Source organism: Heteronotia binoei, chromosome 20, assembly GCF_032191835.1.
Source record: "Heteronotia binoei isolate CCM8104 ecotype False Entrance Well chromosome 20, APGP_CSIRO_Hbin_v1, whole genome shotgun sequence".
In the NCBI taxonomy this organism is placed as follows: Eukaryota; Metazoa; Chordata; class Lepidosauria; order Squamata; family Gekkonidae; genus Heteronotia; species Heteronotia binoei.
Window position 1 is genome coordinate 38,672,361 of NC_083242.1, and position 257,988 is coordinate 38,930,348.

General features: G+C 52.5%; 12 protein-coding genes and 1 long non-coding RNA gene across 14 annotated transcripts; 9 read left to right on the top strand and 4 right to left on the bottom strand.

The window, feature by feature from the left end:
* The first annotated feature begins 2,839 nt into the window (after positions 1–2,839).
* Positions 2,840–3,652, top strand: LOC132588133 (hemoglobin subunit alpha-D-like). The gene is made up of 3 exons (XM_060260463.1): positions 2,840–3,046; positions 3,125–3,329; positions 3,423–3,652. Exons 1-3 carry the CDS (start codon positions 2,955–2,957, stop codon positions 3,549–3,551), a joined length of 426 nt encoding a protein of 141 aa, XP_060116446.1. The 5' UTR covers positions 2,840–2,954; the 3' UTR covers positions 3,552–3,652.
* Positions 3,653–7,066: 3,414 nt separating this feature from the next.
* LOC132588452 (hemoglobin subunit alpha-A-like) lies at positions 7,067–7,817 on the top strand. Its single transcript, XM_060260847.1, has 3 exons — positions 7,067–7,198; positions 7,299–7,503; positions 7,591–7,817. The coding sequence occupies exons 1-3, from the start codon at positions 7,104–7,106 to the stop codon at positions 7,717–7,719; spliced, it is 429 nt and encodes a 142-aa protein (XP_060116830.1). The 5' UTR covers positions 7,067–7,103; the 3' UTR covers positions 7,720–7,817.
* Positions 7,818–9,365: 1,548 nt separating this feature from the next.
* On the bottom strand, positions 9,366–11,527 carry LOC132588364 (cytoglobin-like). Its single transcript, XM_060260736.1, has 4 exons — positions 11,456–11,527; positions 11,252–11,365; positions 10,415–10,637; positions 9,366–10,224 (listed from the first exon to the last, which is right to left on the bottom strand). The coding sequence occupies exons 1-4, from the start codon at positions 11,500–11,502 to the stop codon at positions 10,081–10,083; spliced, it is 528 nt and encodes a 175-aa protein (XP_060116719.1). The 5' UTR covers positions 11,503–11,527; the 3' UTR covers positions 9,366–10,080.
* Positions 11,528–11,642: 115 nt separating this feature from the next.
* Positions 11,643–19,466, top strand: PGAP6 (post-GPI attachment to proteins 6). The gene is made up of 13 exons (XM_060260664.1): positions 11,643–11,733; positions 12,026–12,206; positions 12,302–12,512; positions 12,589–12,722; positions 12,845–13,116; positions 13,329–13,642; positions 14,749–14,842; positions 15,025–15,148; positions 15,347–15,477; positions 16,114–16,292; positions 16,626–16,772; positions 17,155–17,271; positions 17,898–19,466. The coding sequence occupies exons 1-13, from the start codon at positions 11,643–11,645 to the stop codon at positions 18,192–18,194; spliced, it is 2,292 nt and encodes a 763-aa protein (XP_060116647.1). The 3' UTR covers positions 18,195–19,466.
* Positions 19,467–27,930: 8,464 nt separating this feature from the next.
* Positions 27,931–31,087, top strand: MRPL28 (mitochondrial ribosomal protein L28). Its single transcript, XM_060260558.1, has 5 exons — positions 27,931–28,236; positions 28,332–28,484; positions 28,571–28,705; positions 29,311–29,397; positions 29,652–31,087. The coding sequence occupies exons 1-5, from the start codon at positions 27,943–27,945 to the stop codon at positions 29,745–29,747; spliced, it is 765 nt and encodes a 254-aa protein (XP_060116541.1). The 5' UTR covers positions 27,931–27,942; the 3' UTR covers positions 29,748–31,087.
* A 10,433-nt stretch (positions 31,088–41,520) lies between these two features.
* AXIN1 (axin 1) lies at positions 41,521–55,686 on the top strand. 2 transcript variants are annotated; one of them, XM_060260802.1, is made up of 10 exons: positions 41,521–42,380; positions 46,613–46,753; positions 47,261–47,357; positions 47,950–48,087; positions 48,593–49,140; positions 50,964–51,143; positions 51,762–52,007; positions 53,020–53,127; positions 54,018–54,203; positions 55,551–55,686. In XM_060260802.1, exons 1-10 carry the CDS (start codon positions 41,521–41,523, stop codon positions 55,675–55,677), a joined length of 2,631 nt encoding a protein of 876 aa, XP_060116785.1. In that variant the 3' UTR covers positions 55,678–55,686. The 2 variants fall into 2 exon arrangements, with proteins under 2 accessions (XP_060116785.1, XP_060116784.1); XM_060260801.1 differs by lacking the exon at positions 53,020–53,127.
* A 4,555-nt stretch (positions 55,687–60,241) lies between these two features.
* Positions 60,242–60,745, top strand: LOC132588195 (uncharacterized). The gene is made up of 3 exons (XR_009556498.1): positions 60,242–60,335; positions 60,534–60,620; positions 60,706–60,745. It is a non-coding gene; the product is annotated as an uncharacterized LOC132588195 (long non-coding RNA).
* Positions 60,746–61,677: 932 nt separating this feature from the next.
* RGS11 (regulator of G protein signaling 11) lies at positions 61,678–65,608 on the top strand. The gene is made up of 17 exons (XM_060260605.1): positions 61,678–61,743; positions 61,842–61,938; positions 62,040–62,090; positions 62,196–62,302; positions 62,539–62,590; positions 62,672–62,730; positions 62,821–62,897; positions 62,992–63,073; positions 63,217–63,268; positions 63,698–63,756; positions 63,860–63,921; positions 64,202–64,315; positions 64,420–64,535; positions 64,647–64,734; positions 64,880–65,018; positions 65,104–65,186; positions 65,275–65,608. Exons 1-17 carry the CDS (start codon positions 61,678–61,680, stop codon positions 65,393–65,395), a joined length of 1,425 nt encoding a protein of 474 aa, XP_060116588.1. The 3' UTR covers positions 65,396–65,608.
* Positions 65,609–67,014: 1,406 nt separating this feature from the next.
* Positions 67,015–77,169, bottom strand: FAM234A (family with sequence similarity 234 member A). Its single transcript, XM_060260665.1, has 11 exons — positions 76,944–77,169; positions 76,630–76,752; positions 76,324–76,503; positions 74,152–74,282; positions 73,205–73,337; positions 72,974–73,115; positions 72,452–72,595; positions 68,841–68,916; positions 68,532–68,684; positions 67,997–68,099; positions 67,015–67,918 (listed from the first exon to the last, which is right to left on the bottom strand). The coding sequence occupies exons 1-11, from the start codon at positions 77,167–77,169 to the stop codon at positions 67,707–67,709; spliced, it is 1,623 nt and encodes a 540-aa protein (XP_060116648.1). The 3' UTR covers positions 67,015–67,706.
* A 95-nt stretch (positions 77,170–77,264) lies between these two features.
* Positions 77,265–92,391, top strand: TRAP1 (TNF receptor associated protein 1). The gene is made up of 17 exons (XM_060260713.1): positions 77,265–77,508; positions 79,933–80,015; positions 80,370–80,510; positions 81,765–81,836; positions 82,093–82,253; positions 83,421–83,530; positions 83,945–84,018; positions 84,498–84,653; positions 86,233–86,353; positions 86,447–86,516; positions 88,428–88,575; positions 88,715–88,900; positions 89,251–89,389; positions 90,320–90,402; positions 90,855–91,000; positions 91,154–91,226; positions 91,750–92,391. The coding sequence occupies exons 1-17, from the start codon at positions 77,265–77,267 to the stop codon at positions 91,849–91,851; spliced, it is 2,109 nt and encodes a 702-aa protein (XP_060116696.1). The 3' UTR covers positions 91,852–92,391.
* A 2,709-nt stretch (positions 92,392–95,100) lies between these two features.
* Positions 95,101–105,916, top strand: SLX4 (SLX4 structure-specific endonuclease subunit). Its single transcript, XM_060260666.1, has 13 exons — positions 95,101–95,255; positions 95,723–95,940; positions 96,882–97,180; positions 98,023–98,118; positions 98,438–98,660; positions 98,772–98,863; positions 99,175–99,321; positions 100,388–100,557; positions 100,694–101,731; positions 101,861–101,964; positions 102,825–102,915; positions 103,024–103,374; positions 105,291–105,916. The coding sequence occupies exons 1-13, from the start codon at positions 95,119–95,121 to the stop codon at positions 105,604–105,606; spliced, it is 3,282 nt and encodes a 1,093-aa protein (XP_060116649.1). The 5' UTR covers positions 95,101–95,118; the 3' UTR covers positions 105,607–105,916.
* A 2,560-nt stretch (positions 105,917–108,476) lies between these two features.
* CREBBP (CREB binding protein) lies at positions 108,477–201,190 on the bottom strand. The gene is made up of 31 exons (XM_060260667.1): positions 201,099–201,190; positions 198,288–199,005; positions 182,502–182,681; positions 176,329–176,578; positions 172,409–172,522; positions 168,005–168,244; positions 167,297–167,393; positions 166,740–166,889; positions 164,520–164,637; positions 161,379–161,565; positions 160,686–160,739; positions 158,564–158,694; positions 157,790–157,969; positions 154,809–155,195; positions 151,638–151,817; positions 151,325–151,499; positions 150,848–150,966; positions 139,832–140,071; positions 139,280–139,368; positions 133,868–133,948; positions 133,068–133,124; positions 131,559–131,636; positions 129,084–129,151; positions 126,902–127,052; positions 122,606–122,752; positions 120,809–120,922; positions 117,557–117,722; positions 112,936–113,103; positions 112,313–112,474; positions 111,847–112,128; positions 108,477–111,519 (listed from the first exon to the last, which is right to left on the bottom strand). Exons 1-31 carry the CDS (start codon positions 201,188–201,190, stop codon positions 109,441–109,443), a joined length of 7,254 nt encoding a protein of 2,417 aa, XP_060116650.1. The 3' UTR covers positions 108,477–109,440.
* Positions 201,191–244,328: 43,138 nt separating this feature from the next.
* Positions 244,329–256,831, bottom strand: LOC132588305 (RNA-binding protein 25-like; the record flags this gene model as incomplete). Its single annotated transcript, XM_060260668.1, has 3 exons — positions 244,329–244,376; positions 245,329–245,391; positions 256,725–256,831. Coding segments are annotated over 3 exons (218 nt in total), but the record flags the coding sequence as incomplete, so codon positions are not given.
* Positions 256,832–257,988: the final 1,157 nt, after the last annotated feature.

Below are 257,988 nucleotides of genomic sequence, written 5' to 3' on the forward strand. Positions count from 1 at the left end.
GCCAGCCCCTGCTGACCTGCGGGCTGGGCTGCTTCAGCACAGCAGCTGCCTTTGCAAAGGGCCCAGGAACTGCCGGAGCCTACTTCACTGTTGCCTGGAGGTTGCTTTGCACGCAGCACCTCCGGTTGTGGCTCCTGGGTTCTGAGAAGAGGTCAAGGCCCACCCTGGCAGTGCCGTCCTCTTCTTAGACGGGCGTAACGTGGCTTGTGGAGCGACTGGCCCCCCCAGCCTTGGGCACTTTGGAGTGGCTCCCCTCTCCACCCCAAGTCGTTCCCAGGCACTGCGGGTTACCCTCTGAGGAGCCCGTCTACCTAGTCTGGCCGGGGCACTCCCCATTGCTTGTCCATGGCTGCCGAGTAACAGTGGGGTCAGGTCTTCCGCCTGGTCACCCCTAGGTGAATGGCAGTCTGTTTTCCTTTCCCCTGGCTGGGAGAATCTTATCTTTTACAGTTATCTGGTTTAAACTGAAGCGTGAGTTCAGTGCAAATGTATTCTCAAACGTGAGAACTCTTTTAGGAACGCAGGGAAAGGTGCTTGTCAGGGACCAAGCAGAAACCCGGGGGGGAGACCCATCTGCCTTTGGTCCTCCTTGGACATGGGGAGAGAGGCAGAGTGTGCCAGAGGGAGGAAGCCACCTGGGTTCAGTTCCCAGCAGCCTCTTCAGTTAAAGGGGCCCAGCAGGCAGGAGGAGACGGAGAGGTGGCAGTTTCAGGGGGTTGTGAAGCTTCTGCCTCTGCTGGCTCTTGACTGCTGGAGCAAATCTCTCCTGCCCGGAGGGCCGGCCTTCCACCTGAGCAGCCTCAGGCCATGTTGACGCTGAGCTGGATTGTCTTTTCTGTGAGGAGAACCCTGGGATCCAGTCAAAGTCTGTGTGTTGAGACTGGGGCTACGGGAATTGGAAACAGGTTTGAAGTTTATTAGGCTACGTTTTATGAAATAAATCTTGCTTATTGTGTAAACAGTAACATTGATTATGTGTTTGTTCAAACGACTGTAACAGTAGAGAAGGGAACGCAGCCCTCGGTTGCCATCAGTCCAGGGGGAGCCGTCGCTCTGCCTCCGCAGGCCCCTGGCTCTCCCAGCCTCACATGCCCTGGACCCTGCCAACGTCTCTGGGTCATTTATGCCCAGCATGCTGGCATTCCTCATGACACTGGTTTGGCAAGAAGCACACAAGATGCTCTCCCCCATTATCTGTGTTGTTATCATGTTCAATTGATGTAGCACCTGTTCCCTACATAAGGCTCAGGAGCATGCTGGCACAAGGCACGCCAAAAGCCAACCCTGCTGCTGGGTTCTCTCTGCCCAGAGCTTCTGATAAGTCTCTCCTCCACTGGACTCTGGCCGCTTGGAGCTGCTGCCGTATCTGGAGGGCCAGTCCTCAGTCAGTCAGCTCGCTTCCTTCAAAACACGGACTTTCCCTGGGAACGGGGGGGGGGGGGGGGGAGGTCTTGCACCCAAGCCACGATCTCTGCCCACACCAGCCTTATCAGCCCTTCTTATGTGGCCTTGGGAACTGGTAAGAACTTCAGGAGAGCCCTGCTGGGTCAGACCAGGGAGGGTCCATCTAGTCCAGCCTCCTGTCTCACACAGTAGCCAACCAGTTCCTCTGGAGGGCCAACAACAGGGCAGAGAGGCCGAGGCCTTCCCCTGAGAAGAACATCAGAAGAGCCCTGCTGGATCAGACCAGTGAGGGTCCATCTAGCCCAGCCTCCTATCTCACACAGAGGCCAACCAATTCCTCTGAAGGGCCAACAACAGGGCAGAGAAGCTGAGGCCTTTCCCTGAGAAAAACCTCTGAAGAGCCCTGTTGGATCAGACCAGGGAGTGTCCATTTAGTCCAGCCTCCTGTCTCAGCCAGTGGCCACCCAGTTTCTCTGGAGGGACAGCAACAGGGCAGAGAGGATGGATGGAGACAGGAGGTCCTGTGGGTCAAAAGCTCTGCCCCAGCTGCCAGTGTGTACCAGGGCCAAATGCCAAGGGCTGGTTCTTCCTTCCAAGGCCTTAGATGGCCAAGCACTAGGATAACCAAAGGACCACCTCTTTCTATTCTCTCCCCACCCTGCTGCCACCTGGCTAGTTGAGATCCTCTTCCCAAGCCTGGCTCTCTGTGCCCCCCCCCCCAAAAGCCAGGAGGCAGAGGGGGGTCGCTTGCCACCTCTGCAGTGCCCGCCGCTGGAGTCTCCCAAGGAGGAGGCTGGTGTCTCTGCCTGGGGGGCAGGGAGAGAGCGATTCCAACACGGGACGTGGCCATGGGGAAATGCCACCCTCCAAAGACATGCGTGACCCTTCCTGATGCTGGGTGGGGATCAGGACTCTGAGAGCAGACGTCTCTGGGGAGGCGGCTTCGTTGCTTTCTTTCTACAGTCTGGGTGGCCTCTTCTCCTCAGACCTGCAGACCGGGCGGGCCCTGTGGGGGGGGAGAGCTGCAGGGAAGGGGGGGCCCTGGAGACCCCCACCACCCCAGGGGTCCATTTTCTCCACCCCTGTGTGGGGCAAGGAAAGCCCTAGAACCCATGTCTAGGCAGGGAAGGGGGGGGCACAAGGAGGTGGGGTGCCTGGGCAGGCGAGGAGGAGAGATGGAGGTCCGGCTTGCAGCAGGCCCCTCTGGGTGGGCTTGAGTGGGGGCTGAAGCCGCCTGCCCTTTTGTGACTTGGGGAGGCCTTTTCTCTGTCCCGCTGGAGGCAGCAGGGGAGAGGGGCCTGGGGCAGACCTCCCTGGATCCCCTTCCCGAAGAGCCCCCCAGAAGCCCCGTCCCCCGCCGTGGGGGTGGGGTTGGGGGTGGGGAGAGAGGCCTCTCCCGGGCGATAAGAGGGAAGGGGGCGGAGAGGCCGGCGGCGGCGGCGCCCATAAAAGGCGCCCTCCCCGCCGGGCTGCCAGTTGCCAGTCGCCCGCAGCCCTCCCGCCCGCCAGCCGTCGAGTCTCGCCTGCCTGCCTGCCTCACCTCCGCAGCCATGCTGACCGCCGACGAGCGCCGCATCCTCAAGCAGACGTGGGACAAGGTGTCGAGCATCCAAGAGGAGATCGGCGCCGAGTCCCTCTACAGGTAGGGGCAGGGGAGAGGGGCGGTGGGGTGGGGTGGGCGCCCCGTCGGGGCTCCTCTCACGCTCTCGCTCCCGGGCAGGCTCTTCATCGTGTACCCCACCTGCAAGACCTACTTCCCGCACTTCGACTTCGGCGCGGGCTCGGCGCAGATCCGCAACCACGGCAAGAAGGTGATCAAGGCGCTGGAGGACGCGCTCAAGAACGCCGACCACCTCCACGAGAACCTGGCCGAGCTCAGCAACCTGCACGCCTACAACCTGCGCGTGGACCCCGTCAACTTCAAGGTGAGGCCGGGCCCGGGCGGGGGGGCGGGGGGGGGTCCCTGCAGCCCCTTCCCCGCGGCTGACGCCCGCCCTCCTTTCTCCTCCGCGCCGCAGCTCCTGGCGCGCTGCCTGCAGGTGGTGCTGGCCACCCATCTGCGCGCCGAGTTCAACGCGCAGACCTACGCCGCCTGGGACAAGTTCATGGCCTGCGTGGCCGACGTGCTGGCCGAGAAGTACAGATGAAGGAGCCCCCGGCCCGCCGGCCTGCCTGCCCGCAGCCTCTTCTCCAGCGCCCGAGCGCGCCTCTGTCCGACAGCCAGCCCAATAAACGTGCCTCGAACCTACCACCTCTTCTGCCTGCCTGTCTGTGCGCGCGCGCGCGGGTCTGCTGGGGGTGGGGGGTGGGGGGCCCCGCAGGACTCCACCTGCCCGGGAGGAGGGAGGGGGCCCAGCTCCGGAATAAGCCATCCCCGGAGAGTCTCTCTTCTGCTTCTGGGGTCCTCTCCCCCCCCGCCCCAGCTCCATCTCCTCCGGCCTGGTGGGGGCGGGGGGAGTCCCGAGCCAGGCCCTGTGGAGCCGCCTCTGCCAGTCTCCCGCCCCCTCCCCTGGTCGGGGCAGCTGGGCAGGGGGCGGCCCAAGAGAAGACTCGGGTGGGGGAAGAAGAAGACTGCAGATTTCTACCCCGCCGTTCTTTGGGAATCAGAGCCTCAGAGCGGCTCACCGTCTTCTACAAACACAAACATATGAAACCACTGAAGCTGCCTTCTGCTGAATGAGACCCCCCCCCCCCCCAGACCGCCCGCCCCGCCCCGGCCATCCAAGCCAGGCTTGTCTCCTCAGACTGGCAGCGGCTCTCTCACACCTCTTTGCCTGGACCCTTTTGTTAGCTGGAGATGCCGGGGATTGAACCTGGGACCTTCTGCTTACCAAGCAGATGCTCCACCACTGAGCCACCGGCCCTCCCCTCCTATATCTACTCCCCGCACAGCAGACACCCTGTGAGGTGGGTGGGGCTGAGAGAGCTCTCCCAGAAGCTGCCCTTTCAAGGACAACTCCTGCAAGAGAGCTCTGGCTGACCCAAGGCCGTTCCAGCAGGTGCAGGTGGAGGAATGGGGACTCAAACCCGGTTCGCCCAGAGAAGAGTCCGCGCACTTCAACACTACACTAAACTGATTCATATCCCACCCTCCACTCGGAATCTCAGAGTGGCTCACAATCTCCTTTATCTTCTCTCCCCCACAACAGACACCCTGTGAGGTGGGTGGGGCTGAGAGAGCTCTCCCAGAAGCTGCCCTTTCAAGGACAACTCCTGCAAGAGAGCTATGGCTGACCCGAGGCCATGCCAGCAGCTGCAGGTGGAGGAGTGGGGAATCCAACCCGGTTCTCCCAGATAAGAGAGCTCTGGCTGACCCAAGGCCATTCCGGCAGCTGCAAGTGGAGGAGGGGGGAATCAAACCCGGTTCTCCCAGATAAGAGAGCTCTGGCTGACCCAAGGCCATTCCAGCAGGTGCAGGTGGAGGAATGGGGACTCAAACCCGGTTCGCCCAGAGAAGAGTCCGCGCACTTCAACACTACACTAAACTGATTCATATCCCACCCTCCACTCGGAATCTCAGAGTGGCTCACAATCTCCTTTATCTTCTCTCCCCCACAACAGACACCCTGTGAGGTGGGTGGGGCTGAGAGAGCTCTCCCAGAAGCTGCCCTTTCAAGGACAACTCCTGCAAGAGAGCTCTGGCTGACCCGAGGCCATGCTAGCAGGTGCAGGTGGAGGAGGGGGGACTCAAACCCGGTTCTCCCGGATTAGAGTAGCACGCTTCACCACTACCCCCAGCTGGGAGGGCCAGGGGCGGGACGCAGAGGGCCACCTCTCTTCTAGCCCAGGAGAAAACCCGCCCGGAGTCCCCCGTTGTTGCCCCTGGAGGGGAGGGGGCTCATCCAGGGAGCCGCAAGGCCTACGAGACCGCCCCGCCCCCGAAGTCGCCTGATCGCGGATCACTGCAATGTCAGGAGTCATCTTCAGGCCCCACCGGGAGATTGGCACGCCTAGGTGTGGGGTGCGGCCACGAGGTGGGGCCAGGGGCTTCTTCCCGCCCCGCCCCCAAACTACCGGAGCGTTTTCTGGCTGGAGCGGGGGAGTCCAGTGGGGGGTCCTCCGCCCCCCCCCCAGCAGACGGAGAAGGCCAGCTCTCGACCGGGGGGGGCAAGGGTGGGCAAAGCAAGGGGCCGCATTGCAAGGAGGGTCCCTCTGGCCGGTGCTCCCCCCCCCCTCCGCCGCTCCAACCTCCCCAGCCAGCAGCAGTAGCCCGCCAGGAGAGGTTCCGCCAAGCAGACCGGCCCGGCGCACGCCTGAGGAAGGAGAGCATCCCCCCCCCCCCCGCACAAGGGAAGGGAGAAGCCTTTGGAGGGGGGAGGCCGATGGAGAACTTGGTCCCGGTTCCAGGCACTTGCTGGGCGCGCCCCTTCACGCAGAAGAAGAAGAGGTTGGATTTACATTCCGCCCTGCTCCCTGAATCTTCTCTGAATCTCTACTCTGAATCTCAGAGCGGTCACAGTCTCTTTTACCTCCCCCCACCCGCAACAGACACCCTGTGAGGTGGGTGGGGCGGAGAGGATTCTGACGAAAGCTGCCTTTTGAAAGACAACAACCTCTGCCAGAGCTCTGGTTGACTCAAGGCCATTCCAGCAGCTGCAAGTGGAGGAGGGGGAAAATCAAACCCGGTGCTCCCCGAGAAGAGTCCGTGCACATAGCTACCCTATGAGGTGGATGGGGCTGAGAGGGCTCACCCAGCAGCTGCCCTTTTAAGGACAACAACCTCTGCGAGAGTTCTGGCTGACCCAAGGCCATCCCAGCAGCTGCAAGTGGAGGAGGGGGGAATCAAACCTGGTTCTCCCAGATAAGAGAGCTCTGGCTGACCCAAGGCCATCCCAGCAGCTGCAAGTGGAGGAGTGGGGAATCAAACCCGGTTCTCCCAGATAAGAGAGCTCTGACTGACCCAAGGCCATTCCAGCAGCTGCAAGTGGAGGAGTGGGGAATCAAACCCGGTTCTCCCAGAGAAGAGAGCTATGGCTGACCCAAGGCCATTCCAGCAGCTGCAAGTGGAGGAGTGGGGAATCGAACCCGGTGCTCCCCGAGAGGACTGCGCGCACATAACCCCGACAACACTCAGCTGGCTCAGGAGACGCTGGGGCAAGGCCCTCTGCAGCGGCTCAGAGGCAAGGCGGAGGAGTGGGTGGGGGTCTGACGAGGGGGGGAGGGGGACACCCAGCGGGAGCTCCTGTGGCTTGAAGGCCGGGGCAGGCGGAGGGGCTTTGGGTCAGCAAGAGGCTAGCGAGACCCTCCAGCCACAGGGGAGGTGCAGCAGGGGCGGGCTCCGCTGCTCCGGGACAAGGAGGCTCCATCCCCGCCCCCCACCGCAAAAGAGGATGAGGGGTGGGGGGGGGCAGACCTGTCCGCCGCGCCAAACAGCCGGCTCCCTTGGCCGCCTTCGGACCGAGAGGGCCAGCCCGCAGGGAGGGAGGGAGGGATTCTCCGCCTGGCCCACTCCTCAGCGCCCCCCTCCCGCGGCCTGCCTGGCAGGGCTGATGTGGGATCGTGTGCCGCCGCCCTCCGGGGCTTGGGGCTGGGTGGAGGGGGGAAGGGGTGGGCCTCCTTGGGGCGGGCCAGGCCCGCAGGGGCCGCTCCAGGCTCTCCGCCCGCCCTCCCCTCGGGGCTGGTCCCGCCCCCTCGCCCGCGGGGATATAAGGGGCGCGGCGGCGGGGGGCACGGAGCGCAGCAGCAGCAGCAGCAGCAGGATGAGCCTGAGCGACAACGACAAAGCCCACGTGAAGGGCATCTGGTGCCAGGTGTCGGGCCATGCCGAGGAGTTCGGCGCCGAGGCCATCAACAGGTGAGGTGGTCCGCCCCGTCGGGGCAGGTGGGGGCTGGCGGGCGGCGGGCGGCAGTGCCGCGGGGCTGAGCGCGCCTCTCCCCTCCCGTCCTCTCGGCAGGATGTTCGTGGCCTACCCCACCAGCAAGACCTACTTTCCGCACTTCGACGTGAGCGCCGGCTCGGAGCAGATCCGGGCGCACGGCAAGCGGGTGGTGAACGCGCTCTCCGACGCCGTGGCCCACCTGGACAACATCGGCGGCGCCCTGGCCAAGCTCAGCGACCTGCACGCCCAGAAGCTGCGCGTCGACCCCGTCAACTTCAGGGTGAGCCGGCGGGGAGGAGGAGGAGGGCTGCCCCCCCCCAGGGCCCCCTCCCGCCCTCCTGACCCTCCGCCTGCCTTCCCCCCGCAGTACCTGGCCCAGTGCCTCCTGGTGACCATCGCCGTCCATTGCCGCGGCCAGCTGACCGCCGACGTGCTCGTCTCCCTCGACAAGTTCCTCGCCCTCGTCACCAAGGTGCTCACCTGCAAGTACCGCTAGAGCGCCCGCCCGCCCGCCGGTCTCGCCCAGCCGCAGCAGCGCCACAGGCCGGCGCACCGACCCCCCCCCCTCAATAAACGCCTGGCCGTCGAAAGGGCCGCCTGCTGCTCGCCTCTCTCTTTGTCCGGGGGGGGGGGGGAGGGGGGCGCTTCGAGGGCCGCGGGCGAGCCGACTACTGCCCGAGCTGCTGCTGCTGCTGCTGCCGCCGCCACTCCTCCAGCCGCCCTGTCCGGGAAGGCCTCCTCCCGGCGGAGCAGAGCGGGCCGAGGGGGAGGGGCAGGTCCGAGTGGCCGCCGCCCAGGGACGGGGGAGGGCTCCGGAGCTCAGCGGGCGCAGCCGCCTCATCCCAGGGCTGGCCACAGAGGCCCCTGACCAACTGCCCAGGAGGAGGAGGCTGGGGAAGTGCAGACCCCCCCTTCCCCCCGCCCCAAAATGGGGGTGGGGTGATTCTGCGGGAGAGAGCCCCCCTTCCCCTCCCGCCATCCCTCCCCTCTGCTGAGGGCTGCCAGTGCGGGGCCTTGACCTGAACTGCCCTCCCCAAGGAACTCCTGGGCCCCAAGGTGGGGGGGGGACAGCTTAATGGAACCTCCAGGGTCAGCAGCAGTCTACTTCTGAGTTCCAGTTGCTGGGGGGGGGCACACAGCAGGGGAGGATAAGCACTGCCCCCCCAGCCAGGAGAGAAGTGGGTTGGGGCTCCCTGCTGGCCAGCCAGTGGGTTCTCCTTGCTGTGATGACTGACACCTCCTGAGGGAAGTGGGGAGGGGGCCAGCTAGCACAACCCCCACCCCCCAGTGGCCCCTGCCCTAGATGCCCAGAGGAAGGCAAAAAGCCTCCAGATTCCTGGGCTCTGCAGCCAGGTGATCAGCTGGAGATCCCCCAGGAGCTGGCACCCCTAGGGCCATGCTGTGTCACCCTGGCAGTGGCAGAGGAGCCAGCAGGCAGAGGCTGCCCAGCCCTTAGCCCCCCCCCCCCACTGCCAGATATTTCGGATGCCAACAGTGATGTCTGCAGCCCCCACCCTGCCCTCAGTCTCAGCTAGGGGACCAGCAATGCCCCCTGCGGCTGCTACAGTCGGGTTGCCACAGGAAGCCAGTCCGTTTTGTTCAATGTAAAGTGCTTAAAAAGACACACACGCGCACACAGCAACCGACAGAAACAGAGAGCTGGCAGCCCAAGATGGAGGGCTCCACAATAGCCCTGAAAAACCCACCTGCCCAGGGGTCAAATTTCCCTTCCACTGCCTCAAGAACAGTGGCCGACAGTAGAGGGGGAAGGAGGGGGCTCGTGGGGGGGGCGTGCTTTCGATCCAGGTCTGCTGGCAGGTGGGGACTTGCGAAGGGTCCCTGAAGCATCACCTGTTTCATGCCACAAGCCTCCTGCCAGCGCTTTGCTCACAGGCCTGCAGCGTGACATGCAGAGGGAGGCTTCTGAAGAGCACTGGCTGGGAGCTTTCATCCACCCACCCATCCCTTCCTTCACAGCAGTCCTCCCTGCAGCCACCACTTCTGCTCACGCAAGCAGAGCCTTTTTTGCTCCATTCCGGAGGGGAGGCAGGCTGTGGGCCTTTTTGGTGGTGGCACTACAGCGGTGCTCTTCCTTCTCCTGGCAAACGGGCAGGGCACCATCATGAATGACGTGGCGCCAGGTTTATTCTGCTGCCACTTTATTGGTGCTTCAGACTGTGGTTCCAGTTTTAATACTCCTAAGGCAGTTGAGTTATTCTCATTATATGCTGCAAATTGGCTTTGATTTTTTTAAAAAAGGTGTGAAAGGCTGGGCATAAATGGGAGTCCAGGGTGGGGGCACGGAGGGAAGGCAGGTGGTGCTAGATGACCCAGACCCCCCCCCCCCCAGGGCTCTCGTGATCTTCCGATGTCCTGCTGGGCTCCTCTTCACCAACACAGCAGAAGCAGCCAGGGGCAATCCCATCGTCCGTCCACCAGGTGGGGCTGGCCTCCTCCTTTAGAGGCCTTCCCACTCTGCTCTTTGGAAGGCAGGAAGACCAGGACATGACTCCAGCCAGTGGCTGAGGCAGCCCCACTCTTAGCCACAATCCTTTCCTTTGGGGAGGCAGGCAGCTGATGTCCCAGCTCGGAGAGGAGACTCCTGGGCCTTCCTGCCTCTCCTCCACCCTTCTCTCTGGCTTTGAGGCAAGCGGCACAGGGAGGGGCCAGCTGCTGCATAGATGGAGATGAAGCGGCAGCCCAGATCTGGCCAGGGAGGGCTTTCACCCCCGAGTGAACACAGTCCTCTGCGGGAGGAATCCAAACATATGCCCCGCTGCCTGCCCCCTTGATCACCTCCACTCCAATAGCCCAACTATCCAAACACAGGGTGGGGCAACCGCTGGCCACTCTCGTTCTAGGAGAGCGGGTTCCGAGTGTAGACAGCGCTGATGACTTCGTAGACTGCTCCAAAGAGCTTCTCCCAGGAGACCAGCATGTCATCAGTGAACTCATTCTCCAGGATGTCTTGGCAGGTGCTTCGCATCGTCCGGAACATTGCCTGTGCCGGGGAGAGGATGCTCAGGGACTGCTTGGCACCCTGCCACAACAGCCCCCCAAGGGCCGAGCAAGGCAGAGGGGGACGCAGGGGATTCAGACAGGCCCCCCAGCCCCCACCGCCCAGGGGTCTGACTTCTCTACAGTCCAAGCAGCACCCGCTCCTTCCGGTCTTCCGCTGCTGGGCACGATACCTGGAACAGGTTCACGGGCACCCGATGGACATTCTTGTGTGACTCTGCCAGGCATTCCAGCAGCTTGCAGGCCCGCTTCCAGTTGTTTATGTTCTCAAACACTTGGTTCATGGCCACCATGACTCTCCTGCCATGGAAGGCCACCATGGGGTTGCTGTGGAGCGTCCCCTCGGTTGGGATGTGGATGAAGTACTGCTTGGTCTCTGGGTAATCTGTAAAGAACCTGCACGGGAAAGGCACGGCTGCCGCAAGCAGGGAAAACCAGTCACTCCTTTGTTTGGAGGGGGGTGGGGTGGGAGACCACCCCCCACAGGCCCCCCAGTGGGCCACGAAGGGAAGGGGGGTAGGCACAGAAGCTGGGGCTGCTAGGCAGAGAACTTTCTCTTGAAAGGCCATGGTTGGTGTGGGGGGCAGCAAGAGTGGAGGCCAGCCCAGAGCCCCACATCTCAGTGCCAAAAGGTTCCGCCCTCCTTCTCCTTGCCCCTCACCCCCCCAGAGGCTCTGCCACTGGGCCACCAGGGCCCCTTAAATGTCCCATTTCTGGAGCAGCTTGACCCATGAGGCCTTCCAAGGCCCTGAAGACAGGCAGGCCGGCAGCTGTTCCACACCAGATCCCGCCCCCAGGAGAAGCAGCCTGGCGGGGGGGGGGGGACTGGGACCGTGCCCTCCCCCTCCTTCCCAGGCATCTTGCCTGCCACCGGAAGGGAGCCGAAGGCAGAGCACAGCATCTGCAGGGAGAGGTAGAGGAGGCGTCCTCCTCCTCCTCTATTGGCAGTATTGCTTGGCAGAAGAAGGGCTTCGCCGGTGTGGCCCCCTCCGCAGGTCCCGGGGCCTTACTTGATGACGATCAGCCGGCCGTTCTCCTCGGCCTCCTCGTACACCTTGGCCCACAGGAAGCGGAGGTTCGCCTGGTCGGCGGGCGTGAGCGCCAGGGGCTGCAGGGGGGGCTCCCTGGAGGGGCACAACGGGAGGGTCAGGGGCGGAGCAAGGCTGCCGGGGGGCTCTCCCCCTCCCCACCCGGGCAGGGGCCGGGCCGCTCACCCCGCCTTGGTCCTGCTGGAGGACGACGAGGAGGAGGCGGCAGCCATGGCAGGCGGGCGGGCGGGGCCTTCCGGCAACGGAATCCCGGGCGGGGCAGTTGCGGGGGAGGGCGTCCCCGGCGGTGACGTCAGAGGGGCGGGGCGGGGCTGCCTCCCGGGTCGGGTCAGGCGGGCTCCCGCTTGCTGCCATGGGCCTCCGGCTACTGCTGCTCCTGGCGCTGCGGCCGCTGCTCGCCGCCTCGCCGGGGGGGAAGGAGCTGCAGAGCGGCGCGCCGGACGGTGAGGGAGGGAGGGGCCCCTCTTGCTGCTGGAGGGGGCTCGGCGAAGGGGCGCTTGGAGGGCGGGGAGCCCCTCTGCTGCCGCCCCGCCCGGGCCTTGACCTGCAGCCCGCTCTTCTTCCAACGCCCTCGGCGCCCCACCCTTCCTTGGAAGCGCCAGGCCCGCGGGGCCTAACGGGTGGCGGCCTCCTCCTCCGCGCGGGCGGGCGGGGCTTCCCTGCAGTGCCCAGGTTCCCGGGCTTCTGGCCTCCCGGCTGACAGGTGCTGCTTCTGCTTCTCTCTTCTCCTCCCAGGCGCGACCTACCTCTCGGAGTACTTCTCGCAGAGCGCCCAGAGGCTCTCCTTCTACCGGTGGTATGGCACCGCCAAGCTCTTCCGATTCCGTGTGCCGGAGGACACCGTCCTGGTCCGCTGGCTCCTGCAGGCCTCCCGGGGGACTGGCCCAGAGTGCCGAGGCGAGACCCAGGTCACCATGTACGTCCCCCCGCCCTGCTCCTTCCCTGGGCAGTAGCAGGCAGCACCCAGCCCCTGGGGCTTCTGAACTATGGCCGCCTCCTCTTTTCTTGCAGCCACTTCCGCCATGGGGCACCGCCCGTCATCAACCCCCTGGGCACGCAGTTCCCCGCCAACATGAGCCTGCCGGGCTCCTTCAGCCAGACGTTGGCGCTGGGGAGGGCCGCGCCCCAGAACGCCACCTTCCTCAACCTCACCAGCCCTGCCGCCGGAGACTGGTTCATCGTGGCCCACCTGCCTGAGGCCACGGGCAAGATTGAAGTCAAGGTGAGTGGGGAGGGGTGGAGGAGGGCCACTGAGCCGGGCCTTCGAGGCCCCCTGCCTGAGCCTGCCTTCCCCGCAGGGCTTCTCCACGCCGTGCACCTACACCTTCCAGCCGGATATGTTCCTGCTGCGCCTCTTGGAGGTCTCCGCCCTGGAGCCCGACCTTCTCTCCTGGCAGACCATCTCTGGCCCAGCTTGGCCGCTTCACACCAAGTGAGAGAAGGCGGGATGCGGGGGTGGGTGGGCATGGGGGGGAAGGGGGTCAGCCACGGGGCGGAGGGGTGCCCCAGTCCATCAGCCTCTTTTCAGGTTTCTCTCCCTGCCTGCCTGCACAGGATCTTTGTCCCGGCATACTGCACTGCCCTGAAGGTTGAGCTGCGAAACTGCACAGCAAACACCTCCGTGGCCTGTGCTCTCCACGTCACGCTGGGTTCCGCCACGCTGCCCCGGTCCTTCCAGAAGGTGCTGAACTGCACAGGGGGGGAAGCCTTCCCCTGCAGCCTCCTCCTGGCCTCGCCACCGTGGGAGAAGTGGCTGCGGATCACAGTGGAAAGCCTCAGCGGGCCCAGGGCCCGGCTCTCCTTCCAGATGGAAGCTTCCTTCACAGGTAGGTGTGTGCTGGTGCTCGAGGGCAGCTGGCTACCCACCTCCGGGGAGGGAAGGAGGGAGCTTCGCCACCCATTGTGGGGGATCTGTGGCATATCAGTTGCTCACCTCCACATTTGGAGGCCCAGGGTCAGGGTGGCCCTCGGTGACGGTGGCCCCTTCCTGCATCAAGAGGCGCCCTGGTGTGGTTCTCCCTGCTTCCTTCCTTCTCAGCATGCAAGCCCGGGACGGCCAGCACCTTCCTGGCATTCTACCAGAGCTTGAACCGAAGCCAGGCTGTGCCACCGCAGGGAGGCAGCCCTAATGCCATGTGGCAGGTGGGTGCCAACGCCTCTGCTCCAGGGAGCTCCTGCCTGCGCAGCCAGCCAGTCGTCCGGGAGGACCTGGATGTGGTGTCGGTGATGTTCCGGGTCCTTGGGGAGTCCGGCGTGCCAGTCCGGCCTCAGCTGCCAAGCCTGCTCCTTCTCTCCCTGAATTCGGGGATGGACAGCGGGGGGACGCTGATCCTCGGCCTGCAGCTGAACAAGGTGAGCCGGGGGGGGGGGGGAGGACCGGAGGACCTTGAGCGGCCCCTCGTCAGGCCATCCCTTGCCTTCAGCAAGCTCAGCACCTGCCTCCGTCTTCCAAGTCTCCAGAGAGCCAGTTTCGTGTAGTGGTTAAGTGCGTAGACTCTTATCTGGGAGAACCGTGTTTAATTCTCCACTCCTCCACTTGCACCTGCTGGAATGGCCTTGGGTCAGCCAGAGCTCTCTTATCTGGGAGAACCGGGTTTGATTCCCCACTCCTCCACTTGCACCTGCTGGAATGGCCTTGGGTCAGCCATAGCTCTCTTATCTGGGAGAACCGGGTTAGATTCCCCACTCCTCCACTTGCACCTGCTGGAATGGCCTTGGGTCAGCCATAGCTCTTATCTGGGAGAACCGGGTTTGATTCCCACTCCTTCACTTGCAGCTGCTGGAATGGCCTTGGGTCAGCCATAGCTCTCTTATCTGGGAGAACCAGGTTGGATTCCCCACTCCTCCACTTGCACCTGCTGGAATGGCCTTGGGTCAGCCATAGCTCTTATCTGGGAGAACCAGGTTAGATTCCCCACTCCTCCACTTGCAGCTGCTGGAATGGCCTTGGGTCAGCCAGAGCTCTCTTATCTGGGAGAACCGGGTTGGATTCCCCACTCCTCCACTTGCAGCTGCTGGGATGGCCTTGGGTCAGCCACAGCTCTTATCTGGGAGAACCAGGTTTGATTCCCCACTCCTCCACTTGCACCTGCTGGAGTGGCCTTGGGTCAGCCAGAGCTCTCTTATCTGGAAGAACCGGGTTTGATTCCCCACTCCTCCACTTGCAGCTGCTGGAATGGCCTTGGGTCAGCCAGAGCTCTCTTATCTGGGAGAACCGGGTTTGATTCCCCACTCCTCCACTTGCACCTGCTGGAGTGGCCTTGGGTCAGCCATAGCTCTCCTAGAAGTTGTCCTTGAAAGGGCAGCTGCTGTGAGATCCCTCTCAGCCCCACCCACCTCACTGGGTGTCTGTTGTGCTTGAGGAAGATAACGGAGATTGTGAGCTGCTCTGAGATTCGAAGTGGAGGGTGGGATATAAATCCAATGTCTTTTTCTTCATCTTCTTCACGTCCTTGCAGACGGCCTCGATCCTTGGGAATGCCACCGTGCTCGCCTGCCTGAGTGCTGCTTCTCCAGTGCTGAACCCAAATGCCATGGGGGACTGCAGGACAGGTACAGGAGGCCCACGGCTGCCCCAGGGCTGGGCCGTTCTGCATGGCTCTTGTCCAGGGTGGGTGGTGAAGAGATTGGCTGGGGTGGGGGGAAGCACCGCCTGGCAGGTCTGGGCTGTGTGTGTGTGTTGCTGGATGAGGGAGCTCACCGCAGCAGTGGCTCTCCCCGTTCTATGCCTGCAGCATTCTTCCAGGGCTACCCCTTGAACGTGTCGGAGGCCTCCCTGGAAGCGGTGCTCAGCGTCCCCTACCCAGAGTCAGAGAGCTGGTTCCTGACCTTGCAGCTCGTCTGCCCAAAGGACGCGGGGTGAGTTGGGGGTGGGAGGAGCCTGGAGGGCAGTGGCAGGGATACCTCCTCGCCCACTCTTCTGCAGCCTGTGCTGTGCCTCCCCTCGGCCCCCTTCTCCTGCCGCCCTTCCTTTCCCTTGGCACAGCAGAATGACTGCCGCGATGCCCCCTCCCCAGCAGCTTCTTGTTCTGTGTTCTCTCCCCTCCCCCTGCACAGGGAATGTGCCCAAGCCCTGGTGACTGTCACCGCCTTCCTCAGCCCTTGCTGGAACGACTGCGGCCTGTACGGACAGTGCAGCTTCCTGCGGCGCCACGGCTACGTCTACGCGGGGTGCAGCTGCAAGGCTGGTGAGGAGAGCCCCTGGAAGCTGGCAGAAGCCCCATGCCTCCCGCAGCTGGGAGATTGGTCTGGGCCTGCCCTGGTCCCCGCCGGTATGCCCTCTTTGCCACTCGTGCTCCAGCCTGGCCAGGCAGTGCCTTCCGGAAGATGTGGCCCAGTGCTCTGGTTGTTTTGTTTGCAGAGCACCCTTAAGCGGTTCCCAAGGGACGTTGTGACCAAAGGCGAGCCTTTGTTTGCAGGGGCAGGAGAGGCTGAGCCAGGGCCCCTGAGGTCATTGGGCTCCTCTTCTTGTACAGCAGGGGTGGCCACACTTGCTTAACATAAGAACCACGTAGAATAAATGTCAGATGTTTGAAAGCTGCAAGACAGGAAGGCAGGCAGGCAGGCAAACAGAGGGGGGGAAGGAGAGGTGGAAAGAAAGCAACGTCAACTTTAAAGGCATGCTGAAAGCCACCAAAGTGAGTTAAAGAGGTGGGGCTTTGAGAGCCACATAACATGTGTGCAAGAGTTCCATGTGGCTTCGGAGCCCCCGCAGTCTGGCCACCCCTGTTGTTCAGGCCCCCCCTCCATCCCCACTGTGGCACAGGTGGCTTTTGTGCACCAAGGGGTATCGCTTGTTGGCTCTTTTCCCTTCCCTTTGGCAGGCTGGAGCGGGTGGGGCTGCACAGACGGCACGAAGGCCCAGTCGGTCGGTGCCCAAACGCTGGCCACCCTCTTGCTGACGCTCAGCAACCTGATGTTCCTGCCTGCCATTGCCGTGGCCCTGTACAGCTACCATTTGGTCGAGGCCTCCGTTTATCTCTTCACCATGTTCTTCTCCACGGTACGGCCATCTTCTGGTCCAGCTGGCCCTCTGCTGCGAGAGTCTCCCTGACACAGGGCCTGTGCTGGGCTGGGGGAGGTGGGCAGGCTGCCAGGACTACATCCTGTCTGAACTTGGCAGCTCTTGACCGACTGGTGGGGAGCGGGCCTCTGTCCTCTTCCGCCTGCCAGTGGCCTGGAGCTGGATCCATGCAGTTCCCTGTCCCAGGACGCCCTGCACCAGCCCTCCCCTCTCGCTTCTGGCCAGAGGGCAGCCCCTGCAGGTCCCGGCCAGCTGAGGGGAGGGGTCCACTGGAAGCTGCCGACCAACTTCCCTCTTCTCCCTCGGCTGCAGTTCTACCACGCCTGCGACCAGCCTGGGGTGGCCGTCCTGTGCATCATGGATTACGACACGCTGCAGTTCTGCGACTTCTTGGGCTCTGTGGTCTCTATTTGGGTCACCATTCTGTGCATGGCCCAACTGAAGAAAATGCTGAAACACGTACGTTTGCGGACACTGCTTGGGGACTGGGGGGGGGGGGGAGGTCTGTCAGCCTGGCTGGCGGCTTCTTAAGCAAGGGAGGGGGGAGCCGAAAGAGCCAGGGGGAGGAGAAGGCCAAGCACTTGAGTTCCCCCCTTGAACCAGGCCTTCACCCTCTCTGGAACTTCTGGCTGCCAGATGATCTTAGGATCACCTGACTATTCTACACACAACGGCTTACAGTAATTTAATCACTGTGTCCAGATGAAAGTGCTGCAGGCTCTGCAGGCGGACAAGGAGATTTCCGGGGGGGGAGGGGGGTGTTGGCCAAGCTCAGATTCTTGCCCTGCTTTGGCAGTGGGGCTTCTGCGATGCCTCTGACTGTCCTGTGGCCCCTCTGTAGATCCTTGTTCTTCTCGGGACCCTCTTCATCGCCATGTCTCTGCAGCTGGACCGGAGGGGGGTTTGGAACATGATGGGACCCTGTCTCTTTGCCCTCGTCATCATGATGTCCGTTTGGGTAGGTGGCTGAGCCCTGCACTCCAGTCTCAGGGAGTGGAAACGTAAACATTGCACAGTTCTGCTGATGCAAGAAGATGAATAGTTGAGAGTTTCTCTACCTGAAGGAGTCTCAAAGCAGCTCACCCAGGCCTTCCTTCCCCTCCCCCTTGTGAGGCTTTTGGGGCTGAGAGTGGGGATAGGCCCAAGGTCACCCAGCTGGCTTCACATGCAGGAGAAGTAGGAGTGGGGAGTCAAGCCTGGCTCTCCAGATTAGAGCCCGCTGTTCCCCACCACTGCGCCACACCTGCTCTCAGGTCTGGCATAACACCTCCATGCCCAGGAATTGGTTGCACAAGAGGAAATGGTAGCTGGGAGGGAAGTATGCAACCAGAGCTGTGTTCAGTCTGCTGGTGTTTCCACTTGCGCATTACTTACAGCGGCCTGCAGTTTTTCCTAGATCAGACTGCAGCGTAAGGAAGGTGCATTTTGGGTCGTTGGCTCATTCATAGTGAGACGGGCATTTGACTTGGCTTAAATTCTTAAAACTGTGCTACGTCGTATTTGTTTGTTCCTCGCTGAGACTCCCTGTGGCTTGTCCCGGGTCAGGCTCTCGATCTGGCCAGTGACCCCGAGTTCCTTCCCCAGGCCCACCGCGGTGTGAGGCGCCGTCACTGCTACCCCCCCTGCTGGAAGCGCTGGGCCTTCTTCCTCCTCCCTGGCATCTGCTTGGCCTTCATCGCCATCGCTGTCTATGCCTTCATGGAGACCAATGAGAATTATTACTACACTCACAGCCTGTGGCACGTCCTAATGGCCGGCAGCGTGGCCTTCCTCCTTCCCCCCGGAGACAGGCCCAAGAGGCTGTGGGCGTGGTCACGCAAGCTCCTCTGTGGCTACCAGATCTGCAAGAACGACCGGGAAGAGCTCTATGCTGTGACGTGACTGACAGCCCTCCTGCTGCTGCTGCTGCGCTTGCTGGGCTCCTCTGGCGGATTGGGAGCAGCTGCCTTGGGCTCGAGAGAGGCAGCTGGCCTGGGGGCTTTGGGGGTGGGGAGCAGACTTTGTCAGGCCTCACAGAAGACTAGCGGGGGCTGCATAGACTTCCAGTTCAGCAGAAGGTCTGTTCCGCAGCTCCGTCCTAGGACAAAGCTAGCAGGGTTTCTGGACTCTCGGCGAGCCCCGCGCTCACCAGCCCTCACAGCCACGTGGCTGAGGAATGTGTGGGAAAGTGCTATACAAGGAGCATCATGAAGGAGTGAGCAAATGGGGGGAGGGGAGGGCTCCTGATGGCAGGGGGAAGGAGAGGCAGGCCAAGGGCTGCTGCAGGGGACTTGGCTCACGCAGCCTCCTTGGGAAGATGGGTGGGGTCTGGGGGGATGTGATAAGTGTGGTGTGTGTATGTTGGGAGGGGGTATGCCAGACCAGCCATGCTCGCACAAAGCGTGCGTTGCTCAGGGAAGCGTTTTGGGTGTTCAGTGCCACAGTGTCCGGAACAGCCCTGTCAGATTGGCTGCAATGACCCAGCTCTGCTCCCATGTGGGCGACTGACGGAGCTCTCCGTCCCTCTGGGTGTTTCTCTTCCATTCTTTGCACATAACTGTTGTTGGCAGCACTGAGAGCAATTCGGCGGCTCCCCCTCCTTGCAACGGTGGCTGTTGGGGATGCAGCCAGGCTGCTGCCTCTGGGAGGGGACCAGGGTTCAGCACAAGTCGCAGCAGCAGTCACAGGGCGTGCCGCTTCCACGTGCCTTTGGTGGCCTTCTCACACCCCGCCCCCCATGGGGCTTGTTGCAGGTCTGCTGACTCCACTCACCCAGCTTGTGGTCTGTTCTTGCTTTTGGTGACTGGAGAACTAGAGGGCTGGGCACTGTGAAGCTGGAGTTGGTTGCCCCCCCCCCCTTTCAAAAATGTCTTTGGCACATAGAAAGTCCAGAAGTGGTAAAGTCTTCATGGAGCAATAAGAGTTGATGAATTTGAATGGCTTCCCCAGCCGTTCTCTTTGAATTTTGCTGCTGATCTCATTTTGTTCTTAATTTCAATCACTACAGGAATGAAAGGGAATGTAACATGCAATGGGAAATGGGGTTGTACTGTTGATTTACCTCAGGCAGAATTTCAATTCCTGTGGTTCTTTTCACTGGCTGTTTGAATTGTTGAGTGTGTTCTGTCACCTCTCGGCACAGGCAACCAAATAAAAATGAAGGAAGAGAAAGTGGGGAAGGCTCTGCTGTCGTTGCTCTGAGGGTGCGGGGGCCGGCAGCGCTGACCCAGGGATAGAAGTGGCTTCTCAGCTAGTGTTCCCAAGGGAGCCACCAAGTCCTGAGTGGGGACAGTGGCAGCCTCTGCCCTCTCGTGGCCTTTGGCCCTCTCACAGTTGGTTGGAGGAGGACCCAGATCTGCTCACCTTGAAACCAGCAGCTGCGAGGCAAAGGAGACCCCGAGGGGGAAGGGAAGGAGGCCAGCCAGGAAGTTGGTAGAAAGCATTATCAAGGACAGGATGAGGAGGCACACTGATGGACACAGGTTATTGAGGAAGACTCAGCATGGGTTCTGTAAGGGAAGATCTTGCCTCACTAACCTATTTCAGTTCTTTGAGGGGGTGAACAAACGTGGACAAAGGGGACCCAATAGATGTTACCTTGACTTCCAGAAAGCTTTTGATAAAGTTCCTCATCAAAGGCTCCTTAGTAAGCTCGAGAGTCATGGAGTAAAAGGACAGGTCCTCTTCTGGATCAAAAGCTGGCTAATTAATAGGAAGCAGAGAGTGAGTGTAAATGGGCAATCTTTACAGTGGAGGATGGTAAGCAGTGGGGTGCCGCAGGGATCAGTACTGGGTCCCATTCTCTTTAACTTGTTCATTAATGATTTGGAGCTGGGAGTAAGCAGTGAAGTGGCCAAGTTTGCAGATGACACTACATTGTTCAGGGTGGTGAGAACCAGAGAGGATTGTGAGGCACTCCAAAGGGATCCGTTGAGGCTGGGTGAGTGGGTGTCAGCGTGGCAGATGAGGTTCAATGTGGCCATGTGCAAAGTAATATAATAATAATAATTTTTAATTTCTATCCCGCCCTCCCCGCCGAGGCAGGCTCAGGGCGGCTCACAACATAAAATACACTGTACATCAAATTATACTTATAAAATCATGGTTAAAACAAATTACAGATTATTAAAATTAACATTAACAATGTGGCATTATAAACATTAGATCTTCAGTGGAATTCAGTACTAAAAGCATTTTCAGCAGCATTTCCTAGCTTATCATTAGTTGAAGGCTATCTTGAAAAGGTGGGTCTTACAGGCCCTACGGAATTGATCTAAGCATCGTAGGGCCCGCACCTCCTCAGGGAGTTGATTCCACAGCAGTGGAGCTGCGACAGAGAAGGCCCGATCCCGGGTGGCCTTCAATCTGGCCTCCCTTGGCCCAGGGACATTCAGCTGGTTTTTTCCAGCTGACCTCAGCGCTCTCTGGGGCTCATATGGGGAGAGACGGTCCCTCAGGTAGGTAGGTCCCCTGCCATATAGGGCTTTAAAGGTGATAACCAGCACTTTGTAGCGAACTCGGTATGCCACTGGCAGCCAGTGCAGTCCGCATAGCCCCGGCTGTATGTGCTCCCACCTTGGGAGCCCCAACAACAGCCTAGCCGCCGCGTTCTGCACCAGCTGCAGCCGCCGAGTTCGGCACAAGGGCAGCCCCATGTAGAGGGCGTTGCAGTAGTCCAGTCTCGAGGTGACCGTAGCATGGATCACCATTGCTAGGTCACGGCGCTCCAGGAAGGGGGCCAACTGCTTCGCCCGTCGAAGGTGAAAGAACGCGGACTTGGCAGCGGCCGCTATCTGTGCCTCCATTGATAGTGAAGGCTCCAGAAGGACCCCCAAGCTCTTGACCTTATGGGCTGCTTTCAGCAGCACACCGTCAAAGACCGGCAAGGGGATTTCCCTTCCCAGAGCACCGCGACCCAAGCAAAGGACCTCTGTCTTCGTTGGATTCAACTTCAGCCCGCTCAGTCTGAGCCAACCTGCCACGGCTTGCAGTGCTAGGTCCAGGTTTTCTGGGACGGAGTCAGGTCGGCCGTCCATTAGTAGATAGAGCTGGGTGTCATCAGCATATTGATGGCACCCGAGCCCGAACCTCCGAGCAATCTGGGCAAGGGGGCGCATATAGATGTTAAACAGCATCGGGGAGAGAACTGCCCCTTGTGGCACCCCGCACACTAGTGGATGCCTCCGGGACCGCTCTCCCCCAATAGCCACCCTTTGTCCCCGTCCATCAAGGAAGGAGGAAAGCCACTGTAAGGCCAACCCCCTGATCCCTGCGTCGGTGAGCCGGCGGGCCAGTAGCTGATGATCGACCGTGTCAAATGCGGCCGACAGGTCCAACAGCATCAGCACCGCCACGCCGCCTCGATCCAGATGCCGCTGGAGGTCATCTACCAAGGCGACCAGCACTGTCTCCGTCCCATGACTTGGACGAAAGCCGGACTGGTGGAAGTCTAAGGCGGAAGTGTCATCCAAAAAACTCTGCAACTGTGACGCCACTGCCCTCTCTATAACCTTACCTAAGAATGGTAGGTTCGAGACCGGTCGGTAGTTCGCCAATTCGGCCGGATCTGCTGTACTCTTTTTTAGGAGAGGGCGGACCGTGGCCTCTTTCAAAGATGTTGGGAATTGCCCTTCCAAGAGGGATCTATTTATGATATCCCGTACAGGATATCTAAGCTCCCTCTGGCAAGATTTAATTAGCCAGGAGGGGCATGGGTCAAGGTCGCAAGTTGTAGGGCATACAGTTGAGAGGATTTCGTCGACTTCCCCAAGACTAAGCACGTCGAAGTGATCCAAGATAATATCAGAAGACAGGCACAGAGCCCCAGGTTCTTGTACTGCATCCAATGTGGCAGGAAAGTCCTGGCAGAGTGATGAGATTTTATCTGCAAAAAATTTCGCAAAAGCCTCACAGCCTATTTCCAATTCTCTCATATTTGGTCTGCCTTGGGGCAGAGTGGTCAAATTCTCAATTATCTTAAATAATTGTACCGGGCGCGAATTTGCAGATGCAATCCTAGCCGCAAAGTAATCCTTCTTTGCGGCTTTGACTGCCATCTCATAAGACTTCATAAACGTTCTATAGGATGTTCTCGTCGCTTCGTCACGAGTATGCCGCCACCGCCTCTCTAGTCGTCTGAGTCCCTGTTTCAGTTGGCGTAGCTCCGAGGTGTACCAAGGAGCCAGCCTACTTCGGGGGCGCAGAGGACGCCGGGGTGCAATCTCGTTGATGGCCCTGGATAGCCTGTCATGCCAGGTATTTACCAGGTCATCAAGGGAATTTCTCCCTTTCTCACAATACAAGAACTCGTGGGCATTCGATTAAATTGCTGAGCAGTCTGGTTAAAATGGATAAAAGGAAGTACTTCTTCACCCAAAGGGTGATTAACATGTGGAATTCATTGCCACAGGAGGTGGTGGCGGCTACAAGCATAGCCAGCTTCAAGAGGGGATTGGACAAAAATATGGAACAGAGGTCCATCAGTAGCTATTGGCCACAGTATGTGTGTCTGTGTGTGTGTGTATATATATACATATGTATGTATGTATGTATGTATGTATGTATTTTTTGGCCACTATGTGACACAGAGTGTTGGACTGGATGGGCCATTGGCCTGATCCAACATGGCTTCTCTTATGTTCTTATGTGTCACAGAGTGTTGGACTGGATTTTTATTTATTTATTTGGGATTTGTATCCCGCCCTTCCCACAAGTGGCTCAGGGCGGCTTCCAACAACTAGTCAACATAAATTTAACAATTTTAAATATAAAACAATTAAATAATTAACATTTAAACATTAAAACCAGTAACATTTCACTCCATAAAACAATACAGCTTAAAACCAATAACATGTCATTATATATAAACAGATGGCTGGCCAGTTACGTCAAGTTTTATCCCAGCTAGGTGTAGGCTAGCCGGAAGAGGGTCGTCTTACAGGCCCTGCGGAATTGAGCCAAGTCCTGCAGGGCCCTCACCTCTTCCGGCAGCTGATTCCACCAAGTGGGGGCCATAACGGAGAAAGCCCTTTCTCGGGTGACTTTCAAGCGGGCTTCTTTTGGCCCGGGGATAGAGAGGAGATTTTGTGTTCCTGACCTCAGTGCTCTCTGGGGAACATGTGGGGAGAGACGGTCCTTCAGGTAGGCAGGTCCCAGGCCATATAGGGCTTTAAAGGTAATAACCAGCACCTTGTACCGGACTCGGTACATCACTGGAAGCCAGTGCAGGGTCCGAAGACCCGGCCGAATGTGTCCCCACTTTGGGAGACCCAATAGCAGCTGGGCCGCGGCATTCTGCACCAGCTGCAGTTTCCGAGTCCGGGACAGGGGCAGCCCCATGTAGAGGGCATTGCAGTAGTCCAACCTCGAGGTGACCGTAGCATGGATCACTGTTGCTAGGTCGTCACGCTCCAGGAAGGGGGCCAGCTGCCTTGCCCGCCTAAGATGAAAAAATGCGGACTTGGCAGCGGCTGCTATCTGAGCCTCCATCTTTAAGGAAGGCTCCAACAGCACCCCCAAGCTCCTGACTCTGTCCGCCGCCATCAGCGGCGCACCGTCAAAAGCTGGCAGGGGGATCCCCCCTCCCGGGCCGCGGCGACCCAAGCAAAGGACCTCTGTCTTCGTTGGATTTAGCTTCAGCCCACTCAGTCTGAGCCACTCAGCCACGGCCCGTAATGCCCGGTCAAGATTTTCCAGGGCGCAGACCGGCTGGCCGTCCATTAGTAGGATGGGCCACTGGCCTGATCCAACAGGGCTTCTCTTATGTTCTTATGTGACACAGAGTGTTGGACTGGATGGGCCATTGGCCTGATCCAACAGGGCTTCTCTTATGTTCTTATGTGACACAGAGTGTTGGACTGAGGGGCCATTGGCCTGATTCAACATGGCTTCTCTTATGTTCTTAAGTGACACAGAGTGTTGGACTGGATGGGCCACTGGCCTGATCCAACATGGCTTCTCTTATGTTCTTATGTGTCACAGAGTGTTGGACTGGATGGGCCATTGGCCTGATCCAACAGGGCTTCTCTTATGTTCTTATGTGACACAGAGTGTTGGACTGAGGGGCCATTGGCCTGATCCAACATGGCTTCTCTTATGTTCTTAAGTGACACAGAGTGTTGGACTGGATGGGCCACTGGCCTGATCCAGCAGGGCTTCTCTTATGTTCTTCTGTGACACAGAGTGTTGGACTGGATGGGCTATTGGCCTGATCCAACATGGCTTCTCTTATGTTCTTCTGTGACACAGAGTGTTGGACTGGATGGGCTATTGGCCTGATCCAACATGGCTTCTCTTATGTTCTTATGTAGACAAGCTGGAAGGGGTCCAGAGGAGGGCAACGAAGATGGTGAGGGGTCTGGAGACCAAGTCCTGTGAAGAAAGGTTGAAGGAGCTGGGTACGTTTAGCCTGGAGAGAAAGTTGCTGAGAGGTGGTAGCATCACCAAGTACTTGAAGGGCTGCCATGTATAGGATGGTCCAGAGTTGTTTTCTATGGCTCCGGAAGGTAGGACCTTCTGGTTTGAAATTAAATCAAAAGAGTTTCCGGCTCAACATTAGGAAGAAGTTCCTGACCGTTAGAGCAGTTCCTCAGTGGAACAGGCTTCCTCCTTGGGAGGTGGTGGGCTCTCTTTCCTTGGAGGTTTTTAAGCAGAGGCTTGATGGCCATCTGACAGCAATGCTGATTCTGTGAATTAGGCAGATCATGGGAAGGAGGGCAGGAAGGGCTGCATCAGGGCTTAGTTCTTGTGGTCCTTTCTTACACACTCAGGAAAATGCTGATGGCTATTCTGGGGTCACGCAGCAATTTTCCTCCAGGCCAGTTTGGCCAGGGATCCTGGAAGGGTTGTTTTGCCATCTTCCTGTGCATGGAGCAGTGAATTTCCTGCATTGTGCCGGGGTTGTGGGGAGGGGGGGAGGTTTTGGACTAGATTGGGGGTCCCCAACCCCCCGTCTGTGGCCCAGTACCGGTCTGTGGTCTGTTAGCAACCAGGCTGTGAGTTGTATAATTATTTCATTATATATTACAATGTAGTAATAATAATAATAATAATAATAATACATTGGATTTATATCCTACTTTCCACTCAATCTCAGAGTGGCTCACCATCTCCTTTATCTTCCTCCCCCACAGCAGAACCCCTTTGAGGTGGGCGGGGCTTAGAGAGCTCTCCCAGAAGCTGCCCTTTCAAGAACAACCTCTGCGAGAGCTATGGCTAACCCAAGGCCATTCCAGTAGGTGCATGTGGCGGAGTGGGATATCAAACCTGGTTCTCTCAAATAAAAGTCCACACACTTAACTGCCACACCACACTGGCTCTCCAGAACATTACTGTTCTGAGTAATAGAGTCCGCACAGGGAAGGGGCCCGGGGGGCAGAGGGGCTTCCCTGGCCACTGGGTGAGCAGGGCAAGGCTTGTGAACTCCGGGTTTACATAACACAAGAGAAGCCATGTTGGATCAGGCCAATGGCCCATCCAGTCCAACACTCTGTGTCACACAGTGGCCAAAAAAAGGAGGTTCACAAATGGGGCTAGAAGCCCTTCTACTTTGCTCCCCCAAAACACCAAAAATAGAGCATCACTGCCCCAGACAGTTCCAATAATATGCTGTGGCTAATAGCCACTGATGGACTTCTGCTCCATATTTTTATCCAAATCCCTCTTGATGCTGGCTATGCTAGTAGCTGCCACCACCTCCTGTGGCAGTGAATTCCACATGTTTATCACCCTTTGGGTGAAGAGGTACTTCCTTTTATTCGTTCTAACCCTACTGCTCAGCAATTTCATTGAATGCCCACGAGTTCTTGTATTGTGAGAAAGGGAGAAAAGTACTTCTTTCTCTTTCTCCATCCCATGCACAATCTTGTAAACCTCTATCATGTCACCCTGCAGTCGACATTTCTCCAAGCTAAAGAGCCCCAAGCGATTTAACCTTTCTTCATAGGGAAAGGGTTCCAAACCTTTAATCATTCTAGCTGCCCTTTTCTGCACTTTTTCCAAGGCTATAATATCCTTTTTTGAGCTGTGGTGACCAGAATTGTACATAGTATTCCAAATGAGACCGCACCATCGATTTATACAGGGGCATTATGATACTGGCTGATTTGTTTTCAATTCCCTTCCTAATAATTCCCAGCATGGCGTTGGCCTTTTTTATTGCAATCGCACACTGTCTTGACATTTTCAGTGAGTTACCTACCACGACCCCAAGATCTCTCTCTTGGTCAGTCTCTGCTAGTTCACAACTCATCAACTTGTATTTGTAGCTGTGATTCTTGGCCCCAATGTGCATTACTTCGCACTTGGCCATACTGAACCTCATCTGCCACGTTGATGCCCACTCACCCAGCCTCAACGGATCCCTTTGGAGTGCCTCACAATCCTCTGTTTCTTACCACCCTGAACAATTTAGTGTCATCTGCAAACTTAGCCACTTCACTGCTTATTCTCAACTCCAAATCATTTATGAACAAATTAAAGAGTATGGGACCCAGTACTGAGCTCTGTGGCACCCCACTGCTTACCGTCTTCCACTGTGAAGATTGCCCATTTATACTCACTGTTTCTTATTAATTAGCCAGTTTTTGATCCACAAGAGGACCTGTCCTTTTACTCCATGACTCTCGAGCTTACTAAGGAGCCTTTGATGAGGAACTTTATCAAAAGCTTTCTGGAAGTCAAGGTAAACAACATCTATTGGGTTCCCTTTTTCCACATGCTTGTTCACCCCCTCAAAGAAATGTAACAGGTTAGTGAGGCAAGATCTTCCCCTACAGAACCCATGCTGAGTCTTCCTCAATAACTTGTGTTCATCAATGTGCCTACTCATTCTGTCCTTGATAATGGTTTCTACCAACTTTCCCAGTATTGAAGTCAGACTGACTGGCCTGTAGTTTCCCGGATCTCCTTTCGAACCCTTTTTAAAGATGGGGGTGACATTTGCTACCTTCCAGTCTTCAGGAACGGAGGCAGATTTCAATGAAAGATTACATATTTTTGTCAGAAGATCCACAAGTTCAACTTTGAGTTCTTTCAGAACTCTTGGATGTATGCCATCCGGACCTGGTGACTTAGTTTTTAATTCGTCCATCAGTTGTAGGACCTCCTCTCTCGTCACCTCAATCTGACTCAGGTCTTTCAACACCCCTTCCAACATTAGTGGTTCTGGAGTGGGCAAACACTTCTCATCTTCCACAGTGAAGACGGAGGCAAAAATGCATTCAGCTTCTCAGCCATTTCCCTATCCTCCTTCAGTAATCCTTTGACCCCATGGTCATCCAAGGGCCCCACTGCCTCCCTGGCTGGCTTCCTGCTTCTAATGTATTTGAAGCATTTTTTACTGTTGGTCTTTTTGTTTTTTGCCCTATGCTCCTCGTGGCCCCTTTCTGCCTGCCTGATGACAGGGCCTGGAAGCGCCTGGACTGGGGGGGGGGGGGGGGGGCTGGCTGGCCGTCGGAAGAGCGGCTGGAAGGAGGGTTGCCACCTCCAGGCTCTGCACGACCTTGAGCTTTGGAGGCGGGGCGGCCGGACCGCCTGCCTTTCTCCTGGGCCGCTCTAGGCGCGCGTGTGGCGCCCTTCCGGTGACGCCGCGGAGGCGGGGCTCTGGCCGGAAGAGGGCCCCGGGCTTCCGGTTCCGGCGGCGAGGGGAGCGATGCCGCTGCACCAGGTGCCTCCGCGGCTGTGGAAGGCGGCACAGCTGCAGCGGGGCATCTATGCCCGCCTGCCCGAGCACTATCTGCGGGCGCTCCGAGAGGACGAGAAAGCGCCGCCGCCGGCCGTGCACTGGAGGCCGCAGGAGCGCCCGCGGGAGCTCGACCCCGCCACCGGCCGCCGCCGCCGCGTGCAGGACGTCCCGCTGCCCATCTACTACCCGCCAGCCAGCCAGGAGGGCCTCTGGGGCGGAGAGGGGTGGGTCTCCGGCTTCCGCTACGCCAACGACAACAAGGTCGGCCTCGGGCGGGTGGGCGGGCGCTTCCCTTCCCTTGCATGCCCCGCACTCCCTGGCCTGACTCGCCCCTCCTCCCTCCCTCCCTAGCACAGCTCTCACCCCGGGTGAAGAAGGTGTGGAAGCCGCAGCTCTTCTTCCGCCAGCTCTACAGCGAGATCCTGGACAGGCGGCTCACCATCACGGTCACCATGCGGACCCTGGACCTCATTGATGCCGCCTTCGGTTTCGACTTCTACATTTTGAAGGTCAGTGGCCCGAGTGGAAGAGGACCTCTGCCCTGCTCCCTGCCCAGGGACTTGCTGAATGGCAGCTTCTTTCTCTCACTCCGCAGACGCCCAAGGCAGAGCTCTGCTCCAAACTGGGCATGGATCTGAAGCGCACCATGCTGCTGAGGCTCGCTCGCCGCGATCCTGCTCTTCACCCCAACGACCCTGCAAAGAGAGAGGCGATTTATGAGAAATACAAGGTGGGTGGGAGCCTTGCCTGGAGGTAATGGGCCAGTTTCAGCTGTTCCTTTGCTGTTTCCCTTCCCCGCATCCAGCACTCTTGCCTTATTGTTGGTGGAGCAAGCATGGGTGTTTGCATGAGGAGGTATCACGGCATGCTCACCCTGAGCAGGTTTTGCAGTGCTGGTGGGGGCTGCTGCACATGGGTGCAAAAGATCTTTGAGGCAACTGACATATTTGTTGGTTGGGGCTAGTCTTAGTCTTCTGCTGCTGAAACTTCTCCTCTTCCTCCAAACTGTGCTGCCAGAAACTGCATGGCTCAAGGAAGAAAACAGAGCCAGCAGCAGCAGGCTGTTCTGAATTGACGTTGCACACTTGCCGGGCTTCCATCAGCTCACCTCACCCCGCTTCAGCTGTAGGCCTGTGCTCTTGTGCCTCTTTACAAGCTGAGCTGTTTTGTTTTTTTTAAACTTCTCTGGGTTTGCAACTGGTTGTGGCTTTAAGTGGCCAACTTGAGTTTTAGGAGATGAGGTGGTATGCCACTCTTTCAAGTAACTAGCACAGCACCAGGAGTTTTTTCGCTTCCTCCTGGATGCTGCAATTGTGTTTCTTGCTTTACACACAGGAGTTTGTCATCCCAGTGGAGGAGGCAGAATGGGTTGGGCTGAGTTTGGAAGAAGCAGTAGAAAAGCAGCGGCTCCGAGAGAAGAAGGTGCGTCTGAGCTGGGGCATCTCACCGAGGGGGGGGGGGGAAGGGGGCTGTGTGTCATTCAGATGTCCCCTTCCCTTTTGGGGTGTTAATGGCCAGCTTCTCCCAAGTGGGAGGAAGAGGCCACTCCTTGCCTCTGTAACGCCAGTCAGTTGCCCCAGGGCTGTGCAGAAAAGCCTCTCTTGGGTCCAGCTAGCCCTTCTGCTGTGGCACTTTGAGATACTCATTCTCTCCCATGCTCTGTGTGTATCTGGCAGGACGCGGTTCCCCTCTTCAGAGTCTACATAGAAGAACTGGTGCAGCAGCTCCAGGAGCAGAAACTATCTGAATCGGCCAAAGAGCAAAGGAACTGACAAAGAGCAGGCTGGGGTGGGGCGGGCAACTCTTTGCGTTTCTGTTAGCCTGTGAGGTGGGATATCTTGAGGGGGCTGACTCGTGTGCAGAAGAGGAGGGTCAGTGTGAGGAGTGGGGGCATCTGCAGGGAGTGTCCTCGGGAAGGGCTGGGCGCTCGTCACCTGTGTTCTCCTTCTCCACTAAGGAAGCTGTGGCAGAGCCTCAATAAAGCGAAGGATGCCTTCCCACCATGACTGGATGGCTTTTTTGAACGTGGCTCTGGAGAGGCTGGACCCCCCCCCCCCCCCACCGCTGCCCCATGGGCCACTAGTCTTCCCATCAGCCTCCAGGCTCGGCAAGGTGTTTGTGTGGATGACTGCCAGGTACCTAGAGGAGGTGCCAGGAGGACAGTGGCTGGGGGTGGTGGTGGTTTCTGCTTTGTTTGGGACAACGTTCAGAGTGAATTGGCAGTTTGTGTTGAATGAAGGAAAGAACCTGATTTTTCCTCTTAAGATTACAACATTAAGAAGTTAAGAATGTAGAAGGAAACAAGAAAAGAATTGTGGAAGCTACTCAGTTGTTTGCTTCCTGGCCTAGAGGGTCTCTGCTTGCCATTTGGGGGCTGCTGAGGGAGGTCTGGCAGGCAGTGCCCGCCTCTCCCAGGCCTTAGCCAGAAATAAGCCAAGGCGGCAGCTGCCTAATGTTGCCTCTGGCCAGCATCTCTTCAATGACCTGAGATTTGAGCAGGAAAGACTGCAGCAGAAACTGACCTCTTCCTGAAGAGGGAAGGTGCTTGGAGGCCCCTGGCAGCGCTCCTGAGGCTGCACACAGGAATTCTTGCAAGGAGCTTGAAGGTGTCTTAGCATATCGTCGGGACAAACTTTAAAAACCACCGAAGGGGGCTGGGGGAGTTGAGGTATCTCTTCTGTAAAGGCTGAGATTGTATGAAGCTGTGAGGGAGTAATTCTCTGGTCTTGTTGTCATTCTATGCCCCCCCCCCCATCCAGAAGAGGGCTATGTGGGGGGGGGGGAGCTCCCAAGCAGGGTTTGACACAGTGGGGGGCAGCCTGTTTCTCTGAAGACCTCCAGCCACTGGATGTCAGTCAGTGTAGGGATGGGCTGACACCCTTGATGAGAGAGACAGCTCACCCATAAAAGTCACCCACGTTGGTCACCATGGTGGCATCTTGGTGCAATGAGTTTCAAGTGAAGAAAGGCCGCTGTTTGCATAGTCTCCTGTGAGTAGCCTTCACACGATGAGCAAAGCAACTTTACGTTGTGTTCTTTGACTGGCCTTTTATGTATTCCTGAAGACGTGGACTGTTCCTTCATCATAAAGAAATCTCCCATTTATCTCCAACCCTCGTATCTTTTCTGTGGCTGTGCTGTTTCTTGGGGGGCAGGCAAGCAGAATTGTGTCCAGTGGTGCTGGGGCTTGCCACCCAGACAATCCATCCCAGCAACCCTGTGGCTCCCCTGTCCGCTCACTGTGCTGCCTCAGCCTGGCTTCTTTTCGTCTTGCGAGGGTTTCTTGTTCCACAGCTGTCATGGTGGGACTCAGGCAGGAGCTGCCGCACTAGGCCTTTGCTGCCCCCCCCCCACCCCGCTGTGTGTGTGCCTTGCCTGGTGCAGCCGCCCATGTGACCGGTGCGGGGGAGGGGGCATGGCCTGAGCTGGCAGGCTGGAGCCCGGGAAGGGTCCCTTGCAGGGTGGGTGGACTGGTTGCAAGGGAGGCCCAGCCCGGGCAGCTCTGGTGGGTGTGCTTGTCTTGCTGGCAGCTGGGCTGATGCCGTTCAGGCTCTGGGGCTCTCCAGCATGTGCGGGTTGCTTCCCTTTCTTGCTGCTGGTGTTGTGGGGAAAAGGCTGCTTTGCAGGACCAGCAAGAGGGGCCGGTGGGAGGGATTCTTGCCCATCAGGCTTGGTTCTGCTTGCAGGGTGGTCAGGCGGGCCTTTGGGGAAAGTTCTGCTCGTGCATGAAGAATGCCCTGTGACCAGGCCACACTGCAGCCAGGAGCGGAAGCTGCCCAAATGGGGAAAGGGAGGCGGTGTTTGGCAGCCACCTTGCGGAAAGAGTTCGCTGCCAGTTCGTGCTGCCTGCCCCCTCCCCTCCCGGAAAGAAGGCTCCAAGCAGTTCCGGGTGGGATGTGAGAAGGATGCGAGAGGGGCCACTTTCTCCAGCAATTCTAAGTAAGGCAGTGGTGCCTACAGGGGCCGGTTGCCATAGCGACGGTAGGATTTGAAGGACCATCATTTGGTCCTCGTCTCAGCCAATCAGCTGGAGGAGCCAAAGCTGCAGCACAAAGTCAAGATTGCCATCTCCCCACCGGGCGGCTGCTGCCACGAAGGGGAAAGTGCTCTCGATAGCCTCTGTCATGGCGGACAGCAGAAACCCCGGCCAGAGGGCAGCACAGCGCAGTTGGCAGGTGAGACAATGGACGGCAGCACGTAGCGCTCTTGGTCGTCTTCTCCTTTGGCCTTGGCTCCCTCCGGCTCCCACCCTGGCCTGTTGCCAGACACGCCCCCCCCCCCCCCCAGCGCAGACAAAGGAAGGGGACCGGAGCTGCTCTCCCCAACTTGCCTTTGTGGGCCTTTCAGATCCCATTTGGCAACGCAAGCCCATGAAAGGCCCCCAGCTGGGCTCCCGCAGGGAGAGGACCGTGCCCCCTCCCGGCTGCCCAGAGGCCCCACCCCCTGCAGGGCCACTGTCTGCCGCAAAAGCATTTGAGCTCATAAAAGGCATTTGTCAGGGAAAGGAGGAGAGAATGCAGTGCCCACGTTTCCCCCACCGCCTCCATGGCTGGTTATGCCGATGGGCCTTGTGGAGATCGAAGCCTAGCGAGTGGGGCAAAGTTGCACGTGTGCCCCTGGGGGAGGGGGGGGAGCACCAGAACCATAGAATGTGCGCAGTCAGAGGGGGAGGGAAGAGCTCTTAGCTGTCCTCCTTGTTTGTGATGCTGTGGCGCTAGGAGATGACCCACCTCTTCATTGGTCGTCGCAGGAGTGCTGCCTCTAGAGAGGGGCAGAGACAAACTTCTCTCGTCTGATGGGAGGAGGGAAAGTTCCTGAGCTTTGCCGTGAATTTGTCCAGGGCCAGCTTCTTGTCAAGGAGGCTGTGTCTGCGGTGCAAGTAGCCCAGAAGCTTGGCCTGACCTCAGAGCTTCTTTCCTTTGCTGCCCAGCTGACTTTGAGTGGTGATCTTCCTTCCCGGAGGTCCTGAAGCCCTTTGCTCCAAGAGTTTGGGGAGAGGGGCACAAGTGTCTCCGCCTCATTCCGTCCTCCTGCGTCTCCTGTGCTGGGAATGGTTCCTACCAAGACCCAGGAGGGAGAGGAAGGAGGAGCAGGCCAGACGCTGCTGTCCTCTCAGCCAGCAGAGTCCCAGCCGGGTCAGTTTCAAAGGCCCTGGGAGGGCAAGGGTTGCATTATGAGGTCAATCTTGAGAAGAAAATCTTTTAATCCACTGCAGCTAATCCAGTTGGCTTTTGTTGGCCGTGACATATTCAGCCCCAACAAAAGGCGCTGCTTGGTGTCCAGCAATGTGCATTGCGCAGTCCTACCTTCCTCACTTGGAGTCTGGCCGCCAGACTGAAGAGGCGCTCCCTCTGCCAGACTTTGTGTCAGGCAGTCCTTCGTTTCAAAGAGTCTGGCTGCCGTGTGCTAACCCTGACCTGCCTGGGAGAAAGACGACAGAAGAAGCCACCTTCCAGGCAGAATTCCTCCACCTTGAGGGGCTTGGCCCACAAGCAAGATGATGCGAGCGGAGCCTTCCTGGTGCCAAGAGTGCCTGTTCCACTTCATGGCTGCAGGGGGCACCCTGGCTTTCCCCGTGGCCCGGCTGCCCCTTCCCCATAGTTGGAAAGATGAGGTGGTTTCCTGCTGTGCTCTAGGAGTTACACCCCTGGCCAATGAAAATGCACTGAGAGCCAAGAGGTTTCTGGGGAACCTCTGGCGCTCTTCCGTGGGCTCAGACGGCAGAATTTGACCTCTCTTCTGGGGCTCTGGCTGTAGTCCTACAAAGGATAGGTTCTGTGCAGACTGCCTTTGGGGTGGCCAGGTCTGTTTCGCTGGGATGCAGAATTCATCTGTCAGGATTGGGTCTCTCGGTCTGTGTAGCCATAGGAACATAAGAGAAGCTGTGCTGGATCGAGCCAATGACCCATCCGTTCCAACACTCTGGGTCACACAGTGGCAAAAAACCCCAGGTCCATCAGTTGGGCCAGGACACTAGAAGCCCCCCCAAGCACCAAGGATACAGAGCATCACTGCCCCAGACACAAGAACATAAGAGAAGCCATGTTGGATGTGGCCAATGGCCCATCCAGTCCAGCACTCTGTGTCACACAGTGGCCAAAAAAACAGGCGCCGTCAGGAGGTCCACCAAGGGGCCAGGACACTAGAAGCCCCCCCAAGCACCAAGGATACAGAGCATCACTGCCCCAGACATAAGAACATAAGAGAAGCCATGCTGGATGTGGCCAATGGCCCATCCAGTCCAGCACTCTGTGTCACACAGTGGCCAAAAAAAACAGGTGCCATCAGGAGGTCCACCAGGGGGCCAGGACACTAGAAGCCCCCCCAAGCACCAAGGATACAGAGCATCACTGCCCCAGACATAAGAACATAAGAGAAGCCATGCTGGATGTGGCCAATGGCCCATCCAGTCCAGCACTCTGTGTCACACAGTGGCCAAAAAAAAACAGGTGCCATCAGGAGGTCCACCAGGGGGCCAGGACACTAGAAGCCCCCCCAAGCACCAAGGATACAGAGCATCACTGCCCCAGGCAGAGAGTTTCATCAGTGCCCTGTGGCTAACAGCCACTGATGGACCTCTGCTCCAGATGTTTATCCAATCTCCTCTTGAAGCTGGCCATGCTTGTAGCTGCCACCACCTCTTATGGCAGTGAATTCCACGTGTTAATCATCCTTTGGGTGAAGAAGGACTTCCTTGTATCCATTCTAACCCGACTGCTCAGCAATTTCATTGAGTGCCCACGAGTATTGTGAGAAAGGGAGAAAAGTCCTTCTTTCTCTACCTTCTCTATCCCATGCATAATCTTGTAAGTCCTGTTGGTTCCCCACCACAAGCAAGGTCGTTTGTATCTGCCTTTGCCTTTTCATGCTGAATCTGGCTTATTTTGGACAGAGCTTCCAATGCCCCAGCATTTCCATGGCATCACATTGAGCAGTTTGAAAACCCAGGGTTGAAGACATAACTTAACCCAGGGCAGCTGTGAGAAATTTGTGTTCCCTTTTTGAAAGTGGCAGAGAACTGCCTCTGGCAACACGAGCCGAATCCTTAGTTTAAGCTGCCTGGATCAGGTGGGGCAAAAGGATTCTGGGCTGCCTTTCCTGCTGGTAGCTGGAGGAGTCCCTGCCCCTGGGCCAGCCAGACATTTCCGCTTCCTGCTGCAGACTCTGCTGGCCTTTTTTGTTGGATCCCTTGGTCCTTTTGGTCTGCCCGGGGCCAGCCCTCTGCTGGGCAGTAACACCACAACGCCGGGGCAGAACAAACACACGGGACTTGGAAGCTCCTTTTTTGTCGCCCCTCTGTATCGCATTGATGGGCCTTGACTGTGCAGAGCTCCGCCAACAACTTCTTGGCCTAATGTTTAGGGACACCCCCCCCTCCCTGGGGGAGGAGTCCCCCTTGGAGCTTGCAGTGCTGTGCTGGCACCCTCCCACGCTCCACTGGGGCAGCAGCTTCACTGCCAGTGCTCTGGCCATGTTCCTCATCCTCTTGGAGGAGTGACAAGTGGAGTGCCTCAAGGATCTGTTCTGGGACTGTTTTGGTCAACATCATCAATGATTTGGATGGTGCAGAATTGTTTTCTGTGGCCCCAGAATGTCGGACCAGAACCAACGGTGTGAAATTAAATCAAAAGAGTTTGCAATGCAACATTAGGAAGAACTTCCTGACCATTAGAGCAGTTCCTCAGTGGAACAGGCTTCCTCCTTGGGAGGTGGTGAGTGGGCTCTCCTTCCTTGGGAGGTTTTTAAGCAGAGGCTGGATGGCCACCTGACAGCAACGCTGGTTCTGTGAACTTAGGAAGATCATGAGAAGGAGGGCAGGAAGGGCTGCATCAGTGCTTGGTTCATGTGGCCCTTTCTGACACACCCTGGGAAATGCTGGGGGCCACTTTGCGGTCAGGCAGCTGTTTTTCTCCAGGCCAGTTTGGCCAGAGATCCTGGAGGGTTTTGCCATCTTCCAGGCATGGAGCCTGCAGGGGCCACTGGGGACTTATGTGTGTGTGTGGAGGGAAGGTGTTTGTGAATTTCCTGTGTAGTGTAGGGGGTTGGACTAGATGACCCTGGAGGCCAGTTCCAGCTCTGATTCTATAATGTCTGAGCCCGTTTTGGAGGCTCTCCCTTCCTGGATTGCATCTGCCTGCTCTCTGGAGCACCAAGCAGCAGCAGGGCAGCCAGAGGGCTCTGTGGAGAGGGCTGAGCCTGCCTTCCTGCAGGGCACTCCAGGTGGAAGCTCTTGGCTCTCCTGCAGCAGTGCAAAAGAGCCTTGGGCCCTGCCAGGAGCTGTCCTGGGTCCTGACCTGACAGTCAGAGCAGCCCTTCCATCCCCCTGCTGGGGCCGCTGCACACCACAGTCCTTGGGCATCCACGAGACCACGCCCATCAGGGGCAGTCCATGCAATCTGCTGCTTCCTCAGACTCAGCAGGAGCACATGGTGAGAGCAAGTGTGGGGTAGCCGTCAGAGTGTCAGACTAGGAATTGGGAGAGCCCGGTACAAATCCTCCCTCTGCCATGGCAGCTTGCTGGGTGACCCTGGGCCAGTCATGCTCTCTCAGCCTATCCTGCCTCACAGGGTTGTTGTGGAGGTAAAAGGCAGGCAAGGAGAAGGAAGCCAGCCCTGCTGGGGGAGAAAGGGGGGGCATAAACAAAGCCCAGAAATGCTCCTGCCAATGCTGCTCCTCTGGGTCTTCCTGTGGATTTGCCACCTGAGACCAGCATTCTCTCTCTCCCCCATGGCTGTGCCCACGTCCATGCCACCCAAGCAGAGCTGCAGCAACACAACCTCCAGTCTCCAAGCAGGCTCTCCAATGAGGGATGCATCTGCTTATCCCCCTAGCAAGTCACCCGGAGGACAGCTGCTCTGGGGCTGAACAGACCCCTCCAGGGAATGACCTGGTGTTTGGGGCTGGCTGCTCTGAAGCCCTCCCTCCCTCCCTCGGCTTCTAACCCTGTGGAAACTCACAAAGGACACTGGGCTAAGGCTGGCTTTGGCAGCACCTCCAACCAAGTGTGTGGCTCACCTGCACAGGAGAAGTGCACGTTCCTCTTTACCTGCCTTCAGTTCCAGCATTGTGGAACTCTCTTTGGAGAAGCGTGGAAGTTCCGACACTCTGCCTATTCAGATGAAAAGTCTGCCCCACCCTCTGCCCTCCCCCTGAGGTTCGTGAAATGACCAGGCTGGGAGGACCAGGTCTCTTCACATCGTGCTCCACTTTTCAGCCTTCTGCCTGCAGAAGCCCAAGAGACTGCAGTGGTTGGGGGGCGGGGGGCCCAGTGTCTCGCACTGAGGATGAAGAACCAACCAGAAGCTGAGTCCAGGTAAGACAGAAGAGATGTTGGTCAGAGTGCTTTTTGCACCTGCTTCTGGCCAGGAAAAATGATGTTTTTGGAGACAGCTGGTCTGAGCTGCTTGTAGTAGAGTGATTTGTGTGGGGCTGCCCCAGAAAGGACCTAGAGGGTGCAGCTGGTCCATCTATCAGCAAACTGCCCACATGACTGTCATTCTGCAGCAGGGCTGCTGCCCTCCCCACAGGAGCGCAAGGCGATATTGTCCCGGCAAGCCTCTCCTTAGCTGCTTTGAATGGTATTTGATCATGTGACTGGTGTTTCATCTGCCAAGATTCTGATCAAGTTTAATTAATTTGTGTTGCAAACCACTTGGAGTAGCTGGGGAAAGCGGCACAGAAATAACAATAAATAAAAACCCAAAACGTCACAAATCACCGACCAGAAGCCCCAGATGAGGTCAAGGATGTGGCATTAGAAATAGGAAGTTCTGTGTTCAAATCCTGCTCCTAAAAGAGCCAGTTTGGTGGTGTGGTTAAGTGTGTGGACTTTTATCTGGAAGAACCAAGTCTGATTCCCCACTCCTCCTCCACATCCACCTGCTGGAGTGACCTTGAGTCAGGAACAAGTTCTCGTAGAGCTGTTCCTCTGAAGTTTCTGTCAGAGCTCTCTCAGTTCCACCTGCCTCACAGGGTGCCTGTTGTCTGTAAGTCCAACTGAGACTCCTTTGGGTAATGAAGGGCCGGGTATAAATCTAATCTCTTCTTCTGTTTCTACTCAGCACTCTTCCTTCCTTCACGCCTCCAAACCCAGGCATAGTTGATAAGGCTGGATAGACTTCAGCGTGCGCATGTACAGTTGCTACCAGTTTTGCACACGGGGAAATGGAGAGGCGGTTGGGGAAGCCAATTCAACTGGGCTGCCCTTCTTGGTGGTTGGTGAAGACCCTCCTTGCAGACCTGTGCAGGATTCTTTGCCCTGCCTTTGCTGGAGTTGCAGCTGTTGGTCTTTGTACCCAGAAGTGTGTGGCAAACGGTGGGGACGCAAATGTTATGGGACTGTGTTCCAGTGGCTGTTGCCTGCTTGGGCGGTTGTGGTCACCCGAGGCACGTGCTGCTTCTTCTCTGTAACCACAGTCTGCTTGTGCATTGGCAGTTCCATAGGGTGAGGGCTTCGTGATGCTGCTCCAAGTCATGCGTCTGGACGGGATGAGCAGCTGTCGTACCCTTCTTGAGTTCATACATGCTTGTTCAGATTGCCCATCTGGCTAATCACCGAATTCTGTTGCAGGGGTGAGCTTGTTTCCTCCTTTGTAGTACAATCCCCAAGATCCACCAGTGTGTTTTAACTTAACCAAGCCAGGGTTTGTAGGTGGGATCTACACCATAACTCATGTGCGTCACAGATTCCTGGGGCTGTGCTCTTGCCTGCGCAGCATCTGGCTGTGGGTATGCTAATTTTAGCATCCTGATGGCAAAGTCAGCCCCTGGGAACAGGCTGGTTGTCCACCAAGCCCGTGATTCCCAACCCCAAAGCGGGTTGCAGTGCCTGTGAAGACGGGCTCGGCCTTCTGCACTTGCAAGGATTTATGCAGGCTGCTTTTAAAAGTAGGCCTGCGTACCAAGTCAGTTTGGACTTGTGGGTCCAAGGAGCTGGGACCCGCAGCGTCAGGCTGCCCTCTCTCCCCCTTGGTGTTTGCTTGTCAGTCCCAAGCACAGCACTGTGGCCAGTGTGTCCATCTCGTGGGCTGGTGTATTTTGACTGCCCTTTCCCCACACACTTGTGACCTTGCATGGCTTTTCACTAACCAGGCCACATAGAATGCGCAGTATATTGTTCTATATTGTGCAACCCCCTGCACAATGCAAGAAACTCACAAACACTTTTCCAAATTCACAGGATCCTCATTGCTGTCAGATGGCCATCTAGTCTCTGTTTAAAAACCTCCAAGGAAGGAGAGCCCACCACCTCCCAAGGAAGCCTGTTCCACTGAGGAATTGCTCTAAACTCACCAATCCCTCCCCCTAAATTCACAGGATCCACATTGCTGTCTGATGGCCATCTAGCCTCTGTTTCAAAACCTCCAAGGAAGGAGAGCCCACCACCTCCCAAGAAAGCCTGTCCCACTGAGGAATTGCTCTAATGGTCAGGAAGTTCTTCCTAATGTTAAGCTGGAAACTCTTTTGATTTAATTTCAACCCATTGGTTCTGGTCCTACCTTCCGGGGCAACAGAAAACAATTCCATACCATCCTCTCTAGGACGCCCCTTCAAGTACTCAGCCTCCTCCTCTTCAGGCTAAACAGGCCCAGCTCCTTCAACCTTTCCTCATAGGACTTGGTCTCCAGACCCCTCACCATCTTTGTTGCCCTCCTCTGGACCTGTTCCAGCTTGTCTATATCCTTCTTAAAATGTGGTGCCCAAAACTGAACACAGTACTCCAGGTGAGGTCTTACCAGAGCACAGTAAAGTGATACCATCACATCATGTGATCTGGACACTATACTTCTGTTGATACAGCCCCAAATTGCCTTTGCCTTTTTAGCCACCGCATCACACTGTTGACTCATGTTCAGCGTATGATCCACTAAGACCCCTAGACCCTTTTTGCACATACTACTGCTAAGACAAGTCTCCCCCATCCTATAACCATGCATTGGATTTTTCCTACCTAAATGCAGAACTTGACATTTATCCCTCTTAAAATTCATTGGTGCTGTCTGGGCCACAGCAGAGTAAAGAGCTCTCCTTCTGCTCCTCCTCCACTGCAGCTGGGATTTTAAACCAAGCCAGGAGAGGGATGGGGCTTGCTGAGGTTGGGATATGGGGCATGGCTGGGAGGCCCGTGGCCTTTCTGTCACTGCTTATTTGTAGTCCCCACTCCTTTGTGCACACAAGAGGCACTTTGTTTGGAAGGATGTTGAAGAAGACGTGCTCCACAAGTGAACTTTTCCCACTAACTGGAAGGTTTGAAAAGTCTGGCAAAGCTTAAGTTGCTGAGCCCCACCACGCAACGGTTACTACAACGGAGGAGGTCGCCTTGCAGCGCTGGGGTGCTGCGCCTGGCCCTTCAGATGGTGGTAGATGGAGCCCTCGCTTCTTCTCTGGGAAGCTCTCTGAAACTGGATAGGGCTGCCTGTTGGGGGTCAGCAGGGGTCTGTGACGCCAGTGCAGAAACAGGTTGCCCGCAGGCCAGGGGCGGGTAGGCTTCCCAATCCCCAGGTCCCAGCGGGGGATCCCCGGGTTTTACAGGCTTCCCCCCTCCCCCAGCCAGTTGGCCGGCGGGGGAAGCCCCACCCCCACAGCCATTATACACCTCCATGAATGATTCCCATAGGGAATGATGGGGAATTGATCTGCGGGTATCGGGGGCTCTGGGGGGGCTGTTTTTTTGAGGTAGAGGCACCAAATTTTCAGTATAGCATCTAGTGCCTATCCCCCAAAAACCCCCCAAGTTTCAAAAGGATTGGACCAGGGGGTCCAATTCTACGAGCCCCAAAAGAAGGTGCCCCTATCTTTCATTATTTCCTATGGAAGGAAGGCATTTTAAAAGGTGTGCTGTCCCTTTAAACGTGATGGCCAGAACTCCCTTTGGAGTTCAATTCTGCTTGTCACACCCTTGCTCCTGGCTCCACCCCCAAAGTCTCCTGGCTCCACCCCCAAAGTCCCCAGATATTTCTTGAGTTGGACTTGGCAACCCTAGGGGCGGGGCAGCTGGTTCCACCTCCTTCTCTGATTAATGGGGGGTGAGCGCTGCAGGCGGTGGAGGGCGGGGAAGGGAGGGAAGAGCGGGTGCCTGGCCCGCCCCTGGGAGGCGGCCCCGTGTCCCTGGGCGGGGCTCTGGCGGAGGCGGCCCCTCCCGCGCGGGGCGTTCCCATGGCGACGGGGCCTGGGCGGGCTGCTGCGCTTCCGGTCCCGTCCTGGGGCTCCGCGGGGGGCGCTGCTGAGCGGCGGCGGAAGGGAAGGGAAGGAAGGGCGGACGGACGGAAGGAAGGAAGAGGGAGCGAGGGAGGCAGGGATCCAGCCAGCAGGCCGGAGCGAGGCGCGGGGCCGGGCGGGTCATGGGGGTCCGGGGCCGTCCGCCCCGCGCGGCCTCCTCCTCCTGCTCGTCGTTCTCGGCGGGGCCGCTGCCTGCCGCGGGCCGGTGAGTGCGGGGCCGGGAGGGAGGGGGGGGGGTCCCGCAAGCCCCTCCCACTAACGCCCCCCCTTCTCCCCTGCAGCCGGGCCCCCTGAGGCCCCCGGGCCGGTCCCGCCGCCGCCGCCGCGATGAGCGTTCCGGGCCAGGCGTTCCGGCTGGGCCTGGCGGGAGGCGGCAGCTTCACGGAGGACGCGCCCAGGCCGCCGGTGCCCGGGGAGGAGGGGGAGCTGGTCCCGGCCAGCAGCCATGCCTGCTTCTTCTCCCCCGGCCTCAAGGCGGAGGCTGCCGCCCCCCGGCGCCCGGACCTGGACCTGGGCTACGAGCCCGAGGGCAGCGCCTCCCCCACGCCGCCCTACCTGCGCTGGGCCGAGTCCCTGCACTCCCTGCTGGACGACCAGGACGGCATCCACCTCTTCCGCACCTTCCTCAAGCAGGAGGCCTGCGCCGACCTCCTGGACTTCTGGTTCGCCTGCAGCGGCTTCCGCAAGCTGGAGCCCTCCGACGCCAACGAGGAGAAGAGACTCAAGCTGGCCAAAGCCATCTACAAAAAGTACGTCCTGGACAGCAACGGGATCGTCTCGCGCCAGATCAAGCCCGCCACCAAGAGCTTCATTAAGGACTGCGTCCTGAAGCAGCTCATCGACCCCGCCATGTTCGACCAGGCCCAGACCGAGATCCAGGCCATGATCGAGGAGAACACCTACCCCCTCTTCCTCAAGTCCGATATTTATTTGGAATATACCAGGACCGGGGGGGAGAGCCCCAAAATGTACAGCGATCAGAGCTCAGGGTCTGGGACGGGGAAATGCCTCTCGGGTTACTTGCCAACCCTCAACGAGGACGAGGAGTGGAAGTGCGACCAGGACGCTCAGGAGGAGACGGGGCGCGATTCGGTCCCTTCCAGCAGGCTGACCCAGAAGCTGCTCCTGGAGACAGCCCCTCAGCGGGCCACCTCCTCAAGGCGGTACAGTGAGGGGAGAGAGTTCAGGTGAGCCCCCAGGGGCCAAAGCCTCCCAAGGGCCCAGGGGGGTGGGCCACGGAAGCCTTGATAGGTTCTGTGCAGGCTCATTTCCCATCTGGTAGAGATGTGAAAACCCCCCAAAAGGCGAGGGTTGGTGGGACATGGCCCATGGCTGGGTGTCCTTCTCCTGAGCTGAACCATCACTCTCACTCCAGCACTTCCTGTCTGTCCTGACCAGAAGGGATTGCCAGGTCTCAGGCAGGGGTCATTTGGAAACACCTCAGACTAGAGAGGCCGCGGACCAAAACGGTGGTCCCCCTCCAGAAATTTGCAGCCCAGTCTAGCAGTCCAGCTGAATTCCTTGGTGGGGAATTCTCCACCATTAGTCATATGGAACAGAGGTGCATCAGGGGCTATTAGCCACAGCATATTGTTGGAACTCTCTGTCTGGGGCAGTGATGCTCTGTATTCTTGGTGCTTGAGGGGACACTAGAAGGGAGGGCTTCTAGTGTCGTGGCCCCACAGTGGACCTCCTGATGGCACCTAGGTTTTTTGGCCACTGTGTGACACAGAGTGTTGGATTGGATGGGCCACTGGCTTGATCCAACATGGCTTCTCTTATGTTCTTATGTCTGGAGCAGTGATGCTCTGTATTGGGTGGATGGTGGGTGGGTGGGTGGATGGACAGATAGAGGGATGGATGGATGGATGGATGGATAGATAGTTCAGTACAATTGAACTATATATAGTTCAGTTCTGGTGACCAGCAGGAAAAGGCAGAGTTAAGTTATTATTCAGAATGGTGACCATATTTATTTGTTCTGAAAGATTCCCATGCCAGCTTTCCCGGGACTCTCTGGGGGCAGTTCACAAAGTAAAGCAATGTGATACGTTTATTAAAGCAGCATAAAATAATCAGTTAGCTCTTAAAAATGAGCCCAAATGAGCAGAAAGGAGGCCTGGGGCTTGGCCAGAAAGGTGGGGGTGTCCTCGATGTGCCAGGGAGCGCCCCACGGATTGTGATTGGGGATGGGCTGGGGAAAGTAGGTGTGACATTTTCTAACATTACAACGAAGCACAGGAATGATACTAAGAACGGCAAACAAAATTTGAAGGATTAGCCTGGCAAGAAAACACCAAGCCTGTCTCTAATAGGTGCTGTTTCCAGATAGATTTATGATGTGAGAAGGAAAGAGGGTTTCCAGGAAGTGGCAGAAGTGTCTAGGCCCTCAGCGTTGGGGCCCCCTCCCCAGCTTGGAATCCCTTGTTTATCGGTGGATCAGCCTTTTCAGTGAACCTTCCTTGTACAGGGATCAAAACTGTGGAGATCAGGGGTGCATTTGTTAACAGAGTTTCAAAATGTTGTAATACTACACAGGATTATTGGTTTTGTGGCAGTGTGAGATTCCCTTTTGCATGTGTGATGGGGGGGCTTGCAAACTCTAAAATATTGAGAAATGATCTTAGCTAGTGTGGGTTTTAAAATAGACAGTATGCCAGAACTGCTGTTGTGAAACTATGGTTAGTATTCTCACTCATCTCCAAGAATGGTTAGTATTCTAACTCATGGTTAGTATTTTCACTCATCTCCAAGAATGAGTTCTGCATGCAGTCAAAACTGCTCACATTGTCTGTGGTAGACGAAAGAGTCATTCCTCCCAAGGCAAAAAAGAGTCGCTGGAGAGATGTGTTTTGTGCAATTATTTTAAAAGTAACGTCTGTATCTGGAGGAAAATGGTGCATTAGATGGATACCTGATGAAAATTTGAATATACTGCACTTGTATTATTTTTTCTTCTCTGTAATCTGATAAAATAAATAGATGAAGCCCTCCTCAAGGAAGGAGAAAGAGGGAGGAGATTTGTAACCTGGAGAGGCAAGATTAGGCTGCTGATAGGATGCCCCCCGTCAAATTGAGAAGTTTATGATTTTCTCCATAGTTCTGCTTGTTGTGGGGTTGGAAGCTCAGAGTGTGTGTTTTAGCAAACTTCAGGTGCAGCCTTTCTTTGTGGCCACTGCTGTGGGATGTTTTCTGAAGCATCAGGATCAGTGCGAAGGACACCCATGCTGAGAGGGGGTGGTGCCTCCCGCTGTTCCCTCGGTCTCGTCGTTCAGGGGCTGGCTGGGGCAGTGTCTGTCGAGGGGCCAGGGGATGGCACTGTGGTCTGCAAGCTGTTAGAAAGTCAGTATTGCTAAGTGGAAATTCTGTCCATGGATCGATTGATGCTTTGTCTGAGGGGTGACAGGGCATCGAGATGCTCTCCACCCCCCGCCCCCCCCCTCCCGCCAGTTCCCTGGCTCCTTCTGGAGAACCGGAGAAGGCTGTGAGGTTGGATCTCTTCTGGAGCCTGATGCTGGGCTCTGCAGCCAAAGTTCTCACTTCATAGATGTTCACATTCTCTCTCTTTCCTATGCGCCTGGCCGAGGTCGGCTGACTCTGGTGAATCCACGTCTTGAGACCTTGTCCTCCTTCGAAGCCAGGGAGATGGAGGCAGACTCCTCTGTCTGATCCTCACAACAGTCCTGTGAGGTTGACTAGTCAGAGGCAGTGACAGGCCCCTGGACCGCCGTGGGGATTGGATTGGTACGAGGGTCAGTCTCCCACCCTCTCCTGAGCCAAGCAGTGTCTCTCTTTTGTGGCCCTGGTGCTTGCAAAGCCAGGCTCCTGGGGCCGCCCACCAGATGCCCGTCCTGCTTGGGAGTCTTCCATTGGCACGCCAGCTGTGCTCTCAGCTCTGGTTTGCTTGGGGGGGCAGAGGGGGAGGGTTCAGGAGGACTCGCAAAGGCGGAGCTCTTCCTCCAGAAAGTGCCTTTGTGCCTGATCATCGCAACGCCACAACTGGGATTGCTTTTCTGCAGAAGTCTCCCAGCTTCTTCCTTTTGGAGTGAAGACTGATGGGACATGAGTTGTGTCAAGTGTGAATCTTGAGGAGGGTCTGTGGCCTGGGGGGCAAACATCTGCTTGGCATGCAGGAGACCCCAGTTCACATTGCCTGTTAAAAAGGGGAGGGACGGTGGCTCAGTGGTAGAGCATCTGCTTGGGATGCAGAAGGTCCCAGGTTCAATCCCCGGCATCTCCAAAAAAGGGTCCAGGTAATAGGTGTGAAAAACCTCAGCTTGAGACCCTGGAGAGCCGCTGCCAGTCTGAGGAGACAAGGCTGACTTTGATGGAGCAAGGGTCTGATTCAGTAGAAGGCAGCTTCATAGGTTCTGTTATTAAGGGAGGGATGGTGGCTCAGTGGCAGAGCATCTGCTTGGGATGCAGAAGGTCCCAGGTTCAATCCCCGGCATCTCCAAAAAAGGGTCCAGGCAAATAGGTGTGAAAATCCTCAGCTTGAGACCCTGGAGAGCCACTGCCAGTCTGAGGAGACAAGGCTGACTTTGATGGACCAAGGGTCTGATTCAGTAGAAGGCAGCTTCATAGGTTCTGTTATTAAGGGAGGGATGGTGGCTCAGTGGCAGAGCATCTGCTCAGGAAGCAGAAGGCCCCAGGTTCAATCCCCAGCATCTCCAAAAAAAGGGTCCAGGCAAATAGGTGTGAAAATCCTCAGCTTGAGACCCTGGAGAGCCGCTGCCAGTCTGAGAAGACAAGACTGATTTTGATGGACCAAGGGTCTGATTCAGTAGAAGGCAGCTTCATAGGTTCTGTCATTAAGGGAGGGATGGTGGCTCAGTGGCAGAGCATCTGCTTGGGATGCAGAAGGTCCCAGGTTCAATCCCCAGCATCTCCAAAAAAGGGTCCAGGCAAAGAGGTGTGAAAAACCTCAGCTTGAGACCCTGGAGAGCCACTGCCAGTCTGAGGAGACAAGGCTGACTTTGATGGACCAAGGGTCTGATTCAGTAGAAGGCAGCTTCATAGGTTCTGTTATTAAGGGAGGGATGGTGGCTCAGTGGCAGAGCATCTGCTCAGGAAGCAGAAGGCCCCAGGTTCAATCCCCAGCATCTCCAAAAAAAGGGTCCAGGCAAATAGGTGTGAAAATCCTCAGCTTGAGACCCTGGAGAGCCGCTGCCAGTCTGAGAAGACAAGACTGATTTTGATGGACCAAGGGTCTGATTCAGTATAAGGCAGCTTCATATGTTCATCTCTAGCAGCAGCAGCAGCTGCTAGAAAAGACCTTTTTGTGCCAGAGAGCCATGGAGCTGATCAGAGTGGATCGGAAGTCAGTCAGAGGTTGCTGCCCCATGCCCGAGGCTCCTTCTGTCCCAAGGGGTGAGGTGGCAGCAGTTCCAACAGCAGCTGCATCGTTCTCCTCTTGCAGGCATGGGCCTTGGAGAGAGCCGGTGAATCCTTACTATGTCAACACGGGCTATGCCCTGGCCCCCGCCACCAGCGCCAACGACAGCGAGCAGCACAGCATGTCCAGTGATGCCGACACCATGTCTCTGACGGACAGCAGCGTGTGAGTGCCAGAGGGACTTGGGGAGGCTCCCGCCCACCTTTCCCAGGGAGGGCACCAGCAGTGTGTGTGTGTTTGTGTGTGAGACATGGCTCTGGGGTCCCCGCTTGCACTGATCAGTGAGAAGGGCCTGGCCAGACCATCAGCCGGAGGGTGGTCCCTCTTCTGCTGCTCCTGCTCTGGCCAGTCCTTTGGAGTGCCTGGAGGCAGGCCGGGAGGTCTCCCAGGAGGCAAGAGGCGCCTCCCTCTGCTGCGTGTCCCCCCACCCCCACCCTACAGGTGTCAGCTGAGCCCCCTTTCCCTATCTGTTGTGTCTGTTTCTAAGAGAGCCAGATGGACAGGTGTTGGGGGCACGTCAGGGTCCAGAGGGAAGCAGCCGAGCCTGGCCATAGTGGGGGCTGTGCTTGTGTTGTGGCTGCTGCTGGCAGGGGGGGGCCTCTTGCAGTGGGGTTGTGGGTTCAGCCTCATCTGTAGCTCCCACTCAGGGTTCTTCTCCCTTCCTTTTGGCAGAGATGGGATTCCGCCGTACCGACTCCGAAAGCAGCATCGCAGAGAGATGCAGGAAAGTGCCAAAGCAAATGGACGTGTGCCACTACCTCACATTCCTGTAAGTGGCCCCAGCAGTGCCCTCTTCTGGGCGGGTGGAGCCAAACCTGGGCAAGCTCCCAGGAGCTCTTTGCGTGATCTTGAGGCTGATTGGTTGGTTGGGGGGGAGGAATCAGTCTGACAGCCCACCCCAGATCATTTCCTTAGGCTAGTTTCATGGATCTGCACGACACGCACGCCTTTCCCAGGGTGGTGGGAGGCATGCAGGGAATCTTGCGTGTGTCTTGGTGGGCTGCTCTTGGGGTGGTGAGGGAGCTTTCTCCAGTGCTGGCCAGGGGCTTCACGCTTGCCGTAACCCTGGATTCCTGCGGCCCACTTTCCTTCCCTCCAATGTCCCTGGCCTGTCCCTGCAACTTTAATGTTACAAACTCGGAAGGTGGGATTTTTCTGTCCGTTGGTGATGAGCACTTCCACAGAGCTGCTGTTTTGCTGCATCGTCCTTGAAGTGGTGGGGAGAGCAGCGCAGCTCTTCACAGGGCCAGCCAGTGGCTCTTGGCTTTCCCCAGGGACTGGCCTGCTTCGCTGTGGGTGGGGATCAGGTTCCCTGGGAAAATAAAACACCTGGCTTTGCTCCTGTGGGTCTTCCCCCTCAGCGTACCTACCGAATGCCAAAGGATATCCATGTTGAGCCGCAGAAGTTTGCTGCAGAGCTGATCAATCGGCTGGAGGAAGTCCTGAGGGACCGGGAAGCAGAGGCCAAGCTGGAGGAGCGCCTGAAGCGCGTCAGAGCGGTAAGCGGCAGCTGCCTCCTCTGTGGCTGCCGGCTCTTCCAGGCAGGGCGGAGGGTCCCTCGGGGTCCACAGGGAGGAGGGCTGGTCTCCCCTGGTGATGAAGGGTCTCCCTTCCTGCCAGGGCGGAGTAGGGGCTTGCCTTCCCCAGCCCTCCAGGGAGGGGGGCCATCACTGGGGCCTTGGAGTGAGCCTCAGGCAGCCGGGCAGAGGCAGAAGGGAGCAGGAGAAAGGCTCTTCCTCTCTGCTGCTTTGAGCCGCTGGAACCTTTGGCCTTTGGCTCTGGGAGGGGCTGTGGGTGCCTAAACCCCGCCAGCATCCTCAGAGGGAGGCAGCAGGAGGTGACAGCCATGGTCTTTTCTGTGCTGGCTCCTCTGAAGGGCAGTTGGTGCTGCTGGAGCCAAGTGTTTGCAGGGGGGAGTGACGTCTGCTCCCTCAGCTCTGTGGCGGAAGGAGGGAGGAGGGGCCGGGCGGAAGGCGGTTCTGACGTGGGGGTGTCGCCCGACAGGAGGAAGAAGGTGATGACGCCAACCTCCCCTTGGGCCCCTCCCTTCTGAGCCACAAGTTGCCCCCCACGCAGCTCTTGCCCCACTTTGCCCCCCGCTACGCGGAGATGCAGCTGAGGGATGCCCATGAGGAGAACCCGGAGAGCATCCTCGACGAGCATGTCCAGCGTGTCCTGAAGACGCCGGGCTGCCAGTCGCCAGGCCCCGGCCGGCACTCCCCCAAGCCGCGTTCCCCTGACAGTGGACTGCCCGGGAAGCTGCTGCACGGCATGGTGGGGACGGTTCCCCTGGGGCACGGCAAGCACCTGGCCAAGGCGGGGCTGAAGCTGGAGGCCGCCAGCCTCCACCACCACAAGCACGTCTATCACCACGGCCTCCTCCACCACCACGGCGCTCTCAAGCCCAAGGAGCCCCTGGAGACGGAAGGCGGCCAGCGCGGGCAGGGCAGCTTTGCCTGGAACCTGGACGCTCACAGCTATGCAACGAAGGGGCGAGCCTACGGGGAAGGCCTCAGCCTGGCCCCAGCACCCGGGGATTCCTTGGGCCACAGGTGAGTGGGAGATGATGCGAGGAGGGAGGAGGAGGAGGCCGCTCTGCTCTTGTGTGCCCCAGGGAGGGGTTGACGTGGTCAGGCGCCCCCTAGCTTGGTGGCCTAGGGGTTTTCTGTCCTTCAGAAGGGCAGAGGGCTGCTGCAGGGGTGTGTCAGAGTCAGCTCTTGTGGAGGAGGAGAAGCAGGAGGTTCCTTAGCCTAGAAAAAGAGGCAGGGGGAGGGCTGATAAACCCCCTTCCATTTTGAGGAGAAAAGCAGCCTTTGGAGATGCAGCAGACGAACCGTCTGAGCCGTGATGTCCACTCGTCCTCTTTGGAAATTGCTCTGAAGGAAAAGGGTTTTCAGATCTAAAAGCAACAGTTGTGCACAAATGCAAAAAACCTTCGATTAGATGTGGAGTTACAGACATTTTCCGCCGTTAGGAGGTGGAACCTATGCTCTGCACTGAGGAAGGAATTGGTCAAAAATACAATTATAATAAAATCTTTTCCTATTAAAAATTACAGCATTTCAAATTAGGGTCTTTCATTTCCCACTTGTGAACAATATGTGTTCACTCACTCCACATTTTAGAAAATGAAACCCCCAACTCCAACCCAGAAGGCAGTTCAGTGACAGTGACTAAAATCCATGTATTGTCTTTCATCCAAACTTTTCAAAATGAGACTTCAGTTTCTCCTGCATGCTTCAGCCGAGTGGTGGGGGGGGACTGGATTTTGGGGCTGGTCTCATTCCTATGGGAAGAGGAAAGGGGAAGAGCCTAAGAGGCCAAGGTGTCTCCATAAACAGCTTTCTAAAGATTTGAGAAATAAAAAAGACTTTTTCAGGAAGTGGAAGGAGGGCGTTATAGCCAAGGATGAATATAAACAAAGAACCAGTGCTTGTACAGAGAGATTTAGAAAAACTAAAGCTCAGTATGAGCTGAGGCTAGCGAGAGATGCTAAAAACAACAAAAAAGAGTTCTTTTCTTATGTTCAAAGTCAGAAAAAGAGCAAGGATGTGGTAGGCCCCTTGTGAGGACAGGAAAATGAAATTGTATCAGGTGATGAAGAGAGGGCAGAACTACCCAATTCCCATTTTCCCTCAATCTTCTCTTCTGGGGGAAATGGTGCTCAACATGGCAAAAGCAGAACACTTGATGAGGGAAGGGAGGTGCAGCCTAGGATCAGCAGGGGGTGGTACATAAACACCGAGTTTCTTTAGCTGAAACGAAGTCCTTGAGGCCAGATGAGCTGCATCCAGGAGTACTAAGAGGACTTGTACAGACGTAATTTCTGAGCCTCTGGCCATTATTTTTGAGAATTCTTGGAGAACAGGTGAGATGCCCGATGACTGGATGCGAGCAAATGCCTGCATCTTCAAGAAGGGAAATGCTGGTTGCCACTTTGGGGTCAGGCAGCAATTTTTCTCCAGGCCAGTTTGGCAAGGGGGTCCTGGAGGGTTTTTTTGGTTATCTTCTGGGTGTGGAGTAGGTGTCACTGGGGATGTGCATGGAGGGGGGTAGGCACTTGTGAGTTTCCTGCATTGTGCAGAGGGTTGGCTAGATGACCCTAGAAATCCCTTCCAGTTCTATGATTCCATGGTCCATCAGAACTCCTCCTGGGGACTTAGCTAAAAGAAGTATGTGTGTGCTGCTGGGCTGCCACAGCTAGCCCAGGAGTGGGATGTGTGTGCAGACACTCCTCTCAGGGCTTGGGGCTTGTCCAGAGATGCCTTGGTGGACACCCCCCCTTCCCCCCCGGTGATCTCTCAGGCCTGTTTCTTCTCAGGATTGGCTAATTTCTTTGCCTGCTTCTGCCTCTCCCTCCCTCCCTCCCTTCCAGTGGGAAAGCCAGCCTGCTCTCCAAAAGGAACCCCAAGAAGCTGGAGGTGGGGAAGAGCGAGGGGGGGCCCAGCTACGACATGCCAGGCTCTCCGGAGGATGTGGAGAAAAACCAGAAGATCATGCAGTGGATCATCGAAGGCGAGAAGGAGATCAGCCGACACAAGAAGACGACTCATGGGTAAGGAGGGGGCGCAGGGGCCAGGCGCAGCTGGGGGGTGGGGGAGGGAGGCTTCCCAGCTGCCTGGGGGCGGGGGCTGCCTTGCTCCGCCTCCTCCCGTCTCCACCCCATGGAGCTCAGCACCTTCCTGTGTCTCACTTGGCCACTTTGTTTATGTAGCCAATTTGGGTTGCCTCCCCCTCGCAAACCTGCTCCAGACAGGTTACAAAATCAAAACAGAACGTTAATTGTCATTAATTAAAATCCAGCTGGAGAAGCCAGAATTAGAGGGAGGGGGCTGTTTAGAAGCGGAAAGCACCCTCAGTGACCCCTTAGTGAAGAGCCTGGGTGAAGAGAGGGGGCTCCGGGGCAGAAGGCCCCCGATTCAATCCGGCTGGAGGCAATGGGAAAGACCCTTCTCTGCCTGAGACCCGCGCAGCCCCTGCCAGGTGATTCGAGTCAGCCCAGGAGAGCCCCGTTGTGGCCTGGTGGCCAGAAGAGGTGTCCACTGGGAGAGCCAGGACTTTGCGGGTGGGCCCTGGGCAGGAAGCTCCCCTTTCGACTTGGGCCTGGGCTTCTGCCCTCACGCGGGGAGACGAGCTTTCGGGTGTTTGAGATGCTCTTGCGGTTCCCCTTCAGGTCTTCGGGGGCCAAGAAGCCTCTGGTGCATGAGGTGTCCCGCCCCATCTCCATGGAGCGCCCCCTGGCCGTTCACCCCTGGGTCAGCACCCAGCTGCGGACCGTCGTGCAGCCCTCGCACCCCTTCATCCAGGACCCCACCATGCCCCCCAACCCGGCTCCCAACCCGCTGACCCAGCTGGAGGAGGCGCGCCGGCGGCTGGAAGAGGAGGAGAAGCGGGCCGGAAAGGCGGCCGCCAAACAGCGGTAAAGGAGGGGAGCGGGCGGGGGGGGCAGGCTGCTTGCTGGGGCTGACGGGGTCTGGTCTTCCTCCCCGAGCAGCCTTGTGGGGAAATCAGCCGGGTGGGGTGGGTGTCTCTGGGCTCTCTGCCGTCAGGACCAGCAGGGCCATTTGCAGGTTTCTGGGAGCAAAGGGAGGTCAGGCGCTCCTGCCTGGTGGGCTGCAAGGGAGGAGCGGGGCCAAGTGTCGGATCCCTCGAGAGGAAGCAGCAGGGAGCGTCCCCACCTCACTTGGTGGGTGGGCCCTTTGTCTTCTGTGTGGCAGCTGCGCGGTGAGACCTTGGGCAGAAAGGAAGAGTCCTTTCCCCGCCAGATAGATGGGACTGCTGTGGCCAGCTGCTGCTTGGTACCGGTGGCCCACAGCCCAGGGCAGCAGAAGGCCCGGCAGGGCTCCCGAGGCCCCACGGACTGCTGTGCTGCTCATGAGCATGGCAGGCAGGCAGGCAGGCAGGCAGGCGGCCTCCGTTCAGTCCCCGCGGGGGCAGGAGGCAGCTTTGGGTGTGGCTCCCTCGGGGCTGCCGGGCTGCAGTGTGTCTTGCTGGCTCCCCCTGTGTGAGGCGTGTGGGCCAAGGAGAGCCCTCCTGGGCAGGGCTGAGCACGGGAGCTGCTCTGGAGGAGGCCTTGGGCAGAGCGGCGCTTCCAGGAATGGGCCCTGCCCCTCCGTCTTCCCTGCTGAGGCAGGGCAGTTCCTGTGGCTTCCCCAGGCTTGCGAGGACATGGCAGCCCTCTTGGGCAGCGGCTCCTTCGTGTGGCTGAGGTGCAGCCCGGGTCTGCTGTGGAGGGGGGTGGGAAGTGCCTTGTGGGGTTCCTTGTCTCTGCCCGAGCACAGCTCCCTCCCTGGGGGAGGCCAGAATCCCTTGCAGCCAGGCCACGGGGGAGGGGGGTGTCACGGTGGATCTCCGGCCTTGCCTGGCCAGCTGGCAGCGGGAGGCCCCTGAGGAGGAGCCCAGCACGCCTAATGTCTAAGGTTGTTCTTCAGGTACGTGCAAGAGGTTATCCAGCGTGGGCGCTCCTCTGTCAGGCCGGCTTGTATTCCAGTGCGGAACGTGGTCCCCGCCGTCTCTGACCTGGATCTCTCCGAGGCCGAGTACGTGCCCGCTCGCTCCCTGTGCCTCCTCTGCCCCTTGTAGCCTGTAGCCTTCCCTCCCACCTTGGCCCGTTGGGGGTCTGGCTCTGGGTCTGCCCGGAAGGGACCTCTGCCCTCACCAGCCTGCAGCCTGGGCTTTCTCCTCCTGGTGGCCGTCTGCGGCCAGGCCTTGTGCCTTCCCTCTGCTGCAGGAGGCCGGGAGTGTCGTGCAGAGCAGGGGGCTGGCTGGCTGCATGGTGGGGCGGGTGGGGGCACCTCAGCTCGGCAAGGGGGGGAGGGAGTGGGCGGGCCACCCCACAGGTCAGGCAGCAGAGGGGCAGTCAGCTGGGGAGGCCTGGTGCTCATCAGGCTCTTTCCAGTGCCCCCCTGCCCTGCCCTGTCTCTGAGGGGTGGGTCTTGGCCCAGGGCTGAGCTGAGCTGAGCTCCTCTCTGCCACGGCAGCTGCTGGGGGAGACTGGGACACTCCCTCAGAAGGTTGGGTGGGTGCCTCTTCCTTCTTGGGCCAATACAGGCTGGCCCTGCTCTCCTGTGCGCAGACTGGAGCCCCAAGATGTTGTCGGCTGAGATGCAGAAGGGCTCGGGCAGGTGGTGGGGAGGGTGTTCTGAAGCATGGGGGGAGGGGGTATCATCCCTCGACATGTTGCCGCCGCCTCCTTTGTGTGCCTTTGGAAGGGGCTCTGCAGGTTTCCAGGTGTCTAGGGGTGCTGCAAGGGAGGGCTGCGTCGTGAGGGAACTGGAGCTGCCGGCTGCTGCCGCTGTGGTGCACTGGAGAGAGCGCCTGCCTGCCTGCCTGCTGTCCTCCTCCATCTTGCAGAGGTCCCATCCCATGACCCCTTCCTTGCCCCCCTGCTGCCACCTGAGCCGGACCCCGCTTTGTGTTTGCCTCCTAGGGTGAAGCCGCTGAAGAGGCCGGGTGGGGGCGGCTCCTCCTCCTCCTCCTCCTCCCAGCCTTCGGAGAACATCGTGGTGGCCTACTACTTCTGCGGGGAGCCCATTCCCTACCGCACCCTGGTCAAGGGGCGGGTGGTCACCCTGGGGCACTTCAAGGAGCTCCTCACCAAGAAAGGGAATTACCGGTAAGACCAGCGGCTGGGAGGGGCTGCGGCAAGGCTGCCCCTGGGGTGGGGTGGGAGCAGCCTTCTCTCTCTTGCCAGGGGTGTCTTGCCTATCAGCCCCCCCCCAGATTTTGAGGTGGGGGGACATCAAAGCGATCAAATGTGCTCGTAACTTTTGGCTTCCAGGGCAGGGTGAACTTCGTCTTTGCCAGCTGCTCTGCCCAGGCCGTTGCCCCTTTCTTGGGCAGCCTCGGGGCAGGGCTAGCTTGGCAGGGCTGCCCCAGGGAATTTATTTATTTTTATTTATTTATTTTAGGCCATTGATAGCCGCCGTCTCCCAAGAAGGGCTCAGGGCGGATAACAACATTAGAAAGGCAATAGGAATAACAATCAAAATGTGGATAAAATAAAAGGCAATGCAATCATAGACAGTTTTTGATGGTGGCTCAGCTGGAACATGTAAGCTGAGGAATCAGTTGGCACATGTTGTACGGACTACAAATCTGTCCTACATTCTAAGAATCAGATACAGCAAAGGCAGTTTAATATCGTGACGGGGGTGGTGCTACAGCATAGGGCCAGGCAGAATGCCTGGAGAATGCCCAATAGTGTAGGGTACCCGTTGCCTCAACTAAAGGCCTGGCGGAATAGCTCCATTTTGCAGGCCCTACGGAAAGGTAACAGTACAGTGAGGGCCTGGATCTCGAGGGGGAGCTGATTCCACCAGGCTGGAGCCAAGGCTGAAAAGGCCCTTCGGGGCAGGGGCAGTCAGCAGGGGGAGATGCCGTCCCCTAGATACACTTGTCCCAGGCTGTATAAGAGCCTTCAAGGTCTGGCTTTCTGGGGCCTCCTTGGGCAGGGTTAGGGGAGTCTCTTCGGGGAACATTTTTGGGAGGGGGTAGGGGAGGGGCATCAAGTGACCGCCCCCTTTGCCTGCATCGCTCTCCCCTCCCCAGGAGCCAGAATGTGTTCTCCCAAGTCTCAGTCCGGAGGGGGGTGGGGTCTCACTTGTTTTGCAGAGTATTCCATCTCTTGGTAGGCATGACTGGGCTGCTCGGAGCTCTTAGTGCTGAAGGCCATGACAGGAAGACTGCCTGCTTTTTGCTTTCTCTTCTCTCTCCTTTGAGGCTCTTTCAAGGGGGGGCGGGTCTGCCTCCTTGTCTTCGTAGCTCAGGATGGCCATCCCCCGTGCAAGCGTGCTGCCGCCGCCTTGGTCAGTCTGCTGAGGGCCTCCGTGTGTGGAGAGGCAGGGCGGGGGCTTGGAGCACAGAGCAGAGGCACTCCAGCTCCCTGGACTCCCATGGCTCTCAGTGGGCGCAGTCCTCCCCTTGCCCCTGACACCAGGGCTTTTCCATCTCTGCCTTGCAGGTATTACTTCAAGAAGGTGAGCGACGAGTTTGACTGCGGGGTGGTGTTTGAGGAGGTACGCGAGGAAGAGGCTGTCTTGCCCATCTTTGAAGAGAAGATCATTGGGAAGGTGGAGAAGATCGACTAGCTCAGAGGAGAGAGGCAGGGCACAGCCCCCTCCTGGCCAGCACTTGCCACCCCTTGCCTGTGGGCCTCAGTCACGGAACAGCTCTCTCCAGCTGACCCCACGGCTCACGACAGCTGCCCCCAAAGGGTGCTCTGGATGGGGGAGGCACCTCACCCCCCCCGGCCTCCTTGGAGGGGGTGCCCAGGGGCTGGGGGGCGAGCACTTGGCAGCGGTCCCCCTTGGATGCTTTGCACTTGGAGCAGCCATTCCTTGTGGCCCAGGAGGAGGAAGGTGCCTGCCGGACTGGCTGAGCAGTGCTGGAAGGGGGCTGTGCCAGGGGGCTGCATCTAGCCCAAAGGTCCTGAGCAGAATGTGCTGCTCCCTGCCACCCCCCTCCCCTGGGGCCTCCCCCATTGGCCTGTCTGTACACAAAGCCAGTCCCCCCGCTGGTTCTCCTGACTGTCTCTCGAGGGCTGCCTGCCCCCTCCTGCCATCACCGAGTGCCTTGAACTCTGAGCTCCTCCTCTGGGGCAGGGAGAGCCCCCCTCCCCCCCCACAGCTGAGCTGCTCCTGGGGATGTGCCTGCCTTCCGCGTCGGATGGATTTCCAGCACGTGTTCCCCAGCAGTCACGGGTTTCTCGTTTTCTCTTTATTTTTTTGGAAGGGTTCAATGTAAATATGTACATTTTCTAAGCCAAGCGTCAGTGACCAGCAGCTGGGCTGGCAGCTGGTGACTCCAGGGCTGTTTTTTCACATGCCGACTTGTACAATGGTCTTTGGAAGGTACTTGGATGAGGAGGATGGAATAAACGATGCTGTTCAAACGGCTGCTGGCTCTCTCTCTCTCTCTCTCTCCTGGCCGGCCCCCAGCTCACCCCCTCCTCCAGACGCAGGGAAGGAACAGCTGGACCAGATCCAGCTCTCTCCCCCACCCCCTGCCAGGAAACATCTGTTCTGTCTCCCCTTGTGCAGGGCAGCTCGCGCAGTAAGAGCAGGGACTTCAGTCAGCATGCAGCGCCCAGATAGAAACCCTGCCAGGACATATGCGTAGCCACCAGATAGGCAGGCAGACAGCAGACGGATGGACGTGCTCTTTGTCAGTGGGTGAGCCCAGGACAGGCTGGTCTCCTCAGCCCTGGCGAGGCCTTGAGCGGGAGGCCTCCGAACAACCCCCAGGTTGTGTTGCAGAGGCAGGTCACTCTCCACTGGCAAGAGAGGCTGTAGGAAACTCCGGCCAACAAGGGCGCAAGTCAGCCTGCGACACACCATCTTTGCAGCTGGAGGCAGAGCGCCAGACAATCGGAGGAAAGGTTTTGGCCAGCCCGGGAGGACGATGCCTCCTTCAGGTGGGCTCTCCCTCCCTCCTCACTCCCCAGCCCACCGAGTTTGACCCTGCCAGCCACAAAGGGCAAAGGTCAGGCTGAGACCCAGCGCACTGCTCCTTGGTGAGGGGCCAGTCCACTCCCCCTTGCACCCCGGAAAGCATCTGCCCTCCCAGAACACCTTGAGCGGGTGCACCCCTTGGGACATGGAAGGTGGGGCGGATGCTGGCCCTTCTGCACTGGGTCTCCCTGGAGGGAGCGGGAGGCAGGCTTGGAAGGTCTGGAGTGGAGAAGAGCCCCACCGAGCTCCTCCCCCACCTTGGATACGGAACCAGAACCTGAGCCGGTTCCACGGAGCCTTGGAGCTCTGGGCATTGTTTGAATTCCTCAACGGCCCGGCTGGCCTGCGGTGGGGAGGGCAGCAGGATGGGCTTGAGTGGTGAGGGGGGGAGCTGGAGGGGGCCCCCTTGGGGGGAGGGAGAGCAGGTGCTGCGCTCCAGCTGTGGCCCAGATGCCAGCAGCGCCCTCCGGGGTGGGGGGGCCTGGGAGTCAGCCTGATGTTCCCTCTCTTGTTCTCGAGCAGAAAGCAAGAGCGCCCCTCTTGAGAGCCAGGTAGGGGCCGTGGGTGGCTTGGGCAAAGGGGGGCAGCAGAGGGTGCTCCAGGGCCGGTCCTGGCCTCTGGCTGACAAGACCCCTGGGCAGCAGCAGGGGGGAGGCTGGAAGGACTCAGCTGGCTTTGTTGCCTGCAGGATGAGGCCAGCCCGCTGCACGCAGTGGCCAGGAGGGGGCACTATGAGGCCGCCTGTCGCATTCTCTCCCGGGGGACGGAGGCCATCGACAGCCAGGTGGGGGGGCCTTGGAGGGTGGTCTCCCCCACACTCTGGGTCAACTGGACCCTTCTCCCTCCAGCCCTCCGCAGCTGGCTGGTGCTGGCAGCTTCTCTCTCTGCCCTGCAGGACGCCAGTGGAAGGAGTCCCCTTTTCTGGGCCACCGAATACCGGCAGGAGAGGCTGGTGGAGCTGCTGCTGGCCCACGGGGCCAACCCAGCGGTGCGGGACAAGGTGAGGGAGTGGCCGGCTGCCCTCCCCCTGCCAGCAGCAGAGCTTGGCTAAGGGGGTGTGTGGCAGAGGCTGACCCCCTTCTCTGGCCCAGCAGTTCCAAGCCTGGGGCAACACAGTGAGGAGGGGTGGGGGTGACTGCCTGCCACCTGGGGCTGGCTGGGGGTGAGGCAAGCCCCAGTGGCCGAGCCTGTTGTGGGGCCCTGCCCCTCATGCACCCAGCCAGCTGCCTGTGGGGGTGGCTCATGGGTGAAGTTGGAGACCGGGCTGGAGCTCCAGTGCTGAGCCCTGGGCTTGGAGTCCCCCCAGAAAGGGAGGGGGCTCTTCTTTGCTCTGGAGCCAGGAGACCTCTGCCCTGCCCTGCCCCGCTTGGGCGGGGGGAGGAATGCAGGAGTTGCCTTGTCCCCAAAACAGCCCCCCCCCCCGGGTTTGAGCATTCTCCTCTGAGGTGGCATCACAACCGCCTGGTATTTCAGTGGCAAGAGACCCTCTACTTCGCAGAAGGTCTCTCTGCCCCCCCCTTTTGTGCCGCCCTGCCAGCGCTTCCCATTTGCCCTCCAGGAAGGGAACCTCTGTCTGCACCGGGCAGCCTTTGGGGGCTGTGCCGCCATTGCCCACATGTTGCTGGAGGCTGGCTCGGACCCAAACGCGCCAAACGACCAGGGAGACTCCCCTCTGCACCTGGCTGCCCGGGAGAGACACCACGAATGCCTTGTGTGAGTGCCACCCCCGCTGTCTTGCTGGGTGGGCCTCGGGCGGAACCCCCTGGGCATCCTTGGGAAGCAGCGCTCCCCACGCCCACCCCAAGGAGGCCACAGGCTTCTGCTCTCGGAGCACGCCGCGTTGGCCTTGCAGCAGGCAGACCAGGAAAGCAAGACAGAACCCTGGGGCCAACCCAGGCAAGGGAAGCAACCCTGAGAAACCACAAGAAGGGACCGCCTGTTTCCCGGGTGATATTTCTCACACGGCTGCCGCTGGGCTTCCCTCACTCCTGGGGGGCCCAGCTCTGCCTCTGTGTCTTGCAGGCTGCTCCTTGCCTATGGGGCTGAGGCCTGCCTGCAGAACAAAGCGGGCCGGACACCCCTGCAGTGGAGTGCCCTTCAGAGCGCCTCCGCTTCCCCCGCCCTGAGCCAGGCGGAGAGAGTCCTCAGCAGGTGAGGGGGGGCTGGCCCTGCTGTGGGGTGGCCCAGGGGGCCTGCAGGGGCCCAGCCAAGCTTTGACTGCTCCCTCCCATCCCTCCCCAGAGACATTTCCCGGGGCTTTGAGCAAGTGCCCATTCCCTGCTTCAACGGGGTGGACGACGCCCCATGTCCCAGCGACTTCCTCTACGTCACGCAAAACATCGTGTCGGAGTCTGTGGCTATCTCCGTGGCAGCTGCTGGCCCAGGCAGGAGTCAGGTCAGAGCAGGGCTGGCCCCAGGGGGCCGCTGTGGGTGTCCGAGGGGGCTGGCGGGCAGCTTGCAGCTCTGCTCTGAGCCCCCCCCTGCAGCATCCGGCTCTGCAGCTCTTTCCTTCGCGGGCTTGCCAAGGAGGGGGGGAAGAGCGCCCATCCCTTCCAGCCCCCCACTGAGCGGAAGCAAGAGGCCTCAGCCCAGAGGGAGCCAAGCAGCCGGTACCCCAAAGGCTTGGAGTCCCATGGAAGAAAGGCAGCCTCGTGCTTTCTGGAGGGCTGGGGGATGTGCCGTGGTCCCCACTGCCCGCTGGGCGGGAGGTCCGGATGGGCTGGCGCGGTGAAGTGGTCCTCCTGGGGCTGCCCTGCAGCTGAACTGGGTGGGCTCTGTAGAGCTGAGTTGGCAACTGTTGATCTGAGGAGACTTTGAGGGAGATCCTATTGTGGGAACCGGGTGGAACTGAGCCCACAGCCGCCCGTCTCTGGCTCTGCAGAATGCCAAGAGGCGGGGCTTGCAATGTGTGGAGGGGGTGGGGGGGAGTGGCAGACAGCCTCACTGTGGGCTAGAGGCCCCCTCCCTCTCAAAAGGTGACCCTCCGGCCTTTGCTTGCAGCACTGCTCCTGCCCCCCCGGAGGCTGCTCCCCCGCCAGCTGCCCTTGTGTCTCGCGCGGCAGGCGGCCCTGGGACACAAGGAGGGTAAGAATGGCAGGCTGGGCATGGTGGCCGGGGGCTGGGGCACCAGGCAGGCTCTCCTCCCTTCCTCTTGTGTTCCAGGATGGCCAACTCCTCCGGCAGGGTGCCAGCAGCTCCTCCTCCTCCCCCTCGGAGATGGGCCTCCTCTTTGAATGCAACGTGCTCTGCTCGTGTGCCAGCTCCTGCTCCAACCGGGTGGTGCAGAGGGGCACCAGGTGATGAGGGCAGCTTCTCCTGCTGCCTCCCTTCCTTGCAGGGGTCAGCCTAGCCCCTTGCCTGGGCTCCTCGCTTGCAGGCACCACCACGCCCCGCCCCCCAGCGGGCCGGCTCTGCAGAGCTGCCAAGAGGAGGGGGGACCCGCACCCCTTTGGACTCGATGCTTCCCAGGCTACAGTGTTCTCTCTTTGGGGCAGGGTTCAGCTGCAGCTCTTCCGGACGCCAGCCAAGGGCTGGGGCGTGCGCACTGCACAGGATGTCCCCCGTGGAGCCTTTCTGTGCCAGTGAGTTGGGGGTGGGGGGGAGGTCCTCTTTGGGGGCCCTTCGAGAGCACGAGGCCCAGCCAGCTCCCCCTCCCCTCTTTGCCAGGTACTTTGGGGAGCTGATTTCCAGCACAGAGGCCGCGGGGCGCAGCCTGGAGAATGCCTACTACTTCGCCCTGGTGAGACTGCTGCTGCCCCCCCCGCCCCCCGCCCAGCACAAGGGGTCTAGGCTCAGCCCCACTGCTGCCATCGTGCCCCCTCTCTTGCAGGACGGCCAGGAGCGCTGCCTTGATGGGCGCTTCTATGGCAACATTGGCCGCTTCCTGAACCACTCCTGCCGGCCCAACCTGGAGGCTGTGCAGGTGTCAGCGGGGCCCGAGGGCCCTGGCATCGCCTTCTTCAGCACCCGGCCCATCCGCGCCGGAGAGGAGCTGGGGTGAGCGAGGGGCTCGGCTGGAAGCAGGGGGGGGGGGCGCAGTGCTGGGAAAGGGGCCCGGGGCGGGCCTGCCTTCGATGGAGGGCTCAACTCCTGGGCGGCCTGTGGGGAAAGTAGAGGCAGCCGGTCTGGGGGGTGGGAGGAGCCAGGTGGGCCGCCCCGCCCCCTCCGCTGCTCCAACCGGGCTTCTCCCCCCGCCCCCCCGCCCCTTGCAGGTTCGACTACGGGGACAAGTTCTGGGAAGTGAAGGCGGGCGAAGGCTGCCGCTGCCTGTGCGGGGCTCCCGCGTGCCGCTACCGCCAGGAGGCCGCTTGCCCGGCGGCGTCGGGGGCTGCTGCGGGCGACGTGGCGTCGGGGCCGGGCGTCGGGGCCGGGCGCCCCCCGCTGCGAGGCTTCGCGCTCAAGTCCAAGCGCAGGACCCCCCTGCAAGGCCCCGCGCGCTCCCGCCGAGCCCCGCCCCTCGCCGAGCAATAAAGTTGGTGCTTCCCACGAGCTGCCGCGCCGCTGGTTCTTGCAAGCTGGAGGGCGACCGCAGGGGGGGGGGAGGGGGAAGCCCCGCCCCTCGGCCGAAGCCCCGCCCCTCGGGAGTCGCTGCCCGGCCGGAGAAGAGGCGCGGAGCGGAGGCAGCCCGAGGCGAGCTCCATGACGGTGCTGGGCGCGCTCCGCTCGGCCGGCGGCCCCCGGCTGCAGCTGCCCTGCCTGGCCAAGGTGGGGGGGGGCGGGGGGAGAGCGGGGGGAGGGGGCGGGGGGGGCGTCTGGCGGGGCCTGACCTTGTCTCCCCCCTGCCGGTGCTGGCGCTGGTGCAGCTGGAGCGCGCCGTGCTGGCCATGCAGGACCCGGACATGGGCGTCAAGCTGCGGCACCAGCGGCTCCTCATCAGCGCCATCCCGCACGCCATGACCGGTGAGCCCCGCCGCGGGACGGGGGGGGGGGGGAGGGGAGGGGGCCCCTCCCTCCCCCCCCCTTCTCACCGCCCGGGGGCGCCGCTGCTCTTCTCCCCGCAGGCAGCGACGTGGTGGAGTGGCTGGGCCAGAAGTACGGCGTGGCCGAGGAGGGTCAGTGGGGGGGGATGGGGGGCGGGAGGGGGGCTGCGGGCGGGGAGGGGCGGGTGTGGCAGGGGCTGCCTCTCTCTCTCTCTCTCTCCCTCCCTCTGGCTGCAGAGGCCTTGCACCTGGGCCAGCTGCTGGTGAAGCACGGCTACGTCTACCCGCTGAAGGACCCCTGCAGCCTGGCCTTGCGGGCCGATGAGACGCCCTACAGGTTCCAGGTAGGCCTCGCCCCGCACACACTCGCTTAACGGAACAGCCACGCAGAATAAACGCCAGAGGTTGGAGAGCCGCAGCACATGAATGGCAGGTGTGGGAGGGAGCGAGTGGAAAGAAAGCAACTTTAAATGCCTTGGCTCCAAGCCAGTGGCTGTGACGCTTCAAGAACCACACAAGATGTGAGGAAGAGGCAGTTTGGCTGGCCCTGTGCCCCACTGGCCCTCTTTCCCCCCTCCAGACGCCGTATTTCTGGATGAGCACCAAGTGGCCCCCCACGGAGCTGGACTATGGTGAGTGCTGTGCGGGGGGCGGGGAAGGAAAGCTCTCCATGCATCTCCTCAAGGACCAACTCTCCCCCCTTCCTGTCGCAGCAATCTACCTGGCGAAGAAGAATATCCGCAAGCAAGGGGACCTTCTGGACCACGAAAAGGCAAGCGGGTGGCCACCTCATCTCACCCCTCCCCCTCCCCGCGTGTGGGACCCTGGCTCAGTCTGCCTGCTGCTCTCCCCCCCCCCCCAGGAAGACTACAGCCAGCTGCACAAGAGGATCAACCACGCGTGGGACTTTGTGGTCATGCAGGCCCGAGAGCAGCTGCGGTGAGCCCACCTGGGCGGCCAGCCAGGATTCAGGGCAGGTGCGGGGGGGGGGGAAGAGGCCCTGATGCTTCCTTCCTCCCCCCCCCCCCACCAGGGCAGCCAAGCAGCGCCGGAGAGGGGACCGCATTGTCATCGAGTACCAGGAGCAAGCCTACTGGCTGGTGAACAGACCTCTGGTAGGTGGGGGGGGGGCTTGCAATCCCCCCCCCCGCCCTGCTTTCCTCACTGCTGAGCCAGGCAGCGAACTCCCGAGATCCTTGGGCAGACTGGCCGGGGGGCAGGTGGGGTCCCTGCTCAGCTCTGTCGTGTTTCCCTGCAGCCGGGGTCGTCGGATGTGATGGAACTGGGGCCGGAAGGAAGGACCCGACACGGTGCCAGGGTGAGCTGGGGAGGGGGCTGTGGAAGGCCTGATTCAGCCCTGGCTCCCCAGCTGCTGGGCTGTGTGTGCCCCTCCTGGGCTGCTGGCTGGCTGGAGACCACTCCGTGGTAGGACTAGTCCTCCCCTCCCCTTCCCTCCTCTCCCAGCCTTTTCTGTGCCCCTCCCTCCCTCCCTCCGCTGCTCCTGAAGAGCACAAGGCTGGCTTGGAGCTGGGCATTTCCTTCCTTCATTCTGCCAGCCCATGCCCCCCCCCCCTCTGGCTGGTGCCAAGGCTGGAAGTCCCAGCGCCCCTCTGGACTCAGCTTGCTTCCTCCTGCAGCTTCCCTGGCCACGCCTTCCCACTGACCCCTGGGCTCTCAATACACCCCCCTGGCGGCTGGGGTGGGAGTCTTCTTCCTTGCCGGAGGGGGCGGGCCTTCAGGGGCTCTTTTGGCCTTTGCTCTCTTCCAGGCGAAGAATGCCGACTATTACAAGCAGGAGGTGAGTGTGGGTGGGTGGGGCCACGTCTGGGCCAGTGGGGAGGGGGCAACTGCCGCCTGCTGTCTGGCCCAAGTGCCCCCCAGCCCCTTTCTCTTGGGTGCAGATCCGCATCTGTTGCGCAGCCATGGGCCGGACCCGGCTCAAGTCTTCCATCTGCTTGGAAGGGTGAGTAAGTCTCCTGGGGCAGGTTGGCTCCTCACCCGCATGGCCTGCAGCCTCCTCTCTGGCCCAGAGGCCAAAGGGTACCTTTCCCAGGCTGGCTGCATCTGCAAGGGCCCTGCGGGGAAGGGAAGCCAGGAAGGAGGCAGGCAGCCTCCTGGGTCTCTCTGCCACCCGGCCTTCCCCAGAGGAGGTGGGCTGTTCGGCAAGCAGACCCACCATCCCTTTGTGCCCTGCCTCTCGGAGGGCAAATGCCCCCTTCCCTGGCCTCTGCCCGTCTCTGCAGGTACATCAAGTTCAACGACCAGTACATGCCCCACGACCCCATCATGTCCGGCTGCCTGCCCAGCAACCCCTGGATCACAGACGACACCACCTACTGGGCCATGAATGCCGCCGCGTGAGTGGCAGGCTCGGGGGTCTCTTGCTGGGAGTGCAGACTCTTTGGGGGGAGGGGGCTCCTGCCTCATGGGCCTGACCCTTTCTCCCCTTGCCTGCCTGCAGGGTCTCTGTGCCCACCAAGCTGCGGGTCGAGCGCTGGAGTTTCAGCTTCCAAGAACTGCTGAATGACCGCCTGGGCCGGGCACAGCTCTTGGAGTTCCTCCAGAAAGAGTTCAGTGGTGAGTGGACCCTGCAGAGGCCGAGAGGAGCAGAGCTCCCCAAATGGGGGAGGGGAGAGGGAGCCAAGCTCAGTCCAGACCACTCCCTGCCTGTCCTTCCACCCCCTGTAGCTGAGAACCTGAGCTTCTGGGAGGCGTGTGAGGCCCTGCGCCACGGGGAGCAGGCATGCATTGCAGAGATGGTGGATTCCATTTACCAGTAAGTGGCTTCACAGTGGTGGATCTTGGGGAGGGGAAGGGCAGTGGCTCTTTCCCTGCTGGACTTGGAGGTCTTGGTGGGGGGAGGACCTCCGTTCCTTTGCTGGCCCCCGCAGCCCTCTTCCTGCCCTGCCCTCCCCCTGCAGGCAGTTCCTGGCCCCCAGTGCCGTCCGCTGGGTCAACATTGACAGCAGGACCATGGAGCGCACTTTGCAGGGCATCAAGAGCCCCCACCGCCACGTGATGGACGATGCTCAAATGCACATCTACATGCTCATGAAAAAGGTGCCAGGGCTGGGAGGGCTGGGGGGGGGGGGTTCCTGAGCAGGAAAGAGGTCGCTGCTGGACTTTGATTGACCCCCCCCGCCAGGACTCCTACCCCCGCTTCCTCAAGTCGGAGGCCTACAAGAACCTGCTGGCGGAGGCCCTGATCCCCCCGGAGACCAAGAAGCGGTGAGTGAGCCAAGAGTGTGGGAGAGGGGGCTGTGGAGAGGAGAAGAGGGGTGCAGCCTAAGCCCCCCCTTCCTTCTCCCTTGGCCAGAGTCTTCCCCTTCATGCGGAAGCCCCGCCACTCCAGCCCCAGCCCGGCTCTGCCCCCTTCTGGGGACGGCGGTGTTGTTGGCGAGAGGAGCAAAGTGGGACTGGAGCCTTTGCTGATGTGAAGCCGATGGCCTGGCCGGAATCCGGACTGGCAACAGCTCAGCACCACCCCCCCACTCTGGAAAGAAGCCTTGTCTGTGCTGGCAAAGGGATGGAAGGCAGACACCCCCCCCCCTCCCCAGACCTTCCTTCTGCCTTGCCTCTTCGCCTCCCCCAGCCCGCTCCCTCCCCCTTCCATTGTCTGACTGGGCAATAAAGCCCTCCTTGGAGCTGAAGGCGTCTGGCTCTTTCTGCTGTCTTCTTTTGGGAGGGGGCAAATGCAGCCTCGCTGCTGATGGGAAGTCCATGGACTGAGATGCCAGCCTGGGGGACTGCCCCCCCTGTGCCTAGCTGTGCCGACCCCAGGATTAGCCTGAGCAGGATCCCAGCATTTTCTCTCCAACCCCCCAGAGCACTTTGGAGGGCATCAGAAGTCTGGGGGGGGGGAGATAAAAGGAGCACTGCAGCTGGCCAGCCTCCCCCCCCCCATGGCAGCCAGTGAGGGAAAGGCAAGCAGTGCTTCATGGGAGTGGGTGGGAGTAGTCAGCCTGCAGTGGGGTGTGCCCCCCCCATCTGCAGTTCCTTCCTGCTGTGCCCATAGTGGCTCTCTCCTCCCCCTCCCTTGCTCGCTTAGGGGATTTTCACAGTGGCAGATTGAGCCTCTGCTACAAGCTGCTGTTGAGAAGGGACTTGCCAGATCAGAAGCAAACCCCACTTAATCTGGGCAGAAGAGGGAGGGGACTGCCCTCCTAAAATCTGGGCTGCGAATGGGCCGGGGGAGGCCGTGAGAGAACATTCAAAATGTCTTGGGGTGGGGGGTGCAAAGGACATGTGTGACGGCTCCTCTGCCCCCCCCTCCCCGGCCTGCCAGGATTTCTGGGGCTCATGGGGGTTTGGAGAGTGGTGCTTAAGAGGCTTAGCAGCTGCAGTGTCCGGGCAGGAACCAGCTGGGAGGGAGGACAGAGGGATGGCTGGGGCTCTGGCACAGCCTCTCTTGCAGCCCTCTTCTGTGAGGGAGGGGCCCAGGGTCACTGCTCCCCTCTGGCTGAGCCCCCCCCCCCAAGAACAGAGGCAGGACCCCCTTGCCTCACCCCTGCCAGGAGCACGGCTGCTCCGAGGGCCTCCCACCCTCCTCTGCTTCTGCTGCAGAGGAAAGAGGGGTCAGCCTGGGGCAGGATGGAGGGGGCCTTCCTCCAGGGCACCTGATTCTTCTGTGCTCTCAGACCATGCCACTGCGTGTGCACCCACACTGCCTCTGTTGCTGCTGGTGAACGGATGCCAGCTCAGCCCTGCAGTCTGCCCGAGAGCCCCCCCCCCATCACTGCTCTTTCAGCTGGAAAGCAAAAGCCTCGCCTCTGCCCTCGATTGGTTGGATCACTGGGGGGGGGGGGGGGGGGCTCCCGCAAAGGCAGGCAGGTGGGAGGGTGGGCTGCGCTTCCAGGTCCGGACTTGCTATTGTGTTTCGATCCTGCCCCAAATGCTGGGCAGCATATGTTGCTGTGTGCTCCTCCTCTGCTTTATCCTCACAACAGCCCTGTGGGGTAGGTGGGACGGAAAGGCTGATGAAAGGGACAACAGGTCACCCAGTTCCTCTGGAGGGCCTCCTCCTGTTCCCACACACACACACACGCCTCCTCTGCTGTCAAGGTCACAATAAAAGGTTTACTGAAACCACAGAACTGTCAGACCAAACTCAGGAATGCTCCAGAAGCAACAACAGGTGGGGAAGAAGGCAGCAGAAAAACTGAAATTAGTCTGCTTAACATCCACAATTAAAGTCAGCATCAATCACGGCCAAACAAGAAAAAGTTCCTTAGCCATTGAAAATGGCCCGGTGTGCCTTGGCCTCGGAGGGGTGGGGGAGGAGGAGGAAGCAAAACAATTCCTCTGGCAACCAGGTCAGATGTGGGGGGGAGCTGCTCCACTGAGTCGTCTGCATTGTTAAAGGTCTGGGGCCAAAGGCAGCCGGCAAAGAAGCCAGGAGATGGCAGCCCAAGGACAAGCCTTGCCCAAGGCAGGTGGGCAGATCCTCCTCCATCAGAGAGAGAGCCACAGGGCAGGGCCTGTGCTTCAGGCTCACCCCTCAGGAAATCTGCCTGTCGGCCACATCTTTCTTGGATGCTTCCAGTGTCAGCCGAGGGAAGGACTGCAGCTTCTTCACCTGTCCCCAACCATAAGGAGCCTCCCTCCCCCCTCCCCAGAGCCGGAAGGTGCGCCCAAGCTCTACGTGGGGAAGGGGGCAGGAGAGCTGAGCAAGAGACTCCTCCTCCCCGCCCACAGGTCCTGGGGACAGCTGCTCCAGAAAGGGTGGGGTGGGGGCGTGTGTGTGCTCGCTCACCGAGGGCTGCGGTATCTCATCCGGAGGAAGCGGTCCCGGACATGCTGTCCTGTGTCCTGAGCCGCCTGGCTCAGCCAGATCACGTGGCTGTTGGCCATATCATCCTTCAGCCTCTGCTTGGACAGCACCACCACGCCAGGACTGCCGCTGGCCTCAGGTCCCGTCAGCAGCACGTAGCAGGCATGGCGGCTCCGCTCAAAGAGCACCGCTGGAATCCAGAGCAAAGGGGGTCAGTGTCGACACTCCCCAGGGCGGGGGGGGGAGCAAGGGGGGCGGGCACACTTACCCTGGAAGGCCACAATGGCCTCAGTGCTGTTGTTCATCCACAGCAGCACACTGGGGAAGGAGGGGTGGAACAGGTAGAGGTTCTGGGGGACCCCTTCTGAGCCCTGGAGAAAGAGAGAGAGTAGAGTTTGAGAAGCCTTTGGCCCCCCAAGCAGTGTCCAAGGCCAGAGCAGAACCAATTCTCTTCCCCTCCCCCCACCCCCCAAGGCTTTGGGGTTTCACTTGCCTGTACAGAAGTCTCATCTAGATGTTCATTTTTAATCTGGCCTTAACCATACATGTTCACTGCAATAATTTTTATGTCATTATACTTTTAAAGAAATAGTCCTTAGCGTTCTTTGTGTGTATATCTACACAGAGAGGGAGAGGAGGGGGGATACCTAAAAACCTCTAAGCCACAGTGCAGTCGAGGCAGGAAGAATGCTGAAGGACCCCCCATCCCCAACAAAAGCAGCTGGAAGGACCCCTGGGCCCATGGCCTGTGGGAGGCTTGGTGAGAGCCCTGGCAGGACCAGGAGGCAGGCTGAGCCACTCACCGTTCTGTTCCTGCCTGGCTGGTAGTCGCCCCAGAAGAGGAAGAAGGACCTGTGATCGGCCGTGAGCAGCGTGGCTGGGCTGGGGGTCCCCACTCCCGAGAGAAAGTCCATCTCCCACTTGATGTTTCCAGAACTGCCCTCCACCACTAGAACCTGTGAAGCAGAAGGAGCATCTGAGGCAGGCCTCACTGGGACCTCATGGCTGTTCCAGCCTGACACTAGAAAGGGGGAGAGGCCCCCGGGATCTGTGTCACAGACAAGAGGCAGAGAGAAGCGCACTGGCCCAAACCCAGCAGCTGCTCCACAAACCTTTTTGTTGGGTGCAACTCTGCTTTCAACTACAATATCAACCTCATCAGAAGTGAAGGATCCAAACACTGGCTCACTGCAAGAGGGACACAAGAAGAGGATACATGTTTGGGGACAGACTCCTCACGGGCTAAGAGAACAGATTCAAAAACCGCTGAAATGGCAGGAAGCAGAGAGTAGGGCTCAATGGGCGGTTCTCCCAATGCAGGGGGGTCCCACAAGGGTCAGCATTGGGGCTGGTACATCTGGAAGTGTGGGGGGGCGAGCAGGGGCGTGGCCAGATCTGCAGCTGGTCCAGGATTATTCAGGATGGTGAAAACAAAGGCAGGCGGTAAAGAGCTGCAGCGCAGGAGGATTTGGATAGGGGGGGCGACAAAGGGAGGTCAGTGTTGATGAGCATAAGGGGAGGCGCACTGGGGCAAAGAACTCCCAACTTCAGCTATAGGCTGCCGGAGACTGAGAGGGGAAAAGATCTTGGGGTTGAAGCGTCAACTCAGAGTGAAGCAGCCAATATTGCAATGCTCCTGTACAAATCTATGGAGCAGCCTCATCTGGAACACAGTTCTGGTTCCCGTATCTCAAAAAGGGGCAGAGGAGGGCAACCAAGACCACGAAGAGGCTGAAGTGCTTCCCTCTGAGGAAGAGCCTGGCAGGACTTCCCCCTTTAGAAAAGAGACAACTGGGGGACAGAAGAACATCAGGGAAGTCATGTTGGATCAGGCCAGTGGCCCCTCCAGTCCAACACTCTGTGTCACATAAGAACATAAGAGAAGCCCTGTTGGATCAGGCCAGTGGCCCCTCCAGTCCAACACTCTGTGTCACATAAGAACATAAGAGAAGCCCTGTTGGATCAGGCCAACGGCCCCTCCAGTCCAACACTCTGTGTCACATAAGAACATAAGAGAAGCCATGTTGGATCAGGCCAGTGGCCCATCCAGTTCAACACTCTGTGTCACATAAGTACATAAGAGAAGCCATGTTGGATCAGGCCAGTGGCCCATCCCGTCCAAAACTCTGTGTCACAGAAGAACATCAGAGAAGCCATGTTGGATCAGGCCAGTGGCCCATCCAGTCCAACACTCTGTGTCACATAAGAGAAGCCATGTTGGATCAGGCCAGTGGCCCCTCCAGTCCAACACTGTCACAGAAGAACATCAGAGAAGCCATGTTGGATCAGGCCAGTGGCCCATCCAGTCCAACACTCTGTGTCACATAAGAGAAGCCATGTTGGATCAGGCCAGTGGCCCATCCAGTCCAACACTCTGTGTCACATAAGAGAAGCCATGTTGGATCAGGCCAGTGGCCCCTCCAGTCCAACACTCTGTGTCACATAAGTACATAAGAGAAGCCATGTTGGATCAGGCCAGTGGCCCCTCCAGTCCAACACTCTGTGTCACAGAAGAACATCAGAGAAGCCATGTTGGATCAGGCCAGTGGCCCATCCCGTCCAAAACTCTGTGTCACAGAAGAACATCAGAGAAGCCATGTTGGATCAGGCCAGTGGCCCATCCAGTCCAACACTCTGTGTCACATAAGAGAAGCCATGTTGGATCAGGCCAGTGGCCCCTCCAGTCCAACACTGTCACAGAAGAACATCAGAGAAGCCATGTTGGATCAGGCCAGTGGCCCATCCAGTCCAACACTCTGTGTCACATAAGAGAAGCCATGTTGGATCAGGCCAGTGGCCCATCCAGTCCAACACTCTGTGTCACATAAGAGAAGCCATGTTGGATCAGGCCAGTGGCCCATCCAGTCCAACACTCTGTGTCACATAAGAGAAGCCATGTTGGATCAGGCCAGTGGCCCCTCCAGTCCAACACTCTGTGTCACATAAGTACATAAGAGAAGCCATGTTGGATCAGGCCAGTGGCCCCTCCAGTCCAACACTCTGTGTCACAGAAGAACATCAGAGAAGCCATGTTGGATCAGGCCAGTGGCCCATCCAGTCCAACACTCTGTGTCACACACAGTAGCAAAAAAAAACAACAACCCTCAGGTACCATCAGGAGGTCCACCAGTGGGGCCAGGACCCCAGAATACCTGCCACTGTGCCTCCCCCCCCAAGCACCAAGAAGACAGAGCATCCCTGCCCCAGAACATGAGCATAAGAGAAGCCATGTTGAATCAGACCAATGGCCCATCCAATCCAACACTCTGTGTCACACAGTGGCCAAAAAACCCAGGTGCCATTAGGAGGTCCGGCAGTGGGGCCAGGACACTAGAAGCCCTCAGAGCATGTTCCCACCCCCACCCCAGCACCAAGAATTCAGAGCATCACTGTGGGGTGTCATAATAGAGGTTTATGAAATGACGCATGGCGCTAAGAGAAGTTCTCCCTCTCCCAACTTACTAGAATTTGAGGGAATCCAATGAAGCTGATGAGCACTACATTCAGGACAGACAAAGGGAAAGACTTGAATTCACAGAGACTCCCAGCAATGATCACTGGAGGGAACCTCCACATTTAGAGGCAGTCAACCTCTGAATCCCAAGAAGCAGCATTGGGAAGGCCTCGCCCTCTGGGCTTTGTCTCTTGGCCCTTCAGAGGGACTGGTTGGCCACTGTGTGAGAAAGGAGGATGGACTAGATGGACCCTCACTGGTCTGATCCAGCAGGGCTCTTCTGATCTTCTTCTCAGGGGAAGGCCTAGGCCTCTCTGCCCTGTTGTTGGCCCTCCAGAGGAACTGGCTGGCCCCTGTGTGAGACAGGAGGCTGGACTTGATGGACCCTCACAGGTCTGACCCAGCAGGGCTCTTCTGATGTTCTTCTCAGGGGAAGGCCTTGGCCTCTCTGCCCTGTTGTTGGCCCTCCAGAGGATCTGGTTGGCCATTGTGTGAGGCAGGAGGCTGGACTAGATGGACCCTCACTGGTCTGATCCAGTAGGGCTCTTTTGATGTTCTTCTCAGGGGAAGGCCTTGGCCTCTGCCCTGTTGTGGGCCCTTCAGAGGAACTGGCTGGCCACCATGTGAGGCAGGAGGCTGGACTAGATGGGCCTTCCCTGGTCTGATCCAGCAGGGCTCTTCTGAGGTTCTTCTCAGGGGAACGCCTCAGCCTCTCTACCCTGTTGTTGACCCTCCAGAGGAACTGGCTAGCCACTGTGTGAGGCTAGAGGGACCCTCCCTGATCTGACCCAGCAGGGCTCTTCTGATACTCTTCTCAGGGGAAGACCTCAGCCTCTCTGCCCTGCTGTTGGGCTTCCAGAGGAACTGGCTGGCCACTGTGTGAGACAGGAGGCTGGACTGGATGGACCCTCACTGGTCTGATCCAGCAGGGCTCTTCTGATACTCTTCTCAGGGGAAGGCCTCAGCCTCTCTGCCCTGTTGTTGGCCCTTCAGAGGAACTGGCTGGCCCCTGTGTGAGACTGGAGGCTGGACTGGATGGGCCTTCCCTGGTCTGACCCAGCAGGGTTCTGCTTTTGTTCAAAATGGTGGGCCTCCCTTTGCCTCCTATCCCTCCCCTCCCCATTGCAACTCAAGATATGCAAAGGGTTGGTGGGGGATTTGCTCATGGGTTGGATGCCGACACGTGACCATTTGGACTTCTAAAGAAAGGACAGCCCAACGGCTTCTCCTCTGCCTCCCTCTCCCCTCCCCCTGCGAGGCCAGCGTTACCTCTGGATGGGGGGAATCACATCATTGCCCCACATGGAGCCCAGGCGTTGTCCATCCAGCAGTTCCAGCGAGGTTGCTCTCAGGAGCAAAATGTCCGTCCCTGACCTACCCGGCACCTTCACCACAGAGCGGATTTCTCCGGAGCTGGAAGTGCAGAGAGAAGCAGCAGATATTGGTCAGCCTCCCACGCTGCCCTTCGTTGTGCAGATGAACTACCTCGAGAGCAAATGAGTGCTGCCTCGGACAGTCGCAAGGGCTCGGGGTGTTCGGGCTGCTGGGCATTCTCTGCTCCTCTCTCCCCTTTGGAGCATTAAGGCCCTTCCTTTCACGGCTTGGCACACACTAATCCTTCCAGGTAATCACCACGAGTGGGAGTGTTGTCACTGAAGACACGATTCGGGGGGAGGGGGATTCCCAGCTGGAGCCCAGTTACATCCTGCGCATTTGCTTGGGACACTCTTTGCCCCTTCTAGCTCCTCCTCCTCTCAGGGCAGGAACCGCAGGAGAAGGCCGGGTGGGTACCTGAGCAAGTGCACGTTGTGTGTGTCGTCATCAATGGCTGTCTGCCACCGGGGGTCCTCCTTCAGGCTGGTCCCTCTATAGTCCTCCAGCCCAGAGGCCCTGCTGTAGAGCTGCTTCACCGAGTAGCCATACAATGCATTTGCTGAGCCAGGGGAAAGGAAGGGGGCGGGATGAGCCAGGCCGTTCCCCTTGGCCTCCCAGCTCTGCCTGGCAGCTCAGCCTCAAACTCACCTGTGTAGAAAAGCACATAGTGGGCCCCCGCCTGGGTGACTTGCATGAGGTGGCCTCGTCTCCCTGGCAGATGCAGGCTTTGGCTGGATCCAATCTCCTCACCTGACTTCCCGGAATAGAAACTGCTCTGAACCTGCAGCACGAACACAGGCATTTGTTAACTGATCCTCTAGGGTTCTTTAAATCGTAACCATATGGAAATTGTTTTATTTGCCTGTTGTAACCCACCCTGAGCCCACTTGCAGCGGTGGGCAGGATAGGCTTTGAATAAACAAATATTTCCCTATCTTGGTGTGTCTTCTTTGCTTTAAACATTACACATATATCAAATTCCTTTTAATGCTGGAACTGTTTTTTGCATTAATGTTTATCACCCTCATGACTGCAAGTTGGTACAGACTGGAGGTGTTTTGAGTGGAGTCCACAAATGACGCCTTGTGATGGCACATGGGGGGGAGGGCTCACCCTGCCTCCTTCAAACAGTAAAGAGTTCAGCAGCACCTTTAAAACTCACAAGTGTGATTGTAGCATAAACTTTGCAGAAACACAGCCCTCTTCGTCAAATGCGTGGAGTATGTAGAAACTAGCCAGAAAGATATAGAATGGGGAGCTATGCTAGGAAAGATATGGAAAGGGGAGGGGGGGAGTGGATGCTGGAAGTGAGCACCGTGTACATGCAAAGCAGTTGCAAAAGTCATGAAAAAGGTAGAATGTGCAACCCAGGCTAAGTGTGACCACTTCCTTCTGCTGATGAATCCGAATGGAATGACACGGCTAAGCCCTCTGGGTGCTGCTGGAGAGGCTTTTTTCTTCCCTCCTCCTGCCTGCCTGGCTGCCTTGACCAGGGCTAGGCAACTTGCCAGGTGAGGGACCAGCAAGGGCTAAGTCCCCCTTCTGGGTTGGCCCAGCCCAGCCTCCCGCCTCATTGCAGCTCCAGCAAGACTCACCTCCTGTCCTGCTGCAGCAAAGACCAGGAGGTCTGACACCCCATCCCCGTTGACATCCGGGATTAGCAGCAAGGGGCTGAGCAGTGTGGAGTTTGAGGGTAGGTTGGCCGTCACCCTCCATACGGTCTTGCCTGCAGAGACAACAGAGGAAGCAACACCAGTTTAGAAAACTCCCGTGAAGGAGAAAGTGGGCTCCATTCTGAGGAGGGAACATGCTCCGATGCCCACCCTTGGCAGCCCGTGCCATGGCAACCAACTTATTGCACTGGGTAAGAGGCCATTCTGATGCTGTTTGTACCCAAACTGTGTGCTAAGTGCACCCAGGGCTCACGTGGGGTGGGGGTCCTGCCACTGGAGATTTTGTGCCGGCGTCCCCTCCCCAGCAGCTGCTCTGCTGCTTCTTGATTTAGGGATATTTTCATGCTTTCTGCTTTGCTTGTAGGAATGGGTGGGATGGTGATCACAGAGCTGGCCATTATGGCATCAGCCTGCCCATAAAATAAGCCCTAACCCAGACAGAGAGACAACGGCTGGGCCTGTCAGTCACAGCCAGACTGCATCTGGTGCAGCCTGCCACTTGGTGGGGGCACTGGGCTGGCTGCTGAGGAAAGCAAAATGCTGGCTCCAAAGAACTTGCTGCTTTTCCCCAGTGAGAAGGAGCCGTTTCCGAAGAAGTACACTTCTGGTCCCTGGATCTCCTCCACAAGGACAGGGCAGAGCTGGTAAAAGTGCAGAGGGTGATTAGGGGGCTGGAGCACCTTCTCTGTGAGGAGAGGCTCAAGAGTCTGCTGGGAAAGAGATCACGGGGGTGGTGGTGGTGGCATGATGTAGGTTTATCAAATTATGCATGGGGAGGAGAGAGGCATCAGAGAAATTTTTCTCTCTCCCCCCAAATTTATTTATTTCTGGAAATTTATAGTCCGTCCTTTCCCATAATGGTCTCGGGGTGGATTCAAACACGTTAAAACAATTAAAAACCAGCAATACAACAATCAATAAATAAACAATAGAACACATGAACAATTAAAACAAATTAAATTAAAACAGTTAAGCCATTAGCTCAGAATTAACTTAAGGCAGCACGGATAGTGTGGACACATAAATTCACAGCTTAGGTGTGAATTAGCTTGAACTCAAGGACATCTAATGAAACGGATGGGCCGTAGGCCCAGGACAGCCAAAAGGAAATACTAATTAACACAGAGAGTGATTACAATGTGGACCATGGCCAGAGAATGTTATGATAGCCACAGGAATAAACAACTTTCAGAGATTAGATAGATTTATGGAGTTTGTCTATCAATAGCTACTAGCCATGGTGACTGAGGGGAACCTCCACATTCAGAGGAATGAAGCATCTGAATCCAAGAGCCAGGAGGCTAAATCAGGGGAAGGCCTCAGCCTCTGTGCCCTCTTGTTGGCCCTCCAGAGGAACTGGTTGGCTGCTGTGTGAGACAGGAGGCTGGACAGATGGACCCTCCCTGGTCTGACCCAGCAGGGCTCTTCTGATGTTCTTCTCAGGAGAAGGCCTCGGCCTCTCTGCTCTGTTGTTGGCTCTCCAGAGGAAATGGCTGGCCATTGTGTGAGGCTGGACTAGATGGACTCTCCCTGGCCTGATCCAGCAGGGCTCTTCTGATGTTCTTATGAAGGCCTCGGCCTCTGTGCGCCTGTTGTTGCCTCTCCAGAATAACTGGCTGGCTGCTGTATGAAATGGGATGCTGGACTAGAGAGACCCTCTCTGGTCTGGTCCAGCAGTGAAAGAGCCCCCTTCAGGCTTGGAGAGCTCACATTCCAAAGAGATCATTGACCCCTCCTTTGGCATACAAACCAGGATTAGCATTGTCAGCCTTTTTCAGCCAGTACTGAGGATAGTTTCCCAAAACTGAAGACTGTCCTAAACGACAGAGCTATTTGCCAGAGATTAAATTGGCCAATTAATTGAAGAACACACAAATGCTTCAGTTAGTTATAAGTAGCGAGGCAGAGAGTTCCTATGATAGGTGGTTTTTTCTAACCACCAGTCCTGCGGAGGATGCTGTTAATGTGCAATGAGTGATTTTTCCCCCCTGCAAGGAGGTTTCTGTCTGCTCTCTGCTGGCATGCCTGAGCCTTGGCCTGGGATCCCCAAGCATTAGATGAAGGGCAGCCAGACATCAGTGCCTCTTTGCATACCTGTCTTCAAGTCAATGGTTGCCAGAGAGGCTGGCTTCCCAGCAACAAGGCAGCCTTGGGAATCGCCATACTCAAAGGAGCAGTCCATGAACTGGAGGTCTTCAGCCACAGGCGCCTCCCAGAGCGTGCTGCCGTTGGTGCCTGAAACAGCTGCGATGAAGGCACAGGGAGATGGGAAGCCTGGGGAAAGAGGAGGACTCTTTGCTTAGTTTAGGACGGCTTTGCTTAGCTTAGGAGTGCAGCAACACTCTTTGCTTAGCTTAGGACGGTCTCTGCTTCACACCCTGCCTCCCCCAGTCCCCTTACCTTCTGCAGAGCAGGACCTGTTTGTGCTGCTGTTGTGAGTGCCATCGGAAGCTCTGAAGGCGAAGAGGATGTCCTGCACTCGGTCCTGGTCGACATCCTGCACTTCCAGGTGTTTGTAGGCTGCTGCAAAGAGAGCCAAGAAGGGCTCAGCCCGGGCCAGAGGAGAAGTCCTGCTCCTTGCGGGGCTGGCTGCTTGTCTGCTGTCAGACTGCTCATGACACGCAGGGCCAGGGGAGTGGCCTCGTGGTGCCCAGCCAATGGAGGCTGCCAGCTGCGAGACCCCCGCCCGCCCCCTCGCCCCCCCACCCACCCACCGGCGCCGGCGAAGGGCGCGCTCCAGGCCCTCTGGGACACGGGCCGCACCGGGCAGGGGATGACGAAGGAGAAGGCGAAGACGACGGCCAGGCAGAGGAAGAGCGAGAGGAAGAAGGCGCCCGTGCGCCACCGCCCCGCCCCGCCGCCCTGGCCCGCCGCCGCCGCCTCCTGCTTCCCCTTCAGCGGGCGGACCTCGGCCTCCGCGCCCTTCTCCTCCTCCGCCATGCCGGCCGGGCCGCTCAGGCCCCTCGCCAGCAGCACGCATGCGCGGGCGGGGAGGTCGCGCCGCTGACGTCAGAGCGCGGGCGACGGCGGCCAAGATGGCGGCGGCGGGGCTGAGGGGCGGCCGGGGACTCCTGCGGTGGGTGCGCGCCGGGCTCGGGGGGCCGCCAGCGACTCTGGGAAGGCCGGCGGGGGGAAGGAGGAGGAGGCCGGCGGACGAGGAGGCGCCGCGCCCCCCGGCCCTGCACTGGCCCCCCGCCCTGCGCCGCTTCACCACGAGGGCAGCCGAGAGCGGCCACGCCGAGGAAGCAGCAGGAACGGGCCACACGGAGAGCGTCCGAGGTCAGAGGTTCGATTCCCCCCTCCTCCACCTGCACCTGCTGGAATGGCCTTGGGTCAGCCAGAGCTCTCTTATCTGGGAGAACCGGGTTCGATTCCCCACTCCTCCACTTGCACCTGCTGGAATGGCCTTGGGTCAGCCAGAGCTCTCTTATCTGGGAGAACCGGGTTTGATTCCCCTCTCCTCCACTTGCAGCTGCTGGAATGGCCTTGGGTCAGCCAGAGCTCTCTTATCTGGGAGAACCGGGTTTGATTCCCCCCTCCTCCACTTGCACCTGCTGGAATGGCCTTGGGTCAGCCAGAGCTCTCTTATCTGGGAGAACCAGGTTTGATTCCCCACTCCTTCACTTGCAGCTGCTGGAATGGCCTTGGGTCAGCCAGAGCTCTCTTATCTGGGAGAACCGGGTTTGATCCCCCACTCCTCCACCTGCAGCTGCTGGAATGGCCTTGGGTCAGCCAGAGCTCTCTTATCTGGGAGAACCAGGTTTGATTCCCCACTCCTCCACCTGCAGCTGCTGGAATGGCCTTGGGTCAGCCAGAGCTCTCTTATCTGGGAGAACCAGGTTTGATTCCCCACTCCTTCACTTGCAGCTGCTGGAATGGCCTTGGGTCAGCCAGAGCTCTCTTATCTGGGAGAACCGGGTCTGATTCCCCCACTCCTTCACTTGCAGCTGCTGGAATGGCCTTGGGTCAGCCAGAGCTGTCTTATCTGGGAGAATGGGGTTTGATTCCCCACTCCTCCACTTGCACCTGCTGCAATGGCCTTGGGTCAGCCAGAGCTCTCCTATCTGGGAGAACCGGGTTCGATTCCCCCCTCCTCCACCTGCACCTGCTGGAATGGCCTTGGGTCAGCCAGAGCTCTCTTATCTGGGAGAACCGGGTTGGATTCCCCACTCCTCCACTTGCAGCTGCTGGAAGGGCCTTGGGTCAGCCACAGCTCTCTTATCTGGGAGAACCGGGTTGGATTCCCCACTCCTCCACTTGCAGCTGCTGGAAGGGCCTTGGGTCAGCCACAGCTCTCTTATCTGGGAGAACCGGGTTGGATTCCCCACTCCTCCACTTGCAGCTGCTGGAATGGTCTTCGGTCAGCCAGAGCTCTCTTATCTGGGAGAACCGGGTTGGATTCCCCACTCCTCCACTTGCAGCTGCTGGAAGGGCCTTGGGTCAGCCACAGCTCTCTTATCTGGGAGAACCGGGTTGGATTCCCCACTCCTCCACTTGCAGCTGCTGGAATGGTCTTCGGTCAGCCAGAGCTCTCTTATCTGGGAGAACCGGGTTGGATTCCCCACTCCTCCACTTGCAGCTGCTGGAAGGGCCTTGGGTCAGCCACAGCTCTCTTATCTGGGAGAACCGGGTTCGATTCCCCACTCCTCCACTTGCAGCTGCTGGAATGGTCTTCGGTCAGCCAGAGCTCTCTTATCTGGGAGAACCGGGTTGGATTCCCCACTCCTCCCCTTGCAGCTGCTGGAATGGCCTAGGGTCAGCCAGAGCTCTCTTATCTGGGAGAACCAGGTTTGATTCCCCACTCCTCCCCTTGCACCTGCTGGAATGGCCTTGGGTCAGCCAGAGCCCTCTTATCTGGGAGAACTGGGTTTGATTCCCCAATCCTCCACTTGCAGCTGCTGGAATGGCCTTGGGTCAGCCAGAGCTCTCTTATCTGGGAGAACCGGGTTTGATTCCCCAATCCTCCACTTGCACCTGCTGGCATGGCCTTGGGTCAGCCAGAGCTCTGGCAGAGGTTGTCCTTGAAAGGGCAGCTGCTGTGAGAGCCCTCTCCAGCCCCACCCACCTCACAGGGTGTCTGTTGTGGGGGAGGAAGGAAAAGGAGATTGTGAGTCGCTCTGAGACTCTTCGGAGTGGAGGGCGGGATATAAATCCAATATCTTCATCTACCTCACAGGGTGTCTGTTGTGTGGGAGGAAGGTAAAGGAGATTGTGAGCCACTCTGAGATTCTTCTCTCCCCCTGCCCCCGCTGTTTACTCTGGGCTGCGGAACAGCGAGGCTCAGGGTGCTGCCGCCATGCATTAAGTCCATCTTAGATGCAAGAATTAATCTAGTTCAGCTGCGGTGAACCTTCTCATTGTTCCACTGCCTCATGGGGGGGGGGGGGCAAGAGACAGGAGCGCCAGCCCAGTGGGAACTCTTCTCCTGTCCTCGACAAAAATCTCTGGCAGAACATCTCTGCCTTACAGGCAATACGTCCCTCAGTGCATGGATGTTATGCCCCAGGATGGCCTGCAGTCTCCAGATGGTCAAGAGAAAAGGGCTGCTTTGGAGGGTGGGCTTTGTGGCATTCTACCTTCCCCCCAACTCTGCTCTCCGCTGCCTCTCCCTCAGAATCTCCCAGTATTTCTGGACCCAGAGCAGGCAAAATGACATGCCTCTGATGGGCGTCCTCTACCACCACCTCTTTGTGCTCTTTGCAGGCACTGCTGCCAGTTATGAGTTCCAGGCGGAGACCAAGAAGCTGCTGGACATTGTGGCCCGTTCCCTTTACTCAGAGAAGGAGGTAGGTCTCCAGCCCCTCTTTGGAAGACCCAGGCCCTCTGACCCCCTCTGGGATTGATAGTGCAGCCAGCAAGGCTTTTTATTGAACAGGAACGCAGTTCTGGCTGGCTTGGTGTCAAAGGGTGTGTTACGTTTGCACTTCATTAGTGCAAATATGCAAATGAATTCCTGTTGGGCCTTTTCTGCACAAAAGCCCTGTGTGAAACAATGGTGACATCAGGGGTGTGTGGCCTGATATGCAAATGAGTTCCTGTTGGGCCTTTTCTACAAAAAAAAAGCCCTGCTAGGCTACATTGTTTTGCAAATAGAAGGCTTGCTGTGACTCTCCACTGGCCAAACGTCTTCCCTCCTGCAGGTGTTCGTACGGGAGCTGATATCCAATGGCAGTGATGCTCTGGAGAAGATGCGTCACCAGCTGCTTTCTGAAGGGAAAGTCTTGCCAGACCTAGAGATCCATCTCCAGACAGATCCCAAGAAGGGGACGCTCATCATCCAGGTAGTGCTGCCAGGAGCCCTTCTTTTCTGTGGCTGTGGCCACTTCCCCCCAGAACTTCCTCTGCTTTTCTGCCAGAGAAGGTGGTTCAGTTGTGGCATAAAAGTCATAAATGCGAACAATTTTGTGGGAGTTGTTTGGGGCCTTTCTGTGTTTCTCTATCTAGATGTGGGGTCTGCTTGATCTTATTTTGGGATGCTGTCTGTAATCAGCCCTCGCAGTGGGCTCCTGCAATGGTAGCAAGGATGTGGGGAAGACTTTGTCTCGGGGGGGGGGGTGCTAGCAGATGTTTCCCTTGCCTTCAGGGGGTGCCAATGTGCTTTAAAGAAGCTGGGTTCCCAGAATGCCATATTGTGCCTTCCCAGCCATAATACATACATATGTCTTGTTGCTGGATGTCCAGAAGAAGTGTGTGAGAAGGCAGGATACTAGACAGACTACTGGTCTGATTCAGAAGGGCTTTTTTGATGCTCTTATGAGATCAGCTGGGTGCAGGGTACTGAGCTGCTAGCTGTGGAAGATAGGAGCTGTCAGACTTCTGGAGTATCAGCCGCTCTGAACTTTAGCTGTATTGCTGCCTCTGTCTCTTTCCTTCCACTTGGGACTAGTGAAGCAATGGGGACCATTTCAGGGCTTACTGTGGCTATCCAGTTGTTGTTCAGAGCCCTCAGGAGAGTTGTGCAATGCTGCATCTTGTAGTGATGGCGTTCGGGGGCATCCTTGAGTGCAGTGACTGAGAATGGAATATGACCTGCATTGTAGCATGGCCATATCACTGTGCAGCTGAGCTCATGTGATACCCATGTTGATGAATCACATGAAACTGCCTGTTCCTGAATTAGACACCCTCCCGGGCCCATCAAGGTCACTTTTGTCTGCTGAGACTGGCAGCTGCTCTCTCCCCAGGAATTTCACATCACCCCCTACCTGTCCCTGGACTGGGACCTGCCACCAGGCAAAGGACTCTCCACCACTGAGCCGTCTCACGTCAGTCCTCTATAGGTCAGGCACAAAAAAGGCCCGGCTGAAAGAAAAAAGAAAACGCAAGAGAAGAGCTTGACCTTGAATGACCTGGAAGAAGTTCAGAGGGCGATGACTTGCCCAGGAAGGGGCCCTGTAGGTGCTCTTGTGAGGCCTCAAAGGAGAGCTTCTGTTTGCAGCTCTGCTTAACACCTTTGTGTCTTTAGCACCTTTCACAAAACTAAGTTCAGAAATAATCCTCTCCTAACGTTTGCTTTGTTTGTTGTCTGTTTGCAGGATACAGGCATTGGCATGACACGAGAGGAGCTGATCTCTAACCTCGGCACCATCGCAAGGTCCGGCTCCAAGGTACAAGGGGGGGGGAGAGTTTCCTTGAGGAAGGTGGGGGGGGGGCTTTCCCGGCAGCCTTTATAGACCTTGGCAGCAGCTCCTTGGGCTTCTTCCTGATGCAGCTGGGTGGGAAGAGGCTTTGGGTTACATCCTGCCTGGCCTTCTGTCTGCAGTCAGGCATGCTTTGCCACTGCTGCCCACCTCTGCCAGAGGCGCTGTCTGCTTATCCTTCTGGGGAACGTGAGGGCCAGCAGGCGGGTCTTTGCTTCCCCAGGCCTTCCTGGAAATGCTTCAGAACAAGGAAGAGGCCAGCAGTAAGATCATCGGCCAGTTTGGAGTGGGCTTCTACTCTGCCTTCATGGTGGCCAATAAAGTGGAAGTGTTCTCACAGTCGGCACAGCCAGACGCCCCAGGATGCTACTGGACCTCTGATGGGTAAGAAGTCTGGCGGGGGTGTGGACAGGCAGGGGGTGCTCAGAAGCAGCTCCTTTCTTAAAGCCTGGAGCCACTGGCTGCACCTGCCCCCCCCCCCCGGGTTTATCTCCCAGGATGAAGGTTTGGGTTATTCTGCAGATGTGAACTGCTCTCTGTTCCCATTTGCAGTGGAGCCCCAGGGAAGGGGTGGGCCAGGCATAGAGCCTCTGGTTTTTTTCAGATTGGGACACTGGTTCTGCACTAGGGTGGGGGCAGGTTTCATGCCACTTGTTGGCTGTGGTTGCACTCAAGCCACAGTTTTTGCTCCATGCTCACGGCAGTAGCAGATCTCTGGTATGTTGCTGAAGGAATCTGTGTGGGAGCCTGAGGGGGGGCAGTTTGCCTTCACCCCTCCAAGGCAGTGGTTTGTCCTCCACCTCACTGACTGGAACCCCCCTTGATTCACAACAGTGCTGTTAAAAGAGAGAAGCTGGCATAGAGGACTTCTGTGCTTAGCATGCATTTGCAGCTTTCTGACTGCGCCAGTATAGGAGTGCCATCGGTGCATGCTCTCCATTCCAGAAGGCCTTCCTGGAAATGCTGGCTGAGAGCCTGATCCACAGCTGGTGGCTTCGTCTTGGGATGCTGTCAAGCATGCATATTTCTGTGTGCCGTGATGGTTCCTTAGACAAAGAGCAGGTCACCAGTCTCTACCGCCCCCCCTCTCCTTTACAACCTTTGGGCAAGTAATAAATCCATCTAGTCCAAGGATGTTTACGCTGCAGCCTGGCTGGGGAAGCTGTGAGGTGCCTCTCCCCCAGATTCATACAGACAGTTCTTATCAGGTCTCGGAGAAGTGTGAGAAAGGGAGATGTTTTAATAGCCTAAATTCCTTAGTAATAAAACAGATACTGTGCAGTAACCTTTGAACCCGTGGCTCAAGCTGCATCTGCATGATACCCTTTGAAGTTATCCTAAATAGTAACTATGTAACACTATGAACGTCATTACTTCCCAGGATTGTGTCCTTGGTAAAGCTTCTGAGTTCCTACAAGAAAGCAACTTTTGATTCAATAACGCAAGACTATTTATTGAGAAATACCCATGCTTGACAGATGCCCTCAGCAGTCTCTAGCTGGTGGCGGTCAGGCCGTTCCTTGTGCCTTTGACGTGACCTTCTGTTCCCAGGTCAGGGATGTTTGAGATTTCAGAAGCCTCTGGAGTCCGAACTGGGACTAAAATAATTCTTCATCTCAAGGAGGACTGCAAGGAGTTTGCTACTGAGGAGCGAGTCAAAGGTGAGTAAGGAGAGGCAGACTGTCTGGAGCCCCTTCTGACTTCCCTTCCTCTGATTTTGTAATGCTGAGTTGATTGCAGGGAGGGGAGCATTTGAGTTGCCAGCAAGCCTCACCGGGAAGCCCCCCCCCCTTTGCCTTAGGCCTACGGAGGCAGCTGCCTCGAACAGGCTGCTCTCCGTAGCTGTGAACGTTCAGGCTGGCTGCTTGGCCTTCCCGGGAGTGAGCAGATCCCTCCCCTTCCCCAGCCAGCCAGTGTGTGCTTTTGTTGTGCTCTGTTCAGTCTGGTGCTGAGGAGGCTGCTGATCTCCCCCCCACCCCCCCCCCACCCCAAATGGCCAGGAAGCAGGTTGTGGGGGGCCTTGTCCTGTCCTTCTGTGGAAACTGTCACTGAGCAAATCTTTCCCCCCCACTCAGCGGTCATCAACAAATACAGCAACTTCATCAGCTTCCCGCTCTGCCTCAATGGGAAACGCACCAACACCCTACAGGTAAGCTGCCCACTGAGCGTCTGTGGCTTGCTGCATGGGAGGGCGATGTTGTCCTTTCACCTGGCACTGCTGAGGGAGGTTCGTGGTGCTCAATAGCTAGCAAACTAAAATTTAAAAACAGCGCAGCACACAGCCTTCTCTAGCTCCTGCCAATGTCTCCCACTGGCACAGGGCATGACCCAGCAGCAGAGCTCAGGAAGCCTCTTCCCTGCTCCCCCAGCAGCACCAGAATGCAGCCACTTGCTCTCATTGGCCCCCTTCCTTGCCTCTAACGGAGCTGCCCCAATGATCTCGCTTGCTGGATTTGAGATTCGGCAGCCAGGTCTATGGGTGGGTGGGTGGGTGTGTGATGGCGGCGGCTTCCCTGTCGCTCCCTCTGGAGGGCTCTGCTGGTTCTGCAGCCGCAAAGCAGCCGTGCTTCAGCCAGCGGAGTGGGGGGTAGGCTGGCACTGAGGCTGGCTCCTGCTCTGTTGCCCCAGGCCCTCTGGGTGATGGACCCCAAGGACGTCAGGGAGGAGCAGCACCTCGAGTTCTACCGCTTCATTGCCCAGGCCTATGATGAGCCCCGCTACCTTCTCCACTACAAGACCGACGCCCCCCTCAACATCTGCAGCATCTTCTACGTGCCAGAGATGGTGAGCGCTGGCGGGCAGGGGGGCGGTGGCTTCCTTCTGGTGGATTTTTCTCTCTTGGCCTATTCTAGAGCCAGTTCATGCGTGCCAGCGGGCCCTTTCTAAAGTGAAACAATCTGTCTGCCTCTGAATGTCCAGCTGAAATGGTTGAAGTCAGGACATCTGCGGGCAGCAGAGCCGCTCCCCTCCTTGAGGCTTGGCAGGTTGGGGGACCAAACGCTGGTTGCAGCAAGGAGCTTCAGCTGCTGCTGCTTCTGCACCGTATTGGTTCTGAGAGGCAGCTGGGCCAAAGGGGACCCCTAAAAAGGAGAAGCAGAGAACAGAGAAAATGGCCTCATCGCTAGCTTGCTTCTCCTGGTAAGGCTTGTCGGGGCGGGGAGTCAGCAGATCTCCCTGGACCATTGTGTGGTTCTGTGGCAGAACTAGCTGCAGTCGGACAAGAGACTGCTGCCTCCTGAGCCCACAGACCAGGCAGGATATCAAACCCCCCACCTCCAAGGAGGAGGCGGTCTCAAATTCCTGCTGCCACAAACCCTTTGGTGTTTTAAACAATGTGCCCCAGCTCTACTGCTGATCTCTTTGGAAGACCGATCAACACGTTCTCCTTTCCCCATGAACACGTGTGATGCTGCCTTGTACGGGGTCAGTCCACTGGTCTATCAAGGTCAGAGTTTTCCGTGTTCATGGGTACCTCAGGTAGAGACCCCTGGCAGAGAGACTCCCGGGGTGTGCCTTCAGTCCTGTCTCTTCCAATGGATGCCACCCCCCCCCACACACCATCAGCACTGGTCAGTGGCAAGACAGAGGAGTCCTGTGTTCTTGCCGGAAGCTCACCACCCCTGCCCTGTTGGCACGGAGTGGCAGCCTCTTCAGTGCCTGGTGGCTCAGGTTTCCCCCTGAAGTTCTCTGCAGGGTCACCTGGATGGGGCTCTGAGCTGCCCTTCCCACACACATCGCTCCTGCTTTCCAACACCCACGGTTCTTGGGGTGTTGGCCTTGTTGTGCAGGCTCTTTTCAGTAACAATGGAAAAGGTAAAATCTGAGACAATATTTAGGTTTCTTCCTACCTGTCTCTGGTTGGCTGCATCAGTACAGGGAAGATGTCAAGTTCTTCTGAAGCTAAAACTTTGCTATGGAGCCCGTATTGAAGGAGGGGCAACACATTCTTATTGGTAATATGTGGGCAAAGTAGAATTGTTGGAACTCTCTGTCTGGGGCAGGGATGCTCTGTCTTCTGGGTGCTTGGGGGGGCACAGTGGGAGGGCTTCTAGTGTCCTGGCCCCACTGATGGACCTCCTGATGGCCCTTGGTTTTTTTGGCCACTGTGTGACACAGAGAGTTGGACTGGATGGGCCACTGGCCTGATCCAACATGGCTTCTCTTATGTTAGAAGTTAGATCTGAGAGCTGCCTGTCATCCGTGGGGGAAAGGAAGGATGTGGAACCCTTCATTGAAGACTGTCCTGTCTGAAATATTGGTGGCTGGGTGGGAGGAGGGGGGCAAAGGGGAGAGAGGGAGGGGCAGCTTTCCTATTTCAACAGCAGAATTCATTCTCTCTCTCTCTCTGTCTGGACACAAGCAGAAGCCCTCCATGCTGGACATCAGCCGAGAGCTGGATTCCAGCATTTCCCTGTACAGTCGTAAGGTCCTGATCCTGACCAAGGCCACGGACATCTTGCCAAAATGGCTGCGCTTCCTCAAAGGTAGCCCGCTTCAGCCGGGGGTGGGGGGAGGCCCGGGCAGGCTCTCCTGTCCCCGCAGCTGACCACCTCTGTGGTGGCCTCTTTCTCTTGCAGGCGTGGTGGACAGCGAGGATATCCCCTTGAACCTCAGCCGGGAGCTGCTTCAGGAGAGCGCTCTCCTCAGGTGAGGATACCGTCTGTTTTCGGTGTGGTCGTACCTCTCAGGGAAGTAAAGCCATCTGCTTGGCCTGCAAAAGGTCCCAGGTTCAACCCTTGATGGTTGAAAGGGCCAGGCGGAGGTGATGGGAAAGCCGCTTTTCTGCCTGAGACCCTGGAGAGAGAGTGGCTGCCAGTCAGAGCAGACAGGACTGCCCTGGATAGGTCAGGGGAGTTCTGATTCAGGGTAAGGCAGCTCCGCCTGTCTCTGCTTCTAGCTCACCGTGCTATTAAAAACATCTTTGTGGGCGTTGTTTGCCAGCAGATTTCTGGTCCTTGTGTGTGTCTCTTTGTGGCTCTTCTCGGGGCTGTTCTCCAGCTTGGCACTGACCCTGGGCAAGGCCCTCGGCTGGAGGGGCTCGTGACTGGCCAGCAGTTCCCGCTTTGAAACTGTGGCATTCTAGCGGTCCTGGATTATTGCACCCCCTTTCGTTGCCAATCACGCACTCTTCAACTGTCAGCAAACTTAAGGTTACTTTGATCTTTGACAGCTAAGTGAAACAGTACAGAAAAGTTAGATTAATTGAGATGAAGAGTGCAGTTGGCCTCCCTGTCTTGCTTTAGAAGAGATAACAAAGGACATATTCCATGAAAATCATGCACATCTGCCGATGAGTTCATCGCCACTTATTGATTATCTCATACTTAGTGAAAAACTTACCTAGATAGTAATCTCATGATTTAGATAGAAGAGAGTGTGATATTTTTCTATAAAAATGCACTCTGCTAAGGAAATCTGATTTCTTTGGATGAAAGTCTCAGAAGAAGGTGAGGTGAGATTTTGGAGTATGTGTGTGTGACTTGTGTTTATCTGAAAGCTGTGAGGCAGGAACTGGAGACCTGGCTTGCTTTTCAAGTATCACTTCCAAATTATAGTGAAGCAACATTAGGGACTTTGATCATTTTAGCCCTTGTTTTTATTGTAACCACAGGGTTACTTTTCACATGCCTGTGCTTAACATTTTGCATAATAAAGAGAACTGTTTCTTTTTCAATAAAAGAGAAGGTCTGAAGGTTTTGGGTTGGTTTGCTGGTTATAGTTCAAAGAACAGAACTCATTTGTATTGTCAGATTTAAAAGTCTTTGATAGAAATCTGCTGCTGAATGTTTCTGAACAGGCAAAGTCCTGTTGGAACTGTTCAGTAGGGACACTCTAATGGAAATGAACATCCCCGTGACAGATCATGGCCAGAGGATGGCTGGCAGGCCCCATGCCAGAGGTGGAAATAAAAGCGGCGCTTTCACTCAGTGGTAATGGCAAATGTGGCTCACCATAAGGTGTGGAGCTATATGGGAGCCTGTGGAACTGCCTTCTATAAAGACAAAGCATCTTGTCGCATCTTATTATTTCCCCCACTCTTGGAAGTAACACTTCTGACTGGAGGTAACCAATGTTCCCTCTAAGCTGCAGAACCTTGTGAGCAGGAATTCTACTTTGTGAGTTACTTGTACTAAAGTTGTGAGCTGCTGCATCAGTTACTGTGTTCTGGGGTCCTCCTTCCTGAGCGAAGACAAAAATGCGTGAGCTGGAGGCTAAAAATCTGTGAGCTGGCTCACGCTAACTCAGCTTAGAGGAACACTGGAGGTAACGGAGATGAACTCTGTGACCGCTGGCATGCTGAATGTGGGCTCTGCCTTCTAGACAAAGAGATCTGGTGGTCTTGGATGAAATGCAGTTTCCTTGAGAGTGGGAAAGGTAGTCGTTGCACTGATGGAAGCTGGGCATATCTTTTTTGAGCAAACAGGAGAGAGCTGATTGCCGCCACCCCCCTGCGCTGGGGTTTCGGGAAGTCCTTTCTTTTCAACATCTGGTTCTCCCTTCCCTGCTGCTGGAGCTGCAGACCCCTGTGATTTCTCAGTTGTGGCTTTTCTTTGGCAGGAAGCTCCGGGAGGTCTTGCAGAGGCGGCTGATCAACTTCTTTGTTGCCCAGAGCAAGAAGGACCCGAAGAAATATGCCAAGTTCTTTGAGGATTTTGGGCTCTTCATCCGCGAGGGGATTGTCACAGTGGCTGAACAGGAGGTCAAGGTGTGCCCAGGCTGGGTGGGGAGGGGGCGGGGGCATCATCTGGCTTTTCTGGGACTTTGCTGCTCGGCACCCTGGGAGAAAGGTGTTAAAATGGGGCCCACTGTGAGACTGGCTGGGCTAATGCGGTTTCCCTTCCCAGGAGGACATAGCCAAGCTGCTGCGTTACGAGTCCTCCGCCCTGCCCGTCGGCCAGCTGACCAGCCTGATGGAGTATGCCAGCCGCATGCCCGCGGGTAGTAGGAACATCTACTACCTGTGTGCCCCCAATCGTCACCTGGCTGAAGCCTCGCCGTACTATGAGGCCATGAAGAAGAAGGATGCAGAAGTGAGTGGGCAAAGCGGGGAGGCGCTTTGTGTGGGAGATGGGGAGGTGTGCAGCATGGATGTGTGTGTGTGTGTGAGAAAGAGAGATGTGGAAGCATTTCCTGCTTTGCCGCCTTGGACTGGGGCCATGCCTAGCTTCCTGTCAGAAGGGCCCCTGTCCGGGGGGCTTGCAGGGGGTGGCACTTGGCTCAAGAGACACTTTTCCTTGTGGGGTGGGGTGATGCTGCCTGCTGGGAGGAGCTGGGGGGGCGGGGGGCTTTGGAAATGTTTTTTGGGGAGGTGCTGTGGAGGGCTGCAGGCACAGCCGGTGGTGCTGCTGGAGAGTCGAGCTTTTCCCCTCTGTGGTTCCAGGTGTTGTTCTGCTATGAGCAGTTTGATGAACTGACTCTCCTCCACCTGCGGGAATTTGAGAAGAAGAAACTGATATCAGTGGAAACGGATATTGTGGTGGATCACTACAAGGAAGAGAAGTTTGAGGAGAGCCACTCAGGTGTGCTTCCCAGTCCATGGGAGCTGCTCTTGGGCAGGCTGCACTTTCCCCAAAGCTATAATACCTTTTTTGAGGTGCAGTGACCAGAACTGTACACAGTACTCCAAACGAGCCCACACTCATTTTCAGTGAGTTATCTACTACGACCCCAAGATCTCTCCCCTGGTCAGTGTCCATCAGTTTGGACCCCATCAATGTGTACTTATAGTTAGGATTTTTGCTCCAACGTGCATTACTTTAAAAATGTAAGAACATAAGAGAAGCCATGTTGGATCAGACCAAAGGCCCATCCAGTCCAACACCCAGTGGTAAAAAACAACACCAGGTGCCATCAGGAGGTCCATCAGTGGGGCCAGGACACTAGAAGCCCTCCCACTGTCTCCCCCCCCCCTTTGCACTTGCCCACACTGAATCTTATTTGCCACATTGATGCCCACCAGCCCAGCCTGGACAGACCCCACTGATTCCAGTTTCTGCCCCTCCCTCTCCTTCTGATCCTCTGTTTTCCTTCCAACCAGTGGGGACCAGAAGCTGCTTCCTCCCCTGGTTTGTGGGTGTGATGTGTCACAGTGGTTTGAGGGAGAGGTGAAGAGGTCCATCTCTGTGAAGCCGTGAGAGCCCTGCCTGCTCCCTTCATGAAGATTCTAGATGCAGAAATGCACCTTGCATATTGAAGAGCTGTCTTTGTCTTTGAAAGCAGCTCACTCATTCTTGGGAGTCTCTCCCTTCCCCACTCCAATATTCCCCTACATTTCTCTGTTTTTCATCAGAAAAACTGGAGAGGTGACCTTGGGGGAAAAACAGGAAAAAATTGTTTCCCCCAAAAATATTTCAGTTCTCCCCCCCCCCCCCAGCCTCCACTTCTCAAACCCAAGTAACGTAAAGGGATGATGATGATGTCTCTGTGCTTCTTCCCTCCTTCTGCATCAGAGGAAAACCTGAGCTCACAGGACGCGGAGGGCCTCCTTGCCTGGATGAGGAATGTGCTGGGCTCACGGGTGGCGGCTATCAAGGCAAGAGGGAGGGAGGGAGGGAGGAACATGGGCAGTGGGAGGGGGGTGTCCCCAAGGTCTGCTCACATCAGGCCCCCCCAGCTCTAGGAAGTTAACAGACTGTTCTGCAGTTCCACAAGGTGCCTACTTTTCCATCCCCAAGAAAGAGATTATCATATTTATCTGAAGGGAAGAGGGTTCCCCCCCCCTCAAAAAAGTGTTTGTTACCATATATACTTGTAACTTCTGTGTGGATGTAAGTCAGTGCCTTCTTTTTCTTGATGGCAGTCCTGCAGGGGGAGGGGAACTCAACTTTTTGAACTGAGGAGGTGTTTCTGTGAAGGGCTGAGTGGCATTCTGTGGGACTCCTTGGCCTGCTTCAGTGCAGAGGGAGGCTTTGCAGAGCAGTTTAGTTGGGCCAGAAGACGTCTTGAGATGCTGCTACATAATTGTTGCACGTGGCTTTCCTTCAGGTGACACCGCGGCTGGATACGCACCCGGCTATGATCACGGTGCTTGAGATGGGTGCTGCCCGCCACTTCCTGCGCATGCAGCAGTTGGCGAAGACCAGTGAAGAGCGGGCCCAGATCCTGCAGCCGACCCTGGAGATAAATACAGGGTAAAGCGGGGGGGACCTGGGAATCCTAACCCTCCCTCCTCTGTCCTCCAGCTGCCAAACCCATGCTTGGAAGTAGCCAGCCTTTTGGGGGGGGGGAGAAGGCTCAGCAGCTCCTTCTCATCCAAGTGTTCCTGCCCCCCCCCTCTCTCCCAGACACCCTCTGATCAAGAAGCTCAGCCAGCTGCGGACCAGCCACCCGGATCTGGCCCAGATGCTGCTTGACCAGGTGAGCACAAAGCTTTGAGCAGCCAGCTTGACGTGGCCTGGAGTCCGCCCTTGCAGCTCAGGAAACGTTCTGACCTTGGTGCCTGTGTAGGGGTCAGGGGTCCCAAGGCCACGGCATTGAGGGGCTGTGGCTGCTGTTAGGGCAGAGCGCTGGTTCAGCCTCAACCTGAAGTGAAGAGTGGCTTCTTAGGGACTTGCAGGTTTTCTTGTGCACATTCTTAAGGTGTCTGCTGTGCGTCTCTCTCAGACTTGGCCTTGCTTGGCTTGGAAGTCGAGGGGCTGAATGGGGAAGTGAATGGATGCTGTGCCATGGGGGCCCAGCCAGGTGCAAGGGAAAGAGTCTTCTTGGGAAGGTCACGAGATCTGCTGTCCTTCCGTGGGTGCAGGCAGAAGAGGGTAGAAATGGTTGGCCCCCTTGAGATGCTGTCCTGAGTCCTCCTGCCTGCCGGCCTTGAACACCTCGCTCCATCCCTCCCACCCTCTCCCACCCCCGGCATTTCACCCTTTCTCTCCCTTGGCTGCAGATCTATGACAATGCAATGATAGCGGCAGGTCTGAACGATGACCCCAGGCCCATTGTGAACCGACTGAACAGCCTCCTCACGAAAGCCCTGGAGAAGTACTGAGTGGCAGTGAGGATGGGAGAGGAGGGAGGCCTCTTCTAAGCCACAGTGAGAAACCCGACTTCTACCCAGGGAAGAGAGTTTGGGCAGGGCAGGGCAGCCAGCCTTTTGTGGTGGCCCATCATCCTCACCTGCCCTGAGAAGCCAGCCCAGGCCGTGTGGAAGTGGGGCTCAGTAGGCGCAACACTTGTGCCCCCCTCCCCCCGGGGCCCAGCTTTGGGGGCGGCTGCTGAGCTGGGGTCCCCTGATGCATGAGCAGCAAACCCCTCGTGGTCCTTGTAGTTAATAAAGTCCTTTATTTCAGCTCTGAGATGTCACAGTCTTACTTTATTTTTCAAAAATTCCAAGCTGCTTTGCCCCAAGGCGGCTGTTGGTCTAATGAGCATAGTGACCATCTCATCATGGCTGTTTTGTTCTATGGAATACTGAAATTGACTTTTATTATTATATGATTTTATTGTGATTTTATTATGATGTTGTGCTCTGCCCTGAGCCCCTGCGGGGGAATGGGCGGAATAGAAATAAACTAATAATAATAATGAAGAATTGCCTTGGTGTGTGGCTACCCAGGGAAGGAGGCTGCCTTGGAGGCTGGGCCTGATCCCGCCAAAGAGAAGCCCTGGCAGCAACAGGGGAGGAGGAGGAGGAGAGCTTGCTGCTGTGGTGGAATGCTGCATTGAGGAGGCCCACGGGGGAGTGCAGAGCCCTCTGGGGGGAGGAGGGAAATCAGAGCCCCTTTGCCAGTTGCAATCCCTATCCCCCCCTCCCCCCCCCCGTGGTTCCACCCAAGCTGTGCTGCAAAGGAGGCCAGGGAGGAAGCTTGGGGGGTGCAATATGAGGGAGGTGGGTGTGGCCATGGGGAAGCAGGACCTTGAGGCGGCCCCCACTGGGGAGGCTTTTCATGTCACACTGGTTTCTATTGCAGCTGGCACCTGGTGCATGGGGGGGGGGGCTTGCGAGAGAGCCACCTGACGCTCCCTCCCTCCCGCTTGTGGGGAGTCCCAGTGCAGTGAAAGCAACAGGGGGAGGGGAGCTGGGCCCTAGGGCGGGGAGGGGGGCAGTGCAATCCTCCACTCAACCAGATGGGTTGCCTCCAGGGCTGGGAAGAAGACTGCAGATTTATCCTCCGCCCTCCTCTCTAAATTAGTCTCAAGAGTGGCTCACCATCTCCTTTATCTTCCTCCCCCACAACAGACACCCTGTGAGGTCGGTGGGGCTCTCCTCCCTAGAAAGTCCACACTCCCAGATAAGAGTCCGCACACTTCACCACTACACCAAACTGAGTGGCTCACAATCTCCTTTATCTCTTTCCCCCACAACAGACTCCCTGTGAGGTGGGTGGGGCTGAGAGAACTCTCCCAGAAGCTGCCCTTTCAAGGACAACCTCTGCCAGGCCTATGGCTGACCCAAGGCCATTCCAGCAGGTGCAAGTGAAGGAGTGGGGAATCAAACCCGGTTCTCCCAGATAAGAGAGCTGTGGCTGACCCAAGGCCATTCCAGCAGCTGCAAGTGGAGGAGTGGGGAATCAAACCCGGTTCTCCCAGATAAGAGAGCTCTGGCTGACCCAAGGCCATTCCAGCAGCTGCAAGTGGAGGAGTGGGGAATCAAACCCGGTTCTCCCAGATAAGAGAGCTCTGGCTGACCCAAGGCCATTCCAGCAGCTGCAAGTGGAGGAGTGGGGAATCAAACCCGGTTCTCCCAGATAAGAGAGCTCTGGCTGACCCAAGGCCATTCCAGCAGCTGCAAGTGGAGGAGAGGGGAATCAAACCCGGTTCTCCCAGATAAGAGAGCTATGGCTGACCCAAGGCCATTCCAGCAGCTGCAAGTGGAGGAGCGGGAAAACAAACCCGGTTCTCCCAGATAAGAGAGCTATGGCTGACCCAAGGCCATTCCAGCAGCTGCAAGTGGAGGAGTGGGGAATCAAACCCGGTTCTCCCAGATAAGAGAGCTATGGCTGACCCAAGGCCATTCCAGCAGCTGCAAGTGGAGGAGCGGGAAAACAAACCCGGTTCTCCCAGATAAGAGAGCTCTGGCTGACCCAAGGCCATCCCAGCAGCTGCAAGTGGAGGAGTGGGGAATCAAACCCGGTTCTCCCAGATAAGAGAGCTATGGCTGACCCAAGGCCATTCCAGCAGCTGCAAGTGGAGGAGCGGGAAAACAAACCCGGTTCTCCCAGATAAGAGAGCTCTGGCTGACCCGAGGCCATTCCAGCAGCTGCAAGTGGAGGCGTGGGGAATCCAACCCGGTTCTCCCAGATAAGAGAGCTCTGGCTGACCCAAGGCCATTCCAGCAGCTGCAAGTGGAGGAGTGGGGAATCAAACCCGGTTCTGCCAGATAAGAGAGCTATGGCTGACCCAAGGCCATTCCAACAGCTGCAAGTGGAGGAGTGGGGAATCAAACCCGGTTCTGCCAGATAAGAGAGCTATGGCTGACCCAAGGCCATTCCAGCAGCTGCAAGTGGAGGCGTGGGGAATCCAACCCGGTTCTCCCAGATAAGAGAGCTCTGGCTGACCCAAGGCCATTCCAGCAGCTGCAAGTGGAGGAGTGGGGAATCAAACCCGGTTCTCCCAGATCAGAGAGCTCTGGCTGACCCAAGGCCATTCCGGCAGCTGCAAGTGGAGGAGTGGGGAATCAAACCCGGTTCTGCCAGATAAGAGAGCTATGGCTGACCCAAGGCCATTCCAACAGCTGCAAGTGGAGGAGTGGGGAATCAAACCCGGTTCTCCCAGATAAGAGAGCTCTGGCTGACCCAAGGCCATTCCAGCAGCTGCAAGTGGAGGAGTGGGGAATCAAACCCGGTTCTCCCAGATCAGAGAGCTCTGGCTGACCCAAGGCCATTCCGGCAGCTGCAAGTGGAGGAGTGGGGAATCAAACCCGGTTCTCCCAGATAAGAGTCCGCACACTTAACCACGACACCAACCGGCTCTCTTTTGCTGAATATTGTTCGTATTGTTTTGGTGCAACATCCCTTCTCAGCGAGGCAGCCAGCTGTGCATTCGGAGAAGGGATCTCGCGCAAGCGCCGGAGCTGCTCTGCCCTCAGGAGGCGGCGGGGCGGGGCTGGACTGGACTGGGCGTGGCCCTGCGCGCGCGAGGGGCTCTCTGGCCGCCCGGCCTCTCCCACCCTCTGCTGCAGGCCACGCCCCCAAGCCGGGGAGGTCACCTCCGGGTCAAAGGGCAGGGCCGTCCGCTCCGGCTTCCGGCTGGCCGCTCCTCCCCCCTCCTCTCTATGGCCGGGCCTTTCTTTCTTCCGGCCGGCCCGCGGGAGCCCATGAGGAGGGGGGCGGAGGAGGACGAGGAGGACTTCCGGGAGGGGCAGGCGGGGGGGAGGGGGAGGGGAGGCCCCCCCATGCGGGGGGAGGGGGAGGAGCAGCAGCAGCCCCCCCGCGCCCCCCCGCCAGGCCCCAGGTGAGCCCCCCGAAGGAGGGGCCGGGGCTGCCTTGAGCAGCGGGGGGAGCCACTTGGGCGTCGCCGTGGAGTGCGCGGACTCTTCTCTGGGGTTGATTCCCCGCTCCTCCCCTGGCACCTGCTGGGATGGCCTTGGGTTAGCTGGAGCTCTCGCAGAGTTGTCTTTGAAAGGGCAGCTTCTGGGAGAGCTCTCTCAGCCCCACCCACCTCACAGGGTGTCTGTTGTGGGGGAGGAAGGGAAAGGAGATTGGGAGCCGCTCTGAGACTCTGTCCTTGAAAGGGCAGCTTCTGGGAGAGCTCTCTCAGCCCCACCCTCCTCACAGGGTGTCTGTTGTGGGGGAGGAAGGGAAAGGAGATTGGGAGCCACTCAGATTCGGAGTGGAGGGCAGGATATGAATCCCGTGTCATCATCTTCTTCTGCAGCTCCGGCTGTGCCTAACTTGACTTCTCCTCCTCCTTTTCCTCAGCAGGCTGAAGCGAAAGGGCTCCTCCGGCACTGAGCAGCCCTCCAAGAAGCCCAAGAGCCTCAGGGCCAGGGCAGGAGCTGCCCAGGTGGAGGAGCTGCTGGTGGCCCTGGCCATGTCCCGCTCGCTCCACGAGGAGGAAGAGGAGGCAAAGGCCCAGCTGCAGAGGAGGCAGAACAGAGCCCAGCGGCAGGACGGAAGGAGGAGGAACCCCAGAGCAGGTCAGTGGGGAAGGGAGGCACTCAGCGGGACCTAACCCTGCATTCCGCTTCCCACCACTCAGCAGGCAAAAGGGCTCTCTGGGCAACTGGCAGCTCGCCAGCCCCACCCATGCCCAGCACCTTCCCTGCCTCTGCCATTTCCCCTGGCAAAACTGGGAAATGGCCCCCTAAAAGACAGAGCTGGCGTGCTAGGAGGGCTTCCCTGCAGCTAGTGGCTAACCCCCGAGGCCAGAGGCAGTGAAGCCAAGGGGAACCTGCAGTGGGGCCTCCTGCTCCATCCATCCATCCATCCCAGAAGCAGAGCTGCTGCCAGGCGGGTAGCTGGGGGACCCTGCAGCTGCAGAGGGCAGCTCCCCTGCCTGTTTGCCAGGCCTTGGGCCTTTGCTCTTGTGGCAGGAGAGTTGCTGGCGGAGGGGTGCTGGTTGCTATCCTGCTGCTTGGGGGAAGTGTGGTCGTGACCGGTCTGCCACATCCCCTGAGAAGGAACCGGTGTGCCTGCCCGGGAGGAGGGTGGGTGGCAGCATGGGCCGAGTGTGGCCACGGGGCGCAAGGAGCTCCGGCGGGAATGCCCAGAGTGTGGCTGTTCTCTTGCACCTGCAACCCATTTCCAATGGTTGGTCTCTATTCACGGCTGAGTGGAGGCTCAGTGGTGGTTGTGCTGGCCGTTCGGAAGGTGCTGCTGCTGCACCCTTGCTGGCCTGTCAGGCGGAGCTCTGGCCCTTCTTGCCACACACCCCGCCCCTGCCATTTGCCCTGCTGTGTTTTTGAAGAAGAATCCCTACCCCAGGCCCTGCTGGGTGTGAGTGGTGGCAGCTCCCTCCCTTTCTGACTTCCTCCCCTCCCCCGGCGGTCTGAGCGGCTTCGGGAGGGGGGAGGGGGCATTTCCACCCTTGAGAGCTGCTGGCTGCAGCAGGTGATGTTCTCTCTGTGTCATGGTGTAGAGAAAAAGACCCGCGCGATGCCTCCTCGCTCACCACCAACGCTCCTGCTTCAAGACCCGGAGAAGGCCCGCAGGGAAATGGAGGAGCGTGTGGCCTTGCTGCTTTCTGAAGTGGACGAGTTCCCCAGCACCCCTCCTCTGCCCCCCAGCCGGCTCTTGGCTTCGGAGCTGCCCCGGAAAGTGGGCTGGCCTGGGGCCTCGCCTTTGTGGGAACGCAGCTCTCTCGTAGGACCCCCTGCTCCAGGTCTCATCTGCGTGGCTGCCTTGGCCCGGCCTGCTTTGCCAGGGCAGGTGGATCAGGTGGGTTGGTTAGCCTGCCAGGCTGTGAAAGGAGGTCCCTGCTTCTCGGGGGCACCCCAGAAGGCCCGCTAGGGGGAGGTGCCGTGTTGGTTTTGCTCTGCGTCCTTTTCCTTGGAGGCTTCAAGATCTGAAGGCGTGGAACAGCTGGGGTCCGAGTGCTGGAGCATCAGGTCTAGTTGTGTCTGCTCAGACTGGCAGTGTATGGTCTATCCCAGCTCCCTGAGCAGAGATCAGGCCCCGGCCCCCGCAAGATGCTGGGACTGAGTTTGGAGCCTTCAGCAAGCAAAGCACTTTCACTGACCTGTGCTGCCTCCCGGTTGTAGCTTGTCTCGTCTACAACATGGCAGAGCCAAAGTATAAAGATGGTTGGCAAAGACCTGGAAGCATGGGGGAAAGCACAGACCCATTTTGCAAGCACTGAAATATATGTGCAAACCCTAGACTTAAACTTTGCATATTCAGTTGCACTATTTGGCACGCTTATGCAACGCACAAGTATGAATATCTAAGGTTTGCACAACAAAAGAATGCTGAACCCATGGGGTGAATAACAAATGGTACTGAAAAAAATCATCATTAAATAAAAAAGATAAATATGTAAAAACTTGGATCTTAATAATCCGCAAGGAGGTAGCTGATGAGTCCCCCCAGGTCCAAACTCGTTTTGTGGCTTTTGTCAAACTGGACAGGTTGATTCTCACTAAATGTTCATCTTATTGGCTGGCAAATGGAGACGTGTCTTGGGAGTGAAGAATGCAAGGAAGAACTGCATCTTCTTCAGTCACCTGAAACAGAAAACGGGGGGACCCAGGGGCCGATGATTCCGGTATTTCTGCCTGCAGGCCGCTCTGGGAGCCGCTGAACAGGCGTTCAGTGATGGTCATCCCAACCAGTCTGACAAAAGTCATAAACCCCGTTTTGAACCCAATAAACTTGTGGTAAGGTCTGTTCTTGCAGTTTGCACGTGCAGATATAGAGACCCCTTTTTGTATGAGGGTGGGTGTTTCAGCGCCTGTGTTTTGGCTCCAGATCCTCCTGTTGTGGGTCTTGCTGCAGAAGCTTCTGTGCGGACTGGCTCCTTTTCCTGTTCTGTGCAGTCAGGAGCCCTCCCGAGAAGCCTCTTTTGGCCTCCTGCTCCACAGAGACAAGGGCTGAATGTTTGGAGGGTGTTCCTGCAGAGTGTGGGTGTGGTCCCCGGCCCCCTCCCCTGCCAACTTGCACATTTAACCACCACCAGCCCCCTCTTTCCTTTTCCAGAGACCGTCGCAGAGCACAGCTTTGCCATTGTGGGGCTCCATCAGACCAGAGGCAGAGGAGACGCTCCCCCCAGGAAGGGCGTGTGGCAGGAGCCCTCAGGGCCAGGAGGAGGAGGGAGGCAGCCCGCAGGAAGGAGGAGCCCTGCAGGACCTGATGGAGCTTGCGGGGGAAGGGCTGACGCTCACTCAGTGGGGCCCGGCTGCCCAGCAAGGGGAGGAGCCAGGTGAGGGAGGGAGGGAGGGGGACCTTGGAGAGAGCGCTCTCTGGTCCACGAGGGGAGGGAGTCTCTTGGTCCTCTGGTATGAGCAGATGTTTCCCCCCCCCCCTTGTTGAGGACAAGAGTGGGTGCCTGGCGATGTTCCGTGGAGCTGTCTGGACCAGTCACTCGAGAAGAAGCTGCCCCTGGGAAGCTGCCGCTGTCCACCAGTAAGGGCCCGCGTTGGCAAAGCATTAGCAGCATCTCTGATGGAAGAAGCTGCATCTGGAGTGAGGAGGCTTGGAAATGGAAGGCAAACCGCTCTCCCCCCCCCCCCCCCCCCGCCAGGGCCTCTGGGAAACAGGCCCCAGTTGGCATTCCCTCCCCCAGCCCGCAGAAATGAGCTGTGGCAGCGGGTCTGAGCGCCAGTGGGCCGAGGACGTGCCTGCCAGGCACAAGAGAGCCTGCTGGGAGGGGGCAGATTTGGGGAAGCAACGGGAGCTGTGAAGGGACGTCTCTTTCCTCCTCCTCCCGCCTGCAGGTCCTGCTGGGCTTGTTAGCCGCTGCCTTCAAAGGGATGGTGAATAACCCCCACCTGAGTGACGTTCAGTTCCAGGTGGGCAGCGGGGAGCTCTTCTATGCTCACATGTTTGTGCTTTATGCCCGGTGCCCACAGCTCATGGAGGTGGTAAGTCTGCCTGCATTTCTGTGTGCACGCTCTCCCCCCCCCCCCGCCCCCCAAAATGGCAGAGGAGCACAGGGCGGCACTCGCTCAAGCTGTCTGGCAGGGGGAAGGGGAAGGGAAGACCTCTTCTCTCCTCTGAGGGACGCTCCCCCCAGAGCCGAGGGGGCCAGAGGCGGGAGACCTGCTGAGCAGGGGAAACGGGGGGGGGGGGGGGAGAAAGGAAGAAGCTTGGCTGCTGAGACTGGAGGGGGGGGCTGCCCTGCTCCTCAGGCTGTTGTTGCTGCAGCAGCTGGCGGGGGCAGGCTGGAAGGAGGGAGGGAGGGAGGAGGTGGCGGCAGCCCCACGCAAGGCCCAGCAGCTGTTGGGGTGGGGTGGAGGTGGCTGTAGTGTCTTGCCTTGCTGCCTCTCTCCACACACCCCCCCCCGAATGGCTGCCTGCCAGTAGGAACAAACAGAAAGGAGGAGAGAAACAGCAAATGCAGGAAACATTGTGGTGCCACATCAGACCAGAACTTGGGGGACCCGGGTTTGAATCCCCACTCTGCCACGGTGCCCCTGGCTTGGTCATGTGCTCTGAGCCTAGCCTGTCTTGCAGGGCTGTTTGGAGGGGAGCAGAATGATGGGGCCCCTGTTGGGGGAAAGGAACATTTGGGGCGCCAGGGAGCCTCTGCTGCCCTCCTGCTTGTGGCTCTGGGGTGGAGGCAGCTGCTGCCCTGTCAAAAGGGGGGGGGGAGGTCACTGAGCCGAGAGGGCTGGAGGAATGATCAGCTGGAGTACAGAGGGGGGTGCTGGGAGTCAGGGATTGGCTGTTCCGGCTGGGGAGGGAAACAGGCCCCCTCCCCTCCCCCTGGCCGCTTGTCGTGTTGTTGAGGCCATCTTTGGTGGTGGTGGGGAGTTCTGGTTGCAGCATTTGAGCCCGGGAGCCCCCCCCCCTTTACTGATGTATTGGGGGGAGGGGGGTTAGGCCTCCTTGTTGGCAGCTGTGCCTGGAGGTGTGGCCCTTCAAGGCAGCCGGCAGAGGGGGCTCCGGTTGTGGCTCCGGCTGCTGAGGCTGTGCTGCCGCCCGCAGGTGGATCAGCAAGGCTTCTGGGTGGCAGAAGACGGAGAGGCCAAGACCCGCCGGGTGCTGCTGGGTGATGTCTCGGGAGAGGCTGCCAGGGTCTTCTTCAGCTACCTCTATACTGCTGAGCACTTGATCCCTCCAGATGTCCGGCCAGATGTGCTCACTCTGGCCATGAGGTTCGTCTGCTGCTGCTGCTGCCCTTTGCAGGCATTTCTGCCTCCCAGCTGGAGCTGGGTCCCCTCACCTGCTGCTCTGGTGGAGGAGGAGGAGGAGGAGGAGGAAGGTCTTCCTTTGTGCTTGTCTCGTTGGTAGGTTTGGGGTGGCAGAGTTGGCTGCTCTGTGCACAAGCCCCTGCTGGAGCGGGCAGCCTGCCGCTGCTGCCTCTGCACAGGAGGAGGAGGAGGAGGAGAGGCTGGAGAAGTTTGAGGAGCTCTTGAAGTCCCTCTGGGTGGGCGAAGAGGAAGAGGACAAGGCTGTGCTGCCGGAGGAGGATGGGGTGAACGAGCAGGAGCTGGAGGAGATCCATGAGTTTGCCACCACCCAGCAGAGGGAAGCAGAGGAGGCAAGGCGCAGCAGGGGGAGCCAGGGAGCAGGGCCAGGGGAGCCCTCAGGAGGGAAGCGGGGGGGCCTGGACGCCAGGGAAGAAGAGGCCCTGCCGGATGAGAAGAGCCTCCTGGCAGGGTCTTGGGGGGAATCTCTGGAGCTTTTCCGACAGGAGCCTGGCGAAGAAGCTGCAGTCGTGAAGTCTTCCACTCCCCTGGGGCTGCCGCCGCTTTCACCGAACACTTCCCTGGGGGGCTCTCGGGTCCCGCTTGGGGTCTTGGCTGAGAAGCTTCCAGCCTCTCCCCAAGGGAGGGGAGGCTTCTGTGGCGATCTCTCCCTCGCGCTCTTCTCTCCAGCCCCACCGGAGGCCTGCCAAGGCCAGGAGCAGGATCTGCCAGCAAGGGGGACAGACAGCATCGGCTGTGGCCCGGCCCCTGTGGAGCTGCTGCTGGACCCTGAGGAGGAGGAGGCAGCGATGGGAGCCCCATCCCAGGAGCGGGAGGCGGTTGCGGCCAGCCAGGGCAGGGGCCCAAGCGATGGGTCGCTTGCAGCGCATGCCTTGGCCTCTGGGCCCAGAGCCGCTCCGGACGGCCACTGCACTCAGCCATCGGCTGTGATCCTGCAGGGCTGGCTGCCCCCAGGCCACCGCTCTCCGCCTTGGAGGCCCTCTGCCCGCCTGCCAAGAGCCACAGAGGCTGCGGCTGATGTGGTGGTGATTCTGGATGACAGTGAGGAGGAGGCAGAGGTGGCACCTCGACTGTCCTGGGGCAGCTCTGTGCAGCAGGCGGAGCTGCCCATTTTGGAGGATGACAGCTGCCAACTGGGCAGTCCCCCCACAGCCCTGCTGATGAGGAAGGGCACCCCGCCAGGTGGGAGTGCCACAGCCGGCAAGGACCCCTCGCCCCACTTCGAGGAGAGGAGCGGCAGCGGCGATGGGAGCCACGGTCAGCGGCTGGATTTGGGGGGCGGGGGGAGCGAGGCGGAGCTCCTGCCTCTCCCCCGGAGGCTGCCTGTTCCGGTGCCCCTTCCCCGGACGCCTGGTGAGCCTGCTCTGCTTTCTGGGGGTGCCAGGAGTGGGGAAGGGAAGTCTGGGCGGGTATTTCCAAAACTTCTCTGAGCTCTGTCAGTTGTCTGTGTGGGGAGAGGCCCTGCTGGATCCTGTTTTCCTCTTGACCTGACCAGATGCCTCCCTCACTGAGCCTTAGAGCGAGGAGGAGGGTCCTCCAGACTTGGATTTAAAGTGACCTGATGGCTTCTCTGGGTCTTCTGGTCAGACGTTTCCCTTGCCTGAGTTAGACCTGCTGCTCTTCTGGCTGTTGTGCTACTGGAGAAGCAAAACGAGTTCTCATCATTTTACACACTGGGCATAACTTCTACACACACACACACATCATTAAAACCCCCCACAACCCTTAAAAGCCTCCAACAGCATGCCTGTGTTGCTTGCCTCCCCCCCCCCCGCCTATTCTTTTTGAGGTGGGACAACTAGGAAAGAGGGTGGGACCCACCTTGAATGGTCTCTCTCATAGGCAGTCTGCAGGTAGCCCAGAGTGTAACGTGCTTGCTGAATAGAGCCCCCTGAAGGGGGAGGGAGTCTCTGCCAGTTCATGGGCAAGAGCTCTGCCCAAAAGGGGTGTGTGTGTGTGAGAGAAAGAGGGGTGGGGGAAGTTGTCTCACCTGCCTTTGTAGTATGGTCCTTTTATCACAAGCATTTTCTCCATGTAGTTGAAGTGGCCTGCTCTTCAGCCCATTTCTCCTGCAGGTGCCTCCCTGGCCTCTTCCCCCCGCCTCCCCGGGAGTCTGGGGAATGGTTGAAGCCGAGAGTGGCAGGGATGTCTGGGGGGCTGTGGCTTCTGCCCACCTTGTCTCACAAGGGCCGCCTGTCCTGCTGCTTCTGCAGATCTTGTCTGCCCAGAGAGGGAAGCCCCACCCACTCTTACGCCATCTTACTCCACCATGGGGACGCCGGTGCTCAAGAAAGAACTGAGCAGGTAGGTCCTCTCGGGGCTCCTTCGGGGTGGGGAGGGGGGCAAAGCAAAGGAGCGCTGCTCAGCGGGTGTGGCAAGGGCCAGCTGATGGGCCTCCGCTCTTTGTCCTAGGTTTGGGGTGCGCGCTCTGCCCAAGCAGCAGATGGTCTTAAAGCTGAAGGAGATATTTCACTACACTCACCAAAGATCTGGCTCCAGAGCCGTGGCCTGTGCCTCCTCGCAGCGGGGCTTGTGCCGCGGGACTCAGGCAGCCCGGAGAGGACCCACGTTTCCTGCAGCTGCCCACAGTGGCTGCACTGAGCTTCTGCAGGGACGTGCGGCTGGCAGCTGTGCGGGAGCAGGTGTCCCAGGGCAGGGACCAAGGGCCAAGCGGGGGTGTTTGCGGAAGAGGACAGCAGCGGAGGCTCCCGTCCGACATGGCCTCTCAGGGACTGCTAGCCACACGCCTGCCATCCTTCAAAGGTAAGGGGCTGGGTTAAATTCTCTGCTAGCCAGCTGCAAGGCCCAGGCTCTCCACAGTGTGAACTGGAACAATCAGGTAATTCCTCAGCTAATAAAATAGGATCCATGTTAACAAAAGGAAAATGGTTTTTTTAAACTTAAAATAATTAAGCTTAGTAATTTCATTGCTTCTTCAGATTTATTAATGCAATTGGGTTTTTTTTTAAACTAAAAAAAGGCTCAAGCTAGTCGCCTGTGCAGCACCAGCTGTTTCTGACTCTGGGGTGACGTTGCTCTCACAGCAGACTTTTTACAGGGTGTCAGCATACATAAAGTGGATACAAACCAAATACAATATGCACTTGTAGTAGTGAAAGGAAAATTGTTAACAAAATATGAAGAAACCTCGGCCAACTTCTATATATTTGGAGTTTTGTTTATATTCCAAAATATTTGTGTCATACCGTGTGCCTATGCTACAGAATGTCTATAAACACTGCATTTTTGTTACATTGTTAAGTTTAATTTCTTGCTTAAAAATGTTACTTATTTCTATTTTTATTAGATTTTTGCCCACCTCTCCCCCAGATGGAGCTTGGGTGGCTAACATTTTTACAGGAGTCAGTGTGTGAAAAAAAAGGGAGTTGTGTGGCCACAACTTGCACAGTCATATGAGCTCAGAGACCACCCCCCTCTTCAGAGGAAGGAGAGCTGAGAGGGTGGGGGGCTGGTTTGGGGGAGAGGGCATCCTGCCCTTGGGAAGGTTTCCCCGCTCAGGTGTTGAGCTCTCCAGATGACAGGGAGCACAGAGCAGCCTCCTCTTCAGAGTGGACCCAGGGACCGAACGCAGCTTCCTCTTCAGCCTGGAAATCCAGAAGGGCTTTGGAGTATATGATCAGCTGTTTCCCCTGCTGCTGGGTTTGAACCCCCTGAAGTCAAAGGATGTGGCCAGTCTGGTTTTAGTGAATGTTCCTTGCTACAGGAAAGCCTTACCCTGTCCAAAAGCAGGGCATAAAGGAGCACTTTTTGGAATGGGAGAGAAAGAGACCTCCCAAGGCAGTGGCCAGAAGTGAAAATAAAACCGAAGGCATCGTGCAGCAGATTCCTTTGCCAAAAATGTTCTCACCCCTGGAGACATGGCAGGTTTCTGTGACACTTTGGGCAGGTCTCGTTAGTGGCATGCACAACTGACTGTTGTTACCTGCTCATTTGGGAAAGGGTGCGCTATTGAAATTGAAAATAATAAACAATAAATAAAATGTTTGTGGCAGGAACAGCTGGAACCCCCCCCCCCCACACACACACACCTGTTTCCTGCTGTCCTCTTCCATCGTGCTGCCTCCTGCCCCCACCGCAGTGCAGAACTCCTTCCTGCTGCATTGTTCCTTCTGGTTTCTGCCCGTACTGGAAAGGAGGTGCATGCAGTGATGCCCTACAACCAGGCTCCTTGGGGGTCTTGCCTTGCAGGCGGTCCTGCGTCCAGCTTGGAGCCTAGGAGTCTCAGTGGAAGTTACTGCCACAGAGCTGTGGTGAAGTTCTCTGGGTGTACAAAAGGGCTGGACAGATTTGTGGAAAATGGGAGCTATCCTTGGCCCAGCGGGGCACCCCAGTTACAGCTGCATAAGTGCAGTCGAGGGGGGGGGGCTGTGGCCAGCAGTCCCCACTTCTTCTTCTTCCCTGTGCTGTCTTTGAAACCTGCGGCTAATGAGTGGACAGTCCGTCTGGTCCAGTCTGGCTTTGGCATCCTGGGGGTGGACTCCACCTCTCTCTCAACTTAAAAAAAGAAATCATTTGAACGGAACTAGCAAAGCCAGATCTTGCCTTGGCTCCAGTGTAAGCAGGAGTCTCCCCGGGGTGGGGTGGGGTGGGGGTAAGATCCGTTTGTTGCCGTTTCTTTTTCACTCTGATCGAGGCTCCCTGTCCCCTTCCTCTCCTAGCTCTTCCTCTGCGCTTGAGACCAGTGTGCTGGCCGAGGAGGAGGAGGAGGACGACATCCCAACCTCTCAGTCAGCCCGCCGCGAGGCAGACATGTCGGTGGCGCTGCGGCAGTACCTCCATTCCAGGCCGGCTCTCTGCCGACAGATTCTGCTCTACCAGCCCTTTGAGCTGGCCCGGCTGCACTCGGAGCTGAAGCAGAACGGCATCAGGGTCGCCCTGGGCAGGCTGCTCGAGTTCCTGGATGCTCACTGTGTCACCTTCACCACCGCAGAAGCTCGGAGGGAGAAACAGCGGAGCAGGAAGAAGCGATACTGAGGGGCCCTTGGAGGCTGCTTTGCCACCACCTTTCCTCAAGCTTTTGCTGCCGCAGCTCGTGTTTCTTCTTTCTGTGTCAGTACAGGAGAGGCTGGGTGGCCTTTCTCCAGGGGACCTGGGCCTCTCAAGACGACAAGGGGCACGGGGGGGGTCAGAGGAAGAAGCATCTTGTTCACTCAGCTTTTTCTTCTTTAAGGTAGTCTTGCCTCAGTGCTCCTTACTCTAGTAACAAACCATCTGTGCCCCATCTAACTTCTGTACTGAAAATGATGTCATGTGCCTCTTTGTATAATGAAAGTGTTTTGTAAAACTTGTGTGCGGGGATTTTTTATGCCCTGCAGCATCATGCTGTAGAAGTGAGGCTCCTTGGCATCACAGGTAATTGTGCACTGGAGCAGTTGGTCATGGAGAGCCAGTTTGGTGTAGTGGTGAAGTGTGCAGACTCTTATCTGGGAGAACCGGGTTTGATTCCCCACTCCTCCACTTGCAGCTGCTGGAATGGCCTTGGATCAGCCATAGCTCTCTTATCTGGGAGAACCGGGTTTGATTCCCCACTCCTCCACTTGCAGCTGCTGGAATGGCCTTGGGTCAGCCATAGCTCTCTTATCTGGGAGAACCGGGTTTGATTCCCCACTCCTCCACTTGCACCTGCTGGAATGGCCTTGGGTCAGCCATAGCTCTCTTATCTGGGAGAACCGGGTTTGATTCCCCACTCCTCCACTTGCAGCTGCTGGAATGGCCTTGGATCAGCCAGAGCTCTCACAGGGTGTCTGTTGTGGGGGAGGAAGGTAAAGGAGATTGTGAGCCACTCTGGGCGGGATATAAATCCAATACCATCATCATGACTTCCATCATCATGGAAGTCAGCCAGAGCGGTTGTGTTGTGACTACGTGGACCCTCCCTGGTCTGACCCAGCAGGGCTCTTCTGATCTCAGGGGAAGGCCTCAGCTTCTCTACCCTGTTGTTGGCCCTCCAGAGGAACTGCTTGGCCACTGAGTGAGGCAGGAGGCTGAACTAGATGGACCCTCCCTGGTCTGACCCAGCAGGGCTCTTCTGATCTTCTTCTCAGGGGAAGGCCTCAGCCTCTCTGCCCCGTGGTTGGCCCTCCAGAGGAACTGGTTGGCCGCTGTGTGAGACAGGACCCTTACTGCTCTGACCCAGCAGGGATGTTCTGATGTTCTTCTCAGGGGAAGGCCTAGGCCTCTCTGCCCTGTTGTTGGCCCTCCAGAGGAACTGGTTGGCCACTGTGTGAGACAGGAGGCTGGACTAGATGGACCCTCCCTGGTCTGACCCAGCAGGGCTGTTTTGATGTTCCTCTTAAGGTCTCAGCCCCTCTGCCCTGCATGGACCGCCACTGGTCTGACCCAGCAAGGCTTCCTGATGTTGTTATGAGGCTGTGGAAGCTGCATGGTTCACCTGGTGGTTCTAACTCATTCATGTGGTGGAAACTTGGGCTGCCTCCACTTCCACACAGAATGTCATTAATGGGGGCTTGGAGGTCAGGTCCACATGAAGGTGACTGTGCTTTCCTTTACGGATGCAAAGCCAAAACCAAGGGGGTCCAGCTCACTTAATAACCAGTCATGTTATTGTTAAACCAGCAAGAGAAGGGGATGGATGCACAGACGTACGTGAAGAAGGCATTGTGGAGGAGGAAGCCACAGGAACCCTTGAAAGTGCAGTGAGAGTCAAGCTAACAGCCACCTCTCTGGCGCCACACAGTCCACGGGTGAAAGGCAGAGTGTGCTGGTGGCCAGGAGGTGGGGGCATTTGGCTTAGAGCAAAAACTCATTAGCATCTTAGGCGTTTACTAGATGCTGTGGCCCACGGCATCCCTGCTACAGACACCTATACATAGAAGAAAGTTAGCTAGCAAAAAATAGCGCTTGGAAGAGGAACACCTTTAAAACCTGCAGTCGCAGTCTACAGGGCCAGACCATGGGCCTCACAAGGACACAGTCTGGTCTCCTTTGAAAGGTTGGGGTGGCCTGTCAGAGAAGGCCCTTTCCCATCACCTACTCCCTGCTCCTTCTGATTCATGCTGACCCCGCCGGGGGCCTTCTGCCCCACCAGAGCACAACCCCTTGGGGCCTGCTGGTCTCTACTGAACCTACCGGGGCACTGAGCCAACTAGAACCATCCTTCAGTGAATTTTTACCAGCTTTATTAAAAACACCAGAACATTTCAAGTTTCTTCTCTCTGATCACAAATAGAGGCTCCCCCGCCCCCAATCCCCCTTAAGTACACAATATGAGACACGGCATCTGGGCTTTCTTTCCCCGGGGGAGGGGGGGGCTGTACTCACAGACCAAAGCTCAGAAGAGGGATCTGAAGCCTGGCCGGACCAGTCCGACGCTTTTCTGGACAGCTCACTTGGGGGGCTGGCCAGGGAGATCATGTCTGGCATCTTACCCAAAGTTCCAAAATGGTCGAAGGAAAGGAAGCAGCAATTTCCCATACAAAAACTCCAGCAAGCCTGATGCTCTGCCTAGAGAACCAAGAAGCAAGGTATGGAAGTGTCATTTGTCTGCTCTGCCCCTCCCCCAAGCATTCTTGAGCACCCCAGTCCACTCCTGCGCTACGGCAGGCCGCCCCTCTCTCAGCACTGCAAAATGGCCCAATGGGGAACCTTCCCTAAATGCTAAAAATAAAAAGGTGGTTAATAATTTATTCTCATTAAGGGAAAAGGGAAGCCAATTATCTGCGCTCTTCCATTGTTCTAAGAGGCATCCAGAGAGACTGTCTGCAAAGTCCACTGAGAGTGAGAATAACTAGCCATATCATTACAAAGAACATGATCCAAAATAGGTATAGATAAATTAAAAACCTTAAACATTCTTACATGGATTTAAAAGAACAAAATACATGTTAAAAAACTTCAGTAATTTATATCACTTTTAAGCAATACTTTATATACAATGGAAAAAAGACATGCATAGTCCAAATACAATGTTGAAAACAGCATTTTTATAACAAAAACCCCCAAACACTAAGAGTTAATACCATGTACATGAGTTCAAGGAGGCCCACCCTTTTTGTCTGTTGCACAGTTTATTTAACAATATGCTATAGAAGTAAGAAATGTTTGTTCCCTCCTTCTATACAGTGATTGAATCTTGTTGAATTTTCTGCATTTATAATTATAGAGTTTGCATGATTTACACTAAAATTGCTTTTCCTCATTTCAAGTTTCACATCAAATAATGAAAGAACAGAATCTGCTTCTGTATTAAAATCAGCAGTCTAAGAAGTGATCATCCCTATTTTTTTTAAATCTAAAACCAGTTTCATCAGAGAAACAAAGAAACAATTTCTACACCTGCAACATGTGTGTTTGCATGTGCAAGAGTCGGTTCCTATATTTTTCCAGGGGTAATAATACTTCAGATACCTGCAGAGTTGAGTACAGAAAAAAAAATCTTTCTGCAACATGTCAAAGTGAGCAGGATACATCAGAATGATGCGTTATTTCAGGAAACAGTTCCCAAAGAATATTCTTTTTTTGAACACAAATGCTTAGTTTTGAAAGTACAAATAAAATTATGAATACAATGGACTTGTTTCCCCTCTTTTTTTAAAAAAGCAAAGTCAACGGTAACAACAGAACAAAAGAACCCACAACAATAACAACATCAACAACCAAGGAAAGGAGACCAGGTTATTTGAACCACACCTGGTTGGCTTTAACAAAAAATATATATATATTCTTTGCATTTCTTTTTAAACAGCAATTCCTCCTTCCACGGGTGCGGGAAGAACCAGTCTCACGTCAAGCGAGAGGTCTTTTTGCAGTACAAAGTGTTCTGGGAGAGGCCAGCAGGCTCCCACGCTGCTACAAGCCCTCCACAAATTTCTCTAGCGTGTCACCGCCTGTAGTGTCGCCAACCAGGGCTAATTCATTTGGTAACACATTCCTGTTGGGGGGGTTAAGTTGGGGCAGCATTGCACTTTGTTCGGGGTGCCCTTGCTCCAGGGAGCCGGCCATCGTCACGGCCAGCCCGGGGTGCGGGGAGCCGGTCTGCGGAGAGACGTGGTGAGGAGAGGGCTGGGGCTGCAGCCGGGGCGACGGGCTGGAATGTGGCGGCTGGGACTGGGGGCGGGGAGACTGCACGGGCGCCGGGGACCGCACCTGGCTGCTGAGGGAAGGAGGGGCGATCTGCTGGCCAGGGAGGTGAGGCGCTGGCGCTTGTCCTGAGAGCATGTGCTGCTGGGGACTCATGGGGCTGGCCTGAGCAGCCGGGGAGCCGATCTGCTGCTTCATCTGCTGCTGCTGCTGGAGGAGGCGCTGCTGCAAAGCTTGCTGGATGCTGGGGCCACTGTCCGTCCCCATGGGGGCCAGCGGAGCCATCTGGCCCAGGGCTCCCCCCTGGAGCGAGAGATGCTGCTGCTGCTGCTGCAGGCGCTGCTGCTGCTGCAGGGCTTGGGAATAGCCTGCTGGCCCCGGGGGCTGCTGGAACTGGGTATGCGCAGTGAGGCCAGGGCTGCCTTGCTGCTGCAGAAGCTGCCTTCTCAGGAGCTCCCGGTACTGAGGGCTCATGCTGGCCATGCTCGCGTTGTGGCTGGGGGTCAGGACCGCCTGTCCCTGGGCATTCAAGCCCCCCAGACCTGGCTGCTGAGGAGGAACCCCAGCTCTCTGCCCCCCAGCCTGCAGCACATTCATGTTCTGCAAGCCCGACGGAGCGTGCAGGCCTGCTGGTGGCGGGGGCGGCTGCTGCAGGGGCGGCTGAGTGGCTACGTATTTGGCTGTTCTCTGCTTGATAAAAGCGGCCATGAGCTGAGGGTTGGACTTCAGAATGTTGAGCACTTGCTGCTGCTGCTGCGGGGAGCTGGGGGATTTCAAAGTCCGCAGCAGCTCCTGCAAAGCGTTGGGGGCAATGCTGCGGGGCGACGGCTGCTGCACGCCTGGCATCCTGGGCCCGGCGACTGCTTGCTGGGCTGTGATGGGCATGCCGGGCCTGGGCATGCCGGGCTGCAGGGGAGGCTGCTGCTGCTGCGGCGGCAAGGGAGCCGATGGCCACTGTCCAGGGTGCAGGTTGGACATCACGGGGCCACTCACCGTGTTGGGCCGGGGGACGTTCATGCCCACCTGCTGCATGGGGCTGACAGCACCGACCGCTGGACTCACCATGCCTGCTCGGCCAGGAGGCAAGCCGTTGCTGCTAACGCGGTACAGCTGCTGCTGCTGCTGGGCGGCTTCCATCTCTATTTGCCGAGCGGCTTCCACGGCTCCTGGGGGAGGCTGGGAGGGAGGGGGGGCCACAGCCACTGCGGGGGTGGGTTTGCCTGCTGAAATGGGGGGTGGGGGCTGAGTTCTTGCCCCACTGGGGAAACCAGCGGGAGACACGCTGGCAGGGGAGGGCTGGGGGGGAGGCTGGGGGGTCTGGGGGGTGCTGGGCTGTTGTGTTGGAGTCCCAGGAGTGGCTGAGGTAGGAGAAGGCAAACTTTGCTGAGGCACGTTGCGGGTGGTCATGGTGGCCATCCTCCGCCGCATCAACTGCGCCTGCTGCAGGCGGTGTTGGAGCTGCTGCTGGCGGAGCTTGTGTTTGATGTTGAGGCAGAAGGGCACGGGGCATTTGTTCTCTTGGCAGTGCTTGGCGTGGTAGCAGCAGAGGGCGATCAGCTGCTTGCAGACGGGGCAGCCCCCGTTGGTCTTGCGCTTGCAGCCCTTGGTGTGCTGGACGACCCGTTTCATCTTCTGGCAGGACGGCAAGGAGCAGTTGGCATTCCGGCACTGGCACGCATGCACCAGGGACTGGATGCAACGCTGGATGCTCAGGCGGCGCGACTCCTGCGGGCTCTTCGACTGCTGCTCTCCTTGGCTGTTGCTGTCGTCGTCCAGGCCCAGCCCCCACTTGACCATCTTGTGTTCGTGGCTCTTGGTGTTGTAGCAGTTGATGCACAGATCGTAATCCTGAGAGGCAAAGAGAAACACGTCAGACTGCTGCTGCTGGACTGAGGCTCCCTTCCTGCTCTCCTGTGGGGGGTGGGGACATCCCTGCCAGCTACACGACCAAGTCAGAGAGGTGCTCTCCAAAGTGGAGTCTGTGCCAGCTCTCTGAGCAAGGGGAGGGAGCAAGAGAGGCCTGGAGTGGAGGTTCCAGCCCCCTATGGCCAGGGTCCTCTCAGCTCGCTAGGCACTGCAGCTGCTTCCCAAACATGCAAAGGACAACTCCTCAGAGGGAACACACGTTCCGAGCCTGCAGATGAGGTTCCAAAGGAAACTGCCACGCCCACTCACCTCACACACTGTGCAATGCCACCTGGTTTCCACATGGTGTTTGCACTCATTGCACGTGTAGACAAAACGGTCCTGCCCTTGGGTGTGCAGCTCCACAAGCATACACAGTGTGGACCATTTGGAGCGACGCAGAGAAGAAAATTCCCAGTGCTTGTCCCGGGCTAAAGTGAGGAAGGCATCGCGACCATCCATCAGATCACAGCTGAGCAATGGATCCGGGTCCACAATGGGGGGCAGCGTGTTGATGACTGGTCCAGCATGCAAGTGAATCACAAAGAAGACCTGCAGGGACAGGGCCAAAGGGGCGGGGGGGGGGTTAGTTCAAACCGCTGTCCCCTGCAGACGAGGCAAGCAGCACACAGGGTCATTTGGGCAGCTTGTCCCCTTCGTCAAGACACCGAGAACCACCACTGTCACCTCAGAGGCCAAGGGTGGGGCAGGGAGCAGCAGCAGCCCTGGCAGGTACCTCCTTATGCTTTTCCATGGTGGCATAAAGTTTCTGGGAGAGGTCGTTGGAGACATTCGGCATGCTGGGCTTCTTCTTGTTGGCCCTGCTGATGCTGCTCTTGTTCTTATTGGTCTTCTTGTTGTTCTTCTTCTTCGCATTCTTGCTGTCGCTCTGGCTGCCCTGTTGGAGACAGAAGCTGCTCAGCTGGCCTGACTTCCCCGCAACCAGCTTGGACTTTGGAAGGAAGCAACCATTTCCCAAACCAACCCCTGGAAGCTGCCTTCTGACCCATGCAGATCTGTCCCCTGCTGCCCCGGAATAAGGCTGGAGAGCTGAGGATGCCCCCCAATGCCCAGGGAAGCTTCCTCAGCAAAAGAAGTGGGAACCCAGCAGGGGGTGTGTTGACTCCTGGCATCTGCTGCACAAACAGCTGACTAACTGATCACACCTGGGGAGCAGGCTGAGAATGGAGCCAGCGGCAGGAAGGAAGACTGGCAGGCCAAGCGGTAGCCTTTCCTTCTGGGAGGCCTCCACCAGCACATGCGTCTTCCCTCCCCAGTTTCCAGTTCTTAGGAGCCTTCCCCATCCCAGCCAGCCATACTGCAGTGCCAACACAAGTGCTCCACATTTCTGTCAGTCACCTCTGGCGTCTCGCTAGCAGCGGTGCTCTCCTCCTTCTTCCTCTCCTCCTCTTCCTGCTCCAGTTCTTTAATGCTCTCTTCCAGCACGTTGGGCCAAAAGTCACCCTCAAAGTAAGGGAGTTCTTTGGCACTCGTCAGCCGGTCCTCCGTCGCTTGCTTGAAGATGTCCTAAGAAAGACAGGAAAGAGATGGCAATAATATGAAGTAGGATTACAACAAGTTAGAATATGGAATGAGAACAAAGGTGAAACATATTGTAATTAACAAAATTTAACCCTTATTCTCGTTTTATATTGTAAATATTGTAATTATTTTGTCCTTGTATGTCTTTTTCGTTTGTCTTTATGGTTTCATGTCGATTCTATTAATAAAAATATTTAATCGAGAAAGACAGGAATCCCCATGTTCGGTATGCTTGCGCTCAAGAAATCAGCAACTGCTCTCATTTAGGAAGGGCGACAGAAAGTACAGAAAGCTTTTAATACAACTCCTATGCCTGTTTCACTTGGGGATGCTTTGTACTGCATACTGGTCACAACTTACAAATGAATACTTTGTGCATACAAGAAAACATCATCTACTAAATCATGACTTTAATCTATTAATTACACTAGTATTTACAAAAACCGAAGAGCGGCTTCAAAGTAATTCCTTTTGATCTCTGCTTTAGAGATAATGGAAAGGAAGCAGTTTATTATATTTATTTATTTACAGTCACCCATTACGTGAACGCTGAAAACAGAATTTGGAAAACTAGAAAGATAAAAACAATCAAAATTAGAAAATAACATAAAAAAGGAGATTAAAAGTGTATTAAAACAGAAGATCAGTAAGCAGAGAATGACATGGAAGACTGCAAGATGGGCTGCCACGCGCTTCCGTCTGGAGCAGCAGCAGAGAGCCAGAGGCCAGCAGCCCCATCAAGACTGGCACCATTTGTGGCCTCAGGGCAGGGAGGTGCCTTTGTGAGTCGCGGCTCACTCCTTCAAGTATCTTTTCTACCAACAGAAATAGCCATATTTGTTTTTACTTCTAGCTATTTGTTGCCCATCTGTCTTCAACAGCCCCAAGGAAACAGTAATTCAAATGACAAAATTCTTTCAAGTAGAACTGTTAGTGCACTAGATTCCAATTCTGATATTCCACTCTTTGCATTTGACGTATCTTGTTGGATATTTTTCATTGTTTCTAATTTCTGAAATTCCAGTCTTAGCGCACTGCATTCGGTATCTCCTACTATCATGCCTGGCCCCATGGCGCAGAGTGGTAAAGCTGCAGTTCTGCTGTCCAAGCTCTGCTCATGACCTGAGTTCGATCCCAGTCGAAGCTGGGTTCAGGTAGCCAGCCTATGGTTGACTCAGCCTTCCATCCTTCCAGGGTCGATAAAGTGAGGACCCAGCTTGCTGGGGGGAAAGTGTAAATGACTGGGGAAGGCAATGGCAAACCACCCCGTAGCAAAAGATCTGCCATGAAAACGTGAAAGCAACGTCACCCCAGAGTTGGAAACGACTGCTGCTTGCACAGGGGACTACCTTTACCTTACTATCATGTCATCCGACTGCAGAGTTTTACATTGTGTAATCAGCCTTGAGTCTCAGAGAGAAAGATGGGCTATAAATGAAATAAATACATATTCAGCTATGGTTCCTCCAGTGTTTCTTTATGCCAATAAAGGCTAACTTGACTTGACTCGACTCCAGTGTTTCTGGCCTTTGCTGGATCTTTAGGACACACGACTCCTCCAACTGGCACAGAAACCACCCTCCCCCTCAAGCGGAGGGCTTGCTGGACAGTCTGGACACTCCCCCTCTGGCCCTGGCCGCCTCCCTGTAGCAGAGGTCCCATCAGCTGACCCAAGAGAGGGGGTTCCACGTGAGCTGCCTGCTCCTGCTGCATTCTCTCTCCCACTAAAGCCCCTGAAGACAGACAGGCCAAGTCGGAAGTCTATGCCCCTCAGCGACATGCACAGAGAACACCTCTTCCTGCACCTGTTACTCTCCGAGTGGGCATCTGTACATTCACGGGAACCACCCATTGTCACCGCAACAGGTTCTTTTAAAACTTGCTGCAGTGCACTATCTTTTGTGGGGGGTGGGGAGTGGAAAGGCATAACTTCCCTTCAGGCACGGGCTCCCTCAAGGGGAGCTGATCTCTGCCACCTGGAGAGCAGTTGTAACTCTGAGTGATCTCCAGCTCTCACCTGGAAAATGGCAACAGTGGTTCCCCAGGAGGAAATGGCTGGTTTGGGGGGTGGAGTCTATGGCATTGTACCTGTCTGAGGTCCTGGCCCTCAAACCCTACCTTTTCCAGGCTCCACCCCCCTCAAATCTTCAGGGATTTCCCAACCTGGAGTTGGCAATTGCTGTCATAATGGCTGTCATGGGGGGCTGCCGCTGAACACGAGCAAACAGTCAGAAGAATTATTATGGGGTGTAGGGGCATGACAACGGTCATAGAGATGCTGAAGCTCAGCACTCCTTTTGTTTGCAGTGCCTTGTTGCTGCCTTTTCCTGTCACGTTCAGCATTGTGGTGTTTCGCATCAGCATGAGCTTGTGGCATAATCTGTTTTGGTTTTTTTCTTGGTCTGGTTTGGTTGCATTATGGTATACCATAGAGTATGTGCCTCATGGAAGCTATTTTCTGTGGAGAACTGATCAGCTTTCCATCTCCTCCCCTCTCCCTGCACCCTCTACCTAGGAAAAGTACAATCCTTCTTCACAGTGGGGACCACAGCAGGAAAGAAGTAATGGCAGCCAAGTATAATGACACAGAGTCTACCCTGCAAATCAGCCATGTTGTCCAGAGGAGCTGATTTTTGCCATCTGGAGAAGAGCTGTAATTCTGAGTGCACTCCATCCCTTATTTGGAGATTGGCAACAATGGTAACCCAGGACTAAATGGCTAGTTTGGAGGTTGGAATCTATGGCATTTTACCTGTCTGAGGTCCCACCCCTCCTCAAACCCACCCTCTCCAGGCTCCACCCCTCAAACCTCAGGAATTTCACTACCTGGAGTTGGCAACAGCTAAATGACATTGGTTGTCATAGGGGGACTGCTGCTGAACAGGAGCAAGCAGCCAGGTAAGTCATGCCAGTCAGGTGGCATCAGATCACCAGAGGGTGCTGTCAGGCCTAGGGTAGCCAATCTCCAGGTGGAACCTGAAGATCTCCTGGGATCACAACTGAACTCCAGACAACAGAGCTATCTCCCTATCCTGAAGAAAATAACTGATTTGGAGGCTGGACTCTGGCATTCTATTCAGCTGAGGGCTCTCCTTTTACTGCCTAGCAACAGACTCTGGCTACCAGCTTTCCCAGTGGCCCAATCCTTGTCTGTCCTGGGGTAAGGTTGAGGGGAGGAGAGAGGGAGGGAGTGACAGGAAAAAGGCAGCCATGGCGTCTGAAGAAATGCTTTGCGAGGCCACAGTAGAATAGAAGCCCTTTTTGAGGCTGGTTGATTGAGAGGACACAGAGAAGCGTTGGAAATGTGTCTCTGAGGTCAGACTGTTTTGGCAGTTTGTTCAGTGTTCTGGGGCCTGCAGTAGGCGGGGGACAGAGGAATCAGCCAGTGGGAACCCAGAGGTGGTGACTGACACACGATGGGCCAATGGTTTGTTGAATGCACCCATCAGACAACTGAAGTGCTCCATTTGGCCACCACCATTAGGGAATTATTATCTATGATGATTACACACATCACTTGTATAAGCAGCAAAGAGGAAGGATCATATTTTAGTATTTTTTGAATTAGTTTCACCTCAGCCTGAACTGTGACTAGTGAGCAGTGTGATGGAAAGAGTTGAAGGTGATTGGCTGAGGCACAGTTGGCATTAGGAGCACTGAAATTAGTGGACTGACCGTTTCCAGCACCTTCATGCTTTGCTTTAGAATTTAAACATAAAATATGTGTCAACTTGTCAGAAGGCTTGGCAATACTGCTTAAGGTTGTGCAGCAAGCCCAAAATGACTGTAAAGGACGAAGAGGACAACGGTCTGCTGCAGCCAGAGACTGGATCTTTAGCAACCCTTCCAACAACAGAAGGAATATCTGAACAGGTCAAAAAACCCACACAAAGGGGCCACATGCAGAGAAAGGGGATATCAAAGAGGCCATGTTCCAAATTCAGGAGTATTAGAATTAGCTGTACTACAGGTAATTTACGAGTATATTCTGAATTGGTAAACTGTTAAATCAAAATGTGCTTTATTTCAGTGTTGGAAGTGTCTAAGCTATCTACCCAGGGCAGGCCAGGAAAAACAGGTTTCCTACCTGTAACTGATGATCTTCGAGTGGCCATCTGTGCTTCACACTCATGGGATGAAGCGCCAGCGCCGATCCCCGATCGGTAACTCCAAAGTCTGGGATTTTTCGCTGCCCGGGATTTTTTCATTTAGGCTGAGAAACTCTTCTCAGCCTAAACGACAGAGAGGCTTGTGCACTTCTAAGGCAAGTGGCCCAGGAGAGCCGACCTCTGTTGAAGACTGCACTGTGTAATCCACGTCATTGTAAACATGCCCAACGTAGACGTGAACAGTTGACTGGCATCTGAAAGAACCACCTAGCTGCCCGCCCCTTCTCAAGAGAGACCACCCGAGCTGCCAGTGGCAAGCGCACCGTTACCTTGTAGTCATGAATGATCCTCTCTGCAAACGCCTTGTCCAGCATCTTCTTGTACCACTCCTGCAGGCGCTTGGGCTTGGGGATTTTCTGATCAGGAGGGTGACAGTGGAAGATATAGTCATCCCCCTCACTTGGCGGGCAGGCCCAGATGTGGCCAGTCACATACCTACATGTCCCAGAAAAGCAAAAGGCCCCCATTTAACACCATTTTCTTCCTGTAACTGAGGTTTACTTGCAAAAAGAGTTACAAGGGTCTTTGCTAACACAGCAGGCAGAATCCCAAACAATTTTAACATCCCAAAACCTACAGCAGCACACATTGCTTAAAGGTGATTGGCTGCCCTCCTCTGCTTTGGCCTGTTGTTTGCCCCGTGGTCAGGATCAGGCACACGTGGCCTGAACAACCTCTCAAGAATCCTCCTCCTAAGGAGGCTTCCTCTGAGGAACACTGAGAGTGGCTGCTTTAGAAGAGAGTGGCTGTGCAAACTGGAGCCTGGGAATCCAGGCCTGCACAGCTTCTGAACCAACTCCCACAGTCACAGCCCACTTCCCTCCCACCACAGGAATGCTTCTGTCTGTTGCAGGGGCTCAGAGCAGCATTTTAGGGATGTTTGCCCCTGAACCTCCAGAGCTTCCCAAATCCAGCATCTGGCTCTTCCATGCATGGCCAAGGCATGGTGTGCATAGCAGCCACTGGCTTGGCAGCATCCACAAATGTGTGCTTCTGCAATGCCTCCCCCGGCCAACAGCAGGGAGGTTTGCATGCCGATCTGCTCGCCTTACAGCCTGCCATGTGCGTCAACCACACTTAAAGGTGTCTGTATTCCCTTGGGAGAATCTGTAAGTCAGGTATTAACTTCAAGCCTCTCACCTTGTGACATGGATGGAGGGCAGTTTTGAATGGGCCTCTGCCATCTTACCAGAAGGGAGAGAATGGCACTGGGATCAGGGGTAGAAATATGTTCTCGGTCTATACTTTGAATAAAAATGTGCTGCTGGCTAGCCAGTTCTGGAAGACTCTCGAGAGCTGCTGCTTACTGAATTTAGCTGAGAGAAAGATGATCCTGAGTGTTGGGACTTTCTGCCTTTATATAAAGGAGGTTTTTTTCATTATAGCACATAACTTGCATGCAAATTTATTATGACCTCTTTTTCTTGACAGCAGACACAGAAAGAAGTCCAGCTGCTTGGGCGACATTTCAATTCAGGCACAGGAACAAATCATGCACAAAATGTATATGCTGCAAAATGTAAACCATGAACAAAAATTTTGGCTTCTAGTTGGCAAAATGACACTTGTGTCTACAGCTGGCTGTGTCCACATTGGCCTGTTTGGCCCTTAAATTTGCTGTCTGGGAACAACCCTGCACATACCCCGCCTGCAAGGACTTCCAGAATTGGCACACTTTCCCCTATGGCTGGACTGTACCAGCAAACACATCCCTATCCTCCTTTAAAAACAGCCATATTTGACAGTGTACATTTACTTCTTATGATTTTGTATTATGCAAATGTATGCTTTAATCAAATTGCAAATTTAAAAACCACTGGCTAAATTTATATGCACTTTGTGTGTACACCCAGACAGGTAAAGATCATATGTAGCCTTGAGGGAATTTTCAAGAATTCAGACAAATCCCTGTGACCCCTCCTCCCAACTCCCATGACGTCTGAATCACGTATTTATTAAGTTCAATTTAATGGTCACCCTTCCCTCAAAACCAGGGCTCAGGTGGCTTACATCAGATACATAGACAATAAATGGTAAGAATTAAAACATTAAAATAGTTAAGCACTGACAATAAATCAGCATAATATCCGGATGGCAGACAAAAAAATTAACCCTGGGTGGCAGGGATAGAAGAGAGCGGGGGGGGGGCAACCCACTGCTGTCCTAAGCCAAAGGCCTGGAGGAACGTCTCCACCCTGCGGGCCCCACAGAAAAGTAGCTACTGTCAAAGGTCACGGATGTTCCACCAGGCGGAGGCCAGGACCAAAAGAGCCCTAGCTGAGGACAGCCAGACCTCTTTGGCCCGGGGCTCTTACTGCTCCAGCAGCCTCCTGAGAAAGGCGGTCCCAAAGGTCCCTGACCATGAAGGGTCTTAAAGGTTAGAACCAAAACCTTGAACCAGATCCAGTGCTCCACTGTGAGCCTTCGCAGATTGCACAGCACAGGCGCAATGTGTGCGGTCCAGGGGGTCCCCTTAAGGATCCGCACAGCCACATCCTGGATCAGCTGGAGCTTCTGGGTCAGATGCAAGGGTAGGCCCACAGACAGTGGACTACAGTCGTCTGTCCTGGAGGTGACCATTGCACGGACCACAGCAGCTAGGTCAGGGCAACACAGGTAGGGAGTCAGTTGCCTACCTGTCTTGCGCAGCCAGTCACCTACCAGGCACAGCTGACAAAACGCCAGCTTGGCAACTTTTGTGACCTGCACCTCTGTAGACAGGGAGGCATCCAGGATCATGAAAGGGCCAGGAGCTGGCAACCCAACCTCGGCTCCCCCCCATCTCCCGCCCAGCCAGAGAACCTCTGTATTATCCGGATTCAGCTTCACCAGCTCTGCTTTAACCAACCAGCCACAGTCATCATAGGAAGACTCTAATGATTCAGTCAGGAAATGGCTAAACACCTTTTCCAATCTGTTGCCTGTAACTGCCATGTTTTGTTATATTTGTAGTTTTCTAACAGTATTTTATGCCTTTTATGTATGATTTTATGGACAATCAGTTTTAATTCTGTACGGTTTTACGGCTTTAAATGCTGGCTTAGGCAGTGAATAAATAATTTATTTATTAAGGGAAGAAACAAAGAGGTCTAGACAGGGTTTTTAGTTCATCCTTGGTTTTAACACTAATTCTACATCTTCAGTGTCAGTGTCTTAAAATCTGTATTCGTATTTTATGTATATTTTAGGTGGTATATTTTAGTGTATAATAATTATTGTATATTTATATCACCTTTTATTGGTTATGAATTGGACTTTTATGAATTGTTTGCTGGTCTATGACCGTTGTATATAAATAAATAAATAAAAATAACCAACCACAGTCTCCAAACTCTCAGTTAAATTAATGGGAACGGTGTCCGGTTGGCTGCCCCTCAACAGAAATAGCTGGTGCTTGGTGTCATCGGCATATCGATGACACCCAAGCAGAGAGGCGCATATATAATTACCACTGTATCCTTAGGCAGAGCTGCTAGGATGCATGAATGAATGAAACAGTGAGAGGCTCATAAAATGCTCACCCTAGTTTCTTGACGTACTCCAGGTACCCAATGAGGATTTCATGGTAAACAGCCGTCCGGAGACATCTTGGCCGGAAGAAATGAATACTGTCCAGATAGGAGATGTACACACGCCTATGGGGAAAAAGGGGGGATGGGGAGAATCAGCAACAAAATGGCAGCTCTGAAAGGCTTCTTCCGGAGTCCTCATGCCCCAGGCTCCTCCCTGCCAGTGTGGAATAGTGGCTAGGGCGCTAGATCCAGGAGAACCAGGTTCAAATCCTCGCTTCTGCCACAGAAGCTGGCTGGACGACCTGAGGCCAGTCACACACTCTCAGCCTAGCCTACCTCACCCCCATTGCCAGCTTCAATCACATGCTCCCTGGCCAGAAGTCATCCCTAAACCAAAGCTGTGGCCAGTGCCACATCTGCAGCAGACAGCCAGTTTGGTGTAGCAGTTAAGAGCACAGGCTCTAATTCAGGGGTGTTGAACTCATCTGTTATGAAGGCCAGATCTGACATAAATGAGACCTTGTCGGGCCAGGCCATGTGTTTACCTATTTAAGATTAGGCAGCAGAGATATAAACCTTTTAAAGGACACAGACAACACGACTAAAGATTTTTTTTTAAACCTTAAAATAAAACATGCTTAAAACATTAGCACTTGTTGGTCCTAAAAGGTGCTTTCTTTGTATTTCTCCCTTGGGATCCAGGGAACTAGGAAGCGCTGACTCTTTTCTTCCCTCCCCAGGGGGAGAAGCCTCAACCAATGGAGAAAATCGAGGTTTTGCTCTGTAGCTCCTGTGCAACTGAGTAAGCCTTGCAAAGCAAGCTGATATGCAGAAGGAAGCAATGGAGAGGGAGAAGGAAGCAGACAAGAGCCAGTTGCTTGGGGGTCTGATAAGAGCCCTCCAGGGGCCTGATTCGGCCCCCGGGCCGCATGTTTAACACCCCTGCTCTAATCAGTCCTCCTCCACATACAGCTGCTAGTGTGACTCTGAATCAGTCACAAGTCTTCTCAGTGCTGTTCTCTCAAGAGCAGTTTCTGTCAGAGCTCTCTCAGCCCTCTCAGGGTGTCTGTCGTGGGGAGGGGAAGGAAAAGGAGATTGTCAGTCGCTCTGAGATATAAATCTAATCCCCTCCTCCTCTTTTTCTTCTCATACAAGACCCTCTTTTATCCTTTGCTTCTTTAAGGATCACGGTTCAGTGTTCTGATCTTCTCAGATCACATGTAATTTAAGGTAATTTTCTTGGCCATCTTTCTCCTGCTTTGCTCCACCCTGCCCCCCCCCCCCCATTGCTTGGGTGTGATGGCCAACAGATCAGTCCCTGGGTTATGTAGGTTTTTTGCCTATAGCACCTGTTGTCAGATTTACTGGGTGAACTTCAGGATCCATTATGTCTCTGTTAACTCTGCTCCCTTGACCAGTCATACAGAATATCTTTGAATGAACACCTGTCCGAATCTTGCTTCTGGACACCCTACATGTTTTTGGCACAAGCAGGGCAGGAATAAGGCCAAAGGCATTTTCCTACACCACAGCCAAACAAGAGAACACCCATGATTCCTCCAGAAGGTTAAACTTTTACAAGCTTCTGGCTGCTACAGGTGCAATACAATAAGGGCAAATACAAGAAACAGAACAGGCAGCAAAATGCAGTGAATGGGCAGAGGAAAAGTGATCAGGGAAAGCTGGTGGAGTTGCAGTGATTCAACATGGTGAGTGCTGGAAAGGCCTCTACTCCAAGGGAAGAATGCAGATCACCTGCACGCCTCATCCATGTCTTGATCATTCCTGAACACAAGGCCCAAATACCTGGTGTTTGGGGGTGGGCAGTCCCAGCCATACTCCTGCACATGCATGCCAAAGAAGCAAACATCCACGCCATCAATTTCTTCAAAAGCAAAGAGGGCTTTTGTTCGGTAGGGGAAGGCCTCGGCCATTTCACGAGAGTCTACAAACCTGCAGGGAAAAAAACAGCAATTGCTAGAATATTTGATTGAGAAATGAAATCTAAGCTTTTGCAAAATGGGAATGGCTTAGAGCAGGGGTGTCAAACTCATTTGTTCTGAGGGCCAGATCTGACCCAAATGAGACCTTGAGGGGCCGGGCTACGTTGGGTTGGGCCAGGCCATGTGTAGATCTATTGAAGATTAGGTAGCAGAGATATAAATTTTATAAAGAACACAAACAAATATTTTTTTAAAAAAAACTTAAAACATTAGCACTCGGTCTTAGAGGTGCTTTCTTTGTATTTCTCCCATGGGATCCAGGGAACTGGGCAAAAGCAGCTCTGGCTCTTTCCTTCCTTCCCCAGGGAACCGGGGAGGGGAGGAGCCTCAGCCAACAGAAGGAAGAGAGGCTGAGCTCAGTAGCTCTGCTGTGCAATTGAGCAAGCCTTGCAAAGCAAGGTGTGATGCAGAAGGAAGCAAGAGAGAGGGAGAAGGAAGCAGATGACAGTCAGTTGCTTGTGGATCTGATAGGAGCCCTCCGGGGGCCTGATTCGGACCCGAACTGCATGTTTGACACCCCTGGCTTAAAGCATCCAACTGAGCACAAGAATATGATGGCCTGGATGAAGAAGCAGAGGACTCATCAGCCCCCATGGGATGTGCATAAGTGTTCTTGGAGTCCAAAGCTGCTACCTCATGTGCACATAACAAAGCAGGTGGGGTTGCTATTCTCTTTACAAATAGGGTCGTTTGTTTGTGAGCCTGACGAAAATCTTCTGCATAGGGGGGGCCATTTCCTAACAATTAAAGGAAACATTCCATCGCTATTGCACTTGAACAGCTGTATGCGCGCAGTCCAGCCGAGGACTTGACAAGAACCGCGACAGATTATTAGGAAGAGGAACTGGCATCTGCTGGGGATGCAAATACTGTAATAGACCCATTATGTGATAAGTTCTCAAAAATAAATTGTATGGTCAACAAAGTTCCATTCAAAGATCTATCAGCAAGCGGAATATCAGATCTTCTGTGTGAATTTAATCAATTTAAGGGAGATCATACATTTCCCAGCCTGGCAAACTGTCTTTGTATTTCATACTCATATCCAGGCCTTCCATCAACCTGTATCTAAACTTCAACAAACACTGTAATAGAGGATACAGGAGAAAGAAGTTTACACCAAAGAATCTTAAGAGTCTTGAGTGTCTAGCTAGGTGCATCGTTTCACCCAATATTTTCTTGCTTCTCCCTTAGATTTCCCAGTCAACAACTGGGATAGATAGTCCAGCTCAGCCATTTCCAGAATTTTCCCCACCAAGTCCATTCTCGTGGGGATCTCCTGAAGCTTCCATCTCTGTGCCAAAAGAATCCTGGCCGCTGTGTTAATGTGCGCCAACAAATGTCTCATCTCTTTGGAATAATCACCAGGATATATGTTCAATAAAAACAGTCCTGGTTTAAATTGGATCTGTGTCTTCAAAATTTTCTGTAATAGTTCATGAACCATCTTCCAATAGTCCTTCACCACCCCACAGGTCCACCACATATGATAAACAGACCCCACATGTTTAGTACATTTCCAACATTTGTTAGACATGTTAGTATACATCGTACACAATTTCTGTAGGGTTATGTACCATTTATAAAACATGTACAGATTTTCTTTAAAGGTTACTGACTTAGTTTAATATTGAATTTCCACAGTCTCTCCCATTCTTCTAACATGTTTTTCGCCCATTGGACCATACAATCTTTTACTATCTCATCTTGCATCTTCATCTGTAATAAGTATGAATATAGCTTGGAAATTAGTTTTTCTTGAGGACCTAAGAAGATTTTGTCAAATGGATATTGTTCTGTATTAAAGTCTTTGGCATACCTAGATTCAACTTGTGTTCTCAACCACCAACTCATTTTAATGTCTATGTTTTCCAACTCTTCCCTGATTTTCAGTTGGTTATCATTTTTCAGCAATTCTTCATATCTATCTCTGATTAGGTTTCAAGAGATTTGGAGGAGTGAATGCTTCCACTGCAGATACCCATCTTGGAATTTTCTGATAGATTTTCGGTTTTAGCCACAACCATGTATGATACAGAGATTTCCAGAACCAGTGATTTTTAAAGTAAGAATGTCCTTCTAATCTTTGATACCATAAATAAACATGCCAACCCAAACTGAGGTCGTGTCCCTCTAGCAACAGCTGCCTCTTCATTCAGTAGTACCCAATCTCTTACCCACGAGAGCACAGAAGCTCTGCAGTACAACCGCCACTCCGGGAGGCCCAAGCCTGCTCTCAGTTTAGAGTCCTGCAGTATCTTTCGTTTGATTCTTGGTTTTTTGCCTTGCCAGATATAATTAGAGACCATCTTATTCAATGCTTGAAAAAACACACTAGTTAAAAGTACCGGGATAGTTTGAAATAAAAATAGCAATCTTGGCAAAATGTTCATCTTTACTGAGGCTATTCTTCCCATTAGGGATAAGGGGAGGGACGGTGGCTCAGTGGTAGAGCATCTGCTTGGGAAGCAGAAGGTCCCAGGTTCAATCCCTGGCATCTCCAAAAAAGGGTCCAGGCAAATAGGTGTGAAAAGCCTCAGCTTGAGACCCTGGAGAGCCGCTGCCAGTCTGAGAAGACAATACTGACTTTGATGGACCAAAGGTCTGATTCAGTATAAGGCAGCTTCATATGTTCATATGTTCATATGTAAGTTCAAATCTTGCCATTTTCCCAGGTCCTTTTTAATTTCTTTAAGTAATTTATCATAGTTGTCCATCTTTAAACTGCTATACTTATTTGAAATGTGTACACCTAAGTATTTAATTCTTTTCTCATAAAACCCCCCTGATTTTTGTTGGAGAAGTTGAATTTGTTCTGTCGTCATATTCTTTGTCAGGAATTTTGTTTTATGATAATTAATCTTCAATCCTGCCCAGTAGCCAAATTGGTTAATCTTATTTATCAAACAGTTAATTGAGTCTGTTGGTTGCTCTAATATAAAAACCAAATCATCCGCAAAGGCTCTCAATTTGTATTGTTCACCTTTAATCACTGCTCCCTTAATACTTGTATCTTCTCTTATTTGGTTATTCAGTATCTCTAGGCACGAAATAAAAAGGAGTGGTGACAGTGGGCAGCCTTGTCTTGTACCCTTTTGAATAGCAATTGCTTCTGTTAGTTCACCATTCAAGGAATATATTGATTGTATTGTTCTCAAGAAATTCTCACCACATTCCATTCCCTTCAATTGTTGCAATATAAATTGCCAACAAACGTTATCAAAGGCCTTCTCTGCTTCCAGACAGATTAATGCCAATTGTTTCTCTGGATGGTTCTCATAAGTATTCCATTATGTTACATACTATTCTGACATTATCTTTCAGATATCTTCTAGGAAGAAATTCTGCCTGGTCTTGGTGTATTGTGGACTGTAAAACCTTCTTCAAGCGTGCCAATATTGCTGCAAAAATTTTGTAATCCACATTTAAAAGAGAGATTGGCTGGTAGTTTTTTTATATCTTTCAAGTCTGCACCGTCCTTTGGAATTAGGGATATTGTAGCTTCTTGCCATGAAACTGGTATTTGAGCTTCCTCTTGATTCCTTTCAAGACGACGTTTAAATGACACCAGTAGAGGCTCCTCACAGGCTTTATGGAACTCAGCAGGTAGGCCATCTGGACCGGCAGCTTTGCCATTCTTTCGGGATGCCTTGCGTCTCCCACTTCCCTTATCGCTATTGGTTCATTTAAAATTTTTTGTTGTTCTTCTGTGAATTTATTAAGATTTTGGTTAATATATTCTTCTAAGTCTACCTTTTGAACATGCTTATCTTCATACAATCTTTTGTAAAATTGTTCCACAATTTGGCGTATCTCCTGTCTCTGGATTTTCTCTTTGTTATTTTCGTCTTTCAATACTAGTATTATTCTTTAGGCATTCTCTTTTCTCATTCTGTAGGCCAACCACCTTCCAGGTTTGTTAGTATGTTCAAAAAAGTTTTGTCTGGCAAATCTCAATTTTTTCTCCATTTCCTCTATAAACAGTAAATTAAGTTGGTGTTTTGTTTCTTTAACCTTATTTTGAAACTCCTATTTTGTTGGTTGCCAAAACTGTGTGCTAAATGTACAGGACCAGCCAAGGCAAGACAGCAAAACTAACCTCGATTTCATTCCTGGTTTCACTTCCACCGTCTTGTCTGAACTGGCCACTACTCTCACAAAGACTTCCCCGGCTTCTGGGTGGTTCTGCCGCCGCAAAAATTTGTTCACCCTGTCTTCCAAATGGTTTCCTAAGCGAGTGGTCTGCAGCCCTAAGAAGAGAAAAGGTCCAAGAATTAACTGGAAATAACAGCAAGGCAACATCAAGCGTTGGTTCTTCTCACATCCACTTCCCCCAGAAGCAGCCTGGGCACTTTCAGCACTTGACATTGGACATGCAAAGAAGAAGTGCTGATACAAAGGACAGCTGAACAGGGCAGAACAGGAGACCCTTGTGGGCAATAGGAAAATATATGTGCCTGCAAACTGCACCACCTCCTCTGGTACTGTGATGTCAGTAAAAGCGGAGACTTCCCTCTGTCCTGAAGCTACACAATGCACAATGGTCACATCCCTCTCTCACTGCCATACAGGCTGCTCTTAACAGCAGCCACTAACCACAACAAGCCCTGCTGGATTAGACCAGTGGTCCACGTAGCCCAGCATCTTGCTGCAGAGCGGCCGAGCAGCTGTCCCGAATGGCCAGCCAACAAGGCTTCCCTCAATGAGGCCTCTTCCTCCCCCCCCCACTCCTCCCAGGATTCCTGGGGAGGGGCTTTTCCTCCATCTCCTCTTACCCCCCCCCCCCAATCTATGCACACAGCCACGGCTACATCTGCTGGCTGTGAATTCCAGGGTTTTGCTGATTAAAGAAGTATTTCCTTCTATCTGCCCTAATCTACTGCTTATTTACTTCATTGGGTACACTCAAATTCCAGTTTCACTTATTTTATTTAAAACATTTTTATGCTGCCTTTCCACTCAAGCAGGCCCACAGGGAAGCAAACATAACAACATTTAAACAACTAAAAATAGTTAAAATCATAAAAAATTACTTAAGGACACATAAACATGGGGGAGTTTTTATAGGAGAGGGAGAAAAGAAACCCCTGTCAATCCACTTTCTCTACCCCACACAAGATTTCGCATCTATCACCTTCCCCCTTAGGTGAATGCTTAATCACTGCCCACCAGCTATATGTAACTTTGCTCACTGTACCCCTTTCCATTGTCTGATGAAGTGTGCTTAATTTATTCTGAATAAAACGTTGTTGGTCTTAAAGGCACTACTGGACTCCAACTTTGTTCTACTACTTCAGACCAACACAGCTGCCCGTCTGGTTTAATTCAGAATGTGAACTTTTGTGTGCGTGCATACATCATCAGATAATGAAATGGGGCACAGTCAGCTTTTTTTGTAGCAGGAACTCCTTTGCATATTAGGCCACACCCCAGTGATGTAGTCAATCCTTCTGGAACTTACAGTAGGCCTTGTACTAAGACCCCTGTAAACTCTTGGAAGATCGGCTACATCAGGAGCATATGGGCTAATATGCAAAGGAGTTCCTGCTACAAAAAAGCCCTGGGTACATGAATAGTACTATTTTGGAATAGATTCTGACTTGGTACTATCTAGCATGCTTAATTACTGCCCACCAGCTGTATGTGACTTTGTACACTGTACCCCATTTTGTTGTCTGATGAAATGTGCTTCTAGCACACGAAAGCTGACATTCTGAATAAAACTTTGTTGGTCTTAAAGGTGCTCCTGGACTCCAACTTTGTTTTTCCCCCTGACATTCAACAACTCTGCAGATGATCTGTTTTGCTCCCCAATTCTTTTACACTGCCACTAAGCTGCCAGAACCCGAACCACTTTATTTGGGAAGAAGAAGATCAGTGGCTCACACCTCCAAAGGAGGGTGTTTTGGCTTAAGAAACAACTCCTTTTATTTAACAGGCTTGCAGCACAATCCCCCACGGTCTCTTTTCTGGAGACTCCCTGCAAACTCAAACCCCACTTGGCTAGGAACAAAGCCCGCCCACGTGCCTCACTTTCCATTGGCTTGCAAGGAATGCATTCATTATTACTAGCCCTGAAATCTGCAACGTTATCCTTTTAAATACATCCCACCGACCTCCCAAGAAAAACCAACATAGCAAGAATGAGAAAAATATAGCAGCGCCCCCCCCCCCCCCCAATTGCTCTAGTCTAAATAGAGGGTTTAGTGGAAAAGAACAAAATCTGATGTGCTTGGGAGTTATTTTAGGAGGATGTGGATGACAAGAGGTTGAAAACTTACTCTTGGCACTGAATTTGTTTTCTTTACGTGTTCGCCCTGTTTTCTTCAAGCAGTTGTCACAAACAAAACTGAAAACACAAAAGTTTGTGCATGTAACTTTGTTAAGCACTACCAGTAATCTGGAAAGGTTATACAACTTAGTACAAGCAACACAGACCCATCCATGGGACGATATGGCAAGTTCTCTCACTGACCACGTTTTAATCTCCCCCTTACACAGTAAGCAGCTCAGACTACATTTTGCTTTCTTCCTGCCCCTGGGCCCAGGATCCTACTGGCATTAAAACTCAGACGATCCCTGACTTCCATCAGTGGCATCTTGGCAGTTGACACAAAAGCATCAGCTCTCACCCTGCTTTAAGGGCTACGGTAGCATTGGATTGGCCAGACAGAGTTGTCTTGGTGGAGAAGGAACCGCTTCCCAAAGATGAACAACAAGATGCCGGACAGGTGTTGGAAATGTAAAAAGCATGAAGGTTCTTTCTACCATATGTGGTGGACTTGTGAAAGAGCTAAAATGTTTTGGCAAATGATTCAGCAAGAGATTTCTAAGATTTTGGGATATGAATTCAATAAAGTTGCAGAGACTTTTCTGCTGGGATTACAAATGGAAAAATTTCCAAAAGAAGATAGAACTTTAATATGGTACTTGCTCTCAGCTGCTAGGACATTGTATGTGCAGCTGTGGAAGCAAGAAAAAATACCAGAGAAATGGGATTGGATTAAAAAAGTTATGTCATGGAGTGAAATGGACAAATTATCAAGACAATTAAGAGACTATGATTTGGACCTCTTTAAGTTGGAGTGGAAGAAGTTCAGAAGATACGTAGAAAAAGAGTGGAAAATAAAAGGACATTGGACAATCTTTGATGATGATAAAGTTTTTAAAACAAGAATATAACTTTTGGTTTTTTTAATAGTTAAGGGTACCTTTAATATTTGTTTCTTTTAAGTAAATAACACTGGCGGGGGTCAAGTAACGGGGGGAGGGGTGGGGGAAAAGTAAGATATGGGGAGAAAATTTTTTCTTTTTTTTAAGTTTTTATAAGATGTAGATATAGTTTTGCTACCATGTGTTACTAATAAAATTGTTTATCACTCAAGAGAAGGAACCGCTTCCTAGATGCTGCTCACAGAATTGGTCCACTGTGGTCAGAGGGGGAGGGGCCGGGAGGAAAGGGAATGTGTTTCCCACTGAAGCTCTCCTAAGTACAATGCTTGGCTGAAGCGTGAAGGGGGGGCATTTTCTGCTCCCTGAAGTCTCAGAAAAGTACTTGTGGCCTTGGCACAGTGAAGTCAGAGGACTTGTGAGATGGCTTTTGCTGTTCTCACTCTTGGGTACTCTTCACAGACCCCCCCCCCCGGTCCCTTTGATCCGGGGTAAGATGATCACTGGGAGTGAAGGTGAAGTCCTGACTTTCAGGAAGCACCTTGAACCTGACCTTCCCCACTCTTGGGATGATCTCGCATAGCCAAAAGCAGTCCTCCACCCCCCATGCCCTTCCTGTTATAAACAGATGAAGATGTATTCCCCCCCTCCCCCACAACCAGGGCCTCCGGCAGAACCAGATCTTACCAACATTTGCTCCCAGTTTTACTAGAAATGCTGGGAACTGAAGCGGAGACCTTTTGCCAGTGAAGAAGGTGCTCTACCAGGGTGCCAAGGCTGATTTGAAGCAGTGGCAAAAAGGCCAACTAACCCAAAAAGCCAGAAGTCTCACTGCATTATCCACAGGCTAAGTCTTTGCAGCTGGTGATGGTCTAGCAGCCACCAAGACCTTCTTCTCTGCCATCCATTTGTCCCTTGCAGAGTCCTGCCAAGAGCTCAAGGGCCAGTTCAGACTGCTCACTCAATGCAATTTGTGGGCATGCAGTGGGGCAGCAGTCACAGGAGCACACCACAGCATACTAGTGAGTGGTCTTAACTTTGAACAAAGCACCCATCCACAGGTTAACATGGATGAAATATTTTAATGCCTTTTGATGGGATTCCATTCCACTGACAGTGGATGGAACCTTCCAGTTGTGAAGCACAAGGAGATGTGAAGTGGCAAAGAAGAGCTGGCCATGGTTGACGCCTTCAGATTCTAAATATCCCCACTATGGTTTTGGCTTTTGTAAAGGGCACCTGATATTTCTGAACTGCACCATCACAAATCAATTACTGAAAACAAAGCTTGGACCAAATGATTTGAAAACATGCTGCTGGACTCTGAAGGCAGGTATTTAGATTAAAAAATAGAAAACCTGACTTGCCGTTCCCAAAAAACCCTTAACCAAGACTAGATCTCTCTCACACAGCTAGCAAGTGGAATCAAATGGCTGTGTTAACCAAATGCCTCAGTTAGCTGTACAAGGTGTGCTTCCAATCTTCCCTCAGGCTAGTCAGAGAACGAAGGCATCCACGTTTCAAATCATCTGCACCTCTACATAAAATCCCCACAATAAAAGCTCAGCCTCTCCAAAGCGACTTACCCTGAAGGCCAAATAATGTCATAATGCAGCACACAGATCTGATGCATCTTCCGGCCACATTCTTTGCAATCCACAAACCTGAGGAAGGGAACCAGGTAAAACAACAACGTTCAATGAAGGCTTCTGGACAGAGAAATGTGCTCAACTGAAATTTACACACCTGAGCTTTATCAGTACATTATTAATCATGATCTTGGTACTACAAACATCAACCATTTCCTGTAAATACTTTTGAAAGATCCCTTTGTTGTGGCAATGGTTTCATGACTAAGGACAAATGACAGCGATTTTAGCAGTATACTTTAAATTACTTTAAATTATCTGCACATGAAACTATTGTGCAGTTCCCTACCAAACCAATCTTTTCAAGTTTATGAAGACCGAGAAGCCTTTGTGGCTAAGAAAGCTACATGCCAGATTGTGCGGCTGCTCAGGGCACTGCTTTGCTGAAGCACAGAGGCTGGCTGAGCCCGGAATCAAGACCAGGGAGTGCTGCTGCTGCCGCCGCCGCCGCTGCCTTGAGATTCCAGCAGGCACTGACAACTGACTCCAGCAGCCTCCTCCCTGGACTCTCTTCCATGAAGCTGGCTATGAAAGGGCAAGAGGCCATCAGCAGAAAGCTGTCTTTTATGGAAACCCTCTTGATCCTGCCTTTGATCCCATGGAACACACAACTGCCCACAGACATCCACTGGGAACTCCACCAGAAAATTACAGCTGGTTTTGACCTTGGAAGGGACTGGTATGGTTTTTTAAAACTGCTTTGCTGTGTTTTCATTCCAAAAGAAACATTTATTCTAAAATGGCAGCACCTAAATCCACACGTAAAGTGGGTCACACAACTCCCGCAGCTGTGGTGCTGCACTGCAGCCACTGATCCTCAGTGTTCGCTCTGAAGGACAGAGCGTGTCAATCAGCCCCATGGAGGACACTTTTAGCATTGCCCAGGAGAGATCCATGGGGGCGAGGAGGACAGGAGAACCATGGTTCTCTGCTGGTGACCTGCAATGGGGAATTCATTTCTTCAGAGCAGAGCAGAAAATAAAGGCAGCTTAAGCAGCAAGGCCTGGCCTAACACAGGAAGCTCTTCAAGTGACCAGAGAATGCACCAGTGGACTCACAGCGAGGCAGGTCAAACAACCACTCTCCCGCATTGCAGACCAGAGTGGGAGCCCTGCCTGGGCCACAGGAAGGAGACCGGCAGCCTGGCTGCCACCGGGGCTGGAATCTAGCCTGCTCTTGCGGCCACTAGGCAGGAAGCAGGAGCTTCTCTTGGGATCTTTTGTTACAAGGTGCCTTTAGGTTCGTTTTGGGTGGAGGCTTCTGAGAAAGACCACACTGGAAAAAGGCCAGCTAGCAAAGCAGAAGCAGCCTCCCTTCTCTTCAAATTAACAAATTAGCACACAGAATTCCAAGCACTCTTTTTTACAAGAAAGAGCTGCGATCCTAAGCACACGCCCTGTTAGTTGGTTTTAGTCTTTCCCTCCACTGAGATGGCTCAATACTTACGGCTCTGGATCTAGTGTGTCATTTTTCTTCTTCTCAAACTGATCTTTCAAGATTGTTCTGAAGACCAAAGGAGTAAATAAAATCTTTTAGAGATTAAGCAGTTTGGCTAAATTAAATCTAAAAAAAGAGAACATTTTCTTCTCCAAATGCACAGCAGGGCATCCCAGAAAGTGTAAAAAGGTGATGCTATCAAAACGCCTATTTAGAGAGGGGCTAAGAGTAAAACAACAAGCAGGCCACATCATTCTCGATACTCAAAACGCATGACCAAAGACCCCATGCAAAACCCTCAATATACTCTGTGCCACTGGTAAAGCGCTGAGTTTTTAAGGGAAGCCAATGTCGCCAACTACTCCTTCCAGAATGTGGAGTGAGAGAGAGACACGGCTTGCCTGAGGCCACCCATCAGGTTTACAGTCAGAGGTTGTGTCAAAAGGAGAACAGCAGGTCACTCCTCAACTCAACATTCCTTTAACTTTTTTGCTCCCATGGTGGAAAAGAGGAAGAAAATGACAGCCTTTCTGAGTGCTGCTTCCCACACAGACAAATCTACCGGGGTGGGGGGGCGTCTTGCAAAGGCGGCAGCAGCCTAATATTAAATAGGAACAGTTACTATTAAGGATGAATGAGCAGCATTCTCTCCCCCCCACTTCACCCTCCATGCTGAGTTCTATGTCCCCATGCCAAGAACGGAGGGGCTCACCCACCCTGCAGCAAAGGCAGGGCACACGAACATCCTAAATTCAACCCACAATTTCATCAAGATAAACCTGGCAGTAAACAAAAGCACAGTTACTTACGTTTGTGGCTGGGCAGGGTCATCCCCTAAGGTAATGTTTTCCCCCTGGATTTCAGTGAAACATCTCTCGCAGAAGTGATACCTGTCAGCAAGAAGGCCATATTTGGGTGAACTGGTCCATCAAAACACAAGCCACCCAAGCAACGGAGTCACCAATCAGAGCAGAGCAGATCACCACGGCGAAAGAGGGAGCGTTGTTGGTTGGTCGATTGATGGGTCAGTGTGGCAATGGAAAGGAACAGAGGGGAGGGGAAGGGATCAGAGAAGAGGGGAGGGGACAAACAGCACAGACATCAGTAGTAAGATGCAAACACTGAGACAAGACAGAGCAGAAAGCCAAGGCAAAGCACAGGTTAGAATTTGGCCTCCTTCTAGACACAGCTGACGAAGGTGAACAGGCCAAAACTCTGCCCAGAAGAGCTACCATTTGTACAGATGTTCAATTTCTGATCTTGGATCAGATTTTGCCTTACGCCTAACATTTTATTCAGTTTCTTTTGACAGAAGCAGATGCCGAAAATAATTTTACAGAAGCCAATGCATATGTGCAAAATTACATTCAGCTTTAAATTATTTCACTAAAACAGCAGAAGTAGGGAAAGTACTGAAGACTGAAAAGTTATATTAAATTTTATTTATTTTTAAACATGCAATCAGTAGAATTGTTAAATGTCTTCCAATATAAATTAAACCAAAGTCTTACCCGACAAATAAATTTCTGGGCAATTTCCAACCATATTTATTTGTGTGTGTGTGTGTGTGTGTGAACTACATATTTTATACAGTAATTCAACATCACGTAATCCTGTAGTCTGAAAACTGGAAGAGAAGCTTCTTACAGTTGTTAACTAGACAGCAGACCAGTCAGCCCTATGACTTTACTGAAGCAGAAGTTTCCTTTCAGATACAATCTGCATTTGAAAAAATCTCATATCTACACATTTTTGATTGGCCTGAACTGGAAGTGAAATTGTCTCGGTCCAGTTGAATGCTGAATAAATGTTTGGAAAGGATGAGAAGAACATGGCAAAAGGCAACACAACACAGGCTGTTGCCATACACAAAAGCACAAGAAACTTCACAAACAACACAAAGAGAAGAACAAAAGCAGCCACGGCAGTTTTAGCACTCAAACATCACAGAGACCCAAGAAGGGAAGGATAGCAGGTGATCTGGTGGCTGGCTCCTTCAAGTCACCCCCCTTTGAATCCCCCACCCCCCTCACAAACTCAAAGGCAGAGAGCTGAGTGAGAGTCACTGACGAGCAGGAGGCAGAAACACAGCAAGCCTGTGGGAGACCAGTACAGGACGACCCATCAAAGGAGGACACCCACCCACCCAGCTCCCCACACAGGAGGGACCTTTCCGCCTTGTCTGTTGCAGGGAAAGAATGGGCCAGTTTCAAGGCTGAGTCTTCGCCTCTCCCATGGGGGCAGCCCCTCTCAAGGAGGCCAGAGGCACCCCAAACTCTTGGGCAGGCACAAGCCCACGAGGTTTTGGTTGATTGGAATTACATGGGGAGAGCAAGGGGGTGCTCTTTTGGGAAAACCTAAACCTCATTGGATGACTTAAGCAAAACAAACTGCACTAGTGAGTGGAATTGCTCAAAGCCAAAAGACCAACCGGTGTGACAAGGATGGGTGATTCCCCAGGCTCTCCTGGCACGCTGTCTCACCCCCTTCTAGCCACCCAAGTCCTGCAGTTCTGTCCAATCCCGGTAAAGCACCCAAATGCCACCAAACACCGCCCCCCCCCCCACCTGCTAATGGTTCTGGCAAGGATGGCCGGTCCCGGCTGCTAGAACTGAACTTTAGCCCCAGAAGAATCCATTACACCTGGGAAAATCCCCCAAGCAGAACTGAAATATATGGATCATTCCCTTTCCATTCTAAAATGCCATCTAGGATTCAGACAACTGATTCACCTTAATTACAGACATTTTATGAGGAAATTACAAGAAGCATGGAGCCGGAGTGACAGAAATGCAATGTTCTTTTTTTCGCTGTCGTTCAGCTGCACAGTTGAGTCCGACTCTCCCCAACTTATTTAAAAAAATGTATTGAGAGGAAATGCAATTTCCCAGCTTTCTTGGCCTTAGGAAAACAGCCAATACAACAGGAAATTTTTAAAATGCACTCCATTGTGGTGGTATCTCACTACTGAAACTACATAAATGTTGAGTTCAGAGGTCTGCATGTTAAACAATGGAGGAGCACCAATTAACTGGAAGTGAAGATATTTCTAAGCAGCCTCCAGTTCTATTAGCACAACTATCTCCTTTCAGAAGAACAGTTTCTGCCAGCGCTGGCCCGTGGGCAGGTGGTGTCCCAGGCAGACTCCCTGCCCCCCCCCCAGCCTCCTTCCCTTCACCCCCCCTGCCAAGGCTGGCCCCTCCCCGCCACTCTCCTTCCCTTCACCAACCCCGCCCCCCTGCTGGTCCTTACCCCACCACAGCCATCCTCCTTCCCTTCGCTCCCCCAGCTGGTCCTTCCCTGCAGCCCCCGTCGCCCACCATCCCTTGCCCCCCCACCCTTCCCTTTTTTTTGCTGCCTCCTTCCCCACCGTTGCCCTTCTTCCCAGCTTCAATGAGGCTTTTCTTTTGAAGAGCCCATGGGAAGAGAGTTCGCTTCCCCTCCTTCCCAGACGCAGAAGTGAGGGGGGGGCCAAGTCTCTTCTCGCGAAGCCAGAGCAGCCGCGGCACTGGAATGGGGCGGCAAAGGGAGGGAGGGAGGGCTGGCGACGAGGAAAGCAGGCAGCCAGGCAAACTAAGTGTTTGCCATGGGGGAGGGGAGGGGAGGGGAGCCCAATTCATCGCCCTGCCCCTCCCGGCGCCCGAGACAACCGCCTAGTTTGCCTAACGGGAGGGTCGGCCCTGGTTTCTGCACATCAATTAAAAGCACTCAAATGGAATTTTAGTTCAAAGTAAAATGTGGAAGAGGTCATGAATCCAAGCCTTTGTTTTTGATGACATTTTGATTGTTTATTTTACCCTTTGTTAGGAAGGACCATCAGCTGACCTCCCCCCCACCCATCCTCCACCATCTCATCCCTGCTGTGCGCTGTGGGGTGGGGCATTTGGCAGCTCTCAGGTTGCCTTCTAGAAACCAGTGAACGAGCTGCCGGAGAAACAGTCTGCACTGATGCTTCTCTTGCAACCTCCTAACTGCCTCCAAAGATAACATTTCAAGACGACTGAAAACTTGTATACCACACAGTCTGATGTTCTGCTGACAACCCCAAACTGTACTAAAGGTAAAGGTAGTCCCCTGTGAAAGCATCAATCGTTTCCGACTCTGATGTGACATTGCTTTCACAATGTTTTCACGGCAGACTTTTGATGGGGTGGTTTGCCATTGCCTTTCTCAGTCATTTACACTTTACCCCCAGCAAGCTGGGTACTCATTTTACCGACCTCGGACGGATGGAAGGCTGAGTCAACCTGAGCCGGCTACCTGAAACCAGCTTCTGCTGGGATCGAACTCAAGTCGTGAGCAGAGAGTTCAGACTGCAGTACTGCAGCTTTACCACTCTGTACCACAGGGCTCTTCAAACTGAACTACCTCTAAGCAAAAACCAAGAGAATTCCATTTAGAAACACAAGTAAAAGATCAAATTCAACCTACAGATGTTCAGAGGTTTCCCTCTTAATTTATAGTGTTTGCAGACACACTAGACTCTAAAGTAGCTCCTACCAAAGCCACAGGAATCTTGGGGCACCTTACAAACTAACACTTTGGCTGTGGCATGAGCTTTCCTGAGCTTCTGTACAGAAGGATCAGTCTGCCCAGTGTGTGGGAGGGGGAGACAGCCCCCCTCACCAGCAACGAAGGACCAGCCCTGCAATGACCCCTTGGCCTTGGGGACCTGTTTGCCGGCCCACTATGGAAAACGGTTAAACAGGAGGCTGCACTAGACGGTCTGAGCCAGTGGGGCTCTTCTGATGTGACTGAGAAATGAGGGCAGAATTTGCCACAGGAGCAGGCTCTGCTGCCCGTTTCCTTTGGTGGGATCTCCACCCCCAGTGAATAGGATACAAGAGAGAGCTGCAGGGCTAAGTAAGAATCTTGTGGAGAGGAAGGAGCAGCCTTCTTGTTGCACCTTTGGGAGGCAGTCTGCATGAGGGATGGGGTTTGCCCCATGATTCCTTGGCCTGCTGAAGGAGCACAGATGCCAAGAAGACACAGTGAAGGAGCCATTCAGGTTACGTGTTTGGGATCCTTAACAGGGAAGGTTGGTCAGCTACCAGAGGAGTCAAGGAGGACTCGAGGCTGTTTCAGAAGATGCTGCTGCTGCTGAACCATTCTTCTCTCCACAGGCTCATGAAGAGTGTGATTCCCATTCTCTGGAAATAGCCTGGGAGGCTGAGAGAAAAGATTATACTGAGTGCTGAGGGAGGGAGGGAGCAGCTGCCACCACTGAAGGAACTAGAGTGGGGGCTACGGGTATCAAGATCAGCTCTTGGCTAGTCAAGAAAGGAATACAGGTGCTTGGGAGAAGCTCTTTGGGGCCCGGTGTCTTCAGAACCAAAAGTGAGGACTCCCAGGATCATCTGAAGCCGAGCCATAGCTAATGCAGGGGACGGAAGAAGCCCGTGTGTTGGCAGACAGACGCACAGGTTCCAATCCCCGTTGCCTGAGGAAGTAACACACTGCAGACCTGAACAACTTCAATGTCAGAGGCCAGGGAAGCCTCCAGCCAGGCACAAGGGCGGGGGGGGGGGGGGGGCCGACAATCCCAGAGGGGAGCGCCTGTCAGTTTGCAGCAGCAGAACAGGAGTCCAGCAGGAGCAGTGCTGGGACCCATGTGGCGAGATGTCAATGTGCCCCTTCACCCCTGCCTGGGGTTTGGCAGTGGGTGGTGCTGGGCTAAGTGGGTCGCCAGGTGGTGCTGAGAAGAAAAGGAGTGGTGGAAGATGCAGGTGTGAGAACCAGCCCAAAGTTAAACTTTCTCAACCCTCCCATCACTGCTAAACAGCATTCAGCACTTATACATTTTGCAAAGCCAAAATAAAATGAGTAGAGAGCCTCTTCGTCACAGCCCTTGTGGCACATTCCTTAAGGCATAATAAAACACACCTCCATGCTTAAACGACAAACTCACAACAGCTGCCCCCCATGCACAAGCCTAGCTGGCATCAGCACTCAGGAGGTGCAGCTACGCTGCTGAGCAAGGGAATTCCCCAGGCTCTCCTTCTTCCCCCATGGTTCGGCCTTTTTCCCTTCAAAAAAGCTGCCACTCTTAGCACAGTGAAAAATCCTCTTAAGATGTACTGGGGGGGAGGAAGAGAACTGCATGTGTATGTAGGGGGGAGGTTTCCTGTGGCTATGAGCTGGTTCTAAGATGAAATCTTGGCAAGTGGTTGTCTCCTCGTTAGTCCTTGCTTTGTCCTGATCATAAGACGACTAAGACTTACCTATTCTGGTAACTGTAGTAGGCAGCATCACGGGGAATGGTACACAGCTGTTTGCCATAGCAGCACAAGGTTTGAGGGGAAAATTCATACTGCAAAAAAGAAAATCCACAAGGCGGTGTTGGCTATGACCAAGAACTATGTTTCCACACAAGAACAGCTTCATGCAGGGCACACTCCTGAGAGGCCAGAGGTGCCTACCATCTGAAAAACAACTTCAAAAAGCACAAAAGTCAGAAAATCAAAACCTGAAGAGAAAATCTCTTAAATCTGGATTGTTCCATGAACAGCTAGTTATTCTTCTTTCTGGGCAGAATAACGGTGCTTTTAGAGTGGTTAATTACTTAAGTAGCTACTCAAAATATTTCTAGAGCAGCTTTTTGAAATCCCTAGGTAAACTAAAAGTAGAAACAGCATAAAATACTAACAGCAAAGCTTTTTAAATGTTTCAGAAGGCTAGAACATGATGCAAACTAAGGAATATACCAACAAAATAAAGTATTATGTTTGTTCAAAAAGAAATTTTTCCCACTTCCAGAGCACACACACACATACCTTGCGCCCACAACAGTATCCCAGGGACTGCATAACAGGGTCAATTTCTTGTTCGAAGACCTCCGCAAGTTTAGTGCAAAATTTATAGACTCTTGATGTCTTGCGATTATAAAGCCAGGCATTATTAAACATTAACCAGACATCATCCACATATTGCCACGGTTCTTGGTACTGTCCTGTATCCAGCTTGCGTTTAATTGTGGAAAGGTCCATGGGATTCTTCACAATGTCGAAATAATCCTTTAGTTTAAAAAAAAAGAGGAACATTTCATCAGTTAGACATTTAGATGACGAATGTCTAAAAACCATTCCAGAGGCTGTATGAATAGCAATATACACAGGAAACATGTCTTAGCCTCAAGACCTCATGGATGTAGGCTATAGGCAGCAATCACCATCTTGGATTTCTTCCAACCTTTGATCAATGCTACGTAAAGGACTGAACCAGTTTAAAAGTCTGGGCAAGTCTCAGAAACAAATATATCTGTGAAAACCCTCAACTAAAGAAGTGACAGAAAAACTTAGCTGGAAGAGGAAAAGAAAACAAATATTGAGAATGGAATACACTAAAAAAAGGGTACTGCAAAGCTGGTTAGAAGTGCAGAAGAAGAAAACCAAGATGATTAAGGAGCTGCTGCACCTTTCCTGAAAGAGAAGACTAAAAGGTTGAGACTGATTAAAAAAAAAAAAGATGACAAGGGGAGACACAATACAGGTTTATAAAATTATGGATAGGGTAGAAAAAAATGAAGAGAATCCTATTCCATAACTAGAACTTTTAAGGGAGTATATTCTGGTATATATTTACTGTGTGAGGACACCAGTGGTGGCCACAGTGATGGGACTCAGACAGATACACGGAGGAGAGGGCCAACGGCGGCTGGCCACGGGCCACTGTGACTTAAGGAAACCTCCACACCCAGAGGCATGAAGCTTCTGAACACTGGTGCTGGGCTGCAGCACTGGGGGGATGGGCTTGACCTCTAGATGGATCAGTGGTCTGGTTCAGCAGGGCACATCTTTTGGCCACATTCTGAGGAACAGATTTTGCCCTGTCTTCTGGTGGTTCGGATGACTGGAACTGTGTTATCTTTTTATTGTTCAGTCGCACAGTCAACTCCGACTATTTGCGACTCCACAGACCAAGTCACACCAGGCCCTCCTGTCTTTCACCATCCTCTGAAGTCTGCTCGAATTCATGTTAGTCATATCAGTAACGCTGTCCAGCCATCTCATTTGTGTTATCTACACCTGCACAATATATACCGTTTATCTGCCTTGCCCTGCCTTGGGGCCTATAGCTGCTGCTGTCCTGCCAGGGAAGCACAGCCACCTGTCTTTAAAAACAAAAAACTATTCAAGTTTATAGTTTGCTACAGCAATGTTCTAGGTCAGGGGTGGCCAAACTGTGGCTCAGGAGCTACATGTAGCTCTTTCACACATGTTGTGTGGCTCTTGAAGCCTCCACCACCCCATTGGCCAGCTTGGAGAATCACTTAAAGCTAGTTGCTTTCTTTCCACCTCTCCATCCCTGTCTTGTGGGTCTCAACCATCTAGTGCTTATGTCTTGCGGCTCTCAAACATCTGACATTTATTCTATGTGGCTCTTGCGTTAAACAAGTTTGGCCACCCAGTTCTAGATTCTCTAATACAGGAGTGTCAAACATGCAGCCTGAGGGCTGGATCAGGCCCCCTGAGGCTCCTATCAGGCCTGCGAGCAACTCACTGTCATCTGCTTCCTTCTCTCTCTCTTGCATCCTTCTGCATCACCAACTGCTTTGCTAAGCTTGCTCAATCACACAGGAGCTATAGAACAAAACCTCCATTTTCTCCATTGGCTTACCAGCACACAATCAACTTATGTACAATAGCTCACAATGCCCAACCATTTCATGTTTTCCCCTGGGTCCTAGGCTCAAAGCACTGATTATGAGATTTCTGTAATGAATGCCAATAAATCAAAAGTAGGTTGGCAACTGGCAGATTTACACCTGAACAACATACTCCAGATTGCTACAGCACAGACATTGTCTCCAGATGGTGATGCAATAATGCAGAGCAAGAGGGGTCAATTATCAGAAAGTGTTAAATAAACAAAATATTGCAAGAGTGCTAATCTTTTAAGCATGTTTTATTTTCAGTTTTTTTTAAAAAAAATCTTTAATTGTGTTTGTCTTTAATTGTGTTTATAAAGTCTGTATCTCCTCTACCTGGCATTACATTTTATGACAGGTGGCCCAGCCCAACAAGGTCAGATTTGGCCCTCATAACAAATGAGCTTGACATAAATTATGGTTGCATAAATTAGACAAGTGAAATAATGAATTCAGTCACAATTTCAGCAACCCTACATAAAGCCTGTCTCTTTCCAAATCCTAAACGTGGCAAAGATCGGTTGCACAGTAGCAGCTACTGTTCTGCTTCACTCAGCTTAGCTTATTCCCCCCCTCCCCCCATGTCTTAAATGCCTTGGTGCCACCGGTCTCTCTGCTGTCCTCCATCCAACTGAGGCAGAACTTGTCTCTCATACGCAAGGTGCAAAGCACTGGCACAGTCATGACAATCAGCCTCTCCTGTTGTCACCAGGTATGAAGGCAACAAGTGATTAAGGCTACACTGGGACTTTCTGCACCAGAGCTTGCACAAAACGAGAGCACCCTTATGAAATGGAGGCAATTTTTATCGAAAGATCCACAGGCCCAGATATTTTTACTAATGGGTCATGCTCTTCAAAGTTCTGTGTGGGTTGCTGGCTCTCCCCATTTTACTGGTTTTAACTCTGGAACCCCTGGCATGTCCCATCCCCAGGAGAGCCACAGAAGCGGAGCTCCGCTTGGGCCAGCCACCGATCTGCCATATGGCAGCCATGAGCTCCCCGGCCAGGCGGTGCGGCCAAATACGTAAATGAGCTCCTGCTGGGCTTTTTCTACAAAAAAAGCACTGCCCATCCCTCACACCCCATTTATGCAATTAACTGAAAAATCTGGGAAAACCTCTGGGTCCAAGATCAACTGGGAGATGCCGACCATCAGCAATGCCCATCAGCCTAGCCCCAACCCCTCCTTTAAAGATGCACCTTTTCAGCTGAGTCAGTGGCTGATGCCAAAGAACACCAGGGATGTCATCGCAGCCGGCACCTTCCTCCTTCCTTCTCCCCTCCATATTCACTTCGGCCACCTCCTCCCCTGCCCACAAGACAGTGGCACACTCCAACTTTTACACTGCCAAGAGCCTTACATTGTAGGGAATAAGTAATAATAATAATAAACTTTTATTTATATCCCGCCCTCCCCGCCAAGGCAAGCTCAGGGCGGCTAACAAGACATGGTAAGACCATGATACAATAAAACAATATATAATATAATTAATAATTTAAACAGTAAAACCAATAAAACAATATAACATTATAATATAAACAAATTGTGTATAAGATGGCACGGTGATTATTGATGTTATCAGGGGTTCCATCTTAAAAAGTTAGCTGGAAGAGGACAGTTTTGCAGGCCCTACGGAAGTGATCAAATAAATAAATAACTGCCATTCTGAAAGACACTGACGATGACACACTCAGGTGGAAAACTAACACCTTTTTGGGGGGTGGGGGGGTGGGCGGAGAAATACATTAACAGAAAATTCATCCACAATTAATCTAACCTGGGGGCTTTCACTTCATTTGCCACAGTTATTTTTCTACTCTGATGAATCCACAGTTATATGGGGGGGGGGGGGAGCAAAATACCACATGCAAGACACTGCAACTCCTAGGAGATCAAAGAGATGTATTCTCCCCAGTTTACAATGGTTTTCTAGCTGTGAGATTATGAAATGACAACTCAACCAAAAAGGGAACAGCCTCACTGGGCTAGACTTGAAATTCAATGCATGCAAGTGCGTTTTTGCTACAAAGCTGGAAAGCACCAAATCCATCTCAACATTATCCCTCTATAGTGGATTCAGACTTTAATCTTTTGGCTTGGACCCATATTTTCATGCTGTACCAAAGGCCCAACCACCCCCCACCACTGAGCAAGGGGGAAATAAAACCTATCTCCACTGGATTGCCCATTTCAGGGTCATCTGCCCCCTGCCTCCACAGGGCATGCTGCCTAATTTTTACTGCCTGCAGTATTTGTACCCACTTCTAACTCTACACACAACCCAAAAAGTGATGAGCAGGAAAAAAAAACCCACAACAAAACACAGCCCTGAGGAAATTCAGGAGTTTGGATCTTTCTGGAGGGAACATTAGCTTAAGCCCCTGCCCTCTCTTTCTGATTGGTCAAAGGGACCCCTGAGATAAGGACTAGCCAGAAGAGGGACTCTTGTCAGTTTTCAACTGCAAACCTGGGAATGCATAGCACACCTCACACAGTAGCTGTCAAAACCAGAGAATCTCATATGTCCTCATTTGTCTATCTGTAGGTGCTTAAAAGTGGGTCAAAAACTGGAGAGGCCTTTTCTAGCTGAGCTTCTCACTTGGGTTAGCAGCTCCATTAAAACTGCTAACCTCCTGGAAAGAGAGAGGGAAGGAAGGGCCTTCCGCAATCATACAGTAATAATCGAAGGCAGTTTTGGGGTGGTCAATCACAAACACAGAATTAATTCTTCAGACAGTGGAAGTTCTAAAGAGCAGAGGGGTTGAGGACTGTGCTTTCTTTACATTCATCCACCTCAGAGAGGATACTGAGCAACTTTATAACGGCTTTTAGTAGGAGATCTAAAGCTCACATGTGATCATTAAGGGCAACTAGAAGGATTAAAGGGTTGGAACACTTTTCCTATGAAGAAAGGTTAAAGTGCTTGGGGCTCTTCAGCTTGGAGAAACGTCAACTGCGGGGTGACAAGATAGAGGTATACAATATTATGCCTGGGATAGAGAAGGTAGAGAAAGAAGTACTTTCTCCCTTTCTCACAATACAAGAACTTGTGGACAATCAATGAAATTGCTGAGCAGTCGGGGTGGAATGGAAAAAACGAAGTACTTCTTCACCCAAAGGGCAAGTAACACATGGAATTCACTGCCACAGGAGGTGGTGGCAGCTACAGGCATAGATGGCTTCAAGAGAGGACTGAATAAGCATATGGAGCAGAGATCCATCAGTGGCTATTAGCCACAGCATATTATATAATCGATTAGTACATCTCTGTCTGGGGCAGTGATGCTCTGTATTCTTGGTGCTTTGGGGGGGGGGGCAAACAGTGAGAGGGCTTCTAGTGCCCTGGCCCGATTGGTGGACCTCCTGATGGCACCTGGGTTTTTTGGCCACTGTGTGACACAGAGTGTTGGACTGGATGGGCCATTGGCCTGATCCAACAGGGCTTCTCTTATCTTCTTCTGTGACACAGAGTGTTGGACTGGAGGGGCCACTGGCCTGATCCAACATGGCTTCTCTTATGTTCTTCTGTGACACAGAGTGTTGGACTGGAGGGGCCATTGGCCTGATCCAACATGGCTTCATTTATGTTCTTATGTGACACAGAGGGTTGGACTGGAGGGGCCGTTGGCCTGATCCAACATGGCTTTTCTTATGTTCTTATGTGACACAGAGTGTTGGACTGGAGGGGCCACTGGCCTGATCCAACAGGGCTTCTCTTATGTTCTTATGTGACACAAAGTGTTGGACTGGAGGGGCCATTGGCCTGATCCAACAGGGCTTTTCTTCTGTTCTTATGTGACACAGAGTGTTGGACTGGAGGGGCCACTGGCCTGATCCAACAGGGCTTCTCTTATGTTCTTCTGTGACACAGAGTGTTGGACTGGAGGGGCCATTGGCCTGATCCAACAGGGCTTCTCTTATGTTCTTATGTGACACAGAGTGTTGGACTGGAGGGGCCACTGGCCTGATCCAACATGGCTTCTCTTATGTTCTTCTGTGACACAGAGTGTTGGACTGGAGGGGCCATTGGCCTGATCCAACATGGCTTCATTTATGTTCTTATGTGACACAGAGGGTTGGACTGGAGGGGCCGTTGGCCTGATCCAACATGGCTTTTCTTATGTTCTTATGTGACACAGAGTGTTGGACTGGAGGGGCCACTGGCCTGATCCAACAGGGCTTCTCTTATGTTCTTATGTGACACAAAGTGTTGGACTGGAGGGGCCATTGGCCTGATCCAACAGGGCTTTTCTTCTGTTCTTATGTGACACAGAGTGTTGGACTGGAGGGGCCACTGGCCTGATCCAACAGGGCTTCTCTTATGTTCTTATGTGACACAAAGTGTTGGACTGGAGGGGCCATTGGCCTGATCCAACAGGGCTTCTCTTATGTTCTTATGTGACACAAAGAGTTGGACTGGAGGGGCCATTGGCCTGATCCAACAGGGCTTCTCTTATGTTCTTATGTGACACAAAGAGTTGGACTGGAGGGGCCACTGGCCTGATCCAACAGGGCTTCTCTTATGTTCTTAAGTGACACAGTGTTGGACTGGATGGGCCATTGGCCTGATCCAACAGGGCTTCTCTTATGTGACACAGAGTGTAGGACTGGAGGGGCCACTGGCCTGATCCAACAGAGTGTTGGACTGGATGGGCCATTGGCCTGATCCAACAGGGCTTTTCTTATATGACACAGAGTGTTGGACTGGATGGGCCATTTGCCTGATCCAACAGGGCTTCTCTTATGTGTGACACAGAGTGTTGGACTGGATGGGCCATTGGCCTGATCCAACATGGCTTCTCTTATGTTCTTAAGTGACACAGAGTGTTGGACTGGATGGGCCATTGGCCTGATCCAACAGGGCTTCTCTTATGTGACACAGAGTGTAGGACTGGAGGGGACACTGACCTGATCCAACAGGGCTTCTCTTGTGTTCTTATGTGACACAGACAGTTGGACTGGAGGGGCCATTGGCCTGATCCAACAGGGCTTCTCTGATGTTCCTACAATTTAATTATTTCTCAGTTTTATATCCTGCCCTCCCCGCTGAAGCAGGCTCAGGGTGGCTCACAACAGTCAAACTAAAACAACAGTAAATAAACAATTAAAATTTTAACAATTAATTAATACCAATTAAATAATTTTAAAACAGTTTAAAACGATTTAAAACAATTTTGGAGCTAGTGTTGATTTTATTAAGTTCAGCAATGTTGGGCATCTTATACTATAATTTAGCTAAAGGCAAGTTGAACTAGGGCTGTTTTACAGGCCCTGTGGAACTGAGCAAGGTCCCGCAAGGCCCTTCCTTCTTCTGGAAGTTGGTTCTACCAGTGGGGGGCTGCAATTTAGAAGGCTCTTTCTCTGGTAGCCTTCAGTCTCGTCTTCCTCGGGCTGGGGATTGACAATAAGTTCTGTGTCCCAGATCTGAGTACCCTCTGGGGAACATGTGGGGAAAGACAGTCCCTAAGGCAGACAGGTCCTCGGCCATATAGGGCTTTAAAGGTAATAACCAGCACCTTGTAGCGAATCCGGAATACTACTGGCAGTCAGTGCACTTCCCGCAGCCTTAGCTGTATGTACTCCCTTATAGAGAGACCCAACAACAGCCTGGCTGCCGCATTCTGCACCAACGGCAGTTTCCGGATACAAGACAACGGCAGCCCCATGTAGAGGGCATTGCAGTAGTCTAGTCTCGAGGTGACTGTTGCATGGATCACAGTTGCTAGGTCACTGCGCTCAAAGAAGGGGACCAACTGTCGTACCCGCCTAAGGTGAAAAAAGGCAGATTTCAAAGTGACTGCTATCTGGGTCTCCATTGCCAATGTGGGCTCCAACAGCACCCCCAAGCTTCTGACTTTGGCCGCCGATATCAGTGGTGCCCCATCAAAAGCCGGTAGAGGGATTTCTTTCCCAGACCGCCATGACTCAGACAAAAGACCTCTGTTTTTGTCGGATTCAGTTTCAGACAACTCAGCCTAAGCCACCCTGCCACGGCTTAAAACGCCAGGACTAAATTTTCTGGGGCAGAGGCCAGCCGGCCATCCATCAGTAGATAGAGCTGGGTGTCATCAGCGTACTGATGGCAACCCAGCACATATCTCCAGACAATCTGGGCAAGGGGGCGCATATAGATATTAAACAACATCGGGGAGAGTATCGCCCCGAGGCACCCCACAATAAAGCGCATGTCTCTGGGACATTGTCCCCTGATCGCCACCCTTTGTCCCTGACTGAAGAGAAAGAAGGAGAGCCATTGCAGGGCCAACCCCTGGATCCCTGTGTCAGCAAGGCAGTGGACCAGCAACTGATGGTCAACCATGTCGAACGCTGCCGACAGGTCCAACAACATCAGCACTGCCGAACCACCTCGATCCAGATGCCGCTGGAGATCATCCACCAGGGTGACCAGCACTGTCTCCATCCCATGACCCGGGCGAAAGCCGGACTGGTGTGGGTCTAGGATGGAAGCATCCTCCAGAAAGCTCTGTAACTGCAGCACTACTGCCCTCTCAATAATTTTACCCAAAAAGGGTAAATTCAAGACCGGCCGATAAGTGTGCCAATTCAGCCGGGTCTAATGTTGGTTTTTTCGAGAGGGGGTGAACTACCTGCCTCTTTGAGGGGCCTTGGAAAGAGCCCCTCAGAGAGGGATCTATTTACAATATCCGTATATGATATCGAAGCTCCATCCAGCACGCTTTAATCAGCCAGGATGGGCAAGGGTCCAAATCACACGTTGTTGGCCGCACAATAGAGAGAATTCTGTCAACTTCCTCCAGGCTAAGTGTTGTAAAACTGTCTAAAGCTGATCCAGAAAACAGGCACGGAGCCTCGAGCTCGTATACTGTTTCAACTGTGACAGGGAGGTCGTGGCGGAGCGATGAGACCTTATCTGCGAAAAAGGTTGCGAAAGCCTCACAGCCAATGTCCAATTCCCTACAATTTGGTCTGCCTTGTGGCAGAGTTGTAAGAGTCCGAATAATACTAAATAATTGAGCCGGGCATGAATTCGCAGATGCAATCTTGGCCGCAAAGCAAGCTGGGTCCATTAGGTTCCGTGGGTGAGCTAAAATACGCTCACCGCCTAAACGGGTTTGGGGTGGCACATCCATACGGGCCTTCAGGACATAGTGGTCTGACCATGGCACTGCATCTGCAGTAATTTGGTCCACTGTAACCCCCGATGCAAAGATCAAGTCCAGCATGTGCCCGGCCTGATGTGTGGGTGTTGTTACAAATGGAGAGAGTCCTAGCGTAGCCATGGAGTTCGCGTCATCAGCATGGACACTGAAATCACCCAGGATTAAGAGCCTTGGGTGTTCCAATGCCCAGCCCGTTGCAGCCTCCATCAGGGATGATAAGGCGCTAGCTGGTGCATTAGGTGGTCAGTACACCAGCCAGATCGCCAAACCCTCTCCAACATCTCACTTCAGACCCACACAGTCAATGCCGTCGATCTCTGGAGTTGGGAGAGCTCGGAAGGAGTAAGCCTCCCCTATGAATACGGCCACATCTCCCCCCCACCCGCTAGTCCGTGACTGGTGAAAGACTGAGTACCCTGTGGGGGGGGGGACGCTACCATCTCCCCATCACACACCCAGGTCTCAGTCATGCATGCCAGGTCCATATCCTGTTCACACAGGAAATCCCAAAGGACTGAGGTCTTACATAACACCAGTGACGAAGGCGAGTAATTCAACCTGACCCCACCACCTGTCACCATTGGGATGGGACGCAGACTGGAAGGGGGCCGAGCACCCTCATGTCTCAGCCGCCTTCCCTTACATTTATGTCTGTTCCCACCGTCGTACCTTCCCCTCCCCAGGAGTACTGGGATCTCCAGGCCAGTCATTCCCCCACTGGTCTCCGCAGTTGCCTCAGACCAATATATAGGATGCCCTGCTACAATCCTGTATTCTAGTTTCTGATTTCTTCTGTTCCTGCCCTTGCTAACTAAGAACACCCTCCCCAGTCAATCTATCAGCCCCTGTCAATTAACCTCCCCTAAATGGTTAATTAATTTTAAAACCCCTTTTAATTTCAATCCAATTAATTAATTAGCTAATAAATAATCAATTTCCCCCTAATGGCCAATTAAATTCTAAGCCCCAGCCACCCACTAATTTATACTCCCCAACTTAATTAGCCAATAATTCAATTATACTATTACTTGCTACAGGTTCATTTTTGAAAACATATAGTTGCTTAGTACATCTTCCGTTTGTCAGAACAAAAGTAATTCTTGATCTTTAGAAACTATGGCCAATAGCTGAGGATGGCAGCAAGCTGGCTGGAAAAGGAGAGCCAGGAGCCTCCAGACGGCCCTTGGCCTGTGCTGCAACAGGGACAGGTTGCATGAGCTCTGAAGGCACTTCCGGAGCGCTCGTGAGCCTCTCAGGCGCTCCATCCAGGCGGCCGGGGAAGTGCCTTGGAGCCGCCTCAGAATTTAGGGACCACTTTGTAAGGGGTACCTTTCTGAGGCGGCTTCGATCTGGCCCTGGAGGGGCTGTGTGCAGGATGGGGACGGCAGGCAGATGTGCGCGTGTGGATGTGCTTTTTGGATCCACCTGCCCCCTGTCCCCGGGGCAGCTCAAACCGCCTGTCTGCTATCACCCAATAAGTTCTTTTTTAAAAACCAAGATGTATGAACTGCTATTCCTGATGGCCCTGACTGCAGCATCTGAGAAGAGAGTCAGCAGCCTTGGGTCCAAACCACTGAAGGCTTTGAAGCCTGGAACAAAGAGTCATCCAAATCACATCTCTGCTCCCCCAACCCAACAACAGGCAGCAATGTTTTAACCCTTAGTATTCTTTCCCCTCATATGGATCACCTATTTGGGGTCATTCCGACATCACTTTCCCACCAGAAAGAATGCAGAAGCGAATCCTCAGCCCTTTTATGAGCCCCTCTCTCTCAAGCAGGAGTTGCAGTGGGTATGAGGCATGGGGAAAACTCCGGCAGCATCCAGACAAGACAAGTCCCCCAAAGGAGACAGCTGCCCTGCCCGTTCAGCCACATCCCTCCTCCATTCCTTACCCTGCCTTTGATAAGGCTCTGATTCCCTAGCCAATAATCTAGGAGGTTTTCATCACATGGCTGTCTCACGCAAAGCAGAAAACATCACCCCAAAGGACTCACCGGAATACCCAGGAGCTGAGGATCCACCGGCTGCCTGAAAGGCAGAGACTCAGGGTCCTGCCTATACAACGCTTCCAGGGTAGGCATGAGAGCCTGACGCAGCTCCTCAGGTTTAAAAACTGTGAAAAACATTCCAGTCAGTTAATGCAAATCACCCCAAAGATCTAGAGTCATTTCCTTGTCCCTGAACCAATGAAGTCACAGGATGGCCACAAACTGGACTTTAAAGGAGACTTAGAAAGGTCCTGCATGGCTTTTAGCTACAACGGGCAAAAGTGAGCTGCCCCAAACAGAGGTGGCTGCCAGAAGCTAAGTGCCCACAGCACTCAAGACATCTGCCCCGCCACCCACCTGAGACAGCATGCTGAGCAGCGGAAGCACCCTTCTCACCGACCAAGGTGCTCTTACACCGCATTAACATGCCCAGAACAGTGATGGAGTACAAAAGAAACAGGAATGGAAGGGCTGCTGACATACTCTTCTTCCTTGGCTGAGAGGGTGATGTGGACTGCGAAGGGGCACCAGTACAGCCGCTGTCATCTTCCTCTTTTAGATCTGGCTTCTTTCCCTCTATTTCCATTGGCTCTTGCCTGAGCTCTAGACCACTGGCTTCTTCTTTGGCTTGTGCAGGCCCTTGCAAGGCCTCCTCCAACTGAAGCAGAACAGACAAAACATCATCTCACCTGCAGTGCCAGTCAACATGGCCAAGCACATGTCCCAGTTAAGGAAGGGAGACAGAGGCCCCTTGTCCTTCGCCTCCCAACAACGGCTGTACTTGGAAACCACATACCTCAGGCTTGGGCTCCATTGGGGCTTCCCCACACTCCAGCTCTGTCCTTTCAGTCTTGACTTCTGCTTTCAACTCTTGCCCATGTGTGTCATGCCCAAGCTGCTGGGTGTTGACATCAGCACTGGCAGCAGAGCCTGGTGTTGGCACCCGGTTGTCAATGCTTGCAGCTGCTTGGGACAGCTGATAACGAGAAAAAGAGGACACAAAGAACTGATGGAGCATGCTTGCATGGAACAAGGGACACACCACGGGTAACCGTGACCAGATGATGTCTGTCTTCTGGACAGTGCATCCCCCTGTACTCAGAAAGCAGGCTGAAAGATGAACATGGGGAAGATTCAGCTCACAGGACACAAACGCCATCCTAGTAGGGAGCTCTCAGCAGCAGTCATGCTTACTGAGGGGGTACACACCTTGGGGTGCACCTGGCTGCCTAATATGTTCTGCTTTGGTGTATGTTACAGATTTGGTCCCCCACCCACCGCTCACTTTCTTTGCCTGGCAGTGCTGGGCTCAGTGCTTGAGCTAAGCTACTAAAAAAGCCAAGATTCATGGAGGAAAACTGTATCCAGTTTTGGGCTCCTTTGGTGCAAACTGGGTCAGAACCAGGATAGTACCTTGAGAAGGACCTTCTTTGTTATGGCACCAAAACTTCAGAACTCATTCCCTGGGGACTTCTGTCTGTTTCCCTCTATCAGGTCTTTCACCAGCAGGTGGAAGACTCCTTTGTTTCATCTGGCATACCCCCCCCCCCAAAGTTGACTGGCTCTCCTTCTAGTATTGTTTATGTGTTTTTAATGGGAATTTATATTTTTACCCTTAATTGTTTTAATGTGGACCCTGATGGGGTTGAAAGGCAGCAGCAGAAAAATGCTTCAAATAAAAGAAACAGATAATAGTGCCATTGTCAGCAGATTAAAAAAGAAAGCTATTGGGACAGGGTGAGGTTTTTTACTGGCTATGTGGCCAGGGGAGAATGGGGAGGGGGCTCACACAGGGAGGCTAGCGGGGCTCAGCACCTCTAAGCACAATTTTGGGCAGGAAATTCACATTTATGAGAACAACTGATATTACGGATAATAATAACAGTAATTACAAAATGTCAGTGTATTACAGCCAGGAGATCCTAAAATTGTCTGGCAGCCAGGAGTTATGAGCCCTTGCAGGGCTTACTGTGAGCTCTTGGAGGACTGAGCACATCAAGGGCGTGTGCAGAAAAGTGCAGACTGCTGCACCCTGTGCCGTGTAGGGGCCTGTATCTGCGGATTTTGATTGTTTAAGCATACCTGGGGCTTTTGTGTAGCAGGAACTCCTAATATACAAAGTTCCTGCTACAGAAAAGCTTAAAAAACCAAAGAGCACAGGGTGTAGCAGTCTGCAGCTCTCTTGACAGGCTGGGCACAGCTGCAGTTCCACTGGCACAACACTTCATTAATAACAAACAATAAATGTCATTAATAACATAAGTAGATTGCATGCGTGTTATAAATGATGCATCTTTTGTTGTTAAAGCAGAAAAATGAGGCTAGGATTGCTAAGGAAGTCCGTACTCCATCCACTTCCTTCCTACTCCCCCAATTCTGTTTTTTCCCCTTGGCTTCAAAATGGCCACAAACCGGTTTTTAAAAATGATCTCCAGGGTCATCTGGTCGAACCCCCTGCACAATGCAGGAAACTCACAAATATCTTCCCCCCCCCCTCAGTGGCCCCTGCTCCACACCCAGAAGATGGCAAACCCCCCCCCCCCAAAAAAAAAAAACCCTCCAGGATCTCTGGCAAAAACTGCTGCCTGGCCCCAAAGTGGTCATCAGCATTTCCCAGGGTGCGTAAGAAAGGGCCACGAGGACTAAGCACTGATGCAACCCTTCCTGCTCTCCTTCTCATGATATGCCCAAATTCACAGAATCCGCATTGCCACGAAGCCTCTGCTTAAAAACTTCCAAAAAAGGAGAGCTCACCATCTCCCCAGGAGGAAGCCTGTTCCACTGAGGAACCACTGTCAGGAAGTTATTCCTGATGTTCAGCCAAAAACTATTTTGATTTAATTTCAACCCATTGGTTCTGGTATACCTTTCTGGGGCATCAAAACACAACTCCACACCATCCTCTATAAGACAACCCTTCAAGTACTTGAAGACAGTGATCACATCACCTCTCAGCCACCTCCTCTCCAGGCTAAGCATACCCAGCTCTTTCAAGCTTTCCTCAAAGGACTTGGTCTCCAGACCCCTCACCATCTTCGTCGCCCTCCTCTGGACAGCTTCCAGCTAGTCTAGATCCTTCTTACATTGTGATGCCAAAAACTGAACACAACATATTTCTGTAGGACACAACATATTTCGGTAGGAGAGCCAGTTTGGTGTAGTGGTTAAGTGTGCGGACTCTTATCTGGGAGAACTGGGTTTGATTCCCCACTCCTCCACTTGCACCTGCTGGCATGGCCTTGGGTCAGCCATAGCTCTGGCAGAAGTTGTCTTTGAAAGGGCAGCTGCTGTGAGAGCCCTCTCCAGCCCCACACACCTCACAGGGTATCTGTTGTGGGGGAGGAAGGTAAAGGAGATTGTGAGCCGCTCTGAGACTCTTCGAAGTGGAGGGCGGGATATAAATCCAATATCATCTTCTTCTTCTGTTGACACAGCCCAAAATCTCATTTGCCTTTTTAGCTACCACATCACACTGCTGGTTCACGTTCAGCATAGGGTCCACTAAGACCCCCAGATCCTTTTTGCACAGACTACTGCCTAGTCAAGCCCCCCTCATCCTATAATTATGCATTTGATTTTTCCTACCTAAATGTAGACCCCTCCCAATTTAGTATCATCTGCAAGTTTAATAAGCATTCTCTCTACTAATTCATCCAAATCATGTATAAAGATGCTGAACAAAACAGGTCCCAGGACAGATCTTTGAGGCACTCCACTCCAAGAGGACGAGGACCCATTCAGAAGCACTCTTCTAGACATTCCCTGTCCCAAGGATTCTATGCCTGAACTTCAACACTGGAAAAGACCCTGAGATCTCAACATGGGGAGAATGCTTCCATCATGGAGTCACAGCCTTTTCGCTCCAGAGCAGGCTTCCCTTGACTCCTGTCCTTTCCCAGCACTACAGGCTGCTGGGGCTTTCCAAACCAGGGGTAGTTTCAGCCAAGGAAAAGAACCGTCTACTCACAGGTGTGCCAGGGGCCTGGGCGGAGGTTGGCTGCTGCTGGGGAGGCTGAGGCGTTGGCACAGAGGGGGGCTGCACTGGAGTCTGAGGCTGTGGCGTGACTTGCGTCTGTGCAGCTGCTTGCCCGGAAGGTGTGCTTTGCATCTGCGTGGCATTTGGAACGGAGCCAGCGACTGGGGTGGGGGCTTGTCCTGAAGCAGAGACGGGGGTGGCTGGCTGGGCAGGCACTGCTGGCTGTGGAGGGGTCTGGTGCTGAACGGATGGCACGCTAGCCAAAGGAGGCACTGGCTGATGCAGGGGCAGCTGGGGCGCTGGAGGACACGAGAGCTGGCTGCTCTGTGGTTCTAGTGTCGTCACAGAGTTAGGAAGAGCTGCGCCAGGAACTTGTCCCTGTTAGGAGGAAGGGGCATCAAACACAACAGATCCATTTACACAGGAAAGCACAAGAGCAGAGTCACCGCAGCACAGGAGTCGCCACGAGGGCTGGGCAGTCCAGCTGGCATTTCAGATACCTCATTGGATCAGCAAACAAGGGAAGAGGGAGAGCTCTGCAGCTGGTTGGCTTCCTATGGGAGACAAGTTGGACTCAGTATAGCCCCCTGGAAATAAAGGGCCCTTTAAAGAGCCAACACACCACCAGCCAGCTGCAGAGCACTGCAAAATCAACGGGAAGCAGACCTGGCCTCCACTCCACTATCCACCTGTGAATATCAGGGAACAGCCCTGGATTCACCTGTCAGAGGAAAGTTCACCTTTGTTCCTGAAGCCATTTACGGCCCCATGGCCATATTCCTCTCTGACCCTTTACAAGCCTGCATGGAGAACAGTGGGTGGAAGAGGGCTGCAGCTGCACAGCTAAGCCTTTCAGGAGTTTGAACAGCCTGCCTGGCACAGCTGCAGCCCCCCCCTCCAATTTTCCCACTGTCCTGCCAGCATGAAAGACTGTTGGGGAGGCCCTGTGCTGTCCAAAGCCGTTGGTGCAGCTGTGATGACCAGAGACTGAAGGTGGGCTCTTGCCCAACAGGGCTTCATTGGAAGTTCTGGACATTCTCCTGGGGGTGGTAGACTGCAAAGCCTGGGACTGCTGCCCACAGGAAATGACATGGGTGGAAAGCCTGGCCTCTGTGCGCTGCCCATATTTTTCTAGCATTCAGCAGATGAACGGTGGTGTGGGGGCCAGTTGAATGTTAAGGGCCTTCACCTCCTGTGGTGCAGACCAGGCCTCCAGAATTCAGAGGTTAGGTCTCCACCATGGGAAATAATAGCTGGGGGCCTCCCCTTTTCGCCCTCCCTCCCTCCCTCCCCCCCCCCCCCCCCCACAATCCCACATTTTAATCCCACACGGGAGAGTTGAGAAGTGTATGATTAATTTCAATGAAGTATTGGTAGTAATATTTCCACATTTTGGGAATTATTTATTTTGGAATTATTATTTATTTATATCCCGCCCTCCCCGCTGGAGCAGGCTCAGGGCAGCTAATTATGAACATGTCCAGTATTTTAAACAGTCCTCACACACTTCCTGAGACAGAATTAAACTATCTTTTTACAGTCACCATAATGCTCTCCAACTCAGACTACCTGAAACTGCCCAGATTATCTTGTTGCTGAAGTGGAGGGAAGGGTTTCCTTCCTGTGGGGCAACTAAGAGCCTCCCAAGCCAACACTGAGACACCTGACTTCTTCGAGGCAGTGCAAAGTCTGCAATGGGTGCAGTGGTAGGTCAGAGCGAGAAAGACTTCTCTTGGGCTACAGAAATTGCAAAATCTTTCCTGGAAAGCTTCTCAATGGTGTGGTCATAGCTGAAAGCTGAGGTCTGAAGGCTGGACTCTCTATGGCAACTGGAGGGATTCTACTGCAGATTTTAGTGCTGCTGCCCAGAGTGTGTGTGTGAGTGGTTGCTCACTAGCACACAAAGGAGGAGCAGATGATACATTTTTATACCTGAAGGGAGTCTCAGAGTGTCTTCCAATCACCTTCCCTTCCTCTCCCCACAACAGACACTTTGTGAGGTAGGTGGGGCAGAGAAAGAACTGTGACTGACCCAAGGTCACCCAGCTGGCTTCATGTGGAGAAGCAGGGACTCAAACGTGGTCCTCTGGATTAGAATCTGCTGCTCTTAACCTCTTCCCCACAGAGGCTCAGCAGCAAGCTGGAGCCGGGCAGGGTCTTGCACCACCCATTTTATGATTGCAGCAGCTATTTTCTGCTCAGGATGTGAACTGCTCCTCTCAACAGAAACAAAATTACAGTGAACTTTGGTCCAGAGTGGCCTGGAATCTCTGACTGAGCAAAAAGGCTACATTGGGTAACTGGATCCCCATGCTGCCCGAAGAAAATGTACACATCTCAGGACAGCTGCTAGTGTGGTGTAGTGGTTAAGTGTGCAGACTCTTATCTGGGAGACCTGAGTTTGATTCCCCACTCCTCCACTTGCAGCTGCTGGAATGGCCATGGGTCAGCCGTAGCTTTTGTAGGAGTTGTCCTTGAAAGGGCAGCTGCTGGGAGAGCTCTCTTAGCCCACCCACCTCACAAGGTGTGGGGGAGGGAGGTAAAGGAGATTGTGAGCCGCTCTGAGACTCTGAGCAGGATATAAATCCAATATCATCATCATCACCATCTTCTTCTTCAAATGATGTGAAGTGATCCACGGACTCTGACATTCATGGAAACTACCAGGCACCTGAGGCAAGCCCAGGTTCCTCGACATTTCTGTAAAAAACAACCCACCTTGAACTCCTTATACAGAAAATGGGTTGGCACACACAATGGAAAATAATCCAGCGTTACACCAGTATATTCACACAAAACATATGGATATATTTTATCTTGATGGATCATTTTCTTTCTTGCATTCTTTTAGGGCTTAGGGATACTCTTCAATATGCATAGTATGTGTGTATTTTTGAAAACTTTAAACAAGGCAACAACAAAACATAAACTCACGACAGCTGAAATGCTGAGCAAAAGGTGTCTCTGCTGACCTGTGATGCCGCGGCTGCCTGCCCCATGGCTGCACTGCTGACACTCATGGCGCCCGTGGAGGCAGGGAACTGGTTTTGTGACAGGAACTGGGCCTGGGTGGAGGCTTGGCTCATCAGGCTGCTCGAATGGGCTGCCAGCACGTTCTGAGGCTGAGGCATCCGCGAAGGAGACATGGCCATCTAGCACACAAAGCAAGCACCCATAAGCCTGATGTGCTCAGGAAAACAAAGCACGTCTATATTTCAACATTCTTCTGAATCAAACAAGATTTGGAGATTAAATACATAAATGCAAACAATGCAAGAGGCACTTTAAATGGTTTACATATCATGAAGGAAATACAAAACATAGTTTCTGGACTCGGATATCCCAGTCTCCCCCCTCCCCACCAATTCCTTTGATACTACTGAACTCTCTTCCAAAATTTTCACCATACTGGATTGGGAAATCTATCCCCCCCCATGGTTCAGCTCTGGGTACTCGTTCAACTCTCCCACGGAAACTGGCTGGGTGACTGAGAGCTGCCCTTCTTTTCCCCTCAGCCTCTAACCCACCCCACAGGGGAGCATGCTGTAAGCCTCTTTCGGTCTCCTTTGGGGAGAATGAAAGGAATAAGGATTATATTTGAAATATAAAAAGTTAACCTGGCACAATAAACAGAGACTACTGTCTCAATATCTTAGTTAAACCAAAATCGTAAAGGACAGAAGATAATCTTGCTGTCTTTCCAAAGCATTCTAAAATAAAGATGTGATGACCAAAAAGGTACTAACTGCTGGAACGGAGCTGATGTTGTTCATCTGGACAGGATGGCTCATTGGAGAAGCTGCACGGGGTCCCATGGCGGCCTGAGGCATCTGGACATTCCCTATGGATATAGGGTGAAACTGATTCACTCCCATTCCTGCAAAATGCACCCCCAGAACAGCTCGTTAGGAGCAAGGAACCCAACCGCTTCTGGACATACAAATCTAGACAGACACTAGACATTTCGAATGTGTGTCTTCTGCTTTGCTGGAGACCTGCTTGAGGGGGCTCACCAGGTATAAACAACAAAGGGAGAATTTTCAATAATAAAATAAGTTGTAAGAAAACAGGGCTGCAACAGTGGTTCATCGAGTATCGTCCATGCAGGCAAATGTGGGGGGGGAGGGATTGTGTGTGAGCAGACCTGCTTATCGGTAGGTTTCCACAGCTAAGAGTCTCCAGGGCACTGTGTACAGGAGCCAAAACGTGTTCCCGTCCAGGGATCTCACCCCCCCTACTGCTCTCAGAATCTCTACTGCATGTAGAAGGGCAGGAGGGAGCATGTGTGCCTGCCCAGAAGACACTCGATGAACAGATACAACCCAGTTTTCATTGTCGATCCGCTGTGCAGTCCTACATGGGGATTCTAGCAAGGTAAACACCAGGCGACGGGGCATGCTCCCCTAAGAAAACAGGGACTGAAGGATGGCCTTCCCCATTTGAACTTTTCATCTAGCCTGCAGGTCTACTGTGTAGTGGCAAACAAACGTGTCCTCCAACAACCAAGTGGCTGCTCGACAGATCTTCCGCAGTGGGACTCCAGAAAGCAGCAGAAGAGGCCATGGCCCTCATAGAATGAGCGTGCACCTCTAAAGGACACAGTGCCTTCGCCTACTCACAACACTGCCTAATAGTGGACACGATCCATCTGGAAAGTGTCTGAGCAGACGCCCTCTTACCCTAGCTCAGTCCTGAGAAACAAACACAAATAAAGTCTTAGCCCTACAGAACTGGAGTGTGGCTGACTCAGGCAGAACAAACATCTAAGGAATGGAAACATCTCACCATCTCTGAACTCAGTGCAGGAAAAATGCAGGTAAAATAATCTCTTGGGCGAGGTGGAACTGAGACACAACCTTGGGCAAAAACAGGCCTGGGCAAAGGATGACCCTTTTTGGAAAAGTACTTCAAGAGTGTCCGCCATGCGCGGTGCGTCGAGAGGCCCCTGAGAGCGGAGACGGGTGCTGCGATGGTATGGGACTATCTTTCGGAGCCCAACGAGTCGCAGGAAACTTGCCCACCACCTTGGGCCCCAGTTACAAAGGGAAGGTCCTCCAAGTCCCCTGAGCCCAGCCACTCCACGGGTTCATCTACATTCTACATAACGGGCCTAGAGGATGCCCCAAGCACAACAACATCCAGCACCCATCTTCACAACTCTTCCTGGTTCCTCCACACTGGCATCCCTAGGAGGCCAATGGCCTCTTTTCCAAACATCAGTTCTCTTAATTAACTGTATAATCCTTTGTAAACTCTTTACCACAATGCCAAACACTTCAAAGGGAGGAATCAACAAGTTACCAGAGGCATTTATGCCCCTACTCTTATGTGACTATAAAGAGGAGAAGCTGTTGCAGTAGGAAAGGCAGACTGTACAAAGAGAGAATGAGAATGAGAATCAGAGGAGAGAGAGATACAAGCGTGGGGTTGGGTGGGAAAGGATGGCAATTAAACAGCCATCTTTAGCATCCCCTACCCCACCCCCGCTTCAAGGCATCTAGACACCATGTGACAACGGCTTAATGTTAATGCTGCATTGAGGGGGCTGTAATGACTGACAGTTTTCAATATCCTATTTCAAGTGTCTGCCCTTGGACTGAAGCAGCCCCCCCAAACAAAGAATGACCTTGACCAAAGTTCGAGACACTGGAACCACCACCACTTCACAGACAAGTTCAAAGAAGTCTCGGAGCATCACATGGGGATCTAGGTTGCTTTGTTAAATGTGACTCTTGACATGGAGGATCCCAAGATAAGACATGTTTCCCATCACTTTCGTTGGCACTCAGGAGGCAAAATACACTCTTCACCCCAACAGCAGAGTACCAAAGAGAAAGGCTAAGCAGGAAATTAGTGGAAGTTAAATACCTTGAGAGACCTGCAAGCGGCTCAGAGGCACGTTTGGCATTGGCATCGGCCCATCTGTAAGCACACAAGAGCTGGTTACTTTTGATGTGGTCATTAAGAAACAACTAAGAATCCATGCTGCTAGCACCACAAAGCAAGAACACCAGAATGTCAAAAAACCAAATGTCATTCCTGGCTCCTCCTCCCCCAACCCTAAAGTGAACCACATAGAGCAATCAGAGGTGTCCCCGCCCAACTTTGGAATTTCCAGATATTATACAATAGTGCTATAGTCATCTATGCTTTAAGAGTGGCCAGACTTTATTACTTTAATGCATTATACAGAGAGCTGCCTTTGAAGACTCTTGGGAAAGTTCCACTAGCCCAAATACTGGGCAAAAATGCTTTGTTTAGCCAGACTTTTGGCAGAAAATATTAGCACAGCTTCCATTGGGTGTTATAGGTCACATCTCTGAGGCCTTCTACTCTAGTTTTTCTTCCATTGTTGGATTAGAATTGGCCATTGCACATTGCTTCAGATGCTGCTTTTACCTGGACACCGTTTTATGGTTTCTTTAGAAGCCGTCTCAAATACCATCAAAGAAGATAGAAAGAAGAGGGTATGTTTCCAAAATAAATACTTGTGAAATGCCCATTAGTGGGGTAAAAATGTAAAACTAAAAAATTCTGCTGTCTCCCTTTTAAAGTACTTACTGGGAGGTCTTACAGGCTGTGCCATGGTTGCTGCCACCTGTGGAATGCCAGCTGCCTGACCCCCCGGGGGCTGCAAGGCTGGCTGGTTACCCATGATCCCTTGCTTATGTAAACGAGACCTCCGCTTTTCTTCAAGTTCCTTTTGAATTTTATAGATTTTCTCAGCCAATAAATGGTAGTATTCATCCTACAAAGGACAAGCATATTAGGGTTAGTTATAAAAGATATTCAAAATGAGGAGTCACAGATAATTCAGAATAATGCTGCTCTATAATTTACTTCACATGAACAACTGTAACCTGAACCATCAAGTTTTGCTTCGCCTGTGCTCGGGAAATATGAACACATGCGCTGAGAAGACTGCAAGGCTGTCTGAAGCTGAGGTACAGTGCCAAGCGGTAAAGCAGGGTATTATCTGATTAACAATCCCAGGACTCGACGGCAGCAGCCGGACCATAACCATGTCGGTGAATCCAGTTCAGTCAAGGTCCAGAGACAAGGCAAAAGACAGCGATAGCAGACTACCATAGACTCCTCTGGTTCAGAAGGGGATGAAGTGGTGACAGATTGGAGCATCCATCACATTTTTATTCTTCCAAGGAGCACAGGACAGCACACATGGCTCTCTACCCCTCCCTTTGACATGGAACTCATTTTAAAAAATAGGACCTCTGGGTTTTTTACTCCCATTTTAAAGAACACAGTATTTAATTGATTAATTATAAGAATATAGTATTTAACTGATGTATTTTCTGAGCCTCTGGCTATTATTTTTGAGAAACAGGAGAGGTGCCGGAAGATTGGAGGCGGGCGAATGTTGTCCCCATCTTCAAGAAGGGGAAAGAGGAGGATCTGGGTAACTTCTGACCTGACAGTTTGACATCTATACCTGGAAAACTTTTAGAACATTTAGAAAGGATGGCTGTGATAATTAAGAGCCAGCATGGGTTTCTCAAGAACAAGTCATGTCAGACTAACATATCTTTTTTGAGAAAGTGACTACCTTGCTGGATTAGGAGAATGCTGTAGACATCATTTATCTTGATTTCAGTAAGGCTTTTGATAAGGTTCCACATACTATCCTTGATGATAAGTAGGTAAAATGTGGTTTGGATCCTGTTACCATTAGGTGGATCTGTAACTGGTTGACAGATCGCACCCAAAGAGTGCTTGTGAATGGTTCCTCATCCTCTTGGAGAGGAGTGACAAGTGGAGTGCCTCAAGGATCTGTCCTGGGACCTGTTTTGTTCAACATCTTTATCAATGATTTGGATGAAGGAATAGAGGGAATGCTTATTAAATTTGCCAATGATACTAAATTGGGAGGGGTTGCAAATACAGTAGAAGACAGAAACAGGATACAGGATGATCTTGACAGGCTGGAAAGCTGGGTTAAAACCAATAAAATGAATTTTAACAGGGATAAATGTAAAGTTCTGCATTTAGGTAGGAAAAATCCCATGCATGTTTATAGGATGAGGGAGACTTGTCTTAGCAGTAGTATGTGCGAAAAGGATCTAGGGGTCTTAGTGGACCATATGCTGAACATCAGTCAACAGAGTGATGAGGTGGCTAAAAAGGCAAATGCAATATTGGGCTGTATCAACAGAAGTATAGTGTCCAGATCACGCGAAGTGATGGTATCACTTTACTCTGCTCTGGTAAAACCTCACTTCGAGTATTGTGTTCAGTTTTGGGCACCACATTTTAAGAAGGATCTAGACAAGTTGGAATGGGTCCAGAGGAGGAAGACAAAGATGGTGAGGGGTCTGGAGACTAAGTCCTATGAAGAAAGGCTGAAGGAGCTAAGCATGTTTAGCCTGGAGAGGAGGCAGCTGAGAGGTGATAGGATCACCATCTTCAAGTACTTGAAGGACTGTCATATAGAGGATAGTGTGGAATTGCTTTCTGTGGCCCCAGAAGGTAGGACCAGAACCAATGGGTTGAAATTAAATCAAAAGAGTTTCTGGCTCAACATTAGGAAGAACTTCCTGACCGTTAGAGCAGTTTTCAGTGGAACAGGCTTCCTTGGGAGGTGGTGGGCTCTCCTTCCTTGGAGGTTTTTAAACAGAGGCTGGATGGCCATTTGACAGCAATGAGGATCCTGTGAATTTAGGGGGAGGTATTTGTGAGTTTCCTGCATTGTGCAGAGGGTCAGACTAGGTTATCCTGGAGGTCATATGGACATATGGACATATGAAGCTGCCTTATACTGAATCAGACCCTTGGTCCATCAAAGTCAGTATTGTCTACTCAGACTGGCAGCGGCTCTCCATGGTCTCAAGCTGAGGATTTTCACGCCTACTTGCCTGGACCCTTTTTGGAGATGCCAGGGATTGAACCTGGGACCTTCTGCTTCCCAAGCAGATGCTCTACCACTGAGCCACCGTCCCTCCCACCGTCCCTCAACATATGAGCTGCCTTATACTGAATCAGACCCTCGGTCCATCAAAGTCAGTATTGTCTTCTCAGACTGGCAGCGGCTCTCCAGGGTCTCAAGCTGAGGTTTTTCACACCTATTTGCCTGGACCCTTTTTTGGAGATGCCGGGGATTGAACCTGGGACCTTCTGCTTTCCCAAGCAGATGCTCTACCACTTAGCCACCGTCCCTCCCCTCCAGAGTCCCTTCGAACTCTATGATTCTATGATTGTTTCAGCATGTTTTCATGTGCTCTTGAACAGCTTTGAGGATACTTGTATGAAAAAAGCAGACTTCAAATGTTTTGGTAAATAATTACATTTATCTTCACAGCAATCCAGTGATCCAGGTCTAGGATCTTCCGGGATCATGCACAGAACCAGCCTCCAATGTCAACAGTCACTATCAACTGATAGATGAAACAGCGAAAGTTTGGCTTCCTTTTCCAAGCCAGAAATACAAAATTAACAGGTTTTTCAAAGTGAAAAAGAGTGCTGTTGTGACTTCTGCTTTCACTATGGTATGCAATACATTCTTAACAAAGGAGCATTTCACTGATCAAGTTCTCACTTTAATCATTCTATTTGGTTGCACTTTTTCAGCCACAAAGCAAAGCAAAGTGCACTGGAAGCAGAGATACTTTTTACATTGATGTGCCCTCCCAGAATGGTGCATCAAACACGAGCTCCCAAATCCAAGCACTTGTCCAACAGATAACATACCCGACTGTTAGCCGATTCGTACATGTCGCCTTCCACTTTCCTAGCATAAGCCACCAGATTCTCCATCCGGCGATCTTTCAGTGCAGCTGGGTCAGGAGTGGGGAAGATGGCTTGGACGCTGCATCAAGGGAAGATGCAAACCCCCTTTTAATTACACAGCTAGCAATCCTCTGCTTTCTGTCTACATTATGCAAAAAGACAACAGCAGTCCTGCTGAACTATTCTGCTGGGTGGCATATTGAAATGCTGTTTTATTGTATGTTGATTTTATTGTGATTTTACTATTCATGTTGTACTCTGCCCTGAGCCTCTATGGGAAATGGACAGAATATAAATAAGCAGATAACAATAACAAAACCCTCTCCAACAGACAGCACCAGCCCCCCCCCTTTTCCAATTTCATAATGCAAGTCATATAAAAGACCTGGTGATATGATATGAGGATTGGAAGGGGAAGAGGCAAAGCCACTTCTACATTTTCTCCATCTACTGCTAAGAAGAACGAAATGGACAGAATATGGGAAGGAACTGTTTCATGAAACACCTTCTCTTATATTATTATTATTTATTGGATTTGTTAATTGCCCTATTCTGGCTTGTGCCAGGTTCTGGGCCATATACAATGAGAGCTCCAAAATAGTTGTTGGCATGGAGCCATAGAACAATACACAAAAACACTAAAAAATAAGTATAATAGAATTAGTAAGTTAAAAACCAATTTAAAATAGATTCATTAAATTCAAGATAGCAAAGCAAAGCAAAGCAAATTTTATTCTTATATCCCGCCCTCCCCCGCCAAAAGGCGGGCTCAGGGCGGCTCACAGACATGGCAAGCCATGATTTGGTTAAAACAGATACACAATGATTTAAATGGTACAGTTATAAATTAATTAAAGTTTAAAAATAGAAAATAGAAAAATATAAAAATAGATAGAAATAGGTGCTATACTTCTATCGGTCACAATTTACGCATTATCATACATCAGTTCCAATTACACATGAGGTGGCTAAAGTTACAATAATTAATCAGTTTGGTCTGGTCCTGTTTTAAATGTGAGCTGAAAAAGAGAGGTTTTGCAAGCCCTGCGGAACTGGTTCAAGTCCCGCAGGGCTCGCACCATCTCTGGAAGTTGGTTCCACCAACGAGGGGCCATTAGTGAAAAGGCTTGCTCCCGGGTTATCTTCAGTCTGGCCTCTCTTGGCCCAGGGATTTGTAGGAGGTTTTGGGAGCTGGATCTTAGTGCTCTCTGGGGAATATATGGGCAGAGGCGGTCTCTTAGGTAGGCAGGTCCTTGGCCATATAGGGCTTTAAAGGTGATAACCAGCACCTTATAGCGAACACGGTAGACGATCGGCAGCCAATGCAGATCCCGCAGCACAGGCCGCACGTGTTCCCATCTAGGTAGTCCCACCAGCAGCCTGGCCGCCGCATTCTGCACTACCTGAAGTCTCCTGGCACCCCTAAATTTTTTACCTCTGGCATCCTGGTCACTTCCTGGGGAGGGGGGAACAGGAACACAGTTCAGAGTTTAGGGGGAGGATGAAATGGGTGCCAGCCATGTTAGAAAAACTGTTGCTGCCCCTGCCCCAAAGCCTGGCAGAGCATCTCTGCCTTACAGGCCTCGCAGAGAGTTCCACCAGGTGGTTCTGAAAAAGCCCTGACCCTGGGATGGGACAGCTGGACCTCTTTGGGGCTAAAGATCACAAGCAAGTTGTTACTGGGAATGCATGATGCTCTCTGGGGGGCATACAGAGGAGATGGTCCCAGACCGCCCAAGGCCTTCAAGGCCAAGACCAAGACCTTGAACCTGACTCAGTCCTCCGCTGGAAGCTGGTGCCGCTGCACATCGCAGGCTGAATACGTGCTGTCAGGATTCATACCACCACAGTCTGGATCAGCTGGCGCTTCCGGGCCAGCCTCAAGGGTAGGCCAGCATAGAGCTAGTTACAGCAGTCTAGCCGGGAGGTGCCCATTGCATGGATTACCATGGCTAGGTCAGGGAGCGACAGGAAAAAAAAGAGCCAGCTGCTGAGCTTGGTGAAGGTGGAAGCTCTAAGAGTGAAGAGCTGAACTAATTATCTCTTTATTCCTTCCAACACTCAACCATACCTTCAAAGGTACTGCCAGCCCACAGCTCAACTTCAAGAATTAGTACTACAGTTTAGGAGAAACTTCCCCAACCTCACTATAAACTGTGCCTTATCACAGCAGATACTTACAGTTTATGGACTAAGTGATTGCGTAAATCCTGAGTGACGTGTTCATGCCAAGCTTTTCTCATTCCAGCACTGGAAGGCGGTGCAGCTGTTGGCATGGAGCCACCAAGACTTGTAACACTGCCAGCATTTGGACCATCATTCATTAAAGGGCTGGAGGACAGAACATTGGAAGAGATTACAAAGCTTGCCAAACACTCCTTTATTGCAGGCCACATTATTCCTTTCGTTTATTCGATTTGTATCCTGTCCTCCCCGCCGAAGCAGGCTCCGGGCGGCTCACACGGCACAGAAAAGTCACAATAAAACAGTTAAATTAAAATAGAAACGATTATATTATTATCAAATTATTATTTTGAGCCCACTTACTATTTCAATGACTAAGCAAGTAAGTAATCGGATACATCAGTACAAGGAAAACCAAAGGGGCAGGGAAATAATGGAGAAAAAGAGTGATATGAAACAACAACATGTAACAGCCTAATGACTAGCATGATTTCCAACACAGACAAATAATGACACACAAAAAACACGCAGTGACGGTGTAAAACGTGGCTTACTTTGCTGCCCGGAGTGAAGTCGGAAGAGCAGTTTCTGAGATCATGCCAGCTTGCTGGTCTGTTAATCCTCCCGCAGCAAGATTCATCTGATTAGCTCCTTTGGAACAAGATGCCCTCTCATTAATTCAGATGGAATATCAAGGAATGCACAATTTTAAATCACCAATGTTTACATATTAATTATATGGCAAAGAAATTACTGCAAATATGTATTACTCAGTGTGTATTTTTGCAAATGCTTGTTACAATAACATTCCCAGTATGGGACCTGAAGAAATCAATAAAGATGAAACCATTCAGCAACTTCTGTTTAACACAAAACAGAAGTGGACAGTTTCAAACATGACTAAAGAAGAAACCTTAAGGGAAGGGAAGACTGGTAACTAAACAGAAGTCAGCTAAGATGGTTTGTCAATTTGTTCAGCTAGCCATAGATGGGCTACTGTTTTTCACCAAGCGATGACACTGAGAAGTTCATCTGCAGCAGCCCTGTTACCTGACAAAAGCCACCTACCTTACTGCTACCTGCCCCACAGATTCATATATGCTAGCATTCCTGTGCATAAAAATGTCCCGCATCACTATTTTGGAGGCACCTTAAGGTTCTGGGTTTTCATGAATCAAACACCATGCAAACATCCCAATGCCTGAAGCCTTTGTTACTGGTGGCTATTACCACCAGTTTCCTTTCTCATTTCTTCTACCTACCCAATGCATTTATGGTCCGCATCTGCTGATGGGTCTGAGGCTGAGCCGTTTGCTGGCCTTGTACTTGTGGCTGCAATGGAGCCTGTGGCTGATTGCCATAAGGCAAGCCGAGAGCAGCATAGGCCCGCTGCATGGAGCTGGGATCAATTGGGTTAGGGTTACTTAGGGAAGGAGCTGTCGGCTGGCTTGTTCCAGAAGCAACAGAACTCTGGATTCCATTACCAGGGGATCCAAGGAGCGCTACAAAAAAATAAAATAAATGCATTTCTTTACCATGAGATACAATGCACACATGAATGTATAGGTTAACAAATGGGGGGGGGGGGACTGGTGCCCTCACATCGTGACTATGGAAGTAATGTGAATCTCAGTTCCCGCTCCTCAGGCGCCACAAGAGTAACTTTCAGATTTCTGCTTTAAGCAAACAGAGAGACTGGTGGTACCCTGAAGTCTAACAAGTTTTTATTCTAGTCTAAGGTTCACTGGGCCGCAGCCATCTTCTTTGGATGCAGGCAATGGGTACTTCTCATGAGGCAGACCCCGCATGAGAATATAAAAATTGGTAAACAGGCCGGGGCCAAAGGAGGTTCAGGGTAAGAGCCACACTTATTTAAGTACGGCAGAATTTGGATCATGGGGGCCCTGGCTAGTCATATCTAAAGCTCACTGCAGCAAAAGCAGACTTTGATTCTTCCCAATATGCACAATGTTGCTGAGGAGGAGCAGTGCCTGGCTGCGACCTTCAGCACATGCAGAGCTGGCATTCCGGTGCGGAGGGGGCCATCGCTCCTCTCCAGAAACAAAAAGGCAGGGAGGTTCTTGTCTCCTGTTCTAATCTGGAGCCTCCTGACCTGCTTCTGATGACCCAGGAATGTTTAGAGCTCACTGTGTTTTTGAGAGGAGGGGCCTGCTTATCCTTTCCTCACCTTCACTCAGGGGTGAGAAGGTGTGTACACAAGCATGAGTGTGCATGCACGCACACACACACACAGAGGTTTTCCAAAGGGCAGGGGGCAGCCTTTTGACTGCCTGCTTGAGGCCATAATAGGCAGTCTGGGGAGATTTCTTCTTCATACTAGGTGATTTGTATACACGGCTTCTTAATAAGTTGGATGCTTGATAGTAAAACAGAACTTAATGTAAGTGTGCATCCTTTTTCTGTTTGAACTAAGTACCCTAGCTGGCTCCCATCTGACCTGGAAAGCCTTCGGTGGCGCGGGTGGGTGGGGCTGAGACCCAGAATGGACTACTTGGTTCAGCTCCCCCGCCCGCCCCCATTTTTTCCAAAATTGGTGCCCAACGTGGTGGGGCCTGAGATTCCAGCAGATGTGAGTTGGCCACTGAAGTTGGTACCCTAGCTGGCTCCCATCTGGCCTGGAAAGCCCTGAAGGGGCTGAGACCCACGTGGATTCCTTGGTTCAGCTCCCCACCCCTCAAAAAAAAAACATTTTCCCACAACAAAAAGGTGAATGCAGTCAAACGAAGTACAGAGACTATTCATGCACAACAGTAACTGGTGAAAGCTTAATTTCCATAAACCACACTAAGATTATTCACACCTCTATCAGCTGAAGATTCTATAGTCCTCATTAAGTTTAAGTTTATTAAATTTATACCCTGCCCTCCCCACCGAGACAGGCTCAGGGCGGCTTACAACAATAGTCATAATAACAATAAGAGAATAACACGTTAGTGCATCATCATCATCAAATCAATTAAATTTTTAAACAATTTAAAACAGTTGGTGTTAATAACATTTTGGTGTTATTTCATTTCGATTACATCATTATCTGCAGGATAAGCACCAGCTGGATGGATGCACTAGCACCCCCCCTCCAATCTAGATGTTTCCCACCCTAACCCCAAACACACCACACAATCCACAGAATTTCCACTTGCATTAGAGCTCTTGTGCAAGCAGAAATGCAAGGAATGGACCACAGCAGCTGGTTGTACTCAATCTTACTGTATCCCCATTTGCATTTCCATCTATGCAAGATCTCATGCAACCACTTTCTGGGCACTATAACATATAGGGAGGGAAGCACTAGATGTTCCACAAGATTCTGCACAAGCAGAACTGTACTATGTTTCTAATTGTGCATCACTGGATCAAAGACTTCCTAAATAAAATCCTAAATAAGAAATACAAGTTGATGGGGTGTGAGCCAGCAGAGACTGACCAAGAGAGAGATCTTGGGGTTGTGGTAGATAACTCACTAAAAATGTCGAGACAGTGTGCCACTGCAACAAAAAAGGCCAACATTATGCTGAAAATTATTAGGAAGGGAGTTGAAAACAGATCAGTCTGTATCATAATGCCTCTGTATAAATCAATGGTGCAGCCTCATTTGGAGTACTGTGTACAATTCTGGTCACCGCACCTCAAAAAGGATATTATAGCTTTGGAAAAAGTCCAGAAAAGGGCAACTGGAATGATTAAAGGGTTGGAACACTTTCCCTATGAGGAAAGGTTAAAACGCTTGGGGCTCTTTAGCTTGGAGGAATGTTGACTAAGGGGTGGCATGATAGAGGTTTACAAGGGACAGAGATAGCTTCAAGAGGGGATTAGATTAACATATGGAGCAGAGGTCCATCAGTGGCTATTAGAAGAAGAAGAAGAAGAAGAAGAAGAAGAAGAAGAAGAAGAAGAAGAAGAATTGCAGATTTATACCCCGCCCTTCTCCCTGAATCAGAGACTCAGAGCGGCTTACAATCTCCTGTGTCTTCTCCCCCCACAATAGACACCCTGTGAGGTGGGTGGGGCTAAGAGAGCTCTCACAGCAGCTCTCACAGCAGCTCTCACAGCAGCTGCCCTTTCAAGGACAACTCCTGCGATAGCTATGGCTGACCCAAGGCCATTCCAGCAGGTGCAAGTGGAGGAGTGGGGAATCAAACCCGGTTCTCCCAGATAAGAGAGCTATGACTGACCCAAGGCCATTCCAGCAGGTGCAAGTGGAGGAGTGGGGAATCAAACCCGGTTCTCCCAGATAAGAGTCCGCACACTTAACCACTACACCAAACTGGCTCAGTGTACTGATGGAACTCTCTGTCTGGGGCAGGGATGCTCTGTATTCTTGGTGCTTGGGGGGACTACAGCAGGAGGGTTTCTGGTGTCCTGGCCCCACTGATGGACCTCCTGATGGCACCTGGTTTTTTTGGCCATTGTATGACGCAGAGTATTGGGCTGGATGTGCCATTGGCCTGGTCCAGCAGGGCTTCTCTTATGTTCTTATGTCTGGGGCAGTGATGCTCTGTATTCTTGGTGCTTGAGAGGGGCAACAGGGTGAGGGCTTCTAGCGTCCTGGCCCCAGTGATGGACCTTCTGATGGCACCTGTTTTTTTTGGCCACTGTGTGACACAGAGGGTTGGACTGGATGGACCACTGGCCTGATCCAACATGGCTTCTCTTATGTTCGTATTTTTTTACAGCCAAGTATTAGGTACTTCAGTTCATTGGATAAGGACTCTAGGGATGGGCACAAACCAGGTTCATGCCCCAAATAGCTGAGCTATGTGGGGAGTCTGCTCTGAGCGGCACAGCTGTTACAGGGGTTCAGAGCTATTCAAACCCCCAATTTCTGCTCCTTGTAGCTTTCTGCAGGGCACAGAAAGCAGTGGTGTCAATGGCTCCCAGGCATTTAAACCAAACAGCTGAGCAGCAAGGAATTCCCCATTCCTCAGTTGTTTTTTTGTGAAGAGCAAAAGGGGTTTAAGCCCTTGCTTTCTGCTCTTCACAAACCACCACAAACTGCATCAAAATTCATCAAAGCAAACTGAGCACTGAACCTAGGCATTTTTAAATTCCAATATAAACTTAATTACGGGAAGGAAAAAGTCAACCAGTCCAAAATGATGCTGAGAAACAGCCTACTAAGCCCAAGAGAGATAAGACAACCACCGGCTCCAGCCAGGCCAACACACTGTGTGTGAGATACAGCGCATTCTGGATATTACAAACATCTCCAATAATAATCCGGTCTGTGTGCAGGTGGTTGTTTAGTTCTTTAACTTTACCAGTTAAATAGCAAATCATCAAAAGGGGATGATGCCAATATACATCATGGAAATCCATAAAGGGAGGGATGGTGGCTCAGTGGTAGAGCATCTGCTTGGGAAGCAGAAGGTCCCAGGTTCAATCCCTGGCATCTCCAAAAAAGGGTCCAGGCAAATAGGTGTGAAATACCTCAGCTTGAGACCCTGGAGAGTTGCTGCCAGTCTGAGAAGACAATACTGACTTTGATGGACCAAGGGTCTGATTCAGTATAAGGCAGTTTCATATGTTCATAAAGCAGATGTCAAAGTATATCTCAACCAGTTAAAATAAAATATGAGGACCACAAAATTTCATGACACTTTTCTCTAACCACCGGAGTAGATTTCTCTACTATTTCTTGCACTTACGTTGCTGGCTCCTCTTGTCGCTGGCATTTTTAAGTGGGAGGCAGACGGGGCAGTCGTGCCGCGTGCAGTTCTTCCAGTGGGAGATGATCTGGCGTGAGGATGCACAGTGGGCAACTAGGACAGGATGGAAAGCCGTCAGCTCAGCCTTTTTTAGCGGTAAACAGTATTAACTCCTGTCCTTTCAACTAAAAGCTGCACAAATACTTGCAAAATGAAATATGTACACTATACATAAGCCTCAAGTGAGCACTACGGAATAACACAAAGCATAAGACGCAGCAGGAAGTGTTTGGAAGTGATGCAAGTGCCAACTTCATGGGCTGCATCGACCAGATGAACACAGGTGAAAGGACATCCAATTGCAGAGCTCCGAGATCTCTTAGGACATGAACATAATTTATTTTTAAAACACTGCCCTTTGTAAAAACTCTTTCACCCAGAGAGTCCCTTGGCAGGCAAAAATATGTCAATACACTCAAATAGCAATATCAAAAATATTAATTCCACTCTCCATGACTACCTTGTATTAAATTTTAGGTGTCTTTTGTGAATGACAGAAATCATGATGGGACAGAAAGGACAAAAGATTTCATTCCTGTATACTGCATAAAATAGTCCTTACAAAAGTTCCAAAAGTCATCGGCTCAGCAGAACTGTCTCTCCACAAGGGCAACAATGACACAATCTCACAGTTATTAAGAAAAATGGGTGATCTTAAATCCCGAGGCTTCTGCTTCCAGGCATTCACTTTCCCCAGCAGCATGCCCATCTGGGAGGCATACTGTCACAGGGAACAGCCAGACCACTCTGTCTGCCCCTGCACCCGATACACCAGTACAAATGCAGTAGAGCTAGACAAGCAGAGGGGTAAGGGCAACTCTTGTACAAAACCAGGTACGCTAACACCACCCCACTCAATAATCAGGTATGTTTTCCCATTAAATACATTCTGTCTAATCCAGCAGCCATCTCCCCCGCCTCCCCAGTGGTTTAGTAAGAGATGGATTTCTGATCCACCATTCATTTCCCCACCACCATCAGCATGGGCACAGAATACTCACTGGTAGTGAGCTGTCTCCAAATTCCCTCAGATGCCACTGCATAAAATACTCCCCTCAGGCCAGCAGACTGAATAACAAACATTGATTAGGGATGACATCCACAAACACCACGCCCAATCCTGCAGCCTCTCAGACTCTGAACCATTCTCTCCTGAACAAATAGAACTCTTATAAAAACAGCAGAGGAAGACACTAAGCTAAAACAATAGTCCAGGTCAGGACAACTGCATAGTCTTGTTTCTTCCTCTCTCCTTGGTATTGCTGCAGATAGGAGGTTTAAGAGAAAGGGATACTGGAACTCACAATGAAGGTTCTTTCTTCTCCGTGGACAGGATTATCCAGGAAATGGTTGCTGCTCCCAGCAGCCTGTGGAGGAAGGGCCAAGAAGAAAAACCTTCTGCAAAGCCCATGATTTTTTTTTGAGGGGGGAGGCTGAGCACCTCTCAGCTTTGGGATTTAATCCCACAAACAAGAAAGATGCATCCTTGAGAACAAGCAAGCCAAAAAAGCTAGCGGAACACACCCATGACCAAGACTTCAGCCAAAAGGGTCACACATCAAAATCTCCAACAAAGAGACAGAAATAAAGACACATCATCTTGGAACACAAAAAATTACACCTCCCTCTTCTGTATTGTTTTATATGGCATGATGTACATCGCCCAGAGCCTGGCGCTAGCTGGGATAGGGCGATTCTTTAAATCAAACAAATAGCAGCAATAGTTCTTACTACTAAACGGCACCAAGAGATACCTGAACACAGGCAAGTGTATGGGTCTTGGCACTGAGGCTTTCCCCTGTTTCAGAAGAAATGGTTCTTTGTTCAGGAGACTGAGGGCCAGGCGCTGGCAAGATGTCTTCTGGTCACTGAGATGAATGAATCTTTATAGGAAATTCCAATGTTCCTTTCTCTGTCAGTGGAGGAAGACACCCGGGAAACTGGTGACAAGCAGCAGTGAGGAAGATCTGGCTGAATGGAAGAGGAGCTCAGCTTCTAAATTGCATTCTGCAAAACTCTCCCGCCAAACTCTGCTTCCCAAGATGCAAACTGGTCTATCTTGTATGCCCAACCAAAGATCAAACTGAACACCCGGCGGCTCCCCTGCAGGTTTCCTCAAGAGGGGTGCTTCAGAATAACACAGCCGGTGTGGCTTCCCTCCTGCTTGAGTGAGCCACAATGCCGCCTCTGCAGCCAACAGCTCTGGCTGCCAAAAAGTCACAACCAGAAGTCTGAACCAGGCCCAGTTGTTCCGTGCCCCAGGCAAAGGGGATTTGTATTGGCTGCACGTGCTGGGAGAGGATGTCTACAAGCAACCATGCCAATCTCATGAAAGTATCCTAAACACTGAACTAGGGTTTTAACAGGATTACAACTAGTCACGTTGTAAGGAAACTTCCCAAGCACCCTCAGGAATCCATGAAATGTGCTCAAAATGGGTAAAACATCTTAATAAGCCCCCACAGGTGTGGTCCGGGTCACAGTGATCTTCCGTCCCTGACAAGGGAATAGCCCTCGTTGTCCTGTCTGACCCTCCCCTGCCATGTAGCTGGGTGACGAGATGTCCTGATCCAAGGAGGCTATGGGATGGACTGACTGGGAAGTCTCTGAAGACTAAGAGTCTCCAAGACCTCACCACGAGGGCTGGAAGCAGGGAAGTGCTGGGCAGAGGAGAATTTATGTAAGTATTTCTATTCCACCTTTCCTTTGTGGCTCAAGCTGGACCACAATTCCAAACATAAGCACAAAGCCCAGTAACCCGCTCCCATTAAAAAAATCCCCACAGCCTATGTCTCATTAAAAGCCCTAGAGGATAAAATGGCTTTGTAGCTTGTCCTGAAAACTTCCAAAGACGGTGCCCCCTCACCTTCCCCCTCCCCACTGGGAACTCACTCCACAACGTGGAGCCTACTACAGGAAAGCACAGGCTGCAGTAGATGCCAGGCAGACTGCCCTAAATGTGGAGCAACCAGAAAGTGGCAAAATGGGGAGAAAGAATCCTTTAAAGCAGGTGGCACAACAGAAACCTCCCTGCTCCATCAAAGTCGCTTGACATAAACAAACTAAACTGGAACTCTGTCTGATACAGCATCCAGGGGGGGCTACTGCACCATCACAAACCAGCAATCGGATATTAAAAATATGAACAGATAAAGTGCAGAAAAATGCAGGGTTCCCAAGGAATTTTTTCCGGGGGGGGGGGATTTTTTTCCAGTGGGGGTGCAATTTCCTCTATAATTCAAACATGGACAACTCTCAGTATCTACTTGCTTGAAATTCCTCCATCTGTCTGCAGGTCGGAAAAGAAAAAGGGCCCTCTTTGTAAGTACGTAAAACCCAATCAGGTCAGAAAGGAAAACAATGGGGAAGCCACGCTGACTCCTGAGATCTAGGAGGGTAAAATCAGAAACTGAATTGCCAGTCTTGAGAAGTGAGATGAAGAAAACGAAGGCCTGCTGCCTTCTGCCGAGGCAAACATCACAAAGAAGGCAGGCTGCAGTCTGGGCATGTGGTGCCTCTAGAGGCATCTCCAGTCAATTCTGCTATGTGGCCTGCCCCCTACTGGCCTGACAGACTCATAACCGACACCCGTGACAATGTGGAGATGCCATCAGAATGTCATACATTGCTGAAGTGATGCATGGCTAAAACACAAGAAAGATGCTTTCGGACCCCAAACACTGAAAATACTGGGAAGCTCTGAAGAGGCCTGCCCTCCATGAGGGCTGATCTGGAGTCCCTGCTACCCAAACTTTCTGCCAATGCTCTAGCCATCTTCGCATGGCAAGACACACATTACCTATTGAGTCGTGGAACACACACAGTACAGACATTCTGATGTAGCAGCAACCTGCTCTTACCTTGACAGGCCTTTCCAGCTTGACAATGTGTCATGTGATTGAGAACATTTTTCATCGTTCGACAATGAGGAAGAGCACATGCGCGCACCTCTCCATTTGCTTGCTCTCGCCTCTGACATTTGTGAGCATGAAGTAGCAGAACCAGTTGCTGCTGAATAAGTTTGCGCTTTTCAGGATCAGCTGTGGGACCCGTTGCCATTGCCTGTGTTGGTACAATTCCCACCTGCTGCACCTGGGGCTGCATTTGAGGCTAAAACAAAATACGTTTGCATTACAAGAAACAGAAGATTCATCTGGCCAGCTCTGAGACGCTTGGCCGCCCACTTAAATCATTTATTTATTTATCATTTAGACTTGTACACCACCCTTCTTTGAGTTCACAGAGCTCAGGGCAGTTAACAAGAAGATACAGTTTAAAACCAAATTTAAAATTGTTAAATAACATCAATTGAAAATTACTTTGTTGCAAATCAATTGTTCCTAAAAAGGCAATATGCAGGAAACTTCTAAACATTTTCACTTTATTCTACATAATGAATTCTTGGCATTTACTTCTTGGAAGAAAATGTATCATTAAATGTAAAGTTTAAGAATTAAAAATAAAGGGCACACTCAAAGCAGGTTCATCTGAGATAAGTAACCAACCACGTAATAGCTTTTGCCCCTCTATCATACACACAGATACACCAGTCTTTTTGGTGGAACTCTTATGAGCTGGCCCCCAGTCTGAGATCTGGCCTTCTCTGTGGCCCAAACTTGCATGAGGGGAACTTTTCAGCTGTAGTTCTCTCAAGCCTACACACTGTTTAATTGACAGGAGCCTAAAGCACGAAGGATCCCCCCCCCCCTTTCAGGCCAAAGGTCAGAAGCCTGCTTTGAGGCAGTCCACTGCTATGAGCACACCCACTCTTCTCATCTTCTAGAAATCACTAAGGAAAAATCTCTAGTTCCAGATGACAGAAAGTTCTATCTCAACAAATTGTTTATCCCTGGCTTTTACTCTCTGGCTCCTATTGGCCTTCCTCAATGCAACTTCTGATCCAGTCAACATATAGTTAGATGAGAACTACATGTACTGCAAAGAAAGTTTGGCCTATCTGAAAGGTCAACCATGAACATCTTTGTGTTTTTCCATTTTCCTTTGTATCTTAATTGCCTTCATCAACTGAATCACAATGGATATATACGCCTCAGTTCTGCTATGTAGGTAGAGCCAAATCAGTATGCAGTGACACTGTTACTGATGTGGATTTTTAGGTGAACAGTTCTCATCGTCACATCTTGACCTATCACTTTATCAGACATGGATCCTGCAAAAGAAGTAACAGCAACATTCCCAAATGGCAGCTGTTTTAATACCTTCAGGGATTTCTGCCGCTTCTCAGAATTCACAACCACGCTGACTTATTATCTTGACAGGAATTACACACCTGATTAAGATCTAAGCAAGATTTCACTTCTCTGTAACTGAGCTACGTTTACAGAATCACCACTTTGCTATTCACACTAAATGTATAAGGTCACTCTGGCAGGATTTCCAAAGAAAAGACCATCCTTTCTCTTTTGTTTAAATTTCAGGGAAGTCAACATTATCTAAACTGTGATATGGAAGTAAACGTTTAAAATGGACAGTATTGCCCACATTCATCCTTATTGTTTGTGGGGATGTGCAACACTTGTCATAAATACTAAATGTCATGCAGGCAAGGCAAGGGCACGGGCTGCTGGGATCAGATGCACTAAGAACAGAATTCTGTTATACCAAATCTTTGCTGGCTGCATGGCTGATGATGCTGTACTTGAGGCATCACTTCTTAAAGGCAGCAGGCTAGGTGGGTCGAAGTGGCAGATGGGAAAAGGTGGGGTATAAATGCGTCAATTAATAAACGCTGCATTTCCTTGCTTCTTTGCATTACGGCTGTGTTGTTATGCCTCCAGCACTATTTTGCCTTGTAATCTGCAGTAGCTCACAAAATAGAATTCTTGCTCATAAGACTCCACAGCCTAGAGGGAGTATTGGTCATAAACCCTAGAAATTGCTGGATCTACCTTTGCAGAGGAAGAACTATATCAGGTGGATGAGTACGCCACTGAAGCTAGAGTTGTTCCTATAAACTGACGGGTCTTTACAGGGTATGTGGTCACTCCCCGTTGACACACAGACCCAGAACAGACAGCACACATAGAGTTGTTTGCACATGATGCAGACAGGAAAGGCAAGATGGGGCCATGAGATATCACCCCACACAGGCATATTCCAGCCTGATGACAGTAAGGATCCAACTGTCCATAATTATGTCCACTCATCAGCAGAGCTATGGGAGAATTGATGGATCTAAAGATCTGCTAGGACTTTCCAGATGTTGTAAGAAGCAAACTGAAGTTTGGGGAATAAGGTCTTTTGTTGTGTAACAGAAAAAGTCTTTTGAGACAATGTGCATTCCAAAGTGGAAAATATTCTACTCTGATGTGAAGCTTCTGCTGCAGGGTCTTATGGGTAGCTGTAGTCGTCCCATGGAGCATATAGCCTTGAATTTCCAAACTCTCCAGAGGGTCACTGGTCATGCTGCCTTCTCCCGCCAATAGTTAGGCCTCTATTCTCGCCTTGTGTACGTTAAGTACCGTCAAGCCAGTTTGGTGTAGTGGTTAGGAGTGTGGACTCTAATCTGAGAGAACCAGGTCTGATTCCCCACTTCTTCACTGCTGAGTGACCTTGGGTCAGCCACAGCTTTCTCAGAGCTGCTCTCTCAAGAGCAGTTCTCGTATGAGATCTCACAGCCCCACCTACCTCACAGGGTTGTAAGTTGTGAGGAGAAGAAAGAAAAGGAGAGTGTGAGCTGCTCCAAGACTCTGAGTGAAGGGCAGGGTATAAAATCCAATCTCCCTCTCCCCGTGGTGACCGCATAAATTACTGATCTCCAAAATGTCCTACTGCTAACAGCCTTGCTCAGATCTTGCAAGCTGAGGATCATGGCTTCGTCTATTGACTCAACCCATCTCCTGTTCTCCTGCTGCCTTCCTAGCACTATTTTCTTTTCCAGTGCCTTAGCCACTGGATACATTGATCAAAGCCATACACAATATATCACAGCAACAGAGATATGGCCATGAACTTAAAACCACAACCAGCAAAATGTTGGGAAGTGGTAATCTGTTGCATGGTAAGTTTGAGGCTTGGTCCCATCTGTTTGACATCATCTGGAATGTGGTCAAATGTGGAAGATATCTTTTCCCAAGAGACATGTTGGTATCTAGCCATATATGCAAAATAGTAGGTCACATTTAATGGCTGAGGAATTGACCATCCTGCCCACAACATACAATATGGATGCATTTTCCTTATCAGAAGACACACAATGTGATGCTCATTTTCATCTGCCCTGACAGGCTTCTGCCATGATGGAATCAGAGGGATTGTGGGCAAACAGAAAATTCACACGGTTCCTGCTGTTGTCTTGCACAGTCTTTTCACTACTGGTGGAACACAAGCTGCCTCCCACCCCCACCCCCCATCGACTTCTTGGCCAACTTGAGCAAAGCTGGAAACACTAGCAGAACCACAGAAGTCAGAGAGGCACCATTAACAAACCAGAAGAATGGATCCTGTCCGATCTTTGGTAGGACATAAAATCTGTCAGTCACTGACTGTCCTGGTTCGAGACTTGCAAGTCTAGAATTATCAAGATGTTATAATTTAGTATGTGAAGAGAATGGTGCACCGCATCAAGATGAGCATGAAGTTTGTCAGACAGGTTACAACTGAGCTGTTGATAGCTCTTGGAGAAAGCTTTCAACAGACTCACAATTACATAGAACAGAGCCCAGGTGTTAGTACTCATATTGCATGGAGTTGATATGATGTAGTGGCACACTGTTCCCAGCCCCCTTTCTGCTCCCACTCACAAGATGTTAACAGGACAAAGTCAGAAACAATAACATGGATCTTGCTCAAAACTATGATGTTGAGGCTGACGGTGCTGAATCCAGTATCCACTCAGTAACATCCAGAGAAAAACCTCAGTACCAAGCATACTGGAGAGATCTCTGTCAAGTACTGAGCATCAGAAAGGACTCTCTCTCTCCCCTTAGGTTAAGAGGAGACATTGCTAGTGAATCCTCTGATTGTCCCTCAGAATAAAACAACCAATACCCTGGAAATAAGCCCCTATCAACTAAATGGGCTCCTGGGAGGAGAACGACATTCTAGAGAATGTCTAGGCTCTAGGATCTGTTGAGAGAGGTTGGAGACAGGAGAGCCAGAAGGCCAAAAGGGAGAATCCACTGCAGAAACAGATGGCGTCTACTTTTCCATCAGCTTTAGTTGGTGCTTCTCTTTGTGTGCCTTATTCTTCCCAGAAGTGGAAGATGACAGAGCCTAACACTCCTGACATCTGCACTTGTGCTGTTCTGGTGCATGAAGGCAAAACTTCTCCTGGTGGCTTAGTGGCCACAGACAGGTCAAAAGCTCTGGCATCAAGACTAAAAGAGGAGACACCAGCGCCAAGGCACATGGCTTCTGAGCGGCTGACCCCAGTCTTTGAACCAGAGGTGCGGAAGTATAGCAAAAGACTACTAGAAAGGGACAAAGAGGAAAGGTGGGAAAAAAACAACACCAATAATTGTTTTGTTAGTTTGAAGAGAAGAGCAGCCTTTGGAGATGGGCAGATGAACCATCTGCGCCAGGATGTGCACCAGGATGTCCTCTTTGGGCACATGCAATTGGAAACTGGTCTCTGAAGGAAAAGGATTTTCAGATCTAAAAGCAACAGTTGTGCACAAATGCAAAAACTCTTCAATTACATGTGGAGTTACAGACATTTCCCGTTGTTAGGAGATGGAGACTACACTCAGCACTGAGGAAGGACAGGATCAAAATATAATTATAATAACATCTTCTCCTATTAAAAATTTCAGCATTTCAAGTTAGAGTCTTTCATTTCCCTCTTGTGAGCAAAATGTATTTACATCTTTAAAAAAATGAAAAAACTGTAATACTACATAGAACAAAGTTTGCATCCAGTGGCACCATTAAAACCAACAAAGCTGATTTCTGGGTATAAGCTTTCACGTGCACACACACTTCAGCAGATGTGATCAAAGTCAGCCTTGTCTATTCAGATCAGCAGAGGGTCTCCAGAGACTCAGGCTGAGGTCTTCTGCCTGATCCTTTTAACTGGTGATGCTGGAAACTGAACCTGGACCTTCTGCATGCCAAGCAGATGCTCTGCCAGTGCACCACAGCCACTCCCCTCTCCTCCCTGCTCCTCAGAAGATAGCACAAAAACTGACGCAAAATGTGTTGCTATTTCTGCAGGCTGGGAAACCGGTGCGGTACCCAAAGGAACAGTTCACACAGTAAACGTGTGTGGCTCTTCAGGACAATTTGGCCCTGTCTGGGACTAGGAAGGAGCACCTACTGGCAGAAGAATATCGCAAAGGGAATGGAAACAACAAACAAGAACTTTAATCATGTGAAGGTTATTCACCGCAAAAAAACTGTGTTCCAATAAAAGTTGCTAAGCAATCTTATGGGTGTTTATGCAGAAGGAAGCCACAATGAGCTCAATCAGGCAAACTACAAGTGCGTGCAGGCTTGCAGTACAAGCTGTAGTATGGGCTCAGCTGGACTTACTTATGAGTAAAAATGCACAGGATTATGCCAGCAGGGAAGAGTTAACTCTGGACTGCAAGTCCCCCCTTTGTTCAACTTCTCCCCTACTGTTGCTGAACACGCCACAAACCCCAATCCCAAACTCTGCTAAACGACAGCCTCTGAGGTCTTCCCTTTTGCCCTCCACCCCACCCCGCAACCACACAGGTACTTAAACCACTGATATAAATGGGTCTGCATAATGAGCCTGACAATACAGTGCATCAGAACCAAGGGAAATACTCACTGCTAGCCTATGGGCAAGTTGCTTCGCCTGTAAATCAGTAAGACTGTTTATAAATCAGCGAGTTTCCCATTTAAGGGTAAAAAGGTAGTCGCCACAGCAAATTTCTTAAATAGTGCATTACTATATCTCTACCATATGAGATCACCAGCATCTTTCAACTTGAACTCATAACTTTTCCAGGGCACTTTCCCTTCAATCTATTTAGAACGCGTGTGTCAACTTAAAGATCACAAAAATAGGCAACAAATAAAATAAAGTGAGCTACAGGCAACTCACCATATTTGGCACACTGGTAACTGAGACACTCTTGATGTCTGCAGGAAAGGGAGACACCACACTATTGCCAATGCCTGGCTTAACTGGTAACGGAGGGTTCGTTCCTGTTGTTCCCATCTGCTGCCCTCCAGTCTGACTAAACTGTTGCCCGAAGGGACTTGTGTTACTGGCCATTCCCATCTGGAATGAAAGTAAGATTATTATTGTTAGTGTCTTCCACTCATCTAACTGCACACATAGACATTAATAAAGGTGGTCTAATTTATTCAGTATTCAATCCTGGGTAAGGACCAAACTGATTACATGCCCATGGTTTTGGAGTCATATACAATTTTGCAGCAAATTTAAGATGTTTTATCATCACCTTTTATATTTTTATACTTTTCCCACTATGTAGCAAAGTTGCAGAACAACTGCACAGCTGTGTAGAAATGAAATTGGAAGATTGTAACTCATTTTACTTGTACCTGGAATCTGAAGGACATTGTATCTGGAGAGGCAAGGTATAAATTTTCTAAATCACTACCATTTTGATAACTGGGCACTGCCTTCCCTCCATTCTACTGAGATAGGATGCTGATTCTAATAACATCTCCAATTGTAGGCAGTGATCTCCTCTTTCAATTTGGAGACTTCTGCAGTGTGCACCTATAAAATTACTACGTATGTCTACTACTAAGGAGCATAAGATTAAGAAAAAAACTCTTTAAAATGTTATAGAAGAAAAAGATAAACACTATTCTGCAACTACATACAGGAGAAAACAGTAAAGAATACTGAAGCACTTGCTCAAAGTCCATGCACTCAAAGTTTGTGTCGAGCGACGCAACAGTCCAACTTATAATATCTGATGAAGCTGAACACTTCACATGATGCTACTCAACATTAGGAAAAATTTCCAGACAAAGCAGTTCCTCAGTGGAACAGGCTTCCATCTTGGGAGGTGGTGGGCTCTCCTTCTTTGAAGGTTTTTAAACAGAGGCTAGATGGCCATCTGACAGCAATGAAGATCCTGTGAACAGGCAGATCATGAGAAGGAGGGCAGTGGGAGGCACGTGTGAATTCCCTGCATTGTGCAGGGGATTGGACTAGATGACCCTAGAGGTCTCTTCCAAGTCTATGATTTTATGATTCTATGATTCAATGATGCTCCACCACAGAGATGGATGTGCTGAAATTGTAGCTGCAATTTTTATAGCATGTTGAGATTCTGTCTGCAGATTTCATATCCTGGAAGGTAACTGCTGTGTGAATGCATTCTCTCAGCCATTTTGCCAGGGGTAACATTGACACCTTTTCTCATTAGGTGGAAAGCCAGAAAAACAATCAGACTTCCTTGAGGGTGGAGTTCTGATTTGGAGTCCACATAAATCCCAGGGTACATCAGTCTCTCTCTCTCTCTCTCTCTCTCTAAGATGAGCTGGTCTTGGGGCAAACAGAACATTCCTTCTGTTCCAAGGAACACAAAGTTCACCTTGAGTATAAAGGTGGGATCAGACATAATGCATAGCACCTGTACTACTGACACTTATCTTGCTGTTGTGTGACTACAATGACGAATAGGACTGGGAAGGAAGGTAGGGAGTTTGAGAAAGAGGTTTAATGTAATGGTTCAAATGGCTTCAGTAGGGACAGGGCTTTTTGTGTAGCAGGAACTCCCTTGCATATTAGATCACCCCCCCCCACCCCCGATGTAGCCAATCCTCCAAGAGCTTACAGTAGGGCCTGTACTAAAAAAAAGCCCTGGGTAGAGGGATTAAGGCATCACACAATGCTCCAAGAAAGAAACCAGTAAATCACTACAGGCCATGAAAGTGACACTATCCAAAGAAAATGTTTCCTGGGCATATAGCCTTCAGACAGAAATACAATCTAGGGAAAGAAGCACTATGTGATGAAAGACTACTACTGGTATTAGTCATCAGCCCTGAATGAGTCCATCCTGTATAAAACGAAGAATCAGAACAAGAATTACCTTCCCAGCTAGAACACCTTTCCTTTGGATCATTTCATGACACCTTTCATGATGCCAGCATCACCTTGGTTATTTCTCCCAAAAACGCTGTGCAAAAAGGCTTGTAGTTCAATCACCATGCAAATAAGTGTAGCCAGCTTAGGTGCAGGATCAGTCCCTACATCAACATGTCCTTCAAAGCTGGAATTCTCCATGACAGACAGGTTGATAGGTTGGAACACTATTGGCTTCTTGACAAGCGTGGAATGACGCAAACAAGTTGTTTTAGTTTTTAAACCCTGAAGGCACCTCCTCCTCAGAGCTGGGTGGCATTGAGAAGGGCCCTACAGAGGTATCCCCCCCCCCCCCATGCAGGAACTTTCATCGGCCTGCTCTGCTTCTTAGCCCACCTACTGAACTGTTAGACGCAATGCTCTTTTGTCAGCAAAACTGACCTTGGCACTGTTTTTGGAGGGCTGTGGTTTCCCAACCCCTGTCTGGAGCTCTGCAACATCTCTTTGGCTAGCAGCATGATTTGGGGACACCACCTCTAAATCCCTGCTGGGAGCCCACAGCTTTGGATGTTTCTGGACACACACTGTGGACAGATATCACAGGACCTATTAGCAGCATGGCTGAGGCAAGCAAAGAGCGAAAAGAAGAGAAAGCAAGTTCTCACTCTGTCTTCTTTTAAATGAAAAGAATAGTAGGAAGTATAGAAATGAAAGTGGCAGAGTGCAGGTAGTTCTGAAGAAAAAAGGAGCTGGGGAGTGCTCGTGCCACAGAAGGAAAAGAACTGGCAGAGGAAGGCGCCACCTAGGAACAGAGATGAAAACTGCACTCCACTTCCTGCTTACAGGAATGGTAGTATAAGAGAGTAGCCAGATATCAAAGTCATATTTCCCTCTTTTAGAGAAGAACTGATGCAATGCACCACAATGGGGAAGAAGATTCGCCTCTGGGTTACACAAGAGGGAATAAGAGTTAAACCTCTATCAAAATAGTTTGGATTACCAACAATGTTCCCTCTAAGCTGGGAGCAAAAATTCTACTTTGTGAGCTGCTGGCACTAAAATTGTGAACTACTGGCATTAAAGTGGTGAGCTACTGCATAAGTTAGTGTGTTCTGGGGTCCTCCTTCCTGGGCTAAGACAAAAATCTGTGAGCTAGCTCACGCTAACTCAGCTTAGAGGGAACACTGGTTACCAATAATTTTAATTGGGGTCACTTTATTGACAAGTGATGCTAATTCAGAGCTGCTCAATGCTTTGATTTAAGTAACTATTTATTAATATGTCAAAACTGGACACCCCACTTATTAACTGGACATCCCAAGACACTGCTACTAGTATGAACTTTAAAAAAGAAACATTACCTTTTAAAAACCACATATCTGAACAAATCATACCAAAGATGTCATCATCATTGTGCAGAAATTAAAAATACTTCCCTAGTCCACTATTAGAAAACAGGAGATTCTGTATCAGACATTCCATGTAAAACCAACAAAATCTGACAGAGCATTTACAACTTTTAGAAAGCCACTCTATATATTGAAATATGACTAAAAATCACATTTTAAAAAACCTATTACTAGGGCATGGTCACACTCCTCCAAAAATCTGTTCTAGATCACATTTCCCATGCAATGTGTATTCTTACTGCTGTAGAATAGGATGCATTTTTTCCTATAATAGTCACAGTAGCCTCATTTTAAGCTTAAAATCGCCTATAAAAACAACTGGATTTTAAAGATTATTTTTCTTTGAGTTACCAACCATGTCCTAAGCTACCAAACCAGCCCATTTTTAACATAATATTACCTTGTACTGATGGGAGATGTGGGATTTTATTTTTTTGTCTTTTACAGAAATCTGCCAGCCCCTAGCATCACATGTCCATGGATATAATAGCATGAAGCATGCAAGGTGAATCCATGTAGCAAAATCCACTGCTGGATCTGGTTTCGCACGTGACAAAGAGAACTTTTCCTCCCTCTCCCAATCATTAGAATGTGGGGTTGGCTGCTAGATGAGTGATGGCCCCAGCACAGACAGTTTTAGAAGAGAATTAGGAGGACAGACCTGCCAGTGGCTACAAGCCATGGGGGCTAAACGGAACCTTCACATTCAAGGCAAACCAGTGCTGGGAGGCAATGAGGAGAAGGTCTCCAGAGGAACTTGTTGGCCACTGGGTGAGACGGTGCAGGACTGGACGGACCACTGCTCTGCTCCAGCAGGGCTCCTCTTATGAAAGGCATAAAAGATATTCCTAATAAATGTATGGCTATCATAGAATGATGTATTTCTGCTAGTTCTGACATACCACGCTAGTGGTGGTGGAAAATGCTGTCAAGTTGCAGCTAACTCACAATGACCCTGAAAGAGACTTTCAGAGGTGGTTTTTGGCCCTTGCCTGCCTCTGCATAGTGACTCTGGACTTCCCTGCTGGTCTCCCATCCAAGGACTAACGAGGGCCGACCCAATGGAGAGCCAGTTTGGTGTAGTGGTTAAGTGTACGGACTCTTATCTGGGAGAACCGGGTTTGATTCCCCACTCCTCCCCTTGCAGCTGCTGGAATGGCCTTGGGTCAGCCAGAGCTCTCTTATCTCGGAGAACTGGGTTTGATTCCCCACTCCTCCACTTGCACCTGCTGGAATGGCCTTGGGTCAGCCAGAGCTCTCTTATCTGGGAGAACCGGGTTTGATTCCCCACTCCTCCACTTGCACCTGCTGGAATGGCCTTGGGTCAGCCAGAGCTCTCTTATCTGGGAGAACCGGGTTTGATTCCCCACTCCTCCCCTTGTAGCTGCTGGAATGGCCTTGGGTCAGCCAGAGCTCTCTTATCTCGGAGAACTGGGTTTGATTCCCCACTCCTCCCCTTGCAGCTGCTGCAATGGCCTTGGGTCAGCCAGAGCTCTCTTATCTGGGAGAACCGGGTTTGATTCCCCACTCCTCCACTTGCACCTGCTGGAATGGCCTTGGGTCAGCCAGAGCTCTCTTATCTGGGAGAACCGGGTTTGATTCCCCACTCCTCCACTTGCACCTGCTGGAATGGCCTTGGGTCAGCCAGAGCTCTCTTATCTGAGAGAACCGGGTTTGATTCCCCGCTCCTCCACTTGCACCTGTTGGAATGGCCTTGGGTCAGCCATAGCTCACTTATCTGAGAGAACCGGGTTTGATTCCCCCCTCCTCCGCTTGCACCTGCTGGAATGGCCTTGGGTCAGCCAGAGCTCTCTTATCTGGGAGAACCGGGTTTGATTCCCCACTCCTCCACTTGCACCTGCTGGAATGGGCTTGGGTCAGCCAGAGCTCACTTATCTGGGAGAACCGGGTTTGATTCCCCACTCCTCCACTTGCACCTGCTGGAATGGCCTTGGGTCAGCCATAGCTCACTTATCTGGGAGAACCGGGTTTGATTCCCCACTCCTCCACTTGCACCTGCTGGAATGGCCTTGGGTCAGCCATAGTTATCACAGAGGTTGTCCTTGAAAGGGCAGCTGCTGTGAGAGTCCTCTCCAGCCCCACCCACCTCACAGGGTGTCTGTTGTGGGGGAGATTGTGAGCCGCTCTGAGACTCTTCGGAGTGGAGGGCAGGATATAAATCCAATATCATCATCTTCTTTTGCTGCTACCACCATTTAAAACACATCCACACAGACTTCAAAACTGCTGCAGCTGCTGCACATCATGCAAATTTCAGCCAATGATGTTTTAATATCTTTTCCTTACCAGTAGCTTTGAACATATATGAAGCTGCCTTATACTGAATCAGACCTTTGGTCCATCAAAGTCAGTATTGTCTACTCAGACTGGCAGCGGCTCTCCAGTGTCTCAAGCTGAGGTTTTTCACACCTATTTGCCTGGACCCTTTTAGTTGGAGATGCCAGGGATTGAACCTGGGACCTTCTGCTTACCAAGCAGATGCTCTACCACTGAGCCACCGTCCCTCCGCTTATTTCACTTTTAATTTATTCACAAATGATTCAGAGTCAAAGTGAAGCAGTTCGATTTTATGAATGACTCCAGATTTTCAGGATGTGAAAACCCAGACTACTGAGCTCCAAAACAACCTCTCCATTCTGGAACAGAAAAAAATCAATCCAAAAATTTTCCTTTATATCTAGATGGGATATGAATTAACAGTGATTACCCAGGTAAAACAGCTTGGGGTTGCAGTGAATAGCTCAATGAAAAAGAAGGTTCAAGATGAAGCAATGGCCAAAAAGGAACATAACAGGACAGACATTTGTAAGAAACTGACTGAACATAAAATGACCTGGGTCATAACACATCTGGAATACAGTGTATAGTTCTGGCTTCCCCACTGCTAAAACTCAACTGAAGTCTCAGGTGCTGCTGGTGGCTGATAAAGTAGCTTATCGAAAGAGCTAGCCAGATTTTGATGGGTTGCCATTCCCCTAACGGAACAGAGCTTCACTGCTTGGAGATTCTATTCAATTCGGGCCTGCAGACAGACAGTCAGTTTCTTCTGCAACTCACAGCTTTTGGGTCAACTCTACTTTGCTCACCAGCTATGGCCCCTCCTTGGGAGGCATGATTTAGTCCATTAGCCATGCTCCAACATCCAGGTCAGACCGCTGTAATGCATTCCATGTAGGTATGTCTTTGAAGATAGCACATGGTACAAAATGCATGAATAAGAATGCTAACTAGTTCAAGCTTATAAGACAGAATAGGTTGTTCACCTGTAAGTGTTGCCCTCCAAGTGATCACCTGTGCACGTACACAGGTGAGATTTGTGCCTGTGAGGACTCTGATTCACAACATTTCAGAGATGGTCCAAAAGGAAATGCACCCCAGCAACAGAAGACTGAATGCTGTTCCTTGTCCTGATGCCTTAAGAGTTTCCTCTGCCGCACACATTCCTGGCCCTGCATTTCATGTTGGTTTTTATACTAATTCTGCTTGTGTTCTCTGGTTTTATGCTGACACTTCACTTTGCTTTAGTTTTATATTGCTAACTGGCTTTTCAAGGTGTCCTACCTCACTAATTAGTTGCATTTATTGCTGCTTACTTAACCCGTTAATATTTTTTGTTATGTAATGCTTTTAACTGGAATTCCCTCCCATCTCTCTGAAGCCATCAATGAAATCGTTCCCTGGTGTCTTCTCTGTTCCTGGCGCAAGTTATCCCACTGCTACACTACGGAACTCAGAGGGATGAAATGGGAGCTCAGATGACTAGAGCAAGTTTGGTGGCATGCTCATGACGAAGCTGCAAGAGCATCTCATAGGACGTTTACAACATCCTGAGGTGGCAGTGAAGGCGACTAAAAATGAATTTTATGCAGCCTCCATTGCATCTGCCAGCTCTCACTCAGCACGACTATTTAGGGGAATTAGATCTTTAACTTCTCTCACTTAGAGAACTCAAACTATTAGGAATTCAACCATTAGCTGTGAGGCTTTTGCAAGCCTCTTTGCAGATAAAGTCTTGTTGTGCCACCATGAACTCTCAGTCAGTATTAATACAGTAAGGGAACTGGAGGCCCCTTGGTTGTCCTTGGATTTGAAAAGGCTCTTGAGTGATGTTGACAGGATTCTGGGTGCTGTTAGGCCAACTACATGCCCCTTAGACCCGTGTTGCTCATGGCCAGTGAAAGCCAGTGGTGAAGGGATATGGGGCCCACTGGCAGACATTATCAATCTGTCCCTGGGTTCAGGGGGGCTGAAAGAGGCTGTGGTTGTGCTGCTCGTGAAAAAAACCATGTTGGATCCTATGGATCCTTCCAATCTTTCATCTCTGGGCAAGGTAACTGAAAGAGGGGCAGAACAGCTCCAGAAACTCCTGGATGACACATCACAATTGCATCAATTTCAGTCCAGTTTCTGACACGGAATGGAGATGGTTTTGGTCACCCTCAGATGATCCTTGCAGGCAATGCTGATTCTGTGAATTAGGCAGATCATGAGAAGAGGGCAGGAAGGGCTGCATCAGTGCTTAGTTCTTGTGGCCCAGGGGAATACTGATTGCCACTCTGGAGGCCAGTTTGGCAGGAGATCCTGGAGAGTTTTGCCATTTTCTGCACATGGAGCAGAGTCCAGTGGGGATGTATTGTGTGTGGGGGGGGGGGAGTATTTGTGAATTTCCAGCATTGTGAAGGGACTAGATGACCCTGGAGGCCTGTTCCAATCTGGATCCAGACAGTTTGCTTGATCTTACAGTTGCATTCAACATGGTCGATCACAATCTTTTGACACACCACCTGGCTGACATAGGAGTCCATGTTGTAGTCTTACAGTGGCTTACTTCATTTCTCAATGTGGGGACAGAGTAGCACTGGGTGAGAGGTGGTCAACTAGGCACCCATTGATATGTGGGGTTCCTCAGGGGGCAATCTTCTCCCCAATTTTATTTAACATCTACATGTGCCCATTCACCCAACTGATGTGGAGTTTCAGACTGGGATGACACCCAGCTATACCTGTTAATGGGTGGCTGGCCAAAAACTGCTCCTGTGAATTTTGGAGGGTTTAGAAGCGATGACAAGATGGTTAAAGCAGAGCCAGTTGTGACAGAGGTTCTGTGGCCGGGTGGGGGGAAGGGACATGGATTTGGGAGGCCAACTCTCAGCTCCTGATAGTGTGCCTTTATTACCAGTGCTGACTGTCAAGAACCTGGGTGAGATTCTGAGTGCCTCCTTGTCAGTGGAGGCCCAGATCACAAATGCTGACAGACTGGCATTTTCCCTGCTGTGGCAAGTCAGACAACTGGCTCTATCTCTGTCTTGCCCTGACCCAGCTGTGCTAATCCCATCATGGACACCTCCAGGCTGTAACTTGCTCTACAAAGGGCTGTCCTTGAAGCTGACCCAGAAACTCCAGCTGATCAAGAACACAGCCATGTGGGTCCTTACTGGGACCCCTGCATGGCATATATTCAGCCTGTGCTGTGCGAGCTACACTGGCTTCCAGTGGAGTACCAGATCAGGCTCAAGGTTCTGGTGCTAACTTTTAAAGCCCGGAATGGTCTGGGACGCATGTACCTTCAGGACGACCCTCAGAAGAGCTTTATGCTCAGGAGATAAGAACTTCTTGGTGGTCTCCAGCCTGAGGCACATCTGGCTGTCCTCAACTAGGACCAGTGGGGTTTTTGCCATGGTCCCGCCTAGCCATTCATACCTCTGCAGGACTTGTTGCAGTTCCGCAGGACATGTAAGGCAGAGATGTTCAACCAGACATTTGGCTGAAGACAGCGATGGTCTTCCACCTAGATTGGCTTAGGCTGTTGTAATTGATGGACCTCCTGTGTTGTAACACTGATGGATTCCTAGTGGCACCTGAGTTTTTTTGGCCACTGTGCGACACAGTATTGAACTGGATGGGCCATTGGCCTGATCCAACACGGCTTCTCTTATGTTCTTATGTATTTTTAATTTTGAAACTTCTTGTAAGACTAATTTTTACCACTGTTGTACACTGCCCTGAGCCTGTTTTTCAAGGAAGGGTGGCCTAAAATCCAAGTTAATAAATAAATAAAAATAATCAATTAATTGTGAGTCCAGCTGAGAATCAATTCATTGCAACTGCAGGATATAAAAACTTCAAATAAAATAAATATCACACACAATACTGGAAAGCTGGAAAAAGTGTGGAAAAGGACAACAAAACGATCAAGGGGTGGGAACTCCTCCTCCATGTGGATGGGCTAAACAGGCCCTGCAGGGAAAACGACAGACTGCTGCTTGTTACCAACAGCTGGTAGCTAAAGCCTCTCCACTGCAACCTCGGGGATCTGCACAACCTCTCCCAGAAGATGGCACTTCCTTCTCTCAGGGGGGCGGGGGGAGAGATAGGGCCAATCACTGCTCACAGACGGCCACCCAAACTGGAACAGCTATTCACCAGGGAGCTAGAAATCCCGAGACTAGCCCCAGTAACAAGCTCTGCCCTCTCATACACACAAGCGACACTAGCTCTGCACCGAATCACACCACATCTTCTCCCTGGCGCACATCAGCAATGCTCTTCTGTCATTTATGCTGGCCGAACTGCAGAGTGACATAAATCAGACCTTAAAAATGGAATCATAACACTGTGGAGAATTTCAACTCTCTAGACTATTTAGTGAAAGATTTGAAGGCTGCAGGCTTCAGCAGGGCAGGCTCCTAGGGAAACACTGCTGGGACGGAACTCATATGCAGATCTGATACTATCAAAACTGAACTCAATAGGGACTTGTGATAGGGTTACATATCTAGAAAAATGGTTCATCATACATTTATGTACACTGTCCTGTTTCCCTCCTGTTTTACCCGTTCAGCCCTAGCTGAAAGTGGTCCACAAGCACGCCGAGTGGACTGTTTATTATTTTGCTAGCTCTTTTTCATATGCACTCTTCTTGGTGTTGTGGGAAAGGGAGTGTTCTCAGACCTCCACCTGCCCCCACCCCCCAATTTGCAGTTCTGAGTATAAATTTCATCCTGCATTAGTTTTCATGTTTCTTCTACTTTCCTGTTGTTGGTTTGGAGCGTCTCGCACCCACTCTCTGAGTGAACTAATTACTCTTTCATTTGGATCTTGCTATACACTGGCCTCTTTAGAATGCCACCCCCCTTCTGATGTATATAAAATCATGCCTAATGGATGTATGCTCCCATTCTTCTGAGAAAGTGAGCTCTGGCTCACTAAAGTTTATGCTGAAATAATTTTCCAGCAAATATCCCGTATCTGCTTAAGGCGCTACTGGACTCCTGTGGCATTCTTATTAAATCCCTATTTCAGAACAAACCCGATGTTTGGCAGCTGCCCCTTAAAACTGAAACAATGACTTACAAAGTAGATGTCACGCGTGTTTTCAAAAATAGTGATATCTTAGCGTTCCAGTGAAAAGAGTTTCCCTCTACTGTGCTTATGCAGCCAGTTTCTCTGCCCTCTTCAGCTGAGCAAACTTTTCAGTCATTTGGGTTATCTCTACAACAGTCCCTACCTGTAAAGAAAATTTACACAGATCTGGATACAAATCAAGGAACGTGGAGAAATGCCTATGTAGGAAAAAAGGTACCGTGATGTGGTCCTAAACTGCCTCAAGACTGGAACATCATCTATTATTTCATTCACTCATTGGTGCTTGTGCTGAATGGCTCCCACACCTCCTCTTCACTGACACAAGGGAGGAGGTCCTAAGCAATAGCTGGTCTTGTTAGACTGTTGGATTGAAAAGGGAGACTCAGGCCAAGCCAAGGGACTGAAAGCAGCCTCTCCCAGAAGACGAAGCTTCTGTCTTTGCTTCAGGTTGGTCACTCAGAGGAGACCAGGTGGCTCTATTGCTCAGAGGAGCAGATTTGGGCTATCTCCACCACATCTATCACGAGCTTAAATTGCTTACTTTATCAAGTCACAACCTTTTCTTGTATAATTATTGGAAATGGAAACATGTTCTCATACTACCTTTTCTGTCCAACAGATTCAGAAACACATGGGGGCAACTGCTGATAAGTAACGCAAGCACAGTATTTCTCTACGACAAATTCAGCCATGAGCGCTCTCGCTTTTCCCTCTACCTGGTACTCTTATATCAAGTTTTGATGTAACATCGTTTGGAGCACTGCATGAGTTTTGGAGACCCCATGCAGAAAACCACAACCTGATGTAGTGGTTAAAAAGGCAAATGTGATTTGGGCTGTACCAACAGAAATACAGTGCCAAGATCATGTGACGGTATTACTTTACTCTGCTCTAGTTAGACCTTACCTAGAATATTGTGTTTAACAAGGATATAGACAAGCTGGAACGTGTCCAGAGGAGGGCAACAAAGCTGGTGAGGGGTGTGGAGACCAAGTCCTATGAGGAAAGGTTGAAAGAGCTGGGCATGTTTAGCCTGGAGAGGAGGCGGCTGAGAGGTGATATGATCACAATCTTCAAGTACTTGAAGGGCTGTCATATAGAGGATAGTGTGGAATTGCTTTCTGTGGCCCCAGAAGGTAGGACCAGAACCAATGGGTTGAAATTAAATCAAAAGAGTTTCGGCTCAACATTAGGAAGAACTTCCTGACCATTAAAGCAGTTCCTCAGTGGAACAGGCTTCCTCCTTGGGAGGTGGTGGGCTCTCCTTCCTTGGGGCTTTTTAAGCAGAGGCTAGATGGCCATCTGACAGCAATGCTGATTCTGTGACTTAGGCATATCATGAGAAGGAGGGCAGGAAGGGTTGCATCAGTGCTTAGTTCTTGTGGTCCTTTCTTACACACCCAAGGAAAAGCTGATGGCCACTTTGGGGTCATGCAGCAATTTTTCTCCAGGCTAGTTTGGCAAGGGATCCTGGAGGGTTTTGTCATCTTCTGTGCATGGAGCAGAGGTCAGTGGGGATGTGTGTGTGCAGGGGGATTTGTGAATTTCCTGCATTGTGAAAGGGGTTGGACTAAATGACCCTGGAGGTCCCTTCCAATTATATGACTCTATGAAAAAGAACTGGAATATGCCCAAAAAAGTGTGACCAAACAGATTAATCCAAAACTAAGGAAGAACTCACAGAATACCTTTTAAAAATAATCAGGGCTTTTTTTATAGCAGGAACTCCTTTGCATATTAGGCCACACGCCCTTGATGTAGCCAGTCCTCCTGGAGCTTACAGTAGGCCCTGTACTAACAGCCCTGTAAGCTCTTGGAGGATTGGCTACATCAGGGGTGTGTGGCCTAATATGCAAAGGAGTTCCTGCTACAAAAGAAGTCCTGATACCAAAATGAGACAAAATTGTGTGCAATATTCCAAGTTAACCAGAACTCTTCAGCAGGTTGAATCTTACAAAAAGTAAGTGGACAAGATGTAAGTGGACAAGAGTAGTGACAAGATGTCTCATGTCATGATCTTAAGCTACACCGGCATCATTTTAAATCTGCATACCAGCTCAAAATTTTACACAAGATGCTGCCAAGACTAGGCCTAAGACTGTGTGCTCCTGCTGTTGGACTTGAAGAGGAACTGGTTGGCCACCATGTGAGACAGGATGATGGACTAGATGGACCGTCACTGGTTTTATTCAACAGGGCATTTCTTATGTTCCTGTATCCCCCCACATTTGATTTTTGAAACATCCAGCCTGCTGAAAAGTTCTAGTGAACTTAAAAGCTGCACACTGCTTTGTGCCATTTCAGCTTGTCTAATATATATTTTACACGCACATACTAATAATGTGGCATTGCTCTTGTTTTTGGATTTTGCTTTGGAACAACACAGTTGCATAAAATGTCTTCAGACTGATAAGACTGGGCACTTTCCCTATAAAGAAAAGCTAAACAGATTTTGGCTTTTTCGTTTAGGAAGAAGAGCAAGGCATGACAATGACTTACAAAATAATGCAAGGTGTGGAGAAAGGGCTAGAGAAAACCTCTTCACTTGCTTCCAATAATGGGCAGTACATTCAGAACAGACAAAATGTGTCTTTACTCAACAATCAATAAAGATCGTACTGCCACTAGAGTAGATGGACTAGACATACCCAGGGCAAACAGGGCTGCAATCCTATGCATGCTTACCTAGGAAGAAACCCCACTGAATAAAATGTGTCTGCTTCTGCAAAGATGATTAGAACTATTGGAACAACTGTTAGCCTTGACAGCTCAAGGAATTGTTGTTCAGAGGCTCTGAACCTCTGAAGAGCAGCGGCTGGAGAAAAAAGGAGAGGGAAGGCTGGACTTCCATGTACTGCCTGGGGACTTCCTGAGATGCATCGGGCAGGCTACCATTTATTTAGATAATTCACACTTCACATTTCATCCCTTTAAAAACTTCCAACAACATTTTTTAAAACCCTATTTCAATTAAAATCCACATCACTAAAAAACAGGCTACCCTGTAGGAATGAGGGAATGGATACTGGACTCTGTGGGCCTTTGATCTGATCCAGCAGAGTTCTCAATACATTGCAGTATCCTTCCTTTTGCTCAGCTCAAGATGGATAGCCGTGTTTGTCTGTCTGTAGTAGTAGAAAGGAGTAAGACTCCAGTAGCACCTAAAAGACTAACAAAATTTGTGGCAAGGGATGAGTTTTTGTGAGTTGCTCAGCTGTTCATCTAGCCACACTCAACACATTTCAAATTGTCAGGGGAGCATGAGAGGAAAAGTACAGATTAGTTATGCCAGCAGGTGGAGGGCTCATAGCACAATCCAAGTGGCCTGCCAACAACAGTAGCTACTGATCAAAAGCTATTGCAGTACAAATAAGGTGAAATAATCAAAATATACATCTGAGTCAACTAATACTCTCCTTTCTGGTCACAGCAGATCATACACACAAGCTGCTAAGGGTTTATTTCCCCCAAATCAAGATTCCTCACAAAAAGTGGAATTCAACTGAGCATCATGCAGAGATGGGTTAATGTGCAGCCTCCGCAGGAACATGCCAAACATGACTCTCTGCTGCAGCCCTCTGAAATTATTCCATACCATTACACACAAATCCAATCACGTTAAATGTTTTGTTTTCTGCTTTGCTGTGGCAGAGGGCTACTTTTGTGGTTTGTGAGGGCTACTTTTGAGGAGTTCCATTTTAAACACAATTCATCATTACTGTGAAGTACAGAGTATTGTTCCATTTCTCTTCTAAAGCAGAGACATCCCTAACCCTCGCTACCTGCTCTCTCTGTACTTTAGGGCTTTTCTTAAATCCACCACCCCTTAATCTGTGACACATGAAGCTGCCTTTGACTGAATCAGACCCGCCTTGGTCTACCAAGTTCAGCCTTGTCTACTCAGAAAGGCAGTTGCTCTCCAGGAGCTCAGGCAAAGAAGGGTCTTTCACATACTTCCTGCAGAGGCTGCACATCACTTTTAAGTAGTGATCTCAGGGATTGAACCTAGGACCTTCTGAAGGCCAAGCAGATGCTCTATCACTGTGCCACAGCCCCTCCCCAAACAAGCAGTCAGCTGCAAATACACAAGCCTCAGTACTTCCTTTGCGATGGATGCTTCACAAAGACCACTCTGCCCCACTCATTCCACCACAGGTCCAAGTTTACAAGATGCTCAATAATCACTTCTTCCCCTGTTGTGTGCCACTAAGCAAGCAGCATTAACAGAGCTACCAGCCCAATAAACAGCTTTTCATTTACAGCAACTGAGGCAGCGAGGGCTACTCATGACAAACATGTTTAACTGTGACCTGCCAAAAATGATGAAGGAGCACAGGTCACAAAAAGTCAAAACTTCCCAGGTACCCAGAAATGCCACAGAAACTGCTGGACCAAGACTCAGACTGCCATGTTGAATCTAGCAACAAGGGCTGCTTGTGGGAAAAGTGGTTTCAGTTGGGTAGCCATGTTGCTCTGGGACCAGCCCTGAGTCCACTCTTGGGGAGGACGGGTTACAAATAAAAAATAAATTAATTAATAATAAACAAAGTTTGAGCCAAGCGGCACCTTAAGGACCAACAAAGTGTGCTGATCACTGTGTGACGCAGAGTGTTGGACTGGATGGGCCACTAAATTCCGGGCGTAAGCTTTTGTGTGCACGCACACTTCAGTGCTTGCAGACGAAAGCTTCTACCCGGAATTAACTTTGTTGGTCTTAGAAGTGCCTGACTGGACTTAGACTTTGTTCTGTGGGAAAAAATGGCAAGAGAAAAACACACATCAGGTTTTAGGACAAAAAGAGTATACCCACATTATCACCAGATCATAATTCCAAGAAATTACTCCCCCAAAGTCTCTGTTGTGAAAAAATGCACGTAGCCCTCTTTCTACAGAAACTCATAATAATAACAATAATAAGTTATTCAAATAATACACCAGAGAGCAAATGATCCCCATCACCCCATCTTCAGCATTCAATAAGATTAATTCCTTTTAACAAAACTGCAATGATACTGCCACGTACTTTTGCCATGGCTCCTGCCTGGGTTGGGTTCAGCCCCGTGTGACTTGCCATTTGGGGAGACACCTGTGTTAAGGTGTCTGTTAGCACACTGCCAGCATTCCCCTGCATGGCGGGTGTCGTGTACTGCATTCCAGCGCCTCTTCCTCTTCCAGCTGGCCCAAGGGATCCATTCAACACCTGCCCTTGTTGGGCCTGATTCATTAAACCGTGGCCAGAATTAGTGTTGAGAAGACCTGGATGGGCCTGGCTGAAACCACTGTTTATACACATCCCAGATCCTGCCTGAGAGGTTGCTGAGCTGCTTGTCACCATCCCTACTTGCTTCTGTGGCTGAGAGCTCAAGGGTTGAGTCGCTGGTGTGCTGGGCCCAGATGTACTGACTGGCTGCTTGACCAGAGCGGGTGCAGCAGTGTCTGCCTGGTTCAAAGGATTCTTGCCCATGGCACCTAGATTGCCAATGTTCACGCTGTTTGGCTGCCCTTGGACTTGGCTGTTGACTCCTTGTGGGACCTGGTTACTGGCGCTCACATTTACAATTCCTGGGTTTAAAGAAGAACCGCTTCCTCCCCTCAGAAGATCAGAAAGTTGCTTGTGTTTAGAAGCTGCATCTGGAACGTGGTTCCCACTGCTGTTTAAAAGATTCAGCTCTCCATTAGGGATCAACTCATCTGGAAGATCATTTTCCAGTTCAAACAGAGATCTAAAATCTGCAATGATAACAGAGTTTGATGTAAGTCATAAATCATTAATATTTCCAACAGTCCATTCTCTATGCAGCTACTCAGGAACTATTAGCACAAAACAAGAAATGTGGAATCTTTATTTAAATACTCTGCTTTCTCTAACTGGCGGCAGTCGTGAGACACTTTCATAAGCAGTCATATATATTTTCAATTACTTTTAATGTATACTACTGCTTAAATTCAGGATATAGCGGAAGCAGGAAAAAAGCATTTCAGTGAAAAATGTACATGGAAGAACAAGAAAAACAGTAAAGTAGCAGAGAAACAAAAACCTTGGTTAAATAGACTAAATAACGTGGTCCTTAACTGTATAAAAGGCTTTGAATTTTCATGCAAATAAAGCTAACATGTTTTTCCACAATTACTGCAAGATGGTACTCAATCCTGAACTTGGATATTACCTCTGTTTACCTTTTAATTATGCAGAAGTTATCAAAGATGAAGATTTCAACTATTTGCTTTTTTCCTCTAACAGCTACAGTGAAAGCATCATAGGAAGAAAGACTTCCCAGTGCCTCACCAGAAGACTACAGTGCAGGGGGAGGGGCATTTCAGTCTCTTAGAGGGATATTTTTCTTTGATTCCCTGAATTTCAGCAGCACAGTTTGTGTGTACTACAACAAAACTGTGCCACAACAAAGATACAAAAGAGCTTTAGTTCTTTTTATGGAAAGCAAAGTTAACTCAACCAAAACCACGTTCAAACCAACATTCCCTGTAATCCCACCCTGCTCCTGGACTCAAATGTCAATACTGAGTCCTGCACTCCATGCCAATCAGCAGTCAACTCTATTGAACTAAATCTGCTACATTTGCCAGAAACAGAAACATAAATGAAAACCGCAAGCATGCTCTCAATGAAACCTGTGCATGTGCAAAGTCCATCCACAGCAACAGAACATTAGAAACAATTCAACAAAAAAGGGTGAAAAGCCAAGACCACATCTCACCTTCAACAAGAAGCAAAAAAGCGAGTTCTTGAACCTTGCAAGAAAGGGGTCATGTTCCCAAGGATCCTGTACTAAATTGGGGAAGAGTATCCCCATCCCATTATCCTGTTTTTCCTCCAAGTCCAGAAGGCATACACAGTTGTTCCCTCCTCACAATACTCTCACAACCACCCTATGAGGTAGGTTACTGTTCCTAGATCTCCCCAAGTTCTAGTCCAACTGTGACCACACACAGGAGCTCTGCAACACTCCAGCAGTTCACACACTTAGTTAAATAAAGCCCACTCCTTCCCAGTATGCTCAGGCTGACAGAGCTGTTCACTTCTCTCCCAGACTCAACATCCAAGCACCACTCTCTGCACTGCACTTTGTAGCTGGGGATCACCACAGGCCCCCAGCCAGCTTGCAGTTCTCAATCCACAGGAAAACTGTGCTTCTCTTCTACCCTCTCAATGCTCCAGTCTGGAGGTGCAAGGAATCCCCCCCCCCCCCGGCCTTCCATAGGCTGGGCACTGTCACAGCAAGCATAGTTCAAACCTTAACTTCAATACAAATGATCCCAAAAACAAAACAGATATTCTTTCAGCTCCCACAACACCTCATATTTGCACTTCAGTCAATGCTTGTTCAGCACAGAGGCACAAGCAAATGGCAGGTGCACAGAAGTGATGCTCCAAGAGTGACATCAGGAGCAACATTTCAACATGCCCTCAGTGCCACGTTTCAGGCATCCCCTTCCCTGCACAAGCGACTCTCTCCCAGCAGCTGCCTTCACAATAGCACCCAAACCCTTTCCAAAGGTTTCCCAGCGGTATTCCACGCAGAATCCCACCTGGTGTCGCTTGTGATTCGTGCTAGATGCAGCCTAAGCGAGACTTTCCTCCACCCCCTGCTCCTGGGGACAGGGAAGAGCGGGGTGTGCGGCTCGGCCAATTGTGTCTGGGCCCCAAGGCAGGGGAGCGCTGTGGCCACCAGCCGAGGGGAATGCTTGCGCTTGCACTGACAGGACACAAGCGGCACGTGGGGTGCAAGAAGCCTGCAAAGGCTGTCCCCTTCGCGGCCAGAGGCCTGGCGGCGCCGAGAGCCCCTCTGGCGGGAGTGCGAAGAAGGCCGCTCACCTGCGGCGGGGTCCGAGGCGGGGAAAGCCGGGCGGGGAGTTGAGCTTGGCCCGCTTGGCGGTGGGCGGCCCGTCCAGCAGGTTCTCGGCCATGGCGCGGCGGCGCTCGGGCGGCGGGGCCGTGGCTGGCGCGGGGGCCCCTCAGCGGGCTGGCGCCGGCAGGCCCCTCGGCGGCCCCCCCATGCCCGGCCGCGCGCGCAGCCCCGGAAGGACGGGCCTCCCTCCCGCCCCGCCCCCCGCCGCCGCCTCCCGGGCCGGGCGGGATCCGGCTCCGCGGCAGGCAGGCAGGCAGGCCACAGGGCGCGGCGGCGAGAAGGCCTCAGCAGGCCGGGCCGGGAGGGAGGGAGGCGGGCGAGGCGAGGCCCGGCGGCGGGAGGGCGGCCCTGCTGCGGTGGCGGCGGCGGCCGCGGGAGCCCCGCTGCGGCTCCGGCTCGGCCCCGCTCCCCGCCCACGACGCGCTCCGGCTCCGCGACAAAATGGCGGCTGTTGATTCCTCAATTAAAAAAAAGTTTTTTTTCCTCTTCTCTTTTCCAGCGAGGGAAGGGCGGGGCCTGGCGGGGCCTGCGCCTGACGTCACCGCGTCCGCGCGCCCCGCCCCCTCCTGCTCCCGCCGCCGGAAACGCCCGAGCGCTGCCGGACTCTGCCGAGACAGGGGGACCCGCGGACAGTGCCCAGAGAGGACGGCAGCGCCGCGCAGGAGGGAGGCCAACGGGACGCCCCGCCGCCGCCGCCTCTGCCCTGCCGGGGGATGGAAGGCCACTCCGGAGGAGAACGGGGACGCCCTGGCCTCCCTCCCTCCCGCCTGGCTGAGCTGCAGCCCCCCCTCCCGGCCTCCCTCCTCCCCCCCGGAGTTGGCAGCCCCCCTCCCTCCTCCTCCCCCCCCGGAGTTGACAGCCCCCCTCCCTCCTCCTCCCCCCCGGGAGTTGGCAGCCCCCCTCCCTCCTCCTCCCCCCCCCCGGAGTTGGCAACCCCCCTCCGGCCTCCCTCCTCCTCCCCCCCGGATTTGGCAGCCCCCCTCCCTCCTCCTCCCCCCCGGAGTTGACAGCCCTCCCTCCAGGTCTCCCTCCTCCTCCCCCCCCCGGAGTTGGCAACCCCCCTCCGGCCTCCCTCCTCCTCCCACCCGGAGTTGACAGCCCCCCCTCCCTCCTCCTCCCCCCCCCCCCGGAGTTGACAGCCCCCCTCCCTCCTCCTCCCCCCCGGAGTTGACAGCCCCCCTCCCTCCTCCTCCCCCCCGGGAGTTGGCAGCCCCCCTCCCTCCTCCTCCCCCCCCCCGGAGTTGGCAACCCCCCTCCGGCCTCCCTCCTCCTCCCACCCGGAGTTGACAGCCCCCCCTCCCTCCTCCTCCCCCCCCCGGAGTTGACAGCCCCCCTCCCTCCTCCTCCCCCCCCCCGGAGTTGACAGCCCCCCTCCCTCCTCCTCCCCCCCGGGAGTTGGCAGCCCCCCTCCCTCCTCCTCCCCCCCCCGGAGTTGACAGCCCCCCTCCCTCCTCCTCCCCCCCCCGGAGTTGGCAGCCCCCCCTCCCGGCCTCCCTCCTCCTCCCCCCCCCCGGAGTTGACAGCCCTCCCTCCAGGTCTCCCTCCTCCCCCCCCGGAGTTGACAGCCCCCCTCCCTCCTCCTCCCCCCCCGAGTTGGCAGCCCCCCCCTCCAGCCTCCCTCCTCCCCCCCCGGAGTTGACAACCCCCCCTCCCGGCCTCCCTCCTCCCCCCCCCCGGAGTTGACAACCCCCCCTCCCGGCCTCCCTCCTCCCCCCCCGGAGTTGACAGCCCTCCCTCCAGGTCTCCCTCCTCCCCCCCCCCGGAGTTGACAGCCCTCCCTCCAGGTCTCCCTCCTCCTCCTCCCCCCCGGAGTTGACAGCCCCCCCTCCCGGCCTCCCCTCCTCCCCCCCCCGGAGTTGACAACCCCCCTCCCTCCTCCTCCCCCCGGAGTTGGCAGCCCCCCCCTCCCGGCCTCCCTCCTCCCCCCCGGAGTTGACAACCCCCCTCCCTCCTCCTCCCCCCCCGGAGTTGGCAGCCCCCCCCTCCCGGCCTCCCTCCTCCCCCCCCGGAGTTGACAGCCCCCCTCCCTCCTCCTCCCCCCCCGGAGTTGGCAGCCCCCCCCTCCCGGCCTCCCTCCTCCCCCCCTCAGAGTTGACAACCCCCCCTCCCGACCTCCCTCCTCCCCCCCTCCCGGCCTCCCTCCTCCTCCTCCCCCCAGACGTTGGCAGCCCCCCCTCCCTCCTCCCCCCCCCAGAATTGACAGCCCCCCCTCCCGGTCTCCCTCCTCCTCCCCCCCCGGAGTTGGCAGCCCCTCCTCCCGGCCTCCTTCCTCCTCCTCCCCCCTCGAGGTTGGCAGCCCCCCCTCCCGGCCTCCCTCCTCCTCCTCCCATGCTCGAAGTTGGCAGCCCCCCCTCCTGGCCTCTCTCCTCCTCCTCCCATGCTCGAAGTTGGCAGCCCCCCCTCCCGGCCTCCCTACACCTCCTTCCCCTCCGGAATTGGCAGCACCTCCTCCCCCTCCCCCCCAGAGTTGGCAGCCCCCCCCTCTCAGCCCCCCCCCGTCTCAGCCCCCCTCCTCCTCCTACCCTCCCGGAGTTGGCAGCTCCCCTCCCTGCCTTCCTCCTCCTCTTCCTCCACCCCCCCCCGGAGTTGGCAGCCCCCCCTCCCGGCCTCCCTCCTCCTCCTCCCCCCCGGAGTTGGCAGCCCCCCTCCCGGCCTCCCTAAACCTCCTTCCCCTCCGGAATTGGCAGCCCCCCCTCCCGGCTTATATACACACATACACTGTGCCTAATAGCCACTGATGGACCTGTGCTCCATATTTTTATCTAACCCCCTCTTGAAGCTGTCTATGCTTGTGGCCGCCACCACCTCCTGTGGCAGTGAATTCCACATGTTAATCACCCTTTGGGTGAAGAAGTACTTCCTTTTATCCGTTTTAGCCTGTCTGCTCAGCAATTTCATCGAATGCCCACGAGTTCTTGTATTGTGAGAAAGGGAGAAAAGTACTTCTTTCTCTACTTTCTCCATCCCATGTCACCCCGCAGTCGACGTTTCTCCAAGCTAAAGAGCCCCAAGCGTTTTAACCTTTCTTCATAGGGAGAGTTCCACGGGACTCCCTCTCTCCCTGCTGCCAGCCAGCCCACCCCACCCCACGCGCCCATGGCCCCAGGGGCTACTGCTACCAGCCTGGTGACTGAAGGGTGCCCCCCCTAGGCAGAGGCAGCAGTAGTGGTGTCAGGAGTGGGGCTGATGGCCTCCTCTTCTATGCCCATTTGGGCCTCTTCGCATTCCAGACAGTTGGACTGGGCTAGATGGACCCCTGCTCCACATCCAGTACTCTCTGTGTGGTTTGGGGGTGTGGTTGGCATGACTAGATGAGTACAACGAATATTGCTAATAATTGCTAACCTCAAAAAACTGGAATGGAAAATTTGTGATGGGGGAAGGGAGGGGGAGTTCAACTTGCACCATTTAGTGTTCCAGTTCCCAGGATCCACAGCCAGCTGGCCAGAGGGGAGCTGAGTTTGGGCAGGAGGCAAGAGCGAAGCTGAGCAGCTGCACCTTGTGTCTGCCCCAGAAGGAGCCTTCCTGAGCAAAGTGCCGGAGGGCTCAGTTCACTGCTTGCCCTCCATCTCCTCCAGGGGTGATTGGAATGCCAGATGTGGAACGGGCTGCGTGCCAATGCCCCCCCCCCAAACCCCTGAAGCAGGTGCTCCTCAGCCAGCGCTGTCTGGCCCCTCCTAGGGGCTGGGTTGATTGACATACTTAATAGTCCACGTTGCCCATATAGCTGCAGGCGGCTTCTTGGTTCCAATTCAAAACAATTGTTTATCTAAATTTTGACCACCCTTCCCGAAAGCTGGGCTCAGGGCAGTTCGCAACAAATTGCATTTCCAAATGGTTAAAAACCAGAATTAAATAACACTAAAAAAAATTCAGAATCCCTAGAAAAACAGGGTGGCATTTGAGCCTAGGTGCTGCTGCTGTCTCAGAGAGAGCAGATGTGAGAGTGCCGAGTGTAACCCTCTGCTCAATACCTGGCCGAACATCTCTGCCTTACAGGCCCTGGGGAATTGTCATAATTCTGGCAGAGAAAGCACTGGTCTGAGTCGAGGGACTCAGCGACTGCCAGTAGATGTTGGTTAAAAGGTCAAGGTAGTCCCCAGTGCAAGCACCAGTCGTTTCCAACTCGGTGATGTTGCTTTCACAATGTTTTCACGGCAAACTTCTACGGGGTGGTTTGCCATTGCCTTCCCTAGTCCTCTACGCTTCCCCCCAGCAAGCTGGGTCCTCATTTTACCAACCTCGGACGGATGGAAGGCTGAGTCAACCTGGAGCCTGCTACCTGGACCAGCTTTTGAGGCTGGAGGGAGCCACTTCTCTGCTGCCTGCCCATTGTGTAGCAGAGGTCTGATGGAAGGGAGTTGGCGGTGGTGGTGAAAGGATGCCTGCAGCTGGGATTGTCCTTGACCTGTAAGGCTTGATTGTGGTGTGGTGGAGCTTGGGTGGTGCTGTGGATTGCTTTGGGGCAGATAAAAGGACCATTCTGTTAGACACAATAAAAGTGTGGAACTCCCTGCCTCAAGGTCCAGGTGTCTACTGAGAGAATCAGCTTTCAGAAAAGAGTGGACAAAGTCACAGCTTTCTCAAGGCTGTGGAAGCAAGATGGGATCTGCATAGTGCGAGGGGGGGGGGGAGGTTTGAATAAGACACTGCTGACTACGGCCACACAGGGAAGCAGCTGCCCTGATAACTGGCCAGAGGAATCCAGGGGTCACGTGCTCTCTTCCTGCCACTCCATAACATGCCTTGGCATCAGCTGGCAACTGTGTTGGAGTCCACTATGAAGTGACCAGCCATGTTGCATGCCCAGCTGGCAGGCACAACACTCCAAAGGAGACGTAGCCACAGGGGGGAGCAAGCAGATGTATGTGGGGATCTTTTGCTGGCCATTACTGGGACCGAGGGAAGACTCTGAGATGACAGTGGAGGGACCTTGACCCCCCGACCCCCCATCTCTCCTCTCACTATGTCCCTGTGATGTGTGTATGGTGTGTGTGGGGGGTCCTTTTTGTGTCCATTACAGGGACTGAGAGGAGGCTGTGAGGCCCTGACCCCCCGCCCCCCCATCTCTCCTATCATTGTGTCCCTATGACGTGTGTGTGGTGTGGAGGGGTCCTTTTGGTAGCCATTACTGGGACTGAGGAAAGGCTGTGAGATGACACTGGAGAGACCTTGACCCTCCCCCATCTCTCCTTTCACTGTGTCCCTGCGACGTGTGTGTGTTGTAGGGGTGTAATTTTGGTGTCCATTACTGGGACTGAGTGAAGCCTGTGAGTCATTGATCCCCTGACCCCCCATCTCTCCTCTCACAATGTCCCTGTGATGTGTGTATGGTGTGTGGGGGGGTCCTTTTGGTGTCCATTACAGGGACTGAGAGGAGGCTGTGAGGCCTTGACCCCCCGCCCCCCCATCTCTCCTATCATTGTGTCCCTATGACGTGTGTGTGGTGTGGAGGGGTCCTTTTGGTAGCCATTACTGGGACTGAGGAAAGGCTGTGAGATGACACTGGAGAGACCTTGACCCTCCCCCATCTCTCCTTTCACTGTGTCCCTGCGACGTGTGTGTGTTGTAGGGGTGTAATTTTGGTGTCCATTACTGGGACTGAGTGAAGCCTGTGAGTCATTGATCCCCTGACCCCCCATCTCTCCTCTCACAATGTCCCTGTGATGTGTGTATGGTGTGTGGGGGGGTCCTTTTGGTGTCCATTACAGGGACTGAGAGGAGGCTGTGAGGCCTTGACCCCCCGCCCCCCCATCTCTCCTATCATTGTGTCCCTATGACGTGTGTGTGGTGTGGAGGGGTCCTTTTGGTAGCCATTACTGGGACTGAGGAAAGGCTGTGAGATGACACTGGAGAGACCTTGACCCTCCCCCCATCTCTCCTTTCACTGTGTCCCTGTGACGTGTGTGTGTTGTAGGGGTGTAATTTTGGTGTCAATTACTGGGACTGAGTGAAGCCTGTGAGTCATTGATCCCCTGACCCCCCATCTCTCCTCTCACTATGTCCCTGTGATGTGTGTATGGTGTGTGGGGGGGTCCTTTTGGTGTCCATTACAGGGACTGAGCGGAGGCTGTGAGGCCTTGACCCCCAGCCCCCATCTCCTTTCACTGTGTCCCTGTGACGTGTGTGTGGGGGGGTCCTTTTGGTGGCCATGACTGGGACTGAGGGAAGGCTGTGAGGCCTTGACCCCCCGCCCCCTCCATCTCTCCTATCATTGTGTCCCTATGACGTGTGTGTGGTGTGGAGGGGTCCTTTTGGTAGCCATTACTGAGTCTGAGGGAGGGCTGTGAGATGGTGGAGAGACCTTGACCCCCTGACCAACCATCTCTCCTCTCACTATGTCCCTGTGACATGTGTGTGGGGGGGTCCTTTTGGTGGCCATTACTGCGACTGAGAGAAGGCTGTGAGACCTTGACGTCCTGCCCCACCATTTCTCACTGTGTCCCTGTGATATGTGTGTGGTGTGTGTGGGGGGTCCTTTTGGTGGCCATTACTGGGACTGAGGGAAGGCTGTGAGGCCTTGACCCCCCGCCCCCCCATCTCTCCTATCATTGTGTCCCTATGACGTGTGTGTGGTGTGGAGGGGTCCTTTTGGTAGCCATTACTGGGACTGAGGAAGGGCTGTGAGATGACACTGGAGAGACCTTGACCCTCCCCCATCTCTCCTTTCACTGTGTCCCTGTGACGTGTGTGTGTTGTAGGGGTGTAATTTTGGTGTCAATTACTGGGACTGAGTGAAGCCTGTGAGTCATTGATCCCCTGACCCCCCATCTCTCCTCTCACTATGTCCCTGTGATGTGTGTATGGTGTGTGGGGGGGTCCTTTTGGTGTCCATTACAGGGACTGAGCGGAGGCTGTGAGGCCTTGACCCCCAGCCCCCATCTCCTTTCACTGTGTCCCTGTGATGTGTGTGGGGGGGTCCTTTTGGTGGCCATGACTGGGACTGAGAGGAGGCTGTGAGGCCTTGACCCCCCGCCCCCTCCATCTCTCCTATCATTGTGTCCCTATGACGTGTGTGTGGTGTGGAGGGGTCCTTTTGGTAGCCATTACTGAGTCTGAGGGAGGGCTGTGAGATGGTGGAGAGACCTTGACCCCCTGACCAACCATCTCTCCTCTCACTATGTCCCTGTGACATGTGTGTGGGGGGGTCCTTTTGGTGGCCATTACTGCGACTGAGAGAAGGCTGTGAGACCTTGACGTCCTGCCCCACCATTTCTCACTGTGTCCCTGTGACATGTGTGTGGTGTGTGTGGGGGGTCCTTTTGGTGGCCATTACTGGGACTGAGGGAAGGCTGTGAGGCCTTGACCCCCCGCCCCCCATCTCTCCTATCATTGTGTCCCTATGACGTGTGTGTGGTGTGGTGGGGTCCTTTTGGTAGCCATTACTGAGTCTGAGGGAGGGCTGTGAGATGGTGGAGAGACCTTGACCCCCTGACCCCCCATCTCTCCTCTCACTATGTCCCTGTGACATGTGTGTGGGGGTCCTTTTGGTGGCCATTACTGGGACTGAGAGAAGGCTGTGAGACCTTGACGTCCCGCCCCACCATTTCTCACTGTGTCCCTGTGACGTGTGTGGTGTGTGTGGGGGGTCCTTTTGGTGGCCATTATTGGGACTGAGGAAAGGCTGTGAGATGACACTGGAGAGACCTTGACCCTCCCCCATCTCTCCTTTCACTGTGTCCCTGTGACGTGTGTGTGTTGTAGGGGTGTAATTTTGGTGGCCATTACTGGGACTGAGTGAAGCCTGTGAGTCATTGATCCCCTGACCCCCCATCTCTCCACTCACTGTGTCCCTGTGACATTTCTTTGGAGTGGGTGGGGTCTTTTTGGTGGTCATTACTGGGAATGAGGGAAGGCTGTGAGGCCTTGACCCCCCCACCCCCCCATCTCTCACTGTGTCCCTGTGACGTGTGTGGTGTGGGATGGGCCTTTTAGTGGCCATTAGTGGGACTGAGGGAAGGCTGTGAGATGACAATTGTGAGACCTTGACCCCCCTCCCCATCTCTCCTCTCACTGTGTTCCTGTGACATGTGTGTGTTTTAGGGGGCTCCTTTTAGTGGCCATTACTGGGACTGAGGGATGGCTGTGAGACTTTGACCACTCGCACCCCCATCTCTCCTCTTATTGTGTTCCTGTGACTTGTTTATGGTATGTGTGTGTGTGGGGGTCCTTTTGGTGGCCATTACTGGGACTGAGGAATGGCTGTGAGATGACGGTGGAGAGACCTCGACCCACCCCCAGCTTTCCTTTCACTGTGTCCCTTGACGTGTGTGTGGTGTGGGGGGTCTTTTTGGTGGCCATTACTGGGACTGAGGGAAGGCTGTGAGGCCTTGACCCCCCGCCCCCCATCTCTCCTATCATTGTGTCCCTATGACGTGTGTGTGGTGTGGAGGGGTCCTTTTGGTAGCCATTACTGAGTCTGAGGGAGGGCTGTGAGATGGTGGAGAGACCTTGACCCCCTGACCCCCCATCTCTCCTCTCACTATGTCCCTGTGACATGTGTGGGGGGGTCCTTTTGGTGGCCATTACTGGGACTGAGAGAAGGCTGTGAGACCTTGACGTCCCGCCCCACCATTTCTCACTGTGTCCCTGTGACATGTGTGTGGTGTTTGTGGGGGGGTCCTTTTGGTGTCCATTACTGGGACTGAGTGAAGCCTGTGAGTCATTGATCCCCTGACCCCCCATCTCTCCTCTCACAATGTCCCTGTGATGTGTGTATGGTGTGTGTGGGGGGTCCTTTTGGTGTCCATTACAGGGACTGAGAGGAGGCTGTGAGGCCTTGACCCCCCGCCCCCCCATCTCTCCTATCATTGTGTCCCTATGACGTGTGTGTGGTGTGGAGGGGTCCTTTTGGTAGCCATTACTGGGACTGAGGAAAGGCTGTGAGATGACACTGGAGAGACCTTGACCCTCCCCCATCTCTCCTTTCACTGTGTCCCTGTGACGTGTGTGTGTTGTAGGGGTGTAATTTTGGTGTCAATTACTGGGACTGAGTGAAGCCTGTGAGTCATTGATCCCCTGACCCCCCATCTCTCCTCTCACTATGTCCCTGTGATGTGTGTATGGTGTGTGGGGGGGTCCTTTTGGTGTCCATTACAGGGACTGAGCGGAGGCTGTGAGGCCTTGACCCCCAGCCCCCATCTCCTTTCACTGTGTCCCTGTGACATGTGTGTGGGGGGGTCCTTTTGGTGGCCATGACTGGGACTGAGGGAAGGCTGTGAGGCCTTGACCCCCCGCCCCCTCCATCTCTCCTATCATTGTGTCCCTATGACGTGTGTGTGGTGTGGAGGGGTCCTTTTGGTAGCCATTACTGAGTCTGAGGGAGGGCTGTGAGATGGTGGAGAGACCTTGACCCCCTGACCAACCATCTCTCCTCTCACTATGTCCCTGTGACATGTGTGTGGGGGGGTCCTTTTGGTGGCCATTACTGCGACTGAGAGAAGGCTGTGAGACCTTGACGTCCTGCCCCACCATTTCTCACTGTGTCCCTGTGACATGTGTGTGGTGTGTGTGGGGGGTCCTTTTGGTGGCCATTACTGGGACTGAGGGAAGGCTGTGAGGCCTTGACCCCCCGCCCCCCATCTCTCCTATCATTGTGTCCCTATGACGTGTGTGTGGTGTGGAGGGGTCCTTTTGGTAGCCATTACTGAGTCTGAGGGAGGGCTGTGAGATGGTGGAGAGACCTTGACCCCCTGACCCCCCATCTCTCCTCTCACTATGTCCCTGTGACATGTGTGTGGGGGTCCTTTTGGTGGCCATTACTGGGACTGAGAGAAGGCTGTGAGACCTTGACGTCCCGCCCCACCATTTCTCACTGTGTCCCTGTGACGTGTGTGGTGTGTGTGGGGGGTCCTTTTGGTGGCCATTATTGGGACTGAGGAAAGGCTGTGAGATGACACTGGAGAGACCTTGACCCTCCCCCATCTCTCCTTTCACTGTGTCCCTGTGACGTGTGTGTGTTGTAGGGGTGTAATTTTGGTGGCCATTACTGGGACTGAGTGAAGCCTGTGAGTCATTGATCCCCTGACCCCCCATCTCTCCACTCACTGTGTCCCTGTGACATTTCTTTGGAGTGGGTGGGGTCTTTTTGGTGGTCATTACTGGGAATGAGGGAAGGCTGTGAGGCCTTGACCCCCCCACCCCCCCATCTCTCACTGTGTCCCTGTGACGTGTGTGGTGTGGGATGGGCCTTTTAGTGGCCATTAGTGGGACTGAGGGAAGGCTGTGAGATGACAATTGTGAGACCTTGACCCCCCTCCCCATCTCTCCTCTCACTGTGTTCCTGTGACATGTGTGTGTTTTAGGGGGCTCCTTTTAGTGGCCATTACTGGGACTGAGGGATGGCTGTGAGACTTTGACCACTCGCACCCCCATCTCTCCTCTTATTGTGTTCCTGTGACTTGTTTATGGTATGTGTGTGTGGGGGGTCCTTTTGGTGGCCATTACTGGGACTGAGGAATGGCTGTGAGATGACGGTGGAGAGACCTCGACCCACCCCCAGCTTTCCTTTCACTGTGTCCCTTGACGTGTGTGTGGTGTGGGGGGTCTTTTTGGTGGCCATTACTGGGACTGAGGGAAGGCTGTGAGGCCTTGACCCCCCGCCCCCCATCTCTCCTATCATTGTGTCCCTATGACGTGTGGGGGGGTCCTTTTGGTAGCCATTACTGAGTCTGAGGGAGGGCTGTGAGATGGTGGAGAGACCTTGACCCCCTGACCAACCATCTCTCCTCTCACTATGTCCCTGTGACATGTGTGTGGGGGGGTCCTTTTGGTGGCCATTACTGCGACTGAGAGAAGGCTGTGAGACCTTGACGTCCTGCCCCACCATTTCTCACTGTGTCCCTGTGATATGTGTGTGGTGTGTGTGGGGGGTCCTTTTGGTGGCCATTACTGGGACTGAGGGAAGGCTGTGAGGCCTTGACCCCCCGCCCCCCATCTCTCCTATCATTGTGTCCCTATGACGTGTGTGTGGTGTGGAGGGGTCCTTTTGGTAGCCATTACTGAGTCTGAGGGAGGGCTGTGAGATGGTGGAGAGACCTTGACCCCCTGACCCCCCATCTCTCCTCTCACTATGTCCCTGTGACATGTGTGGGGGGGTCCTTTTGGTGGCCATTACTGCGACTGAGAGAAGGCTGTGAGACCTTGACGTCCCGCCCCACCATTTCTCACTGTGTCCCTGTGACATATGTGTGGTGTTTGTGGGGGGGTCCTTTTGGTGTCCATTACTGGGACTGAGTGAAGCCTGTGAGTCATTGATCCCCTGACCCCCCATCTCTCCTCTCACAATGTCCCTGTGATGTGTGTATGGTGTGTGGGGGGGGTCCTTTTGGTGTCCATTACAGGGACTGAGAGGAGGCTGTGAGGCCTTGACCCCCCGCCCCCCCATCTCTCCTATCATTGTGTCCCTATGACGTGTGTGTGGTGTGGAGGGGTCCTTTTGGTAGCCATTACTGGGACTGAGGAAAGGCTGTGAGATGACACTGGAGAGACCTTGACCCTCCCCCATCTCTCCTTTCACTGTGTCCCTGTGACGTGTGTGTGTTGTAGGGGTGTAATTTTGGTGTCAATTACTGGGACTGAGTGAAGCCTGTGAGTCATTGATCCCCTGACCCCCCATCTCTCCTCTCACTATGTCCCTGTGATGTGTGTATGGTGTGTGGGGGGGTCCTTTTGGTGTCCATTACAGGGACTGAGCGGAGGCTGTGAGGCCTTGACCCCCAGCCCCCATCTCCTTTCACTGTGTCCCTGTGACGTGTGTGTGGGGGGGTCCTTTTGGTGGCCATGACTGGGACTGAGGGAAGGCTGTGAGGCCTTGACCCCCCGCCCCCTCCATCTCTCCTATCATTGTGTCCCTATGACGTGTGTGTGGTGTGGAGGGGTCCTTTTGGTAGCCATTACTGAGTCTGAGGGAGGGCTGTGAGATGGTGGAGAGACCTTGACCCCCTGACCAACCATCTCTCCTCTCACTATGTCCCTGTGACATGTGTGTGGGGGGGTCCTTTTGGTGGCCATTACTGCGACTGAGAGAAGGCTGTGAGACCTTGACGTCCTGCCCCACCATTTCTCACTGTGTCCCTGTGACATGTGTGTGGTGTGTGTGGGGGGTCCTTTTGGTGGCCATTACTGGGACTGAGGGAAGGCTGTGAGGCCTTGACCCCCCGCCCCCTATCTCTCCTATCATTGTGTCCCTATGACGTGTGTGTGGTGTGGAGGGGTCCTTTTGGTAGCCATTACTGAGTCTGAGGGAGGGCTGTGAGATGGTGGAGAGACCTTGACCCCCTGACCCCCCATCTCTCCTCTCACTATGTCCCTGTGACATGTGTGTGGGGGTCCTTTTGGTGGCCATTACTGGGACTGAGAGAAGGCTGTGAGACCTTGACGTCCCGCCCCACCATTTCTCACTGTGTCCCTGTGACGTGTGTGGTGTGTGTGGGGGGTCCTTTTGGTGGCCATTATTGGGACTGAGGAAAGGCTGTGAGATGACACTGGAGAGACCTTGACCCTCCCCCATCTCTCCTTTCACTGTGTCCCTGTGACGTGTGTGTGTTGTAGGGGTGTAATTTTGGTGGCCATTACTGGGACTGAGTGAAGCCTGTGAGTCATTGATCCCCTGACCCCCCATCTCTCCACTCACTGTGTCCCTGTGACATTTCTTTGGAGTGGGTGGGGTCTTTTTGGTGGTCATTACTGGGAATGAGGGAAGGCTGTGAGGCCTTGACCCCCCCACCCCCCCATCTCTCACTGTGTCCCTGTGACGTGTGTGGTGTGGGATGGGCCTTTTAGTGGCCATTAGTGGGACTGAGGGAAGGCTGTGAGATGACAATTGTGAGACCTTGACCCCCCTCCCCATCTCTCCTCTCACTGTGTTCCTGTGACATGTGTGTGTTTTAGGGGGCTCCTTTTAGTGGCCATTACTGGGACTGAGGGATGGCTGTGAGACTTTGACCACTCGCACCCCCATCTCTCCTCTTATTGTGTTCCTGTGACTTGTTTATGGTATGTGTGTGTGGGGGGTCCTTTTGGTGGCCATTACTGGGACTGAGGAATGGCTGTGAGATGACGGTGGAGAGACCTCGACCCACCCCCAGCTTTCCTTTCACTGTGTCCCTTGACGTGTGTGTGGTGTGGGGGGTCTTTTTGGTGGCCATTACTGGGACTGAGGGAAGGCTGTGAGGCCTTGACCCCCCGCCCCCCATCTCTCCTATCATTGTGTCCCTATGACGTGTGGGGGGGTCCTTTTGGTAGCCATTACTGAGTCTGAGGGAGGGCTGTGAGATGGTGGAGAGACCTTGACCCCCTGACCAACCATCTCTCCTCTCACTATGTCCCTGTGACATGTGTGTGGGGGGGTCCTTTTGGTGGCCATTACTGCGACTGAGAGAAGGCTGTGAGACCTTGACGTCCTGCCCCACCATTTCTCACTGTGTCCCTGTGATATGTGTGTGGTGTGTGTGGGGGGTCCTTTTGGTGGCCATTACTGGGACTGAGGGAAGGCTGTGAGGCCTTGACCCCCCGCCCCCCATCTCTCCTATCATTGTGTCCCTATGACGTGTGTGTGGTGTGGAGGGGTCCTTTTGGTAGCCATTACTGAGTCTGAGGGAGGGCTGTGAGATGGTGGAGAGACCTTGACCCCCTGACCCCCCATCTCTCCTCTCACTATGTCCCTGTGACATGTGTGGGGGGGTCCTTTTGGTGGCCATTACTGCGACTGAGAGAAGGCTGTGAGACCTTGACGTCCCGCCCCACCATTTCTCACTGTGTCCCTGTGACATGTGTGTGGTGTTTGTGGGGGGGTCCTTTTGGTGTCCATTACTGGGACTGAGTGAAGCCTGTGAGTCATTGATCCCCTGACCCCCCATCTCTCCTCTCACAATGTCCCTGTGATGTGTGTATGGTGTGTGGGGGGGGGTCCTTTTGGTGTCCATTACAGGGACTGAGAGGAGGCTGTGAGGCCTTGACCCCCCGCCCCCCCATCTCTCCTATCATTGTGTCCCTATGACGTGTGTGTGGTGTGGAGGGGTCCTTTTGGTAGCCATTACTGGGACTGAGGAAAGGCTGTGAGATGACACTGGAGAGACCTTGACCCTCCCCCATCTCTCCTTTCACTGTGTCCCTGTGACGTGTGTGTGTTGTAGGGGTGTAATTTTGGTGTCAATTACTGGGACTGAGTGAAGCCTGTGAGTCATTGATCCCCTGACCCCCCATCTCTCCTCTCACTATGTCCCTGTGATGTGTGTATGGTGTGTGGGGGGGTCCTTTTGGTGTCCATTACAGGGACTGAGCGGAGGCTGTGAGGCCTTGACCCCCAGCCCCCATCTCCTTTCACTGTGTCCCTGTGACGTGTGTGTGGGGGGGTCCTTTTGGTGGCCATGACTGGGACTGAGGGAAGGCTGTGAGGCCTTGACCCCCCGCCCCCTCCATCTCTCCTATCATTGTGTCCCTATGACGTGTGTGTGGTGTGGAGGGGTCCTTTTGGTAGCCATTACTGAGTCTGAGGGAGGGCTGTGAGATGGTGGAGAGACCTTGACCCCCTGACCAACCATCTCTCCTCTCACTATGTCCCTGTGACATGTGTGTGGGGGGGTCCTTTTGGTGGCCATTACTGCGACTGAGAGAAGGCTGTGAGACCTTGACGTCCTGCCCCACCATTTCTCACTGTGTCCCTGTGACATGTGTGTGGTGTGTGTGGGGGGTCCTTTTGGTGGCCATTACTGGGACTGAGGGAAGGCTGTGAGGCCTTGACCCCCCGCCCCCCATCTCTCCTATCATTGTGTCCCTATGACGTGTGTGTGGTGTGGAGGGGTCCTTTTGGTAGCCATTACTGAGTCTGAGGGAGGGCTGTGAGATGGTGGAGAGACCTTGACCCCCTGACCCCCCATCTCTCCTCTCACTATGTCCCTGTGACATGTGTGTGGGGGTCCTTTTGGTGGCCATTACTGGGACTGAGAGAAGGCTGTGAGACCTTGACGTCCCGCCCCACCATTTCTCACTGTGTCCCTGTGACGTGTGTGGTGTGTGTGGGGGGTCCTTTTGGTGGCCATTATTGGGACTGAGGAAAGGCTGTGAGATGACACTGGAGAGACCTTGACCCTCCCCCATCTCTCCTTTCACTGTGTCCCTGTGACGTGTGTGTGTTGTAGGGGTGTAATTTTGGTGGCCATTACTGGGACTGAGTGAAGCCTGTGAGTCATTGATCCCCTGACCCCCCATCTCTCCACTCACTGTGTCCCTGTGACATTTCTTTGGAGTGGGTGGGGTCTTTTTGGTGGTCATTACTGGGAATGAGGGAAGGCTGTGAGGCCTTGACCCCCCCACCCCCCCATCTCTCACTGTGTCCCTGTGACGTGTGTGGTGTGGGATGGGCCTTTTAGTGGCCATTAGTGGGACTGAGGGAAGGCTGTGAGATGACAATTGTGAGACCTTGGAGGGAGGCCTGGAGGGGGGGCTGCCAATTCCGGGGGGGGAGGAGGAGGGAGTCCTCTCACTATGTCCCTGTGACATGTGTGTGTGTGGGGGGCTTTTGGTGGCCATTACGCGACTGAGAGAAGGCTGTCAGACCTTAACGTCCCGCCCCACCATTTCTCACTGTGTCCCTGTGACATGTGTGTGGTGTGTGTGGGGGGTCCTTTTGGTGGCCATTACTGGGACTGAGGAATGGCTGTGAGACTTTGACCACTCGCACCCCCATCTCTCTTCTTATTGTGTTCCTGTGACTTGTTTATGGTGTGTGGGGGTCCTTTTGGTGGCCTTTACTGGGACTGAGGAATGGCTGTGAGATGACGGTGGAGAGACCTCGACCCACCCCCAGCTTTCCTTTCACTGTGTCCCTTGACGTGTGTGTGGTGTGGGGGGTCCTTTTGGTGGCCATTACTGGGACTGAGGGAAGGCTGTGAGGCCTTGACCCCCCACCCCCATCTCTCCTATCATTGTGTCCCTATGACGTGTGTGTGGTGTGGAGGGGTCCTTTTGGTAGCCATTACTGAGTCTGAGGGAGGGCTGTGAGATGGTGGAGAGACCTTGACCCCCTGACCCCCCATCTCTCCTCTCACTATGTCCCTGTGACATGTGTGGGGGGTCCTTTTGGTGGCCATTACTGCGACTGATAGAAGGCTGTGAGATGACACTGGAGAGACCTTGACCCTCCCCCATCTCTCCTTTCACTGTGTCCCTGTGACGTGTGTGTGTTGTAGGGGGGGTCCTTTTAGTGGCCATTACTGGGACTGAGGGATGGCTGTGAGACTTTGACCACACGAACCCCCATCTCTTCTCTTATTGTGTTCCTGTGACTTGTTTATGGTGTGTGTGTGGGGGGGTCGTTTTGGTGGCCATTACTGGGACTGAGGAATGACTGTGAGATGACGGCGGAGAGACCTCGACCCACCCCCAGCTTTCCTTTCACTGTGTCCCTTGATGTGTGTGTGGTGTGGGGGGGTCCTTTTGTTGGTCATTACTCGGACTGAGGGAAGGCTGTGAGATGATGTTGAAGAGACTTTGACTCCCTCCTATCTCTCCTTTCACTCTGTCCCTGTGACGTGTGTGTGGCGTTGTGAGGTCGCTTTGGTGGACATTACTGGAAATGAGGGAAGGCTCTGGGGCCTACACCCCCCGCGCCACCATCTCCCCTTTCACTGTTTCCCTGTGATGTTTGGGTGGTGTGGGGGGGTCCTTTTGGTGGCCATTACTGGGACTGAGGGAGGGCTGTAAAGCCTTGACCACCTGCGTCCCCATCGCTCCTCTTATTGTGTTCCTGTGACTTGTTTGTGGTGTGGAGGGGTCCTTGTGGTAGCCAGTACTGAGAGTGAGGGATGGCTGTGAGATGACGGTGGAGAGACCTTGACCTCCTCCCCATCTCTCCTCTTATTGTGTTCCTGTGACTTGTTTGTGGTGTGTGGGGGGGGTCCTTTTGGTGGCCATTACTGGGACTGAAGGAAGGCTGTGAGATGATGTTGGAGAGACCTTGACCCCCTCCTATCTCTCCTTTCACTTTGTCCCTGTGACGTGGGTGTGGCGTTGGGGGGTCCCTTTGGTGGACATTACTGGAAATGAAGGAAGGCTGTGAGGCCTACACCCACCCACCCCCATCTCTCCTTTCACTGTGTCCCTGCGATGTTTGTTTGGTCTTGGGGGGTCCTTTTGGTGGCCATAACTGGGACTGAGGGAAGGCTGTGAGATGATGGTGGAGAGATCTTGACCCCCATCTCTCCTCTCACTGTGTCCCTGTGACATGTGTCCTTTTGGGTCCTTTTGGAGGCCATTACTGGGACTGAGGGAAGGCTGTGAGATGATATTGGAGAGACGTTGAGCCCCTGCTATCTCTCCTTTCACTGTGTCCCTGTGACGTGTGTGTGGCGTTGGGGGGTCCCTTTGTTGGCCATTACTGGAAATGAGGGAAGCCTGTGAGGCCTACACCCACCCACCCCCAGCTCTCCTTTCACTGTGTCCTTGTGACGTGTGTGTGATGTGGGAGGGTCCTTTCGGTGGCCATTACTAGGAATGAGGGAGGGCTGTGAGGCCTTGACCTCCTGTGCCCACATCTCTTCTCTTGTTGTGTTCCTAGAAATTGTATGTGGGGGGGGTCCTTTTGGTGGCCATTACTGTGACTGAGGAAAGGCTGTAAATGACAGTGGAGAGACCTTGACCCCCTCATCTGTCCTCTCTCAGTGTCCCTGTGACGTGTGTGTGGTGTGGGAGGGTCCTGTCGGTGGCCATTAGTGGGACAGAGGGAAGGCTGTGAGATGACAATGGAGAGATCTTGACCCCCCCTCCCCATCTGTCCTCTCACTGTGTTCCCGTGACGTGTGTATGTTGTAGGGGAGTCCTTTTGGTGGCCATTACTGGGACTGAGGGAGGGCTGTGAGGCCTTGACCACCTGCGTCCCCATCGCTCCTCTTATTGTGTTCCTGTGACTTGTTTGTGGTGTGGAGGGGTCCTTGTGGTGGCCAGTACTGGGACTGAGGGAGGGCTGTGAGGCCTTGACGCCCTGCCTCCCTATCTCTCCTCTCACTGTGTCGCTATGACGTGTGTGTGGTATGGGGGGGGTCCTTTTGGTGGCCATTACTGAGAGTGAGGAAAGGCTCACTCTCGGTATCAGCTCTGCAGCATATGATGTCCTGCTTTGCAGAGGCTGCCAAGCTATTCGGCCTAGAAGTTAGTCTGAAGAAGACAGAAGTTCTCCACCAGCCTGCACCCCAGGAAGATTATCACCCTCCCTGCATCACTGTGGGTGAATCAGTTCTGAAGACAGCCCAGCAGTTCAGCTACCTGGGGTGCATCATCTCCTCAGATGCCAAGATCGACAAGGAGATTGACAACAGGCTGGCAAAGGCAAACCGTGCCTTTGGCTGACTGCACAAAAGAGTGTGGAGCAACAAGCATCTGAAAAAAGGCACAAAGATCAATGTTTACAAAGCGGTTGTGATGACAACCCTCATCTACGGCTCCGAATCGTGGGTTTTATACCGTCATCACCTGCGACTCCTCGAGCGCTTTCATCAGCGCTGCCTTCGCACCATCCTCAACATCCACTGGAGTGACTTTGTGACCAACACTGAAGTTCTCAAGCCGGCGGAGGTTACCAGCATCGAGGCACTGCTGTTGAAGACGCAGCTGCGCTGGGCAGGGCATATTTCTAGGATGGAAAACCACCGCCTTCCCAAGATTGCCCTGTATGGCGAACTCTCCACCGGCCATCGAAATAGAGGGGCACCAAAGAAGAGGTACAAGGACTCCTTGAAGAAATCCCTTGGCACCTGTCGCATCAACTATCACCAGTGGTCTGACCTAGCCTCAGATCGCATAGCATGGAGGCACACCATCCACCAGGCTGTCTCTTCTTTTGAGAACACACGCATAGCTGGTCTTGAGGACAAAAGGAGATTGAGGAAGAATCGCACTGCTACAGCCTAAATCAAGGTGGTCAAGGCCTCACAGCCCTCCCTCAGTCCCTAAATCAGACTTTTCCCTGCAGCCACTGTGGCCGGACCTGCCTGTCCCGCATTGGTCTTGTCAGCCACCAGCGAGCCTGCAGCAGACGTGGACTATTGCACCCTTCTTAAATCTTCGTTCGCGAAGCCAAGCCGAGAGAGAGACTGAGAGTGAGGAAAGGCTGTGAGATGATGGTGGAGAGACTTTGCCCCCCCCCCCATCTCTCCTCTTATTGTGTTCCTGTGACTTGTTTGTGGTGTGGGGGATCCTTTTGGTGGGCATTACTGGGACTGAGGAAAGACTGTGAATGATGGTGGAGAGACCTTGACCCCCCCCATCTCTCCTCTCACAGTGTCCCTGTGACTTGTGTGTGGTGGTCCTTTTGGTGGCCATTACTGTGACTTAGGGAAGGCTATGAGGCCTTCAATCCCCGCCCCCCATCTCTTCTTTCACTGTGATGTGTGTGTGGTGTGTGTGTGGGGGGGTCCTTTTGAACATATATGAACATATGAAGCTGCCTTATACTGAATCAGACCCTTGGTCCATCAAAGTCAGTATTGTCTTCTCAGACTGGCAGCGGCTCTCCGGGGTCTCAAGCTGAGGTTTTTCACACCTATTTGCCTGGACCCTTTTTTGGAGATGCCGGGGATTGAACCTGGGACCTTCTGCTTCCCAAGCAGATGCTCTACCGCTGAGCCACCGTCCCTCCCCTTTTGGTGGACTTTACTGGGACTGAGGGAAGGCTGTGACAATGGAGAGACCTTTCCCCCCACCCCCATCTCTCCTTTCACTGTGTCCCTGTGACGTGTGTGTGGTGTGGGGGGGTCCTTTTGGTGGGCATTACTGGGACTGAGGAAAGGCTGTGAGGCCTTGACCCCCCGCCCCCCCCATCTCTCCTATCATTGTGTCCCTATGACGTGTGTGTGGTGTGGGAGAGTCCTTGTGGTGGCCAGTATTGGGACTGAGGGAGGGCTGTGAGGCCTTGGTGCCCCCCCCCCTTCCATATCTCCTCTCACTGTGATCCCTGTGACGTGTGTGTGTTGTAGGGGGGTCCTTTTGGTGGCCATTACTGGGACTGAGGGAAGGCTGTGAGTCCTTGATCCCCTGGCCCCCCATCTCTCTTCTCACTGTGTCCCTGTGACATTTCTTTCGTGTGGGGGGTCCTTTTGCTCGCCATTACTGGGACTGAGGGAAGGCTGTGAGATGACAATGGAGAGACCTTGACCCCCCCCTCCCCATCTCTCCTCTCACTGTGTCCCTGTGACGTGTGTGTGGTGTGGGGGGTCCTTTTGGTGGCCATTACTGGGAGTGAGGGAAGGCTGTGAGGCCTTCACTTCCCGCCCCCCCATCTATTCTTTCAGTGTGTCCCTGTGAGGTGTGTGTGGCGTGTGGGGGGGTCTTTTTGGTGGCCATTGCTGGGACTGATGGAAGGCTGTGAGGTTCTGAACCCCCGACCCACCATCTCTCCTCTCACTGTGTCTCTGTGACGTGTGTGTGGTTTAGGGGGGTCCTTTGGTGGTCATTACTGGTGCTGAGGGAAGGCTGTGATATGAAGGTGGAGAGACCGTAACCCTACATCCCCCCATCTCTCCTCACTGTGTCCCTGTGACATGTGTGTGGTGTTGTGGGGTCCTTTTGGTGGCATTACTGGGACTGAGGCAAGGCTGTGATATGACGGTGGAGAGACCATGACCCCCCCCCCCCAAATCTCTTCTTTCTGAACCCAGCTCACGTTCCCTATTAGTGGGTGAATAATCCAATGCTTGGTGAATTCTGCTTCACAAGGATAGGAAGAGCCGACATCAAAGGATCAAAAAGCAACATCGCTATGAATGCTTGGCTGCCACAAGCCAGTTATCCCTGTGGTAACTTTTCTGACACCTCCTGCTTAAAACCCAAAAAGTCAGAAGGATTGTGAGGCCCCGCTTTCACGGTCTGTATTCATACTGAAAATCAAGATCAAGCGAGCTTTTGCCCTTCTGCTCCATGGGAGGTTTCTGTCCTCCCTGAGCTCGCCTTAGGACACCTGCGTTACGGTTTGACAGGTGTACCGCCCCAGTCAAACTCCCCACCTGACATGGTCCCCGGAGCAGGTTGCTCTCGGCCCATGCCGGGCGCTTGGCACCAGAAGCAAGAGCCCCTTGGGGCTCGCCCCCCCCCTGCCTCACCGGGTAAGTGAAAAAACGATCAGAGTAGTGGTATTTCACCGGCAGCCCGGGCAGGCCTCCTGCTTATTCTACACCTCTCATGTCTCTTCACAGTGTCAGACTAGAGTCAAGCTCCACAGGTTCTTCTTTCCCCGCTGATTCCGCCAAGCCCGTTCCCTTGGCTGTGGTTTCGCTAGATAGTAGGTAGGGACAGTGGGAATCTCGTTCATCCATCCATTCATGCGTGTCACTAATTAGATGACGAGGCATTTGGCTATTAGCATAGAGGACCCAAGGCCCTAATTTCGGGGTTCTTCGTTGGTCAATGCGAGGTGGCCCGTCCACCGTTTAAAGACCGTCGACATCCTTAGTGACAGTTGCATGGCTGAGGGATCGCATCAGTTGTTGCATGCGATATCAGCAATAATCATTACAAGATCCCAGGAAAGAAGGAAGTGCAAGGAGAGGTGTAAAGGGAGAGCATAGAGTAGAAAGATCTACGCTACCCGCACCTACTTCCCCTCCTCTCCTCCCCCTATAAAGTCCAGTCCGAGTTTCAGAAGGTATGACTCATGTCCACTGATGCTAACAGGACACGTCTGGAGAAGAGCTGACAGCCATATTCTACCAGAGGGCCCAACCCCCAGAATTCTCAGCAGCCAATTGTTGTCCTCTACTCATTTTCCTCTGGCCCCCACAGGAAAGCCAAAGAATTCGACTGTCTCAGCTCCAGTTAATGTTCTCACTTGATTCTCCAGCTCTTGGTAGTGTTTGACTTTTGCTGCCGCAGCCTCCCTCAGGCCCCTGCTCTTGTATTCAAATCTTATTGTGACATCTATTAGAGCCTTCCTGTTTTTCACAAAGACCAGGTCTGGTTTCCACAAGTTGGTTGTTCACAGTCCTCAGGTTTGGTTTGTGGAAGATTTCCCACCCTTTCCCTTCTCCTACATCTGCCAATATTGCACAGATCCTGTTGTGTCTCAATATCCTCATCTTTTGTAGACTCGGTCATTGACCAAAATGTGTGACAAAGATTCATAATTTACTGAGCAGTGCCTACAACCCCTATTCTCTTCTGTAACTCCCCGACCGAGAAACTCTCTAGTTGGAAGTACGTTAGCTCATAGCTTGAGGGTGGTGATGTATTGTCGAGCCGAGAAACCCCTTGCCTTCCCTATCCAGGCATCACTGATCTTATCATTCCGGAACATCTGCACCCCGCTACCCTGGCATATTAGGGATGTCCATTTCTCAGACTCCTCTATACAGTAGTTGGGCAGCCCAGGAAACAGTCCCTTCAGCCCCTCCGTCTCTCTCCCTCTCCTTTCTGATTTTTCAAATATATTGGGGATCTGATCAGCAACCCCGCCCCCCCCAGCTTCAGCCACAACTTTTCAAACTTTTCCTGTAAGCCTCCTTCTCTACCTATTTCTTTAACAGCCGTGTCCTCCGACTGGCCTATCTTCCACACCCTCCTAATTTGAACTGAGGGTACCAGTTTCTCTAGACAACATATGCCTAGGCCACCATCTCTTCTCCAAGAGTATAAAAGGCTATTAGTGGTGCAACTTGGAAGGTGCACCCACTCTTTAACATGAGCCCTAATCATGTCATCTATTGGGCCGAGAGCAGCTGATGTTGCTTCCAGATGATCCGCTAGATACAGCATCCTGGGTACCAGAAAGGTATTTAGTAGCTCCATTTTCTGGATGGGCTTTAGTGGAGCCTTGCCGAACTTCAGCCAAGTCTCAACCATACCCAACTTTTGGAACTTACTAAACCCCCGCAAGGGATCAACATAAACCCCTAAATATTTTTCTTCTGTACCCAGTTCAATCATGTGTAATTTCTCATTCGCAATAGACCATGCTGGACAATTATTTACTACATATGACTGGCCCGCCGGGGAAATGAAAAAGCCATGACATTTCTTGGCCTGTACCTTTAGACTGGACAATTCACAAAACACTTCTACCACTTTCAGCAACTTTTCCATTGCCTTCCAATCACCATTGACCAAAGCCAAATCATCTGCAAAGGCCATTACAGCTATCTGACTGTTGTTGACTTGGAATCCTCCCCCTACCTTCTCCAATTCTGTAATCAAGGGATCTATTGCCAGATTGAAGAGGAGTGGGGATAGAGGATCTCCTTGTTTTACCCCTGATTTGACAGGCCAATCAAGTGGCCCCCTCTAGACCACTACTTATCAGGCCAATCAAGTGTTCATCCAGACCTCTACTCCTCAATACTCTCCTTATATGCTCATGCGATATCGAATTGAATGCCTTGGCAGGAAAGAAAGAAAAAAAGAAAGGGTTTCATCTATCCAGGGATGTGCAAACTTGTTTAACGTAAGTGCAACACAGACAAACATCAGATGTTTGAGACCTGGAAGACATGAATGTCAGAAGTTTGAGGGAAAGAAGGGAAGGGAGAAAGCAAGAGGGAGAGCGAGAGAGAGGAAGAGAGAAAGAGAGGAAAATATAGAAAGAATGTAAAGAAGGAAATGGAGAATGAGAGAAAGAGAAAGAAAGAAAGATTAAGAGAAAGAGAAGGAAGAGAAGGGCAAAAGACAAGGAGATAGTAAAGAAACAAAGAGAGAGAGAAAGAAAGCAAAGAAAAATAAAACGAAAATAAGGGTTTCAACTATTCCAGGAATGCCCAAACAGATGTTTGAGAACTACAAGACATGAATGTCAGACGTTTGGAAGAACGGAAGGGAAAGGAAAGGGAGAAAGAAAGAGAGAGAGAGGGGGCAATAGAGAGAGGAAGAGAGAAAGAAAGAAAAAAGAGAGAGAAAGGAAGGAACGAAAGCGTTTCAACTATTTCAGGAATGCCCAAAATTGATTAACATACCAGCCACACAGAACAAACATGACATGTTGGAGAGCTGTAAGACATGAATGTCATAAGTTTTGGGAAGGGAGAAAGAGAGAGAGAGAGAGAGAGAGAGAGAAAGAAAGAAAGAAAGAAAAAAGAAAGAGAGAGAGAAAGGAAAGAAAGAAAGCTACACAGAACCAACATCAGATGTTTGCTGCAAGGGAAAGGAAGGGAGAAAAAGAAAAAGAAAGAAAGAAAGAAAGAAAGAAAGAAAGAAAGAAAGAAAGAAAGAAAGAAAGAAAGAAAGAAAGAAAGAAAGAAAGAAAGAAAGAAAGAAAGAAAGAAAGAAAGAGTTTCATCTATTCCAGGGATGCCCAAACTTGCTTCACATAAGAGCCGCACAGAACAAACATCAGATGTTTGAGAACCACAAGACATGAATTTCAGAAGTTCGGGGAAAGGGAAGGAAAGGGAGAAAAGAAGATAGAAAAAGAAAGAGAGAGAGAGAGAAAAGGAAAGAAAGGGTTTCATCTATTCCAGGGATGCCCAAACTTGCTTAACGTAAGAGTCACAAGTATCAGATGTTTGAGACCTGCAAGACATGAATGTCTGATGGAATGGAAGGGAAGGGAGGGAGAAAGAAAGAGAAAGGAAGAATGAGAGAAAAAGAGAGAGAAAAAAAGAATGAGAGTGAGAGAGAGAAAAAAGAAAGCGTTTCATCTATTCCAGGGATGTCCAAACTTGCTTAACATAAGAGTCATAAGCATCAGATGTTTGAGAGCTGAAAGACATGAATGTCTGAAATTTGGTGGAACGGAAGGAAAGGGAGAAAGAAAGAGAAAGGGAGAATGAGAGAAAGAGAGAGAGAAAGAAAGAATGAAAAAAGAGCGAGAGAGAGAAAGGAAGGAAAGAAAGGGTTTCATCTATTCCAGGGAATCCCAAACTTGCTTAACATAACAGCCACACAGAAAAATCATCAGATGTTTGAGTCACGCAGGACAAGAATGTCAGAAGTTTGGGGAAAGGAGAAAGAGAGAGAGAGAGAAAGAGAGGAAGGAGGAAGGAAAGGAAAGGAAAGGAAGGGTTTCACCTATTCCAGGAATGGCCAAACTTGCTTTTTTATTTTTTGAAAAACAGTTTTATTATACTGTAATAATACTCATCTATTATTAAAAAAACTTAATACCAGTACATTATATTTCCACCTCCCTCTCCCCCTTTTTGTGACCTCCACCGATGCATTTCAGTAAAAATATTAAACATAAATAAAAAGTAACGTTTAACAAGCATCAGATGTATGAAAACTGCAAGACATGAATTTCAGGAGTTTGGGGAAGGGAAGAAAAGGGAAGGGAGAAGTAAAGAGAGAAAGATAGAAAGAAAGATCTTCATCTATTTCAGGGATGCCCAAACTTACTTAAGAACCACACAGAACAAACATCAGAAGTTTGAGTCCCACAGGACAAGAATGTCAGAAGTTTGGGGGAAGGGAAGGGAGAAAGAGAGAGAGAGAGAGAGAGAGGAAGAAAAAGAAAGAAACCAAAAGAAGAAATAGAGAAAGAGAAAGTAAGTAAGAAAGAAAAAAATAGAGAAAGAAAAAGAGATACAGAAAGATTCATAACCCGCAATCTATGAATGTCAGAAGATTGGGGGAAAGGAACAGAAGGGAGAAAGGAAGGAAGAAAGGAAGGAGAAAGGAAGAGGGAGAGAAGGAAGGAATGAAAGGGTTTAAACTATTCCAGAGATGCCCAAGCTTGCTTAACATAACAGCCACACAGAACAAACATCTGATGTTTGAGAGCTGGAAGACATGAAGTCAGAATGTCAGAAGGGAAGAAAGAAAGAAAAGAAAAACAGAGAGAGAGAGAGAAAGAATGAGAAAGGAAAAGTGAGAAAACGAGAGAGAAAGAAATAGAAAAGAAAGAAAATCAGATGTTTGAGAGCTGCAAGACATGAATGTCAGAAGTTTGCGGGAAGGGAAGGGAAGGGAGAAAAAAGAAAGAGAGAAAAAGACAAAGAGGGAGAGAGAAAAAAAGAGAGAGAGAAAAAGAGAGGAGGAAGGAAGGAAGGAAGGAAGGAAGGAAGGAAGGAAGGAAGGAAGGAAGGAAGGAAGGAAGGAAGGAAGGAAGGAAGAGTTTCAACTATTCCAGTGATGCCCAAACATTCTTAACTTAAGAGCCACACAGAACCAACATCAGATGTTTGAGTGCTGCAAGGGAAATGAAGGGAGAAAGAGAGGAAGAGTAACAAAGAAGAGAAAGAGAGAAAGAAAGGGCTACATCTATTCCAGGGATGCCCAAACTTGCTTCACATAAGAGCCACACAGAACAAACATCAGATGTTTGAGAACCGCAAGACATGAATGTCAGAAGTTTAGGGGAAGGGAAGGGAAGGGAGAAAGGAAGAGAGAAAAAGAAAGAGAGAAATAGATAGAAAAAGAAAGGAAATAAAGGGTTTCATCTATTCCAGGGATGCCCAAACTTGCTTAACATAAGAGTCACACAGTACAAGCATCAGATGTTTGAGAGCTGCAAGACATGAATGTCCGAAGTTCGCTTGCTTAACATAAGAACCACACAGAACAAACATCAAATGTTTGAGTCACGCAGTAGTAGAATGTCAGTAGTTTGAGGATAATGAAGGGAAGGAAGGACGGAAGAAAGAGAGAGAAAGAAAAGAAAGAGAGTTTCATCTATTCCAGGAATGGCCAAACTTGCCTAACATAAGAGTCACACAGTACAAGCATCAGAAGTCTGAGAGCTGCAAGACATGAATTTCAGAAGTTTGGGGAAGGGAAAGGAGAAAGAGAGAGAAAGAGAGTTAGAAAAAAAGAGAGAAAAGGAAAGGAAGGAAGGATGGAAGGAAGGAAGGAAAGAAAGGGGTTTATCTATTTCAGGGATGCCCAAACTTACTTAACATAAGAATCACACAGAACAAACATCAGATGTTTGAGTCCCGCAGAACAAGAATGTCAGAAGTTTGGGGAAAGGGAAGGGAGAAAGAGAGAGAGAGAGAAAGAAAAAAGAGAGAGAAAGAAGAGAAAAGAAAGGGTTTCATCTATTCCAGGAATGACCAAACTTGCTTAAAATAAGAGCCACACAGAATAAACATCAGATGTTTGAGAGCTGCAAGATATGCATGTCAGACGTTTGGGGAAAGAGAAGGAAAGAGAGAAAGAAAAAGAAAGATAGAACAAGAAAGAAACAAAAAGAAGAAATAGAGAAAGAAATAATGAAAAAAGAGAGAAAGAAAGAGATGCAGAGAGATTCAAAACCTGTACTATATGAGTTTGGGGAAAAGGAAGGGAGACAGAAAGAAGGAAGGAAAGAAGGAAGGAAAGAAAGAAAGAAAGAAAGAAAGAAAGAAAGAAAGAAAGAAAGAAAGAAAGAAAGAAAGAAAGAAAGAAAGAAAGAAAGAGGGAGAGAGAGAGAAGGAAGGAAAGAAAGCAAAGGAAGAAAGGAAGGAAAGAAAGAATGGGTTTCAACTATTCCATAGTTCCCCAAACTTGCTTAACATGACAGCCACACAGAACAAACATCTGACGTTTGGGAGCTGGAAGACATAAATGTCAGAAGTTGGGGGAACAAAAGGAAAAAAGAAAGAAAAGAGAGAGAGAGAGAGAGAGAGAGAGAGAGGGGTAGAAAAAGAAAGAAAAAGAATGAGAAAGAAAGAGAGAGAGAGTGAGAAATAGAAAGGAAAGAAACATCAGATGTTTGAGAGCTGTAAGACATGAATGTTTGACGTTTGGCGGAAGGGAAGGGAGAAAGAAAGAGGCAGCCTACCTGCCTCACAAGGCTGTTGTGAAGATCAAAAGGGAGAGAGGAAAATTATGTAAGCTGCTTTGGTCCCCACTATGGATAAAGACTGTACCTTTCCTAGGCAGAAACTACTGAGAAAGGGGAGGAGATGGAAAACAATATACCCTCATCTTGTTTGCCCCCTAGCCCCTCTATCTCAATTGACCCCCTCCTTCTCTGATAACCTACCCCACATTTCCCCACTTCCCTTCTCAAGATCTGCCTTCTCAACCAATGTTCCTTCTAAGCTGCAGAATCTTGTGAGCAAAAATTCTACTTTGTGAGCTACTGGCATTCGAGTTGTGTGCTGCTGGCATTCGAGTTGTGAGCTACTGCATAAATTGTAATTCTGCATAAGTTGTAATTCTGAGTGATCTCTATGCCTTACCTGGGGCCATCCTTCCTGAGCTAAGACAAAAATGTGTGAGCCAGAGGCTAAAAATCTGTGAGCTAGCTCACACTAACTCAGCTTAGAGGGACCACTGCAACATACCTTGCCCCTCCCTCTATCTTTCCCCTCCCTCCCCAGCGGGGGGGGGGGGGGGAGCAAGGCCAGGACAATCAGCAAATTTTTAGCACCATTGTATTTCTCCCCACAATTAGTTGTAAACATTAAAAAACATAAGAGAAGTCATGTTGGATCAGGCTGATGTCCCATCTAGTGTCACAGTGCCCAAAACTCGGGGGGCCCTCAGGAGGACCACCAGTAAGGCCAGAACTCCAGAAGGCCCCCCAAGCACCAAGAAGACAGAGCATCACTGCCCCAGACATGGTGTTCCATCTCTTAGCTTGTGGCTAAGGGCCACCGATATAACAGTAGTCCCTGGATCGATGACAAATGTTCAAGTACTGAGAAAAATAAACAGTTTAAGTGTAGAAATATTTGTCAGTCTATGGATTTTGCACAGATTTCTGTCTGACCTTCCCAGTCTTAACCTGTTTGTTATATTGTTTTGCCTTTCATACAGCAGGGCCAAGAGACCTTTCTTTGGCTCTGTTGTGAGTGGTGTTTCAGAGGGTGGGGGCAGCAGAAGAGCAGCACCTCGGGGCTGGACCGGATTTTTGGGGCTCCTCTGAGCTTTCCGGCCTCGTTGCTTTGAATTGGTGGCTGTTTCAAAACTGAATGAACAGAATAACACAAAAAATGGGCTGATGAAGAGCGAAGCGAAATAGAATTTGGCTGGCCGTTTGTAGTTTGATTGATGGGAGTCATATCCCGCCCTCCCCGCAAATGGGCTCCAGGTGGGTCACAACAATCAAAATACAGTGTAGCAATGAATATCGTTCATGGAGAATTTAAATTTCTTAAAACCAATAAACAGCAAAACTTGATCACTGGCATCCACAGATGCTTCCCACAGGTTGAGGGCACACGGTGACATTCAACAGACGCTATAGCGGCCTTTAAGGAAGGCCCGTGTGGGCGGAGGAGTCCAAGGCCTTCAGGCGTCTGCTGCCTCAACCCAAGGCCTGGGGGAACAGCTCCAATATACAGGCCCTGCAGAAGTGAATTAACCCCCACAGGGCCCTGGTCTCAAGTGGGAGCATGTTCCACCAGGCTGGGGCCAGGGCAGAAAAGGCCCTGGTCCTGGTCAAGGGTAAGCGGGCATCTTTCAGGCTGGGGACTACCAGCAGATATTGCTCAGTCGAGCAGAAAACTCTTTGGGGCACGTAGGGGGAGAGGTGGTCCTGCAGATATGTTGGCCACAGAGCACAGAGGGCTTTGAAGGTTAATAGCACAACCATGAACCAGTACTCACTTAGCAGCCAGTGGAGTTGGTGTAGCACCGGCAAAGTGCGCCCACACAGATGTCACCGTCAGGAGTTTGTCATGTGTGCTAATTTCTTTTTTAGATATTATAGATTTTGGCATCTATACTGTGTATCTTTCTGTGTTATGGGTACATTGATATTGTTTGCAATTGTATGCTCGTCGCATGTTTTTTTCTCTTCGTATTGTGGGTTTGGATGGTATTTTCAATTTGCAGTCTGAAATTCCGTCCTGCTCTTGTACTTGTGCATTCTTTGAAGGTGGTGGCCCTTTCTGTTTTCTCTGCTGAGCCCCAGTGAGACATGGGTGAAGATTCAGTGAGCCCCAATTCTTTTGAGTTTGTATAGCTTCCCTTGAGTGCTGACTTGCGAAGGGTGCTTGTGATGCATGTGAGTGGTGGTGGGAAGTGTCATCAAGCTGCAGTGGACTTAGGGCAACCCTTCTTGGGATTTCCAAGGCAAGAGAAGTTGAGGGGGGCTTGCCGTCGCCTGCCTCTGGACTCCCTTGGTGGTCTCCCATCCGAGAGCTGACCAGGCCGGCCTCACCGAGGTTCTTCTGAGATCTGCCAAGAGCGGGCTAGCCTGAGCCACCCATGTCAGGGGATGTGCAGATCCTACGCCTGTTCACTCAGAAGTAAATCCCTCTGCTGCGCACTGTTGTCAAGGGAAAGTGTGCAGCTTCACAACCTTAGATCCTTCCTTGTCCTGTTGGACCCGTTGGGTGACCATGCCAGCTTCACAAGAGTTGGGCATGATGCTACCACTGGGTTTTGCCTTGGAGCTGTGTTGAGTCAATGAAGCTCCACCAGCCTTGCAATGAAAGACTGATTCTGCAGGATAGTCATTCCGCCCTTGGACTTCTGTTTGGGGGGAGACACAAGTCAAAATGCACCCGTGCAGCCGGAGCTGGTTTGTGGGAGTAGGCCAGGTAGGCGGCTGCCTAGAGCGCCAACTGTTCATGGGGGTGCGTGCCCCCTCCCAGTTTCTGCTCGCACCATCCCTGAGTATCTCAGAGGCATTCCCAGTAGCTCCAAAGGCATCCAAGGCAAGCAAACATGCCATTCACCTCACCCCACCCCTTCTGGTTCGAAGGGGCTGGGGGGCGTGCTTTCTTGGTGTTTGGAGCTGCTCCAAGGCCTCTGACCTGAGGAAATCCAAAGTGCACGGGGGGGGGGCATGAGGGGGTGAAATGAAAGGCACAAAACTGTATGTAGGAGATAAAGTGAAGCAGCGGGGAGCCAGAACAGATGACTGAGCCCTGAGATTAGATTCCAAGAAGGGGCCACATCAACAGAGAGCCAGTTTGGTGTAGTGGTGAAGTGCGTGGGAGAACCGAGTTTGATTCCCCACTCCTCCACTTGCACCTGTTAGAATGGCCTTGGGTCAGCCAGAGCTTTTGCAGAGCTGTCCTTGAAAGGGCAGCTTCTGTGAGAGCTCTCTCAGCCCCATCCACCTCACAGGGCGTCTGTTGTGGGAGAGGAATGTAAAGGAGATTGTAGGCCGCTCTGAGACTCTGTCCTTGAAAGGGCAGCTTCTGGGAGAGCTCTCTCAGCCTCACCCGCCTCACAAGGTGTCTGTTGTGGGGGAGGAATGTAAAGGAGATTGTAGGCCGCTCTGAGACTCTGTCCTTGAAAGGGCAGCTTCTGGGAGAGCTCTCTCAGCCCCACCCGCCTCACAGAGTGTCTGTTGTGGGGGAGGAAGGAAAAGGAGATTGTAGGCCTGTTGTGTATCGTGCTGAATGAAGCACCGCGTGGCACAGGCGACCAGGGGAAGTCCCAGATCGCCAGGCGAAGCGCGCGAAGGCTCTCCGCCAATCACTATCAGTGGCAGGAAGTTGACGGGCCAGGATTGGGCTGGCCAGTCTGGGGGCCGTTCCGGGATGAAGCATATATTAAGCGGGTCCTGGCCCGCGTGAGCCATCTTGTGATGTACCAACTAATAAAGTACATTGCCTTCAACACGTCTCGCCTCCGAGTACATTACACTGGTGACGAAGGTGGGATTTAGCTAGGAAGGCATCCCCGAGGGGAACCTGACCTAGCTGGAGACAAGGAAGGCACAGCACCACAGAAACAGAGAAGCCCGCCGCCACCATGGCGAACTCTAGTGTAACGATGGGCCATCTGGCGGAATTCAACCCAGACCATCCCGAGCAGTGGGAAACGTATACCGAATGGGTCGACTGCTACCTGCGGGCTAACCTTATAACAGATGACAACAGAATGAGGGAAGTCCTGTTGAGCATCTGTGGCGAGGCAACCTTCGAGATCGCACGCGGTCTCTCTGCCCCCACGAAGCTCACCGAGAGGACCTACAGGGAGGTAGTCAGACTCCTCACGGGGCATTTCTCGCCCCAACCATCCATCGTAGCCTGCAGATTCCTGTTCCACAAGAGGGATCAGAAGCCCGGGGAAACAGCGGCAGTCTACCTGGCTGCGCTCCGCCAGATCGCCGGGAACTGCAAGTTCGACAAACGGGAGGAGGCCCTGAGGGACCGATTCGTCTGGGGCCTCCGAGACGAGCGGCTACAGCAGAAGCTCTTCGCCAAGGAAGAGCTTACTCTCCAACAAGCCTTCAATGAGACGACGGCCTTTGAGAGGGCCACGAGAGCTTACAGCCACCCCAGAGGAGAGACAGTCCACTCGGAAGAAATGGCTCCGGAAGATCGAGAGGAGGAAGAGGCTTTCCAAATCCGGCGGCCACAAGGAACGGACTCAAGACCCCCTGCGAGGCACAGAGCAACGGAGAGAGCCCCCACTGTCAAGTGCGCAAGTTGTGGTGACCCCCACGAGAGAAAGGACTGCCCGTACTGAAACATGGACTGCCGAAGCTGTGGGAAGACCGGCCACATCGCTCGGGCGTGCCGGGCCAAGAACAGCCGGCGGCGACAGTCAGCACATCAGGACTCCACCGAGGCTCACACGACGGCGTCTACCAGCCTGCAGGTACTGAACTTGCCCCTCTCCGCCCCTGACAAGGTCAAGTTGACGGTCCTCATCGAGGGCAGCCCATGCATGATGGAAGTGGACTCGGGTTCCTCCATCTCAATAATATCGGAGGAAACCCTAAAGAAACTGTGCCCCCACCGAAGCCTCCTAACGAGGCCGGCCGATTTTGTTCTGAGGGACTTCCAGAAAATCCTGGTGCACATTGTGGGCTGGGCCCGGGTACGGGTGGAGAGAGGGACGTTCAGGGGGTCTCTGGACGTCTTGGTGGTCAAGCGGCAGCTCACTACCTTGTTGGGACTGGCCTGGTTCCAACCCCTAGGGATCCAGCTAGTGGGGGTGGATCAAGTGCAGGCGGGTAGTTTTGAAGACATCTGCCGGGAATTCCCAGCCGTTTTCAATGGGTCCCTAGGGAGTTACAAGGGACCACCCATCACCCTGCTGCTCGACCCCACGGTCAGGCCGATCCAGCTTAAGGCAAGGTGCGTCCCGTTCGCCTTAAAGCCAAAGATCGAGGCGGAGCTGGACCGCCTCACAGCTCAGGGGGTCCTTGAACCGGTGTCATACGCGGCCTGGGAAACCCCCATAGCAACGCCAGTCAAACCGAATGGGGACATGAGGATATGTGCTGATTACAAGTGCACAATCAATAAGGCCCTCCAAGACAACCCCTACCCCGTTCCGGTGGTCAGCCATGTGCTGGCGGCCCTGGCTGGGTCCAAGATTTTCGGCAAGCTGGATCTAGCGCAGGTGTACCAGCAGTTGCCGGTCGACGCCAAGGCTGCCGAAGCCCAGACAATCGTGACCCACAGGGGGGCGTTCAGGGTGCGGAGGCTCCAGTTTGGGGTTAGCGTGGCTCCGGGGATCTTCCAGAGTATAATGGACTCTCTCCTTAAAGGGATCCCCGGAGTGCAGCCATTCTTTGATGATGTTTTAATCGCTGCCCCGGACGCCCAGCAGTTCAGCAGCCGCCTGAGAGAAGTACTCCGTCGTTTCCAAGCGGCGGGGCTTAAAGTCAAAAAGGAAAAGTGTCTACTGGGGGTGCCGAGGGTAGAGTTCCTGGGTTTTGCCATAGACGCAGCAGGGATTCACCCGACGGAAGACAAGACCAGAGCTATTGTCCAAGCCCCGCCCCCCACGTGCAAGGCAGAGCTCCAAAGTTTTTTGGGGTTACTCAACTTCTACCATTCATTCTTGCCCCACAAGGCGGCCATAGCGGAGCCACTCCACTGGCTGTTAGACAAACAGGCACCGTGGGTTTGGGGGAAGAGACAAGCAGCGGCATTTCAGGCGGTAAAAGACCTCCTTGTCTCCAACGCAGTCCTCCACCATTTCGATGAGGCTCTACCGCTAGTCCTGGCCTGTGACGCTTCTCCATACGGGGTGGGCGCAGTCCTGGGGCACCAACTCCCAGACGGGAGGGAGGTTCTGGTAGCTTATTATTCTAGAACCCTGTCACCGGCTGAGCGCAACTATGCGCAAATAGATAAGGAGGCTTTGGCTATTGTGGCAGGGGTACACAAATTCAATGATTATCTCTACGGTAGGCACGTCACCATCGCCACTGACCACAAGCCACTCCTGGGTCTCCTTGCTCCAGACAGACAGACCCCACAAATAGTCTCACAGCGGGTCCTGAGGTGGAACCAATTTTTAAATTCATACACCTACACCTTGGTATACTGGCCCGGGAAAGCCATGGGCCACGTGGACGCACTCAGCCGCCTACCCCTTCCCTCAACAGAACCTGACCCTGCGCTGGCCCACATGATAATGCTCCTGGAGTCCTTGCCCGAGCAGCCCCTCCACGCCGCGGAGGTAGCTCGGGCCACGAGCAGGGACTGCACACTCGCACGGGTTCTGGACTGGGTGGGTAAAGGGTGGCCAGCGGGCAAGCTGGATAGCGTGTTCCGGCCCTTCGCATCTTGCAGAGACAAGCTGTCCTCGCATAAGGGGTGCCTGCTGTGGGGAAGTAGGGTGGTGATCCCTCCCCCGCTGCGCAAACAGGTCCTAGACGCATTACACGAAACCCACCCAGGGATCGTAAGGATGAAAGCGCTGACCCGCAGCTATGTGTGGTGGCCAGGCATGGACGAGGAAATAGAGGGGTGGATGAGACAGTGCCAACCGTGCCAGGAGTCTAGACCCGATCCGCCCAGCGCACCAGTCCACCGCTGAGAATCCAACCGCCGGCCGTGGTCCCGCCTCCACCTAGATTTCGCCGGGCCATACCAGGGGCAGATATTCTTTATCCTGGTCAACGCCTACACGAAGTGGCTGGAGGTAATTCCCGTAGCATCCACCTCCACAGCAGCTGCAGTCAGAGCCTTGAGGAGGGTTTTTTGCACCCACGGGATCCCCGACACCCTGGTCACGGACAACGAGACCGCATTCACCTTTAGGGAATTTAGGGAGTTCCTCAGCCGGTACCTTATACACCACATTAGGTCCGCCCCCTTTCATCCGGCCACCAACGGCCAGGCCGAACGCATGGTGCGGACCACCAAAGAGGCATTGAGTCGCATCATACAGGGGGACTGGGACCACCGACTGGCAGCCTTTTTGTTCCTCAATAGGGTCACTCCCAACACCGTAACAGGGTCAAGCCCCGCGGAGCTCCTGATGGGACGAAAGCTAATAACCTGGTTGGATAGGCTCCACCCGGACCGGGCCACGGATGTCCGCAGCTCACCAGAAATCAGGGTGTTCACAAAGAACTTCGCGAGCGGCCCTGAGTGGGTAGCGGGCAGGGTACTGAGAGTCACAGGGTCCAGGTCATACGAGGTAGCGACCGAGGGGGGTCAGATCCTGCGAAGGCACATTGATCAGATGCACCGCCGCACCTTGCCCGAGGAACCCCCCGGCTCGTGGGAAGCGGTGAGCGGAGACGGGCCAGCAACGGACACCCCAACCGCGGCATCGCCGACCCTGCCAACATACGATGCCCCAAGACCGGCCGATCCCGATCTGCCAGCCGAACCGGCCAGTACCCCAGCTGAAGTGGAACTACAGGGGGAAACCCCCTCCACGGGGGCCGCCCCGACACCGCAGGTGGCCTCAAGAAGATCGACGCGCGAGCGCAGAGCACCTGCCTACTTACAAGACTATGTACATTAACTAGGGGGGGAGGAGTGTTGTGTATCGTGCTGAATGAAGCACCGCGTGGCACAGGCGACCAGGGGAAGTCCCAGGTCGCCGGGCGAAGCGCGCAAAGGCTCTTCGCCAATCACCATCAGTGGCGGGAAGTTGACGGGCCAGTATTGGGCTGGCCAGTCTGGGGGCCATTCCGGGATGAAGCATATATTAAGTGGGTCCCGGCCCGCGTGAGCCATCTTGTGATGTACCAACTAATAAAGTGCATTGCCTTCAACACGTCTCGCCTCCGAGTACATTACAAGGCCACTCTGAGCTTCAGAGTATAGGGCAGAATAGAAATCCAATATCTTCTTTTTCTGTTAGCAATGCCAGCTGTTGTACCATTATAGACCTTTCCTAGTTCAAGAAGTACATGACTGCTGGGGTCCAGGGTTCGAGTGAAGACCCCGGCATATGTGCAGGGCTTCCTTCCTCAGCTTGGAGGCATTTGGGGCAGCTTTGAACGCCTCAGACCCAGGGAAACATGCCGCTGAGCGGGGTCTGTGGGTGGCATGTGCCTGCGGCACTGCTGTGCACAGCAGCTGGTGGGGAATTGAGTATTTGAGCAGGGGAAAGCAGAATTCCGAGGGTGGAGGGACTGCTCCTGCAGAAAAGGTCGAGGGAGGGTTTTTCTGCCCACGTGACTGGCTCCTGATTGGCTGGTTAGCTGACCTGCAAACCCAGGGTCTGTCCACGTCTGCCTCCCTCTGCATTTTCACAGCTGTGGCTGTCAGTTTATTTTCTGCCCCACATGCCTCAGATGATCAGTTTTCCAAGGAGGGTGCTGTTGTCTTTGGTGGCATTACAGAACACACACACACACACCCTTTTGGTACATGCTTACATTGACATAAGAGCCCTGTGGCACAAAGCTGCAGTACTGCAGTCCTGAGCTCTGCTCACGACCTGAGTTCGATCCCTGGTGGAAGCTGGGTTTTCAGGGAGCCGGCTCGAGGTTGACTCAGCCTTCCATCCTTCTGAGGTCGGTAAAATGAGTACCCAGCTTGCTGGGGGGAAAGCGTAGATGACTGGGGAAGGCAATGGCAAACCACCCCGTAAAAAGTCTGCTGTGAAAACATTGTGAAAGCGACGTCACCCCAGAGTCAGAAATGACTGGTTCTTGCACAGGGGATCTTTCCTTTTTCCTGTATTGACATACCAATTTCATGATGCTGTTTTTTAAAGGGCACTTAAGTATCAATATATCTATATACTGTTGTGATGTCAGGTTAAGCAGGTTCTCTGAATTCCCGGCTTCACTTGTTCGTGTTTAAAGAATTCTTTAGCCTCTTCCCTCACAGAGCAGCAATAAAGGAAAATGTGTATCTTCCATTAGGGAAGGAAAAAGAGCCTGGGAATTCAGAGAAACATTACACGCAAGGAAAAAGGCAACTCAAGATCAGAGTGGTCTCAAAAGAACTGGGAGGTGGGGAGAAACGTATGGGGCACAAAAATGGGTGCGGAAATCAGGAGATCAACTGAAGCAGGGAGTGGCCAGAACTGATGACTGAACCCTGAGACGAGATTCATTTCCAAGAAGGGGCCACAGCCACAGCCCCTATGCTAGCTGTTGGCGCCTTTCCCCCTTGCTGTACCCTTGTAGATCTTTCCTAGTTCAAGGGGTCCATGGCTGCTGGGGTCCAGGGTTCGAGCGAGGAGGACCCTGGCACATGCGCTCCGTGTTCCTGAAAACACAGCTTCGGACGCTGCAAGACTTCTGTGGAGATCTGCACAGCTCAGTTTCAGCAGAGTTATTGCAATGAATGTACCAAACTGGTAAGGAGTTCCAAGGGCTTCCCGCAGAGCTGGTGTTTTGCAAGGGGCTTCACTGACACAAACTGCCTTGCTCAGACAGGTCAGCTTATAAAGCTATGAACAAATACAAAAAAAAAAAAAAGCTTCATTATCTGGCATACAGGAAAGCCAGTTGCCAGTTAAACAAATGCACCAAGTATTCAAGCTGATTGCTGTCTATCCCACTGCCTATCCAGGGGAATCCGCAGCAACCATCCCCAGCCCTCCTGGGAAAATCCATGGCAACAGCCCCACACACAGGGCTGCCCACACACAGGGCTGGCCCATCCATTAGGGAGGGTGGCTCAGAGCATCTGCTTGGTAAGCAGAAGGTCCCAGGTTCAATCCCTAGCATCTCCAAAAAAGGGTCCAGGCAAAGAGGTGTGAAAAACCTCAGCTTGAGACCCTGGAGAGCTGCTGCCAGTCTGAGGAGACAAGACTGACTTTGATGGACCAAGGGTCTGATTCAGTATAAGGCAGCTTCATATGTTCATTAGGCCAGTGGTCCCCAACCTTTTTGGACTGGTTTTGTGGAAGACAATTTTTCCATGGACTGGGGGAGGGGAGGCGATGGTTTGAGGAAGATACAATTGTGCACTTTATGTTGGCGTGGTGATTAAGTGTGTGGACTCTTATATGGGGGAATGGGTTTGATTTCCCACTCCTCTACATGCAGCTGCTGGAATGGCCTTGGGTCAGCCATAGCTCTCATAGGAGTTGTTCTTGAAAGGGCAGCTTCTCGGAGAAGTCTCTCAGCCCCACCCACCTCACAGGGTGTCTGTTGTGGGGGAGGAAGAAAAAGGAGATTGTAGGCCGCTCTGAGACTCTGTCCTTGAAAGGGGAGCTTGTGGGAGAGCTCTCTCAGCCCCACCCCCCTCACAGGGTGTCTGTTGTGGGGAGGAAGAGAAAGGAGATTGTGAGCCACTCTGAGATTTGAAGTGGAGGGCAGGATATAAATCCCATGTATTCTTCTTATTATTATTATGTTGTGATATCTAATGAAATAACTATACACCTCACAGCCTGGTTGTTAACAGGCCATGGATCGGTACTGGTCCACAGTCCAGGGGTTGGGGACCCCTGCATCAGGCAGTCCTAGGTGGCTGCCTAGGGCACAGCCTGGGCGGGTGCCGTTTTGGGCCCTCCCACCCACTTTCACCCTCTTGGCAAGGGAAATGGGCAAGCACGGTGACATGGCACTTGCACCTCAGAGCATGTGCGTCGCCCAGCCGGAGGCTTCTGGAAGTGCAGCCTTGAGCCGGCTCTGCCCACACAGCCCAGGTGTGTGTATTTGGGGGCACTTCAACCCTTGGGACTGTTCTGCATCGGACTGCGGGGGTGCAGGGTCAGAAGGAGGGGGGGCGCCTCTTAGAGAAAGGGGGCGGTTCCCCCCGCGCAATGATCTCGAGGAGTTCTCTGCAATGATCTCGTGGCGCAGTAAGGAAAGGTGCGGCCTAGAAACGGCGCAGCCCCGAAAGCGGCCAGGCTCTGTGCAGCTGCCCCGACTCAGCCCCTTGCCTTGGAGCCGCGCCCTCGCCCGCCAGCTGCCTCCCTCGCGGGGCGCCCCCAGGCCGGCTGCCGCCGCCCGGGCTGGCGATTGGCGCTGGGGCGGGGCGCAGCTGCAAACGCTTAAATGGGGAAAGTGCGCGAAGGGCTGGCCGAAGGCGCCGCGTCCGCTCCTCGACGGCGGCTCTGGCTGGCTTGGCCCCTCGCCCGGCACACGCCTTGGCAGGCTGGCCGCTCGTCTCCACCGCTGTGGCCGCCCGTGGGCTCTCGGAGGGCGGCTGAGGAACGGCTTCTGGGTGCCAGGCGAGCTCTCCACGCCGGGCAGGAGGAGGTGGAGGAGGTACAATGCCCCCCCCCCGCAAGGCTGCGGCTGGTGGGAGTGGGGGAGCCAGGGCTGCTTCCTGCTCCACACCTGACCCGGCCCCCCTCCCCTGCAGGTGGCCCTGGGAGTGGGCGAGGGAGCGTCGGGGGGGGGGGGAAAGAGCCCCTCGCCAGGGTCCCGGGAGGGGGTCACTCCTGAAGCCATTTCGCGCCCCCACCCCCTTCTGTGCCAGAGAGCCTTTCTGGTCTTCTTTAGGATGCTTCGTCATCTCCCGTGTTTGTGGTCCTCCTCTGAAGTCCCCCTGAAGGCTTCTGCAATACCCAACTCATTAAAGGGTCACAAGCTGGGCTCTGTGTTTGGGCTGCGGGCTTGAATAGGACATTAGAATGGCCTCGCTGAGCCTGCTCCGGGGGGAGGGCGGGATCTCAATCCAATAATGAAGCATGAAACCATCATGCAGGGGCCCTTCTGATCCAGCCTTTCCCACAAAGCAGTGCCCAACCTGGTCCCTCTGAGCTGTAAATAAGCAAGGCAAGAAGGTGAAGGCGTTCTCTTTGGTGTATCTACCTGCCTATGAGATTAAAGAGTATACCTGCTGAATATGCAGTGAATCGGAGCAGCCCAGCAAGTGGCCGAAAGCACTAATGGCAATTGACACAGTCTCTATTTTATGAGGGTGTTAGGATACAACTGTTTTAGTCGTTTTAAAATGTTCAGAAGGACAGAAACCGTTGTTGGAATGCCCGTTACAATAGAAACTGTAGTTTAGGGGGGGGGGGCAAATTTGCTTAATGTAAGAGCTGCATATAGAACAAACACCAAATGTTTAAGAGCCACAAGACATGAACATCACATGTTTGAGGGAAGGAAGGAAGGTGAGAAAGAGAGGTGTGGAAAGAAAGCAACTTTAACTTTAGATGCATTTTCTAAGCTGGCTGTGGGGGCTTTGAGAGCCACACCGTATGTGTGAAAGAGCCACAGGTGGCTCCTGAGCCGCAGTTTGGCCCCCCCTGCTGTAGTTCATCTCTATCACAAGGATACTGCTGCTGGCTCATGGGGAGACCTACTTGAGAAAGTTAAGCATAGCTAAACCCATCAGTGGCAGCTTAAGCTTGTAGCCAAATGTTAAGCCTTTTCAGTTTCTAAAGGACTTAGAACTTCAGTGTGCTCCAGTGCATAAAGTGGAAGTAGCAGAAATTAGGCTTCAGTGCTGATGACTGTACAACTCCCTTTTGTGATTACACTCGCTATGGTCCTTCTCACTCTGCTAGCTTTATGGCCTTTGTTGTGGTAGGAGCAACACTAACTTCCTGGTCCATGCAGAGTAACTGTAACTGGTGAAGTGAAGACATGGAGAACATGGTCTCACTTCATGATGGGAGAGGGAACAACAATGGAAGTTTTTGTGGAAGAAATTGGTGGTGTGGGTGTATCTGTAGAATCTTAGCAAAGTCTGGCTTTTCTGTTATGTGCAGTTTAGTGCTGGTATCTCCTTTCTCCTTGTGGTTTTTCTATACTTTGATTTGCAGGCCCAGAGGCTGGTTTTTAACTGATGGATCCAACCATGCTGGGGAACACATCTCTTGTTGTATTTTTGTGGAAGAAATAGGTGGGGTGTGTGTGTGTGTGTCATGAAAAGGCCTTCTGGCCTCGGCCTTTGTCATGATCCCTAACCCTTAATCAGGCTCATGGCCTTGTGGGTGTGCACTTTGGACAGGTGGCAAGGGTCTGCTTTAAGAAGCTTTGACTCCCTTCACCTGTCAGGTTACATTAATTAGGGTCAATGTGGAAGGTGGAAGAACACCTGTCTGACTTAATTGTCTTTGACAGCTGAGGGTCTAGGTGAGCTGTGAAGATCATCTTTGTCATTTTGATTAGTCCCTGTCTCCCATTGGTTGCTCTGGAAGGACAGTGAGGGGCAGGATGGCTATAACTCTGCACCAGCCCATGGGCTAAGTGTGGAGGTGAGGGGAAGCCTTGCTGTTTGCCACTCCCTCTGCCCATTCTACCTTTGTTGGCTGCTGGAATGCCGAGACTGTACTTATCCACATGGTCATGGACTGCATGTCTGAATGTCTAGTTAGTGTTTATATTATGTTTTTATTTTAATTTTGCATGGCCTTAATGTTTATTTTAACTTTATGACTGCTTTTTGTTAAAACAATAGAAGGCCCTATTTTGTTACTTGGGCTGGTTAGAGCTCTCCAGAGATCTGGGGTCCTTGACCTTGGCTATCTTAATCTGTCCAACCCATCTTGTGGGTGGGGGAAGCAGCCTGCAATGGCGGGGCTGCTGGCTCTCTCTGCAAGTGGAAGCAGGTGAGGGGTGTCTCCTTTTCTCCCTCCTGGGGTTTGTCTGTAAAGGGAGTGGTGGCAGACTACTTACCAAGAGGTCTGGGTACTAAACCAGCCAATATTTCCTGGGGGTCGCTCCCTGGCTGAGATAGATGGGGCTGGGAAACAGTTAAGAAGCCCCTTCCCAGTTTGTAGATGTTAAATTCTAAAGGTGACCCTGAGAGAAGGAGTAAACTAAAGGGAGTGCTGGGGAGATGGTTCATGTCTCTGTGTGTGTGCGAGCATGTGTGTGTATCTATATGTATAATCTTAGCAAAGTCTGGCTTTTCTGTTATGTGCAGTTAAGTGCTGGTGTGACTGACCCAAGTTCACCCAGCGAGTTTCCATGGGGCATGTTAGCATGTGCCTTTTTGGTAAAATTCGGAATGAGGGAATTCCAGATAAGCATCTGAGCCTATTTCTGGAATTCTGAATAGTTGAATTCTGGATAATATCAGTGGTATTCGGAATTTTTCGGTAAAGCCCTGTTGTCCATAGAAAGCAATGGGGCAAAGCAAAAGGCAGTCTGTGATTGCCTTTCTGGCGTTCCCTTGGCTTTTCCCACCTCTTGCTGGGGTGAGGGTGAGGGGGGAGGAGGCCCCTGATCCAATCACAGTATTGTATTTTGCAGATTGCAAATCTTGAGAAAGATTTTCCCACCTCTGTCTGGGGAGAGGGGGAGGCAGGTGATCCAATCACAACCATGCATTTTGCAAATGCTCAGGGCTATTGTGTGCTCCAGGAAGAAAGCTGCTGCTGTGTTGTCAACTTACCATAGAGAGACTGTAAGTGAACTTCTGTACTCTTCGCTGTGCTCTGCTCTCTGTGGCTGGCTTTAGCTGCTGGTGTTTCTGGCTAGACTGGAGGATCTTCATCTGGTAAAATGACTCCTTTTCTGTGTGTTCATGGGGGCGGGTTCTGTTCAGATTAGAAGCAGGTTGTTTTTAAATTTCTGAAAACCTTTAGTTTCCCTCCTCCTTTGGGTGGTTGGTTTTCTGTTGGGGGCTGGGTTGCTTTGGGGGGGGGGGGTGGCTCTGGCATGACCTGATTTAAAGTGTTTAATCTAATCTGTTATTTTTATAATCTTTTCTGGGAATCTTAAAAATGTTTTGGAATTGCCTGTTAATATTTTTGGTGTTTTTTGGAGTAGCCTGTTAAAATTCTTCCAGGCTTTGGTTGACCTGGTTGTGTGGGGTCTGATTTCTTCCTCTGTTTTCCCTTGGCCAGGCTGTGGGGGCTTACTGACCTGTTGAACTGCTGGTGGTGTTTTACTGCTTTTCTGGTTGTGTGGGGGATGTATATGCCTTTGTGAAGCCTTTTGGGGTGCCCACAGTAAGGTCCAGCCTTTTGGGGCCCTGGGAGAGAATCGTCTGCAGCTGCCCTGCCATTTCAGGGCTCTACCCCAAACCCCCTCCTCTCCAGGTAGCTCCCATTATGCCCAATCTTGTGCCATTGACTTCAATGGCCCATAGGGTATAATGGTGGGACAGGGGCACCCTTTTCGGGTGCCCCTGGAATGGGACCCCGTTTCAAATATTTTGGGACTTTGGGGTTCCTTGGGGGAGAGGCCCCTAAAGCTCTGCTGCAGTTTTGGGGACTCCCCCCAAATCCCTTCCCATCCAGGTGGCTTTCAATATACCCTATGTTTGCCGTTGACTTCAACCAAGTTTGGCCATCCCTGAATAGATGAAATTCTCTCTCTCTCTCTCTCTCTTTTTCTTTCTCTCTCTCTTCCTTTCTCCCTTCCTTTCCCTTCCCCGAACTTCTGACATTCATATCTTGCAGCTCTCAGACATCTGATGTTTGTTCTGTGTGGCCATCTCTCTCTTTTTCTCTCTTTCCTCTCTCTCTCTTTGTGGAACTTCAAATTAGGCAGACTTCCATTTGTTACAATGTTAAGACTTTATTTGATGGTTCCAAGGTTTCTGAGCATGGATACATTGGAACTGATACTCTTTCTTAGGAGCATAGATGTTTTAACTAGGAGCACATCAAAGGTTTTCTAAACAAATCTACATTCCCACACTACAGTGATACATTTCACACATTTGCTTTCCCTTATCTTGTTGTGGTTCCCATTCTCACAGGAACAGCTCTGCTGGCTTCCCTGAGGCATTTTATCTTCAAAGGGTTGTTGCCTTTGTTAGTACCAAGGAAAGGAATTCACAGTAGGGTTAGTAACAGCTTCACTTCTACTTTGATATGCAAGGTTTCTATTTGGGGTTAGTAGCAAATGTCAGAAAATGGAGTCAGTTAAGTCAAGCAACTCATTGCAGTTTGAACACAGCATTATATCATAACATTAAAGCTTTCCAGTGTCAGACACCCTTTCCTTCCCTTTCCCCCAACTTCTGACATTCATGTCTTGCGGATCTCAAACATCTGATGTTCGTTTGTGTGGCTGTTATGTTAAGCAAGTTTCGGCATCCCTGGAATAGACAAAACCCTTTCTTTCCTTTCTTTTTTCTCTCTCTTTCTCTTTCTTTTTCTTTCTGTCTCTCTTCTTTTCTCCCTTTCCTTCCCTTTCCCCTAACTTCTGACATTCATGTCTTGCGGATGTCCAACATCTTTGTCTACTTTCTCCATCCCATTCCTGGAATACTTCAAACCCTTTCTTTCCTTTCATTCTTTCCTTTCTCTCTTTTTCTTGTCTTTGTTTCTTTCCTTCTTTCCCCTTTCTCCCTTTCTCTCTCTTTTTCTCATTCTCTTTCTTTCTTTCTTTCTCTCTTTCTTTCGCTCTTCCCCTCGCTCTTTCCCCTCGCTCTTCCCCCTCGCTCTTCCCCTCGCTCTTCCCCTCGCTCTTCCCCTCGCTCTTCCCCTCGCTCTTCCCCTCGCTCTTCCCCTCGCTCTTTCCCCTCGCTCTTCCCCTCGCTCTTCCCCTCGCTCTTCCCCTCGCTCTTCCCCTCGCTCTTCCCCTCGCTCTTCCCTCGCTCTTCCCCTCGCTCTTCCCCTCGCTCTTTCCCTCGCTCTTCTGCCTTCCCCCGCTCTTCCCTCGCTCTTCCCCTCGCTCTTCCCCTCGCTCTTCCCCTCGCTCTTCCCCTCTTTCTTCCCCTCTTTCTTTCTTTCTTTCTTTCTTTCTTTCTTTCTTTCTTTCTTTCTTTCTTTCTCTCTTTCTTTCTCTCTTTTCTTTCTCTCTTTCTTTCTCAGACTCTCTTTCTTTCTCTTCTTTCTTTCTCTCTTTCTTCTCTTTCTCTCTCTTCTCTCTCTTTCTTTCTCTCTTTCTTTCTCTTCTTTCTTTCTTTCTTTCTTTCTTTCTTTCTTTCTTTTCTTTCTTTTCTTTCTTTCTTTCTTTTCTTTCTTTCTTTCTTTCTTCTTTCTTCTTCTTTCTTCTTTCTTTCTTTCTTTCTTTCTTTCTTTCTTTCTTTCTTTCTTTTCTTTCTTTCTTTCTTTCTTTCTTTGCCCCCAAACTTCTGACATTCATGTCTTGTGGGTCTCAAACATCTGAAGTTTGTTCTGTGTGGCTGTTATGTTAAGCAATTTTGGGAATCCCTGGAATAAATAAAACGCTCGCTCTCTTGCGCTCGCTCTCTTGCGCTCGCGCTCGCTCGCTTGCGCTTGCGCTCGCTCGCTTGCGCTCTCTCTCTTTCTCTCTCTCTCTGTCTTCCTTTCTCCCTTTCCTTCTCTTTCCCCAAACTTCTGACATTCATGTCTTGCGGGTCTCCAACATCTCTTTGTCTATTTTCTCCATCCCATTCCTGAAATACTTGAAACCTTTTCTTTCCTTTCCTTTTTTCCTTTCTCTCTTTTTCTCTTTCCTTGTTTGTTTCCTTCTTTTCCCTTTCCTCTCTCTCTCTTTCTCTCTCCCTTCCCTTTCCCCAAACTTCTGACATTCATGTCTTGTGGATCTCAAACATCTGATGTTTGTTCTGTGTGGGCTGTTATGTTAAGCAAGTTTGGGCATCCCTCGAATAGACAAAACTCTTTCTTTCTGTCTGTCGCGCTCCTCGCTCTTTCTTTATTTTTTCCTTCTCTCTCTCTCTCTTTCTTTCTCCCTTCCCTTCTTTTCCCTTTCCCCAAACTTCTGACATTCATGTCTTGCAGGTCTCAAACATCTGATATTTGTTCTGTGTGGCTCTTACGTTAAGCAAGTTTGGGGCATCCCTGGAATAGATAAAACACTTTTTTTCCTTCCTTCCCCTTCTTTCCCCAAACTTCTGACATACATGTCTTGTGGGTCTCCAACATTTCTTTCTCTACTTTCTCCATCCCATGTTTCTGTTTCTCTCTCTCTCTTTTTTTTCTCCCTTCCCTTCCCCCAAACTTCTGACATTCATGTCTTGCAACTCTTAAAAATCTCATGTTTTGTTCTGTGTGACTCTTATGTTAAGCAACTTTGGGCATCGCTGGAATAGACAAAACCCTTGTCTTTTCTTTATTTCTCTCTCTCTTTTTCTTTGTTTCTTTCTTTCCTTCTTTCCCTCTCTTGCTCTCTCTATTTTACTCTCTCTCTCTTATTAGTGGGGCAGTCTATTTACTATCCCCAGTCAAACCAAAAACACCCTTAATGCCACAAAAATCAGAAACTGTGCACAGAGAGCTACTGTGATTTTGGTCAGTAGTTGCGAGTGGAATGGTGGCATCCGGGAGGTTGCTAAAGCTTTCCAGAGAGTCCTTCAGTTTTGTAAGCAGTCCAGCCAGTCTTTCTGTTCCGTGATTTCACATGAGGGTGGAAATTGTCCTCCTGATTTCATTCGCTGAGGGAGGCCTCCCCACTTTGGCTCTCTGGCCAGTAGGAGTAGCCAGGGGAGGTGGAAGGGGCAGTGCTGAGGTAGTGGGGAGAGGCTCTGGAATGGGGCTCCAAGGAGTCTTGCCTTGCAAGATTATCTGTTTCCTGTGACCCATTTGTCTGGAAAGGGAAATGTTTACTGCTGATGCCTTTATCCAGGGTTTACCATCAGATGAGTAACTGGGAGTATTAAAATTATAGAATGCTTTGCTGCTCCTAAATGTACTTTGTTAAAGTTCATTTTAAATGGTCTTGTTATGTATGTCTTTTAACATTATTAAAGGTACACATGTGGGTGGTGTTGGAGGGCATTATCCCTTTTGAGCTAAGTAATGGAATTTGGGATTAGCACCCCTCAGTTTCCATTTAAGGGGAGGGTGTTGTGCCAGGGTGAAGGTTTCCGTGACTAAGTTCTGCAGATCTTTCACCTTCTGTTGCAAGCCCCCAGGGTGGAGCCCCCCAGCTGCAAGGCATCAGGCCCTGATTGCCACTTAGAGGCTGGTGGGCTAGTAAAAGAGGAGGTTTCTCCTCCTAGTCGCAGTCTTCTGGCTGCTTGCTGAGGCCAGGAGCTGTGGTGGCCAGAGGGGTCAGTAAGAGTCTTCTTAGAAGCCTGGTGGGTTTGGCCGGGACCGTCCCAGAAGGGAGCGCCTGTGGAACTCTGGACCTTTTAGCTCTCTGCAATTGGCCTGAGGGTCAAGGTAAGTAGACGGTTTTTAAAGTTTTCTGTTATTTTATTACATAGTGTTGGGAGAGAACCTGTCCTGTCAGAATACATTGTTGTTTAACCTTTTGTTTGGTGTCAGTGGCTTGCAAAGGACCAGTGCTTTTTGGCCCTACTCAGAAGAAGGTGTGAAGGCCATAAGCATCTCTTTGGTTATCTGGATATTGATCCTTCAGGGGAAACGGGGGATTGGGCCCTGCTAAAATACGAGTCTGGTGGCAGCAACCTGGGGGTAAGGTGGAAGAGCTTTGCTTCCCCCCTTGATATCAGCTTAAAAGTGTCCTGGTAGTAAGTTCCTGGACTGGGCTCCTCACAGGAAACTGGAGCTGGCTAGAGGGTCTCCTGGGCACATTTACAGGGTGGTCAAATGTGTGGCCTGTGACCTGAATCAGGCCCCCAGAGGGCTCCTCTCAGGCCTGTGAGCAACTCCCTGTTGTGTGTTTCCTTCTCCCTCTCTTGCGGAATTCCTTCTTGCTTTGCCAGCCTTGCTCAATCACACAGGAGCTACAGAGAGGGTTGCTAAGTCCAATTCAAGAAATATCTGGGTACTTTGGGGGTACAGCTAGGATACATTGGGGAGGAGCAAGGAATAAGGTTGCAACAAGCAGAATTGAACTCCACAGGGAGTTCTGGCCATCGCATTTAAAGTGATCACACACCTTTTAAATGTCTTCCCTCCATTGGAAATAATGAAGGCTAGGGACACCTCCTTTTAGGGCTCATAGAATTGGACCCCTGGTCCAATCTTTTAGAAATTTAGAGTATTTTGGGGAGAGGTACTGGATGCTATTCAGATTTGGTGCCCCTATCTCAAAAACAGCTCCCCCCCAGAGCCCAAGATATCTGCAGTCAATTCCCCATTATACCCTATGGGAATCAGTTTCCACAGAGAATAATGGAGTGCCCAGCAGACATTCCCCTTCTCTCCCCACCTGAAGCAGATAGAGGGCCTCCAAACTGGGGGATCCAAACCTGAGGACTGGCAACCCAACTCCAGACCAAAGCCTTTATTTTCTCTATTGGCTGACCAGCTCATAAGCAACTTATGCGTAAAAGCTCACAATGCTCAGCTGTTTCTCTCTCACACACACACACACACACACACACACACACACACACACACACACACACGGCTTTTATTGTAGAAAAAGCCCAGCAGGAACTCATTTGCATGTTAGACCACACCCCTGATGTCACCATTGTTTTGCAAAGGGCTGTTTTGTAGAAAAAGCCCAGCAGGAGCTTATTTGCATATTAGGCCACACCCTCTGACACCAATCAGCCGGAACTGTGTTCCTGTGTGTTCCTGCTTTAAAAAAAAGCCCTGTGTGTATGTAAACATACATATATACACACTCCCACACATATGGTAACTGGAATGAAGCCCCCATGGAAACAAGCCCACATGGAAAAATATGTAAAGCACCATAAATGTTTATAATTGTGGATAACCATTAATAATATTTTGTTGTTGTTTTAGTATTAAAATAAGTTATATTCACATGCAACAAAAAGTGACCATTTTGTTATTTTTATATTGCTATTTTAGGATTAAAATATGTCATATTCACATGTAACAAGTGTTAGGAAATTCTGCTTGAAATTCTGTTTCTTTATCTCAAACAGTGCGATGGATCACTGGATCAAATAAGCATTGAGAGGCATCTCCCAACCTTCGACGGCGCACCATTGGAACCAGTGCGCCAGGTAAAGAGTTTGGGTGTTTTACTGGAGCCTTCATTATCAATGGAGGCCCAGATAGCAGCCACTGCCAAGTCAGCATTCTTTCATCTGAAGCGGGCAAGGCAGTTGGCCCCCTTCCTGGAACGCCGCGACCTCGCAACAGTGATCCATGCAACGGTCACCTCAAGATTGGACTACTGTAATGCCCTCTACTTGGGGCTACCTCTGTGCCGGACTCGGAAGCTGCAGCTAGTGCAGAATGCGGCGGCCAGGCTGTTACTGGGGCTCCCGAAATGGGAGCACATACAGCCGGGGCTGCGCGGACTGCACTGGCTGCCAGTTATCTACCGAGTCCAGTACAAAGTGTTGGTTATTACCTTTAAAGCCCTATATGGCCGAGGACCTGCCTACCTAAGGGACCGTCTCTCCCCGTATGAACCCCCAGAGGGCACTGAGGTCAGCAAGTAAAAACAAAATGACCATCCCTGGGCCGAGAGAGGCCAGGCTCCAAAGCACCAGGGTGCGAGCCTTTTCAGTTGCGGCACCTGCACTGTGGAATCAGCTCCGGAGGAGGTGCGGGCCCTGCGGAACCTCGACCAGTTCCGCAGGGCCTGCAAGACTGCCCTTTTTAGACGCGCCTATAATGATACGGACTGCTGAGTTGCAATGAACGAAGAACCGCCATCTTTAACACCATTTAAATTGGCAGAATCAGCGCCAGAACAGCTATTACTGCCAGATATATATATAATGTAATGTAAATTAAGTATTTTAATTGAATTAACGGGTTTTTATGTGTAATTTTAATTGTTAATCTAATGTTTTTACTATTTATGTTAATATATTATTTACTGTTAGCCGCCCTGAGCCGCTTTGCGGGGAGGGCGGGGTAGAAATAAAATTTATTATTATTATTATTATTATTATTATTATTATTATTATTATAATACGAAAAAGCAAAAACATATTTGTTACTACAGGGAAAGGGTATTGGGAGGTGAAAATAACAAACACTATTGAACTACATGCTTACACTACAACAGGGGTGGCCAGCAGTAGCTCTCCAGATGTTTTTTGCCTACAACTCCCATCAGCCCCAGCCATTGGCCATGGTTCCCCAGGTTTTAAAAAGATTGGACCAAAGGGTCGAATTCTAGGGGCATCCAAAGAGGTTGCCCCTATCCCTCCATTATACCCTATGGACCACTGAAGTCAATGGCAAAATAGGAAATAATGAAGTGCAGCTGGGGGGGGGCAGGTGGTTGGGTTAGAGACTCCAAAATTCTCAGGCTGCTGCAGGAGCCTCTCCCCCCACAGAACCTCCAGGTCTCCAAATGACTGGACCAGGGGGTCCAATGATAGGAGCACCCAAATAGGGCCCTTTCCTTGTCTGGTGTCTAGTAGGTTGAACCAGTTGCTCACTCTGATGTCTGAGGGGCAAGAAAGAGCTTCTTTGATCACTCTTGAGGCACCTTTCATTTAAAAGACCCTACCTGCTGTCCTCCTTGGTAGCATTACTCATGTCCCATCCATCTTGCTGTCGCAGGGCTGTGTGGAGCAGATTGTTCTGGTGGAGTGGTGTTGGTGTCAAATAGGTGTGGGTGTGATGCTTTAAATTTCTCATAGGCTCTAGGGTAAGTTTGGTTGTAATAAGCATGAGGTCAAAGAAGATACGTGTGGCTTTCCATGTCACAAAGATGACATATGATGCCCACTTTACATTTATCAGAGGTGTGTCCTCTTTTCCCACAAGCTGCACAGAAAGGAGTGAGATAGTTTTGTTGAAAATGATTGCCATCACTGTATTGGAAACATGCAGCAGGTTGTCCACCATACTGTCTGATGCCGTGGTCGCTCCCAAGGAGCAAATATTATGAGAAATGCTTTATGTAATTTCTTTTAGCCCTGTGGAGTGCCACCACTGCTTATATTCTCCATCCCATACTCCCCCTATAGTCAGATGTTTCCAGGATGGCATCAACATTTTACAGTGCTGCTGCAACATTCCTTGGCATCTGCTTCAGGAATGTTTGTTGTGCAAAAGGAGAGGGTAGCCACTCTCCATTCACCTCTGAAAAGAGGAATAATGTCATAGCCCACCCACAGATTTGGATTCAGCCCGAGGGACTCCCATACCCTGCTCCAAAGCTGTTGATAGGCCCTCTCTGAGGCCGTACACACGATGGTTTCCCAAAGTTTTGGGGCACAATTACAGGCAAAATGTCAGCTGTAGCGATGTGGAAAATGTCTAAGAGAATTGTCTCTGTCATATAATAATAATAATAAACTTTTATATCCCGCCCCTCCCCACCGACGCAGGCTCAGGGCAGCTCACAAGATATGGAGTGTACCATGATTATAATAAATACAATTAGTAAAATACAATTAAAATACATTTAAGATAAATTAATTAAAACCACTACAAATTGAAGGTGCTACAAATGCAACGCAGTATATATATGTATATGCCAAGATGGCTAGGTGTCCACTTCAGGATTCCATCTTATAGGCCAGTTGAAAAAGGACAGTTTTACAAGCCCTGCGGAACTGATTATAGTCCCGCAAGGCTCGCACCTCCTCTGGTAGTTGATTCCACCAATGGGGAGCCATTATTGAGAAAGCCTGCTCCCGCGTTGTTTTCAATTTGGCCTCCCTTGGTCCAGGGATTTTTAGAAGATTTTGGGAGCTAGACCTCAGTGCTCTCTGGGGGATATATGGAGAGAGGCGGTCCCTAAAGTAGGCAGGTCCTCGGCCATATAGGGCTTTAAAGGTAATAACCAGCACCTTGTAATGAACTCGGAACACAATTGGCAGCCAGTGCAGCTCCCGCAACCTAGGCTGCATGTGTTCCCACCGTGGTAGTCCCACTAACACCCTGGCTGCCGCATTCTGCACTAGCTGCAGTTTCTGAGTTCGGTACAGGGCAGCCCCATGTAGAGGGCATTACAGTAGTCCAACCTCGAGGTGACCGTTGCATGAATCACTGTTGCCAGGTCACTGTGTTCCAGGAAAGGGGCCAGCTGCTTCGCCCTCCTAAGATGGAAAAAGGCGGCTTTAGCAGTGGCAGCTATCTGTGCCTCCATTGTCAAGGAAGGCTCCAGTAGCACTCCCAAGCTCCTGACCCAGCGCACTGGTATCAGCAACGCACCATCAAAGGCTGGTAGGGAGATCTCTCCTAGCCCGCCGCGACCCACGCAAAGGACCTCTGTCTTCGTTGGATTCAGCTTCAGCCCACTCGACTTGATCCACCCTGCCATGGCTTGCAGCGCCCGGTCCAGATTTACAGAGACGTCGCCAGTCGGCGCCGCCCATCAAATAGATAGAGCTGGGTGTCATCAGCGTACAACCCAGTCCATACCTTCGGGCAATCTGGGGCAAGGGGGCGCATGAAGATGTTAAACAACATCGGAGAGAGAACTACCCCCTGAGGCACCCCACAATTAAGTAAGCGCCTCTGGGACAGAAGAAGAAGAAGATGAAGATGATATTGGATTTATATCCGCCCTCCACTCCGAAGAGTCTCAGAGCGGCTCACAATCTCCCTTTACCTTCCTCCCCCACAACAGACACCCTGTGAGGTGGGTGGGGCTGGAGAGGGCTCTCACAGCAGCTGCCCTTTCAAGGACAACCTCTGCCAGAGCTATGGCTGACCCAAGGCCATGCCAGCAGTGCAAGTGGAGGGTGTGGGGAATCAAACCCGGTTCTCCCAGATAAGAGTCCTCACACTTAACCACTACACCAAACCGGCTCTCTGCAGCTGTCCTCCAATCACCACCCTTTGTCCCCCGACCCTCAAGGAAGGAGGAAAGCCACTGTAAGGCTAGCTCCCGAATTCTTGCGTCGGCGAGGCGGCGGGTCAGCAGCCGATGATCGACCATATCGAACGCAGCCGATAGGTCTAACAACAGCAGTACTGCCGAGCCGCCTCGATCCAGATGTCGCCGGAGGTCATCCATGAGGGCGACCAACACTGTTTTCCGTCCCATGGCCCAGGCAGAAGCCGGACTGGTATGGATCTAAGGTGGAAGCGTCATCAAAGAAGCCCTGTAACTGCAACGCCACAGCCCTCTCAATGATTTTGCCCAAAAAGGGCAACGAGTTCACTGCGTCCAAGTCCTTAGATCAGAAACGGACAACAAATTGTTGGCATGGGTCATAATAATCGGAGTCTCCTATATTATCAGATAGTACTTCAAAAGTTTCTCATCTTCTTTACGTACCCTATCCTAACCGAAATCCCTGCAAGGTAGCTCTCTGATAGGTTGCATGTTCTGTTGCCCCCCTTGGCCATCTGACCCTCTCACTGGACCTTGCAAGACCTGGGAGTAGGATGTAGGCCGTGGTAAGGTAGGCTGCAATTAGGTGGTTGTGGTCAATATAGAACCAGGAAAGTGTTTGGGTACAAAAGGTATCACCTTAGAACTAGGTATAGAGCTTGATGTAGAAGTGCCCAGAAGAAAAGTTGGGTCTACACTTGGAGTGTCTGTGTCAGGGACACCCTTCCTCTCCCTACCCTTCTGTCCCTTCCGCCCACCTTGTTCTGATGCAGAATCCTTAGTTTGACTAGAATTATGGGCCATCAAAGTTGAAGGTCCAGGAACAGTTGCCAGGCAACAGTTTCCATCGGTCAAAGGAAATACAGCAGGCGCTCACACCTTTGTAGTCTGGGATTTCATCTCTGATTTAAACCACTGGATGCATATTTTAATTGCATGGATAGCCTGTTGGCACCATTCAGCCCAGGCCTCAGCTGTCAGATCTGAGTCGTCATCTCCCAGTCTATCCCATACTCCACTCCTGTGGGTGGCTGCCTTCCCCTCGTGGTCCAATAAAATGTCTCTTAAGAATGTTATGCACCCACATTCTGACAGCCAAGGGGGTTAGGTCTCTGATGGCCTTTCCTACATATGATAATCTGCTTCACTATATGGAGGGATGGGAACTGGGCATAGATTACTTTGTCAATGAATTGGGATGTACGTTCCTCACAATCTGTCAGAAAATTCATTAACAGGATTTTTGATTTGTTCAGCATCACTAACATGGAGTCCTTCCTTAGTTTGTTTAAAGCAATAGTAGGGATCTTTGGCACAATTATGTGATCCAGTAGAGAACCCCAGAATTTCATGAGGTCCAGGTGGGAACAGTTTCATGGCAGCAGCAAATCTAGGCCTCCACAAGAAAGCAAGATTTGGTTTCACCTCTTGACCTTCCTGTGAACCTCTGGGAGTTTTCTGAGTAGACAGAGTATGGGTGAACCTGTGAAGGGTGACTGGGCCACTATGAGCCACTTCCAGAGGTATAGCTTTCCAAATAGCGGACATGTCCTTAGAGGAGGAAAATGAAAAACCTTAATCTAGAAGGGTTGCCATTCACTCCCAGTTGTTGAACTTGCTGTTTCTGTTGCTGTTGTTTTTTTTCTCCAAGTCAGGTGGTATTTTCCTAGGTTCAGGTCCTAACTTTTGTTTCATCTGCGGAAGACATTCTGGAGAAAGGGGGTCCAGAAGTGGAACTGACCTGGGAGACGCAAGAAGCGACATCTCTGGGGACTGGAGATGGTAAGCCCCCTCTTCACCCTCAGATGCAGCCGATGAGGTTTGGAGTAGGTCCTGTTGAAGACTGGAGACTGACGTTTGGCCGATTAGGTCAACACTTGCCATACTTTATCTCAATTTGTACATTCTATGAGCTAAGGTGTCTACCTTTGCTTAATTGTTTCTAGCAATTTTTATCGAAGTGTCTTTTCTTTTTCCTAATTTTTCCACTTGTAGAGGGTCAGCAAATAAGGCCACCTGATTGTCCAACTCCTATATATGTGCTTTGATTTCTAAAGACTGTCTGGTAGGATTCAAATCTAAGTGGCAGCCCTCTAGTGGAGGGGGTATTGTACATCCATATCCCCTCCCAGGGTACGATGTAATGACATTGTAATGGTAGAAGTTGTTGTCTGAATCTATAAAACTGTGTCCTGTTGAATCTCCATCTGGGGTTCTCAATTCCTAATGGGAGGTGCATGCTATGTTCTCCACCAGTTGAACTTTCTCGTAAGAAGACTGGGTCTACATCTGGGTTGAGACCTGAGTTAAAGAATTCCTGCTATACCAGGGAGATTTAGCCAAACATATCTCTTTTCCCATATACTTGTTAGGGATGTGCCCCCCCCCCAAAAAAAGTATTATCCGGATTCTGAAATATTCATGGCTAAAAAATTCAGCATACCGAATATTTTTAAATAGTGGTAATTGGGAACAGCCAATTATACAGGAGATATCTGGCTGTTCCCGAATATACAGCCTCATCATGCCCTATGGACCATTGAACTCAATGGCAACATAGGGTATAAGGAAAGCCACCCCAAATTTGCAGGGAAGCTGCAGGGGACTCTCCCCCAAGGAACCTCCAAGGCCAAAAAGATTAGACCAGGGAGTCCCAGTCTCTGGGAACCCCAAAAGGTCCATTGCTCCTAATGGTGGGAGAAAATCAACTAGCCTCTTTCCCCACTGAAATGGCTGTGGGAAAAGTGGCTCTTGGGAGCGCAGGGTTTGAGGGAGAGCCCCCAAAACTGGAAGGATGCTTTAGGGGACTCTTTCCCCCATGGAACCCACAAGTCCCCAGGAGACTGGGACCCAGGGGTCCACAGGTAGTGCCACTTTGTCACACACAGCAGCTACACCCAACTTCACAACTGAGAATCTCCACATTTGATACTCTTACCCTGCCCCAGATAAGAGACTACATGGAAGCTCAGATGCCACACAACAGGCCTGCTAAGCAGCAAACTTCCATGACTCCAGGCCTGGTTTGTTGGCAACAGCTAGCCGCACACCCATATGCCAACTCACCTGCCCTGCCACAAACTAGTTCCCCAAAACATAAGCAGTGTGCCACACCTAGCTACATCAGTGGACAGATCCACATCTTTCTCTGACACTGAGTAGTGGACAAAGAAGACACATTTAGAGTTACCTTGAGATGGACGGTTGGTTGCTCTAGCTCTTTGGTGTTACCCAGGGTGCACCACAAGGGGGCGCTGTCGGTTTCACTGGGGGCTGCAACCAAGCCCTTTTCATTACCTACATGTTGATGGGGGAAATCTTGATTTGTTTGGTAAATTTTGAAATCCGCATTCAGTTTTGGTTTGGGGGTGGGATGAGGGGTGGGGGGGGGTCTGCCAATAATTCAAATGATGAGTTAATGGGTTGTGGCTCCATCTTTGGGCTCCATATTTAACTTTTGGTAGAGCGATTTCAAGCTGCCTTCCAAGCAGGGACCGAGAGAGGATGCAGGAACAGGTAGGTGCTCACTTCAGTTCCTCTCAATGCCAGCGTTTGGGTAGCTGCTCATAGGGAAGTTGCCCTTCAGTAAGACCAACTGCTCAGCACCCCAGCACCCCAGGATTCTCAGCCCCTGAAAAGGGAAGCCTAAGGTTTCCTTTCTGTTTCTCTCTCTTTTTCTCTTTCTTGCTTTCTCTCTTTCTCTTTCTTTCTCTCTTTCTTCCCTTCCCTTCTTCCAAACTCCTGACATTCATGTCTTGCAGTTCTCAAACATCTGATGTATTTTCTGTGTGGCTCTTATGTTAAGCAAGTTTGGCCATCGTTGGAATAGATGAAACCCTTTCTCTTTCTGTCTGTCTGTGTCTCTGTCTGTGTCTGCCTCTTTTTCTCTCTCCCTCTTTTTCTCTCTTTCCGTCTTTTTCACTCTTGTTCTTTCTTTTTCTCTCTCTTCCTCTTTCTCTTGTTCTTTCTTTTTCTCTTTTCCTCCTCTCTCTCTCTTTTCTTCCTCTCTCTCTCTTTTCCTTCTCTCTTTCTATCTCTTTTCCTCCTCTTTCTTTGTCTCTTTCTCACTTTCTTTTCCTTTCTCTTTTTTCTCTTTCTCTCTCTCCCTTCCTCTCTCTCTCTCTCTCTCTCTCTCTCTCTCTCTTTCTCTCTTTCTTTCTTTCTTTCTTTCTTTCTTTCTTTCTTTCTTTCTTTCTTTCTTTCTTTCTTTCTTTCTTTCTTTCTTTCTTTCTTTCTTTTTCCTTCTTCCTTCCTTCCTTCTTCTTTCTTCCTCGTTTCTTCCTCCGTTCTTCCTCATATCATCCTTCTTTCCTCCTCCTCTCTTTCTCATCCTCTCTTCTCTTTGTTTCAGTTTCTCTCTTTGTTTCCCTCTCTTTCTTTTTCTTTCTTCTTTCTTTCTTCTTTCTTCTTTCTTCTTTCTTTTTCCTTCTTCCTTCCTTCCTTCCTTCCTTCCT

Coding starts and splice junctions, on each gene's coding strand:
- PGAP6 (XM_060260664.1), top strand. CDS start 11,643: ATGGGCCTCCGGCTACTGCTGCTCCTGGCGCTGCGGCCGCTGCTCGCC. Junction 16,293..16,625: donor TCACCATGTTCTTCTCCACG/GTACGGCCATCT, acceptor CCTCGGCTGCAG/TTCTACCACGCCTGCGACCA. Junction 16,773..17,154: donor TGAAGAAAATGCTGAAACAC/GTACGTTTGCGG, acceptor GCCCCTCTGTAG/ATCCTTGTTCTTCTCGGGAC.
- FAM234A (XM_060260665.1), bottom strand. CDS start 77,169: ATGGCGGAGGAGGAGAAGGGCGCGGAGGCCGAGGTCCGCCCGCTGAAG. Junction 76,753..76,943: donor CGCGCCCTTCGCCGGCGCCG/GTGGGTGGGTGG, acceptor CTCTCTTTGCAG/CAGCCTACAAACACCTGGAA. Junction 76,504..76,629: donor CAGGTCCTGCTCTGCAGAAG/GTAAGGGGACTG, acceptor CTCTTTCCCCAG/GCTTCCCATCTCCCTGTGCC.
- LOC132588364 (XM_060260736.1), bottom strand. CDS start 11,502: ATGGCTGCCGCCTCCTCCTCGTCGTCCTCCAGCAGGACCAAGGCGGG. Junction 11,366..11,455: donor TCCAGCAGGACCAAGGCGGG/GTGAGCGGCCCG, acceptor GTGCCCCTCCAG/GGAGCCCCCCCTGCAGCCCC. Junction 10,638..11,251: donor GGCCGGCTGATCGTCATCAA/GTAAGGCCCCGG, acceptor TTTCCCGTGCAG/GTTCTTTACAGATTACCCAG.
- SLX4 (XM_060260666.1), top strand. CDS start 95,119: ATGAGGAGGGGGGCGGAGGAGGACGAGGAGGACTTCCGGGAGGGGCAG. Junction 99,322..100,387: donor GCCCACAGCTCATGGAGGTG/GTAAGTCTGCCT, acceptor TGCCGCCCGCAG/GTGGATCAGCAAGGCTTCTG. Junction 101,732..101,860: donor GAGCTGCCCATTTTGGAGGA/TGACAGCTGCCA, acceptor CAGCGGCGATGG/GAGCCACGGTCAGCGGCTGG.
- TRAP1 (XM_060260713.1), top strand. CDS start 77,265: ATGGCGGCGGCGGGGCTGAGGGGCGGCCGGGGACTCCTGCGGTGGGTG. Junction 83,531..83,944: donor TACTGAGGAGCGAGTCAAAG/GTGAGTAAGGAG, acceptor CCCCCCACTCAG/CGGTCATCAACAAATACAGC. Junction 89,390..90,319: donor GTTTGAGGAGAGCCACTCAG/GTGTGCTTCCCA, acceptor CTTCTGCATCAG/AGGAAAACCTGAGCTCACAG.
- LOC132588133 (XM_060260463.1), top strand. CDS start 2,955: ATGCTGACCGCCGACGAGCGCCGCATCCTCAAGCAGACGTGGGACAAG. Junction 3,047..3,124: donor GGCGCCGAGTCCCTCTACAG/GTAGGGGCAGGG, acceptor GCTCCCGGGCAG/GCTCTTCATCGTGTACCCCA. Junction 3,330..3,422: donor TGGACCCCGTCAACTTCAAG/GTGAGGCCGGGC, acceptor TCCGCGCCGCAG/CTCCTGGCGCGCTGCCTGCA.
- RGS11 (XM_060260605.1), top strand. CDS start 61,678: ATGACGGTGCTGGGCGCGCTCCGCTCGGCCGGCGGCCCCCGGCTGCAG. Junction 61,939..62,039: donor CATCCCGCACGCCATGACCG/GTGAGCCCCGCC, acceptor TTCTCCCCGCAG/GCAGCGACGTGGTGGAGTGG. Junction 64,735..64,879: donor ATGGTGGATTCCATTTACCA/GTAAGTGGCTTC, acceptor CTCCCCCTGCAG/GCAGTTCCTGGCCCCCAGTG.
- CREBBP (XM_060260667.1), bottom strand. CDS start 201,190: ATGGCCGAGAACCTGCTGGACGGGCCGCCCACCGCCAAGCGGGCCAAG. Junction 140,072..150,847: donor CTCAGCTCCTGGGTATTCCG/GTGAGTCCTTTG, acceptor TTTAAACTAAAG/GATTATTTCGACATTGTGAA. Junction 129,152..131,558: donor GACATTATTTGGCCTTCAGG/GTAAGTCGCTTT, acceptor TTGTGTTTTCAG/TTTTGTTTGTGACAACTGCT.
- AXIN1 (XM_060260802.1), top strand. CDS start 41,521: ATGAGCGTTCCGGGCCAGGCGTTCCGGCTGGGCCTGGCGGGAGGCGGC. Junction 46,754..47,260: donor TCTCTGACGGACAGCAGCGT/GTGAGTGCCAGA, acceptor TCCTTTTGGCAG/AGATGGGATTCCGCCGTACC. Junction 54,204..55,550: donor ACCAAGAAAGGGAATTACCG/GTAAGACCAGCG, acceptor TCTGCCTTGCAG/GTATTACTTCAAGAAGGTGA.
- LOC132588452 (XM_060260847.1), top strand. CDS start 7,104: ATGAGCCTGAGCGACAACGACAAAGCCCACGTGAAGGGCATCTGGTGC. Junction 7,199..7,298: donor GGCGCCGAGGCCATCAACAG/GTGAGGTGGTCC, acceptor TCCTCTCGGCAG/GATGTTCGTGGCCTACCCCA. Junction 7,504..7,590: donor TCGACCCCGTCAACTTCAGG/GTGAGCCGGCGG, acceptor TTCCCCCCGCAG/TACCTGGCCCAGTGCCTCCT.
- MRPL28 (XM_060260558.1), top strand. CDS start 27,943: ATGCCGCTGCACCAGGTGCCTCCGCGGCTGTGGAAGGCGGCACAGCTG. Junction 28,237..28,331: donor GCTACGCCAACGACAACAAG/GTCGGCCTCGGG, acceptor TCCCTAGCACAG/CTCTCACCCCGGGTGAAGAA. Junction 28,485..28,570: donor TCGACTTCTACATTTTGAAG/GTCAGTGGCCCG, acceptor CTCACTCCGCAG/ACGCCCAAGGCAGAGCTCTG.